At 43.1% G+C, this 254,406-nt stretch overlaps 9 protein-coding genes across 18 annotated transcripts; 3 read left to right on the forward strand and 6 right to left on the reverse strand.

Annotated features, from left to right (window-relative positions):
* Positions 1-20,475: 20,475 nt before the first annotated feature.
* On the reverse strand, positions 20,476-27,587 carry LOC311485371 (alpha-2Db adrenergic receptor-like; the record flags this gene model as incomplete). The annotated part of the gene is made up of 2 exons (XM_084540733.1): positions 20,476-21,679; positions 27,222-27,587. The coding sequence occupies 2 exons, from the start codon at positions 27,585-27,587 to the stop codon at positions 20,516-20,518; spliced, it is 1,530 nt and encodes a 509-aa protein (XP_084396859.1). The 3' UTR covers positions 20,476-20,515.
* Positions 27,588-40,938: 13,351 nt separating this feature from the next.
* znf408 (zinc finger protein 408) lies at positions 40,939-58,730 on the reverse strand. Of its 2 annotated transcripts, none has more exons than XM_084540885.1 (9): positions 58,656-58,730; positions 55,753-56,035; positions 54,066-54,124; positions 52,192-52,403; positions 49,289-49,929; positions 46,813-47,022; positions 46,394-46,517; positions 43,988-44,221; positions 40,939-42,017 (listed from the first exon to the last, which is right to left on the reverse strand). In XM_084540885.1, exons 2-9 carry the CDS (start codon positions 56,026-56,028, stop codon positions 41,392-41,394), a joined length of 2,382 nt encoding a protein of 793 aa, XP_084397011.1. In that variant the 5' UTR covers positions 56,029-56,035; positions 58,656-58,730; the 3' UTR covers positions 40,939-41,391. The 2 variants fall into 2 exon arrangements, with proteins under 2 accessions (XP_084397011.1, XP_084397012.1); XM_084540886.1 differs by lacking the exon at positions 58,656-58,730 and adding an exon at positions 56,530-57,039.
* A 4,580-nt stretch (positions 58,731-63,310) lies between these two features.
* Positions 63,311-76,868, reverse strand: LOC311485965 (aggrecan core protein-like; the record flags this gene model as incomplete). Its single annotated transcript, XM_084541707.1, has 19 exons — positions 63,311-63,509; positions 64,046-64,228; positions 64,596-64,740; positions 66,333-66,415; positions 66,490-66,648; positions 68,734-68,847; positions 69,590-69,667; positions 70,617-72,194; positions 72,275-72,373; positions 72,461-72,754; positions 73,194-73,321; positions 73,585-73,759; positions 73,845-74,147; positions 74,563-74,856; positions 74,949-75,076; positions 75,541-75,715; positions 75,869-76,160; positions 76,612-76,703; positions 76,784-76,868. The coding sequence occupies 19 exons, from the start codon at positions 76,866-76,868 to the stop codon at positions 63,442-63,444; spliced, it is 4,473 nt and encodes a 1,490-aa protein (XP_084397833.1). The 3' UTR covers positions 63,311-63,441.
* Positions 76,869-87,445: 10,577 nt separating this feature from the next.
* On the forward strand, positions 87,446-123,769 carry ppip5k1a (diphosphoinositol pentakisphosphate kinase 1a). 6 transcript variants are annotated; one of them, XM_084541472.1, is made up of 31 exons: positions 87,446-87,496; positions 94,769-95,320; positions 95,685-95,880; positions 96,039-96,129; positions 97,388-97,473; positions 97,898-98,052; positions 98,712-98,813; positions 99,790-99,951; positions 100,043-100,164; positions 100,260-100,361; positions 101,247-101,333; positions 101,437-101,512; positions 101,597-101,706; positions 102,041-102,126; positions 102,222-102,347; positions 102,775-102,896; positions 103,883-104,065; positions 104,371-104,512; positions 104,599-104,822; positions 104,963-105,090; positions 105,176-105,290; positions 105,404-105,511; positions 105,785-105,913; positions 106,010-106,150; positions 106,698-106,791; positions 109,335-109,460; positions 111,864-111,926; positions 116,404-116,445; positions 119,877-120,014; positions 120,301-120,411; positions 120,681-123,748. In XM_084541472.1, exons 2-31 carry the CDS (start codon positions 95,177-95,179, stop codon positions 121,337-121,339), a joined length of 4,170 nt encoding a protein of 1,389 aa, XP_084397598.1. In that variant the 5' UTR covers positions 87,446-87,496; positions 94,769-95,176; the 3' UTR covers positions 121,340-123,748. The 6 variants fall into 6 exon arrangements, with proteins under 6 accessions (XP_084397598.1, XP_084397596.1, XP_084397599.1 ...); XM_084541470.1 differs by having other exon boundaries at positions 105,785-106,150; positions 120,681-123,769; XM_084541473.1 differs by lacking the exon at positions 116,404-116,445.
* Positions 123,770-128,773: 5,004 nt separating this feature from the next.
* map1aa (microtubule-associated protein 1Aa) lies at positions 128,774-167,418 on the reverse strand (the record flags this gene model as incomplete). Its single annotated transcript, XM_084541420.1, has 7 exons — positions 166,969-167,418; positions 165,223-165,324; positions 138,831-138,913; positions 137,754-137,894; positions 130,134-137,682; positions 129,820-130,046; positions 128,774-128,929 (listed from the first exon to the last, which is right to left on the reverse strand). Exons 1-7 carry the CDS (start codon positions 167,183-167,185, stop codon positions 128,774-128,776), a joined length of 8,475 nt encoding a protein of 2,824 aa, XP_084397546.1. The 5' UTR covers positions 167,186-167,418.
* Positions 167,419-174,933: 7,515 nt separating this feature from the next.
* On the forward strand, positions 174,934-193,415 carry tp53bp1 (tumor protein p53 binding protein, 1). 4 transcript variants are annotated; one of them, XM_084541403.1, is made up of 27 exons: positions 174,934-175,247; positions 175,978-176,056; positions 176,147-176,231; positions 176,311-176,378; positions 176,474-176,560; positions 176,922-176,976; positions 177,065-177,219; positions 177,654-177,780; positions 177,873-177,961; positions 178,043-178,227; positions 179,185-180,229; positions 180,811-180,927; positions 181,027-181,218; positions 181,325-181,391; positions 181,531-181,623; positions 184,217-184,472; positions 185,578-185,646; positions 185,734-185,886; positions 186,011-186,231; positions 188,220-188,617; positions 189,197-189,388; positions 189,480-189,659; positions 190,210-190,398; positions 192,086-192,180; positions 192,291-192,487; positions 192,882-193,018; positions 193,095-193,415. In XM_084541403.1, exons 1-27 carry the CDS (start codon positions 175,068-175,070, stop codon positions 193,280-193,282), a joined length of 4,899 nt encoding a protein of 1,632 aa, XP_084397529.1. In that variant the 5' UTR covers positions 174,934-175,067; the 3' UTR covers positions 193,283-193,415. The 4 variants fall into 4 exon arrangements, 2 of the variants coding, with proteins under 2 accessions (XP_084397529.1, XP_084397530.1); XM_084541404.1 differs by having other exon boundaries at positions 176,925-176,976; XR_014698976.1 differs by lacking the exons at positions 192,291-192,487; positions 192,882-193,018; positions 193,095-193,415 and adding an exon at positions 189,919-189,965.
* A 146-nt stretch (positions 193,416-193,561) lies between these two features.
* tubgcp4 (tubulin gamma complex component 4) lies at positions 193,562-200,055 on the reverse strand. The gene is made up of 18 exons (XM_084541405.1): positions 199,841-200,055; positions 199,005-199,133; positions 198,692-198,814; positions 198,554-198,607; positions 198,405-198,461; positions 197,739-197,818; positions 197,278-197,479; positions 197,010-197,175; positions 196,515-196,639; positions 196,359-196,409; positions 196,182-196,287; positions 195,971-196,078; positions 195,643-195,787; positions 195,369-195,546; positions 195,102-195,236; positions 194,896-195,012; positions 194,316-194,455; positions 193,562-194,205 (listed from the first exon to the last, which is right to left on the reverse strand). The coding sequence occupies exons 1-18, from the start codon at positions 199,916-199,918 to the stop codon at positions 194,199-194,201; spliced, it is 2,001 nt and encodes a 666-aa protein (XP_084397531.1). The 5' UTR covers positions 199,919-200,055; the 3' UTR covers positions 193,562-194,198.
* A 4-nt stretch (positions 200,056-200,059) lies between these two features.
* On the forward strand, positions 200,060-203,989 carry cdkn2aip (CDKN2A interacting protein). Its single transcript, XM_084541406.1, has 4 exons — positions 200,060-200,367; positions 200,773-201,034; positions 201,148-201,269; positions 201,838-203,989. Exons 2-4 carry the CDS (start codon positions 200,775-200,777, stop codon positions 202,413-202,415), a joined length of 960 nt encoding a protein of 319 aa, XP_084397532.1. The 5' UTR covers positions 200,060-200,367; positions 200,773-200,774; the 3' UTR covers positions 202,416-203,989.
* Positions 203,990-217,979: 13,990 nt separating this feature from the next.
* Positions 217,980-219,006, reverse strand: cart3 (cocaine- and amphetamine-regulated transcript 3; the record flags this gene model as incomplete). The annotated part of the gene is made up of 3 exons (XM_084540747.1): positions 218,698-219,006; positions 218,193-218,276; positions 217,980-218,087 (listed from the first exon to the last, which is right to left on the reverse strand). Exons 1-3 carry the CDS (start codon positions 218,884-218,886, stop codon positions 217,980-217,982), a joined length of 381 nt encoding a protein of 126 aa, XP_084396873.1. The 5' UTR covers positions 218,887-219,006.
* Between the last annotated feature and the right edge of the window lie 35,400 nt (positions 219,007-254,406).

Genomic DNA, 254,406 nt, shown 5'->3' on the forward strand with positions numbered 1-254,406 from the left:
TTTGAGGATGTGTTTCCGTGGTAACAGAGTCAAGAGCTGACAGCGAGGCTTTGCTGCCTCCGTTCATTTAGCATCAAGTGTTTCAGCTTTTCCCAAACAGTTTTTTTTTTTTACTCATTTATTTATTTAGAAAAAGCTAGGACACTCTGTATCTCCTTCCCCCTCGCTGTCTGCTCTTTAATCCCATTGAGCTGCTTTTCCATCACCTTGTTTTTTTGTTTATATTTTTGCCCAAGACTTTATTTGTCTCGCTTCCGGCACATCCTCCACCAATTATTCCTTTATTTATTTATTCCAGAGCAGGAGGAGAGGAGAGGGTCGGTTAAAGAGCCCGATTCCATCAGCCAAACCTCTTGACGGATGAGGAGGTGGAGGTTTAGGATGGCCGGGAGCCAGAGTTTCTCCTGGGTCCATCAGGGGATAGTGGGGGTGTTGTTGTTGGTGGAGGTGGTGGTGGAGGGGGGGGCTGCTGCATAGATGGAGTTTTATCAGAGAGGAAGAGCAGGGAAATAAAGAAAATACAGACGATTATCACTAAAATATTACACGGAGCTTAACACAAAATGAGGGTTCGCCAACTGCAGTAAAATGCAAACAATAGAATAATCATTGATTGAAATGTCAAGCACATTAGGTCCTTTCACCCGGCTGGTAAACAAAGAGGAAAAGCTTCTGTCTGAAAATGGCTTTGTATCGATCCAGGACAGTAATTTCTATGCTGATCCCGGCAAACTGCAGGATTGTTTTGTTCCCTTCCTAATCCTCTGAACAAGTATCACAGGAGAGGCAATAAGAGAGGAATCCGTTGGTTCAGTGGTTGGAGGACGTCTCATTTCAGATGTCATGTCTGTGTGAGTAATACCTCATCTTAACATCTGAACTGGGTAATTTGATTTCAAGTGAACATCTTTTAGAATCTGGCTTCACACCTTGACATTTAAACGCGTCTCCACTTGAGATCTGATATCAGTTTCATACTCTGTATGCAAATAAATAACAACATTGTCAAAGGTTTTTGTTCTCGCAGTTTGGGAGTTCTCACAGTTTGTTCTCGACACATCAACCCGGCAGAACTTTTTTCTCGCGTGGTGTCCTGTTACTGCTCTGTGATTGGTCAGAAATTGGAAGTGGAAGTGGTTAATGCCGAAAGGCGGAAATGCTAGCTCCCAGATGCTAATATTTGCAGTGTGGCCTATAATCTCTCCTGGGTTGAGATCGTCATACTGTGTGTGGGTGCATGCTGAATGAATGGTGTGATCTGACGGACACGATCAAAAAAAATAATTATAAATAATAATAATAAAAGTGACTCTTGTCGCCCATCTCCCACAATGCTTAGCGTGTCTGTCGTATGCTGCAGTGGGAGGGGCCTATGAGGACTTCCCCGGAGTTCGGCACCTGAGTTTCTTGTCAAGTATAAATGACCTGGCCAGAACGAACTTTGTTCTTGTTCTCACAGCCCTAGGAGCGTGAATAAATTTCTCACTTCTCGCAGAGTATGTAACACGACTGACAGCTGCTGCTTATCCAAAATATGCATCAACATTATATTAACTACCTAAAATGACAGAAACCATCCTTGAAAAAAATGTATTGTGAAAAAAGTGTATTTTAGTGTTTTAATTTGGCCCAAGTCCCGCCCACAAACATGGAAGGGGTGGAGCTTATGACCTATACTGCAGCCAGCCACCAGGGGGAGCTCTACTTGCTTTAGCTTTACTTTTGAGGAACCATTCCACTGTCCGTCTTTACACCGTCTATGATTTTTGCCTCCTTCCACGCTGCAGATTATATTGATATCATTATCTTTTGTTATTTTTAAATTGTGCAAAATGAATAAATACAAATAATACCTCAAGTAGCACTACCACTACTAACCACTAGATGGCTGCCATTTATCGTTTTCGCAAAAATAAAGCGATTGGATCCTAATTGGATTGAATGTGGCATTACTAGCTATACGACGTCTACGCTGAATACAGTGTCCAAGCATATTCTGCAAAATGTTAACCTGGGCAAGTTTTAGAAATTCTGCAAATTACAGAGGTTGTTCTGTTTCAGTTGCAGCAATGTGTTAGCCACAGATATATTATTATGTGTTTTAAGCAAACATCACATACATCTGTTTGACTGTAGCGACTTGTTTATCACTTTTCCAATTTCCTCCTTTTACATATTTAAGCTTTTTAAAGTTATTTCTCTACATGTTGAGAACGCCTCGGGGTGCATTTAGTGCTGCTTTCACTTTATTAAACATCATCCTGCATCATATGCTCTCTCTCTTTCTCTCTTCTCTGACCTACTTTCCCTTTGACAGATCTTCTTTGCATTTGGTTGCTTTTGAAGCTGTAAATTGTCTGGTTAAAAAGGTAACTGAAATAATTTGTTTTGCTTTTTTACTAAACTGTGGTGTTAATGTGACATAGGAGGCAGTACTGTAGATGGTAGACGTGCAGATGTTACAGAAAAATAAAATGAAAGTGGGTGTTTACTGTCACTCATTCCACAAATCTTCCCAAAATAGACTCAAGAGGCAGGACACCGGGGGCGCAGATTGTAACGTACAGATTTTAAACCTGGCAACGTTTGAGTGACGCTTTTTCTGCTCATTTGGTTCGAGATATGCGAGAAAATGGATTGTTAAAAACTTTTGTGCTCCAGTGAACAAACTGTATGACAGGTAAAGAGACTGGAAAAATCAAAAGTCAGCTTTCAATAAGACATCGCTGTGGACAAAGAGGCTTGAAAATTGAAAGGCAACTTTTTTCTACCTCTGCTGCTGTCCGCCTGTTGATGGGTCCATTCATCAATCAGTTATCTGCCTTGACAAAGACGTCGGAGAAAACTTTTATTTTTTGACATTGAAACGACGGTCGTTCTGTGCTCGACATGCAAGAACATTTAGCGTGCAGGAACTTTAAAATGTCTGCCAGTCTAGCAACATAGAAACTATAGTGATCAGAAATGACTGAGATGAAGAGGAGAGCAACTCTTGACGGATTGGTCAACTGCAACTGCACAGTATTTGTAGCTAGAGCGCCGCTTCAAAGCATTTGCAACCTTCAGAATTTTCTACATTTCTAAAGAAAAATTACTCAACACAAGTCCTGAAAGTAGACAATCAAACAAATTAAGCTGAAATGTTATACTTGTGCATTTATTTATTCAAGAAAACTTCATATCTGTGACCTCCTTGCAACTAAATGTTTCTGGTAACTGCTGATCAGTGGTCTACAGCAGCTTGGAGGAATTTTAGCCCATTCCTCAGAACAGAACCACTTCAGTTCTGAGATGTTGGTGGGTTTCCTCACATCAACTGCTTGCTTCAGGTCCTTCCACAACATTTCTATTGGATTAAGGTCAGGACTTTGACTTGGCCGCTCCTAAACATTCATCTTGTTCTTCTTTAACCGTTCTTTTGTAGAACCACTTGTGTTCTTGGTTCTCGTTGTCTTGCTGCATGACCCAGTTTCTCTTCACATTCAGCTCATGGACAGATGTCCTGACATTTTCTTTTAGAGTTCACTGGTAGAATTCAGAATTCATTGGTCCATCAATGATGACAAGCCGTCCTGGTCCAGATGCAGCAGAACAGGCCCAAACCAGGACATTAGCACCCCCATGTTTTACGTCTTATAGAGGAGCTGTCAGCTCATATCTGCCCCAGATTTAGTTTAAAGGAATATTTTATTATTTGAGTATCACATACTAGGATTGTATCTCTGAAAGGTTTCCTGCTTGCACCTTAACTGGTAGTGGATTCACAGAGTCAAAACATGACCCAGTTTTTTTTTTTAAAAAGTCCATAGAAATACCCAATTATCATCCAGCACTTTCGCTTTTATTTACAATCAAAACGATGAACTAAATGATTTGTACCTTCTGCTATCAACTTGTTTTTATGAAGCAAAATTGCAAGAGGTTTTTGCAAATCGCAGCCTATTCTCATGAGGTTTTGACATCTAGTTTATATCTATGCGTGTGAGAAACAAGTCAAGTAACAGCTCTGCAGTTTGATTTCCACCAAAACAAGCGAGCATTCAGAGCATATATAAGCACCTCATTAGAGCTTTCTGAGTCAAGGGCGCGAGCAAACGAGGCAACAGAGACTTGAGCTGGCAAGGGGAAGCAAGATGAAGAGGATGAAAAATATATAAAAGAAAAATAGGTCGATGGATGTGAAAGGAATAGAAAGATTATGAATGGGAAGGTTAGGTAATATTAAAGATAGACACGGAGGAAGACAAAGGGGATGAAACACAACAGAAGGACGAGGCAGGTTTCATGAATCTCATCATCTTCTAATCAGCATTTCCATTCTTCTGAGAGCCGTATTCTTTAACGAAGCTCCACCTCAGGACATACAAAGGCACTTAAAAGTTTTTATTCAGAACACAATTTTCTCCTTGCATTGTTTAATTTAAAGTCCACATAAAGATGCTGTGTCTCTCTGGTTTGTTGTCTAACTAAATAGCTCAAAATCGCGTCTGACATTAAATCAAAACCTTTTCGTTCGCCGACTATTTGCCAAATCTACTCTAGATTTAGAGACTCTAAGTCAGGTTCTCTGTTTCTTCGTTAACTGCATCGCCGCTTGGTTTGAGTGTATTCACTCCACAAGGTGAAAGTCTTCTTCCGCTTCTTTCTTCTGCTCCCGAAGTCTGAGCGTCACCGTTGAAGTGTTCGCCAGGGAAACTGGGACGACGACGTTCTTTGATAATCTGAGTTATATGAATCCCAAAGAGGGTTAGCGTCTTATTTGTCTCCGCAGTTTAGGCACGAACCGCCACCTGTCGCCGCCTAACAACCGCTCTGCGTCCTTGGGACAAAGTCAAGTGGCTGAATGTGCTTTGTGCTAAATATGCATTGGTGGGGGGGTAAACAATCTCCTCCTATTCATTCTCTGCAATGAATAATAAGTGACTGTGGAGCCAGAGCATGTGCCACGTCTCCGTTTGGGAAGCAGTAGAAATATATGTAGAAGGAAGAAGAACGAAAATGAAGACGAGCAGAAGAAGCCCAAAGGATCAAAGGAAGTAAAAAAGGAAAAATAATACGAACTTCCCTTGTTTTCCTTTCTTGTTCCTTCCAAGACTGAAAAAACGACTGAATTCCTAACTTCTATCATCTCTGGGCTGTTGAACGAGTCACTCTTTCATTCAGTCATACTCTAAAACTTTAACACAATGCAACCATTTTTTTCTCCAAGTCCTCCAAAGAAACAAATACAAAACTCAAACAGCAGGAGCCTTGATGAGACTTAAAAGAGCAACTCTCCTCTGCTTGTTTTAACAGCACATGGAAGCTACTACAATGATTATACACTGATACCATTAGCATGAAGAGAATGATTGAAAAATCTAGTGAAGAACCTTGGTTTGGAGAGTTCCTTGTGTTCCCTTCTTCTTCTTCTTCTTCTTCTTCTGTTATGCCAGTTGGCAAACAGCTTATGGTGCATTACCACCACCTTCTGAACTGGAGTGTGGATCGGAATATTTTTAAATTCTATTGATGTTACTTAGACATGTAGCACCCACCTAGACCAGACCAGGCACCCCCACCCCATAGCAATGACACTCCTTGATGGCAGCAGCCATCCCCAGCAGGATGCAGCCTGACACAGACACACACACAAAAACACTTTAGGAACAACTAAAAAAAAAAAACATGAAGAACAGCACAAGGTGTTGACCTGGCCTCCAAATTCACTAGATCCCAAACTGATCAAGTATCTGATGAGTCACCACAAGGGAGACCTGCACAATATCCAGTTGCTCCATTGTGCGTCCTCGTTCCTTGTGTTTCTTTTGTGGTCATTTTTTGGGTTACTTCTGCTTTTTTCTGTTGTTGATTTGACGCCCTTTGTTGTGTTTTCAGTAATATTTGTTGAAGGTCTTTTTGTTTCCTGTTCCTGCGTCCTCCTCTTCTCTTTGCTTCACGTGTCAACGTAGCTTTTCACAAGTTTGTATTGAAACTGGGGGACAATTTACAGTCTCTTCACATCACGTTTAATTTTCTGCAATTATTGATCCAAATCTGCAAAGTAACTAAAGCTGACAAAAAAGTGCAGAGGTATAAAAGGTGTAAAAGTCTGTAAATCTGAGAAAAACACAGATTTGTCTTGTCCCATGCTCCACGCTAAAGCCTTTTTAATTTAATTTCAGTTGTTTGACCATCTTACATTGAGCTAGCACCTAAAACTATGTGAACAACAATGTAAACGCAGAAATCTAACCAGCTTGCAAACTATTTACTAAATTGCGTGCTTGCATTTCGTATACGTATGTATTAAATATTATAGATTGAAATTGTATAGCTCATAGAATGAAATAAATATGTGTTCCTTCTCATCCCGTCTCATCAATGCCTCCAACTATTTGCTCTTTTGGAAAACAGTTCATTCTCAGACATGATAACATTGAAAAACACGTCTTATTTCTTCTAAGTTCAGACTTCTCTTTGTTGTTTCTCTGCATCTGATCACAGAGTTGTTTTTTTCTATGTGTTTGTATCAGCGGCACACAAACACGCCGTGATGAATGAGCTATTGTTAAAGGTACGGAAAGGAGCGGCTTCCTGAAAGGTAGAAAAACATCCACGAACCCTTGGATATGCTTCAGAACCAGATCTGCTGAGATGCACAAGCAGACGTCTTGTCATTAATACAAGAGAACAAAGTGAAAGGTGTCCCTGAGTAATTTAGTCTTTAATTGAAAAGAAATAAATAAGAAATATCCATCCTGTCATGCTTAATATTAGATTTAGATTACATGTCAGATCAAACTCCAAACAGTCTCCTTTTAAGAAAAGACCGTAGAAGATGTGATTGAAAACTCCACAAAAAGTCTTGTTCAAATTATTGTCCTGTCTCCGGCAGCCGGCACTGAGCTCCTGACAAGACACGACTGGGCCAAACTCTGAAAGAAAAGAAATAACCTAAAAGTTTTAAAAGTGTCTCGATCAGATACCGATAGAGGACGGAGATCAAAATAGCGTTATAATAGATTTATTTTTCTTTCTTTATTTCACAAATCGACTAATTAAAATTTTGAATCAGATGTAGAGGTGGTGGTGTAAACCTTTAATAACCACATGGGGTAAACATCAGGTGAGGAGAAAGAAGAAAGAAGAGGGAGGAGGGAGGAGGAGATGAAGAATGAGGAGGAGACGAGGAAGAAGGAGTACGAAGAGGAGGAGGAGGAGAAGGAGGAGGAGAAGAAGAAAAAGGGGTAGAAGGAGGAGAAGAAGAAAAAGAAGAAATAAAAAAGAAGAGTTAGAGTCTTGTCCTCTTCTTCTCCTCCTCCTTCATCCTCCTCTTCTTCTCCTTCTTCCTCTTCTCTTCCTCATTTTTCTTCACCCCGACCTTATTTTCCACCTCCCCTCCTCCTCCTTCTTTTCCTCCTCCACCTTCCCCTTTCTTCTCCTTCCTCACTTCCGTCCTTATCTTCTTCACCTGCTCCTAATTTGTCTTCATCTCCACCCCTCTTTGCCTCCTTCTATTTCTTCTTTTCCTCTTCTCCCCATCCTTCCTACTTCCTGAAAAGAGGCGTTTGAAAAGATGAATGAAGCCAGAATCCATGTGGACAGCATTGTTGAAAACGTCAAGCTTGGTCATCTTCTTCTGCTGAATCAATTCAGGGTTGAAGATAAAGTTGATGAAACCTTCTTCTTCTTCTTCTTCTGTTCTATTTCCATCAGATTTGATGCTCCACAGCAGCAGAACTCCTTAATAAAGTTCTGCAGTGACTGATGTTTTGATGTAAACTCATAAATCTGATCAGGTCATTTTATAATCTCTGATCAGGTTGAAGAAGAAAACGTAGTCAGTGTGTAACTCCCCTTTCAGCTCCAAGACTTTCATCTTTTGCTGATGGACGCCTCTGTTTTGCTGCAGCCGGTCGTTTATCTGATTCAGTGTCTGTTTCCGTCCCGGTGCAGACCTCATTATCTCTTGGCTCCTGACAGAACATGTGTTACTCTTCACGCTGGAGGTGAGCTCTCAGCACCTCTACCTGTAAAACAGATCTGCCGTCGGTCTCTCAGCTTCCTGCCGCACACATCCATGGATTCATTCGTTATCCATGTCTCTGACGAACGGCGTCTGAGTGCGACACGTTGAAAGGTTGAAAATGAATAGTTTCTGTTTGGACGGACAGTTGACGCCATAATAAACAGAGAATCACATTATTTCCTCATGAGTTTCACCGTTACTGTGTTTTTTTTTTTTCTTCATCCAAGGTTTGACTATTGTTTACGCAGAGATTATTTCTTTAATCTGATCAAAGACTCCAGCTGAGCTGTTTCCATGGAGACCAAATAAAATGATCTGATCAGATATATGTGTTCACATCGAACCATGAAACACTGGAGAACTTTATCGAGAAAGAGGTTCTGCTGCTGTGGAGCATCTATTCTACTGGAAATAGAACAGAAGAAGGAGGAGGAGGAGGAGGAGGAAGAGTATGAGGAGAATGAGGAGGAGGAGAAGAAGGAGGAGGAGAAGGAGAAAGAGAAGAATTAAGAAGAGTGGGAGGAGAAGAAGGAGGAGGAAACAAAGAGGGAGGAGGAAGGGGATGACGAGAAGGAGAAGGAGGAAGAGAAAGAAGGAGATGAAGAAGGAGGAGGGGGATGGGTGAGGAGGAGAAGGAGGAGGAGGAGACAAAAAGAGGAGGAGAAAGAGAAGAAGTAGGAAGAGTAGGAGGAGAAGAAGATGGAGCAGGAGGAGGAGGAGAAGAAGAAGGGGGAGAAGGAGAAGGAGAACAAAGAGGAGAAGGAGGAGAAGAAGAAAAAGAAGGAGGAGATGAAGAAGAAGGAGGGGTAAAAGAATGAGGAGGAGGAGAAGAAGAAGGAGGAGAAGGAGGAGGAGAAGAAGGAGGTGGAAGAAGAGTAAGAGGTGAAGAAGAAGAAGAAGAAGAAGAAGTAAGAGGAAGAGAAGAAGGAGGAGAATAATAAAAAGGAGGAGGTGAAGAAGAAGAGGAAAAGGGATGAGGAGAAAAAGAAGGAAGAGGAGGAAGAGTGGAAGGAGAAGAGAAGGGGGCATGAAGGGGGACGATAAGAAGATTGATTGATAGAATAGAAGCAGATGTCTCCTACTTCCTCCAGTTTATTGAGTTTCACATCAATGTTGCTGAACCTGAACTATTTGTACATTTGGATGTTTTTTTATATTCTTAATAAACTATTTAACTTTGACCCTGTACAGTTCCTTACTTCCTGGCAGCAGTCTCACAGGTCTCACAGGTCCAGGCCTCTGTCCTCATTCAGAATTATCCACACCTGCCAACAGAGGATTTCTGGCCTCCTCATTACGGAGCTCAGATATCTGGAAGGAGCTCAGAGCGAAGCCACGTCTCCACTGAGGGGAGAACCAGACGACACTGAGACGGCTGCTTATCTAGTCTGACCAGGGAACGCCTCTGTTCCCCGTAAGGCCCTGCAGGATGCAGCAGGGCAGAGCAGGGACATCTGGGAGCCCAGTCTGGACTCAGATAAAAACCAGGGGTTAAGTTACAAAAATATGAATAAACATTTATGTTAATAGAGTCTGATCTATAACCTGGAGCAGGAACAGTTGCCACAAATCTTGAACTTTGACTGGAAGGAAGATGGTGCCGTTATGATCCGAGACATCTCCAGGACTGACAGCAGATCCATGTTTTCACCTCGTGGAGAAGTTATTTTCTGACAGCTAACAAGGAAAAACAACATTAACAGCTTTCAACAGATTGCCTCAGGGCAGGCCAGACTATAGGTCCAAACAGCGTTGACTGATAGGATTAATAAATTAAATAATCCATTCATTAAACATTGGGTTGTCAGAGCATCGCTTAATTAAATGTGCCGCTCTGGAGAACTTTTACTTTTAGTGATTTTATTATTTGTTAATTCTTCTTAAAAGATCACTGAAAAGAAACTAGCATCTTTATGTCTAGCATTATCATAGACAGTTGGTTACTAGCATCCTTATGGAGTTGACTAGCATTCTTAGGCTAACCATTAGCATCACTTGGCATTGGATTTAGGCCCATTCGACAAATTTCTTTGCAGTTGACAGTTCCTTGCTACCATCCTAACTAGCATCCATAGGCTAACCATTAGCATTCATACGCCATCAATTGAAGCCCCCACCACAATTAAAGCTTGTCGGTCATGTCTTCGTAGTTGACAATTAGTTGCTAGCATATTTAGGGAAGCGACTAGCGTCCACAGGCTAACTGTATCAACTCTAGGCCATCAATTTAAGCCCCCACCGCAATATAAGCTTGTTGCCCATCTCTTTGTAGTTGACAGTTATTTGCTAGTATACTTAGGGGGGGAACTAACATCCACAGGCTAACCATTAGCAATGCTGGGCCATCGATTGAAGCTCCTTCCACAAATAAAGCTTTGCCTATCTCTTTGAAGTGCACAATAGGTTCCTAACATACTTAGGGGGCCACAAGCATTCTTAGGCTAACCATTAGCATCCCTTGACCATCGATTTAAGCTCCTTCCGCAAATAAAGCTTGTCGTCCATATCTTTATAGTTGACAGGTGAATACTAGTATCCTGAGCAAGCAGCTAGCATCCTTAGGCTAACTGCTAGCATCCACAGGCCATCGATTTAAGCCTCTTGCACAAACAAAGCTTGTCATCCATCGCTTTGTTCTAACATTCTAACAACAGATTGCTTCAGGGGATTTTTGCAGCTCAAACTAGAAGAAAACTTGTGTTAGCTGACAGGATTAATAAATGAAATGATCAATTAAACCGTGGGCTTTCAGAGGCTTGCTTAATTAAATAAATGTCAGGATGATCAGCTCAGAGAACCTGCATAAAAAGAGATTTTACTTTTAATATTTCACAATAATTTAATTTAATTACTTCATTACTTTTTCTTACCTTTACTACTTGGAATTTAAATGGTGAAAGATGAATACTGTAGTTAATGTGGTATATTTTTTGGAAGGTCTTGAGTCGTGATGCTTTATATAAAAATGTGCAACCAGGTTTAACCCCAAACACGTTGCAGTCAAAGGTTTTTTTTTAACAAAATTTCTATGAATGTGTCACGTCTTTGCTGAGTGAGCTGTGAACCCACAGAGACACCAAACTTTCAAAGCAGATTGCTCAGAGCCGTCGAGCTGTAATGACTTCTGTCAGAGGAAATCACCGAAAGTAAAAAATGTCACCAGCAGCCAGGTATTCATGTGAAAGATGAAATGAAATTGAGGTTGCTGCACTAAATGCCAGTGAGGTCAAACAACGGTTGATTGGCACCTTGAAATGTGTCTTCTGCCTCCTTAAATTTTCTTTAACTGGCTTTTCTTAACAATGTGAGCTGTTCAAAATTACACAGCTCCCCCAAGGAAAAATAAATTCAGAGGTCAGGTAAAAGTCACTCCGAATTGGTTCGTTTCTTAAAAAAACAACAACTTTTCAACGCAAATTCATTTTCACGATATACATTGTGTAATTGATAATTGATTTAATAGCTAGCACTAACCATTAGCATCCACATACAAGGCACCAATATCTTTGCAGCTGACAGCTGGTTGCTAGCATCCTTAAGCTAACCATTAGCATCCATAGGACATCGATTAAAGCCCCTTACACAAATAAAGCTTGCCGCCATCTCTTTGTAGCTGACAGTTGGATGCCAGCATCTTTAAATGAGCAACTAGCATCCTTAGGTAAACGATTAGCATCCATTAGCATCTTCAGGCCCTTTCCACAGAATATAAAAACATTGCTTGTGTATGGCTGGAGCTAGCTCTTCTGCTATATGAGTGATTTTTTTTTCACTTTAGTTGGCCAAAGTTCATTCATTCATCTTCTGTGCCCGTTAAGTCCTGTTAAGGGTCACGGGGGTCTGCTTGAGCCTATCCCAGCTGTCATCGGGCGAGAGGCGGGGGTACACCCTGGACAGGTCGCCAGTCCATCGCAGGGGAAACCATTCACACTCACACGCACACCTACGGCCAATTTAGAATCACTAATTAACCTAATGAGCATGTTTTTGGACGGTGGGAGGAAGCCGGAGTACCCGGAGAGAACCCACGCAGACACAGGGAGAACATGCAAACTCCACACAGAAAGGCCAGCCGGCCCATGGATTCGAACCGGTGACCTTCTCGCTATGAGGCATCAGTGCTAACCACCTCGCCACTGTGCTGCCCGTTGGCCAAAGTTTTTATTTTTTATTTTTTTTTATCTACTACAACCAAATTTCAGTAATATTCGTGGTCTCTGGTCGACACACTGCTGCTAGTCTTTTCCTTCCCGTAACACATTAAGTTAAACATATGGTCAGAAAGAAAGACTGATGAAAGAACAGTGGAGCCCAGAGTAATGATCTCTAAATAGGGCGATAATTAGAGCTGCTGGGATCAAACCATATGGTCATGCAAACCAAACATTGTGCCGAAAGCTGCAAGAAGGGTTTTATTATTTATGGGGAATAGCTTGTCCAGCACCAAGTGGGCCAGTACCAATTAAGTATCACTTGAGCACATAATAGATTCATTAAAGCTGAAATTATGCTTCCGCGTTGACACAGCGCGTCCGTGCGTACGGACCTATTGCGTCCTTGCGGACCCCCGTGCGTCCTACGCAAGGGCCAGACGCGCACCTCCCAAAAATCAGCAACGCAGCAGCAACGCAGCAGCAACGCAGCGGCATTGGCTGTGATTGGTCCGCTAACCTCCTTTGTCGTGCCCTAATTTGCAATAGAAGTATTTCTTCCTCTGCTTGAATAATTTGGAGCTCCAACGCCAGTCTCTCTGTCTCGGTGTCCATCGTTCACTGTGACTACGGCAAAAGCCGGAAGGTAAATAACGAGGCGAGATAGTCACAAGAGTGTAGGTCGGTCGGTCACAAAAAACCATAGCGCCCTCTACCGGTGTGGCATGCATTTCGACACGTAAACCCCACGCAGAACCATCACGGTCTCACACTGCGTCCAAGCAACTGCGTGGCCATTGCGTGACCATTGCGTGACCATTGCGTGATCACTACGCGGAAGCATAATTCAACCTTAAGATGTGTTTATTGGACTGTGATTTAGAAATATTGTTTAATACTACTAGACAAAGACATGTGGGATGCAGGTTGCTTGACATCCAGCAGAGCTTAATGAGCATTTTCACATTATGATTACTTATTCCCAAATATTAGAAACTGTGTGGACTCCATATGAGGCTGAAGAATCTCCTTAAATTAATCTGTTTTAATTGAAAAGCTGTTTGTTTTGTGCTTCTGGAGTTTTGCTGATTCATTAACAAAACACGGGATCACAATGTGCTTTCTAAAACATCTACAGATTAATAAATATGAAGTTTCAGCAGGTTTCCAATAAGCCAGGGTCGGTAGGAAAGAAATAAGGTTGCGACTCTTAACGTGACAGGATTCAGCATTAAAAGTAGTGTAAATGAAGAGGCTGTGTTGGTTTGTATAAGCAAATGCTTCCCCATGGCTCTGTCAGATCCAAAAACAAAATTCATTCATTCATTCATTCATCTTCTGTACCCGCTTATTCCAGTTAAGGGTCGCGGGGAAAACAAAATTCTGAAACTTCAAAAAAGACAAGGACATAACAGGTCAAGACTAGAGATTGACAACACAGGGAACGCAGAGAAACGGTGGAAAACAGTATGATGTGACAGAGGACGAAGGGAAAGGCAGGATCATATGTACTCAAGGGCAGAGGAGAAGCAGGTGAAAACAATCAGGGCGGGGCAGATATTACACAGTTGGGAAATCACAGGACAGGAAGAAGGCAAGAGAGGAAACAAAGAAAAACTTAAAATAAAACAGGAAACACAGAACCATGACAGGCTCTATCTTTAAAAAATACAGTAATTGTCAGTAATTTAAACATCTCATTGAGGCCCCTGTCTGCAAACCTGCACTCAGATGTTAAAAATCTTGGTGTTTTCTTGGATTCCTCTTTGGATTTTAACAGGCAAGTCAATTGTGTGGTGAAAGGAAGTTTTTTATCAGCTGAGAATCATCACCTTATTGAAACCGTTTTTATCTCTGAAGGACCTGGAAACAGTTATCCATGCTCTTATAACCTCCCGGCTTGACTGCTGCTACTCCTTATACACAGGACTGACCCATTCCACCCTTTCTTGGCTGCAACTAGTGCAAAATGCAGCTGCTGTTAACCGGCACAAAGAAACATAACCACATCGCTCCTGTTTTGGCCCAACTGCATTGGCTCCCTGTGAAGTACAGAGTCAATTTTAAAATCTTACTCTTTGTTTTTGAAGCCCTAAATAGTTTTAGCTCCACAGTACATCTCTGACATGCTGATTCCATATTCCGCCCCCAGGTCATTAAGGTTGTCCTCACAACAACTCTTCTCAGTCCCTAAATCTGGTCTTAAATTGAAAAGCTCCAAAACTCTGGAATAGTCTCCCGTCCCAAATTAAGTCCTGCTCCACTATCAGCTGTTTTAAATCTCATTTAAAGTTCTACCTCTTTTTTCTTGCTCTTAGTTCGGTGTGAGGTTGCCCTATAGCTAATTCTGTCTGGTTCATTTTGAACAGATTTTCATTGTTCTCCTATTGTATTTTACCCACTCTCTTACTGTACTTTTATTTTATCATTTTGGCTTTGGTTTGGTGCTTCATTATTGTATTATACTGTGCACTACTGTTCCGCCGTATTATTGGGTTTTACTTGTATGGAGGCAGATGTTTTTATCTGCCCTGACTGGAAGGCACTTTGGGTCAGCTTCTGTAGTTTTTAAATGTGCCATATAAATGAAAGTGACTACAATGTCACTCTCGGAGCATTAGTCAGCCTCTTTATTATCAGCTCAGACAGAAGAATAGATTCACATTTGCTTCAGAAGCTTATTCATATCTAAAAACATATTAATCGTATTAGACTTTCTTGAAATTCTCTTTTTGCAGTCGAGTCAAATCTCAGATATCTGAATTAGTAGTTACAGCCCTGCTATTTCTCGTCCTTCAACTTGCTCGGTCTGCAGCCTGGACTTCACCGCGGAGTGGAACAAATTATTTTCACATTCAGTTCACATTGTACTTTCCTCTCTGTTTAAATATTTGCCTTTCCTCAGCATGTCCATTGTGCAGGATCCCCGAAGGCTTTCTATTCACACACAAAATAGCAATTAATATTCTCTTTGCCCCCAGAGCTCCTATGGTCGATGCGTTCATTGGGCATTTTTCTTTTTTTTTTAGTTCATAGCATCAAGCCAGTCTCGCGGGGAGACATTTCCCTTTGATTGTTGTATTTTTTCATTTGTGGCTCGTGGTACGGAGCGAGCTGGCCTTTGTGAGGCTCTGTGGACTCGATGAAACATGGCATTGTACGTTTTGATGCATGTACACCCAAACTGTCTGGATGTCACCAGCAGCATTTTTCTATGCATGCAGCAAACAAGCTCGGTGACTGGATCATTGCTGAAAAGAACACATGTGCTGCAGTTTGACTGGACAATGTCATCCAGGATTGTGACAAAAATGGATGACTTTTATCAGAAAGCAAATCATTCTTTCCACGGTGACCTGATGGACATCTCAGATGGACAAAAAGATGCAACACTGGCTATATCAACCATTCAGAACATCTAAGAATCCAGGAAACAGGTCCCATTTTGAGGCAAAACTACACTTTCTGAATACTTTAATGTGAAATAGCAACAGACGCAACAGTAGCAAACAGCTCGCTTGTAAACAAAGTTAACTCCACGCCTCTCAGATGACGTGTATGACCACTGTTACTCTTCTGTCCATCACCACATAAAGCCCCAACCAAATTATCTAATTGATCCGGCAGATCTTTGCAGGAGCAGAATCATTTCCCAACAGAGAGACTCCAGATCAACTTTCCACCTGAAATAATTTGCAGGCAGCGAAGTTGGTCTGGCTTCCAGGATAGCAGGTTTGGGCAACAGTTCCACTCAATAACCAGAGGTAATCAGCCATATTCCACCAATAATATGCCATCTTGTATTAGAACCATTCTCTAGCTACATTTGTAGAAAAATACTCTCACCACGTTGAGAATACCACAGCACTGTCCCAAATCCACATACTTAACACGTCAGACATTACGACCAGCTCCCGGTTGACGCACTCAGAAACTGTTTGCTTCCCCCACAAACACACACACCTGATTTCCACCACCTGTAACTTAGCTATATGCGCTTTCACACTGGTGCGCCCCCTAGGTAAAACCCCGGACCTGCGTGTAAATACATGAACACAGTGATTTAAATGAACGAGAAGAGCAAAATATATAATGGCTCCAACAGTTGTAAACAAATTAAACTCCACAGCGCTCAGATGACGTGTATGACTACTGTTTCTCCTCTGTCCACATTAAGCGCCGCCCCCAAATAATCTGATTGGTCAGTTATATCTTTGCAGGAGCGGAATCAGCTCCCAACAGAGGGTCTCCAGAGAAAACTTTACGCCAACAACATTGAGAGAAGAGGTGGAAGATCAGTTCAACTGATTTTGGTTCTTGTAGACCTCATTTGGAGGTTAGTGATTAGAAAAGTTCAGATTTTATCATCGGTTGATTAGAAATGGTGATTTCTAATAAGAGAGATACAAATGCACAACATGCAGATGGTTGCTGTATCGATTCTTTTTAATTTTTTTATAATTAAGAGAAGTAATTAAGGATTCTCCAAAAAAGAGTGAAACTTTTATTTTGACATATTTTGACCTGGGTGATCATTTGTCAGATAATTTGACAGATTTTAAAATTGAGATTTACAGAGCTTTACACAGCTGTAGCTGTTCACGTTAAATCCCTGCCTCCTTAGAAAGCCAACACTTGGAATGGTAAATGATTCTCCTTTTGGCTTACAGAAGCTCATTGACTCCCACACAATCAGTGACAGCTTAGTATGAAATGTGTTGTGGATGTGTTGCTTCGCTGGGACGCAACACGATGAATCCAGAGCCTCGTCTCCATCGTCCCTCTTGGCAGGAGGAGATTCATTGTGTTCCTCATCGCACTCTGTGAGCCTCCACAACAACAAGCTGCCAGATTTTTAAAATATCTGACAGCACAAGTTTTTTAAAATAACCTCCTGTATGGATTCAGACAACGAGAGTATGGCAGATGTTCACTGGGCACTGAGAGCCAGAGAAAATGTATTTACATAGACTTCAACTAGAAACTGTTTTATGTTGATGCAATATTGCAGCAATAGTTGCAGTACAATGAGTGCAAGTTAAATGATACTGGCAGTTTAGTACATTTTATTTGGTTATTTACTCGGGGATGATCTTGAGTAAGTGATTATTAATTGGATCCTTTGATCTTATTCCCTTAAGTCTCCATGGATTGAATTCATGCACACATGCCTAAGAAACACCACATAGCTACGACAGTTCTTTTAAAACCATCCATCCTCAACGAATGCTTCTAATATAGCACAGATTTTTTATTTTTTTGTCTCTGGTTGTTTAGTTTTAGGGACAAAAACGTCCTCATGAGAATCAGGGAATGCTTAATTGTTTCTGATTAAAAGAGAGGAAACACAGACTCTATTTACAGACTCTTCAGGGTCAAATTAAACAACTGTTGCTTTGAGACGCAGCAATCTTCTGCGTGATACAGTCCAATTTTACGCTGACATTTTCCAAAACACTTAACTGGCAGTATTAATTGACGTGCAAGCCTGGAGGCCAGGCAGTTATGATTTTGTTTTGTAACTGCTGTGCACGTTTGTTAAAGTGCACATGAGTGTTTTCAGATAGAGATAGCTTTGGGATACTAGTTTCTAGCATAAGGATGCTAGTCAATAACCTAGCGATGCTAACATCTAGCCTAATGTCGAGGGATGTACTTTAAAGTCATTGGTCTAATGGTGCTAGTTCCACCAAATGCTTGTCAATGCAACAAGGAACCGTTTAATATTGAGTGTTTGGTGATGTGAAAGTTGACATATGACACAAACATAGTTTCCCCAAACTTCAAGCTAACACAGTTTGGTTCCAAACAGTAAATTTACCAGCTTGTTGCAGCGAACAGCACAATGTTTGGTTTGCATGAGCATATGGTTTGATCCCAGCAGCTCTCATTAACCTCCCATTTAGAGACCATTAGTCTGGCCACCACTGTTCTTTCATCAGTCTTTCTTTCTGACCATATGTTGAACTTTATGTGTTATGGGAAGGAAGAGGCGAGCGGTGATGTGTTCACCAGAGACCACAAATATTATTGAAACTCAGTTAGTTGTAGCAATGAAAGGAAATAAACAACCTTTGGCTGAATAAAGAGGATGGGCACTGAACTGAATCAATCTCAATTGATGACGAAGACAATTTGACCGACTGATTCGGTTGATTGCAAGTTGACCAGAAGGAAACACCGTCCATGACTTTGGTTACATCCACCAAATTCACTGTGCTCATAGCAACCGTCAACTACAGATATGGACGGCAACCTTTATTTGTGGAAGGAGCTTCAAGTGATGCCCTAAGGATGCTAATTGCTTAATGATGCTAGCAACCAACTGTCAACTACAAAGAGACGGAAGACGGCCTTTATTTGTGGAAGGAGTTTAGCTCAACGACAGAGGGATGCTAATGGTTAGCCAGAGGATGTTAGCATCCAACTGTCAAGTACAAAGACCTTAGGAACGGGTTTCATAGGTGGACTTGGAATGCTAATGGTTAGCCTAAGGATGCTAGTTGATTGCTTAAAGATGCTAGCAACCAACTGTCAACTACAAAGAGATGGAAGTACAAAAACCTACAAAGAGATGGAAGTAGCTTAAGTCAATGGCATAGGGATGCTATTGGTTAGCCTAAGGATGCTAGTTGCTTGCCTAAGGCCTTGGCCTTCTATTCACCAACTAAATGAATCTGTCTCTTACTTCAGTATAAAGACTTTTATGGCCACTGTGCCATCACTTACATGATCACTCTTCTTTTCATTTTTCCACAGAGATGCTTAGCTGCATAACTCCAAAGTTATTATCAAACTTGGTGTTGCATAGCAACCAGAATGATTTGGGTGGACTTAACGCTCCCTCTTTCACCACCTTGCATTATCCGCTTCATCTCCTCCCGGATTAAAAGCAACTGATGACCTTGTCTTGCTCAAGCTACTCTACAATCAAGTGATTTATTAACTCAGCGCGGCGTCTGATTCTTTGTATTGTTTCCAGGTCAGGTGAGGGGGCTCAGCCCTTCAGATTCAGAAGCAGCGGCGCCCACAGCAGCACGCCCACTTATTCCATCCTGAGCTTCAGAGGATAGTTATCCGCCGCCGTACGAGCCCGGGGTTGATTATTTTTATTCAGAGGCTTTGTCTGTTCTTTCCCTCTCACTTTTCTTTGTCAGCAGCTCAGAACCATCTGCACGCTGCACATGAATTTTTAATGTCTTTGCCCCCGAGCGGTGCAGTGTCAACTGAACATTGTTGCTGTGTGGAAAAAAAGTGGTAACTTTCATTTGTCGGCTTTCTGTTCCTTAAGTCTTTAACTTTTACTTAAACTTTAGGTGCTGGTGTTTAATTACTCTCAGGCGAAGAAATCCACTTTAAAGCACTTTGTGTGTTATACAAAGTGCAGACGTTTTTATTTTTTCCCTCTCAGTTCCCTACAGGATTATCCCTGTCACTGTAAGAATTGCAGCTGCTGCTCGCTACAGTGTGAAGACATCTTGAAACTCCATGGGATCACAGTTCTCTGCCCCGCGGCCGTTTTCCTCTAATTAACATTCAAGTTCAGCCTCGACCCCGACTGTAACGAACTATTTATTGCATCGAGGGAAGCTGGCGTTAAAACACCTGCCTCCACAGCATCAGCGTGTCATAATCATCCTCCTCTGGTGTGTTGATACAAGAATAGAAAGTGATTATTTAATAAATTAGTGAGTAGCTGAATAATGAATCAATACTCCGGCTGTATGACGAGCCCTTTAATGTCGATCTGACAGCACAGTGGAAAACAGGATTAAAATTGTGTGTGCTCATTTTGTGTGTCTGTGAGTTTTTTTTTTTTTTTTTATATAACACACATATGCACCGATCAGGCATAACATTATGACCACCTTCCTAATATTGTGCAGGTCTCCCTTGTCGTGACTCATCAGAGAATGGACATGGGCCTTCTGAGGGTGTCCTGTGGTGTCTGGCAACGGCATATTGTTAGTAGGGGGGCTTTGAGGGGAGGGTCCTCTGTGGATCATCCCACAGATACTTGATCAGTTTGGGATCTAGTGAATTTGGAGGCCAGGTCAACACCTTGTGCTGTTCCTCATGTTTTTTTTTTAGTTGTTCCTAAAGTGTTTTTGTGTGTGTGTCTGTGTCAGGCTGCATCCTGCTGGGGATGGCTGCTGCCATCAAGGAGTGTCATTGCTATGGGGTGGGGGGGGTGCCTGGTCTGGTCTAGGTGGGTGCTACATGTCTAAGTAACATCCACACCAATGAATGCCAGGTCCAGAAGTTTCCCAGCAGAACACTGAACTGTCACAAGATCGTCGATGTTATTCACTTCTCCTGTCAGTGGTCATAATGTTATGCCTGATCGGTTTACTTATGTCCGTTTGTGAGGCTGGAATAAAATCTTCTTGAAGGCCCTGCGGAAGTCTCGGTTAAAAATAGTGTATATGATGGGGTTTAAGCAGCTGTTGCAGTATCCGATCCAGAAAAACAGGTTGAAGAGCGTGTCGGGGATGATGCAGTTCTCTCTGCAGACGGCGTGGAGACTGTAGGTGAAGAAAAACGGGAACCAGCAGAGGACAAAGACCCCCATCACCACCGCCAGCACGAACGTGAAGCGCTTCTCCCTCATTTGCGCCACTTTGTTTTTGGACAGAGACATCTGCCTGTTGCGAAGAGGCAGCGGAGACGGGAGGAGGAAGTGGTGGGAGCAGTGGTCGGACGATGCCCACGATATGGATGCGCAGGAAGAAGAGGAAGGAGGAAGAGGAGGGGGAGGTTTCAACCTGTTTGTTGTTCCCTCTGCGTCCTTCCCCTCCTCTGTTTTCACCCTCCCGCCGGCTCTCCTGGGGAAGCGGAGAGACGAGGAGAACGAGGAGGATGTTTTCACGTCGGCCTCGCAGCTCCTCTCCTCCAAGTCGATATCGTCCAGCTCTCCTCTCCGTTGATTGCTGCTGCTGCTGTCCACGTTGGAGGAGCTGCGATGGTTTGCAGGCCGCGGGCTGTCCAGCTCGTACTGGGCCGCCACTCCCTTTCTTGGGCAAGTCCTGGCGGCGCCCACGAAGCAGGTCTCGGACTGCGACGGCTGCCGCTCCATCACGTTCTTGGCGACGAACACGGTGGAGGCTCGCTGCTTGGCGACGCGGTAGATCTTACAGTACACGAGTATCATGATGACGCCCGGGGCGAAGAAGGACACCAGGCAGGAGGAGAGGATGTACCACGTCTGGTTGTTGAGGAGACACTCCTGCATGGGTGCGCCGCTCTCGCCCTCGCCCTCGCCCTGCGCGCTCTTCTCTTTCTTAGTCATGAGCAGCGGCGGGGACGAGATGACGATCGATATGAGCCACACGATGCTGATCATCGCCTTGATCCGCTTGGGCGTCCGCTTGCGGTTGTAGCTGACTGCCTTGGTGACGGACCAGTAGCGGTCGAGGCTGATGGCGCAGAGGTGGACGATGGAGGAAGTGCAAAAGAGGACGTCGAGAGCCAGGTAGAAGGAGCACCAGGTGGAACCGAAGTACCAGTAGCCCATGACCTGGAGAGGACAGGAAGCAATTAAGATATGTTAGTGACTCGTTTAAGAAGCAAAGAGTTTTACCCACTCAGTCCGTCAGAGAGGAATTGAAGGAAACGGTTATTTGATTTCAAAATAAGAATTCTGTCAATATCTCATTACTGCTGCTGCAGCTGCGTTTACGCCAGGAAACCCTCGCAGCGAGTTTGCCGTCATGGTTTCACATCAGCCGCCCCGAAAATTATTCAAGCCGACAATCTTTCCACAGCTGTGAGAAATAATCCAGAGAGTCGAGAGAGTGAAGGTGAAGTCACTCATGATGAAGTGAAGCCCGACATTTATCTCTTCATCCACTCGATCTTTCCGTCAGTCGGTGGATGAAGAACTACATGTTGTAGAGATGTGCAGGTTGTCTACGGGTCAGTCTCGTTTTATTGTGATGATTTTAAAGGTAAATGAGGTGGAAGTCTGGTAGGAGGGCAAAGGAAGAAAATTCAACCACAGCATTTATTAAAAAATCTTTTCAAGTACAAATCTCTCGCTCCAGGGTTGAGAATGTCGGTCCACTTATTTCACCAACACTGAATTAAGTCAACATTTAGTAGGATATTTGGATTCAACTGACACCTCGTTCTCCTCTTGTTCTGTTTTCTAATGCCACCTTGAGAGATTGATAATAAGAAGAAGAAGAAGAAGAAGAAGAAGAATACAATCCAGACCCTCCAGAGGACAAATGGTTACAGAAAATGAATGAATGAATAACAAAAAATAGTGATAATCTTGATTTCAATAGCACTTTTTAAATCAACTTAAACAATAAAACGGACAAAAATTAAATTGAAAACTCAATTAAAACTCAATTAAAGCCAGGAAAGGAGATCATAGCTGATCTGATTTTAATTTATCCAATATTATCTTTTGGTATTTAGTATTTTATTTTGAGTAGTATCGACAGAGAAGCTGGGGAAATGGAGCAGAGGAACGACCCATTTTGGCCCCAACCAGACAGCAATAGGTCACTTTGCATCAGTTTTTTAGTTTAAAGGCCTGAACGCTACAAAACGTTATCAAACCATCGACGTCACCTCACGTCTCCTTTGTAGACCAAAGAAGTTGCACATGAATGCACCACAAAGGCTACAGCCAACGACCAACTGGTTCATACGTTCTACACCTGAGAAGAAATACCACTTCCAACCAGCAGGTGGCAGTACTCTGGGTCTCAAAATTAAATTACGCTTAAAAACAAACTCATGCATTTGTTTCTTCCCAGCTGGATCACTGCCATTTTATTATTATCCGGTTGTGCAGATATCTCTCTACCAGACAGAATTTAAACTCCTCCAAATTCAGGCATACTGGTGGTTCCTAGAGTTTCTAAATGTAGAAGAGGAGGTAGAGCCTTCAGCTATCAGACTCCTTTCCTGTGGAACCAGCTCAGAGTTTAGGTTCATGAGGAAGAAACACTCTCTGCCCTTAAGGTTAGGATTCAAACTTTCTTTTCTGTTAAAGCCTATAGTCAGGGCTGGCTCAGGTGACACTGAACTATCATCGTCATGCTGCTATAGACCTAGGCACTGAGCACCTATCCTCTAATTTCTTCCTCCTTGCCACAGGTGCATTCATGTGCTACAACTGTATAGCAGCAGTGCTAATTATCAAATGCTAGTAAACTAGACGACGAGAAGACATCAACACGAGCGTTACATCAGCACATGTTAGCATGCTGGCGATAAAAGAACGGACAGAAACAAGAACGAAAAGGCAAACTTGATGGCAAGAAGTAGACTATTCCAGAGTTTAGAAGTGAATTACATCCTCACAGAGCTGCTAGCGCTGACTATAAATCAGGTTATGTTAGAAAATAAGAAGTTATGAAAATGTCTAAAGCTGGTTCCCAAAGATCAGACGGGGAAAGAGGATTGAAAAGCAGACTTTCATTTCTTTCCCGGAAGAGAATCATATCACAAAGTGGCCAAAAATATTCTAAAAGGAAACTAACAAACAGAGCGAGCAGAGGGATAGAAATTCAAACCACTGTGCATGAATTTCCCAATGATGAAATGTTTGGACACAGTTGTTTTCTCACAGACGTGGAGGAGAGAAGCCTGCTGGCTGAAAGAATATAATCACTTGGTTGCAGCTGCTTAGGGTCAGAAAATTGATATTTCATTGATATATTTAGCTCCTGCTGGATACATCTCTCTATTTCTTCAGTTTTCTCTCCAGTGTCCTCCCTCATTTTAATTCCAACAGTCCATCAACTGGAAACCAGGGGACTCGATAAGAACGATAAGGCAAAGGACAGAGGGAGCGGGGTGACCTAAAGTACCCAGCTTTCATGTGCATGAATAAAGGATGTGAAACAAAGCTCATCTGGAGCTGCCAAGACAAGAAAGAATTACAGATGAGGGAAAAATGTCTTACAAGTCTGATGCAACACAGAAGACGCTCCGGGTGGAGTTCAAGTATTAATGGCTGAAGAAAGGCAGCGACCAACCAGGAGTGCAGAGGAAGAACATCGGAGAGGAATCAGCAGGATTACCAGATCGAGCAGACGCCCGCCCAACTCAAGGAGGATAAAGCTGAATTCATCAAATTGTTAATTTCATTCTTAAATTATATAGTTGAACTTTCGCTCTTTATTATGTTGCAGAGAATAATGTGTCACCGCCGCTTAGTAAAAGATTAATTTAGCACTTCAAAGTAAAATATGAACACAGAAGATGTTTTCCCTTCCAGTTATTCAGATTCAGGTCAGAGGAAAAATATGGATCTACAATAAAAACAAACAACGCTTATCTCGTGGGAAATTATCTGAATTTGTTTAACGTTACTACCTTCTGCCACTAGGGGTCACTAACGTGCAAACCAATCAATCACAAATTAAGCTTTTGAATAGAAGAAATTAATATTTGATTCCAACCATAGACTATATGTAAAGATGGACGGCCGAACAGCTCTTTAAATGTGAAGCCAAAGCAAGTAGAGCTCCCCCTGGTGGCTGGTTGCAGTACAGGTCATAAGCTCCACCCCCCCATGTTAGTGGGCGGGACTAAAACACTAAAATGTGCGTCAATTTTTTTTTCAAGGATGGTTTCTGTCATTTAGGTAGTTAATATAATGTTGATGAATGTTCAAGTGTTCATTTTTCTGAGAAGTATAGTTTTAGTTAGCTTCTTGACGCTATACAAACAGGATGTGACATCACGATCACTACAAGTTGCCATGCCAACCTGGCAGAGGAGGTAGAGCAGGAGCGTAGTATTAATTAAAGTACGGTCTCCCCACTCCGGGACCGACCTGATCTGGCTCCAAAGTCGCAAGATGGCGCTGCCTGCATCCCCGGGAAAATAGCATCAGTTTGGCCAATGAGGGGGAAGTGGTGTCACGTTGTCCATATTTATATACAGTCTATGGTTCCATCCATAGACCGGATACGAAGATGGACGTGAGCAGTTTTGAAGCTCAGTGTACCGCCCTCTGGTCGTCTCCATCTTATGTGACTCCACCTAACTCCCAACTAATTCAAAAATAGTCAAAAAAGATTTAGACTAACGACAGCTAGCGACCTCTTAAAACAGCCACACCCTTAATTACACATAACTTTAAGCCGTGTACAGTTGACATGAATGAAGAAATTAGCTCCAGAGACCAAAACTTTTTTTTGTACCGGATTGTAAACATGTTTATTTCTACTGTAAAACTAGACATTTTATCATGGTTCAGTTCTTGGCAATTTTGTGTTGTAGCTAATTCTCCAGTTGGGTGCCTTCACACCATTGATGGTTAATAAAAGAGGAAATGAGATGACTTCATAAAAAAAAAAAAAAAGGTCCAGACAAAGTTCAAACTGGAAAAACAGCGTGTGATGAAAACGAGACATTCATGGTAATTTCATGTATTAAAGTTTCAGATGTTTTCATGTTTTTTTTTTTGTCTCTCTGGTAGTGCAGAGATGTATGTCATCATGTTTTATTCATTTCCATTTCCCGCTTGTTTCCTCTCAGGGTATTTTATGTGTAAATTGATATTGTGTATAAGAACAGGTGCATGGAAATACTCCTATTGATCCACAAACCCACACAAATATGGCTTCATGTATTATGCAGAGACTTTTCACACCTGATCTTGTCAAGTATTTATGTGGAAACAATGCTTGATTTGTACACGTCTGTTCTCAGGTGTACATTCTCTGCCTGCATTGTAATTGGGTATTAATGTTCATATTACACAGGGAGAGGTGGCGCTCAACATAGATGCAGTTCAGTTCAACAGCTAGCAGACGGACTACACGTGATGTTCATACAGATGTTCGTGGTCCTTAGAGGATGAAGCCCTGAACTTCTTGATTTCCTCCTCTGGTTCCTCTGGGTCTTTGTTTGTTTTTGAATTTTCCCTTTTTTTGTCTTTTTGGATGCTAAGATGCTAGGATGCTAGGAAGCTGGAGGAGCTAGTGTTAGCTGAGAAGTTAGGAAGCTAGGAGGCGCTACTGTTAGCTGAGAGGCTAGGAAGCTAGGAGGAACTACTGTTAACTGGAAGGCTAGAATGCTAGCAGGAGCTACTGTTAGCTGGGAAGCTAGGAAGCTAGGAGGAGCTACTGTTAGCTGGGAAGCTAGCAGGAGCTACTGTTAGCTGAGAATCTAGGAGGAGCTACTGTTAGCTGAGAAGCTAGGAAGCTAGGACGGGCTACTCTTAGCTGAGAAGCTAGGAAACTAGGAAGCTAGGATGTGATACTGTTAGCTGGGAAGCTAGAAAGCTAGGAGGAGCTACTGTTAGCGGAGAAGCTAGGAGGAGCTACTGTTAGCTGGGAAGCTAGGATGTGATACTGTTAGCTGGGAAGCTAGAAAGCTAGGAGGAGCTACTGTTAGCTGAGAGGCTAGGAAGCTAGGAGGAATTACTGTTAACTGGGAGTTTAGAACGCTAGCAGGAGCTACTGTTAGCTGGGAGGCTAAAAAGCTAGGAGGAGCTACTGTTAAGTGGGAAGTGCTACTGTTGCCTGGGAGACTGGGACGCTATAAGGAGCTAGTATTAGTTGGATGCTATGAAGCTAGGAGGCGCTACTATTTGCTGGAAGGCTAAGAAGAGCTACTGTTAGCTGGGAGGTTAAGAAGCTATAAGGAGCTACTGTTAGCTGGGAGGCTAGGAAGCTAGGAAGAGCTACTGTTAGCTGGGAGGCTAGGAAGCTAGGAGGAGCTTCTGTTAGCTCAGAGGCTAGGAAGCTAGGAGGAGCTTCTGTTAGCTCAGAGGCTAGGAAGCTAGGATTAGCTATTGTTAGCTGGCAGGCTAGGAAGCTAGGAGGAGATACAAACTGTTGTCGAGAGTTGACCTCTCCTGAATCATGCTGATCAGTTTGTCTACAGTTTATTAATTCTAGATGATCACGTTGTTGTGGAAATATTTAAGGATTTGAATGTTGAGATGAAGACGAAAAACGAGAGTAGTCTTCAGAGTGAGGTTTAGTGGTTCTGCTTTCTTTGGATGTTTGGATCCAGGTACAGACCACAGGTGAAGATCAGCTGTAACTTGGGAGCACGAAAGTCTAAGTAAACAGGTTCCTCACCTCGTTGGCCAGAGAGAAGGGGATGACCAGCGTCGCCACCAGGATGTCAGCCGACGCCAGAGACACCAGGAAGAGGTTCTGAGGCGCCCTCAGCGCCCGGCTGGTGAACACCGCCACCACCACAAGCACGTTGCCCACCACCGTCCCCAGGATGATGACCGCCACCACCAGCACGATGAACACAGACGCCACCTGGGAGTGAGGAGGTAGAGGAGGAGGTCTGGAGGAGGAGGAGGCGGGGGAGGAGGAGGAGGAGGAGGAGGAGGTTGATGCCGACGTTTGGCTGACGTTCTCCAGAGAGGAGTTTGGTGGCAAAGTGGTCGGCATGGTGGCCACCACGGGCGCCAGCACATCCGATAAGTCCATCCCGGTTAAACGGCCGACGGTACGATCCCCATGGCTTTAAACTCCTCTGCATTTGAGGCTGGAGGAGCGCAAGAGGCGCCAATATGACAAAAGAAATGAGGGAAATGAATAAAAGTGCAGCTTTAAAATAACAGAAAATAGCTCAGGAATGATTTTACTAGACTGCTGAATATCATTCTGACACTTAAATGAAGATGTTGCATGATTTAAGAAATAAAAGTCATACCTTAAAATGTCCTTTTGCATCGGCGCCCAGGGGTTGACATCTGTTTAAAAGCTGCAAGACTGTCCTATTTATTTCCATTCACATGCAAACAAGAAAAGAAAAGAAAAGAAAAGAAAGGCTGCATGCTCGAGTTGGATAGGAAGGATAGAAACCCTATTTGGGATGCATGGTACCCTCATACTGCTGCACAGCGAGAAAAAAGAAAACAAAAATATATATATATTTATAAATATAAAAATAAAGGACTGAAAAGTCAAGATTGAATGGTAAGATTAAAAAGAGGAGGTGATGCACAAAAAAATAAGGAGACGAGAAGGAAAAAGAGAGGTCCTCACTTTCATGCGAGTTGCTGCTGAGCTGAATGACTCTGCTGCTGCTGCTGCTGCTGCTGCTCAGTCGTTCTCCACAGTGGAAGAGAGGAGGAGGAGGAGGAGGAGGAGGAAGAGGAGGAGGAGAAACGGAGAGACTAACAGACAGATGAAAGGAAAGAGTAAGAGATGTGTGGAGAGGAGAGGGAGCGAGGATGAGACCTTTGAAGGCGAAGAAGACGAGTGGGATTTGAGGGCGTTCGAAAGAGGCCGGGGAAATGAGGATGGGAGAGAGAGGAGGAGAGGTGGACGAGGTGAGAGATGAGAGGAAGGTGCTACACAAGAGACGGAGAGAGAGAGAGAATGGAGGAGGAGGAGGAGGAACAAGGGAAAGAGAGGAAAGGAAAACAAAAATAAGAAGGAGAGATGAGAGAAAATAAAAAGAAAATAACATATGAAAGGAAAGAAGAGATGAATGAAAGGTAAAGAAAAGAAAACTAGAGATGAGAGGAGAAGAGAGGAAGAAAGGAAGATGGGAAAGGAAGCAAGGATCAGGTAGGAGGGAAAAGAAGAGAAAAGGGACGAAGGGGAGGAAGAAAGAGAGGACGAATGAAGAGGTGGAGAATAAAGGAGGGGGGAGGAAGCAGATGAGGGTGAGGAGAAAAGAGGGAAAGGACAGGAGGAGAAGAAGAGGGAGAGGAAGGAGAAATGAAAGCAAGATGAGAGAATAGAAAAGAGGAAGAGAGGAGAGGAGAGAAAAAGAGGACTTGGTGGAAATTAAGTAGAAACAGAGAAGAAGAGGATGAGAGGAAACGAAGGAGGAAAGAATGGGCTTGATTGGGAGAAGAGAAAGAGGAGAGGAAGAAGTTGATTGGAGGAAATATAAGAAACCCGTTAGAGGGGAGAAGTTAAGAGAAAATTACGAGGAATGAGGGATGAGGAAGAGGCAAGAAAGAAGGAGAAAGAGACGATGAAAAGAAATAGAAAGAAGGGAGAGAAAAAGGTAAGGAAGGGGAGACCAGTAAGGGCAGCAGGAGAAAGAGAGGAGAGGAAGAGGATGGAACTGGATGGTCGTAAAAGAAGATGAGAGGAGACGAAGAAGGAGAAAAATATGAGGATGGAGATCAAAGATAGAGGGATGAGAGGACAGGAGAAGAAAGAGAGGACATGGAGGAGGAGGAGGAGGAGGAGGAGGGAGAGGAAGAGCAGGGTATTAGACAGAGAGAAAGGGGAAAGACAAAAATGGGAGTGGAAGAAAGAGGGGATGAATGAGGAGGAGGGTTAATGATAGAAGGAGGGAAAGAAGTGGAAGAAAGAGAAATTAAATAAATGGAAAGAGAGAAAAGAGGGGTGAGGAAGAAGGAAGGGATGATGAGGAGAAGAAACGGATGAGAATCAAAGATGGAGGGATGGAAAGGACAGAAAAAGAAAGAGAGAAAGAAGGAGGTGAGAAGAAGTGGAGGAAACCGGGAGAGGAGACGAAAAGAACGACTGAGGAGGGGATCAATAGAGAGGGAGGAAAAGAAAAAGAAACGGGAAGAGAGGAGAGGAAGGTGGAGGGGAGACAAGAAAGGGTGAGGAAGAAAGAGAGGATGAATGAGGAGAAAGTCAAGGATCGTGTCAAAGGAAGGGGAAGAAAGTTGTTAAAAGAAAGGATGAATTGAGAGAAGAAGAAAAGAAGGGATGTAGGAGAGAAGAGGAGACGTGAACCGATCAATCAGTTCCTATTTCTGGCGAGATGAGAAGTGTTTTTATTAAATCATCGGCGCTGCTGCTCTTGATTTAGATTCAACGCTGACACACTTTTTATTTTAATAAACCAGCTCCAGACGTGAGCGGCCTCTTCACTCAGACCCCACAGAAAGAAAATAAAGAACCCGCCGTCACATGATCCCACGATGCCACAGCCGGCGGCCACGATAAGCACTAGATCAACATCAGCGTGATTTTTGTCCTCTGGGGAGCGTTCACAGCCGACGCGTTTAGAGACATTTATTCAGGATTAGGAGCCTTCAGGGAAAATGTGTATGTATGCGTTGTTACATTAAAAAAGGTTAAAGGAGTCGCTTTTCTTAAACATAAACAAGCAAAGAGATAAAATGAAACAGGTTTCGGTATTTTTTTTTGCATCTATGCTAACGCTACAGAAAAAAAAACGCCACATGAAATACGCATTTGTGTGGTAGTCACAAACTAGTAGGTGGAAGTTTTTGGTAAGTTCATGAGTTGAGAGTTGCGGAAGTTTGACCAAGTCGTCCAAGTGTTAGCCTAGGTGCTTTCTAGATGGCAGAACAGTTGACGGATTAAGTGATGCTACATCAGATAAAGGAGGTAAAGCAGGTTTCAGCAAGATGCAACATTTAATAGCATGTTATGCTAAGCTAATATACTTAGCATATCAATAAGTGGATGTGAAAACTCAAAAATATAAGTTTTTTATTATTTCCAATGAGTTGTTTCCAGGCCCAGTTACCTAGTTGTTAGCTTGCTAAACGTTAGCTGGACAGAAACAGTCGGCGCTAAACTGGGTGTCAGGGTAATGTCAAGATCAGGTGCAACAGGTTTCAGCAAAATGCACAATTTGTTTTAGCAACTATGCTAATGTATTTAGCATATCAATAAAAGGATGCTAAGGTGACAAAAGCTACAGAGAAAACGCTGTATGAAAGGCGCCCTTCTCTTTTGTGGTAGTCACAAACTAGTAGGTGGAAGTTTTCGGTAAGTTCACGAGTTGTGATTTGCAGTTTGACCTAGTCATTAGCTTGTTAAAGTGTTAGCAGTGGTGCCTTCTAGATGGCAGAACAGTTGATGGATTGAGTGATGCTACATCGGATAAAGCAGGTTTCAGCAAGATGCTACATTTTTTAGCATGTTATGCTAAGCTAATATATTTAGCATATCAATAAGTGGATGTGAAAACTCAAAAAAGGAAGTTTTTATTATTATGTTTTTTATTATTTCCAAGTTACCTAGGTAACTGGGCCTGGAAACAAATCCCTAGTCGTTAGCTTGCTAAACGTTAGCTTGACAGCAACAGTCGGGGCACATTAACATTTCGCATTTATGGTAATGTCCTTAACATATAAATAATAAAAGGGTGCTAAAGTGTCAAATTCTACTGAGAAAACTTCATATGAAAAGTAAAAGCTTACTTTAAACGTTAGTCTCGGTAAGCAGCAGTGTAATCACAGCTGAAGTTATCACTTGGACGGTAAAAATTTTGGAAACAGGACATATCGTGTTTTGAGCTGTGTCATTATTGTGCTAAAGTTTTCAGTAAGTTCACAAGTTGTTTGCGGAAGTTAAATTACATAGAGTTACGTAGTCGTTAGCTTACTAAACTGTTAGCCCCAGTGGCTTCTAGGCGGCAACAGTTGATGGATTCAGTGTTGCCAGATCGGGTGGTTTACACATCAGGAAAATATCTAATCAGGTGAGGTTGGTTTCATCAAGGCGCACAACAAACATTTAGCATCTACGCTAATATAAATAAATGGATGAAAAAACTCAACATGAAAGGTAAAAAGTGATGTTTTTGGTAAGATCACAAGTTCCCATCATTAGCTTCCTGGTTGATAGCTTGCTAAACTGTCTGCTTTGGTGCTTTCTAGGCAGCAACCATTGCTTTCAGAGTTGCCAGATCGGGTGGTTTTCACGCAGAACTGGGAGTGAGGAAAATTCACTCGTGTTCCCAGACGTTCAGTGAAGCAGGTTTTAGTAAGACGCACAATCAATATTATTTTTTTTCGTTAGTTTGAAATGTTTAAAACATCGACAGACTTCATTTGTACATCTCAGGTGATGTAAGCGTCAATTTAAAGGTAATTTTCTCCACCTGATGAACACTGGCTCAATATTCAATCTCCTATTTTCATCTGTGCTGACTCCTGAGACATTCTGCTTCTTTGTCTGCTCGAAATCACAATCCCAGCCCTGAAAGAGACGTCTGTCTCATTGTGAATCACATTGATCGGTGAAGCTTCACCAGTCTGTTGGCCTTCAGAGAACATACTTATTTTTGGGTGATTTAGGATTTAGTTTGACCAGGAGAGCTACTTCAGCTAACATTAGCTTGCGTGTGGGCGCTGCCGGAGGCTGCGGTCAGATCAGGCAGCAGTTACAACAAAAAGCCCTGAACATTTACAGCGTTAATGCTTAAATGAGCAGGTTTCTGCGCTCACTGGGATGGAGTGAAATAACGAGTGCTGAGCATTGTCAAAGAAGCCGATAAATGAGGAATTGGCCTTGCTCAAGGGCATGTATGAGTCTGACTTTGTGAGGGAAGAGAAAGGATTGATCCTCCTTTGTCTGCACACTCTGCAGCCCTGAGGAATGAGATGAGAACAGTCAGCTCCAAAGCTCTACACCAAGCCTCCCAGGCAGGTTTCTGGGAATTTTTAAATGCGCTTTGGTAAAATAATTCATGCAGTTGCAGAAGAACATTTCAGTGATGTGAGAAAAATAAAAAAGTAATAATAATAGTAAATAATAATAAAAATGTAATGCTAGAGGGATCAAACCATCGAAATAGCTTCAGTAGGTAAAAGTGTCGTCTTACTTATGGACTTATAGCCCTTGTTTTCTATAACAGTACTGGGAAAGTGAACAACTGAGGTAAAAATAAATAAAATAAGCATGTACGCCGGGGTCTATGCTCTGAGACCTGCTGGTGCTCTGAGACGGCTCAACAGTTTTTATATGTTTGTGTTTCTGAACCAAAACCCATCTCAATAAATCAATTCAGGTGTCAGTGACACATGGAGTTTTCTCTGAGTTGTACAAACCTCGGCAGGCAACAATAAAAATGAACTTTCTGCAGTTGGATATGTAAAAAAACAGAAAAGTTTAACTATAGCGCCGCAAGACAAACAAACAAGAAGACCTCTGATTTACAGCACAGTCTGGATACACTCTCACTTGCCAGTTCATTAGGTACACTACTGAGATGTAATAACAGTCCTGCGCTAAATCTTTAGCTTCAATTCTTCTTAAAATCAGAGTCTGGTAACCCTCAGCTTGGATTTCATTATGGGGCATGTTTCTTGGACCGTACTGATCAGACTCTGGCTCCAAAGTCTCAAGATGGCGTTGCCCGTATTTCCGGGAAAATAGCGTCAGGTTGGCCAACGAGAGGAAGTGGAGACACATTGTCCATATTTATATACAGACTATACTACTGGACCAAAATGTTGCACAGCTGGTACATATGCTGCGTTCCAGAAAACTGGGAGGTCTGAAATCTCCAGCCTCCTACTGGGAAAAGCACTCTGGAATACCACTTGAAGCTGGAGGTCCTACTAGTGAAGTCAGGGCAAATCGATGTACCCCGACTTCACAGAGATGCAGCAGTCTGACGTCACAGAACAATGGCGGCGCCCATGGAGATGCACACCGTGAAAACATAATTTACTAGACTATAAAATGCATTTATCTGTTTTTTTTTTCTTGGTCATACTGGATATCATCATATTATACAACATGACTTTGGTGTGAGTATATGTCGCTGTAGTCTCTCTGCATAAAGTTATTAGATGAAGTGTAGCCTAACGTTAAAAAAAACAAAACAACGAACGAGTCTGACAAAAAGAAAGGAGGTTTGTTGAGCGTCTACCGTTAGCTTTCAGCACAGAGAAGTATATTACCTATTTGCTGGTGGAAAAAGTTTGGGAGACCTCAATTTCTAAAACCCTAACCCTAACACACTGTCAGTAACTTCGGAAACAACAACAAAATATTATCTTATCGCGGTTGGCCATGTTTGTTGTTTATGTTCAACTTCGTTCTCCTGGAACGCTTTGAGGTCACATCTAGTTCACTCCAAGTGGGATGAATCCCACATCCCAGCTTTCTGGAATACAGCAATGTTTTCCACATTAGTTTGACAGGAAATAACACTTTATACCTGCACTGGCAGTGGAATGAGCTGCAAGCCTTGGCCCGGCAGATCTTTGCTAGAGCATTATCAGAGAGACTCCAGACCAACTTTATGACACAAACAATTTATGGGAGGACTGCATGACTGCTCTAATGTTCAATTGATGTTGACCGAGCGTTAGAAAGGCGGTAATTCAACTGGATGTTTGTGGTGCTTTTAAACTGTGTTGAATTAACACCACAACCTTCACGAAGAGAAGATTTAGAGCAGGACTGTTTTGTATGCTGCCGTAGTGCAACATGACATCATGTAAAGAGTTAAAACGGAAAGTATAATACTCAGACTATGTTGGTGTAGCCTGAGGTAACAACTGGAGTCACCCCAGAGGAGTCAGTTGTTTTTCCCTCTCACATATTTGGTATTCAATGTAGAAACTCATGCCAGAACATTTCTTATTTCGGTATTTGAGAATGCGCGGAATGAAATCAGATTAAATAACCTGATTTAATCTGTGTGTTGAATAAATTGAAGGAAATAAAATGAAGCTGAAAGGCAGTGAGTGGAGGATTATCAGAGATGAGGCGAGGTTAGAAATGAAATCCAGTCCGTTGGGTGTCGGCCCCCGTGCACCTCTGCAGGTGCAGAAATGTTTCCACTGAGGACGTCCTCGGTTTGTGGCGACGCATTCACATCGAGAAAGCCCGTAGCCACTGCACCGCTAAATCACTCTGAAGTTTCACTGAGCTGCTGCTGCAGTGGTTTAGGAAAACAGCCTGAATCCTGTTTGACAGCTCTGCAGCAAATACTTAAAATGGAGCTGGAAACCTAAGAAAAGAGAAAAAAACAACACTCTCCGTTTCTTTTTTCCACTTAATGGCCTGGAGAGCGAAGAGACAGCTGACGTCTGTGGACGCTCTGTGAGTCATATCTCTGACTCTGAGGAAAATAGAAAGCAGCACAGAGATATAGAGACACATGTACAGACAATATGGACGAGAGATAAACACAAAGACTGAACAGAAACGGGGAAAGTTCAGATCAATAAAACTTCCCTTAAGCAGTTTACAGAAAAACAGTTTAGAGTTCAAACCTAATTAAACCGTTTCAGGTCTTTGAATACCAACAAATACAGACCCAAAAGAAGCTGCAAACTTTTAGATGCAGCAGCTTAAACGGAGCTGGCAGCGAATGGCAGGAGCCGAGAGCGCCTGGGAGTCCCACGGGACGCTGAAGGTGTAAACAGAGTTAGATGATTCTTTTGTTGGACGGGAACCAAACTTGGAAGGAAAAAGACACAAAATCAACCATTGGCTGGGACGTCTGCTGGCCGAGGGGTTTACAGCTCCAACCGTGAACCACAACTTGACTTGTCCACGATGTTCTCAGTCATCCAGGTTGTTACGAACAGCTGTGTGCTGCTCGTCTGATACGAGTGAGACCTCTTGAATTATGAGGACCTTTGACAGGTGCCGTTTTCCCGCCTCAGATGCTGGTTGGCCGATTACGCAGGTGATGCGGACCCCCAGGACTGGCTGCTCTGGAGGGCTCGTCCATTTAAATGGTCCGGCAGGGTCGTGATGCATTGCCTTTGGCACTTCGCCTAATTTGAAACTTGGTTCTTGTTAACTGAGAGTGTCCCGTAGTGCTAACCAGTTGGTGGTTGTCTTGCAAGTCTGTTGAGCACTAGAACGAAGCACTGTACTGCCATTTTTCTTTCGGTCAGTGTTTTCTCCTGTTTTTTTACTAGATTAGGCAGTTAGGTTTATTAAATGTTTTTTTGTTTCTTCTGTTACGCTTTAGTTAGTGGTTTAGTTAGTGGTTTTGTTCATTTATCGCGGGGTTTATGTTCCGTTCCGGTCCCCCCGCGAAAAGTGCGAATACGCGAAGTAGCAACCACATATTTATTTTATAAATTATACTGTTGTATATGTATTTTAAACCTTTATGAACCCTTCCCACATTCTTATTAACCTTTTCCATACGCTTATAAACACATTCTATGCTCTTAAACATACATACATAATAATTTTAACAACAACGGAGGCATCGTAAGGCTTTAAATTAATTAATTAACTGCAACACCTGTTACCGAAAGTTCACACAACACCGCACAGAAACACTACACGCAGCAAGATCACGAGGTGAAATGGACAAGACGAGATGCTGTACTCTTGGTGTATGCGCGGGATGATGCGATCTTATTGCCCGTATTTTCCCGCGACATAGCGAAATTTCCGCGATATAAAATTAGATATATATGAATCAAAAACCCGCGAAGTAGCGAGTCCGTGGAAGAGTGAAACGCTAAGTGGCGAGGGACGACTATAAGGTTTTGGCCTGAGGTCAGCTGGACTTGTGTTTCTCTACAAGTCCAGTTTTGGACACAACTTATTTTCTCAACTTATTTAGGGAAGTTTGTTGAATCTTTCTGTCTCTTGGCTGCAGGTGGATCAACAGAGGTATAGAAAATTCACGAAAAACATAATTTTGAGTCTCTTCACACGATTAGATCCATCCATACTGCAGCCAGCCACCAGGGGGCTTCACTTCTGAGGAGCTGTCATAGCATCCACTTTTCTTACAGTCCATGGCCGAGACACGCAAACAAGGAAGTGAATTTTGGGCCAATCACTAAACTTGGGTCGGGGGAAACAGCTTTAATGTTTCCTCAGCTTTTACATCATCCAAAATCCAAATTGCTTCAGTTGATGAAAACTCAGCAACACTCGATCTCGCCGGGGTTCAAATCAAATTGTTTGTGGCCGATACCCAGAGGTGGAGATGATTCACCATCATATGAAGAACTACTGCCATGTATGGCCGTGCTTTAACTCTGTCAGCAGTGACTTAACTCTCAAATCCAATCACCTGCCCGTTTCCTAACAACTTCCAGGGACGTCTTCACAGATGGTTTTCAGCGTCTGTCGGCTCGGATTATAAATGGATTCTTCTATTCCATTCTTTTTTATTACTGCCTTCTAACTTGAGCAGTTTTTTTTTATTCCATTTGAGAGCAGACACCAGAGAGAGAGGTGACGGGAAATAAGAGCGAGGTGTCATGCAACACAGGTCTCCAATCAGAGACACTGCAATTACATGGTGAGTGCTTTAAAACCCGAGGCCACCAGAAATCTGTCTAACCTTTTAGTAAGTCACTTTTCCACAACAGAAACTGTTGAGAAACACCCCTGACGACAAAAAAATAATATCTACTGTCATATCCAACACAGCGTCCAACGCTTTTGGAAATCCCAATCTTAACATATATCTAAAAATGTACAGAATACTTCAACTTAATGGGATCTTTATGAAGATTTGAAACCTGTCTGAAGCTTCATGATCAAAGCAAAGGTTCAGGACACCAACAGTAAACCGTGTAGTACCACATACTAAGCCTGGTCGTTACCATCCTACGTTTCCGCCCGAAATTTGATTTCGGTCTGGCATGTAGTCTGGCCCAATGTAATAGGAATCTGTCTCCATAATGGGCGGATGCTTATTTTGAGGTTTAAAATCATTGGAGTTCCCTTAACCAATCAGCAATGTTTGGTAATGACGTATATTGTGCGCCGGAGTTCAGGCTCTTACGCTTACCACTTCCGCTTCCAGCTAAATAAATCAAACTTTTCCCAAAGCCAGTTGGAAGGAGAGCTACGACGTCCTTGCCATTTATAAAATTGACAAGACAAGCCTCTTGTTCTGGTTTTAATTCCGTGATGCTCTCGAGAGTTGAGACAACTTCGCGGATGGCTTCTAGCGTCTCTTCCTCCGTCGCCATTGTTGCTGTGCTGTTGAACTACAAGCTTCGCTGTACTACAAGCAACTCGGCAGGCGAGTTCCGCGTCATCACTCAACTGTTCGCTGATTGGCGCGGTTACACGCGAACCGCGGAAGTGCAATTTGGCCAGACTCCGTGCCAGACCGAAATCAAATTTCGGGCGGAAACGTAGGATGGTAACGACCAGGCTACCACATACTTGGGATTTAAGTACTTGATAGTTCAGACATGACAAGTTCAACTCTGTTACGTCCAAATTCTGGAGGATGGTCATTCTGTAACTTGAAACTGCAGCGTATCTGATGATGCCCGTGAAGAACATTCTGGGATAAGCTACCTCCCGATGCCTCCTCGATAAAACAGACGGGGCAAGAACTCATTCAGGTATTTGGACTCTACTTGGTCGGACTTTGAATTGGAACAGTACGTGGACAGCGACTTAGACTAAAACGGACAAGAACGTACATTAAGAAACACTCAAGAAAGTAAGCAAACCCAATGGTCGCCCCCTGGTGGGTGGTTTCGAATTACAGGTCAAATACATATCTCCTAAATGTTGTTTCTGTCATATTGAGTTTATTTGATTTAAATTTAAAGTTTTTAATTACTTCCGTTCAGAGAAAACTGTACTAAATGATATTATGGGGCGTGTTTCAACCGATAAAGAGAAAGAAAACACTCCTCCAACCAATCTCAACTCCACAGCGCTCAGATGACGTCTATGACTACCGTTACTCTTCTGTCCATCACCACATAAAGCCCAGCACCCAACGGATTTGATTGGTCCAGCAGATCTTTGCGGACCAGACCAACTTTACCCACATGAACATACTGGTGGGTTGATGCTAATACACAAGTTAATGCTAACTCACCTGGGGCTCTCAGATCACCTCTCTCTGCTCCTCTTTCCTGTCTACACCCCTCTTAGGAGGACAACGAAGCCATGCACAAAAACCATAACAACATGGCCAGAGGGGGCGCTGTCACAACTCCAAGACTGCTTCTCAAGCACTGAATGGTCCCTTTTTGAACAGGGGGATCTCCAGGAGCATACAGATACTGTTCTTTTTTATATAAAGACCTGCATTGACAATGTGACTGTAAATAAACGCATCAGGGTATTTCCTAACCAGAAACCTTGGATGACTTCAGAAGTACACAAACTCCTCAAAGCGCGGGACCGAGCCTTCAGGTCAGGGGACATAGCCCTATACTCCACTGCCAGGGCTGATCTGAAGAGGGGAATCAGGACTGCCAAGCTGGCCTACAGAGAGAAAATTGAAAACCATGTCTCGGATAATGACCCAAGACGAGTGTGGCAGGGGTTACAACATCTCACTAACTATCGGGGCAGGAAAAAAACAGTAACAACAGCAAATGGTGCCCTGCTGGCAGAAGAGCTTAACAACTTCTTTGCCCGTTTTGAGACCAAGAGCCCCACTGCTTTATCGCCCCCTGCGGTCACTGTCACTTCTGTTCTCACTGTCCAACAACATGAAGTGGGACAGGTTCTCAAAGCAGTGAACCCCAGGAAGGCTGCTGGCCCTGATGGGGTACCTGGGAAGGTACTTAGAGCATGTTGTAATGAACTCTCTGCTGTCTTTACCACCATTTTCAACTTATCTCTCGCTCAGGCCATTGTCCCCTCCTCTCTGAAATCAGCAACTATCATCCCCATACCCAAGAAATCATCATCAAATAGCCTAGCAGACTACAGACCCGTGGCCCTTACCCCTCTCATAATGAAGTGCTTTGAGAGACTGGTACTCAAACACGTGCAAGCTAGTCTCCCTCACTCCTTGGACAATCATCAGTTTGCATACAGGCCAAATAGATCCACAGATGATGCCTTATCTATTACTCTCCATGCTGCCCTGAGCCATCTTGAACAGAGAAACAGCTACGTCAGGATGCTTTTTGTGGATTATAGCTCTGCCTTCAACACAATTATCCCCGACATCCTGATCAACAAACTACTGACTCTCGGACTCCCCTCACCCACCTGCAGCTGGATAAAAGACTTTTTGTCAAACCGTCCACAGACGGTTCGAATTGGCCCTCACCTGTCTTCCACCATCACACTCAGCACCGGCTCACCTCAGGGCTGTGTGCTGAGCCCTCTTCTCTGTTCACTATACACCTTTGACTGCCTACCAACATTCTCCACAAACTCTATCATAAAGTTTGCAGATGACACCACCATAGTAGGACCTATAACGGGCGGGGACGAGTCTGCCTACAGACAGGAAGTGCAGAATCTGTCTGAGTGGTGCTCTGCCAATAACCTCATGTTAAATACCACAAAAACAAAAGAACTTATAATTGACTTCAGAAAGCATAGCACCCCCCACCAACCTCTCCTCATAAATGGTGAGTGTGTGGAGAGAGTCAACTCATTCAAATTTCTGGGCATCCATATCACAGACTGTTTCTCCTGGGCAACTAACACCACAGCCATTATCAAAAAAGCTCAGCAGCGCCTTCACTTCCTCAGGATACTGAGGAAAAACAACCTGAATGTGAAGCTACTGGTGTCCTTTTACAGATCCACTATCGAGAGCATCTTGTCATACGGCATCTCTGTGTGGTTTGCTGCATGTTCTGCAGCAGACAAAAAAGCCCTACAGAGAATTATAAAAAATGCAGAGAAAATCACTGGTTGCCCCCTCCCCCCCCTGTCAGATATTGCACTCAGCCGCACCCTTTCAAGAGCCAAGAACATCATCAAGGACAATACTCATCCTGGCCACCACTTGTTTCAACTGTTACCTTCTGGTAGGCGTTATAGGTCCATACAATCCAGTACCACAAGATTTAAAAACAGCTTCTTCCCAAACGCAATAGTCTTCCTAAACAAACACTGCTAAACCCAGCCACCTACTGTCACCTCTTGCACTTTAATAGTTGCACTATTTGATCATTGCTCTGTTTTACTCTTTTTACTGTGTTTTATATATGTCCTGATAGTGTGTTTTATATATGTCTTGAAATGTTTATTTATTGTATGTATGCACCCAGTGGAGTAGCGCTCCTAATTTCGTTGTATTGCAATGTACAATGACAATAAAGGCATTCAATTCAATTAATGTTACAGCTAGCAGTAGTTGATATGCAGCTAGCTAATTAGAGAGCTAGCAATTTTGCTACATTATTTTTTAATCTTAGACGGATCTTTGCAGGATAATAATCAGGTCCCAGCGGAGAGACTCCAGACAAACACACACAGACACAAACTGTACGTTGTATTTTTAGTCATTTTCTGCTTTGTTTCTTTTAACTCCAGGGAATAACTAGCTAAAAGTAGAAGACGCTGACGCCAGGCCGAGATATTTCTGGCGCAGCTTCACTTTGAATTTGACAGGATAAGTGTTCTGCATCAACAGCCACTGATGTTCTACAATCACACAAATCCATCAGTGAGGATGTTTAGAGATCAGACACACAAAAACAGACAAAGACAGACAAGTTCTCAAGATCAGAGAATGAGTTGTCCTCTCCTTTACATATAAACAGCTGCTCTTCAGAGATTGTTCAAAAACAGTTTGGAGGAAAAATAAATTAAAAAAAAAAACATTCATGACAAAGTTAGCCGAGATCATTTTAAAAATGTCCTCCTGTTATACTGTGTTTATCTCCACAGTCTGAGCCACAGAGCAGAGTCCGCTCTCCTCCTCCTGTAAGATCAGCAGCTCTCCCACCGTCTCCTCGCCGTGGACCACAATGCACTGCTCTGCCCTCTGAGATATCACCACCTCCACCAGCTCCTGCTCCGTCCCGTCCGACGTGATCATGGACATGTCGTCGTTCGCGTGGACATATACGACGGTGTGTTGGACGTTCGCTGAGGCCTCTCCGTCTTCTTCTGTCGAGGTTTCAGCTCTGTCAGACTTGTTTTCCTCTCCTCTTCCTCGTCCTCTTCTCCGCTTCACTTCAACTCCCTCCTTCTCTGCTTCTCTGATTTTAGGGAGCGAGCTCTTCTTGGGTCGACCTCGTACCGGCTTTGAGTGACTGCAGTCTAAAGTCACTGTAAACTCTTGTGCATCCTCTTCCTTGCTGCCGTTCGTGTCCTCTCCGTGTCCTCCCGCCACCTCCTTCTGAGTTCCTCCCTCTGTCCCGTGCTGAGCTTGGTGCCTCTGCAGACTTTGCCTCACGGTGTAGGAAGCTCCACAGTGGCAGCTGTACGGTTTCTCCTTCAGGTGGGACGACTTGACGTGCCTCCTCAGTTTGGTGGCCAACGTGTAGCCTGAAGGAAAAAATACACATGAATCAATATGGCGCCCGTCGTGGCTGACGTTTTTGCTTCACTCTCCCGACGACAAAACACTGAAGCACCTTGTTTTGGTCTTTCATTTTAGCCGATGTGAAGTATTTCGAGTCATTTACTCACACAAGAGGAAAATAGATTTGTCTGGGACTATTTTGAGTGGTGGGCCGATACATTTAGGGCTGCAGAATGGTGTCTAATGGGCTTTAGATCCGTGCACAATCCTTGTTCGGTGGATTGTTAGTTCATTAGTAGTACAGTCGTCCCTTGCCCCCATAAACCCCGTGATAAACAAGGGAACACTGTACTGTTGATTTTGTAATTTGTTGGCAGCACTTTAAAACTTCCTTAATCTCAGAATGATGCCGTACAAATGCAAACACACTAAATTAATTAAATAAAATGAAAATAAAAACACGCGCCGGGTGCCTGCGAGCCAGTCACGAGGGATAAAACTTCATCAATAATAAAAAAAAGTGTAAGCTCAGCATTAGTTTTTTTTGCTGTATAACGCCTCATAAAAAGAATATGTGGAGTTCCTTGTAATCGTCAGCTTGTGCTTTCCAGTCGTGTCTGCAGGTCGGACCATCTGCCGCCTGCTGAGAGAGATAAACAAGGCCAGCTGGAGGGGAATTGGCTCGGGCTTTTTCCTTCGATTCACTTCTTCACGGTTTATAGTCGCTTCACTCTCTTCTAAATTCACCAGCGGATCGGTCGAGAGTGGAATTTTGGGGGATCGAGGTTTCAGGTTCAACTGATCAGTCGTTAAGTTAACCATTTCCATGGAGACTAAATACAATGACGCGATCTGATTTATGTGTTTACATCAAAACGTTAATCACTAGAGGACTTCATTGACAAAGTGGTTCTGCTACTGGAGATGGAAGAGTAGAAGAAGAGTGAGGAGGAGTAGAAAGAGGAGAAAAAGAAAATGGAGGAAGAGGAAGGAGGTAGAGGATGTGCAGGAAGAAAGAAGAAAGATGAGGAGGAAGAGGAAAAGGGAGGACAAGAAGAAGACACAGAAGGAGGATGAGGAGGAGGAGGAGAAGTAGCAGGAGGAAAAGAAGGGGAGGGAGGAGGACGAAGAAGGAAGAGAACAAAAAGTAAAAGGATGACGAGAAAGAGAAGAAGAGGATGGAGGAAGAGGAGGAGGGAGAGAAGAAGAAAAGGAACAAGGAGGAGGAAGAGGAGGCGTAGAGGAAGAAAGAAAAAAGAAGAGGAGAAGAGGAACAGGAAAGAATAGGTGGAGAAGGAAAAGAAGGAGGAGAAGGAGGACAAAGGAGTAGAAGAGGAAGAAGAAAGTGGAGGAAGAGGAAAAAGGTAGAGGATGTGCAGGAAGAAAGACGAAAGGAGGAGGCTAGAAGGAGGAAGAGAAGGAGAAGGAAGAGGAGGATATGGAAAAGAAGAAGTAGGAGGAGGAAAAGACGGGGAAGAAAGAGTAGAAGGAGAAGGAAGAGAAGAAGGAGAAGAGGATTAAGGAAGAAAATACGAGGAAGAGAAGAAGAAAACGAAGGAGGAGGAGGAAGAGGAGGGGAGAGGAAGAAAGAAGAAAAGGAAAAAGGGAAGAGGAGAAGAGAAACAGGAAAGAATAGGAGGAGAAGAAGCAAAAGGAGGATGAGGAGGAAAAGAGGAACGGGACGTAAGAGGAACGGGACGTAATAGGAGGAGACGGAAAAGACAAAGGAGGAGAAGCAGAGGAAGAAGGAAGTGATCCAGAAGGAGAAGAGGAAGAATGAGAAGGACAAGAAGGAAAAGAAGAAGAACATCAAAAGTTGAAACTATAATCAGCTACTTTTAAAAAGTTAAACTCTTCCAGACTCAACGGCGTCAACAGAGACGCTTCAGTGATCAGGACAGATGTTCAGGGACAGATGTTCCCAGATGAGGCCAGAAATCTTCTACTTAACCAGAAGATACTTTTTAAGTTATTAATGTCCCGTCCTCCTAACCTTTCCCACAGATAGGGCAGCGATGGGGTCTCTCTCCCGTGTGCAGCCTCTCGTGGGACCTCAGGCTGTGGGGGTCCCTCAGCGACTTCCCACAGTAGCTGCAGAGGAAACCTCCTCCGGTGTGAGAGAACATGTGCCGGCGGAGTTCCGGTTTCTGGGAGAACGTCTGGTTGCACTCGGAGCAGGAGAACGGCCTCTCGCCGCTGTGAATCCTCAAATGGCTCTCCAGGTTTCCTGAGCCAAACAAACAAACAAACAGACAGACTGAGAGGTGGTGGTCGCAGCGGGAGCGAGGCAGAGTGAATGTTTGTCCAATAAAGTGTGAAGACTGAGCTCTCCCAGAAAATGGATGCTGTCACTGTGATGGATGAAAACACAAATTAGAGGAATTGATCACAGCTGGACGCTTCCTCCGAGCCAACGTGTAATCATCTCCTGCTGAAAAATAATCAAGTCGTCTTGAACTCGTCCACGTGACCGCGACAAATTTACAATTAAATGAAAACTTCTTTTATTTTGGGGAGTTCAGGTGAGCAGATCAATATCAATTAGATTTCTTTTTGTGTTGTGTGTAAAGAGTTCGCTGTGGGAGGTTGTTTGAAGTGGGAGCAGGAGGAAATAGTTTCTCTCGTTTTTAACGACTCTGACGACAAACTGACGTCTGGAGTTTCCAGGAAGGACAGAAATGTGGAAGAGTGAGCAGTTCAGTATTCTTCTTCTTGTTCTTTCTACTTCTCCTGTCTCTACTTCTTTTTCTTCTTCTTCGTCACCTGTTTCTTTCTCCTCTTATTCTTATCTTTCTCCTCCTCCTTCTTCATCTTCTTCTACTCTATCAACTCATGTCAGAGCGATAAAGATGGAGAAGCAAACTTCTACACCTCCTTCCATCCCTCCCTCTTCTTCTCCTCTCCAAGTTTCTTCTTCAGAAGTTTTCTGCTCCTTCTTCTCTATCTCCTCCTCTTTTTCATGATCCCTTCTTCTCGTACTTCTCATTCCCCTTCTCGTCCTTCCTGTTCTTCTCCTTTTTCTCCTTCCTCTTCCTGTTTTTCACTGCCTCCTCCTCTTCTCCATACCTAGGAGACATCTGCTCCTTCATCTCTTCTATCTCTTATTTCTTCCTTCTCTTCTACCTTGTCCTTACCCTCTCTCGTAAAAAAAAGTAGGAATAGCCTTCTATTTCTCCTCCCTTCTACTTCTTCTTCTCCTCCTCTCTTTTATCATCCTCCCTCCTTCTCATACTCCTTCTTCTCTTACTTCTCCTTCACCTTCTCTGCTACCTTCTCCTTCCTGTTCTGCTGTTTATTTTTCTCCTTCCTCTTCTCAAGTTTTCCTCTTCCTACTCCTCCTCTTCTTCTCCATAGGTAGGAGACATCTGCTCCTTCATCTCCTCTACCTCTTATTTTTTTCTTCTCCTCCTCCTCTCCGCTTTCTTCTCCTTCCTCCTCCATCAGTTTAGATGTTTTATTTAAAATAAAAAAGGAGGAGAAGAAGGAGGGCGAGAAAAAAAAAAGAGGAAGGAGGAAAAGGAAAGAAGGAGGAGAGAAAATGGACAAGAGGGAGGAGATGATGCAGAACAAAAAGAAGGAGGAGAAAGAAAAGGTGAAGGGGGTGAAGAAGAAGAAGAGGAAGAAAGTAGAGGAGAAGGAGAAAATTAGGAAAAAAAGAAGAGGAGAAGAAGAAGAAGCAGAGGACAAGGAAGAGGAAGAGGAATGTAGAAAAAGGAGGGGAGAGGAATGAGATGAAGAGGATGAAGGAAAAATTTGGAGGAGAGAAAGAGGAAGGAAGAAAAGAAGACAAGAGGAGAAGAAAGAAAGGAGGAGGAGAATAAGAAGAAGAGGGAGGAGAAGGAGAAGAGGAAGAAGAGGGAACAGGAGAATACGAGGAGGAAGTAGGACGAGGAGGAGAAGAGCTTGGAGGAAGAGGAGGAGGAGAAAATTAGGAAAAAAGGAGAGGAGGAGAACAAGAAGTAGAAAAAGGAGGATGAGAAGAAGCAGGGGAATGAGGAATGTGGAAGAGGGAAGAGGAGGAGGGAGACGAAGAGGATGAAGGAAAAAGGAGAGAAGAAAAAGAAGGAGGGGGGATGAAGAAGAAGAAGATGAGGAGAAGAAGAAGAAGCAGGAGGAGAAGGAGGGAGAGGAATGTAGAAGAGGGAGGGAAGAGGAAGGAGATGAAGAGAATGAAGGAAAAAGGAGGAGAGAAAAAGGAAGAGAAGAGAAGAAGACGGAGGAGGAGGAGGAGGAGGAGGAGAGGCAGGAAGAACATTGTGATCATAATCAGTTGAGGAAATAAAAAGTGTTCCAGCTTGTTCAACCTGCTGTCAGACAGACAGACAGACATGTGGCCACATCTGCATTTCAAACACCTGGCTGTGAGGCGCAGCTTCACATCTGGACGTCGGCCTTTTACCTTTCTGACAGAAGCGCTTCCCACAGTGTGGACAGATGTGAGGCTTGTCCCCCGTGTGGAGCAGCATGTGGTTCCTGAGGGAGCCGGAGTTGGCCAGCAGCTTGGGGCAGACCGAACACTTCACCTGGAAACATCACATTCTTCTTAATTACTTAAAGTTCAAAGTCGTGTTCAGGAAGAAAAAAAAAGACTCATGAAAATTTAAAGACCTCACATGAGTGATTTTAGAAACATTTTTTTAAAAGCTGTGTTTAAGTCTGAAATAGCTGCAGGGGGGGTCGGTGAAGCGGCAATTTAAAATATTCTTCACGAAAGGTTGAAGAAAAATGAATCAATTAAGCTTCTCCTTTTTATTGAAAACCACTACGATTAGAAAATGTCACCGCAGATGAGTGATCTGAGTCCAAACCCGTTCTTACCTTCAGGGGCCGCGCGTAAATCACTTTGCTGCAGTGGAGGAGGCGGTGGATGCGCAGCGACGGCCGCCGAGCGAACGCCTTCCCGCAGTTCTCGCAGGTGTACGGTTTCTCCCCCGTGTGCAGGACCATGTGCTCTTTGAGGTCTCGCTTGAGGCCGTACGTCTTCTCGCAGTGAGGGCAGGAGAACGGGCGCTCGCCACGGTGACTCATCTGCAAATAACACCGCCATCATCATTTTAATACGCATTACTACCGCTGATATTTTTAAACCTCTCCGGGACGGATAAATGGCTACTCTGCACGATGACTAAGCTCTCAGTCGGCAAAGGAGACACTCAAAAACACACACAAGAGGTTTGTTTTGTTTTTTTTAAAACTCCGGTGGATAGCTGAACGAGCCGGATAACAACTCTGAGAAAGGATTCAGAAGACGGTAAACATCAGCTCTTAGTGTCAGTCACTGAGAATCAAAGACGGAAAAACTTCCTCCTGAATTTTGCACCGCTGTTGAAAAGACTAGAAAAACAAACTGAAAGAGCTGCAGAGAGGGAAGGAAGGAAGATTTTTGGCTTATCACAGATAAACTTTGCTTCGCTGCAAACGTCAGCTGATGAATTGCACCATAGAAAGCAGTCAGTGTTTTTTTTTTACCTGCCTCCAAATAAATCTTAACAGAGCACATTTTTAGAAAAACTAAAATATCAGCCAGAATGCTGCAGTAAAATATTTTGATATTGATATTAGCCCAGTGTTCATTATGATTTAGAAATATCTTTTAAGTCTTATTAGTCACATTTTAGTCAGTTTTCTAGTTTTAGTCGACATAAAGTCAACTTTTAATTATTACATTTAGTCAAACTGCAGCTAATAACATTTTATACGTCATCTTAGGGGCGCTGGAGCATATCCCACCCTCGACAGGTCTCCAGTCTATCTCAGGGCTAACACTCACACTCACACCTACGGCCAATTTAGAATCACCAATGAACCTAACCAGCATGTCTTTGGACGGGGGGAGGAAACTGGAGAACCTGGAGAGAACCCACGCAGACACAGGGAGAACATGCAAACTCCACACAGAAAGGAACCAGTTAGATTAGAACCCAGAACCTTCTTGACGTGCTAACTTAATTAAGTTTATATATGTAGCAGTCACTTTAATCTGGGCTATACTGATACTGCCTGCTGTGCTGTGTTTGATCATTTATAAGTCTGGATCATGCATTATAGATAAATAAAAGAGGGAGCATACACAAGAAAGGTCTATCTATCTATCTATCTATCTATCTATCTATCTATCCACAATTTTACTTAAATGCTAAATGCACTCTACTGTCCACTGTTGTGTCAGTGAAAAGTCAAAAGACAATAACTTCATCTAGTGCAAACCCGTGAGAGGAAGGAGAAGAATACAGAGGAGGAGAAGGAGACAGCCGAGGGGGAGGAGGAGGAGAAGAGAATGAAGGAAGAGGAGGAGAAGGAGAAAATTAGGAAAAAAGAAGAGGAGGAGAAGATGACCAAGAAGACAGAGGAGAAGGAGGGAGAGGAATGTAGAAGAGGGAGGGGGGAGGAAGGAGACTAAGAGGATGAAGGAAAAAGAGGAGAGAAAGAGGAAGGAAGAGGAGAAGATGGAGGAGGAGGAAGAGAAGGAAAGGAGGAGAAGAAGACGACGGAGGAGAAGAGGAAGAAGAGGGAGCAGGAGAAAATTAGGAAAAAAAGAAGAGGAGTAGAACAACAATAAGAAGAAAAGGGAAGAGGAGAAGGAGCAGGGGAATGGGGAATGTAGAAGAGGGAAGAGGAGGAGGAGGGAGACGAAGAGGATGAAGGAAAAAGAGGAGGAGAGAAGAAAAAGAAGGAGGAGAAAGAAAATGATGAGGTGAAGGGATGAAGAAGAAGAAGAGGAAGGAAGTGGAGTAGAAGGAGAATATTAGGAAAAAGAGGAGGAGGAGGAGAAGAAGAAGCAGGAGGAGAGAGGAATATAGAAGAGGAAGGGGACAGGAAGGCGACGAAGAGGATGAAGGAAAGGAAATGGAGGAGGAGGAGAATACAAAGGAGGAGGAGGAGGAGGGGAAGCATACAAAAGAAAGGTGTATCAATAATTTTACTTAAATGCTAAATGCACTCTACTGTCCACTGCTTAAATATGTGTCAGTGAAAAGTCAAAAGACAATAACTTCATGTAGTGCAAAACAGGGACCAGTAAAGTACTTAGATGAGACTTCTAGTCGCATGAATATCATATTGTGATCGTGATTCTCCTTCAAATGTCGTATTCTTCCATCTAATTTGTGGCCACAGGGCCCAGATATCAAAGATCAGATTAACATTAACATCCTAGTCTCATCTCAACTCGTTAATATTTCTTCGTAGTTTTTAATCATCAGATATTAGTTTCAGCTCGTCAACGTTTTAGTCATCACAGACTAGAAGTTTATAGGAACAAGCTGTAAGTAAATTAGTGAAGTAAATAATCCACCTGGTGCGCTCTGAAGCTTTCTGCAGAGGTGTAGTTTTTCCCGCACTCCTTGCAGTTGAACGGCTTCTCCTCTGTGTGACTGAACTGGTGCTTCTTCAGGTGACCCATCTGGTAGAACTTCTTCCCACAGCTGGAACACCTGTACCGCCGCTCTCTGTTCTCCGTGAGGCCGGAATGTGCCGCGGGCGTCGACTCGACATCGGGGCGCGACGCCTTCGCGGGAACCCTGGCGCCTTCGTCGGACCGCCGGCTCTGTGCCTCGGCCTGTTTGGGTGAGTCGGGTCGTCTCACCCGGCTGCTCAGGCTGTGGACCCGTCGTGGCTTAGCGGCCAGGCGGGAGCTACAGCGGACGGAAGGAGTCGCCTCTCCGTCCACAGCAGACTGGACGCTCTCTGTCCTGACTGTGTTTTCAGTCAAAGTTCTGTCAGCGCTGTCGTCTGTGATTGTCCTGACTCTCCTCTTCCTCCTGTTTGTTGTTGCGTTACTACTTTTGATGCTTGGGTTTTTATGCTGTTCCTCCTCCTCTTCCTCACCCTCTTGCGTCCTCTCCTTCTGTTTGTCACCTATCTCCCCTTCCTTCTCAGCAACGATCGTCGGAACAAAAGGCTCTGGATCGTTTTTTGTCGACTCCACCTTCTCATCTGTCCAGTAAGAACAAAAAATAAAGTTACTGTTCATTAAAAATAATAAGTGGACAAAAGTGTCCAGCTTTAAGTGTTCACACCTGACATTAAAATGTGTCTCCACATGCGTCCACAACCACCACTTGAGATCTAATCTCAGTTTGTCTGTATGTAAATAAAAACCAACCTACTGTTGTATCAGAACCATGAACATCTGTTATGTTGTGTGTGCGTCATGACTTGGGGAGATGGTACATATTTTGGGACAAGCACACATGTTCTCTCACTCATCTAGCTCCTTATACACCGATCAGCCACAACATTAAAACCACTGACAGGAGAAGTAAATAATATTTAAACCATCTTGTGACAATTCAATGTTCTGCTGGGAAACTTCTGGACCTGGCATTCATTGGTGTGGATGTTACTTAGACATGTAGCACCCACCTAGACCAGACCAGGCACCCCCACCCCATAGCAATGATACTCCTTGATGGCAGCAGCCATCCCCAGCAGGATGCAGCCTGACACAGACACACACACAAAAACACTTTAGGAACAAACTCAAAAAGGTGTTGACCTGGCCTCCAAATTCACTAGATCCCAAACTGATCAAGTATCTGTGGGATGATCCACAGAGGCCCCTCCCCTCAAAGGACCCCCACTAACAACACCACAGGACACCCTCAGAAGGCCCATGTCCATTCTCTGATGAGTCACGACTCTTGGAAGATGACTGATCGGTGTACTCCCATTCGTGTCACATATGTATTCATTCACAGTAATGTTTACAATCCTTTTTTGGTGCTTCTTTCATCTACTCATTGATGTGTTCGTGCCTGTTCTGCCTCTTAATCTAATTAATATTTGCTACCACACAACAATGCAAATTTCCTGCAGGGAACAACCGCCTCTTATCTTATTATCTTTCATTTAGTATTCATAATTGTTTTGGAGATGCGTCCACGATTTATGGGCTCAATCTGTCTGAATCGAGGGCCTGGCTTTAATAAGATATCCACAGTCTGTTGCTGCTGGGTATTTTCTGCATGAAGCTCTTCTTTAATGTCCCATCAATTACAAAGCAGCAATAATAAAGGATTAGCAGAGATGGAGAGCACATCTACTCCGTTAGATTAATGATTGCGTTTTCTTGCTTGGTGTTTCCGTTTAATTGCAACAAGTTAAAAATGATTCATGGGTCTAATCGTTCATCTCCAGCTTTCGTGCTCATGTTAAGCTTGTTTTAGCTGACTGGAGAATATTTATTTTTTCCTCACAAAGTTCTGAGCTGAAACTAACCAGTGAAGTCACCTTTTGTCTTACACCCAGAACATCTCGTTTTACTTTAACTAAGAATGTAGTTCTCAAACTGGATGGGATATAAGGCTTTCTGTGGTGAGTAATGAAAGTGGAGTTAAATGTTCCTCTGGCTCCTCCAGGTGGAGAGTGTGAATGTATTTGAAGGGACAGCGAAGGAAGACGTGGGTGTAAAATTGGAAAACCCTTCACTGGACAGTGGAGGTGGACTGAGACACAGTCCTGACATCTGTCCCCAGAAAGTTTTACCCCCAGTCAGATGTTGAGTCTGGACAGTTTCTGGCTTCAAATAAAAACCTAAACTCCCCTCCAGTCATTTAAAAGTAAAGATGCACCTTGGATGAGTCCACTTGCTTTTGTTTTAGCTTTGTTTGCAGAATACATTTAGCATCAATCCAGACTGTCTCAAGACACTTTACAGAACCCAGAACCTGAAACCTCCAGACCAGTACTGAGGCAGTGGTTGGAAGACAAACATTCCCTTTAACGGGAGGAAACCTTGAGCAGAACCCAGCTCGTATGGACTGACCCATCGGCTTGAGGCTGGAATATGAATAACAATTCCCAACAAAAGGAAGTGAACGGGAAACTTTAAGCAATTAACACTGGGCAAGTTGATTGGGCCACAGATCAGAAACATGCAGCTACGCAGATCAGAAACATGCAACCCTGTAAATCAGAGACATGCAGCTATGCAAATCAGAAACATGCAGCTATGCAAATCTGAAACATTCAGCTCGGCAAATCAGAAACATTCAGCTTTGCAAATCAGAAACACGTAGCTCTGCAGATCAGAAACATGCAGCTATGCAGATCAGAAATATGCAGCTACCAAATTCAGTTTGGTAATGATTTTGTTACTCGATAGTTTGTTATAAAATAGATTAAAGAAGATGCAAAGTTTCCCATTTTTTTAAATAAAGCATTAATCCTGCAGTCAAGCCTTTTACCAACTCTTACCTGCATGTCCGGCGGAGTCACGCGGAGAATGTGATTTGTCCGTTTCCTGACTTTTTCCCGCAGTGTTGTCATACAGCAGCAGCTCCGTTCCTGGCTGGATGTCCCGACACAGACGCAGACACACACCCACGCACTCGCCCTCACACACCTCTCCACACACACACTGCACAGTCACGTTCTGCTGGGCCCTGCTTCGCGCCTGGCAGGCAAAGCTGGAGGGAGAAAAGACACAAAAGTGCTGAAAACTGCATCGAATCCCAGTATTTATATTGCATTAATGTGCCTGAATGTGTGAAACATATTCATATAATTACAGCCTGCAGGGTATAAACACCATGAAACTCCAGTTAAAGCACATGAGGTTAATACGTGGGCTGAATGATTCATTTTTTTTTTGTTGTTTTTTTTTTTTTTTTAGAGTTTGTGCGACTACGCTCCCTGGTGGCCCGTCACAGGAGACTTATGGTCGGTTTCAGACTCTGGGAGAGAAAAATGGGCCAGATTAAAAATCAGGACACCAACACAGAGCACAGCCTGCAGCAGCAGAACATGTTGGCACTATATACAAAGCCAGAAGTAGAAGAACGAGCACACAGTGTTGACAAAACTGAACTCAATGTGATAAAAACATGAAAAATGGAGGGAGAACTGGTAGTAAGACTCTGAAACATTTATAGTATTAAGATAACAGGAAGAGACTAAATATTTTATTACCAAGTGTATAATATTTGATGCATCAGTATATAATGAACGATTCTGTTTCATACAATTTATTACTTGTCATCTTCTCCCTGGTGGATTTATCCATGCTCTGCAGTCAATAGCTTTTGGCAGCCGTTTCCAAAATGGCTCCTGTCATGGACTGAGTTTAGATTTTTTCAGCGGGAAATCCTAATTTACAAAAGGTTGCAGTAAGGTCTGTGCATTTGTTTGGTATTTTAAGTTTGCTTTTAAACCGAAAAAGGAATGGTTAATACTAGACTTAATTTTCTTCCTACTAACGTGATTTAAAAATTAAAAGTTTAAAAACAAATTAAAAACAAAAAGAATGATCCGTATTTTGCGTCAATGAAGCAGGAAGCAGCCTATAACATCTGGAATTTCCAGGTCTCTGTGGTCCAGGAAGAAGTCTTTGTGGTGACCACTGATCCAGGTCTCTCTGGTCCAGGAAGTAGTCTCTGTGGTGACCACTGATCCAGGTCTCTCTGGTCCAGGAAGTAGTCTCCGTGGTGCCCACTGGTCCAGGTCTCTCTGGTCCAGGAAGTACTTTCCATGGTGTCCACTGGTCCAGGTCTCTCTGGTCCAGGAAGTAGTCTCCGTGGTGACCACTGGTCCAGGTCTCTCTGGTCCAGTAAGTAGTCTCTCCATGGTGACCCTGGTCCAGGTGTCTCTGGTCCAGGAAATAGTTTCCATGGTAACCACTGGTCCAGGTCTCTCTGGTCCATGGATCATTGTGTTCAGCTCTAAATAAACCTGGTTCTTCTCCAGATTCAGAGATAAATTCAGACGACCAGATACCTTGAGTCAGAAAGTCTAATATTCCATCTGAATATTGTTCCAGAGTCATGTCCATGCTCCGTTTAGACCAACAGAAAGGATTTGAAATCACTGACTGATGGAAACTTCTTCTTCTTCTTCTTCACCTACAAACACTTCTGCTTTTATATGTTTTAAATAACGTCTGGTTTCTTCTTTAGTTCTTTTAGTTGTGTATCTTATATTATACAGCACTGAATCTGCCACAATGGCAATTTATTAAAACTCATCATTTGACAGATTAACACGTCATCTTAAAATATGAAGTATTTCTTGAACTTTATTGACATTATAAAAATCTATATCCAACGTCTGAGTGAATTACGGCGTCGACTTACTTGATCCAGACGTCTCTTTGTAGCAGAGCCTCTTGATTCGGTGCCATCCCCGTCAGTTCCTATAAAAACACATCAGACGTTATCTTACAGCTGCCTAAAAGATCAGAAGCTCATCATATATCTGCTGTGTGCATTTTGTACACAGTTCAGTACTTTGTAACGTTAATAAATGTTTTTGTCTATGTCTGACTCAGGCAGGTTGTTCTTTAAATCTTGGCATTTATTTTTTTTTAATATCTGCCTGGTTCTCGTCATGTTTACCACGACATAACTTCAGGTGGAAATCATATGACTGGTTCATAGGGTTAACACTTAAAGCAGAAGGACGTGCATTTACTGCGCTCCATCCGTCTGCAGCCGACACAACACGGCGTCATTGTGAAGAACCTCAAGGCCGACTCAACAATAAGACGTCTTTGCATCAGTCAGTCGAGAGGGATTCAGGTCTGGGGCTTCTTTTCAGGTGGATTGAGATTATCTGATGCAGGTAGAATGAGAGTCCTCTGCGCCTTCTCTGCAGAGAGTATTTCTGTACTGCAGCAATGCTTCTGGATAGCCCCGCGCTCGTTCAGGTGCAGCCACGATTCACACCCATACATGTGGTAATTGCTGGTTTCTGCACGAGCTAAATTTGACTACTGGTAATTTGTTCCTCGAAATGCGCACGAGTACGGGCACTTAAGATAAAGAGAGCCAGTTGAGCATACAGAGAAAGTCTCAATTATCATTTGGAAAAATGTCTGTAAACCAAAAAAATAAAAAACAAAAAAAAATCTTCTCAGTGTGTGGAGTTAATGAGCGTCAGCTGCATCGTACAGAAACAAAGATGTGAGTTTCAAGGCCTTAATTAAGACTGGAGCTATTAAATGAACACAGGCAAAGGAAATAAAGACTACAGTATATGGAGGTTTAATCTTGACAGGAAGCTGTTGCTGTGCTTTGCTGTAACGTCTCTAGGGCTGCAAGAACTCGTCGACATCAGATAAATGCGTCAATTTGCAATAAATTACCCAATTTTTACTAAAAATAAGAAAAATCCTTCATCCAAACGTCAAATGGGAGGAAATTCATTAAACAGAGACCCAGATGCTTAAGAGAAGCTGGCAGTTGTTAAAACTTTTATCCTGCAGAGGGCACAGGATAAAAGACAAGGTGGTTGCATACTTAATTAAAGATTAACAGACTACTGAGGAAGCTGTCGCAGCCGTAGACGTCTCAGAACGGGATTAAATATGAGAAACTAAAAACTGACAAATCACTTAAAACGCTCGGTTCATCTTTGCAAATCCAGATTATACTGTCTTTAAGGAATCTGACTGCTCAGAGAGACCGTTTTCAAAAAATTAGATAACAAGTTTTTATTTATCCTTAAGGGTCTGTGTACTTTTTAGTATTTCAAGTTTGGTTTTAGACTCTAAATAAAAAATAAATAAGGGTTAATCGATTTTCAATGTAAAAAGCATTGAATAAAAAAAGCTAAACAAGTAAATTCACCTTTTGTCTTTTAATATATGAAAAAAGAAAGAGAAGTATAGAAGAAAACAGTGATTATTTAATTCATACAAAACCAGTTCCTGTTTCGTTAAAGGCAAGTACAGCAGTTTTTATTTTTTTTTAAATAGTCTACAGACTACAGTTGTTTTCCAAGTTCTGGTTCCTGGTTTTAAAATCAGACCCTGAACTCTACCTTTTCTTCCTCTCCACTGTTGGTTTGACTTGTTTTGTGCTTCGCTGAGAGCTCCCCGTCTCGACCGGGGATTTCCGGATCAGCGCCATGCTCGGAGGCCCGCTCCGCGTCCCCCTCCCTCCCCAGCAGGGCTCCGGCCTCCAGCGAGCGGCCGACCCACCACAGCCCCGGCCTGCCCTCGCGGAGCCCCGAGGGCCCCACGGCGAAGCCCCGGGGAAGCAACGAGGAGAGAAGTGAGGCGAGAGCAGACGGGGCGGGAGGAACAAGACAAGCCATCAGCAGGCTGTAAGAGACAGAAATAAAACATAAACATGATGGTTTTTACTTTAGACTCCTGTATTTGAAGAAAACTTCCAGCTGCAGCACTTAAAAGTTTTTAGGCTTTTAAACAAACTTCACCTCTCTTTACATTTGCAATCCATCTCAATTTGTGTTTTATTTGACATTTTATTGTTAATTTCACTCCTCACTATGTCTATTCTTCTGGTTTCGACAGCTTGTTAGGAGCTCTTAAGACATCTGGAATATGTAAGCAAGTGACACAACACAGCGTCGGACAAAAGACATTGTTCTTGGAAAATGTAAAACCATTATGAAGAATCTCAAGGTTGAATCAACAATCGGTCGTCTGCATCAGGCAGCCGTGAGGCATCCAGGTCTGGGACTTTATTCTGGCAAAGATTTTTCTAGTTTCAGTCGCTTATTTGGAGCTTGCAAAATAAACATTATGATCTCAAGTAAAGCTAAAACACAAAATGTGAGAGAATAAATACCAACGTCTGGAGAGGAGAAGTGAATAACGTTGACCATCTTGTGACAGTTCAATGTTCTGCTGGGAAACTTCTGGACCTGGCATTCATTGGTGTGGATGTTACTTAGACATGTAGCACCCACCTAGCCCAGACCGGACACCCCCACCCCATAGCAATGACACTCCTTGATGGCAGCAGCCATCCTCCAGCAGGACAGGACACCCTCAGAAGGCCCATGTCCATTCTCTGATGATTCACCACAAGGGAGACCTGCACAATATTTGGAAGGTGGTCATAATGTTATGGCTGATCAGTGCATATTAATAATTTTATTAAATAATGACTGCATTTCCGACTCTGTGTCTCTGGAGATCAAAGCAGCCCTGACCCACTGAGGCCTGGACTCCTCTAGACCTCTGCTGTGGTATCTGGCGCCAAGACGTTAAATCCTGCAGCTTGTTTGTCCAAAGTGTCTCTCATATTCTGGTTTGGATTGAGATCTGGTGAATTTGGAGGCCAAGGTAACACCTTGAACTTGTTTCGCAACCCATTCCTACTGAAAGAGGCTCTCTGGGAAAAGTGTCTCCTTGAAAGGGTGGACATGGTCTCCATCAGAGCTTATGTTGACGTCAAAGTAACATCCACATGAATGTCAGAGCCCAAGGTCTCCCAGCTGAACGTTGTCCAAAGCACCACGCTGCCTTCACCGGCTTGTGCTTCCCAAATAAGCGACACACACCTGTGTTCATCAGACCAGACCCAGTCCTTCCATGTAGACCACAAACACGCTGGACAATCACAGCATAAACCATCATTTGTGTGGTTCCTTGAACTGTCTGCTGTGGCAGTTTTTTCCATAAACAAAGCAGTATCTTGTCTTTTCTTATCTCACCACCTTCTTCTGACTCTCATGTGTCCATTGATCAGAGGTCAGAGGTCAGAGGTCAGCACTGTGACACCCTGACTGGTCTGAGATCCACTCAATGATCAACCAACTTCCTCCTTTTCTTCTTCTTCCACTTTCTCCACTTCATATTCCGCTTCCTTCTCTACTTTCGCGTTCCTCCTCTTCTCTCCTCTTCTTGATACCTCTTCTTCCTCCTCGTCCAACTCTTCTCCTTCCTCTTCTTCACCGTACCCGTTCCTCCTCTTTCCTCCTCTACTTCTTCCTATTAATCTTCTTACACTTCCTCAACATCATATTCCGCTTCCTTCTCTACTTTCCTGCTCCTCCTCCTCCTCTTCTCTATACTTCTTCCTCCTTATCTTTCTTCTCTTCTCCTTCCTCTCCCCCATCCCCCTGTTCCTCCTCTTCTTCTTCTTTTTCATACTCCTCTACTACCTCCTTTTCCACCTCTTCATCCTTCTCAATGATCCTTGGTTTTTGTCCATGACATGTCTCTGGTTCCTGTTGATCGGTACTGACCGCTACAGACCAGGAACAAGAGCTGCACTTCTGGATATGTTCTGACCCAGTCGTCCAGACATCACAGTTTAGTTCTTGTCAAATTCTTCCACTTCGCCCATTTCTCCTGCTTCTAACTTCAAATCTGAGGACCACCTGACAGGTGTCATGACCACCAGATAATCAGTGTTATTCACTTTACCTGCCTGGTTATAATGTTATGGGGGATTCAAGTAATATTCCAGCATGCATATTGTTGTTATTCTCTGAACTAAAAGGGTTTTATCAACATATTTCAGTAACAATGGATCTAATCATGCAGGATAATCCGCCTCTGGCTGTCAGCAGCAGTCTCTCCAGTCTGTGAAGCTAACGCAGGGAAAACGCATTTCTGGCCAACAACAATCAACTAGCCGCCGCTAGCCTGTTAGCAGCTGGATGGATTTAAACAGAAGCACAGTCTCATTCAATAAATCATTAATGTTGTTTCGTTTGTTGTTTTTAATAGAAAACTATACTACCTAAGCTGTATTATTATTATTGTTATTATTATATGTATTAATATTATGAAATCCAACTGCGACATTGGGTATCGGTTGTTTTCCAGCTTCCAACTTTAACGCAGACAGTTAGCAGCGGTTAGCGAAATAACTGCAACGAATTTATGAGTCATTTTGAGAATTAAAATATCTCTGTACATGCATGACAGGCGAGCAGTGTCTTAAATTAATTATTTAGTGTTTTACCGGTTAATTTATTCCGCTATTAACTCCTGGAAAGCCATGTTTATCCAGCAAGAAAAAGCATCAACGGAAGTCCTCCGCCTCTGTGGTCCGACCGGAACAAGAACGTTGGTGACTTTGGTTCCGCGAACAGCCACGTCTGAAAATACGGTTAAAATACAATTATTGTGCAATAATATAACTATTTAATTATAATCTACTAAAAAAATAATAAATAAATTATTTATTTTACATTATAATACAAACATTAGTGGTGTTTTCAGAAAGTAACTGTACACGCTGCCGCATAATTATTTTTATTTTAAAAAAGAAGAAAAAGAAAACATAAAACAGAGAGAAGCAGACGTTTTAAACTTTTAAAAAATAATTAAAAATGACTTATAAACTTAAAATTATTGATTTTTCATCCCCACCATCTTTTCCATGATCAATTTCAGTCAATTAGCGTTAATTATTTAATTGATTGTGGTTGTAGTTGTGGCTGCAGAAGATGCTGGTAACTATATAATACAATGCAGTTGCAGCACAGGTTGAAACTTTTGGTGAAAGTGAATCAAAAAGAAGCTTGTTAACTTGTTCACAAAGGTTTAGTTCTGTCACTTTAAAGGGTCAGAGCGGGCTAACAGCAACAAGTTCTTAGCCGTATGTTACAGGTGACAAACATTTCTATTTTCTGTTAATGTCAAAAAGCGTCCTCAGGAGCAGAGAGGTGAGCCGGTGTGTACGTGAAGGGTGGAGTGCAGGAGCTCCTTTAAAGGACTCCATTCAGATACGAGGCAACTCTGACGCCATGCGCTACCCACCCTGTTGGGCAAACACAAATTTACAGTAATTTTATTATTACTATGAGTCAGTGTTCCGTCCTGTTTACCACAGAAACACTGCGCCCACTGAGACTCAGACCTGAGGCTGAAAGATGTGTTTGTCGTCCGAACATGGAACATCTGGGCGGTGACCCTCCGGGAATGATGGAGGACCGACTGATCTCTGCAGTTTTATGCTTCAGAGTCATACAAACATTATAAATGATCACCTGAAAAGGAAAAAGCACCGTTCAGTGATGTCTGTTCATTAGTAACGAGAGCATTTTAAAATATTCTGTCCTTGTAGCTCCTAATTTACTAATAATAAAATAAAATTACTGAATATAAGTATAAGTGTGTGGAACCATCATAAAACCTATCGGTGTGATCAGGTTGATGTATGCAAAGTAGCCCCAAGGAGTTAAATTACTTATTCCCTCAACAATGACCAGTTTTATTGGAGAAGCTTCCAGGTTTCAGTTCTAATCTGAGTTTTGTGCAGGTTTCTAAAACAACTAACATCAGGATGGAGATAAATTACTAAATATAACAAAATGTGTGCTTTCAGTGAGAGACTTTACAGCTTGTTCCAAAATGTGTATCATGTCCCTACGAGCGCTGTCCTTGGTTCTGAAGTAACAGTACTAGTCCATCCACTGATGCAGACTGCAAAACTGTGATGAGATCCCTGAACACATTCAAATAAGTAGGTATTTTGGATCTATCACGACCTGGGAGACTGAGAATCCTCTCAGACAGACTACACATACATAACGTCATATTCAGCAAATACTGTATGTCTCAAATGAGAGGAAACTGTACGTTAGTTGGGGACACCAGCGGAGTCCATCACCATCCATGGCCTGGAGGTGGAAGTAGTGGACCACTATAACAGCAGACTGGACTGGAGGGACAACAGTGATGCTGTGGACAAGAAGGGCCTGAGTAGACTCTACTTCCTGAGGAAGCTCAGGTCTTTTAATGTCTGCAGCAAGTTGCTGGAGATGTTCTACCAGTCTGTACTTTGCTGTGGTTTATTGGGGAAGCAGCACCAGCAGAAAGGACATAAGTAGGATCGACAAATTGATCCGAAAGGCTGGATAGGTGATCGGCAGAGAGTTGGAGACACGAGGACACTGGACAAACTGGTGTAGTAGATCAGATGGATTGTCCATGATGGAGAGCAGACTATAGAGGGACAGTGGAGCTCATTCTCCAACAGATTGATCCAGCTCCACAGGAAGTTCCTCCCGGGTCCAGGTCGCGGGGTCTTCCACCAGCTCCTCTGGAGGAATCCCCGGGCGTTCCCAGGCCAGACGAGAGATATAATCCCTCCATCGCGTCCTGGGTCGGCCCCGAGGTCTCCTTCCGGTGGGACATGCTCGAAACACCTCTCGTACGGGAGGCATCCTTACCAGATGCCCAAGTCACCTCAACTGACTCCTCTCAGCAGTGGAGGAGCAGCGGTTCTACTCTGAGCTCTTCCCGTATGTATGAGTTCAACTCACCTTTCTGTAACAGATAACTCCATGTTATTCATGTTAATGGACACTACTGCACCTTACTATCATCCCTGTGTATATTCTTTCTCTATTTCTTGTACATTTGTTCATATGCTAAAAAATTTTTGCTTATACTACTTTTATTTTATTCCACTAGATTTTACTTATATTTTATTGTGTTTTTGTATGTACTACGCTACTGTGACCAACCAATCAATAAAGTTTATCTAAGTTTTTTGTGGCAGATGAGTTCATATTTGCTGCTCTAGTGAACGTGTGCAGGATTGGTTCAAAATTAGAAGCAACAAAACACATGTTAAAGATATTTTTTGATGGTTTTTCTTGAAACAATCAACCACCTTATCCTCTCATGAGTAAATAAAACATCACCACAGCAGACACACACACACACACACACAGACACACGTGCAACAGTTAGTTCTCGGTCTTTGGTTTATTATGCAGCAGGTGACAGTATGTTTGACGGAGGCACAGCCCCCACATTCAGCATCAGTGACATAAAACAAGTGCACAAATGAAAGCAGTCGACGGTGACAGGAAAAAAATAAAACACTGCAGCGAGGTCACGTCCTCTGAAGCTGTGCACTGCACAGACTCGCGGGAGATGATTAGCGACTAAAAACACAGAACACGAAATACTCAGAGCATGACAAACTGTGGGCGATCACACACGAGACGTGGAGTTAGTACGAGTTATTGTGAGTCGCTGATGCTGCTGTGATTTCATACGACAGAACTGAATCAGTCCAGTAGAGACTCCGGCAGATAAAACTTTAGTTTAGTTCAGATATGATGAAATATTTCTTCTTCATTTTGACGACATAGCACGTTCAGTAGAGTTATTTTAAAGCTGTTTTATCTAAAGATGCATATACAATGTGATGTCCTCGCGTTATATTCTACTGTGCCCCAATAGATGTCTGTGTTTGTTTGCATACAGATCACAAAACTGAGATCGGATCTCAAGTGCTGGTTGGGGGCTCATTTTAGTAGCAGGTGTGAACACAGGTAGTTAAAGCTGTGAACAGATTGTTGGTTGTCCTCAACCTCTATGACCATTTTTAAATTAACTGGGAGTTAGTTAGGGAGTCAGGCACAGCCAAGATGGCGACTGGTGGAGACACCACACTGAGCTTCAGAACCTCTCGTTAGGAAAAACATGGGTGTCACCCGTCCATCTTTATATACAGTCATCAAAACAGACATGACAGGGGGTGATGCAAAGATTAAAACTACTTCTCATTTAATTCCTGACTAAAGTTTAATTTTCTAAGCTGTGCATCTTGCACCAAATCTACCTAAATTTGCAGATAACTGGATTTTTAAGGGCAGCAATGTGGCTTGGTGGTTTATACTCATGCCTGGTTAGGTTCATTGGTGATTCTAAATTGGCCGTAGGTGTGAGTGTCTCTCTGTGTTAGCCCTGAGATAGACTGGAGACCTGTCCAGGGTGGACAGCTGGGATAGGCTCCAGCCCCCCACACGACCCTTTACAGGACAAGCAGTTACAGAAGATGAATAAATTAATGGATTTTTAACTTGTGTAAAGTCTCAACTTCTTGTTCCATAATATGAAATGAAGCTTCATATCTGGCTTTTAAATTAAACAGGATCAAACTCTGACTGGCACTTCTTATACTCTGGAAGTTTGGCACTGTGGTGCCCTTTAGTCCTCTGGTGCTTTAACATCTGTCTTTACGCGTGGTTAAGTCTTAGCCAGATATAATCCAGATGTTCAGTGGAAATCTACGAGATATTTTTCCTCAAGTGTTCTGTTAAAACTGCTGGAAACTGTCCATGCCTGAATGTTTATCTCCAGGTGTTTATATCTTTAACCATACAGCTCTCTGTAAACGGCAGCAAGGTGTCTCTTGTAAAGGAGGGAAAATGAAACCTTGAACTGCTCTGACTGTGAGCAGAAAGCAGCAGGGAGGACAGAAACCAGAGGGGGAGTCGGATGACTGACGTGAACTTTCAAAAAAGCAAAATAACAAAAACTAAACTGATTCCCTTGAACTGTGCCAGAGGAGTGTCTCCCCCCTCCCTCCCCTCCCTCCCCCCTGCAGTGCTTCTCTTCAAACAGACATTAGATAAATCTAAGAGGCGTTGTAGGTATCCAGACGTCGTACTGGTACCTGACGCCAGCACAGATCTACAGGGAACCAGACGGATGTTAAAGTCTGTGAGCGGAAAACAAAGACTTCACGAAACAAATCAATATTCCAAAACCTCAATAAAGCAATAAAATTATTATATCTATTTAAAATATATTAGGGAGGGACGGAACAAAGAGAACGATCACATTACCATAAGGTAGCACCTTTCATGTGGACACTCCAGCAATTTAACTCTTCAGATCATCTTTACTCTCATATTTATATTAATAATTGGATTTTTGTTGTTGTGTTCTGTTAATGTTCTTTTAAAATAATGAATTCCTCTTTTCCTTTCTTCTTTTCTTTTTTACTTCTTAGAGATGCTAGCTGCCGGACTCCTGCTGCTCCTGTGCGGTATTCGTAGTCTGGCTTTCACTGCAGAGAAGGAAAAAAGAAAATTGTTGGTGAGATCATTTCATTTAGAACGTGTCATGATCTGTTCAAGTTTAGGTTTAGTCTGTAAAATAAGAAATAAAAAAAACAAAAACAAAAAAAGCTAAACAAGTAAATGTAGACGTGACCTTTAATATATGAAATAAGAAAACAGAAAGAGAGATGAACGAGAAAACAGTCGTTATCTGATTAATATAAAACAAGAAGTTTTAGTAGGTGAAGAAGAAAAAGAAAATGAAGAGAAAGAAGAACACAAAGCATAGAGGAAGAAGAAAAAGAAGAATAGGAAGCATAGAAGAAGAAGAAGAACAAGAAGCATAAAAGAAAAAGAAAAAGAAAAAGAAGCATAGAAGAAGACAAAACCCAAAAAGAACAAGAAGCATAGAAGAAGAAGAAGAAAGAAAAACAAAAAGAACAAGAAGCACAGAAGAAGAAAAACAAGAAAAAGAAGAAGTGTAGAAGAAGTAGACAAAGAAGTAGAAGAAGAAAAAGAAGAACAAGTCCGCAGACTCTCTCACCATCGGTACATTCCACCTGGGGTTTCTCCCACCGTCCGTCCGGTCGGCAGCGTACCACCGGCGGGTGGCGCTGCCTGAACCCCGGGTTGCACTGGTAGCGGATGATGGCGTTGACGGGATACTCCTCCCTTCTGTTACCAAACATGTGAGCGTTCTCCACCTCCGGCGGCGCGCCACAGGACACTGAAGACGGAGCAGAGGACGACAGATCAGACCACGAGGAAACAAACCAGATCCTGCTTCTTCTATCAGACCTGAACATCTGGATCTGGATCTGGATCTGGAGCGGTCGAACTTCTGCTACATACAAACAGTCTTTTGGGTTGTTCTTAACTGCAGTAGAAACCCCCAAAATGATAACAAATCCTGTGAATGTGAAAAGGTGAGAAAGTTGGTCTGGAGTCTCACCGTTGGGAACTGATTATGCTCCAGAAAAGATCAACTGAATGGTTTGAGCACCAAAAATGAAATCCAGATGGAGCGATGCCAGGTTCATATTCTGACAAGAAGTAAGTCGAGAAGTTCTTTTAAAGCCGTGAGGAAGTCGTACCTGGTCCTTTCTTGCAGGTGAACGGCAGGTGGTAGCTGCAGGGCACGTCGTTCCACTGGCCCTTCTGGTGCCAGATCATCACCACACAGTCTTCTCCATTGTTGGAGTAGTCATCTGGCTGGTTGGGCCTCCAGTTCTCGTATTGCTGAAGAGGAAACAGAAGAAACAGATTTTATGTGAACTGTAAGACGACGGTGCAGGAATACAACCTCGCGGCGGTGATTCTAGTTTTGTTCTTGCACCTGTTGGGTAATTATGTGCCTTTAAATGAATCATGTTGAAGTGGTGCAGCCGAGGTTGTGTTTGTGCAGATCCGGAGCTGCTCTGTTTGTTGTGACATTGCCTCAAACGCTCTCACCTGCTCAGAAAGCCTCTTATCTCAAGTGCGAACAACAGTTTTCATCTGTTTATCCGTCACAGGAAGCCTCTTTATGCCTGTTGAACTTTGATATTCACTGTTCATCTACTGGATCAGGACTATTACAGCATGGTGTGTTTGTAGTCCATCAGGTTTTAACTTTCTGTGCTGTGTCCGTTATGTGAGTGAGGAATGATTGTGTCTCTGTGTTTTGCATCTCTTTGCGTTTCTTTGCCGTCCCTCTACGTCTTTAATGGCAGCTTGCCGTGTCTTTGGCGGACATGTTGCACCGCTTCATGGCATTTTTGGGTGATTTCTTGCACCATCGTGGTTGTTTTGTGTCCTTCATGTCTTTCAGGTCGCTCTGTGTGTCATTTCTTGGATTTGTGAGCCTTTGTCACCATTTTGTGCAGCTTTGGGTATTTTTCTCTGGTTGCTGTACACCTTTATAGTTGTTTTGCATGTGTTGGTTGTGTGTACACCTTTTGTGTGAGTCTTTGCAGTTGTTTTGTAACCTTTCTCTCTGTTTTTATCTCTTCATGGTCTCTTCTGCCATTTTTGTCTCCCCTTGTGGAGGTTTTGTGAGTTTCTTTCTGGTTCTTTTGTGTCTTTGATGCTAGCTTTGCGTGTCTTAATAGTAGTTTTGCATTTTTCCGTGGTCTTTTGTGTCATCATCGTTGGTTTTTGTCCTTTTGTGGCCATTTTGCGTGTCTTTCGGGTTGTTTTATGTGTCATTTTGGCTGATGTGTGAGCCTCTTGTCATCATTGTGTAGTTGTTGTTCATCTTTATGGTAGTTTTGCATGTTTTTTTGTTTATTTTGTGCTTCTTTGTCGGTCATTTAGCATCTTTTAGGGGTTTCTTGTGTCATGTGGTTGTTTTTTTTTGTTTCTTTGTGGCTGTTTTGCGTGTTTTTCTGGTTTCTCGTTGTGTGTCTGTGTGTGTTTGACCTGTATTTGCAGTCATTAGGTGAGTGTTTGAAGTTGTGTTTGAAGTCTTTGCAGTTGCTTTGGAGCTCTCTGTGCTTTCGTGTCTCTTTTTGTCAATTGTGCATGTCTTTCATGTTGGTCCGTGTGTCATTTTGGTTGATTTGTGCGTCTTTGCAGTTGTTTTGTATCCCTTTGTGGGTTTTTTTTCTGTTCGTTGTACATTTGTTTGGACATTTTGATGTGTTTGTGGTTATTTTGTGCTTCTTTGTCCGTCATTTTGCATCTCTTTTGGGCGTCTTGTGTCATTGTGGCTGTTTTACATGGCTTTCTGGTTGCTTTGTGTGTCTGTAGTTATTTTACAAGTCCTGAAGTTGTTTTGTATGTTTTGTAACTCATCCAACCATAATCTGCCCTGGAACAAGAAAGAACACCCACGCAATGTCCGCACTCACCAGTGGAGTGCCGTCCGTCCAGTGGAAGTCGTTCTCTACTGTCTTGTCATTCAGTCCGGTCCACTGGTAGTCCTGTGCAAGTGCTGTGGAAGGAAAATTGGTCATTATTTTTTCTTTATCCCCATCTCTCTGAGAATAAATCACATTGAACACTCACCATTGACGAAGTCCTGCTCCTCCGGTGTGCTGATGCTGACCAGGTGAGCGTTCACGTCCCGGCAGCGCTGCTCTGCATCCAGCCACACCTCTCTGTCGGAGAAGTGCAGGTAGCAGTTCCCCTGAAACTTTATCCAGCCGTCCTCACACTGCTGCTCATCTGCAGCCGCAACACCAGACAGTAGCTCGCTTAGTTCAGTGCAAGGCTTTCTGGGTGTCTCTACTCGAGCCTCAGACACTCAGAAACAAGACTCTTAAATTAAAGCATTGCAGCGGCCTCAGTCCGTTTGGTATTCAGCACAGCTCTGACAATGGACACTGGCTGCAGCCGACAGAAATGGAAAAATTACACATAATGCTTCGCTTCAGCTGCGAGACTCCTGGAAAATTTCCATGTTTTCCTTTGACTGCAACTCTCAAAGGTTTAATTCATTCTCATTGCTCAGCGTTGATTACTTAACTTAAAAGGTCAGTTCAACCAAAATTACAAAAAAAACAATCGTTCTACCTGCTCACAGTATTTAACCATGAAGGCAGGATTATCAGACACACCGTTAACAACATGTACCTCCAAACATAAAGCTATAAAGGGATAATCCAGACATCTTCTCACATCACATTACAACACTCAGAGCATAAGCACAGAGCAAAGCATGTTGTCAGTGAGGAGGAGGAGGAGGAGGAAGATAAAGAGGAAGATGCCGCAGGTTTGAAGAGAAGTGAACTATTAAACAATGTTGAGACAAACTCAGTGAGGACACCGGCGACGTCCCAGTGAGTTTGTATAAAGACACAGGTGAGCTTCTCCTGCTCTTTCTCCTGCAAACTCCTTTATCTTCTGCTTATCTGAGGGTCGTAGTAGCAGGAGGCTAGGTAGGTAGATTTTCTGGGTCTACACCCGAAGTCTTCTTCTAGATGGTCATCCGAGGTAAACCTCCAAAGGACGGCGTCCAGGAGGCATCCTCACCAGATGCCTAAACTTCTTTCTCTCTACTCCGAGCTCCCTCCAGAAGTCCGAGCGCCTCACCCTATATCTAAGGCTGAACCCAGCGATGCCATTCTGTTGGTTACTGCTCATAGTTCAGGAACATAATTGAGGGTTGGAACAAAGAGCTTTGTCTTACAGGACCACCACCACGGTCCGATACAAAGCCTGCGTTACCAACCCATCTGTCCATACATTGCACCAGGCTAAAGCTTGTTACATACTCAGCGAGAAAAGAGAAATTTGTTCTTGTTCTTGAGGTGAGTAAGAACAAGAATTTTATACTTTACAAGAAACTCAAGTGCCGAACTCCGGGGTACTCATAGGCTCCTCCCACTGCACCATGCTTCACACACGCTAAGCATTGTGGGAGATGCTTTCGGATGTCAGCCAGTCGTTTTTGCGACCTTCTCCACTGGATCACGCCGTTCTTTCAGCATGCACCCACACACAGTGTGCTGGTTAGTGGTCACACTGCTAACATTAGCATCTGGGTGCTCACAGCTAGTGTCCGCTAGCAGTTTCACTTTTCTGCATCAACCATGCCCACTTCCAATTTCTGACCTATCAGAGAATAGTAACTGGACATCACACGAGAAAAAGGTTCTTGATGTGTAGAGAACAAGCTGCGAGAACTTTCATTCATGTTGTTTGTAATTTTGTTCTCTCTGCCCGAGGAGCGAGAACAAACCTCCCGCTTCGCGTGGAGTATGCAACAGCCACGAGCTGTGATAGTGGGACTATCCCAGGACTAAACTGGGTTAGTGAAAAATATTGAAGCTGCTGCAGCTCGTAAACTGCACTCTGAGATACTTGAACTCGCTCGCTTGGCTGCCAACAAAATTCTTGTTAATGTAAAGATGTGCCAGGTAAATCAAATCGTTTGGGGGCGGGGCTTCATGTGGTGAGGGACAGAAGAGTAACAGTAGTTACAGACGTCATCTGAGCGTCGTGGAGTTTAATTAGTTTACAACAAAATGGCCCTGATTGGTTGGAGGACTATCCAGTTACCTTTGCAGCATTACTTGATTATATTTTTTTGTGATTTGAGTGAACTGACCCTTTAGATGCAGGTTCCCATGGTAAACCAGAGACAAACCGAGACAGATCTGAGTCATGCATCTGCTCACTTTGCATTTTCACCGAGCCACGGCGAGTATGGTGAAGTTTACCACGTTTTTCTTTCTCTCCAGTTGTTTTTCTTTCTTTCTTTTTGAGCGGCTGCTGTTAGTATTTATTAGCTGAAGCCGGACCTCGTACCGATCTCGCAGTGTTCCCCTCCGTAGCTGGGCAGGCATAAGCATTTGAAAGAGTCTGCGCTCTCCACACAGGTGGCTCCATTGGCGCAAGGGTTGGAGTGGCACACGTCTACCTCTGCAAAAAAGGGAGGGGGGGAGGGCGGGTGACACTACTGGTGTTAAGCGAGGGGTGAGGAGGGAGGTGAGGGAGGCAGAGCTGTGATAGCGGGACTATCACACCTCAGGACTAAAGGGGGTTAGCTGCTGCAACTTCTGATCCAACTTACTGCACAATAAGTCATCACACAAACCTCTGTTTGCCATTTTAGGAGGACAATACGCCAGATGCTTTATTATTATCACATTAGCAGTAAGTTCATGCTTGAATCTCATGCTAGTTGCAGCAGGAGGTCAGTTTTTAGCAGCCATATGATGCCAGAAAAGCACATATGTTCAGCATGCAAACAGAACAGCAGAGCGGGGGCGGCGGGCTGGCGCAGCAAGCAAGCAGACCGAACACAACATACAGGCTGAGGGCACTGTGTGACATGGAGGCGGTAAATCCTCAGAGATGCAGAGACGATGCACATTTGACAAACGTTCAAATCTGGCTCACAAACACAAAAACACCCAAAAAAAAGGAGGCACAAAACGCATCAGGACAGAACGGATGAGAGAGAGGGAAGAGATTTCATAAATATATTCAGTTAAACGCCTGAAACTTTGAGCTGTTTTAATATGGCAGACCAGTAATTTGAAACATGCAACAAACACATACAGGGAAACGTCACAGGCTGTTAAACCGACATTAACACACGATGCTGGATTAAGTTACTGTCAGAGAAGGGAGGTAAAAAAAAAAATAGGATGTGACTCACCCTGACAAAGAGCGACTCCATCCTCTACCGAGCACGAAGCATCGCCGCAGGGGTTCGGTTCACATGGGTTAAAACCACCTAGAAAAAGAGGTCGAAATATTCCTTTAAGAGGTCCTGCATGAATGAATTACAGTCGCTTGCCAGTTTATTAGGTACGCTAGTGAATGCATTCTAATTAAACAATCCCACACTAAATTTTAGCTTCACAAAAGCAAAGTCTTAATATCTCATAACGTGACCTGATGTGCTTTTATTTTATAGATTTACAAATTTTCTTGGCAACTGTTTTCAGATCTGTTAACTGGTCTTGTTTCACTTATTATACTTTCTGGTTCAAAATTCCTTGAAGGAGACTGCGCTAATATTGACTATTAAGCAAATATGATGTTTGCTAAGTATTTTTATTTCATGTATTTCAGTGCTGGTCCAATACAATCCAGTGAAATGTATCTATATACATGCATTCAAATACAACAGTCCAACCCAATTGCGTGTGTTTGGAAACAAAACAACATCTCATCCCGTCCATGAATCATGGGGGTGCTAATGTCCTGGTTTGGGCCTGTTTTGCTGTATCTGGACCAGGACGGCTTGTCATCATTGATGGACCAGTGAATTCTGAATTCTACCAGTGAAGTCAAAAAGAAAATGTCAGGACATCTGTCCATGAGCTGAATTTGAAGAAAACCTGGGTCAACGAGCCCAAGAACATCAAGAATGTTTAGGAACGGCCAAGTCAAAGTCCTGACCTTAATACAATAGAAATGTTGTGGAAGGACCTGAAGCAAGCAGTTGATGTGAGGAAACCCACCAACATCTCAGAACTGAAGTGGTTCTGTTCTGAGGAATGGGCTAAAATTCCTCCAAGCTGCTGTAGACCACTGATCAGCAGTTACCAGAAACATTTAGTAGATGTTATTGCTGCACAAGGGGAACATAGCAGTGCTGCTGAGTTTCCTCTACAACTAACAAACAACAGACACTCTCTGGAAATATAAATTATAAATATATAAATTGTTGGACCTACCTTGAGTGGTAGTGGTTGGTGGAGAAGTTGATGTTGCTGCAACAGGAGGAGCTGCCAGTCCTGCAGGAACAAGCGCAGGGCTCTGGGTCACAACGACGTCATCCAATGTTTCTTCAAGCTCAGTCCAATCTACTATTTCCTCCGGATCTGTGGTGTTTGTCAGAGCCGGTGCAGTGGGTGGAGAGGACGGCGCCGTCTGTGGCAGATCTCCAGAGAAATCTCCTGAAAAAAAGGTATCTGCTGTTGACGAGTCTCCGCTACCACTTCCCTCTGCACTGTACTCCACAGACCCCTGTCCAAGCTCTGTGAACATTGTAGCATCTCCAGATCGTAAGGTCGTAAGATCCTCAGTCACAAATGTAACACCGCTTTCTTCTCCGCTTCCTGATCCAGGAAGTTCTGATTCATAAAATCCTGATCCACGAAGTCCTGATCCAGAATGTCCTGATCCAGAAACCCCTGATCCAGAAGGTCCTGCTCCAGACCCAGAAGGGAAATTTGAGCTTCCAAATCCAGACAAATGTTCACCACTTCCCTGTCCAGAGCTGTACAGTAAGGACCCGGATGCCTCCTGCTCCCCAGAGGACGACATTGTGAGGTCAGTGAAGCCTGACCCCACAAAGATCACACCAGAGAAGAACTCGGAGCCACTTCCAGAGCCGCTGAGGTCGTCAGTCATAATCCCTGATCCTGAAATGTCTCCAGATCCGCTGAAGTCCAGCTTGTCTTCGCTGAGCTCAAACTCCTTCTGGGTTGTAGGAACGGATGCATCAATCAGTTTGTCATCTATCAGTAAGATCTGAGTGTCTCCACTTCCAGAACCCACTCCTGATGAGCCGCTGCCACTTCCAGAGACAAATCCTGAGGGGAAACCACTGATCCCAGAAAACTCCTGGCTGGTGTTGAATCCAGAGCTGTCTATAGAAGAGCCGCTCTCTGTAGAGCTGAAACCAGATCCCGAACCAGAACCGGACCAGGACGGTTCCCCGCTACCACGGAGTACCCCGGAGCCTGCACCAGATAAAAGGTAGATCTCTGTGCTTCCCTCTCCGGCTTCTTGGAATCCTCCTGAAGCTGAAAAAATACTGTTGCCGCCTGAGAAAACAACAGAGGTGATGCCGAATCCTTCTCCACTGAGACCTGATCCAGAAACATCTGCACTGCTGAGACCTGATCCTCCACTGGGCAGCTCAGCTCTTCCAAAGATGGCCGGGTCTCCAGAACCAGAAAGATCTCCAGAGGCAGACTGATCTCCAGAGATTTCCTGATTTCCAGAAGCAGACACCGTATCTCCAGAACTAGACATAGTATCTCCAGAGACGGCCTGATCTCCAGAACCTGACATAGTATCTCCAGAGCCAGACTGATCTCCAGAGATGACCTGATCTCCAGAACCAGAAATATCTCCAGAACCAGACATAGTCCCTCCAGAGCCGGACCAATCTCCAGAAAACACTTGGTCTCCAGAACCAGACTCGTCTCCAGATTGACCCCCAGCGGAGCCAGAGCCAAAGTCAGCTGAGCCTGATCCAGATCCGGAGGCCTCCACATGGATGGGAGGAGCGATGGGGTGAACAGCTAAAAAAGAGATATGAAAGAAAAAAGTAAGAGGAATGGGAAATAAAAGGGAAAATATTCTGGATTTAATCAGAACTTACCAGGTCTTAACAAATCGGTAATTGACGTCATGTTCAGGAGAGCCTCCTGGATATCTGTGATGTTCAGTCCAGTTTCATTTGCAATGAGCAGAATGTCAGCTGCAAGAATTTGGACAATAAGGGAATCAATCACATGATGATGACAAACAAACAAAAAAAAAACCCACAACAAGAAACAGTGTTTACCTCTGAAACAGTACGCATCGAATCTGACATCAAGTGCGGGGTAGCCGGTCTGGTTGGCATGAACATACACAGTGTGCACTCCCAATTTTCCGCCTCCACACTCAGCTCGGGGGTTGCTGATGGGATAACGGACGCTGCGATCCGCGAGCCAGCCTGCCCTGCACTTGTCGAAACCCGTTCTCCAGGCAGCGTAGAGCTCTCCAGTGGAGGCCAGCATGGCGTTGAGCTCTCGGCAGCTGGAAGCAGCCTCGTTGTAGGTGAAACCCTCGGCGGATACAACGTGGAAAACCTCTCCTGTGGAAAAAACGAAGTGGAAGATGTCAATGAAAGAGTTTTATGTATTTTCCTCCTTGTTATTTCATGTTCTGCTGCACTTACTAGTTTCACCTGTGTCTTGTCAACCCCTAAAACCTTGTGCATATACCTATCCCTTTGTCCACTGTGAAGTCGTCTGTTGAGTTTCGTCTGTGGAGTTACCCCCCTGGTGATGTTTCCTAGTGTTTTGATTCACTTTCAGGAGCTTCCATGTGTTCAAACTTTTGTCTGTCTTTTGGTTTATGGATTTCCCTGCCTACCCTGCAGCTCTTTTTGCTCCAGATTTGTTAAGTTTTCATTGAAGTTCTCTTGTTTCCTGCTCCTGCCTCCCCTTGTGTCTGCATTTGGGTCCTACCTCTTCGCCACACATCACAACAGAAAGAAATGTTCACAATGTACCGTGCTTTTGTTTCATCACCTTTGAGCTCGTCAGTGTAGCAGTACACGTCATATCTCTCATCGGCCGGCCTCAGACCATACGACCGAACTCCGGGTTCATATCCTAGATTTCCAGCACACTTATCTCGAGGGAACACAACGGGATACCTGCACAAGAACAAATGATGTTTCGGAGAGGGTTCTAGTCCCTTGCCAATTTTAGTTAAACGCTAAATGCTAATCCATTAGCATTTGGATTAGCATATCTGAAGGCAATAACTTCATGTAGTGCCAAACAGCAACTTGTAAAATACTTAGATTAGAATTATTGAATGTCTGATATTAGTTTTAGCTCATGAACGTCTCGCCTTAGTCACGGAAACAATGGCCGTTATTTATATTTTTCTTTGTTGCGCTGACAATCCATTTACCTTACAGTCTGGTCCAGGAGCCATCCTGCGTCACACTGGTGATATCCAGCCTCTTGTGCTTCCTGAAGCTGCTGTGGAGTGGCAATGCGGCCTCCAACGCTCTGACAGGCCAGCTGGGCCTCAACGAAGGTGAAGGCGTATCGGCCGGCGCTTGAGCGGTAGTGGAAGACCACGCCTGCAAACAAAAGTATTTCCAGTGTGGTGGACATTGGTTTTACCTAACGGTTGTTATGATATGGATATGCAATTCTGTCACTGACCAGTTTGGGGCGGCACAATGCTTTTGCTGGGCACCCTGTTGACGTACGGCGGGGCGGTGACCGGCTCTATCAGGTCAGTGGTGGGCTCGGTGACGCTTGGCGGCTGAGGTAGCGGCAGCTCGGTGGGGCTCTCTGTGAGGGTGAAGATCACGTCGGTGGGCTGCCGAGTCTCCACCTCTCCGACTGCCTCGCTCTCCGTGGTCGTTCTCCTGAAGAACACGTCCGGGCTCCGTGTCACTGTGGTAACACTCAACACGCCACTTCCCTCATCTGTGAGGCCTGAACCCTCTTCGTCAGGGTCCTCTGAAAGTGAGCAGACGTAAACGTAATTATGAGAAAGCCTCAACCAATCTTCATCCTCTAACTTTGTAGCAGTGTAGTTTTGTGAACCTTTGTGTATCTTTGTCTTTGGGAATCCGATTGTTTGCAACGTTTTGATTAGAGCATTTGTGCACGTTTGCGAAAGCTTACTCCCTCCTCTTTTACGTTTGGTTCATTTTTAAAAGCTTAGATAGGGAACTTGGTTTTTGTTGTGGCTTAGAGAGCAGACTTAAACCTTTTGTTGTGGTGTTTTGAGCTACTTCCATCGCCTGCTATTGCTCCACCTGCTTGTTTCGTTTCTTAAATCACATTTAACCATTTTAAGAATCTGTTGCCATCTGGTTAATTTTATTCCTATTCACCCCTAGCAAGCAGGGTGGTGTACAGGATGGCCTACCTGTGTAGCAGAAAGCATCATAGCGAGACTCAGGAAGTGGGTATCCCGTCTGATTTGTGTGGAGGTAAACGGTGCGTACGCCCAGCAGGCCTCCTCCACACTGCGGCCGACGAACGTTGATGGGATAGCGGACGCTTCTGTCTCCCAGCCAGCCGGCATTGCAGACGTCCATCCCGCCCTGCCAGGCCAGGTAGAGCTGACCTGTGGTGGCCAGCTGAGCTCCCTGGCTGGAGCATGCTACCACGGCCTCGGAGAAGGTGAACTTTTCGGCGGCAGCCGTGTAGAAAACTCTGCCTGTTTCAGAGCAGAACAAATGGTTTATTACATAAAACATAATGAAAGAAGAAGCTCAACACCAAAAACAGACTGCTACATTGGTAGTGTACCTGTCATCTTCTCAGCAAAGCAGTAAACATCATAAGTCTCATTGAGGTCTCTGATTCCGTAGGTTCTGACACCAGGAAGTTCTTCTTTGTCACCGTAGCAGGCCACTCGTGGGTCATGGATTGGGTACCTTGGATTAGATGAAAATGAGATTAGTAATCCCTTTGTAGCTTGGCACTGTTGGACTTGGTTCTTATATGAATATGTGTCTGGTAACACTCAGTTGGATTTCATTCGTTAGGGGCCATGTTTTGCTTTAAAACATGCAAATCCACCTAATATGTGTCTTAAATGTATTTGTCGGAGCGTAATCCAAGGGACTGCCTTGTAGCAGATATGCAAAACAAATCTGAAAATAAAATCTGCTTAAAAAATGGCAGATCATGCGTCAAATATCGAAATAATTCTTATGCCTTGGTAATTCTGTGACTTAACTGAATGGTCTTAAAGGCCTTTGAAAAGTGTTTCATACTTGGTTTAAATGTGAATGCAAATCCACATAAAATGTCCATTATATGTGCTTTAAGTGTATTTAGTAAAGACAAAAGAGGTACAATTGACATTCAGGTGTCATTAAGTCAACCAGGAACCGACCTGACTGTCTGATCGGAGAGCCAGCCGGCGTCACACTGGTGGAAACCGTCGTCGTAGGCCGCTTGGAGCTGTTCAGGTGAAGCCAGGACGGCACTGTTCTGAGCACACGCTGCCTTCGCCTTCTCAAAAGTCAAACTGTAGCGACCCATAATGGCCCGGTAGTGGAACACGATACCTGGACAGACAAAAGGTTTAGTTTAAAAGTGAAGCCTTAAAAATTTCAAAAAAGTCAAGCTGCCCTTGTTTTAGATGTTTTGGGATAAACCACAACCTGAATGACTAAGACCCTTCACAGACTTAAATAACACCAATCTGATCATCTTCATACCTTGAACCTGCACATGGACGATGTCGTGGCTGTCCTCGATGCCGCTTTGAACCTCGCAGCGATACGCTCCTGTGTCACTGGAGCGCAGCTCAGATATCAAGATGCTAGCATCTGTTGGGGTCCCGGGGTAGCTCAGCAGCTGAACTCTGTCCAGGTAACTCTCGCTGATTCGCACCTGTCCCTCCAAGGCCACCAGGATGGTTGTGACTTTCTCTTTGGTGACAAGGCTCCACTTGATGCGATGAGAAAGCGGGACGACGGCTGGGGCTCCGGGGTCTGGGATAGTGTGGTCCTACACAGGGAACAACATGGTTTAACTGCAGTTCGTTTGAGCTGAGCTAGACTGAAGTACTCAGTTCTTCTCAGAGTATGTGTCTGGTAACTACTGCTTCATTATTCAACCGATGCAAATAAACCTCTGCACACTGCTGGAAAGTCCTCCTACCAATCAGAACCATTTGGCTTCAAACAAAAGAAACTCCCCGGCGGTTAGATGATGTTCATGACTACTGTTACTCTTCTGGCCATTTGATTGGCAGATCTTTGCAGGAGCATACTTAGTTCCCAATGGAGAGACTCCAGACCAATGTCCTGTCAGTTAGGTCATTATTGCCTGTAGGGTTTTCAGTGTGGGCCTTTTGTTTCATTGTCAAAATAAAAGCATATATCTTCACCTCTGTATTTTGCAAACTCTATGAAATATACATTAAAAACCAGCGGCTTATGAATCTATGAAAACACACCTCAAAGTAACACGGCAGCAGCAGCGTTCCCCCCAGTAGAGGACGCTGTATCGTCTTCAGAGTAGTGCTCACACTCAGCACATCCTCCGGGTCTGTGAAGGACAGAACCATCATGAGCTCCGTGGGACTGAAACATGACCGCTCATAAAAGAGGTGCAAAATAAGTTCTCACCCATAAAAGAGCGCTCCTCGTAAACATAATCGAACGTCGCTGAGATCACGTTCAGACAAGCAAGCAGCAAAGTCCACCGGATCATGTTTTACCTGGAAATAAAGAAAAAATAAAAGATTTCTGCACATGTGCATATAAAGACTCATGCAAAGCCCAGGTGCAAATTATACGCCAATGCCATATAAATAGAAATACATGTGAAACCTGTGGGATTAGATGTGAAACTCGGGTATAATATTTTGGTGACTGCCAGTCAGATTTAGTGTTAACTAGCAGGCACAGCACCAAGACCACAAAACTGGGGAAGGAAAAACTGCAGTTCAGCTGGTCTTTTTAACCGTCTCCTTCTGTGGGACATTAAAATGAAAAAAAATAAATGTCTGGAATATATCAAGCAACACGATATGTATGTTGTTGTTTTTTTTCAAATTCAAACCTTTTTACAGGTATTTCCACAGAGAAGAGAGAGTTGACTACAACTACTTTTACCCGAGTACTGGACATAAAAAAATGAATGTTTCACACATTTTAATAATAATTTAAGGTTGAAAATAAAACTTAAATATGCCCTTTAACTTGAGAATTTCCATTTACGATACCTTTACTCCACTACTCTTTCATCTACTTCATGGTTATTAGATACATTTCAGATGATATATTGTGGTATTTCTGTTTTTGTCTGCGAGTCAGCTTGCTGTTGGTTTGTGGTTAATTGTTTTGCAGCACCAGATTAACAACCTAACATGATCTCTAACTGTATTTACACAAATTTCTCTTTCCAGCTTTCTAATCTTTTGGAGAATGTCTTTCTTTGATCATTCTGAATCCTGGAGGGAGAGTCTCTCCAGAGCTAAAACGAAATGACAGTTCATTAGCGGCTGAGTTCATCTCATCTCTTGTATTCACTAGTGTACCTAATGTTTTGGCAAGTGGGTGTATATGTCAATTTTATCATCTCATCTCTCATCTCATATTGCATATCTTGCATCTTATATCATATTGCGTATCTTATATCTCATAACTCATTTCATCTCATAGCTCACATCTCATATCATATTGCATATCACATATCTCATATCTCATATCTCATACCGTCTCATATATCATATATCACATGTCACATATCACATATCTCATATAATATCTCATATCTCATAGCTCATATCGCACATCGGATAACTTGTGTCATATCTCATCTCATCTAGTCTCTTCTCATCTCATCTTATCTCATCTCATCTCATCTCATAGCTTACATCTCATATTGCATATCTCATATCTCATACTGCTTCACCTATCACATCTCATATAATATCTCATATCTCATTACTCATATCGCATATCGCATAACTTGTGTCATATCTCATCTCATCTCATATTATAGCTCACATCTCATATTGCATATTGCATATCTCATATCTCATACCATCTCATATACCACAAATCACATATCTCATATAATATCTCATAGCTCATATCGCACATCGGATAACTTGTGTCATATCTCATCTCATCTAGTCTCTTCTCATCTCATCTTATCTTATCTTATCTTATCTTATCTCATCTTATCTCATCTCATCGCTCACATCTCATATTGCATATCTAATATCTCATACTGCTTCACCTATCACAGCTCATATAATATCTCATATCTCATTGCTCATATCGCATATCACATAACTTGTGTCATATTTCATCTCATCTCATATTGTAGCTCACATCTCATGTTGCATATTGCATATCTCATATCTCATACCATCTCATATATCACATATCACATATCTCATATAATATCTCATATCTCATTGCTCATATGGCATAACTTGTGCCTTATCTCATCCCATTTCACAGTTATAACCGTGAGTCATCAGCTTGCTGTTGGCTTGTATTGCGTGTGTTTTCCACCACCGCTCTCAAAGGAACATTTTATAAGTTGAACAACTGACTACCTAACATGATCTCTAACTGGATTTACACTCATGTCTCTTTCCAGTTTTCAAATCTTTTGGAGAAGGTCTTATAACTTTCCTTTAGACACTCATAAATCATGGAGGGCGTGTCTCTCCAGGGCTGACATGAAGTGACAGTCCATTGGCGGCTGAGACGTGAGCGAGGTTTGCCGGTGGCAGCCTCCACACTGATGCCCATTCAGCCGATGTGGTGAAGGTCCACTCCCACAGAGACCGTAGAGCCATAAGACCAGATCTGTTCCAGCTCTGACGGCACCAGGCCTCTGTGTAAACAGAGTCCGCCCTTTCCATCACGGCTCAACACTGCTCACATTCAGAGCAGGAGAACGGAGTGAGACATGATGGAGAGAGCTTGGTCGGAGCTTTGATCCTCACCTGTACATGTATATTTAAACATTTCTCATGTGACAGACCACATTTAAAAACCTAAAAATGACTTTTCCAACCCTATACACAATAAAGTAGTATTGGATTTTGTCAGATTTACGAATTTTCTTTTTTTTAAATCTGATTTAAAACAATAAACTTCAATAGTTATACTTATATTTTCTTGCATTTTCTTATTTTTTCCATCTTTAGTTAAATAAGTTAGATTTATCTTATATTTGTGTACTCTCATTGCTGTACAAATACATATAGATTGTCAAGGAGATTATATAAAGTGGAAAAACACAAATCTAATCTATAAAATTCTAACAAATATATGTTTAAAAACTGTTTTCTTTTGCAGAAATAGATTTTATCATGAAGACAAGATGGATAATGAACCTGCAGGTCAGCTCATTGAGGTTTTCTTGAGTTTAATTCAACCTTTTCTCAACTTTTCTCACTATTACAGGGATGTGTCCAAGTGCCAAAATTAAAGCAAAGCAACATTTGTGAAAAAATGCTTTAAATAAAAGCACATGCACGCTCTAAATGGACAGGAAGCTTAGTTCTGTTTAAACTGTCTGCACATATATGCACATCATGAAGTATAGCAGGACAAACCAAAAACAATAAAACAAAGCATGTCACTGACCTGTGGATGTCAAACTCTTCTTCTTGTGTTTTTGGTTCAGCTGAGTTCCAAGTTGTGAATTTAAAAGTCCCAGTGAGCAGCAGCAGCAGCAGCAGCAGCAGAGAGCTCAGGATGCTTGGCTGTGTGCAGAAGAAAGAGCCTGAGACCAGGTCTGCCTCAGTCAAACCTCAGAGGGAAACACCGTCGTCGTCGTCAAGCAGCTCACAGTGAAGCTTGAGGAGCTCTGATAACGGCTTTCAAAATAAAAGTAATTTCCAAATGCTCAGATTTGCTGCTGAGGAAGTCGGTAGTCACTTCCTGCAAAATATCCCACATTTTTTAGGAAGAAGGAGGTTTCACTTTATAGTAGAGGCAGAATCAAACCGTACAAATAAGCAAAGTCTTGATATTTCATAACGTGTTATTTGATCCCTTGGTTGTGGCCAGAGAAAGTCTGCTCCAGTCATCATGTTTAACTTGTGGACACAAATACTGGCCTGATGTGTTTTGATTTTATAGCTTTATGAACTTTCATGAAAGAGTGACTGTTTTAAAATCAGAATTCAAACATAATAATTAGCCACTTATTATACTTTCTGGCACTTGAAGGAGTTTCTTGAAGGAAACCAAAATATGTACACCATCATGTCAAATGCAAATCTATTCTAGAAATACCGTCTCTCTAGGAGATTATGTAAGCACTTTTCACTAATGTACTTAATGTTTTGACAAGTGAGTATATGTCCATTTTAGCTCCAAAACTCTCATCTCATGTCATCTCATTACATCATATATCAGCTTGTATCATCTCATATCATATCTGACCCAGTACCTCTTTTCATCTCATCTCATCTCATCTCATCTCATCTCATCTCATCTTGTTGCTGCATAACTCATCTCCCCTCTCCTCACCTCATCTCATCTCTTTTATTCTGATGTTTATCAATAAATAGTGTTGTTGATACTTGTCAGTGCAAACTGACCCGTTAGAGCAAGCATACAGGCGTGTGTTTTAATAAATTCCTTCAGAAGAGGACCAGTGCTCCCTGGGACACAAAGCAAATTTAATATTTTGAGAATCTCTGACATGAAAAGAGGCTTTTATTTTGAAGGAAACTGGAAAATACCTGGCACTCTTGACTTGGCAAAAGGGAAAACAGAGAGGTGGAGGTAAGGGGGGGGGCACCTTCCCACCCACTTGGTAGAAATGAGGTAATGATGATTAATAGGGGGTTTTAGACAATTTTAAATGATCTCACTTGCTCTCAGGTGTTTCTTTGTCCAATATCAACTCAACACAGAATCAATTTCATGGAAAATCCTGTTATTAAAAATTACTGATTCTCAGCTCTGTTGTCCTGCTGTCACCTACGGACTCTTTAATGGGGCCTTTTGAGAACCACTCCTTTAACATATCACTGCCCCCTTTTAAAAAAAAACAAAAAACTCCAAACTGGGGACAAAGCCGCTCTTTCAGCCAGGCACCGCTGAGCCGTTGTGGGGCAGGAAACAGCAATTTACAAAACATTCACAAGCTTAAAGTCGATACAAATGGACACCACTTCACGGATAATTGGAGTCTGGTTTGAGTTTAAGTGGCATATAATGATAGGAATTCTCTATTTTATAAGGTTTTTCCTCTAACTCCATCTCTACACAAGAAGTTGAATGGATGCAGGAACAGGGAGATCGCTAAATCTGAGAGGTGTAGAGTTGGTCTCACTGGATTTAAATCTGAATAGTGTACAGTAACCAGAGGGGAGGAGGGGGAGGAGGGGGGAGGCTCGAGATTGTGTCACAACTTCCACATATTTCAACTGCAGTGTTTCCACTTTTAGGATGTTTGTCCAGAACTTTTGGGACGAGGTGTGTCCTCCAGCTATTTATACCACAAACCGGGTGAAATGACTTAATTGTTAAACAATTTGAGGACATTTTGGTTCAAGCTCCACCTCGGCAGCAGGTTGTCAACAAAGCTTAAACTGTGTTGCAATGACACCAGAATAACGGTGAAGTTATTCACGCCAGAGTTTATTTGTGTCTGTGGTCCACGTCCTCGTCAGGAGCAGTCACGTGACGGATCGATGACAGAGGTTCAGTTAAATCCTCGGGGATCTGCAGACCTTTAACTTTATTCATAGGCTCCTTTCAGAGGTTTCTGAACAGGGGTCCTGTCTGACTGTTGCACAATAATGAAGACTCTCTTTGTTTGTCTTTGCCTCGTGTGTATTTTTGTCCACACTAACAGGATTTAAGGATGTCAAATGGACATGTCAGTCTAGAAATATAGATTGTCTACAATATTCTTGCGCATGTACATATTTTGCAGTAACTTAGATTATTTTAGTTGTGACTATTATTATATTATATTGTTATTATATTATTGTTATTTTATTAGCACATGTGCATGTCATTTAATCTCACCTCATCTCATCTCATCGGATTTTGTCTCATTTTATCTCATCTCATCTCATCTCAGATCATCTAATTTCCCCTCACATTGTCTCATCTCAAGTAATCTTACCTTGTCTATTTTCTATCTCATCTCATCTCATCTCATCTCATCTTCTCTCATCTTCTCTCATCTCATCTTCTTTAACGTCATTTTACCCTGTCTCATTTTTATCCCATCTTATCCATTCTCATCTCATCTCACCTTGTCTAATTTCACGTCATGTCATGATCTCAATCTCATTTCCCCTCATCTCATATCATATCATCTAATTTCCCCCACATTGTCTCATCTCATCTCATCTCATCTCATCTCACGTAATCTTACCTTGTCTATTTTCTATCTCATCTCATCTCCTTTAAAGTCATCTTTATCTCATCTCACCTTGTCTAATTTCATGTCATGTCATGTCATGTAATTTAATCTAATCTCAATTTCCCTCGTCACATCTCATCTCATCTAATTTCCCCTCACATTGTCTCTTCTCATCTCACATAATCTTACCTCGTCTAATTTTTAACTTATTTCATCTCATCTCCTTTCACGCCATCTTACTTTCATCTCATCTCATCTCATCTCATCTCATCTCATCTCACCTTGCAACACCTGAGTGTCTTAAATCTCATCAAGTCAGTTAAACCTGGGCGTTGACGCAGTTTTGTATCCCAGGTTGTTTCGGTTGTTCTGTCAGCAGAGATTTCATAAGCTGATGGATTTCTAACAACTTGCATTGAGACCTGGAAAGTTTCTGTGCAGCCAGGAAGTCTGATTTCTGCTGCTGAAAGGATTTAGTCAGAAACTTCTCTGGAGAATTTTTCCTGAAAGACGAATTATTGTTGTTTTGCTTTGTTTTTTGACAGACATTATGATTCATTCTGAACACAAGGTAATGATATTCCCTCTGAACAAAGAGCAATCAGCAATTATGCTTCCCTGTAAATATAAACATAAAACACATTCATAGTTTCACTCTAAAATCTCAGACTGCTAGTGGCTCCAGACGAGAAGTACGATGAGAAGAAAGAAGTGATTTATGTCTTAAAAACCAGAGGTCAGACTAACCTTCCTGAAATGCCCGCCGCTAACTCAGCTTAAAGTCTGTGGTTTTCTTGGGAAACAACCAAACTGAGACGGCATATTTTGCAACGCTTCTTCATTTCTCTTGACATCTTTAGTACCCTTCACGACTGAACATCTGTCTGTCTCATTAAGATGTTTCGTCTCATGCTGCCTTGTTTTGTTTTGTCTCATCTAATCCTACGACATCTCATCTCGCCTTGTCTAAAATTTGTCTTTGTGAATGTTAGCAATAGTTTAAAATAAAAGAGCTTTTGATGGTTTGTAGTACTATTGAATTGGATTGTGTTGTATTGACACATGTTCCTATTGTTTTGACATTTTTAAAGGACAGTTTTATTAGAATGCATTCACTAGTGTACCTAATGTTTTGGCAGGGGAGTGTATAAACCCATTTTTTTCAGTGTGAGTTTGTGCTTGTCCACTTTTCTCTGTGAAACTGAGAATCAGTACTTAACCTGTGGACGTGCTGTGGGTGTTCCTGACCGAACACCGTTTCCCTTGTGGCCCGGTCCAGAACAGACGTCCCTCTCACGAGCAGAGCTAGAAAACACAGCTGATTAAAAGACGACATCCATCCACCGGCGACCAGAGCACGGCCAGCCTGCATTTACTCTACATCCAGAGTCATTAACAGCTGTGGTGTTGGGACACGTGCGTTCGCTCTTTGAAAGACGTCTTGTACGTGTTTTATGTGGTTTTCTGACACCGTACTCACAGGACACGTTCACAGCTGGTGTTAAAATAACTTTAAGCCACTGCAGAGCCTTGATAAATGGAATTTTTTGAGCAACAGTTGGAATTTGCACCCTCTCTTATGGAGGCTAACGGAGCCCTGAAAGAAGTCAGTTGAAGGTTTATTACTACACGTGACCCACGCGTCTGACTGGGAACCTGAAAGTGAGAGTCATGACCACAGAGTTATAGTTAGAATGATCCCTAGGTCTAGGCTGCTGGGGGACAATGCACTGATTATCTGTCCTCTACTCTGGAGGACTGGTTGATGGAGTTCTGGTTACCTGGTTCTGGTGTTTCGACCTGTTTGGTCTTGTTTGGTCTCATCTTCTATGTTGTTTTGTCTTGACTTGTCCAGTCCGGTCTGGTCTGGTCTGGTCTGGTCCGGTCTGGTCTGGTCTGGTCTTGTTTGTTCTTGTTTTCTCCTCGTCTTCTGTCTTGTCTTGTCTTGTCTCGTCCTGTCTTGTTTGGTCTTGTTTGGTCTTGTTTGGTTTCATCTTCTATCTTGTCTTGTCTTGTCTTGTCTTGTCTTGTCTTGTCTTGTCTTGTCTGGTCCGTTCCGGTCCGTTCCGGTCCGTTCCAGTCCAGTCCGGTCTCATCTTGTCTCGTCCTGTCTAGTCTGGTCTTGTTTGGTCTTGTTTGGTCTTGTTTGGTCTCGTCTTCTGTCTCGTCTCGTCTCGTCTCGTCTCGTCTCGTCCTGTCTGGTCCGGTCTGGTCTGGTCTGGTCTTTTCTTGTCTTGTCTCATCTTGTCTCGTCTTGTCTTATCTTGTCTCAACTCTTATTATCTCATATTATCTGTTGTCGTCAGCTTGTCATCTCGTCTCATCTCGTCTCATCTCATCTCGTCTTATCCTATCTTATCTTATCTTACTGTTATGCCTTGCCTCATTTAGTCTCGTGTCTGCAGAGGACAATTTCCATTTGTCTTTGTTGTGGCAGGATGGTGTAGTCACTTGTAGTTCACTAGTATAGTTCATTAGTTCACTTGAGAGTTTAAGATTGACACACGGAAAATACTTGCAGGTATTTTGATTGGATATGTTGTTTACTACAATGAAAGATGTAAAATGTAAGCATGTACTCTATACAGAAAATGACCTGAAGTTCTTAGGTGGAAATTTCCATGCGTCACACCTTAACGTATAAGCCGTTGGTTGCCTCATTCACCGTCATCAGTTAGGTGGTTTAAGGAACAACATGAGGTTTGAACCTGCAGCCAAAGGTAGGATCATCTGTTTGTGTTTTACTGGAAAGTACCGGGAATACTGCATCCTGTCCTGCAAGGAGACTGAAGCAGCAGCAGCAGCAGCAGCAGCCTGGAGTTCAGACGTATGGAGACTGAAAGAAAGTGAATTCATAATGACTCCTTGTCCTCGTCTGACCTCTTGTTGCAAGTCACAGAGAGACTTTTGGCAAATGGAAGCCATATGAGGGCGGCAGGCAGCAGAGGACGTCCTCACAGAGGGTCTTTGTGACGATGGAGAACATTTATACATATAGATATTCTATACTCTGTGCAGTGTGTCTTAACGGTGATGCAACCCAAACCCTGTATTTGTGTTTATGAGTTAAAAGGAACCCTGAGAGCTAAAAGGTTTTTCTTATTTTTACACTGACAATATTTGTGCTGCCGGCGCCCCCCTCCCCTCCCCATGTTCAGTCTGCTCACAGAGGAGAGCCTTGTTAGTTCACCCTGTTAGTTCACCGTTTGCCGTTTTACAAAATGCTCTTTTCATGAGCGACATAGCGCCCTGCACACAGATATGCAACCAACCAGTCGGCGTGCCGGTCAAACAGGCTCTGGTCTGTGCAGAGACACGCTGATGTCAGTGTTGGCCCTTACACCAACCAGTAGCAGCAGCAGTAGCAGCAGTAGCAGCACCAGGCGGTGGTCTACTCTGCTGACTCCCTGTTAAAGGAGGGAGGGAGGTCTGGATCACCTTTTTTAAAAAATGCTGAGTTAGAGCGGAGAAGCCACCTCCGAATTTCCTGTTGTTGTTTGATTCCATCATGGAAATGTACTGGCACTTGTAGAAGCTGTGCTGTAGCTGTGGTGTGTTATTGACAGAAAAACAACTATAATAAAAAGGTTCAATAGAAGAGTTACAGATGCATTAGATTAGATTAAATTCAACTACAATGTCTCTGCAGAGAGCCGATAAAATACAGTTAGCATGTAAGCATGAAGTGCCAACAAGGTTTTGCACAGAAAGTGCAGGTAAATACAGAGGTAACAGAGGTAAGTGGTGCTTTATCCTGCAGCGTCTGCACAGTGAAATAATTATGTACAGTTTTTGTTGTGTTTATAGAATATGGACAGTATGTACATGGCTGACAGAGGGAGTGATGTCTTAACAGACTATTTATAACTCACAGAATGAGGTATGTGCATGAATGACATTAGACTAGGTTATATGATATATACAGAGCATCAAGAAGTCCATGAGCACAGATGCATTCACGTACACTGCTGTTAGGTTAGCAAACAAGTTTTTTTTAAATGCACGTGCACTAGTATATGATTATGAGGGAGACTGAATGTTTAGCATCTTTTATTTCCATTTTATTACGATTTCGTTGATCTACTTTTGTTTGTTTGATTGATAGACAAAACGTTACATCCTTGTTTGTGTCAACATATGCATATAATATATTATTGTCTTTTGGATATCTTATTTATCCAAAAGACAGTCCGTACTTTCAGCTCAATGTCCAATCAAAGTAGAACGGTTCCTTTATCTTTTAATTATGATATTATTTTCTGACTTATACAGACTGGATATCCTTTAACTAAGCTGATTGATTAAAACTACTCCAGGCACAAAATGACATAGTATGACAGGGGATACAAACTCAACTCATATTACTTTTGTTTATAGTAATACAAAGGGTATTAATACAAATATACTGGGAGGACTAGCATGCACACCTTTTATATTAAGTAGTACAGTGTTGTATCATTATCATTATATTGCAACTATGGTGTATCTTTGCATGTACGCTATTATACATTCCTAGAAAAGTAGTAGTAATTTTACCATGTCACTATTAGGAAAAGGTACATTTGAACTATTCTCTAATGTACTTTATGTGCTATTTTAATCTATATAAATACACCATATTTTAAGATGGTAAAAAGGTTGAAAAAGTAGATCTTTAACCGCATGGAGTGGAGTTAAAATATAAAATCCCTCCCTAGAAACCTCAGCAGGCTGCTCGCTGCCTCTATTCCAACGCTAGAGGCCGCTAACGCTCTAACTCTCGGTTGGGAGCTTGTCGTTTCTTTTGATCGACGCTCATTGGCTCGTGAATTTTACGGCCACGCCTTTCCGGAGCGGTTCCCCCTTTCCCATTGGCTGCCTCGCACATCAATCATGCGTGCGTCAAACTTAAAAAACACAAAGATTGGTTTCACATGCAAACTGTCAAAGAGTAAAGGAAGCGAGCTGAAAGGCAGCGGAGCAGTCCTTCACGTCAGACTGTAAGTTCTTAGTTTTATGTCGCCGATAAACGGAAACGTATTGGACGCGGATCCACTGTTACATGTGAAATATATAAAAACACAGATATTTTCGCGTCTGCTTTGAAATGCGGACAAAATGGCCTTGAGGAGACTTGTTTACACTGCCGGATCAGCAGCCGGGGTGGCTAGCTCAATGCTAACATTAGCCGACATTAGCTTAATGTGAAAATATAAATAAATAAATAAATAAAATCAACGGAAGCTAATGCTAAACTCGACAAGTACCGTTATTCTCAAACTCAGCCGACAGTGCAGGGTTGATAAGATGCTAGCAGCGTTATTAAATCGATTTATTGTTTTATGGTCGACGCTGGTTATGATTCCAATTCATTTTACGTGCTCAACACAATACAACGTCTGTGTCACAGTTGACAACGTTAATGAACCTGTTGCGACCCGACGACGACGACCGCACATCTCGTTTTTAAATCGTCCCGCGATGTTTGGTCCGAGTTCCTCGCGTGGCGCAAATAAATCCACACAAGTTGAAACCTGTCAGGCCTCCTCCGTGCAGCTGAACATCAGGTGCAGCTAGCTGTAACATAATGTTCTGCATGCACGACATGTAGCTAGCCCCAGTTTATAAGTGCAACTGCACATGCACTCCCTTGCCAGTTCATTAGGTACACTATAGTGTCTACAAATGCATTTTAATACATCATAGTCCTGCATGAAATATTAGATTCATGGAGGTTCTGGTGTTGTTTAAAATAACTCAGCACCTAACTATTGAATTGTATTGTGTTGTGCACATGTTCCTATTATTTTGACCACCATAAACATCCTCCAAAATGATCATCCACCTTTCTGTTTCATAAAAACAGTCATGAAGCCAAGATTTAGTGCAAAGCCGTCGTATTAGAATGTCTTTCCACTGGTGTACCTAATGAAGTGGCCAATTAATGTATAGTTTATGTTCTTGGTACTTTAAGGATCCGTACAGATCTCTACTAATTATCATAATGATTTTATTTTGGTGGCCTTTTGCCTTATAAAACATTATAGAGTAGAAATAGTTGCCAATGATTAGTTTTGTGATTAATCAACACCTCATTTCTCGTTTTTTTTAGGCTGCCGTTTGTAATACTTTTCAATGTTATTGTGCTGCGCTCATGTTCCTATTATTTTGACCACCATAAACTACATCCTCCGAAATGATCGTCCATCTTTCTGACGGTGTTTCAGCATTGACACGAACATAAAAACAAGTCATGAAGCCAAGATTTAGTGCAGAGCCGTTGTATTAGAATGAATGTCTTTCCACTGGTGTACCTAATGAAGTGGCCAGTGAGTGCTACAGTGTTTATATAATGTGTTTATGGGCAATTAATGTATAGTTTATGTTCTTGGTACTTTAGGGATCTGTGCAAATCTCTACTAATTATCATAATGATTTTATTTTGGTGGCCTTTTGCCTTCTACAACATTATAGATTAAAAATAGCTGCCAATGATTAATCTTTTAAATTAATCAACAGCTCATTTCTCGTTTTTGAGGCTGCTGAATGTTACTGTGTTGTGCTCATGTTCCTATTATTGAGCTCCCCATTGTAGTCGGTGAACTAGGCTAAATAACAGAAACACCTTTAACTCAATCCAGTTTAACAGCACCACAAACTACATCCTCCACAATCGTTGTTCAATTGAATCACCACCGTTCTAAAGCTGTGTCAACATTCACTAGTGTTCCTAATGAACTGGCAACCAGCTACAACCACTGGATTTAATTCATAAATGTATTTAAAAACTTATTTGGTAATTGATTTATTCCTTTAATGAGTTTAAGCTTCTCACTTTGATTTGCTGCTTTTATTTGTCTAGTATGATATCATACTTCAGGTGTTTGGGATGGAGCAGAAATTATCATTGTTTTTCTGTATCAATCAATTTCAAGTTCTCTGTATGAGCTGTCAGGAAATATAAAAAAAACAATTCCTATTATAATTTCCGCCCACTTCAAGGTGACACCGACAAAGGTCTTGTTTTATCTGCCAACAGACTAACACCGGTAATATTCAAGATTCAAGATGTTTATTGTCACATGCACATTAAAAGCAGGAGCTTAGACCATTCTCCCTTACTAACTGACTAATAAATGAATAAATAGATAAATAAAGGAAACTGAAACCTGTGAAAAATAAAATGTAAAAAAACAAAGTGCAAGAAAAACTAAACGCTACAAAACTTAAAAGCTTAATCTTTAACCGTTTGACCATTTTGAATGGATACCAGGTCCTAATAATGGATTTAAATTCATGATTTTAATATATTTTGAGTTGACACATTATAATTATTCATACTTAGAACCTGAAGCCAGAAAACATGTTTATTTGATCATAAGAAGTCAATCAGTTAATCAGTCCTGCTGCTGTAATAGAGAATTATTATTATTATTATTATGAACTTATTTGAACTTATTTGGTTCTAAATTCTCCACATATTTTTATTTTATTATTATTACTCATGTGAAGATATTGTTTTCCCTCAAGTGTTCTTTACAGGTACATAGTCGGCACAATGTAGGGAGTTAATTATTTGTATTCTACTTTGTCTATTCTACTTTATTCAAATGTGAAGCTGCAGAGTTTAGAAATGATCTGCAACAGTTTTTATAGAGAAGAAATGAGGATTACTTGTTCCCTGATTATCGGGTCAAGGATATTTTAAAGCTTTTGTCTCGATTAGTTGTTTTAATCGAAGCGAGATCAGGTGCAGAGTCAGGCATCGTTCCAGATTACAGGCTGCAGGAGATTCCAGCGGGGTGCTTGGACGTGTCTGAGTCTGTCCCAGCACGGAGGAAGAGGAGGAAGAGGAGGAGGAGGAGGAGGAGGAGGACTCAGCCGTGTGGTTCAGTGTCAGGTGAAGGTCAGCGTTTGTGAGAGTTGCAGAAAATTAGGAAAAGTAGCAGATTTGTGACTAAACTCACGCAGTGATGCTGGAGATGAAGTGTAGAGGAACTGGTGCAAGTGTAGTCTTGTCTCTCGTCACTTTGTTTAATTTCAACAAGTTGTTTTAACGTATGAGCTCTGAGAGAGAAGACAGAACTATTGCTGTCCAGCTGCTGATGAATGGACTGACAAAAACCTACAACACTGTTTAGCGTCAGCTCCTCAGATTTGAAGCTTTTATGTTTTTGCCCGCTTTGATGTCACTGATTAAGTTTGTCCACGGAGAATATTTCTTCAAGCAATCACTCTGATCAGAGATTCATGCTGCTAGAGAGAAACCAGCACATCAAGAGTTGACATGTCTTTTTAGGAGATCAGATTTTCTGTATTATTTTCTAATATTTGAACAGATTATCAAAGGTTCGCACCAACCCTCTCAATCAGATTCCTTCTCATCAGATCAGTTCTGATTTTAATCTGATTATTAGAGGAATGTCAGTGTACATGCAGTAGCTGCCTTAACACAACACGTTTATTTAATTTTGAGCTCTAGTAAACACTGGATGACTATTTTCTGTTATTCTCTGACTAACAAATGGATGAATTAAACTAAAACAATCAGATTTAGTTGATAATGAAGACCTAACATGCTCTCATCAGAATCAGAATCAGCTTTATTGGTCAAGTACGTGTGCACTGACTCCGGTAACTTTTGCTCTCTTGTACAGAAACACACGGAACTTGGAAGTGTAAAAAATAAATGTTGACATAGCAAGCAACTTTTTCATCAGGCTTAAAACCAGACACACCTGGTTTCCACTCCACAGCTTTTCGTGTTGCGTTAAACTAAACCCCCAACGTCCCATTAAATAATAATAATAATAATAATAATAATAATAATAATAAAAAAAAAACTAAAACATGTCCGTGACCTCTGTGTCCTCAGTGGGAGCCGTGACCCAGCTGGTAGCCGCAGTGAGCAAGTGTAAGGGAAGAGATTAACTGTTGCACTCGAGCTCTGAAACACTAATCCAGTTAGGCATGGAAAGAGTTTATTTAAAATCAACGCGCTGCCAAAAGCAGCATTAAGGGTGAGCTTCTCCGTGTGTGTATGTGTATGTATTTTTGGTTTTATCAGAATCAGAATCAGAATACTTTATTAATCCTTCAAGGAAATTGTTTTGTTGCTCCCATGAAGTGACAAGTTGCTAGCTGAATAAAGGTAATACAAAAATATATAAAAAAATAAGTAAGATGCATTTAAAGTAAAGGAACAATATTGCACAAGTATTCACAATACGCAGAGGTAGAGGTTGCAAATAAATTAACGGCGTCTAAGTGTTAAGGAGTGACCAACACTCAGCGACACCAAGGGCCCGTCCACACGTAGACGCTTTTTTGGTTTAAACGCAGATGTTTTGCATCGTTTTTTGCCGATCGTCCAAACGAATCCTGTAAACGCGTTGCCTTAAAACGGAACTTTTCTGAAACCTGGTCCCAGGGTGAAAAAATTCACAAACGCAGCCCTTGAGTGTTCGTTTGGACGGCGAAAACGCATACTTGCGTCATCGCCACACCCCTCGAGCTTAACCTTCCACCCAGAGAATGTCTAATAAGGGGAGAAGTTCCACTCTCAGTGAACTTCCGGCTTCTCAACTGGTTGCAGTTCCACTCCGGTTCCATATGAGGGCGCTCTCAGGACGAGTGCAGAATGAATGGAGGTCTATGGAGCAGTACCCCTCAAAATCCACTTTTCTCAGGATATAATTTTTTGTGCAGTAATTTGAATATTGTATTTGAAAGGAGATGCAAAGAAATTACACATTGCTGGGTGTTAGATTTTTTTAGAGTCACTTATTTGCTTTAAAAAGTATTTTAAAATGTCAATGACGTCATACACATCGTACGACCAGAGATGCTGCTTTACGGCAATCCTTTAGCGGGACATTAGTTGTTGTTGTTTTTTAAGGTGGCAATACTATACCATATGTATCCTGTATTTTCTAACACAAGAATAACACAACAAGTACTCAAATTCAATTTATTTTTCCGTTTAAATATCACAGTACAAACATAACCATGGGCAGATAAAAGTGCCAGCAACCAAAAAAAAACTTGGGCGAAAAAGTCCGCCTTAACATTCTGGTCCCGATTCGGATGCCACGATGCCGTCAGGCGGTATCTCTGGTCGTAATCAGTCCTTCACTGACCAATCAGCGTTCATTAGCACAATGCTAGCGTGTTATGGGCAACAACAACTCAACCTGTAAGAAAACGAAAGGACATAAGTTCTCGTTCATTCAACTTTTGACCTATAACCCATGTTGAACTTGCAAAACCTACAATCAAATCTGAGATTTCTCAACGACAATCGGGTGAAAGAGACACATTTAGCCGTTTAGCTCCATAGACTCCCATTCATGTTGCACTCATGGCGATCGCCCCCAGTGGAAATCTGGTGGAACTGCAACCAAAATTCGTTACGATGGGACTTAATAGAGAGTGGCAAGGCTCTCCGTAGACGGGCTCTGCTTCCACCTCTACTGCCGATTTGTAAATGGCGCTCAAGCTTTGTGCGCACGCTCCGCCTCTTCCTCTCCGTTTTTGGCGAATTTCTGAAACTGAAACAGCGCCACCTATAGGCCTGGAATATGAAGTAGCGTGTTGAGTCGCGTTGAGACGGATCCGTGTGGACGCAGATATTCTTGAAACGAGTGTGGACTTGGCCTAACACTCAACACTATGCTTTTATAAAGTCCTCCTGATTTCCTGCGTCGCTTTGATTCTGATTCACAAAGCCCCGATTCGAGCTCCATCCTCCAAAATGATCCTCCAGTTGACTCACCATCTTTCTGACGCCGTTTCTACATCAGCTGATCATTCGTCGAGTCATGAAGGAGGATTTAGTGCAGGACCGTCATATTAGCATGCATTTTGTTTTCACTAGCGTACCTAATGAAGTGGCCGCCGGGTGCCACAGTCACGGGAATCTGCCTTCACGTTTATTTATTGTATATTTTGGACAATTAATATATAGTTTATGTTCTTACAGACCTCCTCTCATTATTATAGTGATTTTATTATAGTGGCATTTTCCTTTTTAAAACATTATAGATTAAAATAGCTGCCATCAATTAATCCTTTGATTAATGTCTCTCTCTAAAAGTGTTGCATCCCTGCTTTGCCGTTACACAGAAAGATTAGATAGAAGTTTTTAGGTCATGGTGACTTAAAATAAACAACCAAAGTCTGCAGAGGGAACTTGACCTTTCTAGTGGTTTTATTTGTGCTCCCCCCTGAGGGTTTGTGTGTTTATTTATTATCTCAGCTGGATCCCTTCGAGGCTGCTTGTACTAATAACAGTGTTTTGTTTTTGAGTGACTGTGCCTGATGGCCAGGATGTTTGTTGTTCAGATGTTTGCGTCTTGCAGCGCGCCAGGGACTAATGAGGAGCTGTGGTTTGTCTGCAGCGTGACGTGGTCCGCTGACTTTCCCGTCTCCTTGACTGGCTAATGTTCAGTGTGGACGGAAATGCGGATCAGAGCCGAGGCCCCTGTTGCTCCTGTTGCTCTGCTCAGCGTCAGAGTTAAATGTGTGACTAAGAAAACGCTGCAGGTAATTATTGGTTAGAGGTGTGGTGCTACGGTCAGCGGTTTTGCAGCCAGTCACAGATTTATTTATTCATTTTAAATATGCACAGAACACCAAGTTTGAAAATAAATTAAATTACGTAGAACCCATGAGAATAAGCTGCTGTCGCGCCGATGGAAGAAACCAGAGCCGTTCTTCCTCTCTTCTCCGATACGAGCTGCAGAGCTGAAAGTTTCTCCACTTGTGCAAAGTGCATGCATGCAATGCAAGGCGCCAGTGGGTGGTACTTTCTGTGGGGGCTCCGGGGGAACACTACACTCTGCTGCGCCAGGACACGACGAAGCAAAAGACGTGTCTGTGATTCTTGCAGTCAATGAGATAGTAATCGGTGGCCCCCTTTATCGTTGGTCCAGCTCATGGTGGCAATTTTAGGTGGGGTATGCAGTGTCAGATATGATGTTCCTCTTTTATTTTGCACTTGAGAGAGAAACAAATTCCCACATTAGTTTGCAAACATGAGCAATGAAAGGTTATTTAAGTTTAGATTCAGGTTGTGACTCAGTTTGGACTCATTTCTCAGTCCCTCTTTCATTAACTGTCGGTCCTTGATTGCAGCATGACTACATTGGACACCGCAAATTTTAAATTAAATAAAAAGAACTGTACAGCGTGACCTTCTCGAGTTGTGAAGTACGTCAGCGCAGATGAATATTACTCAACGCCATGACTGACTGTGTTTTGTCTTCATGTAGGGTTGTCAATCTTGGATACAAATGGAGGAAAGGACTGTCATCAGATAACTGGAGCTTGCGCCTGTCGCCAAAGCCTCTTGTGAAACCCGACCTCGCCATTTAAGATGTGAATTTGCTGAATGAAGAATGAGAAACCCGAGTAACGACGTCACAGCGGAGGACTCGCCAGCCTCATAATTCCCCACATGAACTTTTATGTTTAGTCGCCCCCCTCGCTCGGCCTCGTCTTGCCGCCCGGCCTCCAACGCCTCCCCGTCTGTCGGCTCTGCTGCGCGGGCCCTCCGGGCAGAGCGGACCCGTCCCTCTCCCTCCAGGCCTCGTGCCCTCCCCCATCGGCGGCCCGCCCCGGCGGCTGTGTTGGTGTACGATGGCGCGGTGGGACGCTGAGGGCCGCCGCGGGGGACTGTGATGTCAGAGCCCAACAGCCCGGGCGAGAGCCGGCGTGGCGCTCCCAGATTCTTCGTGGGCTGCGAGGACGATGAGAGCGAAGTCCTGGACGAGAGCATGAGGACAGACATGGAGCTGTATGAGGACGACGAAGACACAGACTCGGTGGGAGACTTTAGTAGATAGACTTTATTTATCACCTGGGACATTAGGTGTCCAGAAGCATCATTACAAGAGACAAAAGGAATTACAGTCAGCAAAAAGAGGAGAAAAAAATAAGTATAATGAGGTAGAAGGTAAAAAAGTATATATAAATATTAAAAAAATATGAAAAATATACAAAATACTACTTCTACTAGTGTAAATTTTAGAATTAAACGACCTTTAAGACTGATTTTAAATGTAGATTAATAACAAGTAGTAGAGTAGATGTATTTGTAGTATTTCTTTGTGTGTGACGAAGCTGCCACTCAATCTCCTGTTGCTGTACCTTCTCCCCTCCTCCTCCTCCCCCCTCTCTCTGGTCCAGCCCCCGGAGCAACAGATCGTGGTGGGGATCTGTTGCATGATGAAGAAGTCCAAGTCCAAGCCGATGACCCAGATCCTGGAGAGGCTGTGCAGGTTTGAGTACATCACTGTGGTCATCTTCCCAGAGGACGTCATCCTCAACGAGCCCGTGGACAAGTGGCCTCTGTGTGACTGCCTCATCTCCTTCCACTCCAAAGGTACGACGCACACAGCTGTGGCTCTTTATTTACCAGTAAATAAGAACAGTTATCTGTAGGTCTTGGTTTAAAAGCTTTGACTTATACAGCTGAATAAATCTGTAGCTCGGTAGCCGTACTTCTCAACTTGTATTTAATCATTTATCTGTGCCAACCAGGATTCCCGCTGGATAAAGCAGTGAGCTACGCCAAACTGAGAAACCCGCTGCTCATCAATGACCTCAACATGCAGTACTACATACAGGACAGGTGCTTTTATTATTCTATATTATGATATTGTTTATTTTCATGTTGAAGTAAATTTAGGACTGGGTATCGCTGCTGTTTACCAGAATTGGTTGGATTCACAAGGTCTTGGTTTGACTCTGATTCATTTAGAGATATTTCAGTTTTGGAGATTTGTGGTATTTCCACAATATTTAACCTCCAGTTGTGTTCGTTTTGACCAAATTCATTCATAGTCTTTCATAGTTTTAGTCGACAAATAGTTCAATTTTTAATTATTACATTTAGTAAATGCATCTCACAACATTAAGAATTCAGATTTGTTTCTCATTTTAGATCAATTTAATTAATCGTTTTTATGTCAAAGTCAAAAAATGTTTTTTATTTAGGCAGCGGAAATCTGAATCCAGGTAACAGTCTGTGTGAACACTGCACTCTTAGCACTTGTGCAGTTCTTCATATCTCTTTCTCGAGTTGGACATCACCCCTGATCCTTAATAAGGTTTGATCATACATTACAGATAAATAAAAGAAAAGAGGACGCATAGCTCAAGTAAAAATACAAAACCCGATATAAAGTGCGATATTCATCTAATATTCTAGTCTCGTCTCGTTAACATTTCCTCAGGGGGAAATAGGGGAGCTGTGGGGTAGTGGTTAGAGGTGCAGCTAAACACCTAACTCCCAAATAGCTTCCCAGGCACGGCCTACTTGAAGCTGCAGCTCCAACTGTACACACTACTGTGTGAACGAATGGATGGGTCAAACAGTTGGAACATGATTTCGTCTCTTGGATCAATACAGTATAAATTATTGTTAATATTATTATTAGTTTTAGCTCCTCAGAGTTTCGTCTTGGACATCTTCCATGTGTCTTTGCTTCTGTGCAGCTCTTCTCAGCCGTCATACTTTGTAAATCCCGTCAGGCCTGATGCTGCTCTCAGAGTTGGGGCTTTTGTCGTGTTTTTAATCTTCCTCACACGTGGACTAATCTCGCAAACCCACATAACTAGTTCACGTGAGCATACGTGAGGAAGACTGGAAACGAATCTCATAAGGGACGCTGACTGCAAGATTTCTAACGGGAGGATGCAAGAAATGTACAAATATGGAAATGCAGATATTTAAAAATCCATGGAGTCTATAAATCAATTAAAGATCTTTCAAAGAACATCATAGATTTTTTTTTTTTTAACCCAGCCCTAAAATAAATGCATGCAAAACAAGTTGTCATAGCTTCTTAATTAATTTATTTTTGTATACTTTCTTTTACTTTCAACAGGAGAGAGGTGTACCGTATCCTGCAGGAGGAAGGGATTGATCTACCGCGCTTTGCTGTGCTGAACCGTGACCCAGATAAACCAGAAGGTCAGTCTGCTGCTGATCATTCATTCATTCATTCATCTTCTATACCCGCTTGGTCCTGTTAAGGGTTGCGGGGCTGCTAATAATTATTTTTATTTTTACAAAGGCAACACGGAGCATGATTGAATTCACTCGGACACTAAATTTAATTCTTAGAGGCTTTCTCGCCCCAGATAGAGCTCAGAAACGGCCCCTTGTTCATGCAGCATCCCGAGGCCACTTATTTAAGCACATCGATAAATATAGCATCAAATGTGAAGCAGTCGCAAGTGTCCCATATTTAAGTGGCGTGATACGGTGGGTCTGGCATTCGAATCCTGTTTTTACACAGCCACGCAGGCGCCGTGCCATCTGATGCTTCACGTGTCCTCCTTTCTCGACTGTCTTTAAAACAATTATGAAGAGGGGCCGCTCCCGTGTGTTTCAGAGTGCAACTTGGTGGAAGGGGAGGACCACGTGGAGGTGAACGGGGAGATATTCCAGAAGCCTTTCGTTGAGAAGCCCGTCTGTGCTGAGGACCACAATGTCTACATCTACTACCCCACCTCGGCCGGCGGCGGCAGCCAGCGCCTCTTCAGAAAGGTGCACACGGCTTTGTATTTCACTTTAAAGCCTCACCGTCGAGGAAACATCAGTTCACTGTTGTCATAGCAATCACTCTCAGCAGCCATTACGCCAAATACAGCAGGTCAGAGATGAGACGGGTCGCTAGTGGATGCTCACTTTTACTTTACTGGTTTTTACTTCTGGTAAAAACTGGTTCTAAGTGAGTTTTAACTGAAACTTAATTAAGTTCTTAACGGTATTTCTGTGCTTTATTGTTTTTCTTTTCAGCTGTTCTGCTTTTATTTTTAATTTGAGAAGTGAATATATGAATAAAGACTATAATTATTATTTTTATCGGTTTTTACTTTGCTTTTAAACTCAAGCTCATCTTTTCCTCTCGTCGAGCCACCTGTTTGCCTCAAGTAACACCACTTTATATTCCTCTGTAGCCTGTGGGATGCACGTTTTGAATGCACAGCTACATTTCCAGCTAGAAACTTGCACCTTTTCATATCTTAATCTATATATCTATATCTTAATGGTGCAGAGCGAGTGCTGTCCCAAAGAAAGAAGGTCTTCATGAATCTGTGACTCTGTTTTTCTAACCGAGAGCTTCAGCGTCTAAGTAAGATTACGAAGGATGTCACAACAAATGTGCGGATTAATGACTAAAACCTGTTTTTGTTTTCTTGCAGATTGGGAGCCGAAGCAGCGTCTACTCACCGGAGAGCAGCGTGAGGAAGACGGGTTCTTACATCTATGAAGAGTTCATGCCAACAGATGGCACTGACGTTAAGGTAGACCACGGCTCTAACTACTTTTTGAGTGCTCTTGGTTTGTTTTGTGATTTAGATTTGGACAATCACACGGTTTAAAGATGTGTTATGTTGTATGAGGAGAGATCATTTGGAAGTAAAGTGCAGAATTCATCTCAGCAACAACATCTGTTTGCTGTTAGACTCACAAGAGCAGCAGCGTAATAAAGAGGATTTACAGATAAGAGAAAGAGAAAGGACCCTAGATTTTAGTTGATACACCCTGGACGACCAGGATGATGGATGGTCTGAAAGGCAGAGTGATTAAAACGATATGAATTTAAAGAACGGGCAATTAGATTGGCTCTGAGAAGGCGCGCCATCAGACCTGTGGACGAGACGCTGAATTTAGGAAAAACCCAGCTTAACTAGGAATAGAGGAAATTCAAGTGTCTCAGCTATTTTAATGAATTGATTTGATTTGTTTAAAAATATAAGCCCCCGATTTGTGGTATCTCCACAATAATTTACATCTTTCATGTGTCTTTGCTTTTGTCCAGCTCTTCGCTGTCGTCATACTTTTTAAATCCAATTTAAATCCAGTCCTGTTGGTGCTCTCAGACTTGGAGCCTCTGTCATGTTCTGGATCTCCCTCACTTATCTCGATGTTCAGTCTCATGAGAGACAAAAAACAAGATCAATTTAATTAATTTAGAAAACCATTTTTTCTTTATTTAAACCCTGAAATATATCACCATTAACTACTGGAGCTGCGACGACTTGTCTGCGATGACGTCAACTACACAAATACCTTTTGCATAGAGTACGTCAATAATAATCCACAGATTAATCGACTAATTGAAAAAAATTATTGTTTGTCGCAGCCTTGTTAACTACTTTAACTGGATATCACAGAAAATAAACTGTTTACCTCATTATAAAACAGTTGGGTCATGATTTTATCTGCTCCATACCTTTTATAGTTAGGAACACTAATTATATTTTTGTGTGACATCAGGTGTACACTGTGGGCCCGGACTATGCTCACGCCGAGGCCCGAAAGTCTCCCGCTCTGGACGGGAAGGTGGAGAGGGACAGCGAGGGGAAGGAGGTCCGTTACCCCGTCATGCTCTCAGCTATGGAGAAGCTGGTGGCCCGTAAGGTGTGCCTGGCGTTCAAGGTAAGGCTGGGAGCCGATTCAGCCTGGTGTCATACAGGTTGTTGTTTTGTTGTCGTGGTATAACCTGCGTCCTCATTTCTGTTCGCCGCAGCAAACCGTGTGTGGCTTTGACCTTCTCCGAGCCAACGGACACTCGTACGTGTGTGACGTCAACGGTTTCAGCTTCGTGAAGAACTCGATGAAGTACTACGACGACTGTGCCAAGATCCTCGGGTACCGTTTCTAGTAGTTTGTTTGTTTTTTCTCGTTCCTTTTGCACTCGAGCTGTCGGTCATTTCTTTATCATTTCTGAATTTGTGTCTCTTCAGGAATATTGTGATGCGTGAACTGGCGCCGCAGTTTCAGATTCCTTGGTCTATTCCTACTGAGGCAGAAGACATCCCCATCGTTCCCACCACTTCAGGGACCATGTGAGTCACAGCAGTTAAAATGTGTTAAACGTACTTCAGATTAATTTATAGGATCATATGTGTTATAATAGTTTATCTCGGTGATCTCATCAGCTGCACGTGGCGCAGATCAGGAACCAAGACGTTGTACTTGAACGCATTGTTTACGCAGAAGGTTATGATTTAAAACCCAACGCTTCTGTTTTAACCTGCGCAGCTTTTCTAGTCTTTACGGTAGCGGTTTAGTGGATGAGGACATACCAGTTGCATGCGAGTTAAACCATCCCAGACAGATGAGAGAGTTCGAGGCAAGTTACACGTGAAAATACGGTAGAAAGAAAAAGAAAGATTGTTGAGAATACAAACAACAAACAAAAGAAAATTGGAAATTCAAACTTTTCCTCCATTTATTTTATTTTTCTGAACTTAACCACTTTATTTGAACATGCACAATTTTCACCATTTATTTATTTTCTCTTATCTTGAAATTCAGCTCACTTTTATTAAGTTAACGGAAGAACATTAAAGAAGTCTGCAGTCAGACATAAATTACATTAAATATCGTGAAAACGTTTTTTAATCGTACGGAATTCATTTGATTTATGCTATTTATTTATCACACTAAATAGTTGGACATTATGATCTTCTGGACATTTGCTTCAAGAAGTTTTCTCTAACTGGACCTCTTTAAAATTTTACTTGAATACCCCAGATCTAGATTATCTGTATTATTTGTGCCAGTTGGCGTCTAGATATTGCGAATTTGTTTTCTAGTTATTAAACCAGACTCTTTCTCAAACAGTCGAAATGAAATTAACACAAATACTCTCGTTTTTTATTCAGTTTAGACGTTAGACTGACATATGTTTGTCCCTCGCTGAGCTAAATGTTGTGTTGACTCCTCAGGATGGAGCTACGCTGCGTCATCGCCGTCATCCGACATGGAGACAGAACGCCCAAGCAGAAGATGAAGATGGAAGTTCGCAACCCCATGTAGGTCGCCCTTTTCTCCGTTCAAACCTTCGCTGTTTGCTGCAAAGCCACAACAAAGTCCTTTTTAATTAAATATCGTTTATATGTCGTTGGTACGTCCCAGGTTCTTTGATCTGTTTGAAAAATACGGAGGATACAAAACTGGGAAACTGAAGCTCAAGAAGCCGAAACAGCTGCAGGTAAAATAAATAAATAAATAAATCTTGAATCCTGAATGTTTCACAGCCTCTGTGCGATTATAACTTTACTTCGAACCTCAACAGGAGGTGCTGGACATCACACGGCAGCTTTTAGTAGAACTGGGACAACACAACGATTGCGAGATAGAGGAGAAGAAGTCCAAACTGGAGCAGCTGAAGACTGTTCTGGAAATGTAGGTGGCGAATAAACCAGGTCACTTTTTTAGACATATTTATTATTTCACACCACGATGGACAGCGAACGCCCTAAAACTGTAATAAAGGTAGACAATTGTTATTCATTAGATGCACAAAAATGATATAATCAGTGATGGGAAAGTGTCTCCTGAATTAGTTTGAGGACAAAAGGCGAAAGAAATGATGGTAATTGTCTTTCTCAGGCTTTTTTTGTACAAACTTGCAGCACAGTGTGTGTCACGGGACTTTAATTATGTCACCAGAAGCCAGAGAAGATTCATGTTTATGTATAAATCTCTTTAGCTTTTAATGATAGCTTCTTCTTTTCAGGTATGGCCACTTCTCTGGGATCAACAGAAAAGTGCAACTAACCTACCTGCCCCACGGGCAGCCCAAAACCTCTAGTGAGGAAGAAGGTGAGCGTTTATTTCACTTGCTGCTTAAAAACAGTTCATGTACTCTATAAGCTCCGGCTGAACGTTAACCGCCCCGCCTGTGAATTTGTTTTCAGACACTCGAAAGGAAGGCCCGTCACTGCTGCTGGTGCTGAAGTGGGGAGGAGAGCTGACTCCTGCTGGCAGAGTCCAGGCTGAGGAACTGGGGAGGGCCTTCCGCTGTATGTACCCCGGAGGACAAGGTGAGATACCTGTGGCGTTTAAGATGTCTTTCTGTTACTGTTACCGTGCCTGGTGTGATAACAGATGAGCACCAAGCTGGTAATGACCGAAGAAGCTGAAAGTTAAACCATAAGCAACAAAAGCCCCTTTCAGACTTCACATTAACATCCGTCCTGGGCAATCTGATCACAACTCACCACCTTTAAGTCCAGGTCTGAACATATTGAGGACGCATTAGAGGATGGATGTGGTGTAAAGAGCTTCATCCAGATCAGAATGTAAACTACAGATCTCAAGTCAGGGTCTTTTAATACCAGGATGTTGACATCTTTTCCCCAAACTGTCCTTCTAACAAACCTTACCGACCTTTTTTCATGTCCAGAAAGTTTGTTGTTTTTGTATCTACTAATTTTTTATTTTTTTTTTGTTGGCACTGTGTTGTTGTAGGCGACTACGCTGGATTTCCAGGCTGTGGTTTGCTGCGGTTACACAGCACCTACAGACACGACCTGAAGATATATGCGTCCGATGAAGGCAGGGTGCAGATGACGGCTGCAGCTTTTGCAAAGGTACGCAGTGTCCTATGACTCTGAGAGCCTTTGGTCTCTCTCATAAGAAGATAAATATCTTTTGACAGAAAAACGTGTCTCGTTAAAAGAAGTTTGATATAAGGATGAGAGTTGCACTGTAAGATTCTCAATTGATATTACCTGTTTAGAGATAAACAGACAGAAGACTTTAAGTTGGTAAAATAAGAAGAATCAAGTTGTTTTTTGCCCCAATCCAATCATTTTAGTCCATCTGAGTCCTGATCTGATCACGTCTCAGTCAATCCGATGTAAGCTTTATATGTTTGAAAGAGTTCTGCAATGCATTAAGAAAACAAAATGCCTCCAAGCTATTCATTTAAGAGAAGAGAAAAGTTTCCTGGAGACAGCGTCAAGGAGACAAATCTTCCAGAGAGGGTTAGGGAGTTTGTGGCAGCGTTGGATGACCAGAACATTTGTGGAGTAGAGAACACAAGGTACCAGCTACCCTCTCCACACTACATTAACTTTGACAGAAACATTTATTAGACTGAATCCAGTCCACTCTAGGAGAAGACAAGGACAGACTTTAGGAAGCTACAGGGAAGAAACTGAAATACTGATTATTAAGAGATCTGTATCAGATTGGGGGATCAACAACACCTGATTGGGACATGCATACTTATGCTGCAGACGTTACACACAAGGCTGCTTCCTTTAAAAGTAAAGGCTCAGCCAGTAGCACAGTGTAAAGTTCTTCCACACACAGCAGACGGTACACCTCTCTCCTGTTTGAGTCTGGTTTTGGTCAGCAGTGAGATCAGTTTTGGCTTCGTGCTCAGTCTGATCCTGTCACTTAAAAAATGCCTTGATCTTCCCCAGTAACAATCCAAATGATCAGCTCAGGACATCCCTAATAATAACTGTGTAATTTAACTATCACTATACCCACCTAACTGTAAGGTGCATCTAACTTACTGTTAATTAATCATAAATTATCGCCTCATTGTGTGCGTGTGTGCGAGCAGGGCTTGCTGGCTCTGGAGGGCGAGCTGACGCCCATCCTGGTGCAGATGGTGAAGAGCGCCAACATGAACGGGCTGCTGGACAACGACAGCGACTCGCTGAGCAGCTGCCAGCACCGCGTCAAGGCCCGACTCCACGAAATCCTGCAGAAGGACAGGGAGTTCACAGACGAGGACTACGATAGGGTGAGTAACCACTGAACAGTGCCGGGGTTTAGGGAGGAAGGGAGGCAGGGAAACACCGCAGCTCTGGACATCTGTTTCGCAGCTCTTATTTTTAAACCGTACCTGAGACAACGCAACAAGAAAGCTGTCAGAAGCAGACGTGACCACATCCCCTTTGATCATTCAGAGGATTACTAATCGGCCGTAATTAAAGCAGAAAGGATTGTTTTTCTTGAGCTAACTGTTGCGCTAAGTATTCACCTTATCCGTCTTTTTAATTAAAGTATTTATTTCCTTTTTTTTGTCTCTATATGTGTGTGTGACAGCTGGCCCCGACCTCCAGTGCCTCTTTGGTGAATTCGATGAAGATAGTCCAGAACCCAGTGGCCACATGTGACCAGGTCTACGCCCTTATTCAGAGCCTCACCTCGCAGATCCGCAAAAGGATGGAAGACCCCAAGTCTGCCGGTGAGCAAAAATCCTCTGTTCAGATGTTATATTTTTATTGTTTTTTGCCTCACCACATTTTCTGAATCTCTTTCCCCCCTCCCCAGATCTGCAGCTGTACCACAGCGAGACACTGGAGCTGATGCTGCAGCGCTGGTCCAAACTCGAGAGGGACTTCCGCATGAAGAACGGCCGCTACGACATCAGTAAAATACCGGACATTTACGACTGCGTCAAGTATGACGTCATCCACAACGCCTCTCTGGGCTTGGAGGACACGCTGGAGCTGTTCAGACTGTCCCGAGCTTTGGCTGACATCGTCATCCCACAGGTAGGGAAGCGCCATCATTCTTCATCTTATTGTGAATCTATCGTAACCTTTGACAACCAGAAGGATGGTGCACGGTTGTGAATTTCAGTTCTGCTGCAGGTAGATGTTTTTTTTTTTTTAAATGAAGTGTGTATTTTCAGGAATATGGAATAAATAAAGTGGAGAAATTGGACATAGCATACGCCTACTGCCTCCCACTGGTCAGAAAGATCCAGCTGGACCTGCAGAGGACACACGAGGACGAGTCTGTCAACAAACTCCACCCTCTGTGAGTCTTTTTTATAAGATTTTACATTTCTACGTTGCATTTAATGCGCGGTCGGGTTTGACTTGACCGCCGTGTTTTTCTGCAGGTACTCTCGCGGAGTGATGTCTCCCGGGCGCCACGTCAGGACGCGTTTATATTTCACCAGTGAGAGCCACGTCCACTCCCTGCTCAGCATTTTCCGCTACGGGGGCTTGCTTGACGTAAGACAGCAGACATCAGTCCTGCAGAGCTCTGCGTGATATCCAGACGAGGCTCAAAGCCAACGGTAGTGTTTGTTTTTTTTTTTCTGTGTGCTCACGTCTCTTTGCAACAGGAGGAGAAGGACCAGCAGTGGAAGCGTGCCATGGATTACCTCAGCGCTGTCTCCGAACTCAACTACATGACTCAGATTGTCATCATGCTCTACGAAGACAACAATAAGGTAGCGTTGTGTTAGTTAGTTGTAGTTTATTATGTCTTTTACAGATGTTTTGTCTCCGTTTGGCATTTATCAATCAAGATTTGACAAGTTTTGATAAGAATGCTTTCTCAGACTGGAAACATAATCTTTGATCTTTAATCTTGACAATACAGTTTATAGTAATAGAAAAATTACCAATGGTAACAGCAAGCATTTAAAATTGTATCTTTGGTATAATATAATCAGGGTTATTTAAAAAAAAAGTTAAATATCTCTAACACCGTCTTCCTGAAGGACATCTCCTCTGAGGAACGCTTCCACGTGGAGCTTCACTTCAGCCCCGGCGTCAAAGGCGTCGAGGAGGAAGAGAACGCGCCGACCGGCTTTGGCTTCAGGCCGGCCTCCGCAGAGGTGGCGCGGCAGGTACGATCCACATCCAGATGTGTTTGCTCTTTTAATGGAATTGTGGCTACAGATGGCAGCGTTTTCATTTTGTTCTCAACGTCTCTGCTCGTCCAGAACGGCCGAAAACAGCCCGACCCGGGCAGCCTGGAGGACCTGTCGCGAGACGAAACCGATCGCGCTGTGCCGCTGTCGGAGCCCATCACCATCCAGAGGAGGTCTCCGCTCATACGCAATCACAAGACCGGATCCATGGAGGTGAGAGTCACAGAGACAGAGAGAGAGAGAGGGGAAAACTCATTGGTCTGTGTGCTTTAAGGTATTTCAAGTTTGGTTTTAGACTCTAAGCAATAAATACATAACAGTTTATTTGATTTTCAACTTAAAAAACAAAAACACAAAGAGCTAAACAAGAAAATTTACCTTGTTGCACTTTTACTTTTTAAATCACTTGAGTAGAAAGAAAATTAAGTCCAATATTAACTGTCTCTATTTAGTTTTTGACTGTATTTGTTATTGTCGAATAAAAAAAATCAAATAACTGTTGTCGTTATGGTTTTAAAAGCAAACTTGAAATCCCCCAAAAATGCACAGACCCTCATTCCACCAGAATTACTGTATGTTGACTATTTTTTTGACTGCGGACACATTTACAGTGTCCGTTAAAACTCTGTCAAACATGAAATCTATTATGAGAGAAGATGTGTTTAATACATTTCAAGGTCATATTTCACCCTGGAAACAAGCAGCCAGTGGTGGAGACTGCTGCCTGAACTGAGTTTGATTATTTTTATTATTCCACCAGGTCCTGTCAGAAACGTCCTCCTCCAAAGTGGGCAGTTATCGCCTCTTCTCGTTCTGCTCGCGTCAATCCCCCGAGATGAAACAAAGTGGATTAGGTAGGTGTCATGATGTTCTGTTTCCACAGTAAACACAGCGGGAGGCACGGGTGCAAGAAGAATTAACTTTTATCATGGAGGACTTTTAATTATTATTTCCATTAATGATAAACTCTCTCTAAGGGAAATGCATGCACGTAGTTGGTCTTTGCATCTTTTCTCCAGATGGAGATAAAAATCAGTTTCTTTAAAGAAAAGATCAAAGAATTGTCACCGCATCCTAATTCAGATGCAGCGCTTGCCTCTAATAATTCACAGCGTATCGTTGTCCTTGAATTAAATTAAATTTGCACGGACAATCTGCATTTACAACATCTCTGCAGTAATACTGTGATTAATCTTTGTCTGGAAGATGAGGCCGTTGTTGTTCTGCATCAACTTGTGAGGTGGTTTGTTGTTGTGATCATTGACATAATTATCACTTAACTCTCAGTAGAGTATCTGAACAAACACCTTCAACTAATATTTCAAATGTCAGCCTTTATGCAGGTTCATAGAGATTAACATTTCACTGCCTCCTCTTTCCATCACAGTAAGCTTCAGATCCTTCCCACCAAAATGATTGACTCTGCAGCTGTTAAAGCCTGTTTAAAAGAAAAACTTTTCTGTGACAGTTGTGTTTGGTGCTGAATTACTCTCAGCACGTATTTTAAACCATGTAGATAAACATCAGCTTTAAAAGGTATGGACACACCAAACCGACATCGAAAAAATTAGCAGCAAAGATGGAGCACAGTGCCGTAGCCTCACTTCTCTCGTGTCTGGACCAAATAGTTGCACTTGAACGTATCACGAAGACCACAGACAATGAGCAGCTGGTAAATACTCTCTGCACCTGAAAGGATATAACTCTTCATACCATAGTAGTAGTAGTAGTAGTAGTAGTAGTAGTAGTAGTCTTGATTCATCATTCTAACAGAGAAACAGGAAGAGATAATATTAGCTGGGAGGCTAGGAAGGAAGAGTTACTATTACCTTGGAGGCTAGGAAGGGATGTAGAGCTACTATCTGCAGGGAGGGTAGGAATCAAGGAAGAGCTAATATTAGCTGAGATGCTAGGAAGAACTGCTGTTAGCTGGGAGGCTAGGAAGCTAGGAAGAGCTAGTATTAGCTGGGAGGCTAGGAAGCTAGGAAGAGCTAGTATTAGCTGGGAGGCTTGGAAGCTAGGAAGAGCTAGTATTAGCTGGGAGGCTAGGAAGGGAGGAAGAGCTAATATTAGCTGGGAGGCTAGGAAGAACTGCTGTTAGCTGGGAGGCTAGGAAGCTAGGAAGAGCTAGTATTAGCTGGGAGGCTAGGAAGGGAGGAAGAGCTAATATTAGCTGGGAGGCTAGGAAGAACTGATGTTAGCTGGGATGCTAGGAAGAGCTAGTATTAGCTGGGAGGCTAGGAAGAACTGCTGTTAGCTGGGAGGCTAGGAAGCTAGGAAGAGCTAGTATTAGCTGGGAGGCTTGGAAGCTAGGAAGAGCTAGTATTAGCTGGGAGGCTTGGAAGCTAGGAAGAGCTAGTATTACCTAGGAGGCTAGGAAGAACTGCTGTTAGCTGGGAGGCTAGGAAGAGCTAGTATTAGCTGGGAGGCTAGGAAGGGAGGAAGAGCTAATATTAGCTGGGAGGCTAGGAAGAACTGCTTTTAGCTGGGATGCTAGGAAGAGCTAGTATTAGCTGGGAGGCTAGGAAGAACTGCTGTTAGCTGGGAGGCTAGGAAGCTAGGAAGAGCTAGTATTAGCTGGGAGGCTAGGAAGCTAGGAAGGGCTCATATTAGCTGGGAGGCTAGGAAGAGCTAGTATTAGCTGGGAGGCTAGGAAGAACTGCTGTTAGCTGGGAGGTTAGGAAGAGCTCATATTAGTTGGGAGGCTAGGAAGGGAGGAAGCGCTACAAACCGTCGTACAGAGCTAGTCTTTCCTGAATCTCGCTGATCAGTTGGTCTCCAGTTTATTCATTCTAGATGATCATAGTATGTATTTTAAGGTTCAGATGAGATAAATATGATCTATTTTTGTCTTCTTTTTCCTTTCATCACTTTCATTTCTCTTCTCATGCTCTCTAAACTAAACGGACAATCAGAGATCTCTCTCACTGACACACTTCGTTGTTGTCAATTAAACACTTGAAGCATCTTTTAAAAGCAGCCCAATGTTGCAGGACACACCCCATAAAAACTTAGGCTCACATTCTGTCACCGACGGTCCGACTGTCGGTCTTGGTGTGTCTCTGCCTTTAGTCTTTCCCTTGCAAATATGACTTCAGAATATTGTCTACAGAGTATTTTCTCTTTCTGTGCTATCCTCTGTTTGAGCATAATGTTGAAAAGCATTCTGGGAAAGATTCATTAGAAGCTGTGTGATGGGACGTCCGAGCGGCTCCAGCCTCTTTCGAGGCCTGTAGAGCTGGAGATGGAGGCTAAGACCAGCTGCTTGGTCTTCTCTTGAGTCCTTGTGTCTGTTTCTTTCTCTTCTTTTCTGTCTCTTTCTTTCTCTGTCAGTTGTTTGAGTAACAGCATGTAATATAGTGCTGACTAACCCCCCCGCCCCGCCCCCCCCTCGCAGGGTCTCAGTGCGCCGGGCTCTTCAGCACCACCGTCCTCGGTGGGTCCTCTAGCGCCCCTAACCTGCAGGACTACGCACGCGCACACCGCAAAAAATTCTCCACCGGCAGTCTGTCCTACAAAGACGGTACGTGTTTGAGACCGAGCGCCTTCACAAAAACCTTCACAGGATCAGTGTCCTGCACATGTCCTGGTCCTGATATACATGTCAGACATCATGAGCGAGGCCTCGATAGACCACTGGGTTCTTAAACACATTAAATAAACACTTAACGGTGAGGTTTAGTAAGTGTAGTCAGGCGATTTATTGGGATATTAATAATCACGTATGCCCATACATGTCTATTATCGTTTGGGTAACGCTTTATAATAGCTGCAAACTGTATGAAGCATTAATTTGTCATTCATACAACATCACTTCTACATTAGTGAGCAATTTATAAATGTAGTTCTTAATTCATAAGCATCAATATAATGTGTTTAACCTCCTGAGACCCTGTGTCCACATATGGGGACATACTTTTTTTTTCAAAAACTACTTCCTGTTCAAAGATGATGCTTCATTTTTATACTTCTTAGGTCCTAGTCATCTAAAATACCTTGAAGAAATTAAAAGTGCTTACCAAACAAAATCTCAGGAGGTTAATAATTGTATTTTTTATTCCTTTTGAGACTAAATATGAAACCATTTACAAACCAGTTATTTAGCAGTTATCGTCAGTTTATAAGATCATTTAGAAAGTATAAACAAACAATGAACTATTTAAATGTGCATATATACACCTTATTATTATTTACACATGTACTAGTAGTTACTAAGTGTGTTTATAATGATGTATTGTTACAAGACTATCACAACATCTGTACACTTGATATAAAATTAACAAAGAAACATCTGCTATACTTCCAGAAAACATTCATTAACAAACTCAGTAACGTTTGTGTAATTAATACGATGTATAAATGTACATTTAAATAGTTTATTAATCATTTACTTCCATTTTTTTTAAATGATCTTGTGAACTGATAATAATTCCTGAATAGTTTAATATTTAATATATAAAGTATGAAAATACAATTATTAAACACGTTGCAGAGATGCTTATGATTTAGGAATAAATCATTTATAACTACATTTAATATTTGTGCTTAATAATGCTGATGATGAATGATGAAGTATTGACTAATGCTTCATAGTGTGCAGTTATTATGAAGTGTTACCATAGTTTATTTTTTCCTCCACATTCATTCCAGTCACCAAATCCACTGAACCCTTTTTATTCATCTTTTATTTTCTCCGCACCACTTTGAATAAGAACTGGTGTATCTTTAGGTTTTTATTTCCTTAGCAGTTTGTCCACACGCAGCCTCTGGCCCAAATTAAACCTCTAAACTGAAGCTAGGCTGTGCAGTGACTACATTTTTAGAGCAGCGTTAACACAGCTCATCAGTAATTATCCATTAACGTCCTTTCCTCCTTAAAACATGACCCTCTCATGTTTATTTCACATGATCCATGAGCCTCAAAGTTTCACACTAGAGTTAAATTACAAACAAATTTTAAAAAAACATATTAAGACGGCGATTTTACCTCCACGTCATCTAGGTTTTCTATTTATTCATTTATCTTTTTTGCACATGGATTCCAGCCCTCTGCTTGTTAACCACATATTATTCAAGTCTGATTTTGAATAATATTGTATGTGAAAGTATATAATTTTTATTTAATTTATTTTTGTTTTTGTAGAGGTCCGGGGCTTAGCGCTGACTCCAAACATGGCGTCCATTGCTTGATTTGTCTGTTATCATGTCGTCCACTAGGTGTCAGTGTGGCATCATACAGGCCGTCTCCTCTCAGCCTCCATCCCTCCTCCTCCTCCTCCTCCTCCTCGTTGTCTCTCATATGTAGCCTCGCTGTCGGTCCTTGTCATCCATCTTGTTACGCCTCATTTTTTAAGAATCAGAGGATCCATTCTATTTTCAGTGCAGTCAGTGCGCCTCCCACCACCCACCCCCCTCAAATTGTGATTGAATCGGTGCATGCTGCTCTGTTGCGTGTACTGTTGGTTTCATTCCTCTATTTATTTTATTTTAATTTTTATTGTTTCCCATGCTGAAGCATCTCAGTCCCGGTCAGGTTCACCAGTTGATATTTTCTCATCGTTCGTCTCTTTGACAGAGGAATCACTCGGATCGTTGTTTAGCTCGTCACGGCAAAAACGAAAAGCAGAAATTAGACCTGAATGTTCGGGCTTGTTTATTTTTAATTTAAGTTTCTTATCTTATTTGCTTTGTCCTCTCCACCTCCCTGAGTTTAAACCACCTCATCCCACTTCCACCAGAAGACACTCCCATCGACGTGTCGGCCCACGGACATGTTTGACTTGACAGTTCAGCTTCAGTCCTGATTCTCTTCTTTTACTGCGTCCACGTTAGAAAAGAGCAGAGAGTTGAAATAAAACATGATTCATGTCAGTTATTGTGGCTCATAGTAACACTAGTGAATTTTTATTTTTTTTTATTTCCTCAGAGTTGTTGTCTATGCCGGCAGTAAAACGATTTTCTGTGTCGTTTGCAAAGCATCCGACTAATGGTACGTCTGCTTCTTTCAAGTATTTTTCCACTTCACCTCCCTTTGTCTTGCATGTCTTCAAACTTTCGTTTTTCGACCTTTGGGTTTTTTTTGTTTGTTTGTTTTTTTTTTTAATTCACATGGCCCTAAAGCATTCCAGGTTTTCTGTTATTTATTTAATTATTTACTTTTTATTTTTTTACCCATACGCTTTGGACTTTTTTCTAACACTACCTGACATTCTCTTTCTAACCAGGGTTCCCACTGGTCCTCCCAACTTTGTGAGATAGTTAATAAGAAAAGTTGAGGAATGTCAGCGAATTTTTTTAAAAAAAGGGCCTTGCAGCAGCTCGTAGTAACCGTAAAGCTAGATAAATGCTTCTGCGTTGTATCGAGCTCCCTGCAAAAATAACCAGAAGTCTCTCAGCGTCCTTCCACCTCAACGCCATCTACTGCCCTTCTCTACTTTTCTGCGTCGTGGTAAAACATTTATCTCCATCTCCAACATGCTCTGATTACTTCCTTGCACAAGCACGGCGTTAATACCGACAGACATTTTTGATTTAGTCGTCTTCAGACGAGTTTTATTCACATTTTAGTTATTTTCATAGTCCATAGCTTTAGTCTCGTTTTGGTAAAGTTTCTAATTATTACATTTAGTCAAACTGCAACTAACAACATTGATTTTGGCAGCTATTTTACCATAGATGTCATCTCTTGAACAAAATGGTGCAAAAGTGCAATAAACACAGATGTTTAAAAGCAGTAGAGCGGCTGAACACATAATCCTGAGATAACTTGTCTGCCAGCGTATTCAAGAGGACAGCACTCGTAACTATTGTTGTGGTAATTCAAGTACAAACATAATGAGGTGAAACCATTGAGGCTGAAGCCAAATAGCGTTTCAGATCTCAAAATATAAAACTGCAGGCTTGTAACTTGAATGGTTTACTCTATTACTTTGTATTTGGACTCATGCACAAGAAGGACTCATTCCAGGAACTACATTTATGGACAATGATAGTTAAATGCTAAATGCTAATCCATTAAACACTCTGTCCACTGTTTAATATATGTGTCAGGAAAAAGTAAGAAGGCATTAACTTCATGTAGCTTGTAAAGTGCTTCGATGAGACTTATTTACCTTCATAGTTATCTTAGTGACTGTGATGGAGTCTGCATCAATAGCAGAGTGATGCTCCTTGTGGCAGCTTGATAATTTTGGTCGGTTACCATCACCTGATTGAGATCAGAAAAGCAAACGCCCCACATCCAGTCCCAAAAGACAGTCCAGCCCGTACGAAGAGATCCTGTATTTTGAATGTCCGATATCCAAATAACATCTTCTCATATCAAATGACATTCCAGTCCCGTCTCGTTTAACATTTCCTCCTAGTTTTGTATCATCAGATGTTAGATGTTTAGCTCCCTGATGATACTTTCCATTATCGTCACAGACGTTTAAACCAAGTTTCAGGGAGAAGAGAATATTTAGTGCAGGACTTTTGCACTAGAATGCTTTCACTAGTGTACCTAATGAACTGGCAAGTGGGTGTAGATGTGGAATCTGGTTAGTACAAGTCAGGAGACTCGACTTTAAATCACAGGGCCAGCTGAAAAAACAAAAATAATCATGAAGGTCAAAGATATTTATTATTATTGACTGATTTTAATTATCACGTTACGCTTCCATAAAGTTTGAGGACGTGCAAGAGACAAAGAGGAAATAGAATCTGAAGCAGAAGAGGCGTGAAAGTTCGTTTTGGGTCTAGCTGCAAAAGTTGTGCACTCATTTTTTTAACGGATGAATCATATCGGACGGCTCCATTATTCATGTTTTAACCTTTTTAGATCGTCCTCCGTCCCTCCCTCTCTCCCTCCCTCCCCCCCGCTCTGTTTTCATAATTAAAAAGCGTTAATGAGCCAAGTCTGGGAACCCTGTTTAACATCCTGCATACAGTTTGTAAATTGGTCTCCATTATCCAGTAATTCATAGTTTTGTTTTTTTTTGTTAGTTTGTTTTTTCCAGTGGATAGATGTGTGTGGGAGCGTGAGTGTGCATGTGTTACCAAGTAATTACATAAAACAATGTGAACACGGCAAATCAGTGTTTAACCCTCCTCCTCTTTTCCTCTGACCTCCGCCTCCCGACTCTGTTAAACCTCTGAGATATATACGTATATATATATATACATGTATATATGTATATATTTATTTTTTTACTCTTTAGCATGGCTGCCGTTTATTGTGTGGATTAACGAGTTTAATTGGCAAACAGGGGAAGGGTTAAATCATTGCTCATCCCATCTCCTGTGTCAGTTCTGAAAGAAACGATGGTCAGCTCCGTTTTTATTCATTCATGTTTTCAGACTTTTTTTAAAAAACAAAACACCAAATTTTAAGTTATTGAAGCAGAAGTGGAACAACGGTGTTTGTGCCACAACTTAACGTCTTTGCTTTGCTATTTTTTTGTCACTCTGTGGTTTTATTTGTTGATTATGAATGAAGGAAATTATCGACGGTAAGATGTTCTAGTAGCAGCAGGCATTAGTTTACATGTGTTTGTTTTTATTCTACCCGCGTTGTCTTTAGAAAAACACAAAAAACTACTTGTTTCTGTCGACTGAATATGCAACTAGTGGCGTCTTGGATAGCTACGTTGGATTGCTTTGTTTACGTCTGAAGAGATTTCTGTCTTTTCGTGTAAATAGTGGAACCTATTTTGCTTCATGTGAGCGCTCACGTGTGTCACAACACAACCGTCGATTCGTATTTTTACAGTTTAATTGTGAGAATGGGTCTTTCGCTTTCGAGCTACAGCTATTTGGTGACTTTGCATATTCAGGAAATCCTGTTTGCTGCCCACTTTTACGATGTACATGTGACATCGTACGACATTTAGGAGGAATTCATTCAAAAACTTTATGTGGTTGTCATTTAAACCATTTTTAATCTAATGAGCTTTTTTGTAAGATGCTAAACTGTATGTTAGCATCTTGTATGTTTGTATTCAACCTAGTGGACTGCAACTGGGTTAGATCGCACTAGGCTCCTCTGACTTTGGGCTCCTAAAAGAGAAAAAATATTAATTTTATTTACATTTTGTAGTTTCAGAAAGGTTTCAGACAATAAATAATAAATTATTCCTTGGCGATAACATACTTTTTACAGGCGGCAAAAACATTTTTTTAATTAATATAAGTTGGATGGGAAGCAGAAAAAACACATTTTAGTAGAAAATGTTTTATTTATATAGCACATTCCATGCATTGTTGGTAGGAAGCCTAAAAGCTTTATCTGGGATTTATTAATTATCAATTTTTAAAAAATGACTCAAAACATCAGTTTTATTGAGGAAAATGAGCCAGTATTACATATCAGTAAATCAGGGATTTGTCTCAGTCTGATCTTCACAACACATATTTGTGGACAAAGGAGCTTTCTGAGGAGCTCAGAGAAAGATTCAAGATTCAATATTTCTTTATTGTCAATTTCTCAATACGTTTGCAACATACAGAAAAATCGAAAAAAGAGTTGTTGTTGCTCATCAGGCTGGAAAAGGTTCCAGAACCATCTCTAAAGAGTTTGGAACCCACAAATAATCCACAGTCAGACAGATTGAAGACGACTGTTCCCCTCCACAGGAGTGGTCCACCAACAAAGATCACTCCATAATAGTCTGAGAGGTCCCAAAGGAACCCAGGGGAACTTCTAAGCAGCTAAAGGCCTCTCTCACATTAGCTAATGTTGATGAATCCAAAATGTCAGGACACCTGTCATGCAGCAAGACAACGAGCCCAAGAACACAAGTGGTTCTACAAAAGAACGGTTAAAGAAGAGCAAGATGAATGTTTAGGAACGGCCAAGTCAAAGTCCTGACCTTAATCCAATAGAAATGTTGTGGAAGGACCTGAAGCAAGCAGCTGATGTGAGGAAACCCACCAACATCTCAGAACTGAAGTGGTTCTGTTCTGAGGAATGGGCTAAAATTCTCATTTCATTTTCTTGAAGAAAAAAAATATATATATTTCTTTGACTGGTCTCTCTTTGTCTGCTTTCAGGACTCGTGCAAAAAAAAATCTGTTGGTGTTTTGAGTCATTTTTCTGCAGAAATGTAGAAAATTCTGAAGAGCACAAAATCTTTTAAGTGCCACTGTAAATGTGAAGATAGAAGAACTGTGTGATTTTTACTCAGATTTTGTCATTTTAGAAAGGTTTCAGACAGTAAGAAGATAAAAAGATATAAGATTAAAAAAAAGAAAAGAAAAAGACAAAATAATAAGAAAAGAAAAACATTTTTATTGCACTTTCCTTGATTGTGCATGTGTGCATCGTTGCATTATTGCTCCACTTTACCAACTACCCCCTCTTTGATTTGTTTTACAGTTAAAAAATACACATTTCTAACTAAATATTAATAAAATAATCCATCATGTTTAACTAATAATTCATGCAATCAATAGATGAGTATTCACACATATCATCATCATCACCACAGGAACACAGGATGACAGCTCCACCAGAGCTCCAGCTACGTCAGGTATGACGACCGCCCCCCAGCATTTGTGTTGGCACCAAATGTCCAGCTGCAGCGTTTTATTTAAACAAAACAAAAAAAAAAAGGTTGTCTAAATTGTTAATGAATGTGGACAGTAGTAGGTTTATCTGCACATTTAACAGCTTCTGTGGTGTTTCTTTGGAGAGGTGGTCTTCTTCATTTTGGGACTTTTGTCGCTTCCTGTAAATGTCAAACTTGCTCCTTCGTGGGTTCTCAGTAGCTGATTGGTTGATTGGACTGGTTTTAAAGTAATGTTGGGATACTGCAGAGGAGCAATGTGGTGGTGTATTCTTTTTATTTGTTTATTTTATTTTATTGTGTCGCTCTAAGCTTTACTGAAGTGCTGGATGGTTTTTTCTTATCGCTTCATGATTTGCTGCTTTTCTCTGATCGCTGGCTGTTGGGCGGCCAGGAGAAGCTGTCGGCTGCTGCTTTCGTTCACAGCTTCGCCTCCATACACACCACACCTCTCCTCCCTCCTCCTGTCTTTACCTCCCTCTACCTCCGAGCTCCTACTTCCCCGCTCATCTGTGTCGTTCTTCAGTCCTTCTCCCGCCTTCCTAGCTTAAAACCTACCGTTTCATGTCTTTTGTGCTGCTCCCTCCTCCCTCCTTGTCCACTGCTCTGTCCTTCCTCCCTCTTCTTCCTCAGAGCCCTTGGAGGAGCACCACGTGGCCCAGTTGTTGAGGTGTTTCTCCACCGACCTCAGCCTGGGCCGCCACCTCCCTCTGGACAGGGCGCTGGCCCACCACCTCCACCAGTGCTCCTACCATCTCCGCCTCTTCCGAAACTGGCTCATCTCCGGCCAGGACCCCCTAGAGTACCTCCACGGTCAGCCCCTGGAGCCCCCGCCCTCCTTACCCCCAGCCTCACGCTTCCCTTCAGCCACTGCTCATGGTTCAGTTGGGACTGTGCTTGTGTTCTGTGGTTGACTCTCATGCTTGGCTCTCTTGGTGTTTTTCTGCATGCGTGCCTGTTTCTGTGGTTATGCAGACTGCAAGCTGGAGTGGTGTGAGCTGTTTGGGATTATTTTGGGCCATTTCTTTTGGGACTACTCTCCTTTCCCTTCCGCTGCAGTTTTTCCCCCACCTTTTCTCCAGTTCGTAAACCTTCAAACTATGAAGTTAACTGTTCTGTTCATTCAAAACATCCCAGGATAATGCTGCCTTCAAATGGAACTAATGAGCTCGCTATAAAATGTTTGACATTAAAACATCTAAAGCCACTGATGCAAAACAGTTTAGCAGGCAGGTAACTCAATGCAGGAAATGTAAAGGTAATATAACAAACGGTAATATAACATTAGCACTAGGTATCGCTACTGATTCCTATTCATTTAGAGATATGTCAGGTGTTTTTCCTCCAGTTTCTCATCTTTCACTTCTTTCTCTGTCTACACACTCTTTAAATCCAATCACCTTTCAGGTCTGACGGTGCTCTTATAGCCAGAGCTTCTGTCAAGTTTCAGATCTCGTCTCAAACCAGCCTCGGTTGACCATAGCGAGATATCTTATGAGCAGATGCTGGAAAAACGAATCGGTATCGGATTTCAAATAGAAAAAGATTTGAATCGGGGAAAAACCTTTCTAAACTCAACCCTTATCAAGGTATCATTCAGCTCCACCAGTTCTGAAAATGTCAGAAAACGCGTCAAAACTCGACAAATCCCCACTTAACCAGGATGTGACTAAGACTAACACACAAGCCCGTTTGAAGGCAGCATAAAACCCCAATATTTACCATCACTGAGGAATCAGAAAGGAAGTATTCCAACTTTCGGTCAAATGTAGAGATATTCTTTACCAATCGTCATGTTTAATTGAAAGTATGATTTGTAAAACCTTTCTTATACAACAAAACATACGATTTATCTTCACTTACACCATTTAACGTCTTTAATTTTAAGTTTTTGGGTTAAAAAAACAGACTCCATGACAAAGCTTTGTGCTTTGTGCATTTACTAAAAGCTTCTCCTCTAAATTCACCACTGCAGTAAAACAGCAACACACATATCTGACCAGATTGAGGCCACCTAGATTTATCCAGACAGGACGGAGGTAATTATAACAGCAGGAACAAAACGAGAGGAGCAGTAACGGGTTTAACGAAATGAAAGAAAGAACAAACTTTGGATGTAATGAAAGTTTTAAACAAAACACTGCAGAGGTCTGAGAATCGGTGTCCGTCGCCTCACATGCATTGTTTGGGTCGGGCTTCAAACTATAAAATCTTGTTTTAAATGGAAATAGGATTATTTTTTTTCCTATTTTGAGGTATTTTATGTTGGAAGAAGTAGTTTGGTGCTTCTTTTTTCCTCCAAACATTTTAGCATCAGAACCAAAACTCTCAGGTATGCCGATCTTCATGCACCATAAATGAACTTCTTGTAAACTGCAGTGTGTTGTGATAGATAAATACTTACATGTTTAAACGGCACAGTACAGATTGACGTGTCCATCATCTTTACATCAAGTAGGTTGAGGTATCGCTACCTGAATCAGTTTTGTTCCTGTTCGATTATTGGAAGAGATTCACAAAACAAGTGTTTGTCATTCGTGGTATTTTCCCATAGTCTTTGTTTTACATCCAAATTAAAGGTCAGACCAGTTTGAATCGGCCCAAACGTGAGGCCGTCTCAGATCGAGATCAGACGATATTTTTCCTACAGATTTAACCGAGACATCATCACCACCACCAGACCAGTGTGTTTCTTAACAACGTGCAAAACCTACATCGAGTTCAATCGTTTGAGTTCAGCTCTAGTTTCCGTTTGAATGCCGTCCTGCGTGACCTTAACCAGCATGGGATTCCTGCTTGTCGTGCTGTACTCACACTTTGTGCAGATGCACCTTGTAGAAACATCCTCCTCTGAGGTTTTTAGAAGACGGAGGCGAGCTGTGGTTTGACGCTTGGTGACTGTGAACGGCTCTGGTTGTGAACTAACAGTGGATGAACTGCTGCCTTGGATGGCGTCAGCGCTGCAGTCTGGACAGCTTCGTTAGAGCATCCGTGTGGTGGCACTGACCAGAACGGCAGATGCTATGTTCTTTGAGATCTGCTTGCTTTCCCCAGTAGAGTGAGACGTGTAGGCCCGTTCTGACGTGGTGTCACGATGCCTCGGCGTGCAGCATGGTTGTTTTGTTTTTTTTTTGTTGTTTTTTTTTTGCAACTTGCCTGGAAACGTATCCTAGAGGCTGGCAGGAGTTCACAGCGGGTCAGGGCCCGCTCTGAAACGGGAGCAGGTCTTCGGCGCTCCGTGTTGAGGGGTAGTGTATGCGTGGCATATAGAGAGGCAGTGGTGTTGGGTGTCAGCTGAAGTGGTTTTGCCTGCTCCTCTTCCTACTACTACTTCTCTCTGGGCTAACCGGGGGCTGATGTGCCTGCGGGCATCGTGTCTCTCTCCTCTGCCTCAGGCTTCGAAGGCTGCTCCATGGTGCCCTCCATCTACCCTCTGGAGACGCTGCACAACTCGCTGTCGCTGAAACAGGTCAACGAGTTCCTCAACGCCGTGTGCGAGAGTGCCGGAGATCCACACACCAGGACCACCAGAGGTTAGAAACGCCAATATTTGTCTGTGAAGGTTCTCAGTCATCCAGGTCATAGTATGTCCAAAAAACCTGAGAGTTGTAGAGCTTCTTGAAGACGTTTCATCCAAGTCTTCAGTTGTAAAATGCTGAAAACCCCATCGCTCCACCAGTCTTTTAGAGCTGGAGAAGCTTTAGTGAAATGTCTTCAAGAAACTCTACAAGTCCAGTTGCGTTTCTTTCAGCTTGGACACATCTTTGTACTCATAGACATCATAATCACGTTAGCTGACCTCTGTCTTCGTCCCTGCAGCTCTGTCGGCCATGTTTGACACGCACAACCATCCATCGGTGGACTCGTACATCCCTCAGAGAGTCTCTTCCTCCATCTCCCTCAGATCTCGTTCTGACAGACCTCCTTGGTGTGAGTATTGATTCGAAAAGCCTTTAGGAATCTCCAGTGGAGGAAATTTAGTTTATTTAAGACCGGACTGGAACTCGGATCGACCGATACTGAATATTAAAAGATTGGTATCGGTTTATCGGGGGGGCTGTTTGATCAGGAAATCACCAGTTACAACCATTTTTAAATTAAGCTCACGGTCTAATTTCTCTGCAGAATCAATGTTCAACGATTGCAAATGAAGCCTCGTCTTATATTTTGTTCTCTGGGTTGATTTTCTGTGCCCGCAGACAGCAGCGGTCCTTCCAGCACGGTGTCCAGCGCCGGGCCGTCCTCCCCCACCACGGCCGACACTTCGCCGCGGTTCAGCTTCAGCGACAAGATCTCGCTGACGCCTCAGAGCAGCGAGGAAACCCACTCCTCTCAGAACGCTTCCACTCAGCCGCCGCCTTCAGCCGCCGGGTCACAGGGCGTCGACCCGGCTTGCTCCGGTGTTTCAAACCCAACAGAAATCCCTCTGACTCCAAATAACTCCCCAGAGGAGGAAGATGCTGAGCACTGCACTGCTGCCAACTCTGATGATCTTAAACCCACACTTGAAGGGCAGGAGACGGTGGCTTCTTCTTCTTCTTCTTCTTCTGAGGCGGCGGCGGTGGATCCTTCCAGCGATGCAGGTTCAGACTTGAGGCCGCCCTGCTCCGCTTTGGCCGAACTCACTCTGGCTCGGATGGAGGGTTACTGCCTACCCGGGTCCCTGCCGGTGCTGCTGGAGCTCCGAGAGAGCAGCAGCGAGGCGGGCTCCAGCTCCCAGACGCCCCAGTCCCCCGAGGGGCCCGACGAGTTCTTCGACACCCAGGAGTCCATGGAGCTGTGGATGGACAGTCCAGAAAACCCTCCCCATCCCGAGACACCCGTGGAGGTGGGGGCCACTCACACAGCCGAGCCGTAGAGCGCAGAACGGGTTATATTTCACCAGAAACTACTCTTATAACGTTGTGATCATTGCTCTGAGCTCCAGCCTCCTCTCCCCCAGCTTCAATAACGGCGCGTTGAGTCATTTTGTGGCAGCTGATTCTCAGACAGTGCTGCTCGTTGCCTTTTTTAAAAAGTGCAGCAGAGACACCACAGAACCTCCTGACAGTCCTCTGGTTCAGTCAGACCACTCACGGTGTTTAAATCAATCATCCTCCTGTTACTGTCGCTCATAAGCTGTTGGTAAAACTTGTCCTTAAAGCTGCATTCATTGATTTCGGCCTCTAGAGGGCGGAAAATCTCCAAAAACAACAAAGCACTGAGTCTTAATCGTTCAGGAAACACGCTGTAAAGATAAAACTCTGAGCAAAATGAGGCTCGAAAGAAAAGAAAAGAAAAGCTCCACAGAATTTGGATATCATAATAATTTCATGTTTTCATTTGATTTGTTAATTAACGGAGCTTTAAAGTCTGTTGTGCATCTTCCCACAGCGTCCACTCTTGGAGAGCTGCAGCAGTTTAGTCCTGATTAATCGACATTAGATGAGCACAAGCGTTTCTGTTTTTCTTTCTTCGTTACAGGATGTAGAAACTAACAAACGCGGGAAATGATTCGCAGCAGAAGACGGAGGAGTCACAATCAGACGAGTCTAGTTGGTCTTCGTCTCGCTGCAGCGTTACGGCAGATCCTGCAGCTGTGATTTCTTTTTTTTTTTTTATTTTAAGAACAAAAAGCTAATCTTCAATCAGCAGGTCAAACTATGTGTGTATGCGTGTGTGTATGAGTGTGTGCATGTGTGTGTGCGTGCACCGCTTACTGCCAAAGTCCTGAAGCCTCATCGAAGATTTAATATAATCTGTAGGAAAGTATAAAGAAAATAATATTTATTTTGAAATTGCATCTTGGAGGATAAAAAAACTAAATAAATAAAAATAAAAAAAGTCTGTATTTTTAATACCCACACATCAGATATTTAATTGTACCATAGCTGCTGTGTATATTTTTTTTTTTGTAAAATCAAGATGTGGGAGAAAAAGAATCAGTAAGCTAATATGTCACTGAACAAACAGGATGGGCATTTTACAGTCTGTGTGCTTTTATTGTGGCGAGCAGCTATGTAGCAGTGTCTTTATTATTTTATGTTTTTTTTGTTTTTGGGAGGAGGGGGAGGAGGTTGAACACATGCTTGAGAAGCTATTCAGGTAGACGCTGATGTGCAATCCTCTGTGTATCTGTGTGTGTGTGTGTGTGATCAGTTTCATGTTACACTGCGATGTACTGTAGAGCTGAAATACACGACTCTGAGTGAAACTCTAAACGGGACGTGTCGTCTTCTTGAGATCATGCTGACAAAGTTCTCTCTCTCTCTCTACCTGGTCGTTAACAGAGGTTCAGGTGAGGTTCAGGTGGACAACACCAACAGGTGTTCCTTATTAAAACCTAAACTCCTCAGCAGAAAACTTAGGGGAAACGTCTATTGCTGCGTTCGAGTGTCCATCCAAACCAGTGGGACGTGGGACTTATCCTACCTGAAATGTACTAGCTCCTACTTCTAAGCGTTCGAGGCAATTGAAGTGGAATGTAAACAGAAAACATGGACGACCGCCGCGCTAAACTGATACTCGCTTTGTTTTTGAAGGCATTTTGACTGTCAGCAATTCAGTCTCATCTGTTCTGGAGCCATAGGTAAAAGCGCTGCATATCACTTAACGTAAGGTAAACTGGGTATACTTTTACCGTATCTTCATGCTAACAGATAATAACGACATAATTTCACGCCATAATATGAAACACAAGTTGTGTTAAAATTACAGTGTCTAAAACAACCCTACAAGCAGAGAAGTACAGTTTATAGCCTATTCGTTGAAGTTTTACCTCTCACGACGTGAGACTCCATGGGCGCCGCCATTATCCTCCGACTTAATTTTGGTGAGGTCGGGGTAGGTCGAGCTCCCCCGAGTTCGCCGGTAGGAGGTTCCACTTCGACAGGCATTCCAGTGCACTTTTCCTAGTTGGAGGCAGGATAAGTCCCACGTCCCACTGGTTTGGATGGGCACTCGAAGGTAGCATAAGTCTTCTGGAGGGTCGTGGGAGGGCTGGAGCCCGTCCCAGCTGTCATTGGGCGAGGACAGGTCTCCAGTCTATCACAGGGCTAACACAGAGAGACACTCACACCTACGGCCAACTTAGAATCACCAATGAACCTAACCAGCATGTCTTTGGACGGTGGGAGGAAGCTGGAGTACCTGGAGAGAACCCACGCAGACACAGGGAGAACATGCAAACTCCACACAGAAAGGAACCAGTCGGCCATGATGGATTAGCACCAAGAACCTTCTTGTTATGAGGCATCAGTGCTAACCACCACACTACTGTGCCGCCCTAAAAATAAAGCTTGTAAAGGTTCTTCAAGAAACTTTTCTTTGCCTCTACCCTAAGTCCTCCAGGCCACTGTTTATATAAAATAAAGACAATCAGACATAAATATTTCATCCAAGTTGCTTGTTGGGGAGTCTGGGTTTTTATGAGGAGCATCTATCAGTCTGGATCGTTTCTGCACCTGAACCACTGGTCATGAAAAACACAACAGCTCTCAGGTTAATCTGAACAGCATGCTCTAACAACTGGTGAGTGTTAACAGACATGGTTTTACCTGTGGTCAAAACTGGGGAAACCATTTCTTCATAGAGCAAGTTTTATGCTTGGTACACTTTTATCACGCTGAATAAAAAATACAAAGTGTCTCATCTCAAAGCTCAGGTACACGATATATTTCCCTTACTGTAAACAAGGTGCAGGAGAAATCCGTTAAAGCTTAAACAACCTGAGCTCTGATGCGTTGGAGCACAGATATGTACGTATATCTAACAGCTGATCAGAGGCTGCAGGTTGATTTAGTTCAACGAGCCTCTGATGAGTCGATCAAACCCAGCTGACTGTCATCTGGAAGGAGACGAGTCAAGGAAACCTGGGCCCGTATTCCTAAAGATTCTGAGGTTCCTCTCACAGAGCTCCTAACTTATATTAGCCTAAAAGTTCCTAGAGTTGAGATGATGTGGCGTGACCTTAAAAAGGTGGTTCATGTTTGAAAACCCTAAAATGAGGCTGAATTACAACAAGTCTGCAAAGATGAGTGACCCAAAATTCCTCCACACGCTCTAAAAGACTCACAGCAAGTTCTCACAAACACTTGATTGCAGTTGCTGCTGCTAAGGGTGGCCCAACCAGTTAACCAGGTATTAGGTTTAGGGGGCGATCACTTCGTCACACAGGGTCATGTAGGTTTGGATTTAGTTTTCCCTGAATAATAAAAACCTTCCAAAAAAGCCTCTCTTCCCATCCGGTCGGTTTTAATCCAGGTGTCTCATCAACTCGTACTCCGTCACCTCCAGGTTAGTCAGAAATGTTCTTCTGGAAACTTGAAGCACAAACATATATTTCAACAGGTGACTGATCAGTAACTGCAGGTTGATTTAGTAAGAGACTAAAAAATAATAAACTTTAATGCAAAACTTAAATGCTTCTAGATCTTAAACGTTTCTATCGATTTCAAATTACTGAAGAGTGTAGAGGACTAGAAGTTTAACATCCACTGGATTCCTCTGCACCCCGTTATTTTCCTGTCCTCCACCCTGATCACATGACCCAGGGGGTGATGTCATTGCTGCAGCGTCCGTCCTCGTCCTCTCAAAGACTGAACAGAGCCCGTGGAACCGATGCTGCCTCACCAATCACTGCCGCCTCTGTTCGCTGTCGGGACAAAGCCCGATCTGTTCCCCCGTCTGTGGGTGTGTGTGTGTGTGTGTGGACCCTTTATGTGGGCTCCGGCCCGACAGGATTACATCATCCTGAAATGTGAGGAAGGGAAAGAGGTGTCTGTGAGGGCTCAGTTATCCAGAAAAAACAAGCTGAAACAAGGACAAGTGGACTTGTAGAGTTTCTTGAAGACGTTGGGTTTAAATAGGAACATGTGTGGGTGTTGTCCACCTGATACTCACATCACTAGTGTCTGTTAATGAACAGATACTGACGTGTGATTGGACGATCGAAGGGATGATACTTCTTGGAGACATATTTTAAGTAAGGGGTTTTCAAATTTGACATAGATTCCTCCCTTCCTTTACGTCTCTTTCAAACCATCTGTCTTTGTTGTCCTTGAAGGGAGTGTCCTTTGTCCTTCAGGTGGAGGTGGACAGGTGAAACCCAGCCTGAAGAGCTGGCTCTCCTGTGGCAGCTACATATCTGATAACATTACTGTCCATTGCCTCATTAAGCCCCGCCCCAAAGAATTTGATTGGCTCGCCAGATCTTTGCAGGAGCAGAATCCCTTCCCAACGGAGAGAGGAGAGTCCAAGTTCGGGTTAGTAGCCACCAGGCTAGCTGTATGCTAACATTCCCCCATTTTTACTCTTTGAAGTCACTACAAGAATAAATAAGTCCAAATTTCAAGTGTCTCCTTCATATCATCCCTCTTAAATCTCAAATTATTGGTCCATTTGTTTCTCATAATCCTATTTTATGTTTTTAGAAAAATTAAGCCAGCAATGCTAGCATTTACCAAGAAAAATTAAGCACATTTAAGGGTGTGGTTGCTAGCTGTTTGCTTTAGCCCCGCCTCTTTTTGGTAATTCAAGATGGCGACGACCAGAGATGAGCTTCAAACTGCTCCTGTGACGCCACAGAAACATATTCAGAAACAGACTTCAGCTAAAACTGGTGTTCAATAATTTAAATCCTTAATCTGATTTGTGTAATTTTCAATTTTCAGAATAATTTGGGCGACACGATGACACAGAAAGACGAGAAAAGAAGATTTTCTCCAGTAAATGATGTTTTTATTGGTCTTCACCACACTTTTTCCCCTTTTTCACAATAAATCTGTTTTCTATTTTACCTTTTTTTTAAGCCTTTCTAGAGAGAGAGAGAGAGAGAGAGAGATAAAGAGAATATTGCACTTAAAACGAGATGAAACCATGAAGCAGAACGGAGTGGGAGGGAGGCAGATAAAATAAAAATAACAATCACAAGGCTTCCTTTACAGCAGCACAGCAGCACAGCCGGGTTACATGTGTGCCTCCTCGGTACCGGACAGCTCATAGCTTCTTAAATATACATCTTTTAAAATAGCATTTCTATGTTAAGTCTTCAGCTAGTAGTACAATACAGGTAAAACTCAAACGGTACACATGCACGTACAAGCAGGGCTCACTGGAAACCAACGGTTGATGTGAGGATTTGTTTTCACGGCAGTCTGAACGCCACATATTTATTTATTTTATTTTTTTTATATTTTTTGCACGATATGAAAATGCAGCAGTTAGATATGTGTGTGTGAGTGTTAAGCTTTAAGTCTGGAAAAAGTGGATAAAAATGTCAAGCAGTCTGGGTTCTGGTGTGAGTACTGGTCTTTACAGAGATAGTGGTTTTATATAAATGCAGATTACACGTGTTTAGCAGGAAAACACCCTGATTATTTACTTGAAGAAGGCGCGTGTGGAGGATAAATCTCGATTTATCGACGTCACGTGTTGTAATGTTTGTTCTAACGGCCGTTCGGTTCGGTTTTCTGTCGTCCAAAAGAAAGAAACCCGCGCACGGTTTGATCTGCACGTCAGGTTTTCTTTCCCCGCTCGGGGCGTTGGTGATGCGTTTCAGGTTTTGGCGGTAAGGTGGTTTTCGGTGGATGGTGGGGGCGTACCGTGTGATGCACAAGGCAACCAGGAGATCAAAGTCCTCCAGGGAGAACGTAAAGGTAATCTGCATCTTCACATTCAGTTTCTCGCGCTCAGATCCCTGCATCGCTTCTCTAGTTCACTTAAAAGAGCCGTCTCCTTTACCGTATGTACTGTACATGCACCTGTCGTTCATGCGTCGCTAGATGAGTTGAGGAAATGAGATGAAAACATCTGGATTCTCCTGAAATTTGCAGCCCCCCGCCGAGGCTTTGTTGGTCCTTATACGTATGGTTAAGATTGTTGGTTTTTTGTTCTCGGTTAAAATCAAAATATATATAAAAAGAAAACACACATCTACGCACAATATTCAGTTAAAAACATCCACACTGAAGCTGAAAGAAATAATACGATTGATTGTGGCTAAAAAATAATTTAAAAAAACCTAGTAGGGCAAAGAAACGCTGTAAATTTGAATTTGAAGTTTTGCACCCTTTGTGCTTCTTTGAGTGGCAGCTGAAGTACTGAGTTTGGTGCTTTAAAAAGTGCTCGCTATGTACAACTCTGATCTTTTATTTTTATATTTTTTTTGTTGCACTCGCCGACAAAAAAAAACCGAAAACTAAACTAAAAATACTCACAAACATCAGAGGAGACCAGCTCAACAACTGAGCCTCTGCCCTGTCTACATCTCTACAACGCGTCTCTTGTTTCTTTTATTTCTATTTTTTGTTCCTTTCCAGCGTAGCAGGACAGAAAGGCACATGTGGGGTGAGCATCAGCCGAACACCGCCCACATCTCCAGGCAAATCTCCCCTCGCAACCACATCTTCCTCATCTTGTTGTTGTTGAATACATTCTTCGTTCAGTCGCAGCAAACCGGCGCGAGGTTTTCCTCCAATGAGCTTCTCTGCGTGTAAAGATATAAACTTCTTATTTTTATATTTAACCGCCTCCGACTCTCTACTCGACCTCTGTTGACGACGTGTTAACTGCAAGTACACAAAACTAGACGACGGAAACGATCGGAAATGAACAGCCACTGAGAAGTTCTCACCGTTAACGACTGATTTTTACTCTGAGAGAACCTTTAGAAATATTCGCTACGCTTTATTTTATTTCTTTATTTTTTAATTATAATGATCTTGCCTACGCTACGGCTAATATACTCAAAAGACACATTAAGAGGTTCTATTTTTCTATTTTGTCAGCGAGAGGCACGACACAGTTTTAAAAGAGAGACGTACTAGTAGAGGAAAGTAAAGTTCGTTGCTGGCTTTAAGGTGCGCAAACTTGTGCTTCGGTTTAGGCCAATTTAAACGACGAGCCACCTAGCTTCAGCTTTCACGTTGATTGTGTTTTTATTTATTATTATTATTTAGTTATTTTTTTTAGAGGACGGCCATGCTGTCTCAGCAAATCTATTTATTGCTGCACAGGGTTGTTGTTTTTTTGGAGGTGGGGGGTAAAAGAAAAAGAAGAAATGTTCATAGTGGAGGACAAAGAGTTAAAAACTACCTTCGTAATACAAACGGTGATAGCCACGACAAGCTTAGAAATGAATAAAAATCTAGAAAACAATAGACGGGTATCCAGATGTGTCTCTGCTGTCGTTCACAGCAGAGACGCATTTGCATATCAGGCTATAGAGAGGAGTAATTAAAAACAGATCTACACTGGGGGGGAGGCCAGTAGGAGGGAGGGACAGAGAGAGAGACAGGAGACGGGAACCGGGATCTTAAAACTCGATCTTGCAGGCGGGGAAAGACTCGTCCTGCATGACGACGGTGCTGCTGGAGGCCAGGACCATGATGTTGAGCTCCTGCTGCCTCTCGTGCGTCTGCTGGTACCAGTCCCGGGTCACCTCGGTGTCGTGGGTGGGGATCAGCGTCACCTGAGGGGGGGCGGCAAGAAAACAGGGAGGCCTGGTGACAAAGAGAAACTAGCTAAGCTGAAATTAGTGGGGTTGTTGGGTTTCTTTAGGACATTTTACGACTCCACCTGAGGGACAAAGAACAATCTTTTGAGGACAACAATGTCCACAAGTTAGCCAGAGAAGACAGATGGTTTGAAAGAGAAGTTAAGGAAGACATCTACGTCAAATTGTCTGCCATCAACCTATGACACAGTCTGAACATCTGTCTGCAAGAAGTTTCACCTTTGTTCAAACCTTGAGACTGGAGCCTCAATACAGTACTGGTCCATTGGTTGGGGAAGTAACTCAGGATCAAAACAGTTTTCTCCAATTACAGATAAATATCTGGTCTTTAAGTACTCACTGGACTCTAGTTGAGTGAGTTTCAGGTGTACAACACCTACAGATGTTACTCTTTAAACTTCAACTCCCCACCAGACCTTTTAGAACTGAAGAAGCTACTCGGATGAAACGTCTTCTAGAAACTCGCCACTAACACATTTGCTTTAGTTGGGTTTAAAACAATTTGGTTTGGTTTTTGAAAAGATTTTGACAAAATAAATGTTTATCATTTGTAGTATTTTCCCAATATTTGACATTTTGTTGATCCATCTTGCGTGCACCTCTGTCTTCATACTTTTTAAAACCAAAATGTAATAGTTAAATCCAAATTTGAGATTAGATCTTCCAAATTAAGATTACTCCTTTTAAATCCGAGCCCTGACACCAAACTGTTTTAGTTCGAGATGATATTTCTCTCTGACAACACCGTCACCAGACAAGTCCTCTACAAGTCCAGGTTATTTTAAATCTTTTAAACCCATTTCCAATGAGATGACCATGCGCTAAATAAGGGCTGTACTTGTTACCTGCAGGTTTGATCCCCACTGAGCTTTGCCATCCAACAGTGCATCGAGGACGCCTCGGCTCGGTTCGGCGCTTGCCCCGTCGTTCCCGCTCACTACGTAGTAGGCAGAGCGGATGCGTTTGAAAAACTCTTGGTCCACGTTCTTGGCACTGCAGTGGTTGGGAATGTAGGCCAAGTCCACATAAATGGGAAGGCTGGGAGCAGCTGCAGAGCCAGACTTTTGAGAACCTGGGTGGAGGAATAAAACCAAAACCGTCATTAGCGTTCAAACGTATTTATCTTAAAAATGTCAAAATCTGTAAGCAGTATGCTCACCTGAGCTGCTCTTGACCCCATTAGTCAGCCCTTTTCCGGGGTTGTAGCTCGATCTGGAGAGGTCATCCTCTTTGGAGCCTTGTCCGTCTGACAGACGAGACATGCGTGAGCTCTTGTCTGCGTCCTTCTTCTTCAGCGACGCACTGCGAGGAGACGGCGTCTGTTTCACCGGCATCGGAGACCTCTTGCGCCTAGCTGGGGATGCCGATTTGGTTTTTCCAGAAGTCTTCTTTAAGCCCTTGGTTTTTGGCTCTTTCTTAAGAGAGCCGTTGTCCAAAGAGTCGGGGTCCACCATGCAAACGTCTGGTCGCGGGGGGTGCGGGGATGGGTCCATGAGGGGAGCAGGAGGAGGGTCGTGGCTACTCCTGGAGGTATAGAGATGGCTGCCCCCTCCTGGGACAGATTTATCAACAGGCATGTACTCTGCGTCCTCATCTGAGTCCATATTTCCTTCGCCGGTGGCTGAGGGGTATTCCTCAGTGCCAGGAGGCATGTCTGAATCCGACTGAGAGGCTAGAGACTCACTGACGGAGGTCGGTGGGGTGTCTTCTGTGGCCAGACCCAGCCCTGCTGACATCCCTCCAGCCTGGTGCAGGGAGCTGCTGTCCCTGCTGTGGGACTGGTGATGATGGGGCTGTTTGTGAGCCCTTCTCTTGACTGACAAGTCGTGGTCATCGCCTTCCTGCGACTGATCGCTCCGGCGGCCTTGCTCCTCGTCATCCTCGTCACTGGATAGATGGCGCATACAGGGGTTGATGAAGGAGGGTGAAAGGTCCTCTTTGCGCTGCCTGTACTCGGAGGATGAATATCCAGGAGAGGTTCGGCTGGTATAAGAGGAGGTGGCTCCCATGGGTACATCCTGATCGCTATCATCTTCGTCGTCATCGTCCACTCCTCCTCGGCTGCACTCCTCCGAGTAGAAGGGTGATCGGAATGGCTGATCGGTTGAGGAAAGTGAAAGTGGACGGGCAGGATGCTCTGGCTCCATCTCACACTCCTCTTCAAACTCCTCATCGTGACGGTAATGGGGAGGGGAGTCTCCAGGCACCATGCCCATCTGGGGCTTTGGCGTCTCCCACTCGTAAGAACTCTTGATGTAACCTGTTGCGCCCTCTCTGGACTCCACCTTAGCCAGGCCTGAAACTGCTCCACTAGCTGCTGCTCCAAGAGAAAGGGTGGTGCTTGTGGTGACCTCCGTGGGGCCATTTGTTGTGTCCGGCTTGCTGGCCTGAAGAGGCGAGGACATGTAGGAGCCGAGAACATCTGGAAGTACCCCACCGGTCTTCTCACTGGGAGGTGGTACAACAGGCTTGTCTGAAAATGAGAGGCTACCAGCCAGGACAGTGGAGGGAGATCTTCGAGTCATCTCGCGCATATAAGCGTCCTCATCCTCTTCTTCGCTGCTGTCAGTCTCCTCAAAGTAATGTTTGCCTTCTATGTCCGGTCGAGGGGAGGAAGTGACACCGAACAGAGCGGCGCTGGCTGCCTCTTTGTCCTTAGAGAAGTCTGAGAGTTGAGCGAAGGGTCCGCCCGAGGCTCCAAACCCAACAGCTGTGTCCAGCTTGGACATTTCAGACCACTCCGGCTTATAGAAGCAGTCAGACTGAGGGCCTTTATCTGTAACTCCAACTAATGACGGTGTACTCTCCTTCTTGACATCAGCGACCGCAGTGGATGGAGCAAGGGAGGGGAAGGGAGGGGATTTGACCTCATCAAACGGACTGAGGGGTGAGAAGCGGGCTAAACTGGAAGTAGACTCGGCAGTGGTCGTAGCCGTGGTGTGTTTCTCAGACACTTCCAGATAGTCGTCTTTGGCACCGGCGGAGCTAGAGAAGGGAGAATCCATGACAAGCGAGTGTTCCTCTTTGAAGGAGGAGTACTCGAAGAGGGGCTCGGCAGAGGCGGGGGTCTCCAGCTCCTCCCCGAACTGACGGCTGGTGGAGAGGGAGCCTGAGGTGGAGGAGGAGTAGCTGTAGGCCGAGGAGGAGGAGTACCCAGGGGCGGCAGTGGTTGTGTACTGAAAGCTCGTGTCCAGGGACTTCTTACTCAGAAGATCCGGCGTCTTCTGTTTCTCAAAATCAGGGTCAGCTCTGTCGTTCTGGTAATAACTATCTCCTGTTGATTTCAGAGTGAAATCCTCTTTCTCCTTGGCCACGGTTTGATTTGATGAAAATGACTCTTTCTCAACGTTTCCATACGAGCATTCAAATCCTGAAGTGTAGCTTGAGAAACTTGCTGCTCCTAAATCCATTGGCTTTCCACCAAAGGATAAAGAGTCGGTCTTTGCTTCATCTTCAGCCTTTGTGGGAGAGCTGCTTTCTTTCATAGCTGGCTTGCCCTGGCTGTTAAACCCATACCCAGCCATAGAAACCATAAATTCAGGCCTGTTTGAGCCAAACATTTCACTGATTGGGCTTTTGACTTCCTTCTCAGACTTCTCTTTGGCACCTTTCTCCATACCTGAATCACCTGCGCCTTCATCCTCCTCCACATCTTCTTCTTCTTCTTCGTCTTCTTCCTCCTCCTCATCGTCTTCATCAACAACTTCGTCATCATCGTAATCCTCCTCGTCCCTTGCGGTTAGTTTTCTCATATCTATCTCCAGACACGCTCCTTTCTCGCTGTAGCCCGTGGCTCCGGGTTTGTCGACATCAAATGCCACCATCGAGGAGTACGCCGGGGGCTTTGCGCTGACGGTTTGGCTTTTAAAATCCTTTTCCGATGATAAAGAAGTGGTCGAGGCCTCGGGTCTGTCAGCCACTGAAGGAAATCGACTACTTCCAGTGTATTCAAACGTCTCCTTTACTTTGACTTCTTTTTCAAATGCAGCTGAAGTGCTCTTGGAGTCGAGCCACGACGAGGCGGAGGACTCTTTTTCGTGAGAGACAGAAAATCCATCCTTCTCTGGCGTCTTGTCCTTGACCGGGGAAGGTTCGCTTTTCTGTAAATCTGCCTCAGCCTTCATTGCGTCTTTCTCCGGCTTATCCATAGACTCCTGACTACAAGAATCGGAGTCCACCGAGCTCGTTTTGCTGTCGTAAACGTCACCGTAGGAAAATGTTTTCCCGTGCACGTAGGGCGTATCCTGTCTTATGTATGCCGCCTTCTCTTTGCCCTCCTTCTCTGGAAAATTGTAAAGACTGAAATGAACGCTTTTCTCAGCCTCTATTGCAGCAATGTCTGTTTTCTCCACGCTATCATCTTTGAAGTCTACTTTCTCTTGATCGGGTGAAAATGGCTTGGACCCTGCTCCACTCGGGAAATCGTCCACTTTTTCATCTTCCTCTTCCTCCTCATCATCAGAGAACATCACTTGAGGTTTTGGTTTCTCCTTGGACCCTACTCCACTTGTGAAATTTTGCTCTTTTTCATCTTCCTCCTCCTCCTCGTCATCAGAGAACATCACTTGAGGTTTTGATTTCCCCTTGGACACTACATCACTTGGAAAACCTTGCTCTTTTTCATCTTCCTCTTCCTCCTCGTCATCAGAGTACATCACCTTAGGTGTTGGTTTCTCCTTGGACACTACACCACTTGGAAAAGCTTGCTTTTTTTCATCTTCCTCCTCCTCCTCGTCATCAGAGTACATCACCTTAGGTGTTGGTTTCTCCTTGGACACTACACCACTTGGAAAACCTTGCTCTTTTTCATCTTCCTCTTCCTCCTCGTCATCAGAGTACATCACCTTAGGTGTTGGTTTCTCCTTGGACACTACACCACTTGGAAAAGCTTGCTTTTTTTCATCTTCCTCCTCCTCCTCGTCATCAGAGTACATCACCTTAGGTGTTGGTTTCTCCTTGGACACTACACCACTAGGAAAAGCTTGCTTTTTTTCATCTTCCTCCTCCTCCTCGTCATCGGAGAACATCACTTGAGGTTTCTTTTTCTCCTCCACGCTAAAGGACACCTGTGCCTTGTCAACGCTCTTGACTTCAGTTTCTATCTTTGCAGATTTCGCCTCAAACGTGAAGTCATCATCCAAGAAGCAACCCTCCTTTGCCTCCATCAGCTTTGCCTTAACTGCAGGCTGCAGATCCTTTTTGGTGTAAAAGTCCACTTCTTCAACATTGTCTTCTTCGGATTCTTCGGATTCTTCAAAAGCTGTCTTGTCCCCTGGCACACCGATAACTGAAGTGCTGTCCAAGATAGTAACGGATTTTTCGGGTTTGTGGAGGTCAGCTTTCCCACTGACCATGACCTCATCTTCTGTCTTGAAGGGTTTATCTTCTGTTGGTGAGTAGCCGGTGCTCGTAGGCACAGACTGAATGGGTGAGGCCAGTTTCATGGTGCTGTCATCTGGACTCAGGCATCTTTCCTCACTCTCCTGCCTGGAGTGGGAGTCTAACCCAGGGGAGAAAGATGGAGGGGGTGAAACAGACTTTATTTCACTAGTCTTAAATCCCTCTGTGCTGAAGAGAGTCTGGTTTTCTTTCACAGTCTGTGTGGGTGAGTACAGAGTGGTAGAGAAGGGAGAAGGAGGAGGAGGAGAAAAGGTGGCAGAGGGAGATTTCTTCTTCTCCTGAAGCATCATGGAGGCGGCGTGCTCATAGCCCTCTTGAAGTTTACCCAGAGGGATGTCAACATTTGGGGTCTGGTCCTCGTCCTCGTCTTCCTCATCGTCTTCTTCTTCGTGGACTGATTTGATGTTTGCATCGCCCTCTATCTCAGGAATGTTGGGTTGGTACTCGTCGGAGGAAGGAGACTTAAAGCACTTGTCGTCCTCCAGAGAGGAGGTGGGTGAGATGGTTCCTGCTGAGTGGAGGTAGTCCTTCCCTTGGACGGCCTCTGCACGAGAGGGGATGCTGTTGATGGTGTCCAGCAGCAGTAGAGAGCTCCTCCCAACCTCCTCAGTCTGAGGAGCAGTCACCGAGGCGATGGACTGGTCCTCGGCTACGGATGTGGCAAAGGATGAGAGTTTGTCGTACTCTGTGATGGATGTTGCAGATGAGATGTGTTCCTCCTCTGCAAGAGGAGCAGCAATGATGGCAGGGTAAGGTGCAAGCTCAGGCTCGTGAGCTCCCATGAAGGCTTTGGGTTTGATGTCTGCAACATCAGCCACTGCTGAGCTCTTCATCTCTTTGATGCCGTGCATGGAGTCAAAGGTTCCAGGGACGTCAGGAACAGAGATATCATAGGAGCCCACGTCGTAACGAAGCTGTGGGATCCTGTCCTCGGGTTCTTCGTGGATCTCCTCATCAGAGATCGTCTGTTCGGTCTCAGAGTAACCGGGGATGGTTTCATCTTGGATGAAGGAGAATTGCTCTGAGGCCGAGGCAGTGGTGGTGGCGGCTGCCGTGGCTGCTGCTGCTGCTGCTTGTCCAGACAGGGCTGCGTTTGTTAAAGGTTTTGTCTCAGCTAGCTTTATGTCCCACTCCTTTTCAGCTTTTTCCTTTTTCACCTCCTCTGTTTTATACTTTAGGACCTCATCATCTTCTGTTCCTTCAAGGTCTGCTTTTTCAATGACATCGCCCTCCTCCTCTGAGCTTTCACTCTTCTTTGATCTGTCCTTTACAGAGTATTTGTCATGTTTCTCCATTATCTCCTCTTCGTGTTTCTTATCAAATATGTCGCTCATCTCTTTCTTTAGAGTAGCTGCAACCTGTTCTGTTGCGCCCTTGTCTTCTTTCTGTGCAACGGGGGATTTGGGCGAAGCAGATTTCATCTCAGCTGCCGGCGATGTGGCTTTCTCATCAGGGAAAGCTAAAGAAACTTTGGTATCTGTGGACACTGAATGCCCAGACATCACATCATTTTGGACAGCCTCAGACTTGTGTTTGGACATTTCCTCTTGTTTTAGAGCCTCAAAGTCCTCAGTGAGGTCTTCAGGTGAGGACACGATGGACCGGTCAGCCAGAGCTGCCGCTGCGATCTCTTCAGGGATGTTCTTTGGAACAGGCTTTTTCTCATTTGCTTCCTCTTTACTAGCTTTGTTTTTGTCGGCCTTGGGCTTTGCTTGAGTCTTGGCCTTGTGCAAAGTTTTCCTCACTTCAGGGGTGAACGGCTTCAGGTCTGGTTTGGTGATTTTTCTCAGCTCAGGTTTAGTCGAGTCCTTCTTTTTCTCCTCCTTGGCTTTACTTTCTTTTTTCTCTTTCCTAATATTCTCATCTTTCTTTACTTCACGCTTCTCTTTCTTTACTTCTTTCTTCTCTTTGTCTTTCTTTTCATCCATCTTAGATGCTTTCTCTTGCTTGGCAGTTTTTTCCTTCAGTATTTTCTTCTTCTCTTTCTTGTCTGCCCCAGGGGCCGCCTCTGTATTTTTCTGCTGCTTGGTGGCTTTAAGGCTTTCACTTTTGATTTTCTTCTCTTCTTTCTTTTCCGACTTGTTCTCCTTAGCGGCGTCGTTCTTCGACTCCTCATCCTGCCCGCTGCCTTCCTTCTTAGTTGTCTTAGAGTGCGGTTTGGGTGAGGATTTGAGACTCTCTTTGCTGTCAGTCCTTGATCTCATTTTGGTTTGTTTGATGATGGGAGGTGGTGCACCGGATGATATGTCTTTTTGGGTAGCCACCGGGTATCGCAAGTAGTCCAGGTGCTTCAATTTCTCCAGGCCCTCAAAGATTTTGTTCTGTGGTGCATTTCCTGGGAACAGCACCCGGACGATCTTTTCCGTTGGACGGTGTGGAATCCAAACAATCAGAGCAGTAACAGATGTCAAATAGGGGACAGATATTTCTCCTTCTTTTCCATTCGGCATTATAATGCCTGTCTTAGCTTTGCTGTTTCCGGCCCATTTTTGCATTAGAAACTGCATCTCTTTGCTTTCTTTCACTGGGTTTAAAACATACATGTCTAGCTTCCCCACTCCGAGCTTGTGGAACAGTGTGATGGGTTCAATGGTGTTGCTGACCACCCTGTGAAGAGGCTCTGGCGTGATACCGAGCTTGTTGAGGTATTGCAATGTCAGAGATGCTTCTTCAATGCTTCGCTTGACTTTCAGCGTGGACTCGGGCATCCTAAGCTTCTCTGGGACGTTGAAAAACACAATCCCCAGCTCAGGGGAGATCAGGTTCTTCATCCAGTCACCATTGCTGCTGGATCCGGATCCTTGGTTCCGCTCTTCCTCCTGCTCAGCAATCTTTCTCTGGAACAACCCATTGATGCCAGGCAAGTTGTCCGCTCCAATATGAGTGAGCAGAACGGAGTCGATCCTGTCCAGGTGCCGAACCAGCTTCCAGAAGCAGGACTTCCTGTCAGACCCTCCGTCCACCAGGATGTTGAATCCGTTGACGGCGAACAGAGCAGAGTCTCCACGGCCTCCCGGGAAAATGTAGCAGCAAGGTTTGGACAGCTTCAGGAAGCCTCCGGAGTTCGGGGGCTCCAGCAGGTCAAAGGGTGACGGCACGTCCACCGTCTCCGAGACGTACTCCGTGAACTCTGTGACTCCGTCCATGTCGGGGAGGTGGGGTTCAGGGTTCAGGCGGTATTCCAGAAGATTTTGGAGTGGCTGCTGCTCCTGGCTTTGGCCCAGGGAGCTCCAGCCCCCGTCTCCCTGACAGGAAACAGTAAGTCTGGACGGCTGCTCTGGAGAGGGCCTGGACAGAACTTCAATCACCTGAAACACAGGAACACAGGATTAGTATTCATAATCAGAGGGTCATCCATACATGTGCACACTCGGCTTACTTGAGGGTTGGAGATGATGTCGGAGAAGTGTTCCCAGGTGAAGGCTCCACCTTGCAGTTGGATGTCTCCTCCCTGCTCAGAGCTCTGGCCGCTCAGAATCAGCAACTTGTTTTTGGCGGAGTCAGTGATCAGAGACCGAGTCTGGGTGGACGACAAAATAATCGAGATAACAGCTGCTGTCATAGAATAAGGCAAATTTCTAAAAGGTGCATCACAGATAAAATGCATCAACCCTGTAGCTTTAAGCATTAAAAGATTTCTGTAGAGTTTTCTAAATGCTGCAGTACAACAGGAATGAATGAGACGTGTGCCAATGGACTCGAACTCCACTCTTCTACAGGCGAGGGTAAATTTTCTGTAACCGCTTGTCTATCCCAACTGTCATTGGGCAAGAGGCGGGGTACACAATGGACAGGTCTCCAGTCTATCATAGGGCTAACACAGAGAGACAGACAACCATTCACATTCACACCTTTGGACAGTGGGAGGAAGCCTGGAGAGGTACCCGTAACCCTTCACAGGACAAGCGGTTACAGAAGTCGACGAATGAATTGGGTTAGCTGTTGTTGCAGCAATGATTTGGTCGTATCAGACGAGAAAACTAAGATTTTGAAGCTATCAAAGTCCTGTAGTCATACTCTTCTGTCCATCATCACATAAAGCCCACCCAAATTATCTGATTGGAAAGCAGATCTTTGAAGATGCATCATCAGTTCCTAACAGAGAGACTCCAGACCAACTTTTCCGATACTAATTTTTCTGGGTGAGGAAGTCAGTCTGGCTTTCAGGCTATCTCAGGTTTTCATCAGTACGTTTGTTAGAACTCAAGAATCTTTTTCAGAGTCTATTTCTCGCCGTGGGGCTTCAGATGAGAGCGGCAATGTGTCCTCGTATTATCAGTGACAATGGACATCCTGCTGAGGTTAAATGGTGCACAACAGGTTGCGACTGTCCTGTTCTTCACAAGATCAACCCAAACTGGGCCAGAACCCCTCGGTGTGATCTAGATAAAAAAAATACAGAACAGGGTCGAGCCAGTGTTGGTCTTCACCCCACTGTTGTCTGAATGTGACTCACCTCTGAAGCAGCGGTCTCCTCTGACGGGTTCACCAACACAACTGTCTCCAGGACATCACTCTGATACTGGAGAATTCTCTGACCTACAAGAGACGAAATTAAAAATGTTTAAAACAAGTTGAATAATGAGAAGTAAAATAAATCTGAAGGGCGACAAGCGACAGTGCAAAACAAAAACTAGGCCTTCAGGTGCTCATGAGTGTTCCATCTTTTTTAATCTGGTTATTAGGTGGATGCTTCGGTCAGAAATCCAAGATCATAAATGTGATCCATGTGAAGCTATGTTCTTCTCTTGACTGGAACAGGGATAAATGTTTTGGTAGAAAGTCCAGCTTTGATTTTGACTTGATGCTGCTACATTAAGGGTTAAGATAACAGTTAATCCTGTTGGGAACAAAGCATCTAAAATCTGCCCAACATTAGGCCAAATATTTGAAAGTGGTGGCACATTATGATGCATGAAGATAATCTGAAAATACAGAATCCTCTCCCCCTAGCATATGTCAACACAGTTAGCCTGAACATATGGCTGTGCATCCTCAGCCCCACCCCGCCTTCTCTTCTGCTGGCTTGCCATCTCATCTCATTTCTCCAGTGCCACCAGCTAAAGCCTCCATGACGGGTTTAATCCTGCAAATATGCTTCTCCCCCACTCACAACAATCACACAAAAAGAAAAAAAAAGAAAAATACTCATAAGTCTCATTGGCTGTTGCTATGGGGACACTTAACTGGCTGCTGCTGCTGCTGCTGCTGATGCTGCTGCTGCTGCTAGCCAAGTTACACTGACCCAGTCTCGGCTGAGGGAGACGCATTGCAGCATTTCTGTGAGAGGGAGGGGAGTATGCACACAACCTGACATAGAACAGGAGGTGAAGGCGAGTGTCAGAGCAGCAGCAGCAGCAGCAGCATTACAAGCATGCAGGCCCTTCATCAGGGGAATCTATATTTAGCATGAAAGATGCTGTTCCTGCATCTCAAAGAAAAAAGAAAAAAAATGTGCAGGAGCTGACACGGGTTATTCATCTCTCATTAAAGAGAACACTGTTCAGGCTGGTCAAACTAACAGCCAACACCAGATCACGTCCAGCGAGCAAACGCTCTGCCGCCCGGCGTCACGCTGTCGCTTCACCGCTCGACAATCTGCATTTGCTCAGCTGCAGATTAACAAGTAGAGTGGAACTGTTGGTTTAATGTTTGCTCATGAAAAAAGATGTTTACTGCATGCTGCACGAAAGAAGTATTTATAATGAGTTGACCAGAGCTGGATGAATAAACTACGACACTTATTGACATGCTTTTATGAATATTTATGAAGGCTGGAGGCTCATTAAGGACCAGGCAAACAAATTATTGATACGAAGTGACCAGATGTTTCCTACAAGCTGCAGAAATGTTGAATATTTAGTAATGCAGCAGAAACTGTCCACACAACTGTTGCTGTGTTATTTTAATATTGCTCAAGGGTTTGTTGTGTTTAACTGCCAGGGGAGTTTCAGAAATAAAAACTTGGACTTCCTGGTTGATTTGAAGGTAAATCTGAATTTAGCTAAGGCTGCTGAAGGGATCACATTCGATGGTTGTGTTTCGTCTCTTGTGAAATACTGTTTGGTAAATTTAGGACTCAACAGTGGCGACGTTTACGTGAACAATTTATCTTTAACCTGTTTCCATGGAGACTAAATAAAAGGACCTGATCAGATACATGATATATCCACATAGAACGGTACTGACAGAGTGGTTCTGCTGCTGCGGAGCGTCAAACGTGAAGGAGGTAGAGAAAGTTACTGAATCAACTTCATCAAAATGAATGAATAGATTCAATAGAAGATGATGTTTCAACAAGTGTGAATGTTGTTGTCCATGTAGATTCATGTTTGTTCATCTTTTGGAGGAGGAGGAGGGGAGGAGGAAGAAGGAGAAGGAGAAGAAGATGGAGAAGACTGAGACGAAGTAGAAGAAGAAAGAGAAGAAAAAGAAACAGAAGGAGGAGGAAGAAAAAGGAGAGCAAGAAGAAAAAGATGAAAGGGAAGATGAAAGATGAAAAGGAGGAGGAAGAAGAAGAAGATGGAGACGACTGAGAAGAAGTAGAAGGAGGACGAAGAGAAGAGGAGGAGGAAGAAGGACAGTAAGTAGAAAAAGATGAAAAGGAAGAAGAAAGAGGAAGATGAAGAAGACTGAGATGAAAAGGGAAGACAAGAAAAAAACCAGGAGGAGGAAGAAGAAGGAGAGCAAGAAGAAGAAGATGGAGAAGCATGAGACAAGGAAGAAGTAGAAGAAGAAGAAAGACAATGGAGACGGAGAAGAAAAAAAAGGAGTAGGGTTAGAGATGAAAGAAAGAGAAGAAGAATACTGAATGTGTAGAGTCTTAGAAGTCGACTAAGATGTCTTCACGTCTCCATCGTCTCTGTCCACATGGATTCCATCTTGGTTCATCTTGTTTTTCTACCTAGAATGGATTTATTCCAGTAACCAGAGAGAAACCAGAACATCAAGAGTCTACCTGGTTATAACAGGTTAAACCAGCACCACCTCTACATCTGATCAGATCAGTCTGTTCTGACTGAGGCTGTTTTATCCTGATTATCAGTCTGAGGCTAGATTAATTTCTCCATCTCATCCAGTTCTTACTTGAAGTGTTCTGTGAGTCTGATCCTGATATACCAGTCAGACTTCCTCCTTACATTCACAGCGTGTCACCTCTATACATTATCACCTTCACCCTGAGCTCCTCCATCACAGCAGAGGAATAATCTAAGAAGACAAAGTGGGCCAGGCTGTTCCTGTGACCTTGACGCCGTCCCACAAGAATGGAGAACCAAATCCTCTCAACGGAACGTCAGAACGTGTCATGAGACGAGCAGCTTCTATCTGAACTAAAGTTAAATCAGCCTCTCTTTCCTCAAATAGCGCCAAAACAACATATTAAATATTTTTAAATACGAATCTGACGCACTGAGGTAGCACAGGATCTTATTCCAGATGTTAGAGAACCAGCATTGAAAACACGCCGCCATCTTGGTCTTCTTCTTCTACTGAATTAATTCAGGGTTGGAGAAAAATACTCTCCTTATTCTCTTTTTTCTAATTTTACTCCTCTAGATTTTCTCCTCCTCCCTCAGCTTCTTCTTCTTCTTGTTCTACAGCTTCTCTTTCTCCTTCTCCTCCTCTTCCCTTTTTGTTCTCCTCATCCTTCTCCTCCTCCTCATTCTTTTTCAGGTTCTCTTTCTCCTTCCTCTAGTTTTCTTTCATCTTCATCTTTCTCCTCCTCTTTTTCGTTCGACTTCTTCTCCTTTCTTCTTCTTCTTTTTAGTCTCCTCCATTTACCTTCTCCTCCTCCAACTCCTGCTTATTTTCATCTTTCTTCTTCTTCTTCACCATCACCTTCTCTCCTTTCTTCTTCTTCTTCTCCTCATCCTTCTCCTTCTTCTACATTTTCTCCCCATTCTTCTTTGCCCCCCTTCATTTTCATCTTTCTTCTTCTTTCTTCTCCTCCCTCTCTGTCTCCATCCCCTCCCTCTCTTCTTTCTTGCTCTTCCCCTCATCATCCTCCTTCTCCTCCCCTTTGCCTACTCCTCATTCCTTTTCAGCTCCATCTTCATCTTTCTTCTTCATCTTCTCCTCCTCCCTCTTCTTCTTCCTTACTATCACCTTCTCTCCTTTCTTGTTCTTCTCCTCTTCCTTCCTCTTCTACATTTTCTCCTCCTCCCCATCCTTCTTTGGCTTCTCTGCCCCCCTTCTTTCTTCTCATTCTTTTCCCTTCTTCTCCTCTTTCAACTTATTCTTCTCCTTCTCCTCCTCCCCTCTCCCTCCTACTCCTCCTCCTTCTTCTATTCTATCTCCACGGCAGCAGAACCTCTTAGTCCTACAGTGACTGATGTTAAATCTCTGATCACCGATGAGAGACAAACTGTTAAACTAATCTTTGCAGATGAAATAATAAAAGCGACGGCCCATAACTCCTCTCTGCTCATCTCTGAGGAGCCTTTCAAACACATCGCTCTTCTCATTCCTATTTTTAAGCTAATAACGTTTCCAAGGACAGTCTCCTGGAAAAGCCACTCCTCATTCAGACTGTTATCATGGAAACACACGTCTGGATGAATACCACGCACTTATAAACGACGAGAGGACGGAGCCTGGCGTGACAATGTGACTCTCTGTGGCTGCAGCACTGTTTCCATGAGGCGGTTTGTTTATTATACCAGCACTGATGCCGTGATAACAACCAGATAACGGGCGGTCAGATAGAAGAGGGAGAAGAGTTTTCAGTTTCATTCAGACATCTTGCTTTCTTCAAAGATCGTCCATATTTCATGAGCTACTATAAAATCTCGTTGCTCACACACAATCCTCTGTCGAGTTGCTGCAAAACAAGATGGTGCAGAAGAAAAGCTTTCTCCAAACTCGATACTGAGTGGGTGCTTACAGCTTCAGGGAATAGATCGGAAAAAGCATAGAAAGCCCACACACTCCCTCTCCGGTCTCTGGTGCACGATGGGAACCGATTTTTTCACGGTCGCCATCCTCCCAGAGCTTGGCGCATTTTCTGCCGAGTCACGGACGAGCAGAGGCCACGGCGAACCGAGGCCAAGAGAAGAGATGTCAGCTGTGTGTTTTAGTGCATTTGACTGTGGAAGTAGACCACGTCCCACATATGTCACACTGCGTGGATACACACGGCTTGATGCTCCAACAACGGCTAAAAATAAAACGGGAAAACGTTGCCTGTGGGCGAAAAACATGCAGAAATGGTCGCTGACACATGGAGCACTAAGGCCTTTTTGCACAGGTTTAGCTGAACCTGGGATCCTCTTGTCGTTTGTAATAACTACAGAGCTCGACTGTGATTTAAATCCTGTGTGAACCGTAACCCTAACCCTAACATAGCAAAATACATTTATGCCAGATATTGGCATATCTGTTTTTATTTTTTTTCAAGAGTTTTGTTTGATCCTTGCAGGTTTTTTCTGCTTCTTATCACTTAATAATTATCAAGGATGTGTAACAAATCAAAGTCTGGACAGAGGTTAGGGTGCAAAGTCGAGAAATCGCTGATTCATTCACATAAAACCATCAGAGGAGCGAAACTGTGGTGGATGATGAGATGGATGAGATGCATGGCAGCAGAGCATAGAGTGTATATAAATATAGACAATACGTCTCCACTTCCTCTCACTGGCCAAACTGACGCTAATTTCCCGGGGATATGGGCAGCGGCATCTGGAGCCAGAGTCTGATTAGTACGGTCCGAGAGTAGAACCACACGGAGCAGTGATATTGATGCCCCGCCCACACTTCCTCCAGACTCAGTCCCATTTTTCGTTTAATTAATACTACACTCTGCTCTACCTCCACCAGTTACAAAGAAATGTTGGATTACACACTGTAGTTATGTTTACAACTCTCACGGACACTTGAACATGCATCAGAAGTATATTAGCTACCTAAAATGACAGAAACCATCCTGGAAAAAAAAAAAATGATTTGACCTGTATTTTAGTGTTTTAGTTTGGCCCAAGTCCCGCCCACTAACATGTAGGGGGTGGGGCTTATAACCTATACTGCAGCCAGACACCAGGGGGAGCTCTACATGATTTGGCGTCACTGTAGAGGAGCTGTTCCGTCCAACATTATACAGTCTAAGCAGCAAATTCTCATCTGGGATCAATACAGTCTCATCACATCATGTTTTATATTTAAAAATGTGTTAGTATTAATCGAAATTTGAAAAAAACTATAGCTGTCCTCTGAAATGTGGTAGAGTGCAGCGGGTTTGCTTATCCCTAAGAAACCCCAAACAATACTTTCACCTGTGAACCACAACATAGTTTCTACAGTAAGAGGTTCAGAGATTTTCAACAAATGTTGATGCATTAAAGACATTTTCTTCCACAGAATCTCTCCAAAAACTAATTAGTTTGTCTGGCAGGCGGCTGCTCTTTCAGTCTTTACAGTATCAGCTGCTTCGTTTTGATTAATGATGAATTATTGTGCAGTAATCGTTATGAGCAGTCAGTGTCTGAGGGGGTTGTTAGCTGCAGCAGAAGATGAGTGGAGTTACTGGCTCAGGTTTTATCAGGCTGTAATTATTACCTCGTAAAAATAATCGTTGTTTCTCCATCATGGTCAAACTAAATCAGTTTCTAATGTTTCTTTAGGAGACCTACGACATCTATTACTATAGCTTCTCTGGTGCAAACATTCATCTGCATACATTGGAGTCACAGAGTCAGCCTTCAGTTTTTCTCTGAGTTAATTAACTGGCGATGTTTGAAAACCCCTGAAGCTCATTTAAAAGCAATTTAAACACTCTCCTCCACATATAAAGGTGCTCCCTTATTTTCCTTGTGGCTCTAGTGATTCCCCTCCCCCATGTCTCCCATATCCAGAGTGAGTGAGTCTCTGGGCGTGGCGATCCAATCAGCTCCTTCTCTGCAATCAGTCTGCACACCTGACGTCCGTCCACTCATCAAGCTCTGCCGTATATCTGCCCCGGCCTCTTCCTCAACTACTATGTTATGTTTTCAGTGACAGTAGGGAGTAGAATAACTGCCACAGGCCTCATTTTATTTCGTTTGAACAAGTCTGCTGCAGATATTTTTGCCTTATGGGGCTCCAATAGATTCTAAAATCACCTCTGGCCACGTCGCCATTAGCCTCCTCCTGTGTGCAGCGCCCCTTCATTCATAGCATTTACAGAATCCTGAAAGACTTTTCCCAACCATCTCAATCCATCTCAGGAAAAACTTCTTTTCAAGTTATTGTCCACAGATGGAAAAAAGTTTCCCAGAAGAAAAACAGTTTTCTTAGTTGCAACTCTGTTTTCCATCCAAGCAGCAGCATTTTGAGTGGCTCAAATTTTATATCTCTAAGTGTAATGAATGAATAATTTAAATCCAAGCTGTACTTTAAGATGACTACTAACATAAATCCTTGCATGCTGCATTCATACACCAATCGTCTGCGCGTTAATTTGTACGTGCGGTTAGCATGCTAACGTGTGCAGCAACATTATTATCGTTTTTGGCTTGTTAGGTGGCAACGAAAGCAACAGAATGATTCTTATTTTGAATGTAAATCCGTCAGTCACTTCTATTTTTGATCTATGGTTTATTTTAGAGCTTAATGTTCTGCGACTGTTTTCTAACCGTGTGAGTCTGCTGCTGCATTCATGACAGCGTTGACACTCAACCAAAGATCTCAAGGTTCAAGCCATAAAATAAAGAAGAAGATTAAGCCGATAATTATCTTTCTTCTTTAATAGTAGAGAAAATAATGGAGAAATTTATGAAGCTAACATAGGATATTTCTTCCTTAAGGCTGTTTGGTGAATCCTCAGACAGATGAAACCTTAAAGTGAATCATGACTCAAAGCAACAGGGACAGAGAGTTATAAAAAAGCGCCTCCTCAGAGGGACGTAACTGTGACTGGCAGGTGATTTATACCTGCTGCTTCCTCCGTCACATGTGTTAACACTGATGCTTTTCTTTTTTCTGGTTTTTATCAGGCGAGCCTCCAGGGAAATAATCAGAAGGGCTGAATTAGTAGCCTGCAGCACAGCAGCAGCAGTTTTCAGGATATTAACGGCTCCCCGCAGCCGGCAGGTTCATGTCAGTCTTTTATTTATCGAGCTGAAATGTTATTTGTTGCTTTTATGTAGTGTTGTACGTGCTGCTATGCCTGTATGGTTATGTTAGGTCTGAGGAAATTAACTTTACACAACGTCATGTATTTGTACCAAGCGTTCATTAATTTGCGCTGTCCTCACCAAATAAACGAAAAAATAAATAAAACCCAACACATAGCTATAAATTCTAAAGATATAACTATATCCTCTAGTTTTGTCTGGGTTATTAATTCAAGATCTGTCTTCAGATCGTTTAGATTCACGTACAGAAGAGCAGTTTGAAGTCACTTGTCAATTCATTAGGTAAACTACTAACAATAGTTAACCGAGAGAGCTGTTGATTCAACCGTGTTTTTATTTTGGAGGTTGTGGTTTGTAGTACTATTGATGTCTGCTGTGTTCCTATTATTTTGACAACCCCATTTTAAGTCAGCCGGCTAGGCTAAATAACAGAAACACCTTTAATTCAGTCCAGTTTGGCAGCAACTGCAAACTACGTCCTGCAAGATGATCTTACAGCTGAATTACCACCTTCACCAACTGAACACTGTTACATTAGAATGCTTTCACCAGGGTACCTAATGTTCTAGCAAGCTAATTTTTAAATGGTCAAAGAGGCGGAGCATGAGCACAGCTAAAGAGGCTAAAGACTGGAGTCTAGAGGAAGTGTGGGCAGGGCATCGATGTCACGGTTCCGCGTGGCTCCACTCTCGGACCGTCCTGATTAGACTCTGGCTACAAACTCACAAGATGGCGCCGGCGCCCGTATCCCCAGGAAAATAGCATCAGTTTGGCCAATGCAAGGAAGTGGAGACCATACTTGTCCATATTTATATACAGTCTATGCTAAAGACAGCTGTTGCCCAAAGCAGCCACGCCCTTAATTCTGCAAAACATTAATCCTCGATGTAATTTAAACTGGGGAGTTCTAGAAAAATCCTGCCTCGTGCATTTGTCAGATTAGACTCTGTGGGGGCCCCCGGGCCCTATGTTTGTCACCCCTGCCCTAGAGGTTGCTGCTTGGTTTGAACTGGAACGTTTAAATTTTATATTTAGCAATGGCTAATGCTAGCTAGGCTAATATAGCAGGCTACTGTCTGTATAGCCGGTATATGTGTTAAACAATTTTAAGGAATTTTAAAAGGTGTTGGTACCAACTAACAAATCTCTGGTTTGAACTAACAGAAGAACATTAATGGATAATTAAATGTCTTCTCACAGCTTGCTTCAATTTATTTCATTTAATTCAGCTTTTAATTGATATATTGTTATTTGCATAATTTGATAAGTCTTTGGCATAATTAGAGAACTCAAATGGGCGACTGGGGGATATTTCAAGAAGAGAACTGATTGAGCACAAACAACTTGAGCTTGAATTAAATGAGCGTTGACGCCGTGCTTTGTTAGAACAGGTGGTCGGAGCAAACGGATACAGATCTGCACAGCATGATCAAACTTTCAGATTTCACTGTTTTTTTTTTGTGTTCCAGCCCGGAAGATGGAAAGAATTTCAACAAGAGACAGTCTTAATTTATTCCAGCATGTTTGTTCCTTCTCAAAATACCACGACGTGCAGCTATGAGATAAAATATTCCACTTGTCACACCTGCAGTAATCTAGAAATATGTTGCCTGAGGTGAGCAGGAGACGGAGCTCGTTAGCAGCGACAGGAACCAGTTTGTTCTGCCAACACTGACTCTTGTCTCTCACAGATACACTAAACAGTCTGTGGTGTTCAACAGAGAAATCATGTTTAACAGATTCCTGTATATTTGTTTTTCCTCCAGCGGATCTGTTTGTATCATATATATGTGTTGAACGCAGGGACGGCCTCATATCCACAGTGTCTGAAGTTACTATATGTATTATATACGGTTAAGAAAACTGAGGAAAGGCCTTCTATCCATCATCCATCCATCTACTATCCATCCATCCATCCATCCATCTATCCATCCATCCATCCATTCAATTATCCTCCATCCATCCAGTGTCCATCCATCCACTTTTCCATCCATCCATCCATCCATCCATTCAATTATCCTCCATCCATCCAGTGTCCATCCATCCACTTTTCCATCCATCCATCCGTCCGTCCATCCATCCATCCATCCATCCACCTATCTTCCATCCATCCACTGTCCATCCATCCATCCATCCATCCATCTACTGTCTATCCATCCATCCATCCATCCATCTACTGTCTGTCCATCCATCCATCATCTATCCATCCATCCATCCATCCATTCAATTATCCTCCATCCATCCAGTGTCCATCCATCCACTTTTCCATCCATCCACTGTCTGTCCATCCATCCATCCACTGTCCATCCATCCATCCATCCATCCATCCATCCATCTTCCATCCATCCACTGTCTGTCCATCCATCCATCCACCCATCCATCCATCCATCCATCCATCCATCCATCCATCCACCTATCTTCCATCCATCCATCCGTCCATCCATCCATCCATCCACCTATCTTCCATCCATCCACTGTCATCCATCCATCCATCCATCTATCTATCTATCTATCTATCTATCTATCTATCCTCCATCCACTCTCTGTCCATCCATACACCTATCCATCCATGCATGCATCATCCATCCATATGTCCTTTCATCTATCCATTCATCTGTTTATCCATCCATCCATCCATCCATCCATCCAACACAGTGGCTCTGACTGGTTAGTTCTATTTCTCTCTGTATTGTTTGAAACACGTTCCATAATGAGATCCGGATGTTTCCTCCAGGCTAGCTAGTTGTAGTCTTTGTTAATGTTGGTTTTGTTTATGAATCATGTTTGACGGAGCTGTGGTTGGATGCAGGTAAACATTCCTGTCAAACAGGAAGTCTTGGCCTGGACGTCCTCTGCCTGTTATCCAGATAAACGGCCGGTACTTGAGAAATCATGTTTAACAGATTCCTGTATATTTGTTTTTCCTCCAGCGGATCTGTTTGTATCATATATATGTGTTGAACGCAGGGACGGCCTCATATCCACAGTGTCTGAAGTTACTATATGTATTATATACGGTTAAGAAAACTGAGGAAAGGCCTTCTATCCATCATCCATCCATCTACTATCCATCCATCCATCCATCCATCTATCCATCCATCCATCCATTCAATTATCCTCCATCCATCCAGTGTCCATCCATCCACTTTTCCATCCATCCATCCATCCATCCATTCAATTATCCTCCATCCATCCAGTGTCCATCCATCCACTTTTCCATCCATCCATCCGTCCGTCCATCCATCCATCCATCCATCCACCTATCTTCCATCCATCCACTGTCCATCCATCCATCCATCCATCCATCTACTGTCTATCCATCCATCCATCCATCCATCTACTGTCTGTCCATCCATCCATCATCTATCCATCCATCCATCCATCCATTCAATTATCCTCCATCCATCCAGTGTCCATCCATCCACTTTTCCATCCATCCACTGTCTGTCCATCCATCCATCCACTGTCCATCCATCCATCCATCCATCCATCCATCCATCTTCCATCCATCCACTGTCTGTCCATCCATCCATCCACCCATCCATCCATCCATCCATCCATCCATCCATCCATCCACCTATCTTCCATCCATCCATCCGTCCATCCATCCATCCATCCACCTATCTTCCATCCATCCACTGTCATCCATCCATCCATCCATCTATCTATCTATCTATCTATCTATCTATCTATCTATCTATCCTCCATCCACTCTCTGTCCATCCATACACCTATCCATCCATGCATGCATCATCCATCCATATGTCCTTTCATCTATCCATTCATCTGTTTATCCATCCATCCATCCATCCATCCATCCAACACAGTGGCTCTGACTGGTTAGTTCTATTTCTCTCTGTATTGTTTGAAACACGTTCCATAATGAGATCCGGATGTTTCCTCCAGGCTAGCTAGTTGTAGTCTTTGTTAATGTTGGTTTTGTTTATGAATCATGTTTGACGGAGCTGTGGTTGGATGCAGGTAAACATTCCTGTCAAACAGGAAGTCTTGGCCTGGACGTCCTCTGCCTGTTATCCAGATAAACGGCCGGTACTTGAGAAATCATGTTTAACAGATTCCTGTATATTTGTTTTTCCTCCAGCGGATCTGTTTGTATCATATATATGTGTTGAACGCAGGGACGGCCTCATATCCACAGTGTCTGAAGTTACTATATGTATTATATACGGTTAAGAAAACTGAGGAAAGGCCTTCTATCCATCATCCATCCATCTACTATCCATCCATCCATCCATCCATCTATCCATCCATCCATCCATTCAATTATCCTCCATCCATCCAGTGTCCATCCATCCACTTTTCCATCCATCCATCCATCCATCCATTCAATTATCCTCCATCCATCCAGTGTCCATCCATCCACTTTTCCATCCATCCATCCGTCCGTCCATCCATCCATCCATCCATCCACCTATCTTCCATCCATCCACTGTCCATCCATCCATCCATCCATCCATCTACTGTCTATCCATCCATCCATCCATCCATCTACTGTCTGTCCATCCATCCATCATCTATCCATCCATCCATCCATCCATTCAATTATCCTCCATCCATCCAGTGTCCATCCATCCACTTTTCCATCCATCCACTGTCTGTCCATCCATCCATCCACTGTCCATCCATCCATCCATCCATCCATCCATCCATCTTCCATCCATCCACTGTCTGTCCATCCATCCATCCACCCATCCATCCATCCATCCATCCATCCATCCATCCATCCACCTATCTTCCATCCATCCATCCGTCCATCCATCCATCCATCCACCTATCTTCCATCCATCCACTGTCATCCATCCATCCATCCATCTATCTATCTATCTATCTATCTATCTATCTATCTATCTATCCTCCATCCACTCTCTGTCCATCCATACACCTATCCATCCATGCATGCATCATCCATCCATATGTCCTTTCATCTATCCATTCATCTGTTTATCCATCCATCCATCCATCCATCCATCCAACACAGTGGCTCTGACTGGTTAGTTCTATTTCTCTCTGTATTGTTTGAAACACGTTCCATAATGAGATCCGGATGTTTCCTCCAGGCTAGCTAGTTGTAGTCTTTGTTAATGTTGGTTTTGTTTATGAATCATGTTTGACGGAGCTGTGGTTGGATGCAGGTAAACATTCCTGTCAAACAGGAAGTCTTGGCCTGGACGTCCTCTGCCTGTTATCCAGATAAACGGCCGGTACTTGACCGGAGCGTCTGTTTTTAGCCTGTGATGTGTTTCCTCTGAGAATCCGCACGCCTCTGCTGTTTTTAGAGGAGTGAATGTAACACCAGTCAGCCCGGGCCACACCTCGATCAAACCGGCCCGAGAAGAGACTCTCCACGCCCTGACTGATCCTGCTGAGCTCAGCACTCTGCCTCACCCACCCCGAAGCACTGTGGGAGTTCACAGAGCAGGAGGAGCTAATAATGCAAAGAGTAAAAACTGATCTGAGACGACCTGAGTCGCTCTGCTCGGATCCTTGAGTCAGGGCGACAGATGAAGTCAGCTCAAGGACATTTCAAAGACAGGTCACAGTTAAGGATGGAGAGCTGCTAGCTTCACATATTTTTTACTGAAATTAGGCATCACACTTTCTCAATTTTAAGGTTCAAATTGATTGTTTTGTGCAGCCAACGACATGATTTTAATATTCTTCGTCTCATTTCAGGCAAAAATGCCACATTATTGACCGGCTCCAGCTTCATGCATCTCATCTTCTTAGTCGTTCTGGAAAATTCTCCCGAGATCTTTAACTCTTTGTTGACATTTTGTCGGCTAAATCAACAGTCAGTTAACTGTAAAAACAATTAGAAGTTAAAAACTGAAATCTTTAGCTTGTTCCTTTTATCTGACGAGCGAACAAACCCGAAGAGATAATCGGATTAAAGCAAAAAAAACAAAACATTTACATTTTATTTGTTTTTTGGGCATTTTTGCCTTAAAAACTGTTGTTTTTTTAAAATAATTAACTAGTGGATTCACTGATGAATTGCTTCAGGTCTTTAAAGACATTTCTTTTGGGAATTTTTCTTGTCAAATTTTTTTTTTTTTTATAAAATTCTCAAAATAGTTGTTGAATACTTGAATACTGAATATTGTTGACTGATTACATCATGAAAAATCTCAGTCAAACTTGTCTCTGGATTAAACAGCTGTCAGGTTGTGTCTATTTTAAGACTTTTTATTTTTTTTGTCTAGCCTGTTGCATAACTTCGGGGTTATTTGAGGGTGAAGACTAATCCTCACCCCATTTACCGTTTTCAGCGATGAACAAGTGAGATGCTGTGGCCTCACCAGACCAGAAGCTCAGGAGCCTCAGCTGTTGACTCTCTGGTCTGCAGACTTTATTATTATTTTTAAAAAATCAGGTGACCCAAATTTACTCAGCTGAAGGAGAGCAGCAAGTGAACTAACAAATGAACAATAAGTGGAGGAGAGCATGAGTCAGACTGTTTACACTGAGATACAGAGGCTGGAGGCCTTTTATCGCATCAGAACATCCTCGTCTTATAGAGGAGGAAGAGAATATACACAGGGATGATGCTACAGGCAGAACACTGTGGTGTTATTTGGTGAATTTGGGGCAAATTTTAACCATTTAAGTTAATTTCTTTAGCAGAATATATCTATGACAGATATTTTAAGATGTGCATGAAGAAAAAATGACATTTCAGGCTCGTTTCTCTAAAATCCTGCTTCCAAGAATGTGACTAAAATGCACCATCATGCAAATTAGACTGTTTGTTAGAAACAGTTCTATGTTTAGGATTATTATCATCACGGTTATCATTTACTCACAGTGTGGAGCCCACGGCCTCTGAGAACAGAACACGGAGCGTGGGGGGATTTAACGTCCGTGTCCCTGTCGGTGCAGATTCCTCCACTGACTAAGAGCATCTGCGTCCAGATTTTAAAGATGCGCTCTTAGAAATTAAAGAAATAAAAAGAAAAAAAAAAACAAGCCGCCGAGTTTGATATGAGCAGCGCTGACTGATTTTACGCGTCTATAACAGCGCGCACCGCGGATGGATGGATGCATGGGTGGATGGAAATATGGATGGATGGAAGGAACGCAAAGCCTCCGGGCGAACAAGAAGCAGGAGCCCAGCGCCTCGTCTGCAGTAAAGCGGTAAATAACCGGTTGCTGAGTGTCTTACCGTCCTCCAGCGGGGCGGATGGAGCTGAGGGAGGGGCGGTGATGCTGCTGATGCTGTTCCTGCTGCTGCTGCTGCGGATGAGGATGAGGATGAAGGCAGGATCGGCCTGGAACAGCTCAACACCTACAGCCGCTCAATCCGGCGCCTCGTGCTGCGTTCAGGAACGCGTCGTACACTACAGCTCCGGTGGCTGAGAAGTGACCAAGCAGCATTCCCAGAACCGAACCGGAAAATCGTATCTTAAGTCGACGATTTATCAGTAAACAGATTCACAAACCCAGGGCTGTAGATCAGAGGAGTCCAACTCATTTGATTTGAAAGTGTCAGAAACTTGAAAATTGCGAAAATTATAAATAAATCTTATTATTAACTCCGTTACATTTAACATAACATTTAAATCATTATTCAATGCCATCTTTAAATCTCACAAATCATAGCTAAATGAGGATAATTTAATATTTTGTCGTTAAAGAAAATGTATGTTAAAACTTTTTTTAAAATATACATTCAAAAGACCTACATATAAAATACGATAGTTTTACTTGACTTTGATTTTTTAAAACTTTTATGTTACATTTTCCTTTTCAAACCGACCTGCTGACTTAATTAGAAAAAGACAATTGTTTTAAATTAAATGATCAATGAACGAATTGTGTAATTAGCCAATTAAACCTTTATCTTTATCAGGAAACTAACAGTTAGCATGTAGCACGCTAACCTGTTTAACTGTTAGCATGGTGCATCACTGCTAGCTGCACTGTTGAGTGATTTATTCCTCCGTGCGAGCTTGAAAAGTGTGACTTTGAGAAGACTACAACTCTAAAAACAGAGGTTTATAGTTTGTTTCAGGAACTTTTTAAAGATATTTTCTCTTTTGGAAACTTCTCGTTGACCTACATTCCCAAGTACCAAGTTCACGGAGGAGGAGATGTACGTTAGCCGAGCAAATTTAGACCTGGTGAGATGTTATTATTAAGTGGGAAGCGAGTGGATCGTCCGCTTTGGGAAGGGGACGTTTCAAACAGCTGTGATTCAAACGGCAGCTGCTGGGTGGGACGGAGACAAACTGAAATAGACGCTAAGCTCTGCCAGCTTGACCCACTGTAAACTATGAATCACAGCATTTGACTTAAACACAGAGAGACTAATTCAAAGGGCTGGGTGTCAGCGTTTCAGATGACGTCTAAACAAAAGTTAGTCCAGACATTTTACTGTCTGTGTTTTTTCTTGTCTTCCTGTGGATCACACAGAAACTTATTCTCTTTGATAAACAGAAATAGCTCACGGCTAAAAATAGTTTCCACAGAGCACGGAAGAAATACTTCATCCTCCAGGTTCCCCATTTCTTACTTCATACAAAAGTAGACGGTTATACGGAAATGTTCTGTTTAGTGACGATGATGACTCTTTGACTGGAAGTGCAACCTTTAGAGCTGGAAACCTTTTTAAACAGAAGTCATGGAGCTAATGTTTCCATGTTTTATTTTTAACTATTAACGACTAAATCAGTAAAAATAAGAAGCAGCTTTTCTTGTCCACAAAGACCTGCTGTATTTTCATTTTTAACTAAACCACTTGGATTCCTCAGTATTCAATGTAAGCTGCATCATAGAATCCATAATAATATTATTAATAATAATAATTATAATAAGTTTTGTTGACAATGTGGTTCTGCTGACGGAAACCAAACAATTGACAATGTTGACTTGATTGAGTAGAAGAAGAAGAAGATGTTGCTGTTCACATGGATTCCAGAGGAGGAAGAGGAGGTGATGAAGGCAAAGAAGCAGGAAGAGGAGAAACTGGAAAAGATGAAGGAAGAAGAACAAGAAGGAGAAAGAGGAGGAGAAGAAAAGGAAGCAGCAGGAGGTAAAGAAAGAGAAGATGAAGGAAAAGAAGAAGAAGGAACAAGAGAAATAGGAGGAGAAGAAGAAGAATGTAAGAAAGAGGAGAAGAAGGAGGATAAATAGAAGAAGAAGCAGCAGCAGGAGGTGAAGAAAGAGAAGAAGATTAAGGAGAAGAAGGAGGAGAAGCAGAATAAGGTAGAAAAGGAGGAGAAGAAGGAGGAGAAGAAGAATAAGGAAGAAAACAAAAAGGAGGAAAAGAAGAAGATAAAAAGGCAACAGGGGGAGCAGAAAGAGAAGAAGACAGACAAGAAGAAGAAGGAGAGATAGGAGAACAAGGAATAAGACAAAGGAGAAGAAGAAAGAAAGAGGAGAAGGAAAGGGAGAAAGAACTTGGAGGAGGAGGAAAGGTTTTCTCTCCAGTCCTGAATATCTAGAGTCTTAGAAGACGAACCAAGATGTCTCCACGTCTCCATCGTCTCTGTCCACATGGATTCCATCTTGGTTCATCTCGTTTTTCTACCTCCATGTCTCTGTCCCTCACCTGATGTTTACTGCACGTGGAGCAGACATGCTCAGAGAGAATGGATTTATTCTAGTAACCAGAGAGAAACCAGAACGTCAAGAGTACACATGGTTATTAAAGGTTAAACCAGCACCTCCTCTACATCTGATCTGAATGAGGCTGTTTTATTCTGATTATTAGAGGAACATTAGTGTAAACACAGCAGCAATAACTAAGGTTCTACTAGTGAATAGTCTCTGAGGGATTCACACAACACCTTATTATTTCAAGTTATTCAAAATGTAAATTGCTACTCCTGCAAAAGAGCAACCTCTTCATCTGTCCATGCACCCCCGGGCCTCTTTAATCACAACCACGCCGGTCTCTGCTGCCTCTAAGTGGCTTTCTGAGAAGGCGTTGCCTGCGCTGCCTTTTGTGTTTTAAATGTCTCGGCAAATTGGTGAAACCTCGTTTGAAGCGGCGCTGATGCAGCTTCAGCTCAGATAACCGGCAGTCTCCTCTAAATGTCAGACAGCTGTTAACGGGCCCGACGCCACACCCTTGTCTCCACAACGCGATGCTTTTCTCTCCCTCTGAATGTCTTCAGCTTCTCCTCATTGTCATTTCTCTCACACACATTCAGAGGAGGACGCATGCATGCAGCCCAGTGTTTGTAATGCCGTCACCGGGCTCGCTGGCTGCCCTCAAATTGAGAGAATTTGTTCTTTGAGAGCTGAACACTTCATTTAAAGAGCAGCAGGATGCGGTTCACTTTACTGAGCTTTCTTTAAAGTACGTCTCTGAGCAAACCTGTAAATGGTTTATGTTTCACCTCCTCCTTCCTCCTTGATCCAGTAACAGATTTCTTGATCATTGCTGTAAACATGACTCCTGCAGAATCTGTACTGTATCTGAGCCTCTGACTTTTCTTCTAGCACCACCATGTGGTTTATATTATCCAATGTTTTCTGTTATCGTCTACTATGGATTGCCATAAAATAGTAACTTTAATCAGGACTTTAATTCTTTTTATTAGGTTCAAAACTTTGGTTTATCCCCTAATGACATTCCCATTAACTAAAACTAACTATGTTTTGAGTTTGGTGTTAATTAGCTGAGTAGCTCAACTGTAATGGGGAATGTGGTGAACATAATTAACAGATTAGCTGCATTTAAGCACAGTTGGACAAAGTCACAAGATTCGTTAGCCTGCCGTAGATGGACTATATAATCAGAATATGAATCTGAGTTCAGCATTTATATTAATTATGGCGCGTTTCAACCAATACAAAGAAAGAAATACCTCTGAGTGCAACAGGATAGTCCAACAACCAATCATTTAGTTGTAAACTAATTCAACTCCACGGCGCTCAGATGAGGTGTATGACTACTGTTACTCTTCTGTCCATCACCACATGAAGCCCCGCCCCCCAAACGATTCGATTGGCCCGGCAGATCTTTGCAGGAGCAGAATCGGTTCCCAACGGAGCGACTCCAGACCAACTGTGGGCAAGGGGGTTGATCTGGACTCGGGGCTACTTCTAAAGGATCTGGGGGTGCAACACAAGTGCACGTGCAAGAAGATAAGAAAACATCTGAATCCTAATCCTCCAGACACACTCCCTGCAGACTAGCTTCTTTTACAGTGCAGTTCATGTTACAGTGATCAGATACATTCAAACTAAAACCATGACACTTTCAAATTTATCCAGTTTTTTTTTAGTGTTTATAATGTAGAAGCTTGTTTGTAAAACCCTTTTCAGGAGAAACGAGGGTTCGACTTATTCTCTGAGTGGGCGTCAGGTCCAGATGAAAGCCTCTGTCTCCATCCCTGACTGCAGAGAAGCTGAGGGACAGATCAATGATGGCCTCTGAATTATTAATCAGCACACGTTGCCCCTGAACTGCAGAACTCAACGCTGCTTACCGAGCAGCCTGGAGAAATTTTTGTTGAGACGCGTTCATTAAAATTTTAACCGTTCGTTACGTAACAGTGACACAGATTGTGCGTCATCCTCTCAGGCTATCAATCAGTGTCGCCGGCTCGCTGCAGGTATTGCTTCTTAAAGCACGTCCCGGTGATTTGTTGTATACATGTGAACCCTTTGCAGGCGGAAATCAATAAGAGGAACGGATTACTGTTCACCGAGCATGAGCAACGTGGGAGGGGAGCTCATAACCAGCCCTTCTGTTGGCTCAGCGTCTATAAACTTTTAAAGATTAAAGACGAGAGAGCAAAAAAAAAAAAGAGAAAGACATGACATGAGCTGAGTCGATAGCGTCGTAATGCAGCTGCCACACACGGGAGCAACACATGCTGACGCTGCAGCATTATATTACCGCCATTAATGATGCGTCTTCCTCCATCGCTCTGCCAATATTGTTTGCTTTGCCCTTTTTCCCCCTCTTGCTGTTTCCCAGCCGGTATTTCTGTTGTGTGTTCTGTACGTGAGGGGAATGTAGAAGCAGATAACGCTGTCTAACCTGTGTGTACAGTGCATGTATGTGTGTGTGTGTGTGTGCCTCCTCTCTGTAGCAGCCATCAGTCATCTCAGTGTTGGCCTGTCAGCTTCAGCCTGCCGTTACGTCCGTCACACTCTGTGAACACCCACTCGGCTTCTGGCTGCTGGTTTGAAGGAGAAGTCAAGTGGTAGCGCGACACAGACACTCACACCTACGGCCAATTTAGAATCACCAATGAACCTAACCAGCATGTCTTTGGACTGTGGGAGGAAGCTGGAGAACCTGGAGAGAACCCACGCAGACACAGGGAGAACATGCAAACTCCACACAGAACATCCAGGTCATGTTATGTCTGCACTTTATCCCCAGTAAGCTTTCTGCATTGAATTGTGTCCTTTAGCGCTATCTATATAACTACTTTCCCATGCATCATGCATCACATCTTACCCTTGCTATGTTGCTAACACACCTATCAGCCACAACATTATGACCACATTATGACAGAAGACGTGAATAACATCTTGTGACAATTCAATGTTCTGCTGGGAAACTTCTGGACCTGGCATTCATTGGTGTGGATGTTACTTAGACATGTAGCACCCACCTAGACCAGACCAGGCACCCCCACCCCATAGCAATGACACTCCTTGATGGCAGCAGCCATCCCCAGCAGGATGCAGCCTGACACAGACACACACACAAAAACACTTTAGGAACAACTCAAAAAAACATGAAGAACAGCACAAGGTGTTGACCTGGCCTCCAAATTCACTAGATCCCAAACTGATCAAGTATCTGTGGGATGATCCACAGACCCACTCATGCCCTCAGGCATACAGTGAGTGTTTATGTATTCACATCCACATGATGAGACCCACTGAGTTTTACAGCCCACTATTGACTACATTCCCCCCCGAGGGCCTTCTTCTGCCACCAGGCGTTGTTAATCAGCTATCGGTCTTCAGTTTAGGTCCAGTGAGTCTTTATTAATTGCACCGTGTGGGCGACAGCTGCATTCATTGAGACCATTACAGCCATTCTTCCGCCTTCCTCCTCCTCATCTTCCTCCTCTCCTGGGATGAAACGTGATCTTTCATGTTGCCAGACTGTCCGTGTGAGGACTGAGACACTGTGGTGGATGCACAGATCCATATCATCATGACGCAAGAGACTCTACAGTGTGTCTTTACAGCACGACTCCTCCTTGTGATTTCTTTGACGTCCGTTTGATTAAATATCTTACAAAAGAATGTATAATCGTTGTCACTTTTCAATATATTCTATTTTCTACAAATACATCTTTATACAGCAGTTTTTATTGTTTCTGTTGGAGTAGCTTAATTCTGCGTGGGCTTCAGATTATGTTCAAGGGATTTATAAGAAATGATGCATGCTCTTGTGTGATCTGAGATGCAGCTTGTCAACAGGGAAGGCAGGAAACTGCTTGGGCTCCCAGAGCAGCCCCGGCTATGAGAACAAATTTCTCGCTTCTCGCTGAGTATGTATCAGCCTTTAAACCCTTCAGTCTCTACGTCTTTCATGAGGGAGGCCGAGCAGGGCCCTTGACACCCGAGGGCACTGGCTGCAACTTCAGCACATATGCCACCCATCAGGGAAGTCACTGCCATCTTGGCTGCCTGAGCTTAGAGCGCCTGAGGAGACTTGGAGTGGGTGATATTCTTCTTTCCCTCTGGCACATTCACACTCTGAGATGGGAGGATGTCTCATTGTACGTCTCTTCTGTGAAAGCTGCCAGGGAAGATCTGCTGGTCGGAAATAAAGTCTACATCTCACTGAGGCAGCACTTAGGCTCAGAGACACTAAGAGAGCTAATGAAATGCTAATTTAAGCATGCTAACATGCTCACACTGACGCTGCTAACAGTTTACACAGTGTATATACATGGGCTTGTACTCAACACCTCAATCTGAGCAGACTGATTAGATCAGGTGTAGAGGTGGTGGTGTAAACCTTTAATAACCATGTAGGCTCTTGATGTGCTGGTTTCTCTCTGGTTGGAATAAATCCATTCTCTCTGAGCATGTGTGCTCTGTTTCCCACAAGGTTTCATGAGACCTTGGTGTTTTTCTTTCCTGTTTTTTGGGGGGAAGTTTCTTACTTTCTTAATAAACTTCAGCTAAATATGCCGCTAACTAACATTACTAGAAGAGAAGTCCGTCAGGGAATAACAAACAGGATCACAAAAAAAAAGATAAACCGATCAACCCTGTTCCTGCCTCCTTGTTCTTACAGATCTCTCTTTGTGTCTCAGCTTGTCAGCCATGATGACAGTGCAGTCCTCCGCGGCTGCAGATTAGTATTCGAGGCACAGACGAGGGGGAGCTGTAATATTGACGAGCAGGGAAGAGACTCTTCTGGAAGGTAAATACAAATCACGAGGTAGTATCTGGAACCCCCCTGACCTCTTTTCTGCCTGGAATCTGATCAATTTTCCAATGTGACCTTTTCAAACCAGCAAGAAACACAGGACCCAGTTTGTTTCATCCAACCTCATCCTGCAGCAGCTGAACTGTTGAACTCATGCGTGTTAATCCGGTCTGACAGCGCGACCGAAACCTACACGGCATGAAAGCACGTTATTTCTTAGGAGAAGAGGATTTAAAGTCTATTTACTGGTCACTGTATCCACACAGTGTCCACACAGTATCCCTCTCCTTAGTCAGTGCACCTCCTCAACCGCCTCCTGATGCAAGAATTGATTAGTGCCTTGATTGCTTTTTCTCAAACCAGTGATGTCAGGACAATCACAACCCAAACCGTACCTTAATATACATATTCTATTGTATTTAATTTTCTATTGTTGTACTTATTTAGTGTGTACAGCCGGTGCAATGCTGCAAATTTCCCCACGGTGGGATAAATAAAGGATTATCTTATTTTATGTGTCAGACTTCACAAGGTTGAGTTGGGGTATTGGTTGTCGCTGCACTAATGTGCAAATGCTTTAAATTATTTAGCTAATCAATGCACAGACAGTAATGATATACTGTCCGGTTAAAAAACAGAACAGAGTGCAGAGTGGATTAATGCGCTGTAATGGAGTTTTTATTTTTTTTGAAAAACTGAATGGATGAGCTTGATATTATATTACATGACGGTAAAATCTGCACCAGATGATATTCTTTCACAGACCATCTAATCCAGCACATTACTGAAACACAATCCTGTGGGTGTGTGTGTTCTTGGTTTTATATCGTTATGGGGACCATAGTCTTGTGGAATACTAACACTGTGGGGACATTTTTTTTTTCTGGGCCCCACAACTTTCTGAGAGTTAAAACCATAGACTGTAAAGAAAAAAAAAGTGAACGCCACGACAGCTCCTTTAAAGGTGAAGCCAAATCAAGTAGAGCTCCCCCTGGTGGCTGGCTGCAGTATAGTGTCCATATTTCTGAGAAGTTTTGTTTTAGCTATTTGATGCTATAAAAACAGGATGTGACGACACGATGACTGACTGAAAAACAAATTAATTCAGAGTATGCAGAGTGCAAACATTAGTGAGTCTAGAGGAAGTGTGGGCGGGCCATTGATAACGTCGCTCCACCCCCAGAGCCAAAGTCTGAGCAGTAGTGTGCGAGAATGGAGGCCTCCAGTGGAGTTATTGATGACCCGTCCATACTTCCTCTAGACTCAATCGCGTTTGGTAAATACTTCGTCATAAAGCAGCAGTATATTAGCTACCTAATGTGACAAATACATGTCAAATACATTTTTTCCAAAGATGGATTCTAAGTGTTTTAGTTTAGCCCAAGTCGCATCCACTAACGTGAAGGAGGTGGAGCTTATGACCTATACTGCAGCCAGTCACCAGGGGGAGCTCCACATGCTTTGGCTTCATTTTAAGAGGAGCTGGTTGTGACCCTGAGGGACACACGGTGTCAGCTTTAGGCTGCTGCAGATTGTCTCCAAATGTACTTATGATGCTTCCATGTCTGTGTTTAACCACATGCTGCAGTTCACTGCAGAGGAATTCAAGACTGCCGGGTAAGATTTCAGTCAGAGTGGGCAGCTCTGAACCAGCAATCGAAGACAAAGGCAGTAATCAATAGCTACAGTAGCATCTATGTGAGCGCATGGTTTAGAATTAGTTTTTAATTTGTAAGATTCTTAATTTTCTGAACATTATTCACCATGATTATATGCACACAAAAAAAACTAAGCATCATTTTAAGATGGGAAATAAAAATGACTTTGTCTATTCACAGATTACAGTCCTATGTCATTCCATAAAGGTGTGACCAAACCCTCTCCCTCTCTGTTCATCTCAGTTCTCAACCCCACTCCTCCCTGCTATTTTCTCCCTCTTCCATCTTTCATTACAAGAACCAGGGGGATAAAGATCTGAAGCATCCAGAGATGTGCCCCATGCTGAGTCTCACTCCCTGGCTTTCATCTACCATCATCTATCTCCAGTCCTCTAAACCCTCCACCCATTTCCCTCACGTCCTGTCTTCCGATAAATTTTCTTTGCATCAATGAAGGCGTCGTCTTTGTTAGTGAATGCTCTGTTGTGAGAGAGCAGACATTTCTCACTGTACATGCACTTGAATTTGCATTCAGCTATGTAAACAGGCCTTTTAACTCATTTCCATTTCTGCTTTGCTTTCGAATACAAAGATGTCCCATGAGTAAAGATGACTCCTCTCTTTCTTCCACACTGCTGTCATTTTGTCTTTGTATGTTTATTTTTTTGTCATGCTAATGCATGCATGTGAAACCCCAAGAGAAACCCTGTTACATACATATCTGCCCTGTCTGCAGAAACTAGTTTTCTGTTACAGTATTCTCTCCCTCTGACTGCAAACATATCGTCTGAATTACATATCAGAAATCAACCGCAGAAAGTCGACAATGTTCTGAATACTTCAGAGAGCATGTTGAGATATTTTACTAGATTAATAATAAGCATTCCCAAAATCTCTAGGATTCATCCTCTGTAGAACATGAATGAAAATGTTATAAAGTCACACCCTTAGACAGTTTTGACTTTTTTCCAAACAATTTATCAAACCAAATTGTCAAATTCTTGCTGACTTACTGTGTAATAGCGACAATAATATGTTAAAATTTCAAAGAATAACAACAGAACCTAAATGTGTAAATATAATAAGACTAGTGCCAGCAGATGCAGGGTTAAAGCTCTCTCTCATCGGGCCTCTGTCTGTGCTTCAGCAAAAATAATCACATCAGAACAGAGAGAAAAATTGACGAGAAGAAGAAGAGAGATTAAGGAACTGTTTGTCAGAAAAGAACAATTAATGAAAATGCTGAATTATTCATGACTTTGCTGCAGGGAAAAGCCAGAATACATCAAAAAGCAAATACAGACTCTAATGGAGCTTTTGTTGGAGAGAAATCATGAACACATATTCCATCCTGGTTGCACACGTGCTGTTAACAGAAATGTGAGATGCACAGGAGGCTGAGAATTTATGCAACCAGAGTTTACACAGTGTTTACACAATGAAATTAAATAAATAACCTGAATGGCATGAATGCAAAATGTTGAGAATGCATTTATTACTTTGTGCAGCTAATGCATTAGTCTGTGTTAATTAATGGGCTTTAGAGACTGTGGCTGTCAGGTTTTCAGACATTTAGTCCATATATTTCCCTTGTTTGTGGTCCAATCTAAACTAACCTCCAAGCTGTGTCTGTCACAAGGCTACAGCCATCAGCCTGTTAGCTTAGCATAAAGACTGCACAAAGGGGAGAAACAACAATTCACTATGCCCAGAAATGAGAAATAGCCTCACCCATTAACCGTAGAAGAACACATATTTTTTAAACTTGAATAAGAAAAATATTAATGTGAATTTATGCGTGTCAGAGGTTATTTATGAGCTTTGGAGCCGCTCGGCTTTACAGTCTTCACACTAAGCTGAGCTAATCACCTCCTGATTGTTTCACCACAGTCAGTGGGCAGATTTGAGTGATATCGATCTTCTCATTTGACCCTTCTCTCTGCGAGAAATCAGACGAATGTCACGTCTATTTAAATTCTCAGTGGAGAATTGTTAACATCTGGCCCTTCGCTTGCTTCAGAGGGCCACTTTTAGTTCAGGGTTAGGGTTACGGGGGGTGAAAGTAAATACTGCTGTTGCATAATGGATTAAAGGATGTTTTGTGGAGCTTATTTGTTCTACAAACTAAAAATCAGAACATCTCAACCTCTGTTGCTTCAATTTTGACGCTTGCATCCCACAAATTAGTGTGTTTATGTGTTTGTACATAGATAAATGTTACAAGGCATAAAAAAAAGCTGTGTGGCAGGACAGATATACACCAACATCTAGCTTTCTAGAGTTTCATTTACTCAGCCAGAGCATCTCCTGCTCTGAGCTGCTTGTTTGACCCCCATTGCATACTTATTAGACATGATTCAGAGGGCAGAAACATAGACACCAGCTCCATTCAGGATCTATCACAGGGCCCGATCTCATGTTCCCCCGTAGCAGGTAGTAATCCAGCTAACCCTTTTTCCCCCTCATTGATTCCCACTCTGACTTACAGTCTGCACATGAGAGCACAATCAATAAAAGCTGCATTGTCTTGTCCGATGCACAAGTGGAGTACGAGGACAAAGGACTCTGAGCAGAAAAACATTCAATCCCTCCAGCTCCTTTAATTCCATCAAAGCAAAGCATCTGAGCAACGTGAAGAACTGGTGCAAAAATGCTAAATGACTGTCGCCACACACGTTTCTATAAGTTTAAATGACTGACCTTTGACCTGCGAAGAAAACTGAGCGGTGTGTTTGGTCTCAAACAGCTGCAGCTCCTTGTTCAGGTCAAACACTGTCTGATCAACAATCCAGGAACGCAAACCTGTTGTTAAAACAAGATATTGTTGTTGTTGTTGTTAAGATTATGTACCACATTTAATTCAATTATCCAAAAGAGTAAAGAAATAGTTGTAAAAGGAAAACGAATATGAAATGCAATGACACTCAAACTATTCCTGATCTTCTCTGGTTTCCAATTAGTTTCAGAACTTATCTTAAGATTTTCGTTGCTTGTTTTTAAATCTTTGCACAGCCTGATTCCAAGTTACATTTCTAAACTTTTATCATATAAATGTAAAATGTAAATCAGCTTTATTGACCACTGTGTCGCCAGTTCATTAGGTACACTAGAGAAGACATTCCAATGTAACAGTCCTGCACTAAATCTTCTCTTCGTGAAGGTTACGGTACTCAGTCATTCTGTCCGTGTACCGTACTGTGTTGCACTGACACGTGTTCCTATTATTTTGACATTTTAAGTCAGCAGTCTGGGCTTAATAACAGAAACACTTTTAATTCAATCCGGTTTAACGGCACCATTAACTACATCCTCTAAAATGATCATCCAGTTGAATCACCACATTTCTGACGTTGTTTCAACATCAACTGAACATTACAACAGTCATGAAGGGTTTAGTGCAGGACGGTTGTATTAAAATGAAGTCATTAGTGTACCTAATGAAGTGGCAAGCGAGTGGGGGTAGGAGTAATTCAGTCCACTCCTCTAACCACTAGTCCACAACGCCCTCCCAGGAACTTGATCACCGTCTAAGATCCCATACCAGTCCTATGTCAGTCCCTGAATTACGTCCAGAGTTGATCGGACCTTTCCTGTTTGGGCCCCTGAGTTATTTAGGAATCTTAGGCTAACTGTGTTCTTTAAAACCTTATTAAAGAAAACTGTATTTTATCATAACAGACCTCTTTATTTGTCAAACTTCTTTTAATTTTATTTCCGTGGTGGTCTGTCTAATACTTTTCAACTCTTCCTGCTTTGCTACCCTCTTATTAACTCTGTTTTGGAACAGTGCTGCATACATAAAGTATTATTATTATTATTATTGAATAGAGCTCTAAACTAGCTTTTGAAGAATCATCCACTCTGAACTTAAAGCATATACCTTGCACCTTTTAAAAATCAAGGAAATCAACACATGGAGCACCATCAGAAATTCCCCCTTGGAGGTGAAAACTAACATTTACTGACGCACATTTCAGAGGAAGTATCTCGCGTTTTACTCTAACAATACATTTGTGGACACTAGATTTGGATTAGTACGAGCAAAACCTTTGAGGAGCTCTGAAAACGTGAGGTAGTGCCGCCCGGTAGTAAACTAAAATACGTAAAATTGACAAAAACACATTAACAAATGACAAATAAACCGCTGCTTATAAATTAACTATGATTTTACTCCTTCTACTGTCTTATACTTTTAATTAAGCAAAGAATCAAGTTTGAAACCTAGGATTTTTTACCTGCAATGCAGCATTTTAAACTGCTCAAGTAAAAGATCAAAAGAATGAGCGTGTTTCTCATGCACCTGACTGAAACTCTGCACTTGTCCAAAGACAGATTAGGGAACTGAATGTTTGTCTGAAATAGGTTTAAGTTTAATTCAAGAGCAGAACATTTACTGATCCCCCCCACCCCTCCCCTTCACTCCTGGCCACCCCCCGGCCATCTCACCGTGTCTGATCTGTCTCCTGGCAGCTTCGAGGTGATGGCTGGTGGAGATCTCTCCGATCACGATGAGCATGCGGTGGTTCCTGTGCTGGAATGCTTCTCCGCGGTGCTCAACGCACTCCTCCGGATCCGCTTGCCACTCAGAGACAGCTGCAGCAGTGGGGATTTCCATGGTAACAGTGCCACCGATGGACGCTGAGGAGCCCTCTTCCATCTCCATGACAACTGCATCCGGAGCGAGGCACCATGACGATGCAGGATGAAGTGGGAGGAGCTCCGTGGATGGCCGTTGTTTGATTGGATCCCAGGTGATGTGGCTATTTGATGTAGCAGCTCGTCATTGGACGAAGGGAGAAGAGGGACGTGGGAATTAATGTTGATCATATTTTACTGTGTGAGACAGCTGAAGCACACTGCTCATGAAGACGAGGGTCAAAGAGATGAACCGTGAAATTACCAATTCCTTCTTCATAACAGTTTTTGAAAGAATGATATTTCATGTTCATAAAAACTGCCAAATTAAACCAAATACCTAATTTTTAAAACATCTTTTCTGTGTTTTATGTGAGGGGGTTATTGGGTGCATTCGTTTTACGGTCTCCTTTGAATTATTTAAACTCTAACTCCAGACAAATGGGAAGAAGTTTGTGGCACACAAAGCTGCTATTTATATCAGTGTCACTGCAAGTACCAGGCAATGTGCTTCGATCACTGATCTGACACGTCTTTGTTCATGTCCTGAACAAAGCAGAACTTCATCCGCTGACAACAAAGACCCACAGACAACACAGAAAATAGAAAAACACAGCTATTTTAGGCGACATGAAACGTTTGGATATGCTCGGACTGCAACACAAATACAGCCGTAAGTCGTAGACATTACAGAAGGATGTGGTGCAGATATAATTGTTCTTACTTCTTCTTCTTTTTCAGCAACATCAGGAATTAGTTTTGGTGTTTGGTGCAATCAGCATGAGTCAAGAAAAACACAAGAGTAATATAAAATATGCAAAATAAATATATTAAAAAATCTGGATTTATACAAGGAACTGTTTTAAATAGAAAGATTTGCACAGGAAATTAGTTTAAACCGACAAAGTGCATTAAAGCATGACTCATGGCAGTGGATGAGAGTCTGTGTGTGCATGTGGCTGAGTGGGACGCTTGCTTCTGAGTCCAGCTGCAGATGGGATGGGTGTGGGGTGAAGATCTGGTTGTGGCAGCCTGGGTGAGAGACGTACAGGTCCAACCATTACTCTGCAGGCTGCCTCTGTCCTCGGCAGCGGTGTAACCAGATGAGGATGGACTCAGTGATGGAGGTGTAGCATTGGGAGACTGAACTTCTTCAGCTGCTGCAGGAAGAACATCTGTTAAGTCTTCGCACTTTAGAGATATGTTATTGATGACTAGAGTTCACAAAGAGTTCAAAATGTGGGATGCTGTAGTTGTGGTTAGTCTCAGATTGGAGCTGAGAGGAAAAATGAGATCCAGAGTGGATAAATCCTCTAGAGGGATGAAGGAAATGTGAAACACGAGAAATTACTAACGCAGCAAAAACTAAAGACTGTTACAAAAACTGTACTTAGGATGTTGCTGGGTTTCTATTTAACAGTTAGGGCGGTGTGCACATTTAAACATAAGATCCATTAAGCTAGTCCAACTTTTCTAAATAAAAATATAAAAATACACAAAGATAAGTTAAATATAAATGAAGGCAACCCAAAGGTCAGCGTTTTAAATGACAATCTAAAGGCTGACAGGCGCATCACATCACGTTAGTCTTTGCTCCGTACAGAAATCTAAATTAGGATAAAAAGCTACCGATCTAAATAAATGAATAAAGCGATTTAAAACATCCACTGTGCTCACAGGTCACAGGAAGTTTTTGTGCTGAAAAAAGGCTTTGCAGGATGCTGGAGGCAGAGTCCCACTCGAGGTCCTGGGTTATGATGGTTAACAGGAAGTGGAAGGTGCTCCACGACACCGTAACACATAATGATGGGGAATCCCACAAAATGCCGGAATCTGCAATAAATAGATATTATTGTCTTGATTGTGATCAGTGCAGTCAAAGCTTGTGTTGACCTCCATTGTTTTTGTGTTTAGAGACAAAATGAAAAGGGTGAAATGGTGAGAGCTGGTGGAGGATGAGGGATTCACTTCTCTGTGAGTGGCCCACAAGAAACTTTGAATAAATGATGCAAGAAGAAGAAGAAGAAGAGTCATCACCAGCAATGTGGGGGCAGGAGAGAAAGCATCTGGGTGAAGAGGGGGGAACAGTGGGTCACTTGGATGAGGGGTGTTATAAGATCGGAAACAGACACAGCGCTGGTGATGATAGATAGATAGATAGATAGATAGATAGATAGATAGATGCTTTATTTATCCCGTGGGAAATTCAGTGTCCCGTAGCTTCAACACATATAATCAAGGGAGGCGTTGTAGAGTCTTATGTCCTGAGGGACAAACGACCTCCTCAGCCTGTCCATGGAGCAGGACAGAGACAGCAGCCTGTCATTGAACAAGCTTCTCTGTCTGACTATGGTGTTGTGTAGAAGGTGGTGGACATTGTTCATGATGGACCAGAGTTTGTTCAACAACATCTGCCACTGATGTCAGGGACTCCAGCTCTGCCCTACCATAGAGCATAACATTATGACCACTGACAGCAGAAGTGAATAACACTGACCATCTTGTGACAGCTCAGTGTTCTGAAACTTCTGGACCTGGCATTCATTGGTGTGGATGTTACTTAGACATGTAGCACCCACCTAGACCAGACCAGACACCCCCACCCCATAGCAATGACACTCCTTGATGGCAGCAGCCATCCCCAGCAGGATTCAATCACAAAAACACTTTAGGAACAACTAAAAAAACAACAAGGCAAGGCAAGGCAAGGCATTTTTATTTATATAGCGCATTTCATACCAAGAGGCAACTCAATGTGCTTTACATAAAAACAGAACAAATTAGAACACACAGTTAAAAGCAAGAACAAAGAAAAAGAAAAAAAAGAAAAAGAAAAGTGTATTATATATATACATATATTAAAACGATTAAGAGGACTTACAGTGTAAATCCAAGATTACGATTTAAAATGATTTAAAAGGGCTCAGCCATATGCACATGAAAAAAGAAATGTTTTTAACCTAGATTTAAAAGTGCTTACAGTTGGGGCTGATTTCAGCTCTGCTGGTAGTTTGTTCCATTTGTGTGCAGCGTAACAGCTAAATGCTGCTTCACCGTGTTTGGTTTTAACTCTGTGCTCCACTATCTGACCTGAGTCAGTCGATCTCAGAGCTCGACTGGGTTTATACATTGCTAACATGTCATTCATGTATTCTGGACCTAAACCATTCAGTGATTTGTAAACCAGTAGCAGAACTTTAAAATCTATTCTGTAGCTGACTGGGAGCCAATGTAAAGACTTAAGAACTGGGGTGATATGCTCTGATTTCTTTGTTCTGGTTAAAACTCGAGCTGCAGCGTTTTGGATGAGCTGCAGCTGTTTGATACTTTTTTGGGGGAGTCCAGTCAGAAGACCGTTACAGTAGTCAAGTCTATTGGAAATGAAAGCATGAATCAGCTTCTCCTGATCTGTTTGCGACATGAAGCCCTTAATTCTGGATATGTTCTTAAGTTGATAAAAGGCTGTTTTGGTGATTGATTTGATATGACTGTTGAAGGTCAGATCTGAGTCTATCAGCACGCCAAGGTTTCGGACCTGGTCTTTAGTTTCTAGAGACAGTGACTCAAGGTGTTTACTGACAGTAACCCTCTTCTCTTTATTGCCAAAAACAATGACCTCAGTTTTTTCTTGATTTAACTGCAGGAAGTTTTGGTTCATCCAATTTTTGACTTTCTCTAAACAGTGACACAATGACTCTATTTGACTGCAGTCATCTGGAGACAATGCAAGATATATCTGTGTGTCATCTGCATAACTATGATAGTTGACATTTGAATTCTGGAGAATTTGACCCAAAGGCAACATATATAGGCTGAACAGAAGGGGTCCAAGAACTGACCCCTGAGGAACTCCATATGTCAACAACATGAAGAACAGCACAAGGTGTTGACCTGGCCTCCAAATTCACTAGATCCCAAACTGATCAAGTATCTGTGGGATGATCCACAGAGGACCTCAAAGGCCCCACACTAACAACATTGTGTTACCAGAAACCACAGGACACCCTCAGAAGGCTCATGTCCATGTGTGCAATATTATTTTTGGACTTTGCAGGGTTGAGTTTATTATATAAATAAAGTGGCATTAAAGAAAGTTCATTAAAATCGGAACATTTAAAAGAAAAGCGAAAACTTTTAATTACAATCTTAATTAAAACTCATTTAACTCAAGTAAAAACCAGGAGAGAGTCTCAGACAAAAGTATGTTTTGAGTGGTGATGTTGTCTGCAGTTTCTCAGTCAGTCTAAAATCTGTTTTTCTTTACATGCATTTGCAGATGCGAGGTCGTGGTGCTGCTGGCGGGCGGTGACATCTCCTGCTCCGGTGATGGTGATGGATCACCGTGGGCTTTAAATCTTATTAAAAGGAAGTTGTGTGTCACCAGGAGTGAGTCAGCAGTCCGGCGTGGGACACTCCAGAGCGTCTGCTGGCCTCTGCTGGGAGGGAAAGGAGATACAGGAGCAGAGTTTTATTCCCAGGAAATAAAGAATTTTTATTAGTTTTTTCTGCAACTTTCTTTAGAAATAAAGAGAAAGACAGATGAAAGAAAATGATTCACTCATTGTTACTGAAGGAAGGAAAAGATAAATGTTGTGATACATCTCTGGTCAAATCAAAGATATATGCTTTACAAATAGTAATAGTTTGAATACAAAGCTATAATTGTGGAGCAGAGGTTCAAACATGTGTCCCAGACATGATATATTTAGGTTTCACATGATGCATTACCAAGTTCAAATAAAAGTATTTCACGATCATGGGTTAGTATGACTGCTGCATGTTTTAAAAGTCTTAATTTGTTCCAGCCACATATTAAAAGTTCATTTTTAAAGCTGCAGCACACGATGACAGAATAACTTTATGAATCATCTCGTTTTAATTCACATATTAATGGATAATATGCATAAAAATGACCAGTTATAAGTGGATCTGAAACTAGAATTTGGATCTGTTTTCTATTCTATTCTTCTTATTTATTTCTTCTTATGAATCTAATTAGTGTTGCAGCGTGTTTGACTCCAGAGGAACCGAGCATGGCATCTTACATTCAAAAATGCCTTTGCATCTTTGCATCTTTTACGTGCCATGCGTGTGTGTGTGTCCCACACCCTGACTCTCAGCAAAACAGAGGCAGGGAAGGACCGAGCGATGTCGGACGCGTTACTATCGCAGCCAACGGGACGGTGCTAGACAGACTGGGAAGCCCGAGAGCAGACGTATTGATTCCGAAGGTAAAGCTCTTTGTTTCTTTTTTTTTTCTTCTTCTTCTTCTTTTGCATTGAAGTGAAAACAGTATGATGTGTTGAGAGAGGCGTATGGCGGCGTCCTGCGTGCGTTACAGCGCCTGCCGGCCCCGGTAGAGGTGGCTCACATTAGACATTTTGGGTAGTGGCTGCGCATTTCTTACTGTGGGTGTCAGCCCCGACCTGCAGACATGACGACGTTACGCTGAACTTTTCGGCTCCAGTCATTGGGGTTGGCTGCAGGAGGCTGATGCCCAGCAGCATCCATGGCTGGAAATAACACTTCCTTATCTGTTTTATGTGTGTGTGTGTCATGAATAGAAGCACTGCGAGCTGTGCGCCAAGACAATCGGATATTCATCATTGCATTGTTTAGTCTTGCTGCCAGCCAGGATGTCTCCACTTTGCTGTGTCCATATTAGCATCCCTGCTGATGCTGCTGCTTTCCTGTAAATCAGACCTGCAGTCAGGAGAGGAGGACCATCACTCCTGTCTGGCAGCCTTCAGCTGACCTGGAGCAGAATAGATTAAGAGACAGGGCACACAAACACAGGCTGCACAGAGAAATCACTGAAATCAAATGTGAATTGTGCATAAAAACCTCCACGTATCTGGTAAATATCCCCATAGTGTTGCCAAATGAAGTTAAGAGTCCTTGCAACCTGAAGTGACCTTTTATCCTGATTCATGGTGCTTAATCTCTTGTGGCTCTTGTGCATCATCTGACACACACAAAGCATCCTTCATCCTTCTAAAAATGCACTCATGGGCGATTTTCGATCCTTCCTGCTGAGGATTTCTACCTGTGATTGTGACTTCTTGACTCCTCTGGAGGATGCACGGTCGAGATTCTGACTCAGAGTTCAAAGTGGTTCACCTCCCCCCCCCGCCTGCAGCCTCACACCCGTCGGACGATTCCTGCTTTGTACTCCCCCCCTGCTTTTGCCAAAAGACCCTCTCCCTCTGTGGTCCACATTAGCATAGGCTGTGGGGCTGATACTTGGAAATGTGGCGTCTCCATGGCAACTGAGGTTGTCAAAAGATGATGACAGAGTCGTGTTAATGTTCGAGGCTGTGAGCACATCATCATGAGATGAGATTAAGGGCTCATTACCAAAAAGAAAAAAAAAATGTGTCTGATATAACCTCCCAATATTCAGTCGCTTAAAAATAACCACAAGCTCTCGGGCACCGACTGATTAATATCTGTGATGATGCCGGCGCAGATATCCCATGATTTAGAGAAGAAGAAGAAGAAGATGTTCTAGAGAATATTTGAAATGATAGATAGAATAAAGTGGCCTAAATGCACGTCCATTAATAGACCAGATGCAGATCATAGTGCCATAGTGATACTGAAATATAAAAACCAGAGAGCCTGTTGATGTTCTAGCAGTGAGATGGAATCTCTGCAGAAAAACTTGGGGACTCTTAGTTGAAGGAAAACACACAGCGAAAAAAAGTTAACCTACATCTCAGTTTTACTGGAGTCCCTAAAAGCCCCACATGGGCCAGTGAAGGACTCTGAGGCGTCTCTGTGGGATGAAGCGGCCTAGATTTGTCTATTTTATAACATTTATCACTACAGGGGAAGAGAACTCCAAAAACCTTGATGTGTCCTTATAATGAAAACTACAAGAAAAATATCAACAGGTAAAGAATGCTTTCAGACTCAACTCATAAATATTGCAAACCCTAGTCTGCAGAACATAGACACTCTCTGACACGCTTTAAATCCAGACTCAGAACTCATCTCTTTAAAATAGCTTACTCCATTTAACCTGCTTTCCCTTTTATCTCATTTCAATATAATTTTTAAGTCTGCTTTTATTTTTATTGCATTGTTTGTTTCTTGTTATGATGTTTTATGTAAGGTGACCGTCAGTGCTCTGTAAGGACACAACAGATAAAATATATTATTATTATTAATATTATAATTATTATAAAAGACAAAAACAACATACAATTTACATTTTTTAAAATAAATCTTTATTACAACAGATTTTATTGATGCCCAAAGTATCAGAACAGTTTTTAAATGGAAAAAAATACAACTTTTAATTAATTAAAATGACACATCTTATTTAAAAACCCTTCTCTTGTTTGATTATTGTATTAAATTATCTAATTATATAAATTACAAAGCTAAATAATGTATATAAAAAACGATCAAACTAATAACATGTAATAAACAGTGTTAATTACATGTAAATTGACAACAAAACATATTTTAAAAAATCCGACAGCCCTGAACTAATCATCGGTCTCATGTGATGTCACGGACCCTGCTGGACCAATCAAATCGCTTCTTGCAGGTTTTGCCGCGAGGAAGACTCGGAAGTGGGTGTGTTTAAAGTTAAGGAAAACAGAAAGCGGTGCGAAAATAAACAACTGATTCACTTCAATGTAGTGTTTCGTTGACTTGTCGGTTAAGGTACACGTACCCAGGTTTGTCATGAGGTTTTCCCCGAAGCAGAGTGACTCTTCACCGGGCGACAACACACTTCGTTGTTGGGCGGAGCTTTAGCTACGAGTCTATTACCATTAGCTAGCATGCTAGCGCCGGCTAGCTCCAGATAACAATAAGAGGCTGAAGACTCACATGGCTGCCTTCTTCGCTGTTTCTCCGCCGCTCGCTTAGCTCTTCCTGTCCTCGGCCCCGACCTCATGGATCCCGGAGGAAGTGAACTGGACTCCAGCCTGCCTCAGCCAGAGAACCCGTGCCTCATAGTGGAGGACTCCCAGCCGGACAGTGTCGCTCTGGAGGACGACCCCGAGAGCAGCTACCGAGCCCTGCTGGCCCGCCGCCTGTCCAGCCTGCAGCCCACCTCCCGCAGCCCGGTCCTGGTAAGAAGCATCTTAAAAGAAAAAACGTCCTCCATTGTTGGGATTGTCTGGTGCACAAACAAGATGTGCAGTAGTCCAACAAGTACATGCATGGGTAGATGTTCCACCATGTGACTCAGGTGAAACTAAATTAGCTGCTGAATGTTGTCTTGTTGGAAAAAGTGGACAAAAAGAATGTAAATAAAGTAAGTTGGGGTATTTATTTCCTGCGTAGTGCAGATATTTTTCTTTTATTTATGTCAATCTGCAAAACCACTGTCCTTCATGTTCAAATTACAGCATTGATCCTTAGAAATGATCATCAGCAGCCATAAATCATACACTGGCATGCATTAGTTTGTTGTTAGTGTGCCTAATGTTTCGGCATGTGAGTGTATATTTTCCATTTTTTAGTTTTCCTTGAGACTCGTGTTGGTTTTGGTTCAGATTTATCTTTTGCATAAGGACAAACCAGGGCAGGACGAGAGACAGCGAGGTTAGCTATGCTGCAAACATCACAGAGACATGCAGTATCCATAAACCAGGTGCACGCCTGTGTTGCATAATAGCCTCATTCCTGCTAACTTTGCATGTTTGTTGTTTTCCTTCTTGATGAGAACAAAGGTTGAGTATAGTCACTACTAGTGTACCTAATGAAGTGGCAAGCGAGTGCACACTTTATTTGTTCAGGAGCTTTAACTGATTTCGGTCGGTTTGTGTGAAATTAATGATTTTCTTTCGTCTCCTCCAGGAGCTGATCTCATCGCCGTTAGGAAGCAGATGCTCTCAGACTGACAGCCAATCAGAGAGCAGCAGCCAGGCTGAACCCGGTCGGTGCTTTGTCCACACTCACATGCCCTGATACGTCCCTCGTCCTGTACTAAAAATAACAAAAATGTCACCGATATATCTATACTTAGGCGCTCTGGCTGCGACCGACCCCAGTTCAGCAGCTTTCCAGGAGGACAGTCAAGTTCTAAACATCATCCCTCCCATCAAGAAAAAGTACGTGTGAAGCAGATATTTTTGTGCAGATTGATGACGCTCAGGGTGCGACGGTGATGAATAATTATTATATTTTTAGGTGTATTCTTGAGGACGCTGACATGGAGTCTGGAGCCGATTCTACAACACACTGCATCCAGCCTGAAGGTGGGAACGTGTTCAGGAACGGGAGCTTTCATCTATTTGTGAATTTGTGGTTTAAATATTTAAAACAATTGTCTGTGTGTGTGTGTGTGTTTCAGGGGGATCTTCTCAGTTTGGTTTTCTGGAGCTTTCTCAGAGTCAAGTCCTGAACAGTCAGGAGGAGGACGCCGTCCCTCCATCAGACAGTGAGACATGCAGCGAATGAGCTCTAGAGACTTGTTTTTATTCATAGAAACAGTGATTCCTTCATCTCATTGTCTCGTCTTATTTGAACCGATTCAGAGATCATGACCTCCACATTTAAAGGGCTGCAGTCAGCCTCGTTTGTGACTGCCTCAGAGGAGCCACCCCTGGTTGTACGTCTGGTGAAAAGCATGCATGTACAGTGTGTGTGTACAGTGTGTGGGCTGGAGCAGAAATACATTCCTAACCCCTCTGGAGAAAGCTGCATGACAGCCTGGTGTAACAGTGCCTGATCAGAGCATTCGTAGTGACAGCTAATGCTTTAGCGGGTCAGTCTAACGTCTGGCCTCTCTTCATCCCCAGCAGAGCAGAACGTCAGCTCCAGGACTTCAGAGCGTCAGGACAACAAGGCAGCGAGGTGCAGCTCCATGTGGCGTTTTTAATTCTGGAGATCGCTGGAGAGATGCGCGTTATAGACTCGTACTAATACGTCTTTTCTCCTCCAGGTCTGAGGTGAGCTCCAGCAGCTCCTCAGAGTCTCTGGGTCAGTCGGGCAGGCAGATGAGTGTCCAGGTTCTGCTGCACTCGCAGAACCTCCAGGACCAGAAGGACTGTGAGATCCTGTCCTCGCAGGAGGACATGTTTGACGCCGACAAGACGGGTACGTTCTAGCCAGACTTCAGTATGGGGCTTGTTTCAACTGATATGGAGAAGAAAATACCTCTGCATCAAGTGGATAGTCCACCAACCAATCAGGGTCGTTCCTCTGTCCATCACTGCATAAAGCCCCGCCCAAATGATCTTATTGGTCCGGCAGATCTTGCAGGAGTATAATCAGTTCTGATTTTTTTGCAAGAAGTCGCCTTCTAATGGGGTTACGTTTAGCATCTTGTTTCTCCTCAGAGCGTTTGAATTTTACATCTTTTGACTCGGCTTTTCTGTGGCAGCTGTGGGGTAGTGCATAGAGAAGCAGCTTTGGGACTGTAAGGTCAGAGGTTTGCATCCCCCTTGTCCATGTCTGAGCAGGTAATAGGAGATGTGAGTTGTCAGAATCAAACAGAAACTGATTTGACTTGTCTAACGTGTTGCTTTCAGGCGCTGCAGTCGACAGCACGGTATCTGAGCCGGAGCAGCAGGGCCGACCCACCCCAACGCCGTCTCACTCTCTGCACCTGCTGCACCTGTCTGGACAGGGAACGCTGGTGCAGGACAGTCTGTCCCAGTGAGTCCCGTTGCTGCTCGTACGCTTGTCGTCTTCAGCCCAGACAACACGACTCAGACGTTGACCTGATATCTGCATTTCTTCATTTCCAGGAGCTCTGTCGATTATGTCGCCCCGACCCCGGACAACTTCACCCCTTTAATAGTTCCCAGCACGCCGACCGGACCAGAGAATGAACGCGGTAAATGTCCAAACCTTGCTTCAGCAACGGAATTTAAATCGAAAGAGTCTGAATAGAGACAATGTTCCATTGATTTGTCAGGTGCTGATGAGCCGATGGATACTTCGCTGCCTCCTGATGATCGAGCAGGGGGAAATGAAGAGCCGATGGAAACCGAGGCTGCTGCTAAGCCACTCCCATCAGCCTCCACTCCTGTGTCCCAGAATTCCCCTGGTTTTGCCTTAGACCGAACCCTCTCATTACCCTCCCAGCCAGAGTTCTCTCATGTATGTACTTCACTCTTCTATCTATTTATTCATCTTAAAGCTGCAGCACACACATTTCTCCTCAGTTATTTGTATATTGATAAACTGTAAATTGATGGATGGGGGAAATCCATTTTAGAACCCAAGCAGACTCTAAATTGATGACACCAGACTACCTAAAGTGTATTTTTTACCTATTGAAAGGGAATTTGGCTACAAAATACTACTGATTCCCACTACAGAAGGTGATGTGTACACAATTCAACCGTTGGCCATTTTATTTGGCGTGTACATCATCAAATTCTACCATCGTGCACATTAGAGAATCCATAAAACTATATATTTCCCTGACAGCGATGTTGTCGTGCACAGAGATGCCATTGAACTTATTCAGCGACCCCTCGAGTAGAACTGTAGCAAGAGTTGATAGAAATACCACAAAGCACCCATATTCTACAAAGGATTTAGTAAATAATTGTACCAGGAACTCTCTGTTTGGCCATTTGATTAACCAAAGTACCCAAAGTGTGCCAAATTGGGTTTTTACCCCTTGAAAGTGGATCTGGATTCAAAATACTACTGATTCCCACTACTAATGTGCACACAATTGAAACTTTGGCAATTTTAAGCCATTGTGCACATTATAGAATCCATGAAAATACTGATATTTCCTCTGGTTGGAAGGGGTTAGTCTTCTTCACGTAGGCCAGAAACTCTCCCCCAATTTCAAGTCAATTCTGTTTTATTTATATAGCGTTAATAACAATACAAATTGTCTCAAGACGCTTCACAACATCCGGTCTGAAACCTGGCCTGAAAGTACCCACAGAAAACAATCCACCGTGTTCCTAGCCTCAGACTTGGAGGCGCTGAATCTCATCCTGGCCGCTCCACAATCGTCTGAAAACCATCTATGTGTATATGTTTAAATATTTGATCATGAAACTGAGCTCATGATATTCTCTTTTGTTCTCTCAGGACGTTTTTGTCCCGACACAGAGTCAGGAGACGCCGCAACCGTCGGATAAGAAGCCGGCGTCGCCGCCTCGTCAGACGCAGTCTCAACAGCTGGAGTCCTCCTCGTTCACCTTGCCTTTGCAGCTCTCCGTGAACACAGAAAGCAGCAGCACACATCCGCAGACCTCAGAGCCGACTGAGGAGGACAGCCAGGCCACGCAGATAGAGGAGCTGGAAGAGCCGCCCGGCGTCGACACCAGCGACTCTGTGATTTCGTGTCGTGATCAGAAAAGCGATGTCCCCTCAGAATCACAAGCTGCCGCCAGCTCCAAAGTTTCCTCTGAGTTGGCAAAGCACCAAAGCGAGTGTGCAGAGACTGACCTGTCGCAAAAATCTGATGTGCACAAAAGGACAGCAACTTCTTCTTTGAATGTACAAAAGCTAAAAGATGGTAAGGGCGACAGCAAAGAGGCGGACTCCTGCTCCCAGCCAAAATCCTCTGATCCGACCGCTAATAGTTGTGTGCAGGAGACTCCCTCCCACACCGCAACCTGCAGTTTGCCTTCACAATCTGTCGTCTCTCAAACGTCCGTTCTAGATGTGGCGAAGAGCTCTGTAGACTTGAGAGGAGGAGGAGGAACTGCCAAGAGTCAGTCTGTAGAATCACTGTCACAGCAGCGCAACAGTCAGACAGGTGTGATGGATGAACTTGAACAAGAAGAGGAGGTGGTGGCGATGGAGGAGGAAGGAGGTGCCTCAGGAATTGCTCTGGTCCTTTCTCAGAGCCAGATGTGGTCTCCTGTGCCTATGGAGGAGGAGGGGGAGAGTGAAGTCAGGGGAGAGGACAGCATCATCACCATACCAGACAGCGAGAGAGACTCCCAGGTTCATGAGAAAGACGCAACGCCACAGTCAAAGACCAACAACTCCCAGCCAATCAGAGGGAAAGAGCCAGTGTCCACAAACGGCCACAAATCCGAGGTTCCTGATAGGCTGTCGCAGACCGAGAGGGCGGACCGTGGAGCAGAGGGCCTCAAAGACAAGAGCCTGAGTGATAGCTCGGGAGGTAAGCACTGACCAGACAGCAGAGTTCCTAACGTTAAGGGTACAAGATAACACAACAATAGGAAATGATGTGTGTTATGTTTTATAAATTCATTGTGCACATTATATAATCTGTAAAAATATAAACCTATGATAGCATGATAAAATGCACGGAGATGCCACTGAACTTACTGAAGAAAGGTTTTTAGTGAAGTACCCAAAGTGTTTTCTCCTCTTAAAAGTGGATCTGGCTACAAAATACCACTGATTCCCGCTAAAGGAGGCAATGTACACACAATTAAAACTTTGGCCATTTTATTAAGCCCATACATCATCAAATTCTACCATTGTGCACATTATAGAATCCATAAAAACATTGATATTTCCTTCACTTGGACCAGAAACTCTCTACCAACTTGGACTAATCAATCCACTGTGTTCTGGTCAAGCTTCATGGCCTCAGACTTTGAGGTGCAGACTACCAAAATTATGTTCTTTCATTGACTTTTCTTTCTGTAATTCTCACAGTGTACCATCAAGTGTTCTATAAAACCTACAAAGCAAAGTTTCCCTATTTGTAACTTGATGATATTTCTCCAACAGAAATTTCCTTCCACTTCACTCTCCCTAAAGAAGGGGAGTTGATCGGTCCCGTTGACGGAGCCACGCCGCCTCTAATCAGCCAGCTGAAGCAGACTCTGAGACACAGCACTCCCATCGGTGGGTTCTTCTATCACAACGCACGCCCAGGTAGCGTCGCAAGATCCGCTACTGAGCTGCTGTGTTTTAAAACGTATTTCTTATTTCTGTTTTATGCAGAGATCACCTCCTTTTCTGAAAAGTCAGACATGGTGGGTGATGTCTCCGCAGATGTGGCGATGGCCGCCAGTGACATCGTGTCGGGGGAAAGCGGAGAGAGCGCGACCGATAAGGGCGACGGGAAGCTGAGTTTGAGGATGAAGCTGGTGACCCCCGTGGAGGAAGGAAGCTCGGAGCGCTTCAGCCTACAAAGTAAAAACACTTTTCTTCTTCTTCTTCTTCTCCTTGGGTGCAACATGCTGGTATCCATGGAGACGATGCATTTTCTGATTCGTTTTCTTTTTCTTTCTCTTCTCAGAGCCAACACTGTCAGAAGAGGATGGATCTGTTGTCAAGGTTACCGCTGTTTCCAAGGCTGTAACCAGGTAACGTGACGCTCTGCCCCGACACACACATAAACACATTAAATGAATTCTTCTACTGTAGTGGATTCACTTCGGTTCTACTAGTTGAGGTAGTAGAGGTCAAACAAAAGTCTTAACATTATGTTTGGTGTCCCAGCAGCAGCCCCTCGGTGTTCAGTCGGGTCAGGCAGGTGCACCGACAGCAGGAGGCGGAGGAGGAAAGCCAATCTGAAGGCAACACTACACTCGTCAGGTAAACACACTTCAATTCTGATGAGTCGTTCTGGTCAGACTCCAGCTGAGATAAAGTGTTCTGTTCAGATGTTTTAGTTTAGATCAAAACATTAATCACTGACAAAGTAGTTCTGCTGCTGTGGGGCATCAAATCTGCTGGAAAGAGAACAGAAGAAAGAGGAAGGAGGAGTAGGGGGAGATGAAGAAGGTGGAGTAGAATGAGAATGAGGGATATGAGAAGAAGCAGAAAGAAGAAGAGAAGTTTTTTTCCTCCAACTTTAACACAGAATTGATTCAAGAAGAAGATCTCCATCTTTCTCTCTAGTCCTGAACGTATAGAGTGGAAGAAGGTGAACCAAGATGTCTCCACGTCTCCAACGTCTCTGTCCACATTGATTCCATCTTGGTTCATCTTGTTTTTCTACCTCCATGTTTCTGTCCCTCCTGTAAACTCCTCACATGATGTTTAACCCACATGGAACAAGCAGAGAATGGATTTATTCCCACCCGAGTGGCTTCTTCAGTTCTAGGGAACTGGTGGGAAGTTGGAGGTTTAAATAGGAAACTCTGGGTATAAAACACCAGACACTTGCTTGACTTGTTGGTTTAAAGAACCCAAAACTGTTGCAGCTATTTCCATTAATGGTTAGATACTTACCCGTCATTGAGGGGGGACTGTTTGTCCCCCGTCTTCTTGCCCCTAGCATTCATAGGGCACCATTCCCACTGACCTTTGTCAGTCAGAGTCTCCAGTCTAAAGGTGTGAATGGGGTTGAAACTTCTTGGGGACAGAAGTTAGGACTGTATTGTAAATTGATGGCAGATTAAATCTCAGTCCACCTCCTCTGTTTAGAGAAGGTTTTTGCAATCTGACATAGATGGCTTCCTGTACTCCTCTTTCAAACCACCTGTCTTCTCTGGCTAAGTATTTGGACGTTATCTTCAAAGTCCTTTGTCCTTCAAAGTGTCAAGTCCAGTTGCCTTTTTTTTTTAAACGCTTTTTGGATAAAGAGTTTACACGGTTATTATCTTCTACGCCACCACCTCTACATCTGATCAGGTCAATCTGTCCTAAAATTAATACGTCAATTACATTAAGCGCCGCCCAAACAATCTGATTGGCCCGGCAGATCTTTGCAGGACCAGAATCGGTTCCCAATGGAGGGACTCCAGGTGGTTTCCAGGCTGCAGCGGTGATGTAACTTGTGTAAAAGTTGTGGTTGCAAACAGCTGATTCGTCGCTGTTGAAGTTTTTGTTCCATCTTTTTCCCCTGAGCTTTCTCCATTCTAATAAATCACAGGGCTGAGGAAGCACATATTAGCCCAATGTTGTCCCTGGTTGTGTGTAAATACATCTCTGGTCCCACAAGACTATACCCTGCCCTGTATAACAGGCGTGGAGGTACCAGGGGGGAAGAGCCTGCCGCATGTTCCCAGCACTGTCGTCCTCATTCTGTCAGCTTTGTAACCCAGCCAAGTTATCACATCATTCACCATAAGGGTTAATTTCCTTCATGTCGGGTTTTTTTTTACTGTCTTACTGTAAATCTGATCTGCTCTGTTGGTTCAAGCAGTTTGATCTGCTGGAGATTCACGTGACCCGAGGGAGTATGAATAGCTCTCCCCCTGTTGTAATATGTTTTAGTGGACAGAAATAGGCCTTCCACCAGGAGCAGCGTTCAGAGGGAGACCTACTTTTGGATGGTGGAGGTGGATGGCTATTTTTTTTTTTGTACTCGTCGTTCATTCTCTCGGGACGTGAGGCACGTTGAGGAGTAGTTACGTCCTACCGCTTTGACGGAGTGAGGACGCTTTGCTGAATGTCAGCCTCTTGTCTCTCGTAATCAAGAGATGGGATATCTCTGCTGTTTGCATTAAATTGTAAGGTTTGGCTTCGCAGTAGGACAAGAATAAATGCCTCTGAAATGGAAAATACGGACATTTGGACGTTTTATCCAAGTAGCTTCTTCGTTTCTAAAAAAGACTGGTGGGTGTTGCTCATCAGAAACTAGGGAAAGGTCCGTTAACGACCAGATACTCACCTCAAATTATCCCTGAGTGCATTAAGGGAAGGCTCATCTTATTAGACGTAACTCGACTTTGATCAGTTTCTTTATTCTGATAACTACTGATCTTTTCTTGCAACCCTGATCCAATACCGATCTTTTGATATAGGACGATTCCAGTCCCGATCCGATCTTAAATGTTCTAAACTTCCTCCCCTGTAGATTCCTTAAGTCTTTCCTTGTCTTCTCCTAGAGTGGACTGGATTCAGTCCAATAAATCTTTCTGTCAAAGTTAATGTAGTGTGGAGAGGGTAGCTGGTACCTTGTGTTCTCTACTCCAGAAATGTTCTGGTCGTCCAGCGCTGCCATAAACTCCCAACCACCTACAGTGATTTTTAATAGGAAAGACTCCTCTGATGAAAGTTTCTGCAGTCTTCTCCAAATCAAAGTTGTCCTTTACTTGTAATGCTACTGGTTGATACTGCAGCACTGTTATACCCTAAATGTTGGACTAGCTGATGTCTAGAGACGACATTAACATTAAGTTGGATTTCTGAGACATGAATAAGATGCGTCACAGCTTCACATCCTCCATCTTTTTAACAGGGGGGAGCTGTTCGCCTCGCCACAGAGGAGCTCTCAGGGGTCCTCGCTGGGATGCAACAGCCTCCCCAACAGCCAATCAGAGCCGGCAGCACAGGAATCGCAGGCAAAGAAGCTCAAGGACACGCCCGTCCCGGCAGATCCGTCCGAGGAAAGACGAGTACCGGAGCCGCCCCCTCCAAACAGGACAGATGTCAGGCAGAAGGTGGTTTCCCGGCAGACCTCTGATAACACCATCAGCTCCGCTCCGTCCAACAAGGTCAGTACTAAAGGAAACCTGCAGATCACAGGAACCGCTTTCGCTTTAATTTAAGAGATTACCTCTCACCAACAGGATCAAAGCTCATTCCTCTAATTGCAGGTGAGTATCTGGTCATTAACGGACCCCGGTCATCTGATTTTCAGGTGGATAACACCCACAGATGTTCCTATATAAACCCCAACTCCTGACCACCCTTTAAAGGCGGTTACATACGCAACTAGAAGCGAGAACTTTGTTCGTTTGGGAGTTCTCGCGGCTTGTTCTCGACATATCAACCGGGCAGAACATTTTTTTTTTCTCATGTGGTGTCTGGTTACTGTTCTGTGATTGGTCAGACATTGGAAGTCTGGTTAGGTTAATTCGGAAAATTGGAAATGCTAGCAGCCACTCAGTGAGACACGGTTGTCAGAACTACTCGCCGACATCCCACAATGCTTAGCACATGTGATGTATGCTGCAGTAGGAGGGGCCTATGAGAACTTCCCTGGGGTTTGGCACTTGAGTTTCTTGTGAAGTATAAAATGACCTGGCCAGAACGAACGTTTTTTCTTGTCCTCGCCGACCTAGGAGTGAGAACAAGAACAAATGTCTTGCTTCTTCTTCTCGCTGAGTATGTAATATGTTTAAGAACTGAAGACTTGGATGAAACGTCTTCATGAAACTCTATAAGTCCAGTTGCCTTACAAAACATAAAGAAAGCTGTGTACAACTAAATTACTATATGTATTTCTTTTCATTCACCTCCTATAATTTCTGTAAACGTCAACAAATGCGTCACTACTTTCAAATTTGAACTTAGTGAAACTTTTGGATACCACAAGAGGGCGCTGTTATTCCCTTTTCTTGTGAACACGATAAACACGACCCAGTGTGAAGGTCTTGTTTTATAAAGATTTGGTCCAGGCCTGGTTTCGAGTCTTGAAGCACATCTTCTCGTCTTTGCATATCTGTGATTTTCTTTCTTGTGTGATGATTGTTTGTGTGTCAACACCCGTAACAGGAGTTAAATTTCATCCCACGCTGCAGTAGAAGTGATGAGGATAGAAGAGGTAAAGTCTGAAGTCACTGTGGTGCTGATCTCTCTTTGTCTTGTGTGTCCCAGATCCGCCAGCGGACAGTGTCCCAGCAGACCAGCTTCGACGCCCCGGGGCTGCGTTCCCCGGCTGACAGGGTACGGAGGTCTATTTGGAAGAAGACATTCACAGCTCGTGTTTGTTTTAAAGAAGAAATAACTGATCTTTAATTTTGTGTCCCAAAGGGTGAACCAGAGTCTCCGTCCTTTAGAAGAAACAGCGCCCCGACTCACCGCAGACACGTACGCACCATCCAGGAAGTGCGGACCACGATCACGCGGATCATCACCGACGTGTACTATGAAGACGGCAAGGAGGTGGACCGCAAAGTCACAGAGGTAACGGGCTTCGTCTCTGTGGTGTGAACGGGTTTGCAAAGAAAATATTTCTTCAACCCGACTGAAATCATCTTGATCAGTGATAGCTGACTAGAAATCTTCTGTCCTCGGTTGATGTTACCAGGAGAGCGAGGAGCCGGTGGTGGACTGTCAGGTCTTGGACAGCGACATCTCCCCGTGCCGTACGGGCAGCAGCTCCATGACCTCCGGTGACCTGGCTGACATCAGCTCCCTGTCGTCCAAGGCCTCCAGCCTGCAGCACAGCTCCGGAGGAACCAGCAGCAGCACCGGCCTCACCAGGCCCGACTTCATCATGCCGCCCAGCAGAGGAGCCAGATCCATGAGGTACCGCCTCGTCCTCCGTCCCTCCTCTGTTCCTCCTCTCTCCGTCTCTCTTCTCTGCCTCCACTAGCTGCATGCTGATTCTCGTGTCACTCTTTCGCCTTCTTTGACTTTCTAACACCTTAATTTCTCAGTGATTCACTGGTCCCTGCCTGCTTCAAGGTACATGTTGTCACAGGCATCAATCTGGGGTCGCCCTCGTTCCTCATTGAGGGGGGGAATGTTGAGGTTGGCCCCCAGATCGGTGCCTGTGTGACCTGACCTTGGCTCCGTTCATCCCCTCTGTGTGTCTGCAGTCCCAGGAGGGGAGGTGGGCATCAACAGAGGGGTCACAGGGGTCACAGGGCAGGGTCAGTGGTCACAGTGGACAGAGGCTTCGGCACCCTGGGGTCCCGGGCCTTCGTACCGCTGAGCCCCAGAGGAAGGGCTAGAAGGGGCCGACCCCCGTCCCGCTCCTCACCATCCAGGTGAGTCCTCACTGAGGCTCACTCTGCACTTAAAAGAAAGCACTGGCAAACTGCTCGATCACTTCCTGTGGCATCTTTAACAGCACTTCGCCTTTCCCTCTTCTCACTAATCGTCGTGTAACAAATCAGCCCTGCAACTAATGGTGAATGTCAGCTGTTGATTACTGGTCCTTCGATGTTTTTCAGTCAGTAAATCACAGTTTATTTGCTGGTCTCCAAAACCCAGAGGTGGTTTATTTACAGTGACGTGAACCGGAGAAAAGCAGAGAAGCTTAAAATAAGACATTTCTGCATTTTTTATGAATTGTCATTTAACAAAATTGTCCATTATCAGCTGAAAGCACACGTGGGCGAGTCCTGAATGCTAACCTGCAGCTCGACAGAAGTAGCTTTAAATATGTTCCTCCATTCAGATTTAGTGACATTGCATATAGGGATGTCCCGGTCGGTATCAGGCTTCAGCCGAGCCCCATCTTTTGTAGTTATTTACTTCAGGTCTACCATAAACCAAAACCACGTCCCTGTAGCGTTGCAACGTCTTCTTCTTCTTCTGTTTTAATGGTAGCTAGCTAGCCTCAAAAGCTGCCATTCATTAATACACAGGATTAGATGTTACAATCCCTTGTGCCAAGATCCCAGGCAAAACACATGTAGAGGCCCTGTCCAACTGAGAAACTCTAACAAACTTACAGTCATGAGATATGACGATTAAACCTACAATCTAAATGAACTAAATAAATGCTGCTGGTTTGTATGGCCTGCTCAGCAGCTAACCAAACAAATACATATCGCTACCAACCAACATGAAGACATCAGATACCTGGCCAAGCCAACAGCAGTACTGTATGCAGCAGGTCATTGGGGTTTTCAAGTGGGCACCTCCCTTCACCGATGTTTTGTTAAGTTAGGCCCACAACACCTCAAGAAGGCTTAACAGTGAATTCCAGCGTCCTGGAGTCACCCCCCTCTATGCTGCCACTGCAAAACCCCTAAAAATAATAGTAGAAGAAGATGAAGAAGAATTATTTTGACTAAACTTGGAAGAACTTTACTCTGGAAACTGAATTTAGTCAGACAACAACAACAAACACTGAACGTTTAAAAGAAGAGAAAAGTTTCCTGGAGACAGCGTCAAGGAGAAACATCTTCCAGAGAGGGTTAGGGAGTTTATGGCAGCGTTGGATGACCAGAACATTTCTGGAGTAGAGAACACAAGGTACCAGCTACCCTCTCCACACTACATTAACTTTGACAGAAAGATTTATTGGACTGAATCCAGTCGACTCTAGAAGAAAACCAGGAAAGACTTTAGGAATAAATTTTAAGACCAGATCGGGACTCAGATCGGTCGATACTGAATATTAAAAGTTCTGGATGAGACTTGTCGTAGCAAAACTTGATCGGGACATCCCTTTGTATTCCATATAAACGTTACAACACATTTAACTTGGAGGAAATGTTTCCAGTCTTAAAATCAGCGTTTCACTTCTTCGCCTGTAGTTTGACTCCGTCTCTCTCTCTAAGGGGAGGTGGTGCCGGCTCCTTCCACAGGCTCGGAGCTCACGGCCAGCCACAGTCGTCCTCCGAGGACGAGCCCTACAGCCGCATGCTGCCCCCGCGCCTCCCCGTCAGCCCCTCGGACCCCGAGCTCCACAGCCACTCGGACTCCCTCAGGTCGTGGCCGGAGGAGGCGAGCTCGGCCGGGAGCAGCTTCGTGGGCCTGCGGGTGGTGGCCAAGTGGTCGTCCAACGGCTACTTCTACTCGGGCCGCATCATCAAAGACGCCGGCGAGGGGAGGTTCCGCCTGCGGTTCGACGACGGCTACGAGTGCGAGGTGGCGGGGAAGGACATCCTGCTGTGTGATCCCATCCCGCTGGAGACGGAGGTCACTGCTCTGCTGGAAGACGAGTACTTCAGCATCGGTGAGCGAGACGAGGAGGGTTACGAAGGATGAAGGTTTAGGGTTAAAATACCTATTCAGACGGCTTTAGTGTGAATGTCTAACAATCAGAGACTACAGCCGTACTCTATTATTGTAATATGGACACATTCATGGACATCTAGGAGGTCAGGATGTTTTTGAGCAGCACCTTCATTCAGATTTAGTCAAACTGACTTTCAGTAAAGTTTCAGCTTACAGGAGTTTTGCTTCATTGTCTTTTTCAGGTGTTTAAATCATTTGATTTGCTAAAAACAAACTTAGGACAGCAGGTTGGAATCAACACATTCGTTTTTATAACCCACTCCAGGGGTTGCTGTTATTTTATGTAGTTAATATAAACCTGATGCATGTTCGAGTGTCCATTTTTCTTTTTAGCTGGTTATTTGACGCTATAGAAACAGGATGCAGCATCAGTTGCCATGCCTACCGCTCTGTGAAGAGGTCCCGTAAGACCGTGAGAGTTGGGGCAAAAATCTCTGGCAGCGTATTCTACTTCTGTTCTGCTCGTTGTGTTGCATGCAGTCATCTTTCTAAAAGGCTGGATGTCGTGTCCTTTCAGGTGTGGTGAAGGGCCATAAGACCGAGGGCCAGGAGCTGTTCTACAACGTGGAGAAGGACGGCCAGAGGCAGTGGTACAACAGGACCTCCATCATCCTGTCTCTGGAGCAGGGGAACAAGCTGAGGGAGCAGCACAGCCTGGGACCCTACGAGCCCTCCACTCCCCTGGCCAAGGCCTCCGACATCAGCCTGGGTAAGGCTAGACTTTAACTCTTATAATGTTTTGGTTCCGTTGGGGGGATGCATTTGCCCAGGTCTGAACGTGGTCTTATTGTTGTCCTCAGATAACTTGGTGGAGGGGAAGAGGAGGCGCAGAGGAACCCCCGGCGGCGAGAAAACTCCCAACCGGAGCTCCTCCAGCAGCCCCCGGACCCCCGGCCCCTCCAGCAAGAGGAAGCTGATGACCTCCGAGGAGAACCGGATGCCGTCTAAGAGGGGCCGCAGAGGGGCGGGCGCCCGAGCCGGTACGGAGACCCGCTCTCCAGGACCCGTCGTTTAGTTTTTAACGTCCTGAACTTGAAGATTTTAACTCAAGTTTTTAAAGGAGTGTGGTTTTAGTAGACTTTTAGACAAATCTTTTTAACAAAATTGTCTTTTTTAATGTATTTTATGTCGTATTTTAAATGAACTTTTTGAAGCGCCGCAGCGTGTTTGATGTTTGTCTTCATGTGAAACAGTAATGTGTGATTTTTAAAGTATAACTAAGACATTTTGACCTCCAAGTGGCCCGTGTCCATCGCCTGCTGCGTCCTGCCACCGAGGCTGACTTGGTAATGATCAACATGTACCCAGTATCATCACGGTGTGGGTTCACAGGTGGAGGGAAGCTGAAGGGTTTATTTTAACGGGTGTATTAGCTTTAAGAATTATTTACTGGTCTGTATTTGATGCTCTGAATATCAGCTCAGTTAAATTATTACAGTTATCTCATTTAAGAAGAACTTCTTGAGAAAATCGAAACCTCCAGGAGCTCCTTTAACACCCATGTTTTTTTGTTTTTTTTTTTGGCCACAGGTCAGCGGGTGGGCGCGTGCAACACCTCCGGCAGCGGCACCGACGTCCCGGGTCAGTCGTGTGACGTGGCAGAGAGCCACGGTCCGCTGCCACAGAACACGTCTCTCTTCATGGGCTTCGCCTTCATGCTGACGGCCTCGTCTGAGAGCGACCGGCTGACCAACAAGCTCGACAGCGACGACGAGGAGGGTGAGGGCAAAACGACCAATCACGGATAGGACTCTGCATTTGACCTGAGCTTCTATAACAGATCTATCGTAGGAATTAACCAGGAAACTTGAATTTTGTTGACTTTCAACAAGCGAGCAACAAAATTTGTTTCCCTGAATATAAAAGTTTGTAGATTATGGGCTAAATTATACCATTCACTCATTTTACTTTACTTACTTTAATGACTTTACTTTGTAGCAGACAAGTGATTCCTGATGCACAGCGGTGTGGTGAGAGGGGGTGTGTTAATTGTAGACACCTGTGAGTTGAGCCTCCTATTGGATAACTTCTGCATGGGTGATTATCTTTCAGCTGACAACAAGTTATTTTACCCCAACTGATGCAATGAGTAGCTTCTCATTTCTTCAACAACCATGTCTAAAGACACATCCTGTGGTCGTGGAAAAGATGTTAGTCTGTTTGAGAAGGGTCAAATCATTGGCATGCATCAAGCAGAGAAAACATCTAAGGAGATTGTAGAAACTACTAAAACTGGGTTAAGAACTGTCCAACGCATTATTAGAAACTGGAAGGATAGTGGGGAACCATCGTCTTAGAGGAAGAAATGTGGTCGGAAATAAATCCTGATTGATCGTGATCGGTGATCACTTAAACGCTTGGTGAAATCAAATGGAAGAAAACCAACAGTAGAACTCAGGGCTATGTTTAATAGTGAAAGTAAGAACATTTCCACACGTACAATGTGAAGGGAACTCAAGGGATTGGGACTGAGCAGCTGTGTAGCCTTAAGAAAACCACTAATCAGTGAGGCTAACTGGAAAAAAAGGCTTCAGTTTGCTAGGGAGCATAAAGATTGGACTCTGGAGCAATGGAAGAAGGTCATGTGGTCTGATGAGTCCAGATTTACCCTGTTCCAGAGTGATGGGGGCATCAGGGTAAGAAGAGAGGCAGATGAAGTGATGCACCCATCATGCCTAGTGTCTACTGTACAAGCCTGTGGGGGCAGTGCTATGATCTGGGGTTGCTGCAGTTGCTCAGGTCTAGGTTCAGCAACATTATGTGTCCAAAGAATGAGGTCAGCTGACTACCTGAATATACTGAATGACCAGGTTATTCCATCAATGGATCATATTCCATTGATTGATGACATGGAGAAATTTTGTTGAGTTTTGTTTGTTGTTATAAATCATGTCCTTAAAAGTTTTTGTTTCAGTCACCCTGACATTCTGGTTAATGAAAAAACAAAAGAGACATAAATGATTCTTGGCCTTAATTTCTTTTTTTAGCAGAATTGTTGTTATTTCGTTTAGGCCTTAAATATATTTTCTCTACCCTGAGATTTTAACTTAATCGTCTGTCTGACGCCCAGTTAAATTGACATATTATGTGTTTTTGGCCTTTAGTTACGCTACAACTTTCTTACTTTAATGACTTTACTTTGATGACTTTACTTTCTTACGTTAATGATTTTGCTTTTTTACTTTACTGACTTTTAATGACTTTACTTACTTGCTTTATTTATCATATGGGAAATTCAGTGTGCAGTAGCATCATTACAGAGAGACAGGACAAATTTGGATCTATAAAATATACAGAGATATACCAGATGGGGGGAAAAAAAACATACATGCCGAGACAGATCTCTGGATTTTATTTAAAATAGACACGGTTGAAGCTGATCAGTATTGTCATTTCTTCCCAACAGATTTCGTGCAGACAGGTCCATATAACAAAACGTACACGGAGTCCCAGCTGCAGGCGGGTGGAGGCTTCATCCTGCCAGACTTCAATGAGGAACAGGTACGCACCGTCAACTGGAGCTACGTTTGTTATAGAAGCTCAAATCAAAGTGTTTTAAAATCCGCCTCCGTGAGTAATAACACAGGTCTGTCCTCTGGTTCTCCCTCCAGTGTAAGGCGGCCTACCAGAGCCTGCTCATCGCAGATCAGCACTGCAGAACCAGGAAGTACCTGCTGTGCTTGGCCAGCGGCGTGCCGTGCGTGTCTCATATTTGGGTGCGCGACTGCTGCAAAGACAACAAGCTGCTCAACTACAGGAACTACCTGCTGCCGGCCGGCGTGGGGCCGGACGACGCCATGGTGGAATGGTGAGAGGAGGCTTTGACTGAGCTGCAGCGGTTCATCCAACGCTGCCATAAAGTCCCAATTTGTGAAAGGAGAGACTCCTCTGATTTGTGTTCAAAAAATCAATTTAAGACCTATTTAACTTCATTAAGAATGCAGTTTAATATGTTTCAAAGGTTATTTACTTGCTGTAATGCTGCTGCTTGATCCTGCAGCACTGTCAGTCTGAGCTTTGTGAATTAAATTAAGATCCTAATCAAATTAAGGACATTTTATTGTTTTAAAAATCGGCCCTGACACAGATCAGGATATCCCTAGTTGAACTCGGTTGGGTTTAAGAGACGTAGCATGACTCCTGGAGGTAAATAATTCATATTAGTCAAAGATAGGTTGGTTATCATGTATTTTTGTCCTCAGGCATCCCCGGTGCAGCCCGTTCAAGGCCCTGCGGGTCCTTCTGGTGTTCGAGAAGCCAGAGGAGCTTTGGGCCCAGCTGATCACGATGGGTGGAGGTTCCTCCGTCCGGCACATCCAGGGAGAAAAGGACAGCTCAGGTAGAGAATCCACCGAACGACCTCAGAGTAATGTGCTCGTGCAACGTGACCGACCGTCTCCTTCCTCCGTCTGCAGACATTCCTGCTGGCAAGTACGACGTGGTGGTGACAGACCATGCCTGTCCGCCGCCGGTGGAGAAGAACGTGGCGTCGCAGGAGGTCCCGCTGGTGTCTCCCGAGTGGATCATGCAGAGCGTCATCTGCGGGGAGCGGCTGGGCTTCCACAGCAAGCCTCAGTATCGCCACGACTACTCCTCCTCATAATCCGACCGCGCAAAAATGCCTTGGACCACCTTAAATGTTCAGCGTCAGTTCCGTTGCATGCCTCCGTTGTATATACACCTTTACCCTGTCTGTTTTTATGGGCTAATAAATTGTGACCCTGGTTTCATTTTAACAGTTTGTAGGTTTATTTCTTACACAGATAACGGTACGTGCAACCAGGCTTTAATATTTACAGTTTATACAAAAAGGAACAGCTCACATAAGCTACAAAAAAAATATTCTCCCACTAAACTCTAGTGGTATTCACACCAAACAAGTGTACCTAATGAACTGGCGAGTGAGGTGAGAGATGGTGAGTGTCTGTGTCCTGGCTGCAGCTTCATATTCACCAGACATCTCACATCAAATCTTCTCAGCCTACTTCTCTGCAGGGCGGTAAAGTTGATTTCCCAAAATGCTTCAAAATAGTTCTCAAGTAGCCCTCTGGAACATGTTACCATGGTAACTTGCTGCAGGTTAAAACAGAAAATAAAATAAAACCTGCTTTGCACAGAGAAGCTGCTGTTAAATTTTAGTTTCCTAAAGCAGGTTTTAAGTATTATGTTTCTGTTTTTGGCACATACTCTCACTAGTTTATGGCAAGTGAGTGTATGCTCTCGTCTGCCCCTCAGCAGGAAAGCAAATAGTTTCCTAACTGCTCCTTTAATTAGTTAAAAATATTTTTCAGAGCTGTGATCTCGACAAACCTCACCCACTTCTCTGAGGTGGAGTTAGATTTTAAATCATCTCTGCACATAAAACCAGAACTATTTGCTTCCTGGATGCCACCAGAGTAGAGAGAGAAAATATGTTCTTTTGTAGTTTTGTCTGTTTAAAGATAATTTAACATTATTTACTCTGGGCGAGTTTCTTCTGTTCAGTGAACACGTCTTCCTCCTCCATCTTCCTCCTTTTCTTAAACACTGAAACAGACATTTTTATAATTAGATTAACCTCAACACATTCCAATACCTGTAAGGTATATGTTGAATTTTTCCTGCATCTGTAATGAAGGTTTGACCTCCACACCTACCTGCCCAGCGTGCCTCCAGCTTGGGTGTAGTATTTGTTGTAGTCGAGCCGCAGTAACAGCTGAGCCAGGTCAGAGTTGATCTGGTGGTTCCTCACGCTAGAAAGGATTTTGAAGAGCAGGGACGACTGGCGTCTGAAGCCCTGGAAATAAATCACAAAAGATATCTTTAACCAAAGCTGAAACAAAGACAGAGGGGCTTGTTGGGATTGCTGAAGGTGTAAGATAAGAAATGAAGGCGTTACAGCGGCAGAGAACAACAGTGCAAAAATACAAAAACCAGTGTCATGAAAGGTCATGAAAGGTCCTGCTCAGGACGTGGTGCTCAGTTTGTCTCTGTTGCAGCTGTTCTTGGTTCTGATCCAGTGGTACGTTGAGATTCACTGGACACAGCAGCCGTTATAATATTCTGCCGCGACCCAAATAATGTTGGTGTTTGCATAAAGAGCGCTAAACAGAAATCAGATCTCAAGTGTTGGATACGCCAGGTTTGAACACAGATACTCAAAGCTGACCACTTGCGTTCAGATGTCCCAGGACAGATGTTTTTAATGTAAGGTCTAAACGGGGCCCACGACTGTACCTTGACGAGGATGTCCAGCTGAGCGTTTCCTCTCTCGTCCAGAGAAGTCACGCTCTGACTGACCAGAGAGCAGAAGTTAAGGCACAGCTCCAGGATCTCGTTCAGACAGTGGAACACCTGAAGAACAGGAGGAGGCACTTGTTAGGACTTTTTTATTGAGAACAGTCGGGATGAACTTGAGCGGTTTTGGCTTCGTGACATCGCACCGGCTTCAGGAGGATGAAGGACTGGGCGAGCAGGTTGCTGAGGAAGTGGTCGTGGGCCAGTCTGATGCTCTCAAAGTCCCTGGTGGAGTTGATCTGTTGGAGCAGCTGAGAGAACTGAGACTCCAGGACGTCCACCTGGAGAGATGAGTCATAATTCATTCATAATTTGAATGTCTTTTGGTAAACAGCTAAAATAACCTAGGGAAAAAAAAGTATACAGTATATAGACCTAAACAACATTATGCATAAGGGATATGTCTCTCTTACCTGCAGGTAGTACTGCAGGTTGTCGATCAAGAACGCCATGTGGTTGCGTAGCCGCCACTTGACAGCGTCTGTCTGGCTGGATTTGAGGTGCTTCCTCTGCATCTGCAGGGCCCAGCAGTGCTGCAGCTGGGACTGCACGCGCCGCACGCTCAGCAGGTACCTGAACACAACGTTGTACCTGGAGGGACAAAGACAAGGGGGAGACGCGGGGGGGCGGTGAGCAAGAGAACTTTAAAAGTGAATGAATATAGTGGGAAGAAACAGGTGCACGCACTTCTCCAGGATAGCGGGGGTGAAGAGGATGTGCAGGGGCCACTGGACCTTGTAGATGAGGCCGAGGGCCGCCCAGCCCGTGGGAGGAACCTCGCGAGGGGAGGTGTCTTGTGGGGGAGTGGCGCCGTCTCTGGGGCCTGAAGGGTCTGGGGTCAAATACAGATATAATGAGATGTTTTTGATGCCTCACCATCAGCATAAAGTCTCTGATTTGAGACATGTTAATATGCATTCATCTCTCTAATGCGCACGGGCATTAGTAGTGTAGCTAATGTTTTGACAAGTCATTTCCCACTGTACTCCTAAATAAGCTCCATAAGTCTCCAAACCTTTGCCGTCTTTGCCCTGGTAGTCTACAGTGAGGTGCAGCAGAGGCAGGAGGTTGTCGTCGTCCAGTAGCACCTTATGAGCCGCCTGCTGGAAGGCCACGTTCACATCTGTGGAAAAGAAATCACGTGCAGTCAAAACGTGGAGGCGGAAACGTTAAAGCGTTCTGTCCAATATTTCCGTCTGAACCAAACAGCGTCACAGATCTCTCACCGTGCTCAGTGACGGCTGTCGGAGGCGTCTTCAGCATGTGCTGCGCGAGGTCGATAAAAACCTGGTAGAGCTCCCCACGACCCAACAAGTAGAAGTCCTTAATGATCTGGAAGGACACAAAAGACGGTCAACGTTTTGTTTTATGACCCAGAACCAAGTGTGACGACGAGTCCAAACCTTGAGCTGCTCGAGCAGATCCGACTCCTCCACCATCAGCGTCCAGAGATGCTGCAGGTCAACGAGACGTTAGACAGTTTTCATCTGTGCAACGTCCTGCGTGGCTGCTGAATGTTGATAATAACTCATGATGCAAAATGTACGACGTGAGCTCACCTCTGCCACCGTGCTCCGGATTCGATCGATCATGTTTTCGAAATCCACCAGGCTGAAAAGAGGCTGCTGTTTGAGTCTGTGCAGCTCTGCAGCAAACAGGTCCTCCTGGTGTTTCAGTATAGAGCCTGAAGTAAAGAAAACAACAACGGATTGTACTGATCGTATTAAAAAGATGCTACTGCAAGACTTTACTCATCAAACCTTACATTAAACCCCGTCCTGGGCAATCTTATCACAAGTATCCATCTTAAAGTACAGGTGTGAATTCATCCAGGATTGATTGAAAATGTTTTTTGTGTGCTTTAAACGAGAAAGAGATTTTACAGCTTCTACCAAAATGTGCCTCATCTCCCCAAGTCCTGACGATCCAGCGGTAGACAGAGATCCATTAGAGACAGCAGCTGTTATAATATGTACTTAAAGCTGTACAGCTGCGTTCAGATTGCTCAGGATGGATGTTAATATGTAAGGTCTGTAGATTGAACAGAACGCTACCAGCTCTAGACGGGCTGTGGTTGTGGTTCTCAAACATCTGGACAGATTCTCCCACAAACAGGATCTTCTCCGCCACTCGGATGGGAATGTACGACGGCAGCATCTCCGTTCGCAGGGAGAACTGCTGGAGGGACGGAGCCAGCATGTTCTCCTCCTCGATCAGCCTCTGCACAACGAAAACAACAACAGTGAAGATTTTAAACAAATCTAGCTTTAGGTGTAGGTCTGTGTGTGTGTGTGTGTGTGTGTGCGTGGCTGTGGCCCTCACCAGGTCCTGTAATTCTCTGAGCTGTTTCCCACTCAAGCCTCCCAGGCCCAGGTCCTCCTCCTCCTCCTCCTGGTTGGCAGCGGCTCCTCCCGCGCTGGGGCCCTGCTTCACAAAAAACTCCTCGCTTTGGTCCAGCAGCAACCCGTGCAGCATCCAAGCTGCGAGCTGTTTGTACATCACACCGTGGCACACAGCCAAGATCCTGCAGAAGATATTTAAAAGAAAAATACATGTTGATTTTCTATATTATTTTATCTATACAGTACAATGAATGATTGTAAAATGATAGATAGATAGATAGATAGATAGATACTTTATTTATCCTGAGGGAATTACCTTCATGAAGGAATTATTTGGTGAATTTGGTTATTATTTGGGGTTGTTAGGTGTCCAGGTATCGATATGTGTACTAAAAACAACATGAACATTACTCTGAAAACTCTTTCTCTGAGTCGACTTACTTTTCTAAGGCCATGCGTACGGGAGGAAGCCCACCACAGCTGTGCTTGTACACCGTCTCCAGGATCTGGCAGCCGTGGATCTAAAACAGCACCGACAGCTCGGTTACACAAGCGGCACTAATCACGTTCTGCAAAGAGCTCCAACAGAAATACAAAAAACCTTTACACACAGTTACCAACTGCTGGTCCAACAGTCCGGTTTTAGCTTCATTATTGTACGTCTAACCTTAGAGCTTATCCAGTAAACCTTTTCAGGGCATTACATCTTGATTGTCTCAGCAGGAAAAGCACAGGTGCATCAGGAGGTCCTGCTCTTTTGCGTCCTGGTTCAGTGTCATGGCTTTTACTCTGACACTTAATGGAACTGAGCTATGATTAATACACATGTGCTTCCTCTTCTTTGACAAGTCAAAATGTCTACTGTGAAAAAAGTCTCTTCTTAACCATGAGGTAAGGCCAGTAATCTACATGAAAACAACAAGGTTTACCTACGAAACACTTGGATTGTGCCATTTGAAAAGGATGGACATTTAAACTGAAAACAATAATAATTGTATACAGATCAATCTGTGGTTATGTGATCTTAAATTAGGCTCAAGCCGACATAAAAAAGCAGAAGATGACAGAGATGAAGTGTTGCCACCACAACAAAGTACTGTACGTTACCTTCTGTGATTTTATCGTCTCTACCACCACCATCACAGACGGAAACAGCAGCTGGAACTTCATCACAAAAAAAAAAATAGTGTTAAACCGACATGTCCATTTGTAAAAAGACTTTCCAATCAAGAGCATCTTCAGTACATGTCCCTTACCTGATCCAGCTTATAATTCACATGTGAGATCGTCAGATGTGGATCGCCGAGGAACTGAAATATACGCACAAGTTGAATAATGAGCATCCCCTCACATGCTTCGAACATTTATTATTATTATTATTATTATTATTTTACCTCCTGTTCGAGGTCCAGCAGGGCCTGTCTGTACGGCTGCAGCATGGAGTCCAGTCCTGTGCAGAAAGCCCGCAGGTAAATCCCATGAAGTCCAGTCTGGCTGGGCTGGTTCGTGTGATGTTCCTGCAAAACAGAACATGCATATTACTTTAAAAACATTGCTCATCAACTTAAACAAGATTCACAAACAAAGGAACGTTAGGATTTGTCCCAAAGCTAAAAGTACAACTGGGCTATAATAATAAATGAATTAGACTTATAATTGGCAGCTTCACCCGTGTACAGATGTTGTTATGTGGCATCGGGGACTCACCTGTGGGTGCACATGGCCTGTATGTTGTTCTATGAACTCTGTAAACCGAATATAATCTGAGCCCAGTTTGCAGAGACGGTTGAGGACACTGGTCTCACTGGGGTGAAGGAAGGGCAGGTCCTGGGACACCTATGGGACGGGGAATGAAGCAGTCCAAGAAGAAATATTTGTGAGGAAACAAACCAAAAACACTTTCTTTCTTCTAACCTCAACCTATAGACATACGGTGAGGATGTTGGCTGGTGTCACACTCTCCTGAGGGAGGCTGTTTTAAAACTGTCACCTCACTTTGTGTGTGGAGTTTGCAAGAAAACCCTGTGTCTGCACGCATGATGAACTCAAGACTTTACCCAGGTGTTAATGAGCTATTCACCATCTATTAACCCTTTAACCCTGAGAAATGTGTCTGACACCTTTATAATTTTGAGAAGTACAAATGAGCTTAAATTACATGATCATGACATCACAGGCTTTAGCTTACTATATTGATGAAAAGCTTCTTGGTTTTCAAAAATAAAATGAATAAAAATATGTATATGTGACGCTAGAGAAGAAGGAAATCCATTTAGCCAATGTTTTGGTTGGATAAAATGCTATATTGTAAAGCTAAATGTCACGTTTAGGTGTCTGAACTTGAACTTATAAATACTATTATTTATTAGTTTGCTCGCTAAAACGTATAACTGTAATATGAACAACAAAGACAATTATATCCCTTTGGGCTGCTTCAAGAAATAAATAATAATGAAGTTTGACGTGCGGGTGTAAAATAAATTAGCTAGCATGTTGACTCAGAACCGTTATTGCAGAGAACTGTAGAGTATTTAACTTCTTACCTGTAAACCTGTTCGTTTGTTGCATGTAAATATTGTGCCCGGGTATCCGCTCAACGCCAATAAAAGCTCGTGAATCATGTCGATTCACCCTGAAGTGTTTAAAAATGAAAGAAATAGCGATGAAAGTCGCATTCATCCACCAAAACAAACTGCCGCCCTAGCTGTCGCAGCTTTGTTACGTCGTCGGCCCGCAAAGCATCACGGGACGAGTGCTAATACGGTTGCTAGCAGTTGCGAACCGTTGCAAAGTCATTTTCTCTTGCCGTTTAGAGGGAGTTTAAAATACCACAAAATTAAATCAAGATATTTCCCTCGCCAGAGAAACGCGCTCGTTATTTGAGTTTAAACGAGCGCTGTGATGTCTATAAACGTAAATTAATTGAGATTAGCGCAGTGACCTGTCATTGCCGTTTATACTTTTGGGAAATGTAGTTTTTCTCACCAAAAGGCAGAGTCGCCGCTCCCTGCGTCATCAATCGGTCATGTAGCTAGCTAGCAACAACACGTCGCAACGGAGAGAGAGCTTGGTATGTCGTAGTTACGAAACAAAATAAAAAAGCTAATAGAAACTGTGCTGGCAATGAATATCTAGTTACTATTAGTATTCAGTTTTGATGCTATTGCTATTTTGTTATTATTAGCGTATCTTGCCGTGAAGCTAATGTTACCTGGCTAGCTGCTTAGCTTAAGTTATCGTTAGTTGTTGGAGTTTTCTCAGTGGGACTCTAATTAACATTTACCAGTTAGCTTAAGTGACGCTAGGCTAAAGAAAAACATGCTAGTAACAAAACGCTAGTCTAAAACTAGTATGTACACAGTCATACTACGTCTTGTGCAGATTTGCTATGGGTTGAGTAGCCTGATTCAAGCTAGCTCCACTAACTTAGCTGCTACACAAATAAATGATGCTCATGCGGTGTTGTTTTATGCAGGGATGGCGGGGGAGAGGAGCGAAGAGGACACAGTTTCAGAGTACCTGGACCAGAACCCGCAGCTGGCCCAGTGGGTCGACACACTCAGGGGGTACTGTGAGACCAACAAACAGTGGTGTGCCCGGAGAGAGTTCATCCTGAGAAACATGGAGGCTTTCCCCTCAGTGGAGCCAGGGGTCAGCAGCAGCGGCAGAGACAGCAGTCTGGACAGGCTGCTCTCTCTGTCCATGGTGTGGGCTAATCACGTCTTCCTTGGCTGCAGGTAGGCAGGGCTCAGACTGATCAGAGGGAAACACTTCAGGGGTGGTAGATCAGTCCTCATGAGATGAGCAGTGACTCTAATTTTTTATTTTTTTTGCTCTCTTCATCTCTCAGCTATCCGCAGGATGTAATGGAGAAGATTAATGAGATGGGCGAGGGGATAGCTGTCCCAGATGCTCCAGTTCACAAAACCATGAAAGAGCTCATGGCCAGAGGAAAGCGAAGTGGCACATCAGGTAATGCAGTGAAGTCATGGCCACAGTTAGAGATTATATATGTCTGGTTTGACTTTCTGCTCTGTTTGTATTCACCAGATTTAATTTATGAAAGTCATTAGATGTTATCAAAAAGCTAATGCCTCAGGAATTACAATGTAGTCGAACAAACATCATTCATTCATCCATTTAACACGCTATGAACAGATTATAGCGATTAAAGCGACAGCATTCTTCCTTTAAATTAGGTCAGCTTCAATATGTTGACATTTAATTTATATATTTTATGTTATATTCCATGTGAAATGTTTTTATGTAGTGAGTTTATACAGATTATGGGTGCATAGCAGTTATTAGAGTGCTATGAATAAGTCACACGGTGAGAAGGACTCCTTGTGTTCTCACACATTTTCTGTTTCTTGTTATAGATCAACAAAATATTTCAGTATTTCTTTTTTTTATTATTGCAGCAGGGTTTCAGTGTAATTATCTATACATGCTTGTTGTTTTTTTACACACCTACACCTGAGGCCTGCGTCTGTTTCCTCATTAAATGTCGATCCTTGCCTGCTGTGTCGTCATTTTGCAGAGGGCGACGCCGACGGCTGCGTGAAAAGAGCCAAATGCGGCGGGGCTAATGAGGCCGGGAGGACGTCCGCGTGGTCCGCCAGTCAGAAATGGGGACCCCCTCCGCAGGCCCCCGCTGAGCACCAGCCCTTCTTCAACCGCCTGTACAAGGCCGTGGCGTGGAAGCTGGTGTCGGCGGGGGGCTTCGGTCCCAACCTGGACCATTTTGAGATTCTGCGCAGCTGCGTGGAGTCTTGTAAACAGACCCTGACGTGTGTGTTTGTGCCACTGAAGGACATTACAGGCCTCCCCGAGGGTCGCACACAGAAGGAAGGCCACGTGTGTGAAATCCGCTGTCAGACTGTCTACATGGGCACGGGGTACGGCCGCGACGAATCCGCTGCCAAGGCCATGGCTTCCAAAGAAGCCCTGAAGGTCTTTCAGGGACGAAAAGTGACTGTAAAGATCTGCAGGCGGAGGTACAGAGGGAAGGATGTCGAGGATTTGGTGCTGTTGGACGAACAGCCTCGGAGTCAGGGCTTTCCTCCGGCTCTCAGCTACCCTTTTCAGGACGAGGAGCTGGAAGATGGCTCTTCGTAGAGAAGAGGAAGACTCACTAAACGGAACTACTGAAGGCATTCAGGACTGTGTCGGGACCAGACTGTTATGCAGCTGAACATCACTGCTTAAGCTGAGATTCATCATTTTTGAGCATTAACCATCACGATGCACTTCTCACAGTACTGAAGTGTCATAACACAGATGATACGACAGAGCAAAAATCTCCCAAAGACGGGGAAACGTGGTCCTGAATCTGCAAAAGAAATTCACTCCTGCACTCACTGTATTTTCAGTTAAAGTGTACGGAGATCGTGCCAACATTTGAAAGTAAAACTGCAAACATGTTGCATTATTTTTGATGTCTGTATTCATTCCATCGACATAAAGAGTCTTTCAGCTGTCGCCTCAACACATTTGGAGTAGATATAGTTTCCTCCTTCATTCCCGTCGTGACAGGGTTTCTCCCGGTGATCTTGACTGGACTGTGGTCACAGCTGCAGTTGGATTTGTTTAGTCCAGACTCTACTTAAGTGCATTTTGGTTTGTTTTAGATTCTAACTGATGACTTAAAGTCACCAATAACAGTTTTAATATGTTGTCACAGTAAAGCTTTTGGCAGCAGGTTGCTGATCTGAACTAATAGTCGTCTTTTTTTTTTTTTTTTTTTTTAATAATCACGATGGGCTGTGTCTGTGCTGCCTCTGACCATTTGAGAGCATTTTGTTGTTTCTCAACTCTTCCTCAGTTGTACATGTTAATCCTTCAATTTCATGGTTTGTTTTTCTCCACATTCTCATCACACTGTATTTGTTTTCGAGCAGGTCTGGACCTCGCTGAACTTATCTGTTGCCGCTCTGTGTTTTTTTTTTTTTCTTAGTCATATAAAAGTGTGTTTTTAAGTTCAGATAAACTTCTCCAAACACAGTTAATATGACCATTTATAACACAATAAAAACTATAGTTCTGTGTTCAGGGTGGTGCTACACAAACTGGACTGAAGGTGTTTTATTGGAGTTAATTCAGAGTGAAGCTGAGGCTTTTTCTTTCCTCATGTTCCAGTTACAGAAGAACGAACTGCTTTTATTTTTCATTTCGTTAAACGAGTTGACTGATTTCAAACACACAGAGGCCCATGTTACGTTTGAAATGCCGGGTTATCGATATTAAAGATATTAATTTGAGCACAGCGTGTACAGTTCTAACGTGTTTGAGGGTAAAGTGCTGCCGTGAAGTGATTTGTGTTTCTTTTTTCTCCCAGTCTGGGTTGAAGTTGAACAGGGTGTGTGTGTCTACGCTGTTTCATGGTACTGTACGTTTACAACAGTGGTTCTGTTTCTATATATTTTTAAATAAAGATTTAACCAAGCAAAAGTTTTCATGCGGCAGATTTTCATTCCTCATGAATAGACGCAGTAATATTTCCTGTCACAGATTCAGTGGTTTCACACTGAGGCTTTGGGAATCCATATATTGAACTGTGTCACACACGTTGCCTCTCTTTTAGCGGTAATTGGCACGTTGGCACTCGGCTGAACTCGGATGAGTCAGACGCTCATTACAGGCGAATAAACAGCAGTTCCGGATCAAATAATTATGAAGCGCCAGTGACAGGAGTGACATTCATGCTTGAACTCGTCCCGCAGCGTGACACTGACCCTTTGTTTATGTAAGCGGGACAAATTTGGGGCCGGGCTGCGTTCACGTGACGGCGTCGTGTTCTTCACCAGTTCACTGGAAAATCTGAGCACTGATATAATGCGGTTGATTCGGATAAACTGACAGGTTTCTTCCTAAGCAGTGGAAGCAACATCTGGGTCTGCAGCATGAAGTCAATACAGAAGCACCTGCAGTTCCTTGAGTGACCACTTGAGGCTCCAAAAGCGACTAAATACAATCACCACTGACCTTCCTGTTGAACTTTAAAGCAGAAATAAACATGTTTTTCATCTGGGTACAAATCTACAGCTAATGTAGCTATTCCAGATAACTGTACAGGGAGTGTTTATCATTTTATAAAGTAATGCATAATTAAGGACATGCTCGCTTTGAGTCCCTGTGTCTGCGTGGGTTCTCTCCATGTACTCCAGCTTCCTCCTACCATCCAAAGACATGCTGGTTAGGTTCACTGGTGATTCTAAATTGGCCGTAAGTTTGAGTGTGAATTGCCTCCATCACAAAAATCACCATGCTCACTATCTCTGTGAGACGCAGCCCTGCATCAGTTCATCTCAGTCCACCATCTTTTTAGCCTCTGAGAGGTCCGACCCTCTGATACTCCAGTCCAACCTAACTTTAATCCAGACTATGTCCCTGCTGTCTTTTCTCCTACACACTGTGAGGACACGTCATCTTTAGCTGTTATACCAATCAGTGAATCAGGAACAGTTGGTGAATACCTTCAAGATAAACTCGTGCTTGTATCTTCACATCCTCACATGCAACAGCTTGTTTTAGAGCAGCCCTCAGGAAGCACCACTAGAGGGCACCAGTGTTTACAGAAAATATCTAAGCTTGGCCTCGTGTCCGTTCAGGCATGAAGACATTTTAAATCTCGTTGCTGTGATTAACGAGCTGTGAATCCAAGACAGGAGGAAAAAAAAGTTCAATTAACTTGTGTAACTGACATCTTAACATATGGCCTGTCCGTCCTGTGATACATGAGACGCAGACACTGACCTGTTCTTGGACTATCATGATACAACAGGTCACATACACTGATCGGCCACAACATTATGACCACTCAATGTTCTCCCTCCCCATCAGAGAATGGACATGGGCCTTCTGAGGGTGTCCTGTGGTGTCTGGCAACAGAACATTGTTAGTGGGGGGGCTTTGAGGAGAGGGGCCTCTGTGGATCATCCCACAGATACTTGATCAGTTTGGGATCTAGTGAATTTGGAGGCCAGGTCAACACCTTGTGCTCTTCTTCATGGTTTTGTGAGTTGTTCCTAAAGTGTTTTTGTGGTTGCATCCTGCTGGGGATGGCTGCTGCCATCAAGGAGTGTCATTGCTATGGGGTGGGGGTGCCTGGTCTGGTCTAGGTGGGTGCTACATGTCTAAGTAACATCCACACCAATGAATGCCAGGTCCAGAAGTTTCCCAGCAGAACGTTGAATTGACACAAGATGGTCAATGTTATTCACTCCTCCTTTCAGTGGTCATAATGGTGTGGCTGATCGGTGTATATTTTAATGGTCTTTGTAGTATTGGTGGATATATTTTTTGGGCTGTCTCCTTCTGTCCACTGTGCAGGAAGATAAGCGGCTGTCTGATCCATAGAAAAGGCTCTTAACAAATATCGAACACGCTCCTTTAAGTAGCTACATAAAAGCATCAGTCAAACCTAAGGTTACGTGTCCATTGTTACTGTGATGAACTACTCTCGTACTCTGCTAGAGGCACCTGAGTGGACGTAAAGACGATTGACCATGATCTAGTTTGTTTAAAACCGCTGCAAACGTTTTGAACACGTGATGCAGAGGAAAAAGGTCAAGCATCAACTGATTGCACCATGTTTGTGAGATCTGCAAGAAATAAAAAAGCTCAGTCTTCCTTCCTTTCACATTATACTGTCAAAAAATAAATAAAAATGCACCAGCAGCAGATTGGGTCGCGTTAAAACCAACGAATCTCATCAGAGATCAATGATTATTGTCACAGAGGGGTAGCTCACGAATGAGGTTGGCTCCTAATACATCCTAATCCCTTTATGCAGAGTCAAATAACCTGGTATTACAGGAAACTGGAGAGTGGCTACAAAAATAGGAGCTTTTACACATAAGAATTAGCGTAAACATAATTACAAAGCAATCCGTCCTCCAGTTCCTCTCATGTACTGTTGATACTGACTTAAAAGAAGCTGGGACAAAAGGAAAACTGTCATGATTTGAATCATTTGAATGTAAACAGAAGTTTCTGTGTACAATGAGGCAAGTTGGTGAGCGTAACAATATCACCTGGGTTCCTTTGGGACCTCTCAGACTATTATGGAGTGATCTTTGTTGGTGGACCACTCCTGTGGAGGGGAACAGTCGTCTTCAATCTGTCTGTCTGTCTGTGGATTATTTGTGGGTTCCAAACTCTTTAGAGATGGTTTTGGAACCTTTTCCAGCCTGATGAGCAATCAGCCCCTCACCAATCACCACATATTACAAGTACTCAGATGACACTGCCATTCTAGGACTGCTAAGTGACAATAACTCAATCACTGCCTATCAACTTTCCATCTCTCACTTCACTCAGTGGTGCACCGACAACTTCCTAGAACTGAATGTGGATAAAACAAAGGAAATGGTCATCGACAACTCACGCACACAGCCCATCCGGACTGGTCCCAACCTCTATCCATAATCAAACAGTAGAACAGGTCAACCATTTCAAATACCTCGGACTCACCATCGACAATAAACTGACATTTGATCAACACATCACTGACATATACAAAAGGTCCCAGCAGAGACTCCATGTCATCTGCAAGCTCCGTGCCCTCTCTGTTGCCCCTCACCTTCTGTTATTACTGTACACCAGCATCATCCAACCCATCCTATTGTACTGTTCCCCCTGTTTCCACAACATGCTGTCCACTACCAACAGGAACAAGCTCACAAAAATCACACACACTGCATCCAAGATCATTAACCACTCCACACCTAACCTCTCAGAACTCAACCACAGAGCTGTCACACGCCTCACACGGACGATATCCAATGACCCGGATCACCCCCTCAACCCACACTTCACACTGCTGCCATCTGGGCGCAGATATAGAACTCTAAAGTGGAGAAGGGCGCGCTTTAACAAGGGCTTCGTACCCTCCACTATCATGGCACTTAATAATCTGCCCCATTAAACCTTGTGCAGACCCAGCCCTCCTGAGTGTGATGATATCATGTATTGTTGTTCAATGTTTGGTTGTGTTCGTTCATGGTGCGTTTGTTATGGTCTTTTTGTTTGTATGTATATGTTGCTCATGTCTGCATTATATGAACTGTTTTGTGTTTTTCTTGTGACAGACTGTGGAAACAAATTTCCTTATGGGACAATAAAGGCTATCTATCTATCTAACAACTCTTTTTCTGAGCCCCTCAGAAAGCTCCTTTGTCCATTGCCGTCAACACTTCAACAAACATGTGTTGTGAAGATCAGAGACAATGTTTTATTTAAACTAAACCAGGAACTGAACCACACCTGGCTCTCATCACAATGACGAAAACACCTCTTCACAGGCAGACTCTAATTTGGCCTTGAAATTAATTTGTAATCCTAGAGGTGCACCTCACATATACACTGCCTGGCCAAAAAAAGAGTCACCACCTGGATTCAACTAAGCAAATAGGTAGGAGCCTCCTATTGGATAATTACTGCATGGGTGATTATCTTTCAGCTGGCAACAAGTTATTTAACCCCAACTGATGCAATGAGTAGCTTCTCATTTCTTCAACAACCATGTCTAAAGACACATCCTGTGGTCGTGGAAAAGATGTTAGTCTGTTTGAGAAGGGTCAAATCATTGGCATGCATCAAGCAGAGAAAACATCTAAGGAGATTGTAGAAACTACTAAAACTGGGTCAAGAACTGTCCAAGGCATTATTAAAAACTGGAAGGATAGTGGAGAACCATCGTCTTAGAGGAAGAAATGTGGTCAGAAAATAATCCTGATTGATGGTGATCTGTGATCACTTAAACGTTTGGTGAAATCAAATGGAAGAAAAACAACAGTAGAACTCAGGGCTATGTTTAATAGTGAAAGTAAGAACATTTCCACACGTACAATGTGAAGGGAACTCAAGGGATTGGGACTGAACAGCTGTGTAGCCTTAAGAAAACCACTAATCAGTGAGGCTAACTGGGAAAAAAGGCTTCAGTTTGCTAGGGAGCATAAAGATTGGACTCTGGAGCAATGGAAGAAGGTCATGTGGTCTGATGAGTCCAGATTTACCCTGTTCCAGAGTGATGGGGGCATCAGGGTAAGAAGAGAGGCAGATGAAGTGATGCACCCATCATGCCTAGTGTCTACTGTACAAGCCTGTGGGGGCAGTGCTATGATCTGGGGTTGCTGCAGTTGCTCAGGTCTAGGTTCAGCAACATTATGAGTCCAAAGAATGAGGTCAGCTGACTACCTGAATATACTGAATGACCAGGTTATTCCATCAATGGATCATATTCCAAGATGACAATGCCAGGATTCATGGGGCTCAGATTGTGAAAGAGTGGTTCAGGGAGCATGAGACATCATTTTCACACATGGATTGGCCACCACAGAGTCCAGACCTTAACCCCATTGAGAATCTTTGGGATGTGCTGGAGAAGGCTTTGTGCAGTGGTCAGACTCTCCCATCATCAATACAAGATCTTGGTGAAAAATGAATGCAACACTGGATGGAAATAAATCTGGAGACATTGGAGAAGTTTATTGAAACAATGCCACAGAGAATGTGTGCTGTAATCAAAGCTAAAGGAGGTCCAATGAAATATTAGAGTGTGGGACCTTTTTTTTTTTTGTCTCGCTTTCCTGAATAAACATACAAGTATATTATTTATGAATTTTATAGATAGATTTAGAGAAATGTAGAAAATTCTGAAGGACACAAAAACCTTTCAGCAGCACTGCATGTTTACACATTAATATTTACACGTTAGAAATTAACTTCACCACCTGAAGCGCTGGTGTTGATGCATCGAGCCCCTTTTTCACCCAACATTGTCTTTCTCTGTCTCAGACTCTTATCGTTTGTCACTTTCTCTGTGTCTCCATCGATCACGCTCTCAATCCTCCTCTGCTCCTTCCTCTCTCTCAGCCTCTCGACCGATTCCCTCAACGTCTCTATCTGTCATTCTGTCAAATTATCAAACACAAACAAACATTCCTCCCGACGGCTGATTGCTGCCGGTTGAAAGTGTCACAACGTGAGGGTGGAGAGAGAAAAAAAGAAAAAGAAGAAGAAGCTCTCATCAACACATGCAATCTCTATCGGAATTGGAGGTAATTCCCAGAGGAATCAATAACAAATCCTCGCTGTCTGGAGGAAGTATTGCTGTCCAGGAAATAAGATAAGCAGTCTTATTCCCAGACTACCCACCATGAATCTTTCTGACTGTTGTTGTTTGTTTGTTTCAGAAGGTTGGATTCTTCTCAATCTATAGACGTCAACACAGCAGTTGGATTTAATACATGAAGGTTTTTATGAATCAAAATCATGTCTTTATCTCAACTACTCTATTCTCTTTTGGTGAAATTATACACCAGTCAGCTAAAACATTATGACCACTGACAGATGCCACTTTGCATCATATGTTAGGCAGCATGGTAACGTTTTGTCTGATGTTAGAAGCAGGAAAAATGGAAGGATTTGAGCGACTGTGAAGGCTAGACTACTGGGTCAGAAGATCTCAAGAACAGCAACTCTTGTGGCCTGATCAGTGATACGGTCATGGACGATCAAGGCCCTTTGATGCACAGCTGGCTGGTCTGGACCAAGAGATGAGATGACCACATTTTGTCCTCAGAGTTGATGTTAAACGTTGGAAAAATGGACAAATGAAAGGATTTGAGCAACTGTGAAGGCTAGACGACCGGGTCAGAAGATCCCCAGAGTGCATGGCTAGCTGGTCTGATCCAAGAGACGAGCTACTGGATATCAAAATGCTGATAGTTCTGACAGAAAGGTTTCACAACACATGTACCACCTGCTTAAGCAAAGCACTGTTGCAGACCAGGTTCACCTTTTCATGGAATCAATATTCCCTGATGGCCTCTTTCAGCAGGATAATGATGCACAAAAAAAACACAACAATGAGTTCAAGGTGTTGACTTGGCCTCTAAAGTCCCCATCTCTCAAAAAATCTACTTAAAGCAGGACTTAAAGGATCTGCTGCTCACGTCTTAGTGCCAGATACAGCACTCCTTCAGGAGGTCTAAAGGAGTCCAGGCTTTGATGGTTCAGGGCTGCTTTGGCGGCAAAAAGGTAAAGCTACACCCAGTATAATGTTATGGCCGATCAGTGCATATCTTAGCCGGCCGTGTTGTGCAGATGTGATGTTTCTATTATGCATGAGCAGCCGTGGATACAAACACTAAAAGGTTTGAGATAAACCACTGGGACACATGTAAGTTGGCTTTAATATTTGCAGAAGGTGGTTTCCGTTGAGGTTAGTCACGTGTTTTTAGGGCTGGAGCAGCAAGAACCTCAAAACTCTCAACCTTTGATGTACAAACTGAATAACAGAGAAACATTAACATCCGTGTTAATATTGAGGTTTTGTTCACATAATAATTTGCTCACACAGGCAAAAAAAGTAATTTTGTACTAACTTTTGTTAAGAGAGCGGAACATTTTCCAAAATTCATTCCACGAATGTCGTCATAACCAACGTCCTTTTATACCTAGTTATATTTTAATGGGGATTTTTAGATTAAAGCTTTCCGTCCCGGGGGTCCCTTTCCAGGATTAGTTATTAAAAAGCAACCCTATACCGTTTTTAGTTTCATGTTTCCCCAGGCACATCTGGTAGAGCTGCCGTTCAGTGTATTTAGAACAGGTTTGGTATCAGCGTCACATCCTGAAGGATCTGAGCAGAACGAAGGTTCTCAGTCATCTGGGTCATGGTGTATCCAAAAAACAAAGGAGAAACTGTCGGGAGTTATGTAGCAGTGGGACAACGGGATGGGGCAGGAGTAGGGAAGAAGATGAATTTAATGAAAACTGAGATTAATCCAAGAACACAAATCTAAAAAAACACCTAAGCCAAAACCAAGACACACATGGGCCGGGGGGTGATGAGACACAGGTGAAACTAATGAGGGAGCGGATCACACAAGGAGAAACCAATCCAACAATCAAAGGAGGAAAAACACAAGAAAACAAGACAAGAAACACCAAGAACTTTACAAAATAAAAAGAGGAAACACAAGAACAGGACATACTCAGAATCATGATGGACACAAGGACAAATGGAGTTGTACAATTTCTTGAAGACGTTTCATCCAAGTAGCTTCTTCAGCTCTAAAAGACTGATGTCAACCTGGTTACCAATGACAGATAGATACCAATTACAGTTTACATTTACTCTACAGGTTGAAGTTTCACTTGTAGATTTTGTACACCTATAGGCATAACATTATGACCACCTTCTAATATTGTGTAGGTCTCCCTTGTGGTGACTCATCAGAGAATGGACATGGGCCTTCTGATGGTTGCTATGGGGTGGGGGTGCCTGGTCTGGTCTAGGTGGGTGCTACATGTCTAAGTAACATCCACACCAATGAATGCCAGGTCCAGAAGTTTCCCAGCAGAACACTGAACTGTCACAAGATGGTCAAAGTTATTCACCTCGCCTGTCAGTGGTCATAATGTTGTGGCTGATCAGTGTATAGAAACATTTAAGACGGGTCAATTTGACCAGGAGGACAATAGGAAGGTTAAACTAATTAAACCCATGCAGCAGCTAAAGACACTTGGCCTATTTCTCAGATTCACTCGAGTGGGAAACTAAAATCCTAAATACTCGTCCTCACCTTCACCGACTGAAATCATCGCCTCATGTTCATTCTCGACTCCTCTCTGTTTCCACATCACTGTGCTCATCACTCCTCCTCCTCCTCCTCCTCCTCCTCCTCCTCTCCTGGACTCCGCTGGCCGACATCAATAATGCAGAAGAGACCAGAGCAAAACGTTGATATTCTCATGTTCATCCTTGCCTGACTGTGTACTTAGGATGTTACCTCTTGGGGAATCATCATGGATCTAAAGGCAGACTGCGGCTTGTGTTGTCCTTCGTTATAACTGCACACTTCTTTTTTTTCTTTTCTTATTTCCTGGAGAAGCTGTTGTCATCATTAATATTTCACTGGGAGCTGGATTCTCTCAGACACAGAGGAGGGAAGCTTCACCCCTAGACTTCTCTCTCGAGCATTAAAATCATTTCTCACAGAGCGTGACAATATCTAAAGGGATAAAAGATAAAAGATAATCACAGGGTTGGCTGATTAATTGTAGTTTCACAAGTTTAAAGAAAGGAGATTCTTCCACTTTCTGTTCATGTGTTTATTTACCAGTCTATACCGATATGTCTCTGAGCCCCCAGTCCTAATGTCTTGGTTCCCTTCTGCACATAAACATTTCCCAGAATGCATTAGCATATTGTTGTGATACTTCCAGAGAACATTCATGCTCCACAGAAGATGAAGCCCTCACATTTTGGACAGCCAGTGACCTTTTTGCCGTGTCGCCACGAGGCAAATTCCCGGCGCACTCGAGCTCTCATGGCTGGATTAACATGAAATTTGTCATAGATATTCTTGGTGCACAATTAGATGAATCATACTAATTGTGCTAACCCCCCTTCACCTTTCCTCTAGGGTCAGAGTCCAACTACATTTTTGTCTTGTGCATGTTTTTGAACGTTTTTTTTCTTATTTCCTCCATTGAGCTCCTCTCTGACAATAACTAATCGCCGCGATTCCATGAAATTTATTGCTGATACTCGTGGCCGAGTCACGTTTGTTTTATTGTTCGTCCCGTGGTCTGTCCTCCGGCACCGCATAAATCCAGACATGAACAACCTCGGGGTCTGTGGATAAGAGCAAATTTGGAGACTCTCAAAGTACAATAAATCTCTCTGTCCACATCATCGGAGAGATCTGAAAAACAAGACGGATATTTTTACTCCTGCCCAATAGAAGCTGGATATTAGCATGTACCAAAGTGCCCTTGAGCAAGACACTAAACCCTGGGTAGCTCCCAGTGTCTGTCACTGGTGTGTGAATGTGTAAAGAGCAAAGAAAGACATCTATGCCAAACTGGAAAACCACTTTCTCAACGTGGGAGGTGGGCTGAGATCTAATCCGTCCATTACTTAACAACGCAGTCTGAACATCTGTCCCCTAGACGTTTCACCCCCGTTCAGAGACTGGAGCCTCTGGACATTAATGGGTGACTGGAGTACCTTTCACTTGGGAAGGATATCAGGGTGAAAATGGTTTCCTCCAATCATAGGTGAGTCCCGTCTGCTGAAGGTTCTCAGTCATCCAGGTCATGGTATATCAAAAAAACGTTTAAAAAAAGGCAACTGGACTTGAGTATTTTTGAGAAGATGACCTGATCTGAGAAGCTTCTTCAGTTCTAGGGGACTGGTGGGAAGTTTGAGGTTTAAATAGGAAACTCTGTGGGTTTGTCACATCAAACAAACACCCAAGACATGTGGATATCCCAACTGGGCCTTTGTTAAAGGCTCAAAAATATATCCCAGAAAGGACAGAGATCATGCCCTACGTGGGTTAGGCAAAAACTGGTCCACCCCAAAGACAAAACACCCAGACAGAAATAGAGTAATGTGGTGTACGCTGTTCAGTGCAATGATGAATGTACAGACTTGTGCATTTGGGGAAACTAAACAAACCATCCGCAAACACATGTCCCAACACAGGAGAGCCAGCTCACGCCCAACGTCCAAATCTTAGCCAGAGAAGACAGATGATTTGAAAGAGGAGAAAAGGAAGACATGTGTGTCAAACTGGAAAACTCATGTCTGAACAGGGGGCTGAGATAGAACACCTGTAGAACACCTGTCTCTAAAAAAAGGAGTCTCTGGCCAGTAATGGGTCATTAGAAGACCGTTCAGTGGAGAAAGAAAACAGGATCAACACGGATTCCCCAGATGTTCCTATTAAAACCCTGACTCCCCACCAGTCTTTTAGAACCGAACACTTGGATGAAACGTCGTCTAGAAAGTCCAGCATTTGTTTCAGGTTTTGGATCAGTCCGTTTTTTTTTTTCGTATTTAAAATCACAATCTTTTAAAACAACTATAACTAACAGCTCAGAACACTGGAGTAAAAGTATAGCTACCCCTCGCCAGATTAATACAGGATCAGAATTTTTTATGCATGCTTCTTTCCTGACCTTTTGAACCAAATCCAAATGGTTTAAAATTTTGATGATTGGTGTGAATGAGACTGCCCTCCTATAATCTCTTTGGGGGAAATGAAATGCCAAAAAAAGTCACGATGTGGAAAACGTGTGGCGAAGTTTTAGAAATGTTTCGCATCTCATTAACTAACGTCAAGACTCTCCTTATTTTCTTTAGTCGTCTTTGCAGGGAAAAGGTAAAGTTAGTCCTCATCCACGCGCATGAAAACAAGCTTGTAATCATAATTTGTGACTGACTTAAAAATGGAAACAGGCCTGAAGATATGGAAGAAGTCCATGTCCTCCTCCTGCTGCTGCTGCTGCTGCTGCTTTTATTTGACTCATCTCCTTGGTCTTGTTTTTCCTCCCTCTGTTTTCTGGCTCTTTGTTCCTACTCCTTCCGGTGGATGTGTTTCCTTCTCAGGTTTTTATTTTTATATTTTAACTTATGATATAAAAAGAAAAAAAAACTACAATTGCATGAGAAAATGCAGAATGTGTAAAGTTTTATAACAAGTTCTCACAACTTACTGATCAGTCACTTCACAATGTTTGCACATCACTCATTATTTACATCTCAGCATTGGCTCCGGATTAGATGTGATGCCATAATACCGCGCGCTCATAGAGTTCTGTGCAAATATTTTACATGCTTAGACTCCTAACCCTCTTCTAATGCCGCCGGAGAGACGTCCGATTGGTTCTGAAAACCATTTTTGCAGCACGAGGACGGACCCGAGCGCTCGGTCAGGTTTCTAAAGAACGAGGAGAACGAGGAGCAGATGGCCTGAGCCGTGGAGTCGCTCTGGATTTCACCAAGAGACTGAATCAACAGAAGAACTGCAGCAAAGTCTCCAAGATGCTGAGCAAACCTTCTTGCCAAAAACTGTGCACCGACTAGAATTGACATTATTTTCGAGGCAAAGACTCCAAATCTGAGCCTGAAATAAGATTATAAACGACCTCCCAAGCACATTCTCCGTGACCACTTCCATCTCATGCCATCAGGAGCGTGTTTTATATTTCCTGTATGTAAAACAAACACAAGGATGCTTTGTGTTCATTTCAGAAACTGTCAGACTGGTGCAGGAAGTGATCAGTTTACCTGTGTGCAGACTCATAAATTCATGCACATGAACCTTTGTGTGGATGTTGTGGACCATTTTGTTTTTTCATCCGTGAATAAACTGCATAGATTATCTATAGCTGAATTGCCTGCAACTAAAGAGAGAAATACACCTATCAGTCATAACATTATGACCACCTTACTCATATTGTGCAGGTCTCCCTTGTGGTGACTCATCAGAGAATGGACATGGATCTTCTGAGGGTGTCCTGTGGTGTCTGGCAACAGAATGCTGTTAGTGGGGGGGCCTTTAAGGGGAGGGGCCTCTGTGGATCATCCCACAGATACTTGATCAGTTTGGGATCTAGTGAATTTGGAGGCCAGGTCAACACCTTGTGCTGTTCTTCATGTTTTTTTGTTTGGTTGTTCCTAAAGTGTTTTTGTGTGTGTGTCTGTGTCAGGCTGCATCCTGCTGCCATCAAGGAGTGTCATTGCTATGGGGTGGGGGTGTCTGGTCTGGTCTAGGTGGGTGCTACATGTCTAAGTAACATCCACACCAATGAATGCCAGGTCTAGAAGTTTCCCAGCAGAATGCTGAATTGTCTCAAGATGGTTTAAATGTTATTTACTTCTCCTGTCAGTGGTCATAATGTTGTGGCTGATCGGTGTATGTGTTCTGAAACTGATTAAAGTTCTTACTGCACTTCAGATCACCACTGAATTAATTAAAAATAATTTGTGGTATCAGCTTTGGAAGCATCCGACCAGTTTCTCCATTATTAACGCTCATATGTTCAAACATTATACCAACACTAACACTTGTAATGCTGGCTCTATTTATTCTTTTTTATCCATTGTCAGTCTCTCTTGTATGATGCATAACCTAGTTTGTATTAGTATAATTGCTTTTATAGTTTAAATGATTTATCCAGACGCATGAATGAATTAATCTGCTCCTACTTTCTTTCTCTTCCTCATCTGTTGTTTTCCGTCTGTCTGTCCTGCAGCTCAAGGTTTCCTCCTGTTTTCCATCTGATCTTCTCCTTAATGCTGCTGTTGGTTTAGTTTTAATTAAACTTATTGTGCGCACACCTTAAACTCTGCTCTAAGGCGGGAGAAACCTTCCTCAGTCAGCAGACAGATGTAAACACATGCATCTCGTTTAAAACTCTGCACATACACAAGGTCTAAATACATTTAAACTTTAATACTTTAAGTTTAAAGTAGTCTGGATATGTTTAATGTCACATCTATGTGCGTCATGAATTATTGTTTTCACATCTAAACCTGGGTTCCTTGCAGTCGTTTGCAGCTGCTCCATGTTTTCTGTGCAGTGACTGAGATGCCTCTGTGCTTCATTCTCACAAAATTAACACTTGTAATTCTGGCTTTATTAATCCTGTTTAATCCATTTTTAATATCCCTTGTATCATGCATCATCTGGTTTGTATTAGTAAATATGCTTTTATAGTTTGAATGCTTTATCCAGATGCATGTATGAATGAATCTGCTTCCTTCTGCTGCTCTCTTCTCCATCTTTTTGTTTTCCATCTCGCTTACTGTCCGGCCTCCTCGTCCTGTCTGTTAAGGGAGGTTTTTCCATGCCACCTTCTCCTTAGTGCTGCTCCGAGCTTAGTATTAATTAAAACTGCCCTGCACGCACCTTAATCACTCGTCTAAGGTTGGAAAAAAGTAAGCATGGAAGTAGTTTAAAACTCTGCACGTACACCAGTCTGCTTTAAAGTCATCTTTATCTGCGCGTCATGAATTATTGTTTTCAACCTGAATTCATATCAAGCTTCCTTTCAGTAGCTGTTTGATGCTGCTCCACACCAAATGAATGGGAGGCTCTGTATTAAGGTGCAGTGTCTGAGATGTGACGGCCGCCCTCTCCTCTTTTAATTTCATTTCTAATGTTTAATTTTAAACCTCTCGCCTGTGGAGCAGCCTGATCACCCTGAGGAGGTGTGACGCCGATCAAACACTGACAAAAAAGAAACAAAATTAAATTAAAAATACAACCTTACGTAAGTGATTCCAGGGACACAGGTGGAGCCTGCTGTGTTTACACGCCTCTAAAAAGAAGATGCCGTCACTCAGCTGCTTTACAAAATCAGATGATCCACAGTTTATTGTTAGTACTACAATGAGAAACACACGGAACGTTCATCTGAAACAAAACTGGTCTAAAGACGAGACTGGATCTGATGAAGCAACACTATAATATTGCTGTTAAGACTTTACAGTGTGTGTGCATGTGTGTGTGTGTGTGTGTGTGTGTGTGTGTGTGCGTGTGGTCATTTTATTTACTCATCACAACAATGATCCTGTGGTTCAGCTGACACAAAGAGGTTCTGAATATTTACAGGAGCTTCATGGTTCATCATCATCATCATCATCATCATCCTTACAGACTATATATATATATATATATATAGATGTATATATATGTATCATGAATCTATATGTTTGCAGTTCTTTCTCTTCCTCTTTAGGCAGTCACCCCATCTGCTCCTCAGCTGTATCATAAAAATATGACAGTAATTACAAAGGAATAGAGTGAGTTTTCTCCCCCCCTCTCCTCTTCTTCATCCCATCTAAACGCTACGTTCAGACACATCCGGGGAGGCTCATAAGCACTTCAGCAGGAAGAAGTTGCAGAAAGCTCCCCGGGGACAGTCGCACATCTTTCCGATCCGAGCGCCTTTCCTCACGGCACACTGCTCCCCGACATCACACTGAGAGAGGCATAAAAAAAAGAGAGAAAGAAATAATGATAAATTCCACCTGCTGAGACATGCATCGGAGTAACGTATCTGTTTTAAACACGCAGCCTACGTTACCGTGGGGACTTGGCCAAATTTCTTCTCCCATAAAGGCAGCCGTTTAGCCTGCAGCTTTTCAAGAACTTCTTGGAGAGCTCCAAGCTGCCAAAAAGCGAAAATGTGCGTGAGATGCATTTGTTTTCCAGCAGCAAACATATTTATTGATTATAATATGGATTAATAAAATGCAAAGATTACAGCAACAAATAAGAGGAGAAAAACTAGTATATTATCAGATTAGAACATTTAATTGCAAACTATATTCATGCGTAAAACTGATAAATTGTCTAAAATAAGACAAATTAATGAGGAAAAAAGTGACAATCAAGTCATTAATTGTACCAAAAATAAGTTATAGTGAAAATCTTAAAGCATGTATTTAATTTGGATCAATAAAATTCCAATGAAGTAATGCGCAAAACAAACACAAGAAAATGTCGAAAATCAGTAAAGTTGCGTCTTCTTTTTGGATGCAGACTAAAAAATAAAAAAATAACAATAATGTGTAGAATAAAATCCTTACCAGCTGCTTCTCACTGGTCAGGTTCGGACCTTTGGGGTAGAAGTCCCGCAGTGCTCTGGGGCTCAGCTCCTCCTCGGACTCGGTGTCCAGCACTTCGGCTCCGGCGGCGCTGGAGAACAGCACCAGAGCGCAGAGAAACGTCCCGCTGAGCATCCTCGAGTTCTGCATTGTCCCAGTGCGCGAAAGCATGTGGTTCCCTTGTTCCCCTGGTCTCAAATAGTCTCTCCCCGGCGCCCAAACACCTATTTATCTGACTAGTGCCATCTGCTCGCCCCACCTTATCCTTTGATTTTTTTTTTCTTTTTGTCATGCGTAACAGCTGCCTTGGGTGAGTCATCCCGTAAAAGTTGCTGGGCAAAATATGCCTCCAAAAAAAAAAAAAAAAAAAATCAACAACAACAACAAGAGGAGCAGCAGCAGGGTCAGCGTGGGCTCGTTACTGGAAGAGTAAAGTAAGTTCCTCGTTACTTGGATGAAGAGTGGAGAGCTCTGAACTGATTCTGGTAATTTCTATGGAGGCTGATGAGCATTACGATTTGCTGATTAACATTGTGGCGTCTGCCTCAGCAAAATGTGTCATTAGATCATACATTCAAACACTGTGTGGTTTTTACAACCTGGACCTTATTTCTGGCATAAAATACGATCGTTTTTACCATATAACTTTGGTGTCTCTGTGTATATCCATATAATGGGAGTGAATGGGGCACCGAAACGCAGCCTCTAAATAACGCATTATCTGCTGCGAAACTTGTTCATTTCACCAATATCTTGTTATGATATGCTAGTGCTATTCCCCGTTGAGTCCAGAGTTACCTGTTATCATCATCTGGGGTCTGTAGATTGACCTACTAACCTCTGACCTGGATGATGTCATCTCTGGGCGCCACGCGCACCCGCGACGGTCGGCTTGTTTACCTGTAATTTGCTACTGCTAGTTTTTTGCAACACGGCTGAATATTTTTACGATTCTGGGGTTTTGGACAACGACTTTGTTTATGATGGACGTCCTTACCGTTTTGAGCCAGAGAATACGGATGAGGAGCTCGTTGAAAGGAGGATGTGGAGGCAGAGAGAGGAACAGCTGGCCAAAGAACAACAAACCTCTGCGCATCTGCAAATAGATAACAGGTAACTCCAGACTCAAAACGGAATAGCACTAGCGTATCATAACAAAATATTGGTGAAATGAACGAGTTTCGCAGCAGATAATGCGTTATTTAGAGGCTGCGTTTCGGTGCCCCAGTCACTCCCACTATATGGATATACACGGATCTAAATATCTGACGAACGACTACAAATGACACCAAAGTTATATGGGTGAGTAAACGATCGTATTTTATGCCAGAAATAAGGTCCAGGTTGTAAAAAACAGTAGTTCCCCTTTAACTTTAAACAGCAGCGATAATGTGTTTCAGTTTCCAGGAGAGCCACACATTTAGTATTCCACGTAGATCAGCAGTATCTTGCAGTGTATTACTTTTCTATTATTACCTCTGAATGACATTTGATGCCTCTCCTGCATTTAAACTTGGTGACTCAGTCGCTTCTTTATGCCGTTAGACGTTCTCAAACCAAACAGAGCTGCTTTCTAACCGGCTTGCCTTTACTCGGTGAAACCAAATGTCTTATTATGTCTTTGTTTGGAAATAGTCGTGAGCCAGAGGTCAGGATGAGTTCTGAGCTGTGATCAAACTCCACGGTGCACGGTGTTAAATCGCAAACAGTCAGTTTTATTGTTTGTGTCTGTGCAGCTAAACTCTTACAGAGTCATAATTAACCTGTAAATTAGAGGAATGCTCGCTTTGAATCTTAAATCAGGGCTACGTGATGCTTTTTAATGGAAGCAGGAAGTTACAGATGAGAACATGAATCAGGGATAATCAAACATTTCACTTTCAATTCTGGGCTGAACTTTATGTTTTATAGAGAGGGACATCAAATGGGATCAGCTGCTCGTCCACTCTGTGTTTAACGCACCCAACGTGATCATAGCCTGCAGCCACAATCTCACATCATTTTCATCTCTTACGCAACCGCTGCAACAATGCTTAAAGGACGAGTGTTTACACAAAAACCTGGACGGACAAATGACAGCAGCTGTTGCTCCTTTTGTACGGTTAATCCTGTGGTTTGCCTCGACGCCAGGTCGCTGCATTGATTTGAGTCCATCAGCGGAGACGGAGGTGGAGGAGCAGGAAGCTTTGATTGTGCCCGAGGCTGCATGACTCATGTCTCTCTCTCCCTGCCCCAGTTTTAATGAGTGAGACGCCAATTTAACGTTTCATTCATAACAAGCGGGCGATTTCATTCACAACCACGGGTTCATTAGTTTTTTGCGCCCGTGCTCCCCGACGGTCGCAGGCTCTCGGTTCTGCAGGAGCTGTCTCCTCTCTCCGATGATTTGCCTTGATTCACCTGCAGAATGTGGACTCTCACGCATGAGAATAATATCAGAACAGATCATAGTCAGAGTTGTCTGAGTCAACACTATAGCTCAAGACAAATAGATGGTGTAATTTATCAGCCGTTAGTCAACAAGAGCTGACTCATTATTATCAACATCTAGTTTATATGTCCAGGAGAAGCAGAGCACACACCTGTTGACTTTTGGAAAAGAACATTAACCTTTAAACTCTGCTTTGGTTTCCACCAACTCCCTTCAGCAAATGCTCCTCTCTAACTTCACAGTGGATTCATCAGAAGTTTGCAGCTCAAGATGAGCTCAACTAAAAGTGGTGAGAGTAAACCGGAACAGCAAAGCTTCTGGCTGTAAAACCAAAGCAATGCTCCGTAGAGCTGAGATGAACTGATGATCAGGGCTGGGTTTAAAAAAAAAAAAAATAATCAATTTTCCAATTAAATTCCCACCATTTCCAGCATCCTCTCTGGTTTCAAATGCAACAAACCTCCCGAGACCACTCAACGAGATTGGTCCACGTGTGAGGGAGATCTAAAACATGACAGAAGATTCAGCTCTGAGGACACAGTCAGGACTGAAAGTGATTGGATTTTAAAAGTGTGATGACAGAGAAGAGCTGCACAAAAGCAAAGTCACGTGAAAGATGAGAAATTAGTGGAGAAACATCGTGGAAATGCCACAATGCCATCTTCTGTGGTTTCAAAGGGTCCATTTCACATAAAACACGGTATTTTTTTTCAGTAAATGTAAAATATTGATTTGTACATCTTAAACAAAAAGATTTGGGTTAGATTTTGTTTTCTTCTTTGTTCTTTCAAGCAAAACATTCTAAAGTCGTGACCCATCAGGTAGTAGACCTTCGACAGTCATCAGAAAAACACTCAGATCTTTATCACATGTTGAGAAAAACAGCATGCACATAATTTTTTTTTTTTTAAAAAAACACTCCCTGGAGATGCATTTTTAAGAGAATAAGAAGTTTTATTGTTATTGTCCGGTGTAAAACAACAAAATACGGTTGCAAAAAGTTTCAAAAATTTCCATTTTACTGAACTTGCATGTGTTTGGAACATAGACTGTATATAAATATGGACGACAGAACAGCTCCTCTAAAGTGAAGCCAAAGCAAGTAGAGCTCCCCCTGGTGGCTGGCTGCAGTATAGGTCATAAGCTCCACCCCCTCCATGTTAGTGGGTGGGACTTGGGCCAAACTAAAACATTAAAATACATGTCGAATATTTTCTTTTCAAGGATGATTTCTGTTATTTTAGGTAGTTAATATAATAGTGATGCATGTTCGAGTGTTAGGGTTAGGGTTATTGGATAAGTTTAGTTTTAGTCTATGCTTCAGAAACAGGATGTGACTACCATTGGCCATACCAACCGTCAGTTTCGCCAATGCAAGGAAGTGGAGACACATTGTCCATATATATATATGAAGTCAATGGTTTGGACGGTGTTGGCGTCTAGAAGCCACATTGGCAAGCTAACGTTTCATTTAGTCTTTTGACGCTATAGAAACAGGACCTGACATCATGATGATTGACAGTCGCCACTGACAACTGCTCCGTGAGGCGGTCCCTTAGGACCGTGAGAGTAGGGTGCAGTTTGTGATCCAACATTTCTTTGGAAATGGATAATTACAACTGTGACACGATTAATGAAGATTAAACATAACTTTAATGAGTCAGTATCAAAACCACAAGGAATAAGTTAAATGTCTGTGCTGAAAACAAATGTATTTACTTTGTTAAATAATGACTCATTGTTGAAAACAAGAAGCTAAAACAACAATTCCCTGACAGTGGAACAGATACTTGTGAAGACTCTGTTATCTTCCAGCAGCAGGTACAGCCCACCTGTTGCTCTGCTGATGGTGAGAATTTACTGTTCACGGCAAAACAGAAACAGCAATAAGAGAAGTGTGGACGTACTGCAGCATCAGTCTGAAAGGTGTAAGCCCTGCAAGTACACACCAGCTGAATGTCTGAATTGTGCAGGTCTCCCTTGTGGTGACTCATCAGAGAATGGACATGGGCCTTCTGAGGGTGTCCTGTGGTGTCTGGCAACACAATGTTGTTAGTGGGGGCCTTTGAGGGGAGGGGCCTCTGTGGATCATCCCACAGATACTTGATCAGTTTGGGATCTAGTGAATTTGGAGGCCAGGTCAGCACCTTGTGCTGTTCTTCATGTTTTTTTTTTTTAGTTGTTCCTAAAGTGTTTTTGTGTGTGTGTCTGTGTCAGGCTGCATCCTGCTGGGGATGGCTGCTGCCATCAAGGAGTGTCATTGCTATGGGGTGGGGGTGCCTGGTCTGGTCTAGGTGGGTGCTACATGTCTAAGTAACATCCACACCAATGAATGCCAGGTCCAGAAGTTTCCCAGCAGAACATTGAACTGTCACAAGATGTTGATATCAACATTATTCACTTCTCCTGTCAGCAGTCATAATGTTGTGGCTGATTGGTGTATAATAGCAGTTATGTGTTTATTTTTCTGTCTGAATTAAGATAAACTCTACTTAGGGTATAGAGCCAGACCAGCTGTGGTGTGATCAGGGGTCAGATCTCTCAAATGTGACCTCAGTGTGTCCTGGATGTGTTCACACTGGTACTTTAAGGTGACTATTCCGACCAGTGGGCACGGGTCAGAGTCAGCCTCAGCTCTACTGATGTTAGCATCCGATGTTAGCATCTTGTGTTCGACAGTGCATTCACGTCCAACTTGTAAAGTTTCATTTCACGAGTTGGGAAGTTTTGTTTTGTTTTGTTCTTTTAATCTTTGGAACATTCAAACTTTTCTCTTCCCAAACTCTTTTCTCTGAACAATTTATTACACTACAGTTCATTAATTGGCACTAGTTCATTAATAGATAATGAGCTATCTATCTGCAGTAGCTAGAAGCATCCAGCCAAGGACTGTGCGTCTGTCAGTTGGAGCATTAGTTACCGTTGTGCTCCTCTCATGTTTAAAATAAAAAATAATAAAGCGCTGGGCTCGCAATGCCTCAATGTTTTTGTCTAATGCGTGGTCCCCTATGACTTTCCACCCATTTCCTGTGTCTTATCTTGGCCTCATATCTTTAAAAGGTCAAGCTGTCTTAGCTGAAAATAGCCTTGTTTGCTTTTGGCCTGCACATTAAAAAAGCTTTTTTTAAATAACGGACTGTGAAAGCCATGAGCAACGCTGGCATAATGAGATCTTTCTATCCATTCAGGTCCTGGTGATAGAATGATCCAGATTAAGTAATTACTTTCTTTCATGACATCTCGTCCTCATTTTCATCCCAGAAGAGTGAACGCGCTCCCTCCACGTCTGTTTTCCCTTCTCGTGTTTTGGGTAAATTGGGAGTTTAATGTCAAGGGCAGGGGCAGAGAGCACAACAGAAACGAGAGGGCAGACCGGTGGAGGGTGGGTTCTCCATTCAGTGAGGCATCTATCTCCAGAGCCCCGGCCTTAATTACACACACACCATTACGACTGCCGCTGAGCTGTCTCGTTAGCAAAGAACATCTCGGAAAAAAAAAAAAAAACACCTCAAATACGAGATCCAAGGAGGAAGGAAGAGAAGACGGCAGATAAGGATCACGTCAGAGCTCTGCCTGGCTCTCTGTCACATCGATATGTTACCCCGGCGCTGGGTTTTGATTGGTCATCAGTTGGCGTAGCAGCCGTGAAGAAGAACCATCGGGGTCGAGTGTTAAATCCAGCGGTGACTCATCACTAATTACTTCATCTCGAGCCTCGCGAATCATCTGCACGAAATAGGACCATGATTAATGAGCATCATTACTGTACTGGTGTCAAACAAAAAGGGATATGAAGTCGTGTTTTTAAAGCGTAACGCGGCTCTGGGAGTTTGTCTCCGTCGCTGGCTGTCACATCTAATTTCATGACTGAGTGAGTCATCGATGTAGCTGCCATCTGCTGGGACGCTCTCATGGGACCGTCCTCCTTCATCCACCTGAATTCTTGTAGTTTTGGTCACATTTTAAACTCATAAAGTGAACTTTTCATCATAGTGGACAATCAACGTGCATGAATATACTGTATGCAAATATAAACACTAAATTACCATTAATCTGCCTCTGCAGGTTGTTTCAGGTTGCATGCAGATTGTTCAAGAACTAGAAGAGAGATCCTATACAATTATAAAATGATAATAAACATTGTAACGTGAATAAAATAGGACTGCAGAGTGTTTTAGATACGAGTAAACAGTCTCATTAAATATATGTGTTATTTATATGCCATAAATATGTGATTATATATGCTAATAAATCATAAAGCTCATTTGTAAGCCGCTGACAAGAACACTTTTACTATTCCTGGTTAAAGTTATCCTGGAAGCCAAAGCTGCTGCAGAGAAAGTTTGGTCTGGAGTCTCTCCGTTGGGAACTGATTCTGCTCCTGCAATGATCTACCGGGCCAATCAGATCGTCTGGGGGCGGGGCTTTATGTGGTTTATATGGACACGTCATCAGAGCATCGTTGGAGTTGAATTCCTTTACAACTAGTAAATGCTAAATGGTTCTGATTGGTCGTTGGACCATCCAGTTACATGAAGAGGTATTTTTTGAAACACGGCCCAGATTGAAATCCAGACGCAAATCTTACGAGTGTCATAGTTTTGTGATTGGTTTTCCTGAGGTTCTGTTTCCTGTTTTATTTTGGTCTGTTGGTTTTCCTCCCTGTGTTTTCCCCTTTGATTGTTTCATTGGTTTCTCCTCCTGTGCTCCGCCCTGATTAGATTCACCTGTGTCTTATCACCCCTCGTCCCCTGTGTGTATATATAGCCCTGCCTTCCCCTTTGTTCTCTGTCAGGTTGTACTTGTCTGTATACTTGTCTCATGGATTCTTCTCATAGAAGTTTTGTCTTATCACGTTAAGCTACTTGTCACCCGCCTGTATTCATGTCTCCCAGTAGTTTTGGTCTTGTCAAGTTTGAAATACCTACCGCCTCTGCAATGCTTTCTGTTTTGTCTTGTTTATTCATTAAATTCTTTTGTTGCCACCTCCTGATTCAGCCTGCTCTGTCCTGCGTTTAGGTCCTACCTCCATTATCCCGTAAACCCCTCAACAACGAGACTCATGTTCTGATAAGAATTGAGGTTAAGGTCATTATTTCTCTTCATCAGTTTCTTCTGAGCAGTAAAATGGATGCTTTGCTGTCGATGATTGTTGATTCAGATGTGAGCGTCCACATTAAAGCACCTACAGTGAAAATAGAGAAAATAATAACGTGTAATGTTAAATGTTGCTTTTAAAGTGTCACATATGACAAACTTGACTAATAATCACACAACTCACACTGACTACATTTAAACAGATGATATTTCTTTGACCTGACCAGTCACTCTGATAGATTTAACCCTTCACATGGACGATAAATGATCTGATCAGATATCAGATATTACTAGAGAACTTTCCTGACAAAGTGGATGAAGAAGAACTTTTCTCCAACTTTATCTCCAACCCTGAATGTCTAGAGTAGAAGAAGATGAACCAAGATGTCTCCACGTCTCCAACGTCTCTGTCCACATAGATTCCGTCTTGGTTCATCTTGTTTTTGTCCCTCACCTGATGTTTACTCCACGTGGAGCAGACATGCTCGGAGAGAATGGATTTATTCCAGTAACCAGAGAGAAACCAGGACATTATTAGGAGATCACATTATCACCATCTCTGCATCTGAATCAAAACTCCCGATTGTTTCCACTCTGTATTGATGAGACTTTTTTTAATCTAAGAGACATTGCAATTGACTTTTTCCAAATGTTCTTCTTTGATGATTATCTAGTCCTGACAGAAGGCAGAAATATCTCCTGAGGATTTCTCCAAAACTTGGCACCAAACCGTTAAACTACTGAAGATTAGTTCATTACACAACAACAAGCCTTGCAGTCAGTTATGAGCATGTGTCTCTATTGATTACATGCATCACTTCCTGAAGACGCTCCAGTGCCACTTCTGATGTTGACGGTGATTGCAGATAAATTGGAGCATCCTGGAGGAGCCTTGGAGAGTCAATCAGCGGCGTGTTCAGACGTGACAAGGTGTCTTTAACGCTGCGGGAGGCAGGCTCCTCGGTTCACACCGCGGTCATAATCATCTGACGGACAGGCAGCGGCTTTTCAATTTTCTGTATCAATAAACTTGAATGGTGACAGCATTCACCCAATTAGACCTGATTGGGTGAACACTCCAGGTTCCTAACGTCCTAGAGTGAGAAGTGGTGGACAAACGTCCTCACCTCATTCTTTATTTGCTCTTAACTAGCTTTGCAGACCCCCCATCCCCCCATCCCACCCGCCATTCCACCCCGCTAGCCCCTTGTTGCACTCAAGCAGCAGCTGATTGCCTCCCGTCACAATGAATCCCCTCACTTGCTCTGTCAGATCCATATTTTATTTTTATTCTCATGCACGTCTTTAAAGTCGCCTTATTTAATCCGTATCATTAACACGTAAAGGGAGAAAGCATCTGTTGCAAAGCTACGTGGGTGGAGGAGGTGATTAATGCAAAATCCTGTCTGTTCCCACCATTAAGCCATAATGCTAAGTCCCTCAAAAGCCTGAGCGCTACACCAGAAGACACAGGATGTTTGGAGCGTGGGCTGCAGAAGTCCGTTTTAAACTGTCTGTCATGTCGGGGGAACGTTTCAAGAACGTTAAAGGGACGATGGAGCAGCTTTGATCTTCCCTCACTGGGATTAATTCTTCAACTTTTATGAACTTGGAGAAAAGAATAGAAAAGAGCAGAATATCAAAGCAGAAAGGAATAATAATGACAGTGTATGAATAATAAGCTATTCATGAGGAAAAAAGTACCTTACTCCACCCTTTCCTTTTGAACCCAGAGGACAAAGGCGCAGCTCTGAGTTCACTGGATCGGTAAATAACATACACTTGGACAAGTTCACTCTGTCAGCCCCAGCATCCCTCAGATTCGCTCTTGTGCGTCACTGTGAGGTAATTAAGGGTTGTGGGTTCGGGACCTTTCTGCTTCTGTCTGCCTACACGGCGTACATTTGTCCTTAAATAATGCACACTGTTCTCCGTTCTGTAATTGCAGAGTAGAGAAACACTGGTGACAGTTTTTTCTTTTTTTTTTTGGAAGCAATGATAAGAATTTCCCTCATCTCTGCAGCTTCTCTGCATGTGTGTGTGTTTGTTTTCTACGAAAGCAGAGACACATGAAGAAACAGATAATATGTTCTTTAACAGAGCGCACTGAACACAAATAAATCAACATTAACGTTTATATGATTTGTATTGTTGCATAAAATTTTCACTTGTATACATCTTCAAACAGAAAACTACGAACCATCAACAATTCTGATAACAGAATAACGTCAAAGTCTCCAGCCGGTGACAGTTTGAAAGTGTCACGGTCAAAATTGAACTTTCAAAATACTTAAAGGACCAGTGTGTAATAGTTTGTGACATCTAGTGGTGAAGTTGTAGAATGCAACCAGTTAATATTGGCTGTTTCACTCTCTCCAGAGCCAGGGTTGGGTTTGTCTGATTTGGGCTTTTGTAGAAACATTTTCCAAAGACAAGCCCCTTTAATAAGTTTTAAATGAACTTTTGAGGGATATTTTTCTAGTTCTTATTACTCTGTTTGATCTTAAAAATGTAGAAAACTCTCTGGCAAATACTTTGAGGCTGAACTCATTTGTTTTTGCTTGCTTTATTGCTCTTCGTCTTCTTCTTTATGGGGTTTGGCAGCTTAGACCCTATAGGGTGTATTCCTGACGTCTACAGTGTAATTTTTTCTTATTATGTACGCACTTCAGGTTCTGCTTGCTTTCCACAGCGCTGCTGCTTATTTGATCACTTCCTTCTGTAATTGCAGAGTAGAGAAACACTCTGGTGACAGTCTTTTTTGCAGCAATGATAAGAATTTCCCTCTTCTCTACAGCTTCTCTGCATGTGTGTGTGTGTTTGTTTTCTACAAATGTAGAGACACATGAAGAAACAGATAATATGTTCTTTAACAGAGCGCATTGAACATTAGAACATTGTTTCCTCCTCTGAAATAAATCAGCATTAATGTTTATATGATTTGTATTGTTGCATTCATCTTTCACTTGTATACAATTCTGATAACAGAGTAACATCAAAGTCTCCAGCTGGTGACAGTTTGAAAGTGTCACGGTCAAAATTGAACTTTCAAATACTTAAAGGACCAGTGTTTAGAAGTTTGTGACATCTAGTGGTGAAGTTGTAGAATGCAACCAGCTAGATATTGGCTGTTTCACTCTCTCCAGAGCCAGGGTTTGGTTTGTCTGTTCTGGGCTTTTGTAGAAACATTTCCATTGAAAACCCCTGTTAATCAGTTTTAAATGTACCTGGGAGGGATATTTTTCTAGTTCTTATTACTCTGTTCGATCTTGTGGTTTCTCTGTTACCATCGACAGTAAATGTAGAGAACTCACTGGCAATACTTTGAGGCTTTTTGTTTGCTTTATTGCTCTTGATCCTCTTCTTTATTGATTTCGGCAGCTTAGACCCTACAGGGTGTATTACTGATGGCCACAGTGTCAAATATTAATTACGACTGCACTTCAGATTCTGCTTGCTTTCCACTGCTTATTTGATCACTTCCTAATTTCCAAGGTCATAATAATAATATTACTATTTCCTACACTGCAGTTCAAACTGAAGATATTAAAACCACCATGTGTGATAAACAACAAAACAACAAGGCCATTTTGGTTTCAGTTTTAGATTCTTCAAACATGAATTCTGAATACTTTCTCAGTAGTGTTAAACCCTCCAAACACCATCACAGCTCCTCCGCAGTTCTTCCCGGTGTGAACCAGACATCAAAAAGCTCACATCATTACACATCAGGACAAAGTTGAGATGTGGTCTGATTGATCTAATTGATGTCTATTTTGCAGCAGAGGAAACTCTTGATCTTCTTTTCTGGGAAAAGAAGAAACTTGGAAATGTGTTGAAAACCTTCGCGTCTTAAAGTCATAATGAACTGTCGCTTTACTCAACTTCTGCTTCTTGGCATAACGTGAAATAATGCAGTGGTTAAACAGAGTTGTTTCCTGTGTACCAACACCTCCTTGTCACAACACAGCTCGCTGGTATAAAACTCAGGTGTCATGTTACGTAACAAACAGATGAATCATGTAATCTCTGCAGCGTCGAGGCTCAAATGGGCCTTAAATCAATAACAATCTGAAGTTTCTATCATTGTTGAAAAGTAGATACAAAGTTGCTGAAGAGGGAGGACAAAAAAAAAAAAAACCCAAAACAATCAATAACGTCTGAACTATTTCAGGCTTTTCTCAGCCTTAACTGGACAACCGAAAGTGACAAGAGAGGTCACAGGAAGAGAAGCTCAGGACACGGTGAAGACTGAAAGTCTCCATTTAGGATTCATTTTAACAAAGAGAGATTGAAACATATGTGGACATGTTTTATTGTGGAAAGGAAGGCCTTGAAAAAACTTGAATTTCTAATACATTTTGTGATAGAAAGAGAATAATATATGATAAGACTGCAGCATTTTAACCATAATACTACTAAATAAAACATTGTAGTTTGCAACACTTTCATGCTGCACAGCTGGGTATTTGCAGCTAAATATGGGTTTGAAACATGGAGCTCAGGACCTCTCCAATGTTAATATACATGCATTTTATTCACACAGTACAAATTTGTCATTCATTTTAATGTATCTTTGCTTTTTTTCTGCATGGATTCAACCCTCAAGCCATTTTCCAGCAGCTCGTTTCGGTTCTGATAAACGCAAAATACCCTGCACCCTACCCTGAGTGAATATTTGATTTTGTCTTGTCCAAATACACCGATCAGCCACAACATTATGATTAGGAGACGTGAATAACATTGACCATCTTGTTCAATGTTCTGCTGGGAAACTTCTGGACCTGGCATTCATTCTTGTGGATGTTACTTAGACATGTAGCACCCACCTAGACCAGACCAGGCACCCCCACCCCATAGCAATGACACTCCTTGATGGCAGCAGCCATCCCCAGCAGGATGCAGCCTGACACAGACACACACACACAAAAACACTTTAGGAACAACTAAAAAAAAACATGAAGAACAGCACAAGGTGTTGACCTGGCCTCCAAATTCACTAGATCCCAAACTGATCAAGTATCTGTGGGATGATCCACAGAGGCCCCTCCCCTCAAAGGCCCCCCCACCAACAACATCCTGTTGCCAGACACCACAGGACACCCTCAGAAGGCCCATGTCCATTCTCTGATGAGTCGCCACAAGGGAGACCTGCACAATATTAGGAAGGTGGTCATAATGTTATGGAAACCAGAGGCAGATTAAAAGGGAAAGAAAATTATAAATGTCTGCATCAACAGTCAGAATGTGATCTTCTACACTTCAAAACCCCCCTTGCCTCCTTTTTTGTTTGTTTTAGCTGCTTAGGATTCATTAATTCCATCTGACGTGTTTTTCCACTTATTTTTTTCCTGCCTGAATAATGATGCTAACATTTACACATAGGAAATATGAAAACGAGATATCCAATTTGTGTTGTGTGAGTCACTCAGCATTTCGGCGTTCCTAATTTGAATTTCAGATTCTGCTGATTTCACGGGTTTGGAACAAGATCCAAAGCTGTGGAGCTCCTGGTGTGACAGGTCAGAGTGGCTGCAGAGAAAAAAAAACACTAGAACCTTTTAAGGTTAATTTCATTTCCACAGCAATTTGGAAATAAATACCCGAAGAGACACAGTGAGACGGAAGAAATCTCAAACTGAAACTGAATGTTTTATGTTCATAAATACCTGAGCGACCAAAAACATGTGAAGTGATTCTTTAAGGAGTAATTTCAGCAGCCGCCCACGTAAAGGCGTTCTCAAGTGACACCAGAGATGAGATGAAAGTTTGTCACCCCAAAGGAACTTCATCTTATCAACCTCGAAAAAACAAAGACATTTCTCATCCATATTCTGAAGTCAAAAATAAACAATAATTAAAACCGGGTTACATAACTGCGGTTAGCTCGTTGTTTAAGGCTTTGACCGGACAGCGGGGGCACACTTAAAGCCACGCAGCGTTCACTTGAGGACCCTGTCTGAGCTGGTAATCTGACCGGATGTCTGGATGATCTTCTGGGCCTGTCTGGTGATGTGGTGTCTACAAATCAGGCTTTAATGCCTGAATGATACTCCTGGTAGAAGAGAAGCAGTGTTTTCTCATTAGCACCAACAGCTTAATCTGCAGAAAGACGGTAAAATCTGTGTCAAACCAAAGGTCTGGCAGCCTCTGCTGTCAGTGTGTATGCAGGTATGCATCGGTGAATTATCACCAATGAATAAACATGGGGTTCGGTACCATCTCCTCTGTTTAAGATCTCTGACTTTCACTCTATTCAAGTGTTCAGGTGGAAGCTAACATTCACATACACTTCTGTTTTTGCCTCCAGTTCCTGACATTAAATCCTGGTGATCGTTTCCTCTCTTATAGGTCACAACTTTATTGTAAGAATGTGAAATGTCAGAAGAACAGAAGGATTTATTTCAGCTTTTATGTCTTTCATGGCACTCCCACTGGGTCACGTAGCCTTCCACGAGCTTCTTGTTACATATGACGCAAGAAGCGAGAAATTTGTTCTTGGAGATAGATCATAAGAGGCACTTTTCTTCTTATTTTGGAATGTCGTGTCCGTCGGATCACGCCGTTCATTCGGCATGCACCCACACTCAGTTTGCAGATCTCTATCATTTCTGTTTTTCCGCATTAACCACGCCCATGAGGAAAAAGTTTTGCCCAGTTGAGAACAAGCTGCGAGAACTCCCAAACAAGGGCTGTCCTAAGAGCGAGAACAAACTTCTCGCTTCTCAAGTAACAGCCTTTACGATGAGTTGCAGGAGTTTTAGCCCATTTGCCCTGATGGGACTGGTGGAGCTGAAGCAGCTTTGTAGGCCTCCATGCTCACATATGCTCCTACTGGACCGAGGTCAAGGCTCTGTGATGGTCGCTCCTAAACCTCGACTTTGCTCAGCAGCGCCGAGATCGAATAGCGGCTTATCGCATGATATGCTGGGGCATACTGGCAACGCCTAAGTCTGTTGTATATACACTGATCAGCTGACTGCAGAGGATCACACTCTTATCATGTTTGTTTCAGCTTGTTGAAAATACCAGTATAATCTGTAGGTACACTGCTCATGACAAATGCAGCTTCGTGTTGCTGAGCTGAATCGTCGGCAGAAACAAAATGACAGTTTAAGCTGAATGTATGATCTGCCTGAACTGGAAACTCCCCATACCTCAATGATTCTCAGTAACTTTCACACTTTCTGCGACATTTACACTGTGATTAGACAGCTGTGCAGTGATAAGAGGAGGTCACAGGACACCCCCAGAAGGCCCATGTCCATTCTCTGATGAGTCACCACAAGGGAGACCTGCACAATATTAGGAAGGTGGTCATAATGTTATGCCTGAACGGTTTATATTCATGTGCAATGTTTGTTCTTAGTTTCTATATGCTCTTATCCTCAGCTGACGTCCTCTAAGGTAATATGCTGTCAGCAGTAGCCCTTGCAGTTGTTAGTCTAGCAACAGTGGCCCCTCTAGTCCAGGCTACCTACTGTACCTCAAGACAAAAGCACTGATAGTTTTTAAATTGTGCAAAACACACACAGAAAAAAAATAAACTTGTCTTGTGGTCACAGTTAATAAAAAGGTAAATGTTACCTACATGTTCAACTGAGGTCTCCCAACACGCATCAATTATTGGCTCTGAACATCGGCATTGACTCACATTCTGAATGAAATCCAAAGGCTGGGACCTCGGAGGATATTCATTTGTCTTCAGAACTAAAGCCGGTGCTGGTCAGCAGGGATCTGATATTTACTCTACAAGCTTATAGTGTATCGACATCGGTTTTATCAGAAGCTTTGTGTCCAACACGACGAGCGGCAGATGTTTCCTGGATAGTAACCGAAATGTCAAATGAATCCTGACAATCAGGACGCACGGTATTGGTGAGAAGAGGTACAGAGTCCCCTGAGCGGAGAGCCTCAGTTATGTTTGAAGAGAGCTGATATACTTTTATATGACAAAAGCGCTCCTCTTCAGCTGTAATCTCAGCTCGGGACACTGGTAAAATGTGCTGACACTCACTTCTGAATTCAGATAATGGAAACACTTACTTAGCTAAGTTCACTTTTCTACTTCTTCCCTCCTCCTGAACGTCTCTCTGATCCGTTGTTTCTGCTCTCAGTGAACTCGAGAGGTGTCATCCATCATGTTTCCTTTAGAGAGGAGAGAGGAGCAGGTTTTAGAGAGCTTTTAATATTTCCTATATAAAATATCTGGGCTTGCTGGACGAGACCTGTGATATATGACGTGACTGGAATCAAACTGCGTGAAAACAACCTAAACGTTGCAGCCATAAAGACTCTGTCCTCTCATAAAAACTAGAGCACCAGTGCCAATAAAACGCATTTTATTTTGGTTTATTCTGCACATTCCTGCTGCATAAATGTGCCAGAGGTGACTGATGTCTGTCTACACAGACCAGAGAACATGTTTGAGGGGAAATACTTGATTTACCTGCATCATCATCCTGCAAATCTAGTTCATAATCAAGCTGAACAAGATAATTCCTGGACTCTGACGGGTCCGACGGGAGGAGGTGGTCCGTTTTACTTTCAGTTAATATATCATTTAAAAAAGCTCAAGATCTTTTCAATTGTGGCCAAACAGGAGCAAACTTCTGCGTGTAGATCTAATTGCTGATGCGTCCACATTCATATGACCAAACATGCAGTTAAATGCAGCCCAGCAGGAACAACAGGAAGTAGTATCCGGTGTGTCTTTTTGCAGCTGGGCCTGTCCAGTTGACTCTCATACAGGACTTTAAGCTATGCCGTGGGACTAAATCTAAATGAGCGTCCGTTACATTCGAGCCTTTGCCGACGCTGATTGAGCTGAGTGTGTAGTTTACAATCTGGTGTCTGTGGCGTCTCATTCCCAGGATGGTGCACAATAACCACGAGTGAAGAAGAAGAATGACAACACAAACAAGTAGAAGAAGAAGAACAAGAAGAAGAACAAGAAGGAGGAGGAGGAGGAAGAAGTAGATGAAGAAGAACAAGAAGAGGAAGAAGAATAAGAACAAGAAGAACAACAGCAACAACAACTACACAAACAAGAAGAGGAAGAAGAAGAGCAACAACTACACAAACCAGAACAAGAACAGGAAGAAGGAGAAGAAGAAGAACAACAACAACAACAGCAACAACAACTACACAAACCAGAAGAACAGGAAAAAGAAGAAGAAGAACAACAACTACACAAGAAGAAGAAGAACAACAACAACTACACAAACAAGAAGAACAGGAAGAAGAAGAAGAAGAACAACAACAACGACAACAACAACAACAACAACAATCTCCTTTACCACTATTCAAATGACCATTCCAAAGCGATTAACAGTTTAGTGTGACACAAAAATCTAGCGTAGGCTACGTACGTAGGTTACGGCATCTAAGTCTCGCAGAACCTTAAAAGAAGCTTTACACCACTCAATGAAGACAGAAGCAGTCGATTTCAGATCACGTTATATGATCTGCTACGTTAATACAAAATAAACACACATTTAAAGCATTTTAACTTCTGAACAGTCCCAGTAGTGAGCATTAAGCATCAGCTACAAAGTTTTGTTTATTTATTCTGTTGCTGCTAAAGTTGATGAAAGTCAATGAGGACTGACTCACTGTCGGAGCCAGCCTCTAGTGGATATTAGAGGAACTGCCATTTCTCACACTTGCCTGTTTCCCCAGAGGTTTGCTTGTTGTCTTATGTTACTCTCACACCAGTGGTGAGTAAGCGAGAAACTACAACACATGTTCAAAGGAGTACAGTGAAATGAAGCAACAAGTTGACGCCTGACAAAGTTCAACGTAAAAGTTGAGCCAGCTTCAACTTTTTTGACATGACATGCAGTTGTCACTCTTAAGCTTGTAACATACTCTACGAGAAGTGAGAAATTTGTTCTTGCTCTTAGGGCTGTGAGAACAAGAAAATAGTTCATATTTTGGCCGGGTCATTTATATTTCACAAGGAAACTCAAGCGCCAAACTCCGGGGAAGTCTCTTTCTCTACCAGAAGAATGAGACGAAAGTTTATAAATCACAAAATTCACTAAAAACAAACACTTCTCTTTCATTAAAAAATCTTTAAAACAAAGATGGCGCCCAACAAACACCCAAAACTAATTAGAGTTCCTAAATAATTAATTGCGTGGAGCAGCTGTTATTGGAGTTGTTGTAATGACTCACATTAGTCACCCAGGTTTTCAATCTTTGCTGCCGGACCAAAGTAATGTCTCCCTGTTTGACAGTCAAACTAGAATAATGTCTCAGTTAGGGAAATCACTCCAGGCCCAAAGGTCAGTGGTGAGCAGCTTTAATCTCCTGCTGTCCTCAGACGGAACATCACTCATGTCAGACCGCCGCTCCACGAGCAACATGAGAGCGTCATGTGAAGAAACACAGGAACGAAGAAAGAAAGAAGCAGCTCTTATAAAACACATTTCATATTCAGTCAGCCACTATTCAGGCTGCAGGAAGTAGTGATGATTAATTTACCTCTGACATTAGAAAATGTCAAAGCAGCAAGACGACGTTTTAATGATTTCCTTACTTCTAAAGAAAACATATTTATGGCTGCACTTTTCTTTTTCTGTGACATAACTAAAATCATGGGACGACGCAGGAAGCTTCACTTTGACATTTATTTATTTATTTATTACACATTTACATATAAATGACACATTGTGAAAACTTCCCGCGTCGCCTCCAAATTGTACTCATTTTGTGATATTTCCAAAAATGTTCTGGTGTTTCAGAAGTTATTTCCTGTCTTCGGAACGAGTGACAACTCACAGCAGAGTCAGTTTGAGGAGCTTTATGTAATATTACATGCACGTCATCACAGAATGTGGAGATGCTCAATGTTTTGTTTTTTCCTTTAAACATCATCAAAAAGTCTTTAAAAGTCAGAACATTGACTTCTCCATGGATCCATAGTTGGTACTTTCTTTTCTTTCTTTTTTTCCCAGCGTCTTTAATTATTAATAGTAAAACAGGAAGTATTAACCTGTATATACTAGATAGCAGTTTGCACAACACTGTACATATAACTGTATAGTCCACAGCCATATTTTCTACTGCACAGTCTGTAACTTGGAACTGGTTAAAAGGAGGACTCAAATACACGACTCAGAACTCAGGTGGTGGATAGAAAGTCTTTACTTCCAAAAGTAGTCGACGGCAAAGTCCAACAAATAACGAGGGGTACAAGGCACACCAGAAACGACTGTAAGTCTGATGAGGTCCTTTGCAGCACAGGAGCTCCACAAGGGACAGTACTCTCTCCATTCCGGTACGACACAGACAGCTGCCACGTCCAGAAGTTCAGCCATCGTTGGACGGGTATCAGACGGGAACGATCTGGAATACAGGAAGGTGGTCGAGGACTTTGTTGACTGGTGCGAACGCAGTCACCTTCACATCAATGCCACCAAGACAAAGGAGATGGTGACTGACTTCCAAAGGAAGGCAGCACAAACCACACCGGTGAACATCCAGGGATTGGACATTGTGGATGGATATAAACACCTGGGCGTTCACCTGAACAAGAAACTGGACTGGTTGGACAACACAAATGTCCTATACAAGAAGGGACAAAGTCACTTCCACTTGCTGAGGAGACTGAGGTCCTTTGGGGTGTGTAGCACACTACTCAGTACCTTTCATGACACTGTGGTTGCGTCAACAACCTTCTACGCTGTGGTCTGCTGCTGTGGGGGAGTCATGGAGAGGGACAAAAAGAGACAGGGCAAACTGATAAAGAGGGCCAGCTCCATCCTGTCCATGGCTGTCCTCTGGACTCAGAGAAGCAGGTGGGGGAGAGGACGATGTTGGCTAAACTGTCAAACAAGAAGAACCCCTCTCACCCTCCTGTATGAGACAGTTCGGACTTTAGGAAGCTCCTTCAGCCAGAGACTGCTGCACCCACAGTGCAAGAAGGAACTCTTCTGGACGCTTACCTGTCATTACCTCATGTCTTTTTTGTGCAATACTTGGTGCAAATCCTACTGGAGTTTGTTATATTCATGATATTCAGCCTCCTTACCACCTCAACCCTGTATTTACTCTAGTTGTTTTTTTCAACTTTTGGTTACTTTAACCTGATGCAATATGTATATGCAATATTTTTTGTACCATAACATATTTACTTTTATATAGTTTCTCATGTCTACCTTATTCTATTTTTTGCATGGAGCACAAAGACCAACTGGCACAGGAGGAGGAAGGAAACACAGAGCCTAAACAAATACAAAGGGAACAATGAGGCGCAGGTGAGACACGTCACTGCAAACAATCAGGGACAGCAACCACACGGAGGGAAGTGAAGACATCTGACGTGATGGACAGTTAGTGACTTACAAAATAAAACGGGAACCGTTAAACATTACATTCTGACTTTATATTTAGATTATTTATTTGCTTTTACTACTGCTCATGTTTATTTTAATGTTTCTACTGAGCATCCTGCAGAGATGAAAACAAAATCTCGTTGCACAACCTGTGTGTTTTATTCAATTCTAACAGGAGGTATTATCATCTAGACATAACCAGTATTCTCAGTTCAATCCAAACTTCCAGAGCAATGAAGCAGTTTTTTTTCTAATACTGCAAATAATTATTAAAATTCAAACACTTACAGTCTGAAATTGGTTTAAGGGGAGCCTGTGGGCTCTTTAGATGAAAATAAATGCTAATTAGAAAAGTTAACATGTGAAGAAAACACAAAAGAACTGTAATGCTTCATCTGTTTCAGTCTCATGCCGCGGTGCAATATCACACAGTCTGGTTTAAAAGAAAAAGTCCAAAAATAAATAAATGAATACTTGTGAAAATCTAAACCTTCAAATTTCAGAAGCTGGACTGAGAAAATGTTCTGCACAAGTATTCATTTGTGTGCCAAATAAAAACCTTGAACCTTGCAGGTGATGACGACCAGTAAAGGTCTCTAACAATGGAAACACTCAAGTAAAGGAAGCTGAAATACAGGCTGTTAACAACTGACTCAGATCCCAGAATAAAACACAGCAGCTGAAGCCAGTGACCGCTGAGAATCTGCAGGTTTCACTCAAAACAGACACCAAGCGAGTGTTCAAACAGAGAGTCGCAGCTAATTAGTGAAATCACCCGCTGAAGTGTTTGAACAACACAACAAACCCCCTGATGCATGATGATGATTTCAGGGGCTGCCTCCAGAATCCTGCTGCTTCCCTGTCCCGCTTTCACCCGACTCCACCGGCGACAGTCAGCGTCTGACGAGAAGACAGAAAACCTGCTGGGAAACATTTGTGAAGAAACAGCATCATCTGCTGGTGATCGGGAACGTTTGCTGGAGGCCAGGTTCTACTTCTACCATTTCATTATTTTTACGTTAACAGATAAAGACTGAAGAGTCAGCAGCACCTATAGCAGAGCTGCAGGACGGTGTTTTGCTTTGGAAAATGTCTAAATCTACTCCAGTTTTTTCTACAAGAATCAAAGTGTCGGTGCAGGAAAATGTGCTCAGATGTCCACAGTCAAATCTGAACTAAAAGAGTGGGAATTCAACTTTAGATTAACCTGCTCAGTATGATCAGTTAGGGGAATAATATGATGGAGGAGTGTGAAGGAAAAACAAAGTAGTCTAATGTCTTGAGAACATCATTAAAAGTTAAGCTTCACCAGGCGCGTCTTGCACATTACCTGAACCATTAAAATAATACTGCAGTTATTTAATGCATGAGTGAAATTCATTCTCCCAGGGGCCTTTGTGGATCATCCCACAGATACTTGATCAGTTTGGGATCTAGTGAATTTGGAGGCCAGGTCAACACCTTGTGCTGTTCTTCATGGTTTTTTTTTTAGTTGTTCCTAAAGTGTTTTTGTGTGTGTGTCTGTGTCAGGCTGCATCCTGCTGGGGATGGCTGCTGCCATCAAGGAGTGTCATTGCTATGGGGTGGGGGTGTCTGGTCTGGTCTAGGTGGGTGCTACATGTCTAAGTAACATCCACACCAATGAATGCCAGGTCCAGAAGTTTCCCAGCAGAACACTGAACTGTCACAAGATGGTCAATGTTATTCACTTCTCCTGTCAGTGGTCTTAATGTTGTGGCTGATTGGTGTAATATTATACCTTCTGTGTATTTTAAACAGAACTCATACTGTATGTGGCACGGTGACTTCTTACAAGCCTTTTGGTGTTTGTATCTATAGCTGCTCATGCATAATTGATATAAAGCAATAACGTTTTGAACGCTGCACAGCTGCACCACAAATGCTTCCTTTCCTGAACGTTCATAAAACATTAGGTTAATCATTATAAGAACAAAACAACAGTTCCAAACACATCTACACAACTGGGCCAATTAAGATTTACAGCTACATGTTATTAGACTGTCGGCCGTCATGTTATGGCTGATCGATGTATATGAGTTCTTGTTGTTAGTCGGCCACTAATCCTAGTTCTCTCTAGTAGTTCTAGTTTATCAGGAGGCACACGGTAAATCTGACGCCACAACGTCATAATCTCTGAAACATCTATTCAGAAATAAAGGAAGTCGCCGGGACTTCTCTCTGCACAACCCTTCAAACTTCAAACTGAGCAAAAGCCTTTTCCAAAAATCACTTCCTCTTGATTAAACACTGCAGCGTCATCCTGCGTCATCACTGACAGGTTTGCTCAGTAAACTGAGCTGCATAGCACGGTGGGACTGTTAACATAAGTAGAGGAGTGCATGGAATGAAGACCACTGTCTCTGTCAAAGTCAGAGATCCTAATCAAACATACAAACATCAAAACATAAAAAAGAGAGTGATTTCACACAAGGACAAGGAATTATTTTTGTTAGTACACTATATTGCCAAAAGTATTCACTCACCCATCCACATAATTGAATTCAGGTGTTCCAGTCTCTTCCATGGCCACAGGCGTATAAAATCAAGCACCAAGGCATACAGACTGCTATTTAACAAACATCTGTGAAAGAATGTGTCGCTCTCAGGAGCTCAGTGAATTCCAGTGTGGTACTGTGATAGGATGCCACCTGTGCAACAAGTCCATCGTGAAATTTCCTCTCTACTAAATATTCCACAGTCAACTGTCAGTGATATTATAACAAAGTGGAAGCAACTGGGAACGACAGCAACTCAGCGAAGTGTCGTGAAATGACAGAGTGGGGTCAGAGGATGTTGAGGTGCATCGTGCACAGAGGCAACTTTCTGCAGAGTCAGTCTCTACAGACCTCCAAACTTCATGTGTCCTTCAGATTTGCTCAAGAACAGTGCAAGAACAGAGCTTCATGGAATGGGTTTCCATGGCCGAGCTGTTGCATCCAAGCCATACATCACCAAGTGCAATGCAAAGCGTCGGATGCAGTGGTTTAAATCACGCCACCACCGGACTCTGGAGCAGTGGAGACGTGTTCTCTGGAGTGACGAATCAAGCTTCTCCATCTGGCAATCTGATGGATGAATCTGGGTTTGGTGGTTGCCAGGAGAACGGTCTGAAGTTTGGTGGAGGGGGGGTTATGGTGTGGGGTTGTTTTTCAGTAGCTGGGCTTGGCCCCTTAGTTCCAGTGAAAGGAACTCTGAATGCTTCAGCATACCAAGAGACTTCGGACAATTCCATGCTCCCAACTTTGTGGGAACAGTTTGGAGATGGCCTCTTCCTGTTCCAACATGACTGAGCACCAGAGCACAAAGCAAGGTCCATAAAGACATGGATGAGAGAGTTTGGTGTGGAAGAACTACTGGCCTGAACAGAGTCCTGACCTCAACCTGATAGAACACCTTTGGGATGAATTAGAGTGAATACTGAGAGCCAGGCCTTCTAGTCCAACATCAGTGTCTGACCTCACAAATGTGCATCTGGAAGAAGAGCTGAAGCTGTTATAGCTGCAAAGGGTGGGCAGATATCATATTAAACCCTATGGATTAAGAACTGGACCTCACTTGAGTTCATATGTGTAAAGGCAGATGAGTGAATACATTTGCAAATATAGTGTACTTTAGCTCAGGGTTTGACCTTGTAGGAAATTAGCATGCTTGCAGCATCTGTCAGATTTATTTTGAAATATTTTCAATCGTTATGTGAAGAACTCAAGAGCAGTGTGTCTTTTGTGAAGCTGCATCCTTGTACTCTATAGATTAACACCCATCTGTCGGCCCAGTCAATAGCACAGCTGTGGAATCTGTCAAAAGCACCAAGTTCCTGAGGGTTGCAGATAACAGCAACAACAGTTTGGCCTGGTCCCTGAACACAACGCATCACTTGTGAAGAGCACTTTTTCCCCCGACCACCCTCACCCCTACCGGAAGGGTCGTGACAGCGACAAGCTCCCACGGGCGGCCACATCCCATCAGGGATAGTTCCAGACAACGAGTTAAGTGGATCTGGGTCGATTTTATCTGTGAGAGCTGAATAAACAGAGTCGAGAAGTGGCCTTAAAATACCTCCCCTAGTTAGGACACATCGTGTGGACTAAAGCTGCATTGGCAGACTGGTATATATCACATATGGGGTCAACTTGTGAGATTTAGAGACAACTTTAAATTGAAGCAAAGGATGCCAAGCACATAGCGAGGAAGAGTGAACACTCATTCCCCAAGAGCTTAGACCACTTTACATCATCAAGTGTCATTAGAAAAAGGAAGTCCAGTCCAGATTAAAGATTAAATGTGTGCGTGAGGTTGGTTCTTTTCACTGTTGGAGCTGAGGATGTGATAGTGTCTATAACGTTGGAAGGGGTCTACTGGGAAACAGGACTTTTAACATAGCACTTTTAACATTACCACTTTTGAGCACTTGTCAGAGAAATACAGTAAACCCAGCTCTCACTATTTACAGATAGGTGCTACGTTAAACCACTTCAGGACCGTAGAGGCCATACTGACCAACTGCTGACCAATTGCACAAAAACGCCAACCCCAAACACCCCCGCCATAGACTGTCCTGCCTGCTATAGGCTCCGGGAAGAGGTTTCTTCGCATCTGGAGCAGGACAATCAGGTTCTGTAGCACTTTCATCCAACAAGCTCTGAGACTCTTGGACTCAAAATAAGGCGTCATGTTTGGAGACAAAAACACACCAGCATCAGAACCTCATCCCGTCCACTAAACATGGGGGCGGTAATGTCCTGGTTTGGGCCTGTTTTGCTGCATCTGCACCAGGGCAACTGCCCATGAGCTTAAGCTTAAGAGAAACTGGGCCATGCAGTGACACAACAAGTCCAAGAACTTTAATCGTTCTACAAGATAACGGTTAAAGAAGAACAAGATGAATGTTTAGGAAATAGTCTGAGAGGTCCCAAAGGAACCCAGTCTAACTTCCAAGCTGCTAAATTCCTCTCTCAAACTGACTAATGTGGCGAGACAAAGGCACTGCTCTCCAAAAAAGAACATTTCTACCAGTCTGCAGTTTGATCAACATTATGTGGACAAGCCAGAAGACTACTGGGACAATGTTTAGTGGACAGATGAGACCAAAGTAGAATAGTTTGGTTTAAATGAGATGAAACAACACTGCATTCCAGCATCAGAACCTCATCCCGTCCAGGAAACATGGGGGTGGTAAATGTCCTGGTTTGGGCCTGTTCTACTGCATCTGGACCAGGACGGCTTGTCCTCACTGATGGACCAATGAATTCTGAATTCTACCAGTGAACTCTAAAAGAAAATGTCAGGACATCTGTCCATGAGCTGAATGTGAAGAGAAACTGGGTCATGCAGCAAGACAACGAGAACCAAGAACACAAGTGGTTCTACAAAAGAACGGTTAAAGAAGAACAAGATGAATGTTTAGGAACGGCCAAGTCAAAGTCCTGACCTTAATCCAATAGAAATGTTGTGGAAGGACCTGAAGCAAGCAGTTGATGTGAGGAAACCCACCAACATCTCAGAGCTGAAGTGGTTCTGTTCTGAGGAATGGGCTAAAATTCCTCCAAGCTGCTGTAGACCACTGATCAGCAGTTACCAGAAACATTTAGTTACAAGGAGGTCACAGCAGATACTGGACTGTACGTATATATTATATACACAGATATCTGTAAAGAATTATAACATATTATACTTCTGCATCTGTGCATAGTTGCTGTCTCAGTTTTTATTGATCATTTCTTTAGTAAAGGTCGTTCTGAGGGGTATGCAGATGATGTGGCTGATTTTTTTTAAATGAAGGAGCTTCACTCAACAAATTCTCTGTTGCACTCAGGTGGAGACATAAATCTATCTCTGCAACCAAAGACGCCAGCATGACTGAAACTGTGACTGTGTGTTTTTAATTTAGTAATTTGGGTGAACTGACCCTTTAAAGATTAAACGCTGACTTTATGATCCCTCCGCAGCGAGTCCAGACGACCATATCTCTCGTGTCTCTTATTTTAGTCTCTCAACTAATCTAGTCGAGAGGAATCTCATTAGCATCTGGCGTGCGCCGTGATGTTGGTGGCAGGCGGAGATTGTGTTCTCCTCCCCTGCAGGTTATTGGCACCCCAATAAAATTATTTGCAATCCGAGCAGTGCTCTCTGGATCGTGGAGTAATTGCATTTCCACTCTTGTTCACTGCTCTGATGTAGTGCGCGTCCATCCATAAAACGCAATCAACCAAAATGTGTTTGCTGAGATCCAAAAAAATGAAAATGAAGGTTCGTCGCCTTGAGTTATATTTGAAATACACCTAATGGATTTCCATTTATGTCGCCGTGTTAGCTCGGCACTCAAACCAGTCATATTAAAAACACAAAACCCAATTTTGCATTTCGCCCGCAGATATGCGTGATGGATCCTTTTCATAAGCTTTACGGCTCGCAGGACCTGAATGGAAGACTGAATGTCTGGAGCCTTGATGTGAAGATAAACACTTGTTAAAGTTCAGTGTTTAATTCACCTGTTACACGAGCAGCTGATTAATTCTTGTGTTTAGAAGAAGCGATGAATTGAAGGAGACTATTTATTCTGCACAAACACTTCACCCCGTTGAACAAACAACATTAGCGTAATTTGCCTTTACATTAGCGTTTGTTTCCTGTTGCTTCCAGGCCACTGAAGTCCAGCTGAAACAAACTATAAACTGATGAAAAAGTTGAGAAACTCTTCAGCAGTCCACTTAATTACTGAACTGATTACAGTGTGTTTAGAGGAGCACTTCTCCTGATTTTAACTGAATTGTTTCAAAGCTAAAACAAAGGACTTGCAGAATTTCATCCTGGTGGCATCTTCAGTTCTAAAAGGCCGGTGTACCACACAACATTTGAAATTTAACTAAGATGAAATATCTTAAATCAAGACAAAATATGCTTGTTGTTTTGTCTTAGTTCTCCTTATCTGATCCTTTTAATCTCTTAAACGATCGCTATTTAGTAAACTGATCTGTGCATATTTCCCTTGTATTGATAAATAGGTTAGCTACAGTATATACACAGATCTGCCTTAACATTATGACCACCTTCCTAATATTGTGCAGGTCTCCCTTGTGGTGACTCATCAGAGAATGGACATGGGCCTTCTGAGGGTGTCCTGTGGTGTCTGGGAACAGAATGTTGTTAGTGGGGGGCCTTTGAGGGGAGGGGCCTCTGTGGATCATCCCTCAGATACTTGATCAGTTTGGGATCTAGTGAATTTGGAGGCCAGGTCAACACCTTGTGCTGTTCTTCATGTTTTTTTTTTAGTTGTTCCTAAAGTGTTTTTGTGTGTGTGCCTGTGTCAGGCTGCATCCTGCTGGGGATGGCTGCTGCCATCAAGGAGTGTCATTGCTAACAAATACAAGAATATGTTAAATGCTGAGAAATTAAAAAAACAAAACTGATGCTGATGTTAACGTTAGCTAAGTTTTGCAGCTATACCTGCAGATCAAGTAAGGTAGTATCAATAAATGAATCAATCACCTCCTGTCACTGGTTTGAAATTCAACTTTTCATTGGTTCTTTCTCCTTTTGGAAGTTACAGTATTTCCCTTTAACATCTGATTCAGATTTTGGAATGAATCTCACATTTAATCCTCCTCCTCTTCCGTTTTCAGCACCATCGTCTGCTCAGCTGGATTGTTTCCCTGCTGTCGACTCCTTTTAAAACATCTTGTTTTGTAAATGAAGCTTCACTGACTCTCTTCTGTCTTTCGTCAGAGTGGCTCGCCTGAGCTCTTCCTCTTTCGCTGTGCTGTCGACAGACTGATGAAAGCCTCTTGTGTTTGTGCAAACAACAACAGAGAGAGAGAGAAAGATGTGTTTAAGTAGCCGACAGCAGGCTGATGTTTCCCGTCCAGGTAAACCAGATGTTACATGTGATTAAAATGTAGTTGGTCTTTCCCGCTTATCTGAAGAATAAAAACAAATAAAAGTTTTTCTTTCCCCCTGATGCAGACAGTCTTTGTGTCTGTACATCTGTAGATGTATCTTTCAGATATCAGTTGTTGAGTAGTTTCAGTCTAGACTAACGTGGTCGACTGTCAGACCATGTGGCCACACTGGTTGTACGGTTGAAATGTGTTTCTGAAGAGCATCACAATAATTTTACACATGAAAAAGGTCATAAAACACAAAACATGGCTCAAAAAGTCACCATCCTACATGAATCAAATTCAGCAACAGAGTGGGTGGGTTAAAATAAAGACATATATTCACATCCAAATAAACAAAAAGAAGAGATTTCCTCTGGTCACGTTTAACCTGGATATTGATCGTTGTGTTTTTATGTCCCCCAGGAGATCCAGAGATGTATGGAGCAATCACTGGTCCGGACGTTACATTACGTTTACAGCCTCCTTGATGTGAAGAGAGACGGATAAAGGCGTCATATAGTGAGCGCCGGGAGGAAACGTCCCGGAGGGTCGGCTGTTAACCTTTAACCCTCACTGTGATAAAACGGGCCGGTGTGACTGATGCTCCGTCCTGTCGCCCCCTGGTCCTGACTGTTTTACTTCAACACGCTTACGGTTGATTATAGATTTAGTAAATCCCATAATGAGCTGTAGACTCGTTGTAATGGCACAATCACGCCCTCCTACCCGATGAGGGAAAACCAGTGAGTCTGCAAGTATTGAATAAAATGAAAAAACAACAAATCTCTGCTTGATTACTGTTAAATTTGCTCCAGTAGCAACTTATTCTGTCAATTATTCTGCTCCACAAAGCCTAGATACTGATTTATACAGTTTTAAATATGATCATATTATGTCTGAGGCAGGTTTTTACCACTTAATGTGCTATATAAAACTAATTTAAACTAATTTAGGACTGTGTATTAAGGTTGTATTGGCTGAAACCGAAACAAATTTATCCTTTTTATTTCTTTTACCTCTTGGGATGATTTTAATTGGCTGTAAACACGACGCTGACATATCATCACCCTATAAAGTGAGTAAAGCGGCAAACAGTTCGTGTTTCTGTCCTCGTGACAAATGTAAAATCCAATATTCTTCTTCTATGTGTGCGCGAGCAGCTCCTGAGGGAAATATCTGGCTCTGCATCCTCCGCTATGCTCGCCGGCCAGCTAGTCGCTAACTTTCTATTTCTGCCGTCTGGGCCTGAACAGGTGGGTGAGTGGCAGGTTTATGAGAGACTTTTTGTATAAAACAGGCACCTGTTGGCTTTAGAAAGAGGTTGGTTAGACAGAAACATGATAATAACTTGAAAGATGTTGAAAATAAAACTGAAACAAGACGTTAAAAAGCTTTGTAGAGTCAATTTAGTTGTTTGCCATTAACTTTGCAGCCGACGCTAAGTCTTTAGTAGATGTTCCAGGGTTTTGGTTGCCATGGTAACATGATCCAAGACATACACAGATCACCAAGAACCAGCTCTTCTAGAAGGTCCTGGGTTCTAATCCGTCATGGCATCTATTCAGACAGCAATAGGCGTCAATATGCCGGATTATAGCAACAATGCTAATTAGCCTCCTCAGTCCCTGGGCAGGTAACACAAAAACATGATGAGACACAGGACAGGACAATAGATGACAATAAGAGCACGTCACAAGACAGTACATTACTAAGAAGACAAAAGTCAATGGTTACAAGATTGGTTTGCTTTCAACCACTGCTTGAGGTGAGTTTTGAAGGTTTGTAATGTGGGACACTCCCTTATGGAGAGTTGAAGGCTGGTCCAGATCTTACTGATCTTTACAGAAAGAGCATTTTGTCCAAAGGCAGGTTTTCTGTCTCTCTTTAATTTAAATTACTTAAAGAAAGAGAGTAAAATGTGTGGGAAGCTGCCTTCGACGGTGACTAAACCTCCTGCGTCAAAGGTGAAGCTCTTGGTAGGATCCCGTGTCGTGTCCAACGCATGGAAGGATTTAATTAGACCGAGGTGCCAATTACCAAACGCTGCGATAAGGTTCTCCTCTTCCTTAATGGTGCATTACGATTAGTGATGCACCAGCGCACAGGGACACTGAACTCATTATGTGACCCACGACATTTATTTTTATCAAAACGCAGAGAAAAAGTGAGAAGAGACATTCAGTATCATATGGATCCTGTTTGATTGATGGGGTGAATGATGGAGTACGTGTCAAACAGGCAGACTGTAATCAGTGTTATCACATCATGTAGAGACAACAGCGGCGGTATTATCCTCTTGGCAAATGATTTCTCGTTCACACTTCAGTGTTTTTAAATTTTCAGTCTAACAATGAGGTGACTGTGTTTTTCCCCAGAGATCATCAGACCTCACACCACGAGACAACTGCACAAATATTAACACAAGCTCTGATAGATTTACACTTGAAGCAGCTGAAAGCTACTAGAAATCTCAGTAGTTTTAATTTCCAGAGGAGGATTTTTACTCTGCAAGTTTGATTTCAATTAAGTCAGACGTTCTTCAGCCTCAAATAAATATGAAAGCAACAAGTGCTGTTGGATGTTTCCTTTTCTCGCTCTCATTCAGCATTAGATGAAGTTTTATCTCTCTGTGTCTCACTGAAGCAAACACTAGAGGTATCTGTCAGATAGTTGCCTGGGATTTAAGTAAAGGATGTGAGAAAAATAAAAAAAACCACCTCAGCCTGCTACTGGAAAGTCCTACAACCAATCAGGATATGAGGTTATTGCCCACTTAGCATGTCGCCCGATACTTTTGAAGTGGAGGGAGACTGGTCCTGCCTCAGTTTCCTCCTAGATAAGAGAAAGTGGTGAGTGTGGGAGAGGAAAAATGTGCTCTCCATAAAAAGTGCAAGACTGCTGTGCTCTCTCTTCACAAGTGATGTTCTGTTTTCAGGGACTGAAAAGAAGAAGCCACCAGGAGATGTTCCTGATAAAAACTGACCACGCTGCAAAACGTCAGCTTAAAAAGACAAGAAGAGAAAGTTTTAAAATCTATATTACTAACAGCAAATAAGTAAAAATATCTGACAGTTGAACAGGATAATTAGATTTGTCTCGATTTTTTTAAAAGAAGTAAATACACCGATCAGCCACAACATTATGACCACTGACAGGAGAAGTGAATAACATTTAAACCATCTTGTGACAGTTCAATGTTCTGCTGGGAAACTTCTGGACCTGGTATTCATTCATGTGGATGTTACTTAGACATGTAGCACCCACCTAGACCAGACCAGGCACCCCCACCTCATAGCAATGACACTCCTTGACGCAGGATGCAGCCACAAAAACGTTTTAGGAACAACTAAAAGAAAAAAAAAACATGAAGAACAGCACACCTAACCTCCAAATTCACTAGATCCCAAACTGATCAAGTATCTGTGGGATGATCCACAGAGGCCCCTCCCCTCAAAGACCCCCCACTAACAACACCACAGGACACCCTCAGTTTGGGTAACAGGGAGCACCTGGCCAGTCTCCCTGATCCTTTAAGATCCCATCAACAAAACATACTGATACTCCCACTCAAACCTCATTTCGCTCCTACGAGTTGGTTGCTGACTTTATTATTTCAATAAATTTGTTAACCTTTACATTTACCTCTCCATTTCTTTGTCACGGCTTACGAGCCAGGTCATGGCACGGGTCGCAGCTGTTTTGGAGGCACAGGGGAGACCTGCACAATATTAGGAAGGTGGTCATAATGTTGTGGCACATCGGTGCAGTTGCCAGGCTTCGATCAAGTGAAAAAATGTGAAATTAAAATATTTTCTCAATGAATCCATCACTTATAACCCTAAACCACAGCTTTCTTAGTGTCATTAACTCGTGGTTCATATATTAAATATTATTTTATCAGTCTCTGTAAGCAGTACAGATAGTAAGTCTAGTATTATTATTCATTTTATTGAATATTACAGACTGCAGCCAACAAACAGAAGCTTTAGCCAAGCAGAATCCAGCAGAGGAGACACTTTTCTTCTGCTATTGACTTGTTTTTTATTGCGGTCTAAATTGCTTCAGGCTCTGAACACTACTGTCCGTCTCCTATCTCTTCTCCAAAGCCTGGACGAGCCAAAGCACCTTTAAATGAGCTGCTCAGTCTGTTAACGGCTCCGTGGATTAATACTCCTCAGGACAAATGAAAAGCCGTGTATCTGCTGGCTGCAGGCCACGTGTCTGGCCTGGCTGCGTCGGCCCTGCTGCTCAGCGTTGTTTTTATATATGTATCGGGAATAAGCTTTTGTCGCAGCTGGATGCTTTCCTTTGTCACAGTCTGTGGTTGAAAGTGGAGAAACTCAATGAGTGGGCTTCATCTGTGACAAGCTGTTGTTCAGCAGCGGGGTGTCGCAGGCTGTGAAAGAGTGAGGAGTAAAACTTTAAGAAAGGTCAGTTTCTAAAACGATTCGAGCAAAAAAACGCTTTTGTCCATCCTCTGGCTTCACGCTGACTCATGTTGATTTTGCCTTTTTAGGAGGTAAATAGCTCCTGCTTTCACTTGGCTCCACCCCGACGACAAAACCCAACCTGGCGGGTGGTTTCCATCTGCTATTAAAACAACAAAAACAACAAAAACCTGCTCTGACGTGGGTTTGGAGCAGAAGCTGCAGGGAAGGATTTTAAGGAAGAGTAAAAATAAAAAGCTTGAAGAAAATAACCCTGGTTCAATTTCTGAACACTGCACTGGAATAAATACGCAGTGCATTAGATATACAAGTGAAAATGAATGCACACCAATATACCAGTCCTGCATTCATGATTGCTCAGTTTGTTGCACACCATCTGCACCGTCTGTCAGGATCTATGTTTCTGTGTGGATTTGTTCTGCCTGTCTCTCTCTGAAGGCTGGGCGGAGCTGGAGCCACCTGCTAACACACCTGCAAGCAATGGAGCCTCATCAGCCACCTACTCACCTCATCAATATAATCCTGGTTCAGTCCTCCACTCGTCGCCAGATCGTCTGCTTACCATAGTGCTCCTGGACCAATCCACTCATTCAGTTCTCTTGTCATCTCCTTGGGATCCTCACCAGCTCCACCATTCTGCCAGCCTTCTTCCCTGCACCTCCTCCCCCGTTCTCTCCGGAATACCACACAACCTGCTTCTGACTAGCCAGCTTTGTTCCTTCAATAAACCGGTTTTATCACAACTACACTGGCTTCGGGTTTTGTGTTTGAGACTTGTGTCCGAATTATATCGGCAGACGTGACAGTACGATCTGGCCATTTGACTGAGGGTGGAAACCGGAAGACAGGCTGGCCGTGGCCCCGATGCCCTGACAAAAGGCTCGCCAAACCTGTGACACAAACTGAGGTCCCCTGTCAGAGACAATGTCCACTGGGATGCCATGTAAACGAATGACATGGTTAGTAAGTAGTTCAGCTGTCTCCTTGGCAGATGGCAGTTTGGAAATGGCAATGAAATGTGCTGCTTTAGAAAAACGATCTACCACAGTAAGGATGGCAGAGTTACCTTGAGATACAGGGAGTCCGGTCACAAAGTCCAGGGCAATGTGGGACCACGGCCGACCTGGGATGGGCAGAGGCTGAAGGAGACCCGATGGTGGTGAATTTGAGGTTTTCCCTCTAGCACAAACTGAACAGGCCAAAACATATGAGCGAGTGTCTTGGTCCATCGTGGGCCACCAGAAGCTGCGTTTCAACAAAGTCAGTGTTCTATTTATTCCTGGATGACAGGAGAATTTGCTACCATGAATCCATTGAAGTACTTGGGCTCGGGCAGAATCGGGGACAAACTGAAGGCCAGGGGGACCACTTCCTGGATCGGGTTGAGTACGAAGTACCTCCTGGATGCAAGACTCAATCTCCCAGGTGATGGGAGCGACTAGGCAGGAGGGAGGGAGAATATTCTCTGGTTTATCTGGCGACTCCTCCTGGCAGAACTGGCGGGAAAGGGCATCTGGTTTGGTATTGCGGGAACCAGGGCGATAGGTAAGTGTAAAGTTAAATCTGCTGAAGAAGAGTGCCCACCTAGCTTGCCGGGGATTTAATCTCTTGGCAGACTGGATATAAGCCAGGTTTTTGTGGTCTGTCCAAACTACAAATGGTTGTACAGAGCCCTCCAACCAATGTCGCCACTCTTCCAGGGCCATCTTCACCGCCAGCAGTTCCCTGTTGCCCACATCATAGTTTTGTTCTGCTGGAGATAGTCGTTTAGAGAAAAACGCGCAGGGGTGGAGCTTGTAGTCTGGACCATGGCGTTGAGAGAGGACTGCTCCCACTCCTGCATCAGAAGCATCCACCTCTACAATGAATGGCAAGGAGGAATCAGGATGAACGAGAACAGGGGCTGTGGTGAAGAGTCTCTTGAGGAGGAGAAAAGCAGCGTCAGCTTCCAAGGACCACTGGAAAGGCACTGCAGAAGAGGTAAGACGAGTGAGAGGTGCAATAACAGTGCTAAAGTTCTTGATAAACCTCCTGTAGAAGTTGGCAAATCCAATAAACCTCTGCAATTCCTTACGGTTGCCAGGAACGGGCCACTTTGTCACTGCTTCCACCTTCTCTGGGGCAGTCTTGACCTGTCCTTCCTCGATAATAAACCCCAGGAAACTGACCTCCTTTGCATGAAATTCACACTTCTCCGCTTTAGCATAGAGTTTGTTCTCCAGGAGGCGCTGAAGAACGGCCTGTACATGCTGCCATGGTTAGGGAATTCCACGCTGCTCATCCATCCAAGCCTGGGGGTCGCCAGGAGGCGACCCATTAAGGGGGGGGTACTGTCAGGATCTATGTTTCTGTGTGGATTTGTTCTGCCTGTCTCTCTCTGAAGGCTGGGCGGAGCTGGAGCCACCTGCTAACACACCTGCAAGCAATGGAGCCTCATCAGCCACCTACTCACCTCATCAATATAATCCTGGTTCAGTCCTCCACTCGTCGCCAGATCGTCTGCTTACCATAGTGCTCCTGGACCAATCCACTCATTCAGTTCTCTTGTCATCTCCTTGGGATCCTCACCAGCTCCACCATTCTGCCAGCCTTCTTCCCTGCACCTCCTCCCCCGTTCTCTCCGGAATACCACACAACCTGCTTCTGACTAGCCAGCTTTGTTCCTTCAATAAACCGGTTTTATCACAACTACACTGGCTTCGGGTTTTGTGTTTGAGACTTGTGTCCGAATTATATCGGCAGACGTGACACCGTCGCAGGCCTTGAGGCAGCAGAGTAAGTGTCTTTGTGTTGTTCGTGGGCGTAATTGTCCCAATCAGTCACACGTGAGGAGGTGTGGATAAAGGCATGACTCAATAGTACGACAAAACAATCAGCCTTCATGCAGAGAATTGAATAGAATAAAACTTTATTGTCCACCGGGGTGGAAATTTGTCTTCGGCTCATCAACACAGAAGACAGACGGTATTAAAATACAAAAGTTGACATAAATACAGGCACACAGCATTGCAGTGACATAATAATGAATACAGTAAAACAGTGGAAGGCAGTTTGAGTCACTATATGTGGATTGGTCACTTAGAAACAGAGTCAGAAAGGTGGTGATTCAACTGGACGGTCGTTTTGTGGTTTCTGTTAAACTGGACTGAAATAGAAGACGTCACTCTCTGACAGCAGAAGCTCGTCAGGCTTCATTCCTACAGAATAAACACAATAAACATCTATTTTTGTAACTCTGATGCTCATGATTCCACTTTAAATTGCAACCATCGAGTTGGGCCTGAACATTTTTATGCTGAAACAGAGTCAGAAGGGAGGAAATTCAACTGGTTGATCATGTTGGAGGATGGAGTTTATGGTTTCTGTTAAACTGGACTGAATTAAAAGTGAAAATGTGAAGGTAGATGTCAATAGTACTACAAACCACAAGCTCCAGCCTCTTGCCAGCTGCAAGATGAATGTTTGTTGTACTGTAT

The sequence above is a fragment of the Chelon labrosus genome, assembly GCF_963514085.1.
Source record: "Chelon labrosus genome assembly, chromosome: 3".
Lineage (NCBI taxonomy): Eukaryota > Metazoa > Chordata > Actinopteri > Mugiliformes > Mugilidae > Chelon > Chelon labrosus.

What these genes read in the sequence shown, in the direction of transcription:
- znf408 (XM_084540885.1), bottom strand. Translation starts at nt 56,028, where the DNA reads ATGGCTTGTCTTGTTCCTCCCGCCCCGTCTGCTCTCGCCTCACTTCTC. An exon ending in ACAGTGGAGAGGAAGAAAAG is followed by an intron (nt 54,125 to 55,752) that starts GTAGAGTTCAGG and finishes GTGTTTTTATAG; the next exon opens with GAACTGACGGGGATGGCACC. An exon ending in TTTACGCGCGGCCCCTGAAG is followed by an intron (nt 46,518 to 46,812) that starts GTAAGAACGGGT and finishes TGATGTTTCCAG; the next exon opens with GTGAAGTGTTCGGTCTGCCC.
- ppip5k1a (XM_084541470.1), top strand. Translation starts at nt 95,177, where the DNA reads ATGTCAGAGCCCAACAGCCCGGGCGAGAGCCGGCGTGGCGCTCCCAGA. An exon ending in CCCACCACTTCAGGGACCAT is followed by an intron (nt 100,362 to 101,246) that starts GTGAGTCACAGC and finishes TTGACTCCTCAG; the next exon opens with GATGGAGCTACGCTGCGTCA. An exon ending in ATGGAAGTTCGCAACCCCAT is followed by an intron (nt 101,334 to 101,436) that starts GTAGGTCGCCCT and finishes GGTACGTCCCAG; the next exon opens with GTTCTTTGATCTGTTTGAAA.
- tp53bp1 (XM_084541403.1), top strand. Translation starts at nt 175,068, where the DNA reads ATGGATCCCGGAGGAAGTGAACTGGACTCCAGCCTGCCTCAGCCAGAG. An exon ending in CCCAGCCAGAGTTCTCTCAT is followed by an intron (nt 178,228 to 179,184) that starts GTATGTACTTCA and finishes TTGTTCTCTCAG; the next exon opens with GACGTTTTTGTCCCGACACA. An exon ending in AGAGGAGCCAGATCCATGAG is followed by an intron (nt 186,232 to 188,219) that starts GTACCGCCTCGT and finishes TCTCTCTCTAAG; the next exon opens with GGGAGGTGGTGCCGGCTCCT.
- tubgcp4 (XM_084541405.1), bottom strand. Translation starts at nt 199,918, where the DNA reads ATGATTCACGAGCTTTTATTGGCGTTGAGCGGATACCCGGGCACAATA. An exon ending in TGCTGGACCTCGAACAGGAG is followed by an intron (nt 198,608 to 198,691) that starts GTAAAATAATAA and finishes CGTATATTTCAG; the next exon opens with TTCCTCGGCGATCCACATCT. An exon ending in GACAGCCGTCACTGAGCACG is followed by an intron (nt 196,079 to 196,181) that starts GTGAGAGATCTG and finishes TCTTTTCCACAG; the next exon opens with ATGTGAACGTGGCCTTCCAG.
- cdkn2aip (XM_084541406.1), top strand. Translation starts at nt 200,775, where the DNA reads ATGGCGGGGGAGAGGAGCGAAGAGGACACAGTTTCAGAGTACCTGGAC. An exon ending in CACGTCTTCCTTGGCTGCAG is followed by an intron (nt 201,035 to 201,147) that starts GTAGGCAGGGCT and finishes TTCATCTCTCAG; the next exon opens with CTATCCGCAGGATGTAATGG. An exon ending in AAAGCGAAGTGGCACATCAG is followed by an intron (nt 201,270 to 201,837) that starts GTAATGCAGTGA and finishes GTCATTTTGCAG; the next exon opens with AGGGCGACGCCGACGGCTGC.